Consider the following 208,700-nt stretch of genomic DNA (forward strand, 5'->3'; position numbering starts at 1 on the left):
CCCGGGGCGCTGACTCACCTCGAAGGGGTCCGGTGACTCACCTCGGAGGAGTCCATCTCTGGCAGGCTGGGTGAATGAGCACCGCCCTCAGCAACAGGAGACAAGTGGATCCTGCTTCCGCCCATGTCAGACTTGTGACATTGTGAAGTCTCGGTACGTGGTACCTACCTCCTCCCAGTGACCCGGGTCACCAGGTGGATACCTAGAGGCAGTGGTTTGTCTTATCCGGTCTTTAAAGTGACCGCCATGTCTGTAAAATGGCCACCATGGCGCCATCTTGTCTACAAAATGGCCACCTCGTCCATTGCGGTCAGTGTGAAGCAGAGAAGCTGGACGTGCTGTGGGATTCCCAACGAGGATCCAAGGTTCGGAGTCCATTGTCCAGGACCCACTACGGATAGTGTGGCACAGCAAGATCCAACTGGGAGTAACCCAGGCCCGGAGAGCAGTGCGATGGACCCACTGGTACGTGGGAGTGGTGCGGAAGAAACAGGCAGTCCACGTGGGAATGAGGGTGGGCGTCCGTCTCATAAGCAAGGCAAGAGCCAAGCGTGTGGGCCGTGCGGTGAGGGGCTTGGCGCGCCCGAGGCCTCGGTGACTCCACATTACCAATCCTGCTGCACGGCCGAAATAAAACCAGGGAGTGCTGGGAACACGCAACGGGTCAGGCGGCGTCTGGGGAGCGAGGAACTGAGATCATGGTTCAGGTCGAAATCTCGAATGAAGAAAAGCCAGGAATGAAACCTGTTGGTCAGTACAGTCTCGAGGGAGCTTCACTCTCTCCCAGGCCCCGGCCTTTCCAGTTTTTTTCAAGATAATTTATTAAAATCAACAACAAAACCTCTGAAATTAAAATGCGATCTCCCTGTCCAGGACACACTCCTTCCCCTGCGGACCCCACCGGTCCTGGCGGGGGGCTTCCCGAGAGCCCGTGGGCACCGCGTGCTGCCTCTCCAGGGACACCAGGACACGGGCGTGCCCTGGGAAGATGGGCAGGCAGTCGGCTGGGGCGGGAACCCCGACAGCCCACCGCCGGGCCCGTGAACGGCCAGCTTGGCCAGGCCCAGGAGCAGACCGACAGGGAGGTTCCCCCGACGGACCTCGCTCCCCCCGCCCCAGGTGACTGACGATCAGCAGCGTGGGGCTGAAGTGCAGCCAAACCTGAGCATCAGCCCCTTCAACTACGCGAAGAGGGGCTGCAGCCTCTCACCCTCCGTGTGCACACGGAGCACAGACTCCCGGCTACACGGGCAGGTGTCTGGGGAGTCTGTGAACCAGAGTAAAAACCTTTTACACGGCACTGCTCTGTGCAACACTCCACCCCAGGTCCCTGATGTCAAGGGGGAGGATTCCGCACAGTGTTCTTAGACTGAACAGGTCTGTAATTATGACTTGGTACATGCTGTTAAATCAGAATTAAAACTGTTGAATCAAACAAGACACCAGAGATTCTGCAGACGGAATCTGGAGCAACACAGAAACTGCCGGACGAACTCAGCAGGTCAGGCAGCGTCGGCAAAGGGATGGTCAACATTTCGGGACGTGACCCTTCATCAGGGCGGAGAGTGTAGGGGGGAAATCGCCAGTACGGGTTGGACAAGGGGAGGAAATCTTCCTGCAGCCCCCGCCTCGCCCTCCTTGGGAAAGGCGTCATTAAAATGGACAGAGTGCAGAGAAGATTTACGAGGATGTTGCCCAGACTCGAGGGCCCGAGATGTAGGGAGAGGTTGGTCAGGCTGGAACTTTATTCCTTGGAGCGTAGGAGACTGTGGGGCGACCTTACAGAGGTGTATAAATCATGAGGGGCATCGATAGGGTGAATGTGCACAGTCTTTTCCCCAGGGTTGGGGAATTAAGAACAAGAGGGCATAGGTGAGAGGGGAGAGATTTAAAGGGGTCCCAAGGGGCAAATTCTTCTCCCAGAGGGTGGTCCGTACATGGAACGAGCTGCCAGAGGAAGTGGGTGAGGCAGGTACAGTAAGAACACTGAACAGACACTTGGATAGTTCCGTGGACAGGAGGGGTTTAGAGCGATATGGGCCAAACACGGGCAAATGGGACTGGGTTGGTGGGTGCAGTGGTCGGCATGGACCGGTTGGGCCGAAGGGCCTGTCTCTGTGCTGAACAGCTTCGTGCTGCTCTACCCGCTGAGTTCCTGCTGCAAGTCGTGAAGGGATGAAGGTCAGAGGCCCGGCCCAAACCCCGCGACCTCACGTATGCACCTCGGGACCTCGTCAGCTGCAGAGCACACCCTCCGCTTGGTAGGGGAGGGGCTGCAGCGTTGAACCACCCCCCCCCAACTGCACCCCCACTCCCACAGGCACCGTCCAAGGTCCAGGGGACACGGAGCCGGGCACAGAAGCACAGCGACCCCAGCGTCCTCCCCTCACACTGGCTACGCCCATACCCTTAGGCAGGGGGGAGAGAGGTGCCGGGGGGGGAGGGGGAGAGGCGGCAGAGGGGGAGAGGTGCCGGTGGGGGGAGGCGGCAGAGGGGGAGAGGCGGGGGAGGGAGAGAGGTGTGGGAGTGGCAGCAGAGGGGGAGTGTGCTCTCCTGAGGAGGGAGCGGGTGACCCTCTGTGCAATGGGTTCGCCGGCAGAAAGGTCCCGCACGCCGTCACCCCTTACTCCCTGTCCGCTTGGTCTTCGAGAAGAATGTGACCTTCCCGAACGTGTTCCAGGCCGCGCCAACCTCGGCCATTTGCCCTTCCGCAGCCTTGGGCCAAGGGCAGTGTTTGCCCCAGTGGTTTGAAGGGTGATGGGGCCACTGCAATCGGCAGTGGTGCCGCGGGTGTGTGACCGCAGTGGGGAGCCACCACCCCAGAGGATGGGGTGTCCATCGAACCCACACACCACCGCCCCGGCAGAAAGCAGTACATCAAAGAGCAGAGAAGGTGAGAGGAGCGGGTCTGGGGGAGCGGGACGTCCAGCCCGGGGGCTCTGTTCCTGAGTCTCAGCTTCAGAAACCCACAGGGCCCTAGAGGATTATAAAGAAGCTGGAAAAGAATTCAAGAAGGGAATCAGGAGGGGCCATGAAAAGTGCTTGGCAAGTAGGATTAAAGAGGATCCCCAGGCATTCTATCCCTACGTCAAGAGCAAGAAGATAACTAGGGAGAGGGTAGAGCCACTCAAGGATAAAGGAGGGAACGTAGTCGGAGGCAGCGGATGTGTAGAGCGCCTCATTTGATCCCAACTGTGTGCCGGAGGACTGGAGGATAATGTTCTTCCGTTGTTCAAGGAAGACTCAAAGAATAAGGTGGGAAATTATAGGCCGGTGAGCCTGAAGTCAGTCGTGGGTAGATTATTGGAAGGTATTCTGAGGGACGGGATATATGAGTATTTGGATAGACAGGTCCTGATTAGGGATAGTTAACACAGCTTTGTGCGTGGCAGGTCATGTCTAACCAATCTTATAGAGTTCTTTGAGGAGGTTACCAGGAAGGTTGATGAGGGAAAGGCGGTGGACGTTGTCTACATGGACTGTAGCAAGGCCTTCGACAAAGTCCCACATGGGAGGCTGCTCCAGAAGGTTAAGTTACTTGGCATTCAGGATGAAGTAGTCAATTGGATTCAACGTTGGCTTAGCGGGAGAAGCCAGAGAGCAGTAGCAGATGGTTGTCTCTCTGACTGGAGGCCTGTGACTAGTGGTGTGTCGCAGGGATCTGTGCTGGGGCCATTGTTGTTTCTTGTCTATATCAATGATCTAGATGATAATGTGATAAATTGGATCAGCAAGTTTGCTGATGACACTAAGATTGGAGGCGTTGTGGACAGCGAGGAAGGCTTTCAAAGCTTGCAGAGGGATCTGGACCAACTGGAAGAATGGGCCAGAAAGTGGCAGATGGAATTTAATGCAGACAACTGTGAGGGGTTGCATTTTGGAAGGACAAATCCAGGTAGGACATACACAGTAAATGGTAGGGCACTGAGGAGTGCAGAGGAACAAAGGGATCTGGGAGTTCAGATACATAATTCCCTGAAAGTAGAGTCACAGGTAGACAGGGTTGTAAAGGCAGCTTTTGGCATCCTGGCATTTATAAATCAAAGTATTGAGTATAGGAGTTGGGATGTTATGGTGAGGTTTAATAAGACATTGGTGAGGCCAAATTTGGAGTATTGTGTGCAGTTCTGGTCACCTAACTATAGGAAGGATATCAGTAAGATTGAAAGAGTGCAGAGGAGATTTACTAGAATGTTGCCGGGTCTTCAGGAGTTGAGTTACAGGGAAAGATTGAGCATGTTAGGACTTTATTCCTTGGAGTGGAGAAGAATGAGGAGAGATTTGATAAGAGGTTTACAAAATGATGAGGGGCATAGACAGAGTTAATGCGAGTAGGCTCTTTCCACCTAGATTAGGAGAGATAAGTACGAGAGGACATGGCTTTAGGGTGAAAGGGGAAAGGTTTAGGGGGAACTTCTTCACTCAGAGAGTGGTGGGAGTGTGGAACGAGCTGCCATCTGATGTGGTAAATGTGGGCTCACTCTTGAGTTTTAAGAACAAATTGGACAGATACATGGAGGGGAGAGGTCTGGAGGGTTATGGACTGGGTGCTGGTCAATGGGACTAGCGGAATACCGTTTTGGCACAGACTAGAAGGGCCGAATGGCCTGTTTCTGTCCTATAGTGTTCTATGGTTCTATGACACCAAGATCGGGGGCGTAGTGGACAGCGAGGAAGGCTGTCAAAGCTTGCAGCGTGATCTGCACCAGCTGGGAAAATGGGCTGGAAAATGGCAGCTGGAATTTAATGCAGACACGTGTGAGGTGATGCACTTTGGGAGAACGAACCAGGGTAAGACTTGCACAGTGAATGGTAGGGCTCTGAGGTGTGCGGTAGAACAGAGGGACCTGGGAATACAGATCCATAGTTCCTTGAAAGTGGCATCACAGGTAGATTAGGACGTAAAGAGAGCTTTTGCAACATTGGCCTTCGTAAATCAGGGCATTGAGTACAGGAGTTGGGATGTTGTGTTGAAGTTGTACAAGACATTGGTGAGGCCGAAGTTAGAGTGTTGTGTGCAGTTCTGGTCACCTACCTACAGGAAAGATATCAATAAGCTTGAAAGAGTGCAGAGAAAATTTACACGGATGTTGCCGGGACTTGAGAACCTGAGTTACAGGGAAAGGTTGAATAGGTTAGGACTTTATTCCCTGGAGTGCAGGAGAATGAGGGGAGATCTTATAGAGGTGTACAAAATTATGAGGGGTATAGATAGGGTGAATGCATGCAGGCTTTTCCCCTCAGGTTGGGTGAGACTAGAACTTGAGGACATAGGTTTAGGGTGAAAGGTGAAATATTTATTGGGAATCTGAGGGGAAACCTTCACTCAGAGGGTGGTGCGAGTGTGGAACGAGCTGCCAGCGGAGGTGGTGGATGTGGGTTCGATTGTAACATTTAAGAGCAGTTTGGATAGGTACATGGATGGGACGGGTTCAGAGGGTTATGGTCCTGGTGCAAGTAGATGGGACAAGATCAGGTCGGCATGGTCTAGATGGGCCGGAGAGCCTGTTTCTGTGCCGTAGTGCTCTATGACTATGTGGGAGAGGTCCTAAATGAGTGCTTTGCATCAGTATTTCCCAAGGAGAAGGATGTGGAGGACGGGGAGATCAGTGTGGAGCGTGCTAATGTGCTGGGGCATTTCGAGATGAAGGAGGAGGTAGTGTTGGGTCTCTTAAAGAGCAGTAAGGTGGATGTCCCGAGGGCCTGATGGGATATACACCAGGTTACTGAGATTGCAAGAGATGAGATTGCTGGGGCCTTGGACCAATATCTTTGTGTCCTCTCCAGCCACAGGCGAGGTCCCAGAGGACTGGCAAGTAGCCAGTGTTGTTCCATTATTCAAGAAGGGAAACAGGGATAATCCTGGAAACTATAGGCCGGTGAGTCTCATGTCAGTGGCAGGGAAGTTACTGGAGAGGATACTTAGGAATAGGATTTCTGAGCATTTGGAAAACCATGGCCTGATTAGGGCCAGTCAGCATGGCTTTGTGCGGGGCAGGTCTTGATTGACTTTTTAAGGAGGTGATGGAAGTGGCTGCGCAGGTTGACAGGACGGTGAAGAAGGCACATGGCATGCTGGCCTTTGTTAGTCGAGCAACTGAGTTGAAGAGATGGGAGAGGATGCAGGAGAGGGTCACCAGGATGCTGCCTGGATTAGAGGGCATGAGCTACAAGGAGAGGTTGGATGAATTTGGGTTGTTTTCTCTGGAACAGCGGAGGCTGAGGGGAGACCTGATGGAGGTTTATAAGATTGAGAGGCATAGATAGAGTAGACAGCCAGTATCTTTCTCCCAGGGTTGAAATGTCTAATACCAGAGGAGAGGAGATGCATTTAAGGTGAGGGGGGTAAGTTCAAAGGAGATGTGTGGGGCAAGTTTTTTACACAGAGAGTGGTGGGTGCCTGGAATGTGCTGCCAGGGGTGGGGGTGGAGGCAGATACAATAGAGGGGTTTGAGAGACTCAGGCACATGGACGTGCAGGGAATGGGGTGAAATGGACAATGTGAAGGCAGAAGGGATTAGTTTAGTTCAGTGTTTAATTACTGATTTATTTAGTTTGGCACAAAATGGTGCTGTACTGTTCTGTGTGTCTGACCCCAGGAGTGTGTGACGGGATGATGCGGAGGGAGCTTCACCCTGTGTCTGACCCAGGGAGTGTGTGACGGGACGGTGCGGAGGGAGCTTCACCCTGTGTCTGACCCCGGGAATGTGTGACGGGCTGTTACAAAGTGTGAACTCTCCCCAACCCCCGACCTCTGTCCCAGTACCAGGTTTGCCTCGGTTCTGTCGACCTTGCAGAAGGGCTGAGTACAGAGATGTTGTCACGTAATCACCAGCTCGGCTCTGCTCTGCTCACCAGCCTCCCCGTGTCAGTTCAAAGCTCCCAGTCCGAAAATAACAGTGTGTGGAGGTTGATATTACACTGATTACAGAGTGAGCGTCGGGGAGAGGGGCGCGGCCCACACATGGCTCGTCCACCCCTCTGAGCCAGTTAACACAGTGCTCTCCAACACCCACTCTCACAGGCCATTCCGCCCAGCAGCCTGTGCTTTCCCCTCTCCCTGTGCTGGAGTCCATGGTCTCGGAGGGAGGGTCCCGGGTCACACAGCCCAAGAGCAGGAATGCTTGCACCCCTCCCTCCCCAACCCCTTCCCCGCCTCCCCAGTGTCCCTGCCCTGGGACAGGCCCTTCGCTCAGTCCTGGTGATGGAGCTTGTGGGAGACGTGTCCCTCCACACCCTCCTCGTCCCCCTTCTCAGCCCCCTCTTCACTCTGCACCCCCCCTCGCCCTCCACAACCCCCTCACCCTCTCCATCCTTTAACCCCTGCCCAGCTGGGTGGGATCGCACCTGCCTGTTCCGTCCCCTCCCATCCCATCACAGCCAGGGATCCCCACCTGCTCCGCTCTCAGCGACGTTCTGTGATTCCTGCCTGTTCCCTTCCCCCTGAAACTGTCCCACACCCTAGGATCCCGATGCTCCCTGACCAGCATGGACGTGATGCGCCGAAGGGCCTGTCAGCGTCCTGCCCACCTCCCCATCCCCTCATGGCCTCAGCACCCAGACCCCGGTGAATCTCTCTGCACGTCAGCACCCCCCACCATCCACCTCGTTTACTCCTCAAATGAGATGAGTAGATCTGGTAAGGCTTTCCATTTGTAGATCCCAACTGGATCCCTCTGATCCTTTCCAGCCGATCCAGGTGCCCATTCCCGAGCTCAGGGAGTGGTCCCAGAATTTGCAAGATTAAAGACTCTCTGAGAGAGAAATTCTCCGTCACTCTGTCTGAATCAATGAGCCCTGGTTCTGAGGGGTTCCCCGAGTTCTGGATCTCCCCACTGGGGGAGACCCCCTCTCAGTCCCCCCCCCCATCAACCCCTCAGGATTTAACAGTGAGATCACCTCTGCCAGACCCTCAATGAGCTGACCAAACTCCTCATACACCAACCCCTCATCCTTGGGGATTGACCTGGTGAACCTTCCCTACTCTGCAAAGCCTTCCCGAAACATGGAGACCCAAACTGTCCACAACAGTCCAGGCACACTCTCACCAGTGCCCTGTAAGATTGCATCAAAACTTTGCTACCTTCAGACTCCATACCCCTTCAACAGTCAACGTTGATCAACTGGGGATATGGGCCGAGGAATGGCAGGCAGAAGCGAGCTGTGGTGTTTTGGGCAGGACTTACCCAGTAAACAACAGTGCCTTAGAGATGGTTCTGGAGCAGAGAGACCCCAGGGCGACAATGGCCAATATGAGGGGACATGACTTTAAGGTGATTGGAGGAAGGTATAAGGGGGATGTCAGGGGTACGTTTTTTACACAGAGAGTGGTGGGTGCATGCAACACACTGCCAGCAGAGGTTGTGGGGACAGGTACATTGGGGACATTTAAGAGACTCTTAGGTAGACACATGAATGATGGAGAAATGGGGGGCTATGTGGGAGGGGAGGGTTAGGTGGATCTTAGAGCAGGATAAGATGTCGGCACAACATTGTGGGCTGAAGGGCCTGTACTGTGCTGTAGTGTTCTATGTTCTAACGTGGTTCCCTGAAAATGGCATCACAGGTAGACAGGGTGGTGAAGAAGGCATTTGGCACGCTGGCCTTCAGCAGTCGGGGCACTGAGTGTTCGAGCTGGGATGTCGCAGTTGTACAGGACATTGGTGAGACCACACTGTGTGCAGTTCTGGTTGCCCAGCTATAGGCAGGATGTGATTAAACTGTGGGGGGGGGGGGGGGAGCAGAAATGATTCACCAGGATGATACCAGGACTGACACAACACACACAAAATGCTGGAGGAACTCAGCAGGTCAGACAGCATCTGCGGAGGGAAGTGGACAGTCAACGTTTTGGGTCGAGACCGTAATGTAGGGTCCTGATCCCAGTCCCGATGAAGGGTCTCAACCAAAACATCAACTGTTTATTTCCCTCCACAGACGCTGCCTGACCTGCTGAGTTCCTCCAGCACTTTGTGTGTGTTGCTCCAGATTCTGGCGTCTGCAGAATCTCTGGTGTTACCGGGACTGGAGGGTTTGCTTTATCAGGAGAGGCCGGACAGGCTGGGACTGTTTCACCCTGGAGCGAAGGAGGCTGAGGGGTGACCTTATAGATGTTTATAAAATCAGGAGGGGCAGAGATAAGGTGGACGGCCACAGTCTTTTCCCCAGGGTGGGGGAGTCTAAAACTAGAGGGCACAGGTTTAAGGTGAGAGGGGAGAGATTTAAAAGGGACCCGAGGGGAAATGTTTTCACACAGAGGGTGGTGGGTGTGTGGAACGAGCTGCCAGAGGAAGTGTGTGAGGCAGGGACATTACAATGTTTAAAAAACATTTGGACAGGTACATGAATGGGAAAGGTTGAGAGGGATATGGGCCAAATGCTGGCAAATGGGACTGCCTCAGGTAGGGAACTTGGTCAGCATGGACGAGTTGGGCTGAAGGGCCTGTTTCTATGCTGTGTGACTCTATCCCATGACCCTTCCCAATGCCAGAAACACTCAGCAGGTCAGGCAGCATCTGTGAGGGGGAAACAGTTCACGATTCCAGTCCGGGACCTTGACCGTGAACACCAGCCCCTTCCCTCTGCACAGGTGCTGCCTGACCTGACAGTGAGTGTGTGGGGTGGGGTGTCCCGGGGACAGGAGGGAGGAGGGAGGGAGTGTCCTGGGACGGGATTGGGGGTCGGGGATGTGTAGTGGGAAGGGTCTGTGGGGTGACCTGGGGCCGGGTGGGGAGGTGTGGGCAGAGGGGGTAAGTGGGGTGTTTGTGAGCAGACTGAGGTTTCCCCATCTGCCCCCGCCCCACCCTCACCCGCACCCCCGCCCGTCCCCTCATCCCCACCCCTACCCACTCCTCCCCAGCCTCATCCAACACAAGCTTGTGAACCAAACCAAGTCAGCCTGAGTGTACAGGACAGGAATCATGTTTGACAAATCCCACTAATCCCACTTCCCTGCATCAATCCCACCTCCCTCTGTGTCCTGCTCAGTCCAGTACCTGTCCTGATGTCACTGTTCCGGCCCTCACCACCTCCTCTGGCAGCTCATTCCCGATACCGACTACCCTGTGTGAAACATTTGCCCCTCAGATCCCCTTTTAACCCCCTGCCTCTCACCTTAAACCTTGGCCCTCGAGCTTTAGACACCCCTACCCTAGGAAACAGGCTGTCGACCCAATCTATGGCCCTCATGATTTTATAAACCTCTATAAGGTCACCCCTCAGCCTCGTTCACTCCAAGGAAAACAGTCCCAGCCTGTCCCGTTTCTCCTTGTAACTCAAGCCCTCCGGTCCCGGGAACATCCCTGTGAATTCTTTTTGCACCCTCCCCAGCTTAATGACACCCTTCCCACAGTGTGGTGACCAGAACTGCACGCACCACTCCCAGTGTAGCCTAACCAACGTCTTGTACAACTGTAACGTGACATCCCAGCTCTTCTCACAGAGTCAGACAGCACAGAAACAGGCTCTTCAGCTCAGCTGGTCTATTCTGAGCCACACACCCACCTAATCCAGTTCCATTTGCCAGCGTTTGGCCCACATCCCTCTAAATCTTTCCTGTCCACGTACCTGTTAAATGTTGTTAATGTACCTGCCTCAACCACTTCCTCTGGCAGCTCGTTCCATGTACAGACCCCCCTCTGGGTGAAAAAGTCCCGATTAAATCTCTCCCCTCTCACCTTAAATCTGTGCCCTCTGGTTGTTGATTCCCCAACCCTGGGAAGAAGACGGTGCCCATTCACCCTATCTCTGCCCCTCGTGGTTTTATACACCTCTGTAAGATCACCCCTCATTCTCCTACACTCCAATGAAACAAGTCCCAGCCTGCTCAACCTCTCTCCATATCTCAGTCCCTCGAGTCCCGGCAACATCCTCATAAATCTCTTGCCTTCTTCACCACCCTGTCTTGCCTGTGTTGCCAATTTCAGGGAGCTATGGACTTGTGCCCCTGGGTCTCTCTGTTTCACAACACTCCCCAGGGCCCTGCCATTCACTGTGCAACTCCTGCCCTGGTTTAACTTCCCAGAATAAGTCACTTCACACTTGTCTGAGTTAACTGCCATCTGCCATTCCCCGTTGACCCTGCTCCGATTGTAACCATAGTCGCCCCACTTCACTGACCACCACACCACCAGCGTTGGTGCCATCTGCAAACCTGCTGACCAGACCACCCATGTTCCCATCCAAAGTGGTAACACAGATGATGAACAGCGGCGGACCGCAGCGGCGGACCGCAGCGGCACACCACTGGTCACAGGCCTCCAGTCCGAGGAACTGCCCTCCGCCTCGGTCACTGTGGGAACATGGTCAGCGGTGCCGACAGACAGGTCTGGGTTACCAGCAGGCGTCTGACACGGTGCCACGCAGGAGGCTGCTGCTCCCGATCAAAGCTGGTGGTATCGGGGGAGGTGTGTCACCCGACCAGAGTCTGGTCATCGACACGAAGGGCAGGGAGCAGGAGCGGACTGGAGGCAGGGAGCAGGTGGCGCACCCCAGGGGGAGGCTCGTGGCCCTCAACCGCTCACTACATGAACGATGGGAGAGGGAACGAAACATGAGGAATCCATGCTGAGACGGTGATACAAAAATAGGTGGAAGGGCACGTTGTGCCGCGGACCCCGTGATTCTGCAGGGGGATACAGGTGAAAACCGGGCCGATGGGAGTTTAATGTGGAGAACGTGAGGTCATGTAAGAGGAATCAAAAGGTGGCTCGTTATCTCAGAGGACAGACTGCCAGGGAGCAAAACAAATCGGTAAATTTGGTAAATTGGTTTGTTATTGTCATATAGACCAGTACAGCACAGTACAGGCCCTTCGGCCCACAATGTTGTGCCGACCCATATAAACCTACTCCATGATCAATCTAACCCTTCCCTCCTACACAGCCCATAACCCTCCATTTTTCTTACATGCGTGTGCCTATCTAAGAGTCTTTTAACTGTCCCTATTGTATCAGCCTCTACCACCAGCCCCCGGCAGAGTGTTCCAGGCACCCACCGCTTTGTGTGAACAAACTACGTCTGACATCTCCCCCAAACTTCCCTCCTCTGACCTTAAACTGGTGTCCTCTGGTATTGGCCATTGCTGCCCTGGGGAAAAGGTGCTGACTGTCCACCCTGTCTATGCCCCTCATAATCTTATACACCTCAATCAGGTCGCCTCTCATCCTGCTTCATTCCAAAGAGAAAAGCCCGAGCTCACTCAACCTCTCCTCATAAGACATGCTCTCCAATCCAGGCAGCATCCTGGTAAATCTCCTCTCCACCCTCTCTAAAGCTTCCACATCCTTCCTATAATGAGGTGACCAGAACTGAACACACTACTCCAAGTGATGTCTGATCAGAGTTCTTTAGAGCTGCAACATTACCTCGCGGCTCTTAAACTCAATACTCTGACTAATGAAGGCCAACACACCGTACGCCTTCTTAACAACCCTATCAACCTGCGCGGCAACCTTGAGGGATCTCTGGACGTGGACCCCAAGATCCCTCTGTTCCTCCACACTGCTAAGAGTCCTGCCATTAACCTTGTATTCTGCCTTTGAATTTGATCTCCCGAAGTGTATCACTTCACACTTTTCTGGGTTGAACTCCATCTGCCACTTCTCAGCCCAGCTCTGCATCCTATCAATGTCCTGTTGTAACCTACAGCAACCTTCTACACTATCCACAACACCACCAATCTTTGTGTCATCTGCGAACTTACTAACCCACCCTTCCACATCCTCACCCAAGTCATTTAGAAAAATCACAAAGAGCAGGGGTCCCAGAACAGATCCCTGCGGATCACCACTGGTCACCGATCTCCAGGCAGAATATGCTCCATCTACAACCACCCTCTGTCTTCTGTGGGTGAGCCAATTCCGAATCCACACAGCCAACTTTCCCTGGATCCCATGCCTCATGACTTTCTGGATGAGCCTTCCATGGGTAACCTTGTCAAACATGTACCGAGGTACAGTGAAAAACATTGTTTTGCATACCATCCATACAGATCATTCCATTACATCAGTGCACTGAGGTAGTACAAGGGAAAACAATAACAGAATGCAGAATAAAGTGTCACAGCTACAGAGAAAGTGCAGTGCAGGCAGACAATAAGGTGCAAGATCATAACGAGGTAGATTGTGAGGTCAAGAGTCCATCTTATCGCACTAGGGGACCGTTCAATAGTCTTATAACAGCGGGATAGAAGCTGTCCTTGAGCCTGGTGGTACGTGCTTTCAGGCTTTTGCATCTTCTGCCCGATGGGAGGGGTGAGGAGAGAGAATGTCCGGGGTGGGTGGGGTCTTTGATTATGCCGGCTGCTTTACCGAGGCAGCGAGAAGTGTAGACAGAGTCCATGGAGGGGAGGCTGGTTTCCGTAAGTTCAGTGGGATCTAAGAGACACGAGACTGCAGATGTGGAATCAGGAGCAACACACAATCTGCTGGAGGAACTCAGCGGGTTGAGCAGCATCTGTGGGGCAGAATAGACAACATTTCGGGTCAAGACCCTTCATCTGGTCTGTTTCTCTCCACAGATGCTGACTGGCCCACTGAGTTCTGCCGGCACCATTGTGCACTGCTCCTGTGTCTCTGTGGAGGGATACGGGCCGGATGCAGGCAAATGGGAGCAACGTAGATGGACATCGCAGTCGGCATGGGGCAGCTGGGCTGCACAGAACTATTGCTGCAGGTGGACAGGTGCTGGTGAGATCACACCTCCAACACTGTGCATTGTTCTGGCCCCAAACTAAACCAGAGCAGCACTGGAGGCATTCCCCGCTCCCCTCTCCCCAGACCAGACTGCCCCTGAAATCTGTCACTGTGTCTGACCCTGGGAGTGTGTGATGGGTCAGTGTGGAGGGAGCTTCAACGTGTCTGACCCAGGGAGTGTGTGATGGGACGGTGCGGAGGGAGCTTCACCCTGTTTCTGACCCAGAGAGTGTGTGACGGGCTGTTACAAAGTGTGAACTCTCCCCAACCCCTGACCTCTGTCCCAGTACCAGGTTTGCCTCGGTTCTGTCGACCTTGCAGAAGGGCTGAGTACAGAGATGTTGTCATGTAATCACCAGCTCAGCTCTGCTCTGCTCACCAGCCTCCCCATGTCAGTTCAAAGCTCCCAGTCCGAAAATAACAGTGTGTGGAGGTTGGTATTACACTGATTACAGAGTGAGCGTCGGGGAGAGGGGCGCGGCCCACACATGGCTCGTGACTGGGGCCAGGATCTCCACCAATGTCCTGCCCTCTCTCTGTATAAAGCTGTCAGTCTCTCACACACCAGCTGATGGTCGGTCCATCTCTCCCTCTCACCTTCACCCCCAGTGGATCGACACTCGCCATGAGCAGCCGGACCTTCTGCGTGACGCTGGTCATCCTGACCTCAGTGGTTCTGTTCTTCACCGGGGGTAAGAGACGGGGTCGTACGCAGCCCACACTCCCCTGGGCTCTGAGTGGTGCTGGGGGGGGGGGGAGCGGGAGCTGGGAGACCCCGTCCCCCAGGTAGGGGAGTTTCCAGTCACCCCCACACGCCTACACTCACCGTGGGACGGAACACACTCCGGGCCAAATGGCCTGCTTCTGTGAACAGTCCCCACCCCTCACTGTCCCTCAACCTCTCCCTCCCTGCTACCCACACTCCCCCATCATCACCTTTCTCCTGTCCCCCTCACCACACTCCCTCCGTCTCTCTCCCAGATCTCTATCTGCTTCCCTGCTGATCTCTCAAACCCACCCTCTCTCTTTTATCTGTTCCTCTCTATCTCTCTGACTCCCTGACTGCACTCTCTCCCCCTCTCCTCCTCCCTCCCCCTCTCTCCCCTCCCTCTCTCCCTCTCTCCCTCTCCCCCCCTCCTCCTCCCTCCCCCTCTCTCCCCCTCCCTCTCTCCCTCTCCCCCCCTCCTCCTCCCTCCCCTCTCTCCCCCCTCTCTCCCTCTCCCCCCCTCTCCTCCTCCCTCCCCTCTCTCCCCCCTCTCTCCCCCTCCCCCCTCTCCCCCGCTCCTCACTCTCCCCTCTCCCCCCCTCTCCTCCTCCCTCCCCCCTCTCTCCCCCTCCCTCTCTCTCCCCCCCTCCTTCCCCCTCTCTCCCACTCCCTCTCTCCCTCTCCCTCTCCCCCCTCTCCTCCTCCCTCCCCCCCTCCCCCTCCCTCCCTCTCCCCCCCTCTCCTCCTCCCTCACCCCTCCCTCCCCCTCGCACCCACTCCCCCGTCCTCCGCCCTCCCCCACTCCCCCCTCCCTCTCTCCCCTCTCTCTCCCCCCTCTCTCCCCCTCCCCCCTCTTCCCCGCTCCTCACTCTCCCCTCTCCCCCTCCCCCTCGCCCTCTCTCTCCCTCTCCCCCCACCTCTCTCCCCTCCCTCTCTCTCCCCCTCACTCTCCTCTGTATCGCTGCCGTACTTTCTGTTTTCTCTCTCTCCTCCTTCACCATTGCACTCTCCTCCTCCTGGGAGTGGGGAGGGAGGGGGTGCAGGGAGTGGGGAGCGAGGGGGAGGGAGTGGGGGAGGGGGTCGAGGAGTGGGGGAGGGGGTGCAGGGAGTGGGGAGGGAGGGGGTGGAGGGAGTGGGGAGCGAGGGGGTGGAGGTTCTGGGTGCCCAGATCCAAGGCCACACCAAGGAGCAAACGTCACTGTAACCCCCACGTTTACTGCCCGTCCGTCACTGCCCAGAACGGTTCAATATTCATCCCCACAGCAGCCAGTGAAACAGCTGGTTGGTCGGCAGAGAGAGTTACAGGGGAAGGGGAACAGGATGTTTGCGATTGCTCTGTGGGGAGCTAGTACATAGCCAATGGGCTGAATGGCCTTATCCTGTGCCGTAATAAGTCATGTCCGGAGTGTGGAGGATGGGGTGGGGTTGCTGCAGGGAGCAGCTCCAGCCCGTTCTAGAGGGCATGAGCTATAAGGAGAGGTTGGACAAACTTGGGTTGTTCTCTCTGGAGCAGCAGAGGCCGAGGGGAGACCTGATCGAGGTTTATAAGATTATGAGGGGCAGTTGGTATTTTTTACCTGGGGTAAAAATGTCAAATCCCAGAATAAAGCAGGAGGGGAAAGCTTAAATGAGATGTGTGAGGCAGAGAGTGGTGTGTGCCTGGAACACACGAGCCCACCGAGGTGGTACAAAGGGAAATCAGAGTAAAGTGTCACAGCTACAGAGAAAGTGCAGTGCAGGCAGACGACGAGGTGCAAGGCTACGATGAAGTAAGTTGTGAGGTCGAGAGTCCATCTTTATCATGTAAGAGCTCTGCCCGGGACCACAAGAAGCTGCAGAGCGTTGTGGACACAGCTCAGCACATCACGGAAACCAGCCTCCCCTCCATGGACGCTGTCTGCACTTCTCGCTGCCTTGGTAAAACAGCCAACATAATCAGAGACCCCACCCACCCCGGACATTCTCTCTTGTCCCCCCTCCCATCGGGCAGGAGATACAAAAGCCTGAAAGCACGTACCACCAGGCTCAAGGACACCTTCTATCCCGCTGTTATAAGACTATTGAACAGTCCCCTATTATCAGAACCAGGTTTATTGTCACTGACATAACATGTCAAATTTGTTGTTTTGTGGCAGCAGTTCAGTGCAAGACTAAAAATCTATAAATTACAAAACAAATAATGCAAAGAAAGGAGTAACGAGGTGGTGTTCATGGGTTCACGGACTGTTCAGAAATCTGATGGCGGAGGGGAAGAAGCTGTTCCTGAATCATTGGGTGTGGGTCTTCAGGCTCCTGTACCTCCTCCCCGATGGTAGTAACGAGAAGAGAGCATGTCCCGGGTGGTGAGGGTCCTTAGTGATGGATGCTGCCTTCTTGAGGCACCGCCTCTTGAAGATACCCTCGATGGCGGGGAGGGTTGTGCCCGTGATGGAGCTGGCTGAGTCTGCAACCCTCTGCGGCATCTTGTGATCCTGCACATTGGAGCCTCCATACCAGGCGGTGATGCAACCAGTCAGAATGCTCTCCTCCGTACATCTGTAAATAATTGCAAGAGTCTTTGGTGACGTACTGAATCTCCTCAAACTCCTAATGAAGTAGAGCCACTGGCATGCCTCCTTCGTGGTTGCATCGATCTGTTGGGCCCAGGATAGACCCTCTGAGATGTTGTCGCCCAGGAACTTGAAGCTGCTCACCCTTTCCACCGTTAGTATGATAAGGATGGACACTTGATCTCCCAACCTACCTCGTCGTGGCCCTTGCACCTTATCGTCTGCCTGCACTGCACTTTCTCTGTTGCTGTGACACTTTATTCTGCATTCGGTTTCCCCCTGTGTGACGGCACACGGACAACAGCTTCTCACCGTGCCTCACTACATGTGACAGTAACCAATTACCAACACCAAACCACCCAGTGATGGCTGTTGAAGGCCCCACCCAGGGGACGTCCCGTGTTCAACGTGGAGGGGCAGGGGCCCATCAGCTGAGGAAGGACCATCGGTGGGGGGGGGGGGGGGGGGGTTGGAATCCAGGAGGAGGTTTACTGGCCCACCTCTGACCCTGATGCCAGGACTCCTTGTGGGGTCTGCAGTCAATGTTGAGGTCCCCAGGGGCCAGTAAACATCCACCCCTCCTCCACCCCTGGTGGGCCTGACCTGGGACAGGATGTGTCCCAGGATGGTGAGGAGCACACCGTCCCTGGGTCTGACTCTGCCGGGCTGTCTGTGTCCAACTGTTACTGGGCTGCTCTGTGGGACAGCTGTTCCCAGATGTGTGTGAGCCGGACTCCCCAAGGACAGCAGGCCTGGGGCCAAACTGTCTGAAAATGGTGCTGAGGTCAACAGTGGGCGGGTCATCCGGGTCATTCCTTGGCTCTGACCGTCTGGTTCACTCACCTGGTCTCCCCCTACCACAGAGGTTCCCGCTGGCCTCCACACCCCTCCCCCTCCTCTCTCCCTTTCCCAGATCTGATCTGTCGTCCGTCCCTCTCTCCACAGCCGCTGACTGACCTGCTGAGTGTTTGCACCATCCTCGGGTTTTGTTCCCTGCAGCGTCGTTATCCCTGTCTGTGTGATCGACCTGTGCTGTCCGGTCACCGCTGAAGCCCTTCTGAGCACACGCTCCATACAGCCCCCTCGTATTCACCCCACAACCTGCTCCCACTGCCCCCACCAGCCATGTCCCGGCTTCCAAACCCTCCCTCTGCTCCTCCTGCCCATACCCTTCAGCTCCTGACCCCGGACTCTGACCTCTGATTCCTGGACACTGATCTCCTGGACTCTGACCCCTGGACACTAACCTCTGATCTCCTGGACTTTTGACCCCTGGACACTGACCTCTGATCTCCTGGACTCTGACCCCTGGACACTGACCATAGACTCCCAGGACACTGACCTCCTGAACACTAGACATTGCCCTCTCACCCCTGGATACTGATTTTTGACCATAGACTGACGTCTTACCTACTGGACACTGACTCCTGGTCTGACATTTGACCCCTGGATTGACCTCCCACCCCCTGGACACTGACCCCTGGACTGACCTCTCACTTCCTGGACACTGACCCTTTACCCCTGGTCTGACTTCTGACACCTGGACACTGACCTCCTGCCCCCACCCCCCCACTCCCCGGCCACCCCCTGCTGCCCTCTTTTCCAGTCACCTCCCTGGGACAGTGCGTCTCCCGCCATTCTGGGACTGAGGTCCTTCCCTGAGGGTCAGACGTTCACAATGAACGGCAGGGCCCTTGTACATGGTTCCCTGAAAGTGGCGTCGCAGGTAGACAGAGTGGTGAAGGCAGCTTTTGACGCGCTGGCCTTCATCAGTCAGGGCACTGAGTACAGACGTTATGCTGCAGTTGTACAGGTCATTGGTGAGGCCACATTGGGAATATTGTGTACAGTTTTGGTCACCCTGCTATAGGAAAGATGCCATTAAACTAGAAAGAGTGCGGAGGAGATTTACGAGGATGTTGCTGGGACTTGAGGGACTGAGTTATGGAGGGAGGTTGAGCAGGCTGGGACCATTCATCAAGAGCGTAGGAGAATGAGGGGTGATCTTATATAAAATCATGAGGGGCATCGATAGGGTGAATGCATGCAGTCTTTTTCTCAGGGTTGGGGAATCAAGAACTAGAGGGTGGAGGTTTCAGGGGAGAGATTTAATAGGGACCTGAGGGGCAACTCCTTCACCCAGAGGGTGGTCCGTATATGGAACGAGCTGCCAGAGGAAGTGGGTGAGGCAGGTACATTAACATTTCAAAGACACTTGGACAGGTACATGGATAGGAAAGGTTTAGAGGGATATGGGCCAAACACAGGCAAATGGGACTGGCTCAGATGGGAACCTTGGTCGGCACGGACCAGTTGGGCCGAAGGGCCTGTTTCTGTGGTTTATGCCTCCCTGACTGACTGCTCTTTAACTACTCCTGTTACTCTTCCTGCCCTGGGGTGGACTCCCAGCCGCCCCTCGGCCCCCGAGGATGTCTGTGCAGTAACAGACCTTTCTCCCTTCCCTTTTCAGATGCATATCCGATGGAGGGAGAACACACAGGTGGGTACGTCTTCCAACCCGTGGGCATGCCGCTGCCTCCTGCTGGTGGAGGGGCAAGTCTCCACCTTTCCCTGTCCTCAGGACTCCAGCACCGTGGGGCAGCACAGCATTTTCGCCCATCCCTAACTGTCCCTGTGGAGGTGGGGGTGAGCTGGGTCCTTGAAGCACTGCAGCCCTTCTGATGAGGGAGTTGTTGGGGAGGGAGAACCAGGAGTCGGACCCAGTGAGGATGAAGGAACGGCGAGGTGTTTCCATCGACTGTGGTGTACACCACTGGGATGTGGGTGCAGGAGGCACGGTCAGTAAGTTTTGCGGATGACACGAGCATTGACAGAGTTGTTGATAGTGTGGAGGGCAGTTTTAGGCTGCAGGGTGATATCGATGTGTGGGTGAAATGGGCTGAGAAATGGCAGATGGAGTTTAATCCAGACAGATGTGAGGTGATGCATTTTGGGAGCACGAAGGAGGCTAGGACATGCACCATGAATGGAAGGGTCTTAGGGAGTATTGAGGAACAGAGTATGTCCGTAGATCCTTGAAGGTGGCAGCACAGGTAGACAGTGTGTTTAGAAAGGCATATGGAATGCTGGCCTCATTAGTTAGGGCACTGAGTAAGAAGTAGGGAGGTTATACACTAACCATAAAACCTTGATCAGACCTCAGCTGGAATTCTGCATGCAATTCTGGTCACCAAGGTACAGGAAGGACGTGACGTCCCTGGAGAGTGTGCAGAAGAGATTCACCAGGTGTTGCCTGGGACTGAGCAGTTCAGTTATGAAGAGAGACTGGAGAGGCCGGGTGTGTTCTCCCTGGAGCAGAGGAGGTTAAGAAGGAACATGATTGAGGTTTATAAAATTGTGAGGGGTGTAAGTAGGCTAGACTGCAGGAAACCTTTCCCCATGTCAGAGGTAGGTAAAAATAGAGGACTAGAGATTTAGGGTAAGGGGGAAGAGATTCAGAGGGTATCTGAGGGGGACCTTTACCCAGAGGAACACACCGCCTGAGAGGGTGGTGGAGGGGGAGCCGCTGACAGCATGTAAGATGTGTCTAGATGAACACTTAAGTCACTTAGACAGATAGGGCTATGGACCAAGTGCTGGGAGATGGGATCAGTAGGGAGGGGTACCCACTAGTCAGCATGGATATGTGGGGCAGAATGGCCTGTTTCCGTGCTTTGTGACTCCAGGACTCTGTGTCAGGACGGTCCGTGAGTTGGAGGGGAACCTGCAGGTGGCGGTGTCCCCACTGCCCTTGTCCCTGGGGGGAGAGGCGGTGGGTTCGGGAGGGGCTGTCAGAGTAGCCTGGGCGAGTAACCGCGGGGCGTTGCGTGGACGGTGCACCCTGTGCACCAGGGGTGGGGGGAGGGGGTCTTCAGGGGGGTGGATGGGGTGTTCAGCGGGGAGAGAGGGGCTGTTCGGGGGGGAGGGAGGGTGTAGAGGTGTTCAGGGGGGAGGGTGGGGGGGTGTACAGAGGGGTGGGAGGGTGTGTTTGTCGGGGAGGGAGGAGGGTGGGGGTGATCGGGGTGGGTGGGGTGTTGGGGGGGAGGGAGGGGGTGATCAGGGGGCTGGGTGGGTGCTGATTGAGGGCTGCTCTGTCCGGGACGGTGTCCAGCCTCTCGAGAGCCGCACTCACCCAGGGAAGTGGGGATTGAACACCCCCCCAGCCCAACCCCAGACACCGAGTGAACCCCCCCCCCAGCCCGATCCTGACCCCAGACACCCAGTGAACCCCCCCAGCCCAGCCAATGAGAGGCCATTGCACAGCCTGGGGTTTCTCTGATTGGATAGGGATGGCAGAGCCAATCACAAGAGGGCGGACAGTGGATACAGTGGGTAGTACTGCTACCTCCCTGCCCCAAGGTCCCGGGTTCACTCCTGACCTTGGGTGCTGTGTATGAGGGTTAGGGGAGGGGCTGATGGGATGGCTCCCCCCCCCCTCGAGCTGGCACGGAGCCAGTGGGCCAAATGGCCTCATTCGGTGCCGTAACCGGTAACAGGCAGCTGGATCTGTGCACAGACAGTGGTGTGAACACCAGACACCCCCCGCCGCTGCCCAGATGCCTCCCGCCGCTGCCCAGACACCTGTCTACACCCTAGACAGGAAGGGGGTGGAGGAGGAGCAGTGTGGGAGGAGGGGGCGTTGGAGACACTCCCAACCCCCTCTATCCTCCCCCTCCCTGCCCCCTCTTCCCCTCCTCCCCCTCCCCTCCCCTCCCCTCCTCCACCTCACTGCCCCTTGCCACCCCCTCCCCTTCACCTCCTCACCCCCTCGCCCCCTCGCCCCACTCTCCCACAGTCCCTCACCCTCCCCCACCCCCTCAACCCCCACCCACCACCTCACACTCCATCCCCCCGTCCTCCCCCCACCCCCACCCCCCCACTACCTCTCACCCCTCTGTTCCCTTCCAGACGTGTTCCTGGACCAGGACGTCGCCAACGACTTCATGGGACAACTGAGCAGATCGAGCGAGGTCTCCGACTTCCTGGAGAGGTGGGAGGGGAGTGGGAGGGTCCGTGGGGTGGGAGGGGAGTGGGGGGAGCGGGAGGGTCCGTGGGGTGGGAGGGGAGTGGGGGGAGCGGGACGGTCTGTGGGGAGGGAGGGGGGAAATGGGACAGGGCATGGCCTGGGGTAGAGACAGATGGAGGGGTGAGAGGGAGGAGCGGGGAGAGATGGGGGAGAGGGAGGGGAATGGGGAGGGGGAAGGGGAAGAGAGGGAGGGAGAGAGGGAGAACGGGAGGGGCAGCTAAAAATAGGAAAATGTGGGAAGTGTTGGAATTACATCCTTCACCTCAGTAACACTGTGATAATGTCGGGTCACAGTCAACGGAACCTCGTCCGCCGGACCCGACCCCTGGGATCCGACTCCCGGGACCCGAGCCCTGGGACCCAAACCCCGGGACCCGAGCCCTGGGACCCGACCCCCGGGACCTGATCCGTGGGACCCCACCTCCGGGACCCGAGTCCCAGGACCCGACCCCCGGGACCTTGTGTCTGCACCAGACCCAACCTCCGGGACCCGACCCCCGGGACACTGTGTCTGCACCTGACCCGACACCCAGGACCCTGTGTCTGCACCAGACCCAATCCCTGGGACCCAACCTCTGGGACCCAACCCCCAGGACCTGACCCCCAGGAACCTGTGTCTGCACCAGACCCGATCCCTGGGACCCAACCTCCGGGACCCAACCCCCAGGACCCAACCCCCAGGATCCTGTGTCTGCACCAGACCCGATCCTTGGGACCCGACCTCCGGGACCTGACCCCTAGGACCCGACCCCCCAGGACCCTGTGTCTGCACCAGACTCGATCCCTGGGACCCGACCTCCGGGACACTGTGTCTGCACAGCTGGGGTTTTCCGTGGTCAGTTCATTAAACCCAGCTCTTCAATTCTGGCCACAGCTTCACGGAGCAAGTGGAGAGCACCTGGGAGAAAATCAAGGAAGTCTTTGAAGAGATAACAGACTTTGAGATTATTGAGTAACAACGGGGCAGATCCAGGGCTGTAACACGGACACTTGGACAGGACAGCGGACGGCCAGAGAAGGAGACAGCGTGAGATTCGCAGTGTCTACTCCAACCCGTCACTCAGTGTGTGCGTCACCCGTGTGTGTACAGTGTGTGTCACCCTGTGTGTACAGGAATATACTCCCCACACCCTGAGTTCAGGAGGTGTGTGTGTGTCAAACTGTGTGTAGAGGAATATACTCCCCACACCCTGAGTTCGGGAGGTGTGTGTGTGTGTGTCACTGTGTGTACAGGAATATACTCCCCACCCTGAGTTCAGGAGGTGTGTGTGTGTCACACTGTGTGTACAGGAATATACTCCCCACCCTGAGTTCAGGAGGTGTGTGTGTGTCACACTGTGTGTACAGGAATATACTCCCCACCCTGAGTTCAGGAGGTGTGTGTGTGTCACACTGTGTGTACAGGAATATACTCCCCACACCCTGAGTTCAGGAGGTGTGTGTGTGTCAAACTGTGTGTACAGGAATATACTCCCCACCCTGAGTTCAGGAGGTGTGTGTGTGTCACTGTTGTACAGGAATATAATAATTTAAAATAAAGATTCTGTTTTCCCTGTCTCCTCCCTTTCTCTGTGCCCGTATGGATTTAGTCTGACAGGAAGGATGAGTGTTAGAACCAGTCGGCAGGGCAGTCCTGTGGAGAGGTGTCACTGGGATGCGTCAGGACTGGCAGTGTGTGGGGGGCTGCAGTGTGGGGGGGCTGCAGTGTGGGGGGGCTGCAGTGTGGGGGGGACTGCAGTGTGAGGGGGCTGCAGTGTGGGGGGGCTGCAGTGTGAGGGGGGGCTGCAGTGTGAGGGGGGGCTGCAGTGTGGGGGGGCTGCAGTGTGGGGGGGGCTGCAGTGTGGGGGGGCTGTAGTGTGGGGGGGGCTGCAGTGTGAGGGGGGGCTGCAGTGTGGGGGGGCTGCAGTGTGGGGGGGGCTGCAGTGTGGGGGGGCTGCAGTGTGGGGGGGGCTGCAGTGTGGGGGGCTGCAGTGTGGGGGGGGGCTGCAGTGTGGGGGGGCTGCAGTGTGGGGGGGGGCTGCAGTGTGAGGGGGCTGCAGTGTGGGGGGGCTGCAGTGTGGGGGGGCTGCAGTGTGGGGGGGGCTGCAGTGTGGGGGGGCTGCAGTGTGGGGGTGGTCCGTGCTTGCACTTTAACCTGGGGTCACCAGCCCCTGTCCCTCCAGAGCTGCAGAGTGTGTACGTGGCAGAAATATCCTGACTCATTGAGTCTTTGGCCCAATGTGTCTTTGGCCCTTTCACCCACCTGCACTGATCTCCAGCGCCTGCATTCGGACCGGATCCTCCTATTGTCTATTCAGGTGTCTGTCTCAGTGCCTGTTAAACACAGCGACTGTATCTGCCTCCACTCTCCCCCCGGCAGCCCGTTCCACATACCACCCACTCTCTGTGTAAAAATAATGCCTCACAGATCCCCTTTAAAACTCCTCCCTCTCACCTTAAACCCACGCCCTCTTGTTTTTGACACCCCTCCCATGGGAAACAGACTCTGACCATCTACCCTGTCTCTGCCTCTCATAATCTTACACACCTCCATCAGGTCTCCCCCTCAGCCTCCCTCGCTCCAGGGACAACAAGCCCACCCTGTCTGATCTCTCCCCATAACAAATGTCCCCCAACACCCTGGTGGATCTCCTCTGCACTCTCCCCAGTGCAACCACATCCTCCCTACAGTGTGGTGACCAGAACTTAGAGTACTAAGTGTGGTCTAACCCGTGGTTTGTAAAGTTGCAACATAACCTCCCAACTTTTATATTCTTTGCTCCGACCTTTGAAGGGAAGCGTGTCATATAAGTGTTACAGAGAAAGTGCAGTGCAGGCAGACAATAAGGTGCAAGGTCATAACCAGGTAGATTGTGAGGTCAAGAGTCCATCTTATTGTACTAGGGGTCCGTTCAATAGTCTTATAACAGCAGGATAGAAGCTGTCCTTGAGCCTGGTGGTACGTGTTCTCAAGCTTTTGTATCTTCTGCCCGATGGGAGGGGGGAGAAGAGAGAATGTCTGGGGTGGGTGGGGTCTTTGATTATGTTGGCTGCTTTCCTGAGGCAGCAAGAAGTGTAGACAGAGTCCATGGAGGGGAGGCTGGTTTCCGTGATGTGCCGAGCTGTGTCCACAACTCTCTGCAGTATAAGGTCTCCAAGGTTTATTGTGTGAACCAGGCCATTTAGAGATCATTCCTAACAGGTTCATTGTTGAGGACCATTTAGAGACAGTCCCTAACAGACCCATTGACAGTCTCAAACGTAAGGTTCATTGAGCAGTTCAGGTGAAGGGTCTCAACCCAAAACGTCGACTGTTCATTTCACTCCACAGATGCTTCCTGACCTGCTGAGTTCCTCCAGCACTTCGTGTGTTGCTCCAGATTCCGGCATCTGTGGTCTTGTGTCACCATTTATAGACGGTCCCTTACAGGAGGTTCATTGTTGAGAAGACTGGTACCAATGATGTGGGTAGGACAAAGGATGAGGTCCTGAAAAGTGAATATGGGGAACTAGGCAGGAAGCTGAAAGGCAGGAGCTCAAGGGCAGTAATCTCTGGATTGCTGCCTGTGCCACATTCCAGTGAGGGTAACAATGTGGCTGAGAAATTGGTGCAGGGAGCAAGGTTTCAGATCTGTTGATCATTGGGATCTGTACGACCTGTACAAAAGGGACGGGTTACACCTGAACTGGAGGGGGACCAATATTCTTGCAGATAGCTTTGCTAGAACTGTTGGAGAGGGTTTAAACTAGTTTGGCAGGGGGATGGGAACCCAAGTAATCGGTCAGAGCTTGGGTCATTTAGTGTACAAGTAGATGCAGAGTGTAGAGAGACTGTGAGGAAGGATGTGCAGTTGAAAGGGCAAAACTGCAGTCAGTTGGATGGGCTGAAGTGTGTCTAATGTGAGAAGTATCAGGAACAAGGCTGATGAACTTAGAGCATAGGTCAGTACATGGTACTACGATGTTGTGGCCATTACAGAGACTTGGCTGTCACAAGGGCAGAAATGGCTGCTGGATGTTCTGGGGTTTAGATTTTTCAAAAGGGACAGGGACGGAGGTAAAAGAGGTGCGGGAGTGGCTTTACTGATCAGGGACAGTGTCACAGCTGTAGAAAGGGAGGACGTCCTGGGGTAATCGTCCACTGAGTCAGTGTGGGTGAAGTCAGAAACAGGAAGGGAGCGATCACTCTATTGGGAGTATTCTACAGACCCCCCAATAACAGCAGAGATGCTGAGGAGCAGATCAGGAGGCAGATTGTGGAGAAGTGCAAAAATAACAGGGTTGTTGTCATGGGTGACTTCAACTTCCCGAATATTGATTGACACCTCCTTAGTGTAAAGGGGATGGATGGGACGGAGTTTGTTTGGTGTATCCAGGAAGAATTCCTGACACAGTATGTGGACAGGCCGACTAGAGGAGAGGCCATACTGGACCTGGTACTGGGCAATGAGCCTGATCAGGTTTCAGATCTCTGGGTGGGAGAGCATCTTGGAGACAGTGACCATAACTCCTTGACCTTTACCAGAGCTTTGGAGAGGGATAGGAGCAGACAATATGGGAAAGGGGGAGGGGGAATTATGATGTTATTAGGCAGGAACTTGGGAGCGTAAATTGGGAACACAATGGAAATGTGGAGGTTGTTTAGGGAGTACTTGCATGGGGTTCTGGATAGGTTTGTCCCATTGAGGCAGAGTAAGGATGGTAGAGTGAAGGAACCGTGGTTGACATGAGATGTAGAATATCTTGTCAAGAGGAAGAAAGAAGCTTACCTGAGGTTTAGAAAGCATGGATCAGACAGGGCTCTGGAGAGTTACAAGGTAGCCAGGAGGGACCTTAAGAATGGACTTAAAGAGAGCTAGAAGGGGGCATGAGGCCTTGGTGAGTAGGATGAAGGAAAACCCCAAGGCGTTCTACTCGTACATGAAGAACAGGAGGATGACTAGTGTGAGGGTAGGACTAATTAGGGATAGAGGAGGAAACGTGATAGGGGAGGTCCTTAATGAATACATTGCTTCAGTATTCACCTGTGAGAGAGACCTTGATGTTTGTGAGGACAGTGTAAAACAGGCTGATAAGCTAGAACATGCCGATGTTAAAAAGGAGGATGTGCTGGAACTTTTGAAAAAACATTAGGATAGATAAGTCCCTGGGCCGGTCGGGATATATCCCAGGATACTACAGGAAGCGAGGGAAGAGATTTCTGAGCCCTTGGCAATGATCTTTGCGTCCTCACTGGCCACAGGAGTAGTACCAGTTGATTGGAGGGTGGCAAATGTTATTCCTTTGTTCAAGAAAGGGAGCAGGGATAAGATAAGATCTTTATTAGTCACATGTACATCGAAACACACAGTGAAATACATCCATAGGCCAGGGAGTCTTACTTCAGTGGTGGGCAAATTACTGGAGAAGATTCTTAAGGACAGGATTTGTGAGCAGTTGGGAAAGCATAGTCTGATTAGGGACAGTCAGCATGGCTTTGTGAGGGGCAGGTCGTGCCTCACGAGCCTAATAGAGATTTTGAGGAGATGACAAAGCACATTAATGAAGGTAGAGCAGTGGATGTGGTGTATATGGACTTTAGCAAGGCATTTGACAAGGTTCCTCATGGAAGGCTCATCCAGATAGTCATGAGGCATGGGATCCAGGGAAAGTTGACTGTGAGGATTCAGAATTGGCTCACCCATAGAAGACAGAGGGTGGTAGTAGATGGAGTGTATTCTGCCTGGAGGTCGGTGACCAGTGGTGATCCACAGGGATCTGTTCTGGGACCCCTGCTCTTTGTGATTTTTCTAAATGACTTGGGTGAGGATGTGGAAGGGTGGGTTAGTAAGTTTGCTGATGACACGAAGGTTGGTGGTGTTGTGGATAGTGTAGAAGGTTGCTGTAGATTACAACAGGACATTGATAGGATGCAGAGTTGGGCTGAGAAGTGGCAGATGGAGTTCAACCTGGAAAAGTGTGAAGCGATGCACTTTGGAAGGTCGAATTTGAAGGCAGAATACAAGGTTAATGGCAGGACTCTTAGCAGTGTGGAGGAACAGAGGGATCTTGGGGTCCAAGTCCATAGATCCCTCAAGGTTGCCGCACAGGTTGATAGGGTTGTTAAGAAGGCGTATGGTGTATTGGCCTTCATTAGTCGGGGGATTGAGTTCAAGAGCTGTGAAGTGATATTGCAGCTCTATAGAACTCTGGTTAGACCATACTTGGAGTATTGTGTTCAGTTCTGGTTGCCTCATTGTAGGAAGGATGTGGAAGCTTCAGAAAAGGTGCAGAGGAGATTTTCCAGGATGCTCCCTGGATTGGAGAGCATGGTAGTGTAGCGTAACGCCATTATAGCACCAGTGACCCAGATTCAATTCCGGCTGCTGCCTATAAGGAGTTTGTACGTTCTCCCTACGTGGGTTTCCTCTGGGTGCTCCGGTTTCCTCCCACATTCCAAAGACGTACGGGTTAGGAAGTTGTGGGCACGCCATGTTGGCGCCGGAAGTGTGGCGACACTTGTGGGCTGCCTCCAGAACACTCTACACAAAGATGCATTTCACTGTATGTTTCGATGTACATGTGACTAATGAAATCTTATGTTTTATGAGGACAGGTTGAGTGAGCTCGGGCTTTTCTCTTTGGAGAGAAGGAGGAGGAGCAGTGACTTGATAGAGGTGTACAAGATGATAAGAGGCATAGATCAAGTGGACAGTCAGAGACTTTTTCTCAGGGTGACAATGGCTAACACGAGGGGACATAATTTTAAGGTGATTGGAGGAAAGTACAGGGGGGATGTCAGAGGCAAGTTTTTTTTTACACAGAGTGGTGGGTGCGTGGAACGCACTGTCATGGGTGCTAGTAGAGGCAGGTACATTAGGGACATTGAAGAGACTCTTAGATAGGCACATGGATGATAGAAAAATGGAGGGTTATGTGGGAGGGAAGGGTTAGATAGATCTGAGAGCAGGATAAAATGTCAGCACAACATTGTGGGCCGAAGGGCCTATACTGTGCTGTAGTGTTCTATGTTCCGAAAACCATTTATAGACAGTCCCTAACTTAGGTCACAGGTTGAAGATCAGTCCCTTTACTGATCATTGTTTGAGGAAGACCTTTTACAGACAGTCCCTAACTACAAGGTCTGCGTTTCAGTGACAATTTACAGATGGTCCTTACCTTAAGGGTCACAGTTTGTGGGCACAGCTTGAGGATGAGCGTTTTATGACAGTCCTGAATAAAGAATTTATTGTTGAGGAGGATCATTTACAGACAGGCCCTAACTGGAGTCTGAAGAGCTTCATTTACCCTTAATGCCACAATGCACAGCAACAGAGGCACTATTTACAGACAGTCCCTAATTTGTGGGTCATTGTTTGATGAGAGTCATTTCCACCCAGAGAAACAAAGGACTGCGGATGCTGGAATCTAGATGCAAAACACGATGATGCTGGAGGAACTCAGCAGGCCAGGCAGCATCCGTGGAGAAAAGCAGGTGGTCAACGTTTCGGGTCAGGACCCTTCTTCGAGATTGAAGATAGGAAAAGGGGAAGCTCAATATATAGGAGGTGAAAGCAGAGCAGTGATAGGTGGACAGAAGAGGGGAGGTGGGGTGGGCACAGGGTGGTGATAGGTAGATGCAGGTAAGAGCTAGTGATAGGGAGGCACGAGAAATTCTGCAGATACTGGATGTATCTGGAGCAATAAGTGCTGGAGGAAACGTCGATTTGGCCCGAAACGTCGACTGTTTATTTCCCTCCATAGATGCTGCCTGACTTGTTGAGGTCCTCCAGCACTTTGTGTGTATGGCAGGAGTCAGTGATGGGCAGGTGTGGGGGAGGAGGGGAGAGCAGATCCACCAGGGGATGGGTCAGAGGGAAGGAGAGACGGCAAAGGAGAGAGAGGCTAGGAAAGGGAAGAAGAGAAGAAGCGTGGTGGGGGGCGTGGGGATTACTTAAAGTGGGAGAATTCGATGTTCATAGAAACACAGAAAACCTACAGCACAATTCAGGCCCTTCGGCCCACAAAGCTGTGCCGAACATGTCCCTACCCTAGAAATTACTAGGCACCCATAGCCCTCTATTTTACTCAGCTCCATGTACCTATCCAACAGTCCCTTAACAGACCCTATCGTATCCATCTCCACCACCGTTGCCGGCAGCCCATTCCACCCACACCACTCCCTGAGTAAAAAACTTACCCCTGACATCTCCTCTATATCTACTCCCCAGCACCTTAAACCTGTGTCCTCCTGTGGCCACCATTTCAGCCCTGGGGAAAAGCGCCTGACTATCTACCATTAGGCTGCAAGGTTCCAAGATGGAAGATGAGGTGCTGTTTCTCCAGTTTGCGCTTGGACTTCTCCTGGCAGTGGAGGAGGCCGAGGACTGACATATCAGTGATAGTGTGGGAGGGGGAGTTGAAGTGACCGGTAACAGGGAGATGCAGGTCGCGGTTACGGACGGAGCGCAGGTGTTCTGCGAAACGGTCACCTAGTCTGCGTTTGGTCTCACCAATATGGACAGAGCACAGGTGACCATTGACTGCCTGCTTTCCTCCACGGATGCTGCCTGGCCTGCTGAGTTCCTCCAGCATCATCGTGTTTTTCATTTACACATAGTCCCTAAATTAAAAGGTCTTGGTTTGCAGAGTGCCATTTACAGACAGTCCTTAACTCACAGTTGCAGTTTGTGACTAATTAACTTATTTATTGTCACATGTACAGAGATACTGAAAGGCTTTTGTTTTGCATGCCATCCAAATAGATCATCAATGCATCGAGGTAGTACAAGGGAAAACAATAACAGAAGGCAGAATAAAGTGTTACAGTTACAGAGAAAGTGCAGTGCAGGCAGGCAATAAAGTGCAAGGTCACAATGAAGTTGATTGTGAGGTCAAGAGTCCATTTTATGGTACTACAGGACCGTTCAATAGTCTTATAACAGCAGGATAGAAGCTGTCCTTTAGACTGGTGGTACGTGCTTTCAGGCTTTTGTATCTTCTGCCCGATGGAAGAGGGGAGAAGAGAGAATGTCCGGGGTGGGTGGGGTCTTTGATTATGCCGGCTGTTTGCCTATACTTCTCGTTGCCTCAGTAAGAGTCCAAGGAGGGGAGGCTGGTGTCTGTGATGCGCTGGGCTGTATCCACAACTCTCTGCAGTTTCTTGCGGTCCTGGGCAGAGCAGTTGCCGTACCAAGCCGTGATGCATGGGGATAGGATGCTTTCTATGGTGCTTCAATAAAAATTGGTGAGGGTCAAAGGGGGCGTGCCATTTCTTTAGCCTCCTGAGGAAGTAGAGGCGCTGGGGAGCTTTCTTGGCCATGGCTTCTATGTGGTTGGACCAGGTGATATTCACTGCTAGGAACCTGAGGGTCTCAACCTCAGCACCGTTGATGTAAACAGGAGCATGTACACTGCCCTCTCTCCTGAAGTCAATGACCAGCTCTTCTGTCTTGCCGACAATGAGGGAAAGCCACAGAAAGGTCTGGCTCCCCTCCCAGCTGGCTGACCTCGCTGCTGCTGGCTGGATAACCGACCGACTGGAGGCTTGGTGGCACTAGGGAGGGGATTCGAGAAAGACCCAGACGGCCTGAGTGGCCTCGTCCTGTGCAGTAAAGTTCTACGGCACTCAGAACGAACTAGTAAACTTCTAACACCCTCTTACCCCTGTTGGCCGTGACCGCTGCGTACACTCAGGGTCGGGACTGATGGATATTTGGGCACCCAAAGAACTTGAGGGTAGGGGGCCAAATGGCCTCCTAAAGCCATTCCCCTCCTTCCTCCTGTTATTCCCCCCCTCCTCCCCTGCAAGTACACAAGTGCAGCCTCACCAGTGCAGCAGCTGCTTCATCTGCTTGCAACCTGCTTGCACCCTCATTTGGCCCAATTTTTATTTTTCATCTGCCGACAGTATATCCCTGAGCAATTAAAGGGGAGGTGCAGCCGGCTCTGGTGGCTGCGGCTCCCACGTGACCAGCGAACACCCCCCCCGTCCGATGCCGTCCGCACATGACGTCATCCCGGCCCGTTACCTCAGCAACCCCAACCGCCGACTCTCTCCATGGCAACGGCGCTCCTCGGATGGCGCGGTGCGGTTTACTTACTCCAATTTTTTTTCAAAAATAATAGATAATCGTTACTAAAATGTCCAGAATAATAAACGTGTGGATCTGAGAAAAATAAATTAAAATCCGGGAGGATAAACAGTGGAGGGAGAGTGAGGTGAAGCTGTTGCTAGGCGACCGTGGCGGGGTCAGAGTTGAAGCCCCCGCCCGACGCCCGGTGCCCGGTGCCCGGTGCCGGGACCGGGGGCGGGGCGGGACGGGGCCGGATTCCCGCGGGGTCGCGCAGCGGAGGGCGATTAAGGAAAGATATTTGGACGGCGGGAGGGGGCGGGGGCAAGATGGCGGCGGTTGCTGGGCAACGGGCGGAGGCGCGGCCCGGGCCGCGGAGCGGAGGGAGTGCGCAGGCGCGGCCGGTGAGGGCTGAGCCCGGGATCCGGGCGGAGCGGCGGGACCGGGACCGGTGAGTGTCCGGGGGCCGGGAGTGTCCGGGGGGGAGGAGCGGTGGGACCGGGGGCCTGGGAGCCGGGGGCCGGTGAGTGATAGGGGGCCCGGAGTGTCCGGGGGGGAGGAGCGGTGGGACCGGGGGCCCGGGACCGGGAGTGTCCGGGGATCGGGGGCCGGGGGCCGGGGGCCGGGAGTGTCCGGGGGGGGGGAGGAGCGGCGGGACCGGGGGCCCGGGACCGATGAGTGATCGGGGGCCGGGGGGACCGGGGACAGTGAGTGTCCGGGGGCCCGGGGGTGAGGGACCGGACCCCCGGCCTTGCACCCCCTCCCCCCCCCCCCTTATCCACACCCGTACCCGGTGGAGCGCCAGCTCCAGGCAGCCGGTGGGGTCGGAGGTCAGGGTTTATAGTTGGAGTTGAGTTTGCTTTAATTTTGGTGGTTGGGATTTATAATTGGGGGGCGGGGGTCAGGGTGCAGGGTTCGGGTCAGGGGTCAGGGTGCAGGAGTCGGGGGCAGGGTTCGGAGATTGGGGTGCAGGGGTTGCAGTCCCGTGGCAGGAGTAAGTAGGAGTCAGGACTGAGGGGTCGGGTTTAGGGGTTGTGGTGTAAGGGTCGGAGTTTGGGATGGGTCAAGTCTAGGGGTCATTTGATGGGGGGGCTGGGATGCAGCAGTTGGTTGGTGGAGGGAGGTGGGGATTTTCCTTGGATCTGGGGTTAGTGCGCAAGTGTTTGGGACTGGGTTTAGGACCGGTGATGAACTGTCGTCGTCAATCTGTCCTTGATTATTGCTGTAGTGAGTCTACAATCTGAGTGCCTGATGTGTACTGAAACTGAATCGTTAAACAGTCATTAACACAGGAGTCGGCTGCAAGCTTTAATTTTCGAATTGTAAATTGTTTTTAATGGCTCAATCGTTGCTAGTCGTGACTTCAGTTGCCAAGGGCTTGAGCTCTGGAAACTCCTCCCTAAACCTTCCCAAACCTTCACCTCTTCTCCTTTAAATTTTGCTTTGAATCTAGCTCTTTGGCACCCCTGTGTCTGAGGCTCCACTTGTCAAATCCTGTATGATGCTTTGGAATGACTTATTGCACGTTGTATAAATGCATTGTAGCTATAAGGATATCTTTATGGCAAGATCCATGATATCTTTATAGCAAGGTATCCAAGCCCAATGAATTTATGTGCCTTGGTGTATTTAATGTGCTGGATTTGAGGATTGTCCCAATCAACCGATTGGGCTGCAGTCTTCAGTTCTGTTTCTGTTTGAACATAGTTATGTTCACGTTATTGTGGTGTTGCTGACTTTACCGCCTACTAATCAAAGTCTGTCCGACCCTGATTACTGGAATTATGTTGTGATTTGCTTTGCTTTGTACTCAGGCATTTTTTGTATTTTGTATATTTTCAGGATATGATGTGCTTTCTTGTGTGGAGGGGGTAGAGGAGGAGGATTGGGAAGAGTCTTGTTCTAGATTCATAGTCACACAGCATAGAAACAGGCCCTTCGGCCCAACTCGTCCATGCTGACCAAGATGCCTAATGTTAGTCCCATTTGCCCGCATTCTGCCTATATCCCTCTAAACCTTTCCTCTCCATGTACCCGTCCAAATGTCTTTTAAATGTTATAATTGTACCCACCCCTGACACTTCCTCTGGTAGCTTATTCCATACACCCACCACCCTGTGTGGAAAACCTTGTCCCTCAGGTCCCTTTTAAATCTATGCCCTCAAGTTTTAGACACCCCTACCCTGGGAAAGAGACTGTGACCATCCATCTCATGATTTCACAAACCTCTATAAGGTCACCCCTCAGCCTCCTTTAGTTGTTGAAGGGTCGTATTCTGAGTGGAGGTCGGTGACCAGTGGTGTACCTCAGGGATCTGTACTGGGACCCTTACTCTTTGTGATTTTTACAAACGACTTGGATGAGGAAGTGGAAGGGTGGGTTAGTAAGTTTGCGGATGACACGAAGGTTGGGGGTGTTGTGGATAGTTTGGAGGGCCGTCAGAGGTTACCGAGGGACGTAGGTAGGATGCAAAGTTGGGCTGAGAAGTGGCAGATGCAGTTCGACCCAGATAAGTGTGAAATGGTTCATTTTGGTAGGTCAAATATGTTGGCGGAATATAGTCTTAATGGTAGGACTCTCGGCAGTGTGGAGGATCAGAGGGATCTTGGGGTCCGAGTCCATAGGACGCTCAAAGTGGCTGCGCAGGTTGACTCTGTGGTTAAGAAGGCATATGGTGTATTGTCCTTCATCAATTGGGGAATTGAATTTAGGAGCTGAGAGATATTGTTGCAGCTATATAGGTCCCTGGTCAGATCCCACTTGGAGTACCGTCCTCAGTTCTGGTCGCCTCACTTACAGGAAAGATGTGGAAGCCATAGAGAGGGTACAGAGAAGATTTACAAGGATGCTGCCTGGAATGCAGAGCATGCCTTATGAAAGCAGGCTGAGGGAACTCTGCCTTTTCTCCTTGGAGAGACGGAGGATGGGGGGGGGGGGGGGACCTGATAGAGGAGTATAAGATGATGAGAGGTATTGATAGGGTAGATAGTCAGATGCTTTTCCCCAGGGCTGAATTGGTGGCCACAAGAGGACATAGGTTTAAGGTGTTGGGGAGTAGATATAGAAGAAATGTCAGGGGTAAGTTTGATACTCAGAGAGTGGTGAGTGCATGGAATGGGCTGCCGGCAATGGTGGTGGAGGCGGATACGATTGGGTCTTTCAAGAGACTGTTAGATAGGTACATGGAGCTGAATAAAATAGAGGGCTATGGGTAAGCCTAGTAATTTCTAGGGTAGGGACATGTTCGGCACAGCTTTGTGGGCCGAAGGGCCTAAATTGTGCTGTAGTTTTTCTGTTTCTAACATAGAACAGTACAGCACAATACAGGCCCTTCGGTCCACAATGTTGTGCCAACCTTTAAACCTCAACTAAGACTATCTAACCCCTTCCTCCCACATATCCCTCTATTTTAAATTCCTCCATATGCTTATCTAGTAATCTCTTGAATTTGACCAACGTATGTGCCTCCACCACCATCCCAGGCAGCGCATTCCATGCCCCAACCACTCTCTGGGTGAAAAACCTCCCTCTGATATCTCCCTTGAACTTCCCACCCATTACTTTAAAGCCATGCCCTCCTGTATTGAGCATTGGTGCCCTGGGAAAGAGGCGCTGGCTGTCCGCTCTATCTATTCCTCTCAATATTTTGTACACCTCTATCATGTCTCCCCTCATCCTTCTCTGCAAAGAGTAAAGCTCCAGCTCCTGGTAAAGTGTGTACTCGGTGATAATAAATACAATGACGAGTGCAAAACAGCAAGATGGTGGAAAATACAGTAGTGCAATCTGAGGTAGTCCAGAAAGGAATGCTGAGGTCACCATAATGGAACAACCATGAGGGATGGAGTCCAGAGTCCGAGAACATGGCAGCACCACTGGGAAGGGGATGTGGAAGAGGTGACTGGTTCAGGAGTCTGATGGCAGTGGGGAAGGAGCTGTTCTTGAGCCTGGACGTCCGGGCTTTCAAATGTTTATAAAGCATACCCTAAACACACACACACACCAAACACAGGCACACAGTTGAATTTGGAGCCCTCTGTTCCATTGGCAGGAGCCTGGGTATCCGGGCAACCCAGGCTGTAGATCATTGGCAAAAGATGAGGACATGTTGTTAATGCAGTGAGCTGGACCATCCTCCTTGGAAGGGCAGTGGAAGCAGGGTCAATAGGAAATTTCAAACTAGAACTGGATAAATACTGGAAGAGGAGTTTGCAGATTTAAAGAACGGAGAGCAAGGTTGATTAGACCATGGAACAGCACAGGAACAGGCCCTTCGGCCCACAATGTCTGTGCCAATCACGAAGCTGAATTAAACAAAATTCCTTCTGCCTGCACATGATCCATATCCCTCCATTCCCTGCACATTCATGTGTCTGTCTAACAGCCTCTTGAATGGCACCATCATATCTGCTTCCACCACCTCCCCTGGCAGCCTGTTCCAGGCACCCACCACTCTGTGTTTCAAAAAAAAATTGCCCCACACATCTCCTTTATACTTTCCCACTCTCACCTTAAAGCTGTTCCCTTAAGTTGTTGACATTACTACCTTGGGAAAAAGATTCTGACCGTCTCTCTTAATTTTATAAACCTCTATCAGGTTTCCCCTCAGCCTTCAACACTCCGGAGGAAACAACCTAAGTTTGTCCAACCTCTCCTTATAGCTCATACCCTCTAGTCCAGGCAGCATCCTGGTGAACCTCTTCTGCACCCTCTCCAAAGCCTCCACACCCTTCCTGTAATGGAGAGACCAGAATTGCACACAAGTGCAGCCCAACTAAATTTGTATAGCTGCAACATTACATGCTGACTCTTGTACTTGAATGAGCACGTTGTGTGATGTGTCTTTTGATCTGTGCTCCAGGATGTTAAAGTCCTCATTAGCCTGGCTGTGGGAACCTCATCATCGATGGGCCTGTGCAGGGATAGAGCCTTTCGTGTGTTCATAAAATGCAAGACTCAGCCCACACTGAGAAAGTTAAATGGTTCCTGGGAAAGCCACTGTGGTGGCTCTAAACCTTGAACGCAGAACTGCTGTGGGGTTGATGACTCCAGAAGACGGTGAAGACAAAAGCTTCTCAATGACGCTCTTTGTTGCAGGGATTCTGCCTAGACTTTTGGGTGCTGGAAGTTGGCAGAATCACTGCAAGCACAGCTTCCCCTGCACGCGGATGTCTCTGAAAGGAGATGACCAGCATGACGCTAGCCAGAATGATGTGCCAATCTTCTGTGTGCCTGCGGCTGTTTAATCCTTCCAGTTCTCGGTCACTGGTGAGGCAGCCAAGGCCAGTGTTTATGACTTATCCTTCACACCCCTGCCAGCCTGCTGGTGAGCTGCCTTGTGCCTGGCTAGACTTCAGACCCAATTAAGAGCCAACAAGTCGACCAGGTTTGAGCAGAGCTGGAGTTGCACACACACATCCGACTGGAGAAGGACTCCAGCTTCCCTTGGCCACCTTTGGAGTATTGTGTACAGTTCCGGTCACCATACTATAGGAAGGACGTCATTAAGACAGACAGGGTGCAAAAAAGATTCGCAAGGATGTTGCCTGGGCTGGAGGGCTTGGGTTATAAGGAGGGACTGGATTGGCTGGGCCTGTTTTCCCTGGAGCGAAGGAGGCTGAGAGCTGACATGACAGAGATGTATAAAATTATGAGAGGCATAGATAGGGTAGACAGCCAGAGTCTGTTTCCCATGGGAGGGGTGTCTAAAACTAAAGGGCATAGGGTTGAGGTGAGAGGGAGGGGGTTTAAAGGGGATCTGAGGGGTAAACTTTTCATCCGAAGAGTAGTCAGTGTCTGGAATGAGCTGCCAGAGGAGGTGGTGGGGGCAGGAACAGTGACAACATTTAAGAGGCATCAGGAATGAGCAGGGCACAGAGGGAGATGGGATTGATGCAGGGAAGTGAGCTTCTCTGATCCCAGCTCTTGCTTTGCAGTGTTTCACGTTGTGCAAAAGTGGGATTTGCATGTAAACTGGATTAGGGGATTAGCAGGCCCAGTATTTAGGTTAAGGTGCTGCAGCTTCAGAGTTCGTGTGGAAGGAAGTGTTTGATATGGTGCAGAGATGCAGCCGGTGGGCACTGCAGTGATTTCTGAGGCCGTGAGCTCAGGTTTCTGTCGGATGGAAGCTTCTACTTTGCGGTGCTGGGTTTCAGCTGACTGCCCAGCTCCAATTCACAGCCCTCAGCTCTGAGTTTTTGCTGTTGTTGGGGATGTCCGTAAACCTCTGAGCCTTGGTCAGCCGGACATGGCAGGGCTGTCGTTCATTAAACTGTCAAAGTCAAGGTCCAACGTGATGCGTCAACACCTTCCGCAGAATCTGTTACTGACGCAAGAGTTGTTCCTTTCACGTGGGGGGTGTTGGGAAGGAGAGCATCCTGCAACTGAAGCAAACTGGGATTAGTTTTGTAGATCCTGACAGAATTTCATCGACTTGTGTTCTCGTTTGCCCCGAAATCTCTTGAGGTTGCGAGGTTTTGCAAATCTGCAAGGTTTTATCAGTCCTCTTGAGACATGGCTGCTGGTTACAGGCCCACGGGTGCTGAGCACTGCCTCCAAGGGCCCCACAGTAAGTGTGGCCTTTGGGAGCCTGGGCTCCTGCTACACCACACGGAGGGGCTGAGTCGTGTGGGGAAGCCCCTCAAACAATGCAAGGGTGCATCACCCCAGGGGGCCACATCAGTGGTAACGGTGCAGCGGTTTTTATAAAAGTACTACTGAATGGAATGACCATGATTGTAAAAGTTTTGCACTGTTTCCTGAGCAACACACAAAATGCTGGAGGAACTCGTCAGGTCAGGCAGCATCTTCCCTCCACGGACACTGGGCTGGGCTGGGAGTCTCTCCCAGCCCAGCCCACGTAGGCTGTTGTCAGCTGGCATACCCTACCCTGCAGGGCAGGCAGTGGCTTCTCCCAGTGTGGCCACCAGCTACTCGTTGGGACTGAGGCCTCTCATTAGAATGTACAGCACACAATCCCAAATTAAGTGAAACCTCTCTGTCTCGCACATGATCCATATCCCTCCATACCCTGCCTGTACGTGTACCTGTCTAAAAGCCTCTTAAATGCTACTATCATGTCTGTCTCCACCACCACTCCTGGCAGCCTGTTCCAGGCACCCACCGCTCTCTGTGTAAAACAAAAAGCTTGCCCCACACATTTCCTTTAAACCTTCTCCATCTCATGTTAAAGAAATACAGTCCAAGTCAGTGTTAGGGTTCTTCAGGTCAGTCCAAGAACCTGACGGCAGTGGGGAAGAAGCTGTTGTTGACTCTTGAGGTGTGGGTCTTCAGGCTCCTGAACCTCCTACCTGATGGCAGCATCGAGAAGAGGGCACGGCTTGGCTGGTGGGGGTCCCTGATGGTGGATATCATCTTCCTAAGACATCACCTCTTGTAGATGTCCTTGATGGTGGGGAGAGCTGTACCTGTGATGGAACACGTGATTGAGTGAGTCGTTGCAGGAAGAGGTTAAGAGCGTGCACGTGCCACTGCATGGCGTAGAGCGTGGATCTCGGGATGGAACATGAACTCTGCCTGGACAAACGCTGGGCAGACTGGTGATCCTGGGTGGGTCAGATTGTGAAGGGTGAATCCTTGTGGGATGATTTCTCAAGGTTGCCGAGCAGGTCGATAGGGTTGTTAAGAAGGCATATGGAGTGTTGGCCTTCATTAGTCGGGGGATTGAGTTCAAGAACCACGAGGTGATGTTGCAGCTCTGTAGAACTCTGGTCAGACCACACTTGGAGTATTGTGTTCAGTTCTGGTTGCCTCATTAAAGCTTCCACATCCTTCCTATAGAGAGGGTGCAGAGGAGATTTACCAGGATGCTGCTTGGATTGGAGAGCGTGTCTCATGAGGATAGGTTGAGTGAGCTAGGGCTTTTCTCTTTGGAGAGAAGGAGGATGAGAGGTGACTTGATAGAGGTGCACAAGATAAGAGGCATAGATTGAGTGGACAGTCAGAGACTTTTTCCCAGGATGAAAATGGCTAACATGAGGGGACATAATTTTAAGGTGATTGGAGGATTGTATCAGGGGTAAGCTTTTTTACACGGAGAGTGGTGGGTGTGTGGAATGCACTGCCAACAGAGTTTGTGGGGACAGATACATTAGGGACATTTAAGAGTCTCTTAGATAGGCAGATGAATGATAGAGAAGTAGGGGGCTATGTGGGAGGGAAGGGTTAGATAGATCTTGGAGCAGGATAAAATGTCAGCACAACATTGTGGGCCGAAGGGCCTGTACTTTGCTGTAGTGTTCTATGGTTTATAGCCAGAGACATTTGCTGAGCGAAGGGACGTGGCTGTGGAAGCAGGATTTGGTGATTTTCACTCCCAGGAACTTGAAGTTCTTGACCCTCTCAACCTTGGCACCGTTGATGTAAACAGCAGTGTATGCACTGCTTCCCTTGCAGTAGTCAACGACCAGCTCTTTTGTTTTGCTGACATTAAGACAAGGCAGATGGAAGAACCACTCAGCAGGTCAGGCAGCATCTGTGGAAAGTTCTGATGAAGGGTCTTCATCCTGAAACTTAATTCTCTCTCTCCACAGATGCTGTCTGACCTGCTGAGTGTTTCTAACACTTCCTGTTTTTGTTTCAGATTTCCAGCACTTTTCAAATTTTCTTTTTACTACTCACTGGCACATTTTTACCAGAGGCCTTGTGGCTTACGTACTGTAATTCTTTAACTGAGCATTAGTGCAGGGACCTTCAGTGAATGTATAGGAAACTGATTTTGCATTGAGTCATAAAATGCTATAGGCTGAGTGCTAACAAACAGGGCCACACCTTTCTATTCTGGTATTGTTCAGACTTGCAGAGAGCCAGAGAGCATGGCACACAATGTGTTCAGAGAGCAGTGACACACTCTCCTTCCTGAAGGCTGACTGCAGTTAAGCAGCCCATCCGCCCCCCTCACCTTGCAGGTAGGATGCTCCTCGTTAAATTCTGGTGTGCCAGGAGGGGATGAAGGAAGTGTTTTCACTACACAGTGAGCCTTCACAGAGTGTGAGGTGTTGCAGAGCTTTCTTGGTGTGTTTTGGAGCTATTTGTGTTCAGCCCAGGTCTGATAGTGAATCTACAGAAAGGTGCAGGAGCCAGGTATATGGAAACTTTGTTGGCAAGTTCTCCCAGTGTCCTCAACAAACCTCACTGGGAAACGACAGGCCACGATTGCGAGATCTTGCTGTAGGCAAACTGACTTTGGCCATTTGCCAAATTCACAACGTGACTACACCTTAAAGGTACTTCATTGTCTGCAGAGAGCTTTGAGATCTCGAGATGTTTAAAGAAATGCGTTAAGCTATCAGTTCACGTGTTAATGGAAGCAGCAGAGAGCCTGGGGTACTACCTGGACAAGTGAGAATGTATGTATGTGAGTGGGCCCTTCCATTAAAAGACACCGACAGCTACATGGATAGAAAATGTTTGGAAGGTTATGGGCCAAATGCAGGCAAATGGGACTAGCTCACGTTGGGCATCTTGGTTGGCATGGACCAGCTGGGCCGAAGGGCCTGTTTCCATGCTGTATGACTCTGTCAGTGAACAAGAGGGTGCAAGAGAGTGCTGTTGGGAGGCCGGGCAGGTGAATGTGGATCTAAACCCCTGAGTCTGCTGGTTCAGGGATGTAGTGGTGTAGTATTGTGGTCATAGTTAGGGTCTTTAAATTATTCAAAGAGTTAGGTAGATAGTGTTGTGATCTCGGGATTACTCCCTGTACCATGTACTAGTGAGGGTGGAAATGGGAAGGTAGGACAGGTGAATGCATGGTTAAAGAGCTGACACAGGAGGGAGAACTTCAGGCTTTCACATCATTGGGATCTCTTCTGGGACAAGAGGTGACCTGTACGAGAGGGACAGATTGCACCTGAACTGAAGGGGGACCAGTATCCTGGCAGGGAGGTTTGCTGGTTTTACTCAGGAGGGTATAACTAGTGAGGCAGCAGGGTGGGACCCAGAGTTACAGTGCAGCAGGTAGAGAGGCTGATTCCTGTAGAAAATAGGGCGGGCAAGTCCAGTGGGAAGAATAGGCAGAGGCAGGAAAGGCCCGTCGGCTGAACTGCATTTACTTAGATGCGAGGAGCCTGACAGGAAGGACGGATGAGCTGAGAGTGTGGATCAGCACGTGGGGTTGTGATTGCAGTCACAGAAATGTGGCTGAGGGAAGGGCAGGACTGGCAGCTCAGTGTTACAGCAGAGAGAAGTTTCAGACGTGACGTGGGGTGCAAAAGAGGAGGGGGTGTCGCACTGTTGATCAGGGAGATTGTGACAACAGTACTTGGGGAGGCTATCGGCGAGGGATCAGCCAATGAGGATATATGGGTACGGTAAGAAAGGGGCTGCCACTTTGGGGTACTATGGGCCTCCCAGTAGTTCCAGTGAGGGGCGACGTTGGAGAAGAGTTTAAGATTGAGAGGCATCGATAAGGTGGACGGTAACAGTCTTTTCGCCAGAGTAGGGGAGTGCAAGACTAGGGGGCATAGGTTTAGGGTGAGAGGGGAAAGGTTTAAAGGGGACTTGAGGGGCAACTTTTTCACGCAGAAGGTGGTGAGTGTATGGAACGAGCTGCCAGAGGAAGTGGGTGAGGCAGGTACAACAGTATCATTTAAGAAGCACTTGGATAGGTACATGGAGGGGAGGGGTCTGGAGGGATATGGTCTGAACGCAGGAAATTGGGACTGGCTGGGTGGGCACCGTGGTCAGTATGCACTGGTTGGGCTGAAGGGCCTGTATCTGTGCTGTATTGACTCTGAGTCAGCGGGAATTAGAGGAACAGATACGTAAGCAGATCACAGAAGGGTATAAAAGCACTAAGGTTGTAATAGTGGGGAATATTGACCGGGATTGCCTGCAGGGGCTTAGACAGAGAGGGATTTGTGAAGTGAGTTGAAGAGGGCTTTCGGAAGCAGTGTGTAGAGAGCCCTTCCAGGGAAGGGGCTGTACTTGGGGAATGAGGACAGCTGATTGAACAGCAGCCATAGTTCGGTAAGCTTCAAAGTAGAGTCATAGAGCACTACAGCACAGAAAGCCCTTTGGCCCATCCAGTCCATGCTGACCTGTTCTGCCTCGTCCCATCTACCTGCACCCGGACCCTATCCCTCCAAACCCCTCCCATCCATGTACCTATCCAAACCTCTCCTAAATGTTGCAAGTGAACCCCCATCCACCACTTCCGCTGGCAGCTAGTTCCACACTCGCACCACCCTCTGAGTGAAGGTTTCCCCTCAGATTCCCCTTAAATATTTCACCTTTCACCCTAAACCTATGACCTCTGGTTCTAGTCTCACCCAACCTGAGGGGAAAAAGCCTGCATGCATTCACCCTATCTATCCCCCTCATAATTCTGTATACCTTGAAGATCTTCACTCCATCTCCTGTGCTCCAGGGGATAAAGTCCTAACCTATTCAGCCTTTCCCTGTAACTCAGGTCCTCAAGTCCCAGCAACATCTTTGTAAATTTTCTCTGCACTCTTTCAAGCTTATTGCACTTATTAACTGCACACTATACTTTAAATCTGGCCTCACCAATGTCTTGTACAACTTCAACATAACATCCCAACTTCTGTACTCAATGCCCTGATTTATGAAGGCCAAAGTGCCAAAAGCTCTCTTTATGACCTGATCTACATATGATGCCACTTTCAAGGGACTATGGATCTGTATTCCCAGGTCCCTTTGATCTACCGCACACCTCAGTGCCCTACCGTTCACTGTGTAAGTCTTACCCTGGTTTGTCCTCCCAAAGTGCATCACCTCACACGTGTCTGCATTAAATTCCATCTGCCATTTTCCAGCCCATTTTCCCAGCTGGTGCAGATCACGCTGCAAGCTTTGACAGCCTTCCTCGCTGTCCACTACACCCCCGATCTTGGTGTTGTCCGCAAATTTGCGGACCCAGTTTACCACATTATCATCTAAAGTAGTCATGGAGAAAGATAAAATTGGTCTTCTGGTCCTAAACTGGGGGGAAGTGGATTTCAATCGCTGGGTGAGGTAGTTTGGGAGCAGCTGTTTTGGGGGTGGGGGGGCGGGGGGAACCGACATCCAGTAGGTGGGAGGTGCTTAAAAACGAGATTGTAAAAATTCAGTGTCAGTATTGTCTCTGTGAGGGTCAGGTGGGGGAGGGTAGTGAGTCTGGGTAATTGGGGGGGTGTGCAGGGGCGGGGTGGTGGAAAAGGTGAACGGAGACTCTGGGCTCTGGGTGGACCAATGGGAATGGGGAAGTAACATGGAGTGTGGGTTACCTGAGGTTGTAAAATTCAATGTTCGTACCACTGGGTTGTAGACTACCCAGGCAGAATATGAGGGGCTATTTTTCTTGTTCGTGTTTGTCCTCACCTTGGCCGTGGAGGAGGCCAAGGACAGACTGGTCAGTGTGGGAATGGGGAGGGGAGTTGAAATGGCATGCAACTGGGAGCTCACGTTGGCCGTTGTGGACAGAGTGCAGGTCCTCTGCAAACTAGTTGCATGGTCATTGATGTAGAGGAAGCCGCATCAGGAGCACCGAATGCAGTGGACAAGGTCGGAGGAGGTGCAGGTGAATCCCCGCCTCCCTGGATGGTGGTGAGGGAGGAGGTGTAGGGGCAGGTGTTGCACTTTCTGTGGTTTCCGGGGAACGTGCCAGGGGATGGGGAAGGGTGGATGAGAGTCGCAAAGAGAGTGATCCCTGCAGAAAGTAGAAAGGGAGGGGAGGGGGGCAGATGTGGCTGGTGGTGGGATCCCGTTGGAGCAGGTGGAAGTGGCAAAGGATGGGTGGAGAGGCTTGTGGGATGAAAGGCGAGGACTAGGGGCACTCTGTCTGTTCTGGCCGGGGAAGACTAGGAACAACAGAGTAGAGATGGACTTCGAGGACGTGGTCTGGCTGGTGAAGCGGAACAGTCCCCGGTGAGACATTCAGTAGGAGGAACAAGGGAAACCAATGCTTAAAAACAAGCAATTCTGCTGTACTGTTGGTACAGATATGGTTACGTTAGCTGGGGTATGGGTCAGTTATGGTTATGTTAGAGGCTCATAATCCAGAAGGAAATCTGGTGTCCTTACCTGGTCTGATCACCTAGGGTAGGTGGGAATGCAGAGTTGAACTTGTTGGAACTTGCCACAATCTTATTGTAGAGCTGTATGGTCCAGAAACAGGCCTTTCGGCCCCCTCTGTCTATGCTGACCATCGTGCCTATCTACACTAATCCCACTTGCCTGCATTAATTCCATCTCCCTCTGTGCCCTGCTCAGTCCACTACCCTGTCCAGGTGCCTCTGAAGTGTTGTTACTGTTCCTGCCTCCACCATCTCTTTAGCTCATTTCCAGATATCAGCTACTATTTGTAAGAAAATTTTACCCCTCAGATTCCCTTTTAAACCTCCTTCCTCTCACCTTGAACATGTGCCCTCTAGTTTTAGACACAACTCCCATGGGAAACTGATTTTGCTTTAAAAATACTTTGAGTTCCAAAGACTGAGGACCCCCTGAATGAGCAGTCCATCCAGGGCTCATTGAGGAGATACCCCAGCAGGATAAGGCCTTCCATTGTCCTGTGAGATGAGGGTATCCAATGGGGAAATCTATCGAAAGCCCTGTGGAGTTACGATACTGCAGGAGGGAAATGCCTATGGAAGAGAATACCATCCCACCCAGTTAATCCAGGGTCCTTTGAGGATAGTACCCCGGTAGGGCAATTCCTTCCAGGATAGGAGGAAAAACGAATTTGTTTGGAACCATCTGTGGAAAAATATGGTGCCTCATCATTTGTCCACGGAGACCAGGAGTGTTTCTCATACAATGCACGAGTCTGAGGTGTAGCCACTGTTTATGTGTAGACACATGATCTTGTTTGCATTACACTCATTAACCAGTTCCTGAGAGTGAACCAGCGCACTGTTTGCAGTTGTGTTCCCGGATGGAGAGCCCTATCGTTCCATTGTTGGTGAGTTGGTGATTGGTTTGATTATCCCTGCAAATCCCCAGTGTTAGCTGTTAGAGGTTTAGTTGGGTCTATTGGCAATGGCAGTAGTTGTGCTGGGTTAGTCTGGCCTATTTAAATAGTTTATAAGTTGATTGATTGTGATAAGCGTGTGCTTTTAGTCATTGGCATCAAGGGTGTTGTTATCGGAAACATCAGGTGCAGCTTTGATAATATTATTGGCAATCTATAAATCAAATCCTGTTCACTCAGACAGTGCAAGGTGTGGGCAGAGCAAGGCTTCACCTTCCCTTCAGTAGGTAGTGGTTGTGTTCCACCTAATTGCTCTGCAGGGATCACTCCTCCCCAGGAGCCATGATCAGCTGTAGAGCATTTGTATTTCATTGCGCTGCCAACGGTTTGATAAGGCATCCACCACAGGGCAGGGTGTGTGAGCCCACAACACTGGTGAGGGGGCTGCACAGCAACTGGTCTTTTCCAGCCCAGGAAAGGGGAGTTGAGAGCTGATCCTGGAGATTTATCCAAGTCAAGGAAGTGGAAAAATAAAAGCAGAAAATTCAAGTAAATTACAGGAGCAAGGCAAAGAGGAGCTGAATCTGCTAGCTGGTTACTTTGGGAATCAACAGTACTTCATAGACAGGGAATGGTCTGTGGGTAGACATCCTAGAATTCTTTCTGGAGAGGTCCTCGGGATCAAGGATGGCTGCTCCCACTCCGGTTTAGTGGTCCTGAGGCAGCTGGTGATCCCACTGTGGGAACTGCTGACCCATCCGCAGATGGGACAGTAGTGGCCGACAGGGTGGTTGGGTGGGTAGTTTGTGAGGGGGTGCTCCTTCCACCACTAACCTGGGGCTTCTGTGAGCTCCTGACGCACAGCCTCGAGGTTCTCAATCCCATTCCGAATGCTCCTTCTCCACTTTGAGGGCCAGAGATTTCTAGCAGTGGGTGGGGAAGTTGCATTTCTTCAGGGATGCCTTGTGTCTTTTCCTCTGTCTGCCTGGTAACTTCTCCCAGTGGCAGAGCTCGGTGTATGGCATGGCCTACCCAGCACAGCTAGGGTCTCAATGTTGGGTATGTCAGACTGCTCATCCTTCCAGTGAAGTTGAGGATTTTTCAGAGGCCGTGTTGGTGGTACGTTCCAGTGCCTTGAAGTGCCTGCTGTAGATGCTCCAGGTCTCAGGAGGAAGGCAGGGATCACTGCCCAGTCGGCCATGAGGTTTGTGCTAGGTCCGGTCTTGATCTTCAAACACAATTGATCAAAGGCTGTGCTGGTGCATTGACAATGGTGGTACATTACATGGGGAACACTTTGAAGACCTGGAATTAGTTAAGGGTCAATTGGGACAACACATTTGATCAGTATGGAAGAAATCAGGTTTATTATCACTGACATATGACATGAAATTTGTTGTTTTGCGACACAGTACAGTGCAAAGACATAAAAGTTTCAATAAGTTACATAAATAGTGCAAAAAAAGAGGAATAACAAGGTAGTGTTCATGGGTTCACGGACCGTTCAGAAATCTGACGGCAGAGGGGAAGAAGCTGTTCCTGAATTGTTGGATGTGGGTCTTCAGGATCCTGTACCACCTTCCTGATGGTAGTAACGTGAAGAGGGCATGTCCTGGGTGGTGAGGGTCCTTAGTGATGGATGCCGCCTTCTTGAGGCACCACCTCTTGAAGATGTCCTCTGGTGGGGAGGGTTGTGCCCGTGATGGAGCTGGCTGAGTCTGCAACCCTCTGCAGCCTCTTTCAATCCTGCAATGTGGAGTAACGAGGAAGTTGAGATGAATTGAAAAGTTCTTTCTAAAGGCCGGTGCTGGCACAGTGACCATTCTATGACGGGGGATATTATGGTCAGTCTGGGTGATTGATAATGCCTGACCATTGCCTTTAGTCTAACAAATTCAAAAATGAGTGGACATCTCCTCCTGCCTGCTGTCCTCTCCAGAATGTGGACTGGTTAATGGGGGGGGGGGGTATCCAGGGGCATTGAGTACCCCACTGCTGGTTGAAATGTTGAATACACTGGAGGAGGTTAGAGGTCAAGTCCTGCATCAGTTGGCCAGAGTCAGTGGTTGGTGGGCTAGTATCTAGGGATCTGGACACTGAACTGGAGATAGCAAATCTGCCAATGCCAAATGGGGACTTTAAATTCAACTCCTTAAATGCATCTGAGATTTTAACACTCGTATCATAATTGTATTAATAATCATGAAACAATTAGATTGTTGTCAAAATCTGTGTGATTCACTGATGTCCATTAAGGTATGAAATCTGACCAAGGAGTGACTCCATCCCCATCAATGTGTTTGACTCTTAACTACCCTCTGAAATGGCCCAGAGTTAGGATAAGATGTTTTTTTATTAGTCATATGCACATCGAAACACACAAGTGAAATGCATCTTCTGCGTAGAGTGTTCTGGGGGCAGCCCGCAAGTGTCGCCACGCTTCCAGTGCCAACATAGCATGCCCATAATTTCCTAACCCGTACGTCTTTGGAATGTGGGAGGAAACTGGAGCACCCGGAGGAAACCCACGCAGACACGGGGAGAACATACAAACTCCTTACAGACAGCGGCCGGAATTGAACCCGGGTCACTGGCGCTGTGAAGCGTTACGCTAACCGCTACACTAACCTGCCTCACTCAGTTCAAGAGGAATTGGGGATGGACAATAAACCACATCCTGTGTATAGGTGTTAAAGTTCACTTGACAGTGAACTCAGGAGTGTTGAGGAGGTTAGTGCCTGTAATCTCCCTGGCTCCCCACCTGAGCAGCCCAGGGATTAGAGCTGGTTCCTTCAGGTCCAGCAGCTTTCTGCAATGCATGCACAGGGCTTTTGGCCATGTTATCAGCTTTATACATACAGACCAGATAGAAGAGAGCACCATGGAACGTTGGCACAAACTTAGTTCTTTATTTAATGCCAATTTGAAAATCATAATGGTGATGCTTAGAACACAGAACATTACAGCATAGTACAGGCCCTTCGGCCCACAATGTTACATAGGACATAGAACAGTACAGCACCAAACAGGCCCTTTGGCCCACAATGTTGTGCTGACATAGCTAGTCCCTCCTACCTACAGAATGCCCATATCCCTCTTCTCCTCTCATTCATGTACCCATCCAAGCCCCTCTTAAAAGCCCCCAATGAATTTGCCTCCACCACCCTATCAGGCAACGCATTCCAGGCATCCACCACTCTCTCAGTAAAAAAAAACTTACTCCTCACGTCTGTTCTGAACCTACCCCCCTCACCTTAAATGCATGCCCTCTGGTATTGGATCGCTCAATAATAGGAAAAAGATATTGCTTGTCCACCCTATCTATGCCCCTCATAATTTTATACACTTCCAACAGATCACCCCTCAGCCTCCCCCACTCCAGTGAAAAGAGCCCAAGTTTGTCCAGTCTCTCCTGATAGCACATGCCCTCTAATCTGGGCAGCATCCTAGTAAACCTCCTCTGCACCCTCTCTTAAAGCCTCGACATCCTTCCTATAGTGAGGTGACCAGAATTGCACGCAATACTCTTAAATGTGGCCTAACCAGAGTCCTATAGTGATGTGTTATAACTTCTTGACTCCCGTACTCAATACCCCGATTAATAAATGCAAGCATTCCATAAGCCGCCTTAACCACCCTAACTACCTGTGCAGCCACTTTCAATGAGCCATGGACTTGCACCCCAAGGTCTCTCTGATCTTCAACACTATTAAGGGTCTTGCCCTTCAGAGTGTACTGCCTCTTGACATTAGTCCCACCAAGGTGCAACACCTCACATTTATCTGGGTTAAATGTTGTGCCGACATTTTATCCTGCTCTAAGATCTATCTAACCCTTCCCTCCCACATAGCCCTCATGTGCCTACCTAAAGAATCTCTTAAATGTCCCTAATGTATCTGCCCCCACAACCTCCGCTGGCAGTGCGTTCCACGCACCCACCACTCTCTGTGTGTAAAAAAAAACTTGCCTCTGACATCCCCCCTATACCTTCCTCCAATCACCTTAAAATTATGCTGCCTTGTCTGAGCCATTTTCACCCTGACTGTCCACTCGATCTATGCCTCTTATCATCTTGTACACCTCTATCAAGTCACCTTTCATCCTCCTTTGCTCCAAGGAGAGAAGCCCTAGCTCGCTCAACCTATCCTCATAAGACATGCTCTCCAATCCAGGCAGCATCCTGGTAAATCTCTGCACCCTCTCTAAAGCTTCCACATCCTTCCTATAATGAGGCGATCAGAACTGAATACAGTACTCCAAGTGTGGTCTGACCAGAGTTCTATAGAGCTGCAACATTACCTCGTGGCTCTTGAACTCAGTACCCCGACTAATGAAGGTCAACATACCATATGCCTTCTTAACAACCCTATCAACCTGCGCGGCAACCTTGAGAGATCTATGAATGTGGACACCAAGATCCCCCTGTTCCTCCACACTGCTAAGAGTCCTGCCATTAACCTTGTATTCTGCCTTCACATTTTATCTTCCAAAGTGTATCAATTCAGACTTTTCTGGGTTGAACTCCATCTGCCACTTCTCAGCCCAGCTCTGCATCCTATCAACATCCCGTTGTAACCTACAGCAACCTTCTACACTATCCACAACACCACCAACCTTCGTATCATCTGCAAACTTACTAACCCACCCTTCCACATCCTCATCCAAGTCATTTATAAAAATCCAGAAAGAGCAGGGGTCCCAGAACAGATCCCTGCAGAACACCACTGGTCACTGACCTCCAGGCAGAATACCACCCTCTGTCTTCTATGAGCAAGCCAATTCTGAACTCAGACAGCCAAGTTTCCCCAGATCCCATGCCTCATGACTTTCTGAATGAGTCTTCCATGAAGAATCTTATCAAACACCTTACTAAAATCCATGTACACCACATCCACTGCTCAACCTTCATCAATGTGCTTTGTCACATCCTCAAAGAATTCACTTAGGCGCGTGAGGCACGACCTGCCCCTCACAAAGCCATGCTGACTGTCCCTAATCAGCCTATGCTTCTCCAAATGCCCATAAATCCTGTCTCTAAGAATCTTCTCCAGTAATTTGCCCACCACTGAAGTAAGACTCTGGCCTATAATTCCCAGGGTTATCCCAACTCCCTTTCTTGAATGAAGGAACAACATTTGCCACCCTCCAATCATCTGGCAGTACTCCTGTGGCCAATGAGGACACAAAGATCATCGCCAAATATATCCCATCCGGCCCCAGTGACTTATCTATCCTGATGTTTTTCAAAAGTTCTACCACATCCTCTTTCTTCACGTCGACATGCTCCAGCATATCAGCCTGTCGTACACCATCCTCACAAACACCAAGGTCTCTCACTGGTGAATACTGAAGCAAAGTATTCATTAAGAACCTCCCCTACTTTTCTGACAACAAGCACATGCTTCCTCTTTTATCCCTGATCGGTCCTACCCACACTCTAGTCATCCTCCTGTTCTTCACATGCGTGTAGAACGCCTTGGGGTTTTCCTTGATCCCACTCGCCAAGGCCTTCTCATGCCCCCTTCTAGCTCTCTTTAAGTGCATTCTTAAGCTCCTTCCTGGCTGTCTTGTAACTCTCCAGAGCCCTGTCTGATCCATGCTATCTAAACCTTAGGTAAGCTTCCTTCTTCCTCTTGACAAGATATTCCACGCATGTTCAAAATAGTTCTGCATATCTTTCTCCTTGCAAAGAATCTTTTCCAAACCTATTGGGCGATGTTGCAGGAGTTGTTTGTTTTACATGTTGACAGGTTCGGTATGCATGTTTGTGATACTTATCACTAACTAAATATTGCAAAGTGGTTTGTTCCTTTATTTGCTGTCAACGTCACCTGTCTACTCCCCATTGATAGCCTGGAACCAGAAATCCCCACTGAGTAAAAGAAGCTTATTGTACACTGTGTCCTTATTTTGAAAGCACTGGGACCATTGCCTGGCAAGAGCAGTGAAGCTGCTGCATGACTGAGAACACGTGACCAGAGAATGTCAAGTAAAATGGTTCGAGCTGCAGACACAGCACCTGTGCATGCTCCCTGGGCCATACGAGCCACAGACACAGCACCCGTGCATGCTCCCTGGGCCATACCAGCCACAGACACAGCACCTGTGCATGCTCCCTGGGCCATACGAGCTGCAGACAGCACCCGTGCATGCTCCCTGGGCCATACGAGCTGCAGCCATAGCACCTGTGCATGCTCCCTGGGCCATGCGAGCTGCAGACACAGCACCTGTGCATGCTCCCTGGGCCGTAGACATTGGGAGCTGGGATTGCACCTGGCAGCAACTTGCCTTGAGACAGGCTTTTTATGACACCAGCTTTCTAAGCGAAACTTCCAGAGGCAAGGAGGTGGTTGAAAATGCACAGGTAGGTTTTAAGCACTGCAGGGAATGCAGGGGGCTTTAGGGAATTACAGAATGTCAGCTCTAGAAGACTGAAGGTACAGCTGCTGAAGGATGTGGCTCAACAACAAGTGAGGGAGACACCAGAGACTGCAGATGCTGGAATCTGGAGCAACACACAAGATGCTGGAGGAAGTCCAGCTCCACCATGCTCTGGTATACATGAGCATCCCTATTCTCATTGTTAAACCATTGGTAGCTGGGCTTTAGGCTGCCCAGGGACAAAAGTCTGGGATCCCCTCCCAAAACACTTGCGTCACTCTCTTTGTTGGAGACTGTTCTTGAAACCTGTCCCTTTGAATGGACTGGTCAGCAGTCACTCCATTTCCCTGCCTTTTCTCCCAAAGTAGTAGTCATTAACAAAACTTAGTGAAGAGAGCTCCAAACCTCTGTCACCTTCTCTGTGTAGAAGCAGTGCCTCTCTTCATTGCTGAAGCCCTGGCTCTGTTTTCCAGTTGTTGGAGCTGGTATTGCTCTCCCCAGTGACAATACTTTTACTCCTCTCCATTCTCCTGAATATATTGAAAGCTTGGAACCAGATCACCCCTTAACTTTCTAAGTTGCAGGTAATGCAATACTGGTTTCTGCAACCTCTTCTCACAGTTAACCCTTGGCATCTGAGTTTCATTATGGCGAATTTACTACCTGTAAGATCAAGGTATCTTCCTGGGGAGTGTCGTCCAGGACTGCTGAGTGTGGTCTAATCTGGGATTTGTGTGGTACAACGGCCACCTCTGTGCTCCAAGACCACTGTTTCTTTGCTGCCTTTGATTACTTTTAGTACCTGTCCACCTCTTCTCTTTAGATTGCCACCTCTCCGAGCTGTTCAGGTGCACAATCTTCTATATTAGCACATGGAACACTACAGCACAGTCCAGGCCCTTCAGCCCACAATGTTGTGCCGACATTTTATCCTGCTCTAAGATCTACCTAACCCTTCCCTCCCGCTTGGTATGCCATTTTAGAGGGAAGACAGCTTTCAGTGGAGCATTTACCAGTGGATTTTTCGGTAGTTTTTTAGTGATCACCCCTCTTAACTAGCACCTACTAATTAGCAATTCTTTACATTCCAGATCATTAACTGTAAATTCCACAGCTGGTTCCAAGTGGATTTCAAGCAACAAACAATCTTTTGGAGGAACTCAGCGGGTCGAGCAGCATCTGTGGGAGGAAAGGAATCGTTGACAGTTCGGGTCAAATCCTTGCATCAAACCCCCGCCACAGACACTGCTCGACACTGACTTCCTCCAGCAGGTTGTGTGTTGCTCCAGATTCCTGCATCCGCCGTCTCCCTTGGTGGATTTCAACTCTAGTTCACTGGATAGTTATCCTGTGAATTACTAATGTGGTAACTTCACTGTGCCATCACCATTCCCTGGTTTCTCATTATATATTATATAGATATTAGTCATAGAAGCATTAAATTATACAGCAATATTAATAACAATAGATGTTAACATCTATTCATATCGACCTATAATGCTTCCATCTGCATTACTCACAATGTAAACCTATCATCACAAACCTGGACAGGGTTGTCAGGTTTCAGTGGGAGGATCACCTGGCTGGAATGGGAAAAGGAAGCCATGGGGTTTTTTGTAGAAGCTCACCTGAAGAGACAGGCAGGGTATGAGTTTAACCCCTCATCTGAGACTTTAAGTGCAGCATTTCCGTTCTTGCCTCACTCGGTGTTGGCTGGGGCAGCAGGGATCGGTTCAAGAGCCCCTCTGGAAATGAGGGAAAACGCGGTGCAGTGGCACCAACAGGAGCCGAGGCTCTGAGTTGTCATGTAGTTTTGTTCCTGTGCGCAGTTGTGAAACACTCGGAATGTATGGGGACAACAGTTCAGTGGCTGGAGGCACAGGATGGCCCTCTGTGGGTGTAAACCGAGGCTCTGACTGGAGGCTGCGTAATTTTCAGAGCCACGAGTCTTTGGAAGAGCAGTGGTAGCAGAGGCTTTGAATATTCTTCAGGGGGACAAGCTGCAGAGCAAGATTTTTCCCCCACACAGAGTGGCGGGTGCCTGGAATGCACTACGGTGGATGCAAATACAATGGTGGCATTCAGGCGGATTTTAGAATGGCACGTGAACGTGCAGGGAATGGAGGGGTAGGGATCACGTGCAGGCAGAAGGGATTAGTTTACATTGGCATCCTGCTCGGCACAGACATGGTGGGCTGAAGGGCCTGTCGCTGTGCTGTACCGTTCTGTGTTTAGATGTTGGTAGGTTCTTGATTGGTAAGGGGGTGAAAGGTTACTGTGGGAAGGCAGGAATGTGGAGTCGGGTTTCCAGTGCAATCTTATTGAATGATGGAGCAGGCTCGAGGTGCCAGGAGGCTCTGAGTACATCGTTCACAACCACTGGAGCACACTTAGTTCTTGTGGGAAGAATGAGCTCATTCTGTGTACTGAGTTGTGGTCCTGGGCAAGCCTGGGTGGCCAAGATTAATACCCAGCCACGCTCGTTTGGTTGGCCCTCCAAGGTGACCCCCCCCCCACCCCCAAGGGCAGCAAAGGCTGACACCTGGCTGTGGTGAAGGGGGGTAGCAGGAGCCAAGCTCAGGGCTGACTGTAAAGCAGGAATGGGCAACTCAATAGGCAAATACTGGTGGAACTAACCTACTGAAGACCGGAAACCATGAGACTGGTAGATTGGTTTATTATTGTCACATGAACTGAGGTACAGTGGAAAAACTTTGTGTTGTATCAGATCATATCATCACATCAGTACATTGAGGTAGTACAAGGGAAAACAATAACAGAATGCAGAATAAAGTGTTACAGAGAGAGTGCAGTGCAGGCAGACAATAAGGTGCAAGGCCATGATGAGGTAGATTGTGAGGTCAAGAGTCCATCGTTTCATACTAGGGGACCATTCAGCAGTCTTATAACAGCGGGATAGAAGATGTAATTCTTAGAGTCATAGAATTTAGATTTAAAAGAGCAGAACAATTGTAATGGAGCAATGAGTAAATCTGCAGAGAGCAGCTGGCAGCAAGTCGCTGTGCTCTGGCACCAGAGAGTCACCCTGCCTTCAGCTGACTAGTGAGGTTCCATGTGTTTGGAAATGGTCTGATTGGATGTAACCAGGGCAACAGTCAGACCTGTGCCAGATTCCCAACACCTAGTGTCCATCCTGTCTTTGTGGGGAACTGAGAGATGCCAGGGAACGTGTCATATTCAGGCCAGAAAGAATTGATGAGCCTATTTTGACTTGTCCATTTGTGGTGAATCTGAAATGGAAAAAATGGCTGCATTTAAGGGAAATGGGTTATGGTTTGTGTTCTGGTTAGTTATGACTAATAACCCTTAGCTACTGACAGAAGGCGTGTTGAAAGCCCATTGCCAGCCTTTTGTGTGACAAGGCATTGTGATGGTTGTTGATGATGCAGAATATTTGTGTTATCAATAGTCACACTGAGCCGGGTGAAAAGAGCCGTCCATCCAAAGAAAGCATTGGGAAAAGGCCTGAAGGGAGTTGCTTCATCTGAACATCACAGAGTGAAGCACACACATGGACATTAGAAAGAAGGGCTGCTTGCAGACTTCTCCCTACTGGGAGGAGGCAGAGGTACAGCAATGAGTGTTCTGCCCAGTATTATGCTCTGTGTTTGGCACATATTTCAGGGTGATGTGATGATTCAGATGATGAGATACGGTGGTTAGAATCAGGCTGTTTCTGGTGTGGGAGTGGGTCAAACACAAGATTCTATTGCTGAATATGTTGCTCCAGATTCCTGCATCTGCAGTCTCTCGTGTCTCTACTGCTGAAAGATATCAGGTAGGTAGCTCTTTTTCACTGGTACGTGAGAAGGGCTGAATTCCCTCCGATGTTTTAAATTTTCTATCATTGTGCAAGGTCAAAGAGATTTCGAGCAGAGGGCAGGCACAACTTCACCACACAGAGACCTGGTGGAGAGTCTCTGGGTTTCACTGCCAGGGTCACTACAGCACCAACAGTATTCACAAGTCTGGGACACTGAATGAGAATCAGTGTTATCACTGACTCATATGATGTGAAATGTGTTGTTTTGCAGCAGCGGTACAGTGCAAAGACATAAAAATTACTATAAATTACAAAATAGTGCAAAAAAAAAGGAATAACGAGGTTGGGTTCATGGACCGTTCAGAAATCTGATGGTGGAGGGGAAGAAGCTGTTCCTGAATTGTTGAGTGTGGGTCGTCAGGCTCCTGTACATCCTCCCTGATGGTAGTAACGTGAAGAGGGCATGTCTTCTGTTACATTCCCACCATAAGCACAGGGGTTTAAACTCACATGATTATATAACTCTAGAATTAAAGAGCTGCAATAGGTAACGACGATTGTAAATCATTATAAATCATAAAACGATCATTATAAATGCCTATCTGGTTAATCAGTATCCTCAAGGGAGGGAAATCTTACTTGTCCTGACTCCAGCCCCACTAATGCAGTTGTTAACTGCTTCTGCTACTCCTGGTCTTATTTCATGGAACCTGGAACAGCACAGCGCAGGACCAGGCCCACGATGTCTGCGCTGACCATGGTGACAGTCTGGCTAATCCCATCCGCTTGTACGTGGTCGATATCCCTCATTCTCTGCCTGTTCACATATTTGTCTAAATGCCTCTTAAACACCGCTGTCATATCTGCTTCCACCCCAGGCAGCACGTTCCAGGCGCCCACCGCTCTCTGTGTAGGAAAAAAACGTTTCCCCCTCTCATTGTAAAGCTGTTCCCTCTGGTGACATTTCCACCCTGGGAAAAGACAACAACCATCTACCCTATCCATGCGTCACATAATGTTATGTACTTCTGTCCAGTCACCACTCAGCCTCCTTCACTCCAGGGAAAACAGTCCCAGGCTGTTCAGTCTCTCCCTATAACTACAGCCCTCCGTTCCAATCAACATCCTGGTGAATCTCTTCTGCACTCTCTCTGTGGTTACCACATCCTTCCTGCAGAGCTGTACACAGTACTCCAAGTGCAGTCCAACCAATGTTTTGTAGAACTGCAACATGACGTCCCAACCTGTACTCAATGCCTCGGCCTGTTATGGCAGGCATATCAAGTGCTGCCTTCACTGCACTTATTGCCACTGTCAGCGAGCTATGGGCTTGCACACCAAGGTCTCTCTCTACATCAGTGCTTCTGCAGTCTCTACCCTTCACTCTATATGTCCTATCAGAATTTGTCTTCTCAGCGTGCATTATCTCAGACTTGTCTGGGTTAAATTCTATCTGCTCTACCAATTTTCCAGATCTGTCCCTCTGTATCCTTGGAAAACATGCTTTGCTGTCTATGGCTCCATCAATTTTCATGTTGAGTAGTAACTTACTAACCAGACCACCTGCATTCTCATCCAAGTCATTATAAGGCTCCAGCACCGATCCCTGTGGTACACTACCTTTTGCAGAGTTCCAGTAAGACAAGAACAAATCCACCATTTCCCTCCCCACCATTGAGGGCATCTTCAAGGGGCGGTGCCTCAAGAAGCCGACATCCTTCACCATCTGGGACATGCCCTCTTCTCAGTACTACCATCAGGGAGGAGGTACAGGAGCCTGAAGATCCTCGCTCAACGATTCAGGAACAGCTTCTTCCCCTCTGCCGTCAGATTTCTGAGCGGCCTATGAACCCATGAACTCATTATTCCTTTACTTTTTTTTACACTATTTGTTTTTGTAATTTATAGATTTTTATGTCTTTGCACTGTACTGCTGCTGCAAAACCACAAATTCCACATCATATGTCAGTGATAGTAAATCTGACTCTGAAGGTGTAAGACTAAACAGAGGAACCAGACACATTCAAGGCTCGTCTTCACTTCTGAGCAGAGGTGGATGTGCCACCTTCAAGAAAGGAGACAAACGGGTTGGTAATAACTACAAATGTGTCTGCCTGCTGTCTACACTGGGGAAGGTATTGGTTTGTTATTGTCACTTGTACCGAGGTACAGTGTAAAAACTTGTCTTGCATGCTGTTCATACAGATCAATTCATTACACAGTGCATTGAGTTAGTACAGGGTAAAACAATAACAGAGTACAGAGTAAAGTATCACAGCTACAGGAAAGAGCAGTGCAGGGAGACAATAAGGTGCAAGGTCATAATGAGGTAGATTGTGAAGTCTAGAGTCCATCTCATCGTATAAGGGAACTGTTCAATAGTCTTACCATGGTGGGGTAGAAGCTGTCTTTGAGCCTGGTGGTACATGCCCTCAGACTCCTGTATCTTCTGCCTGATGGGAGAGGAGAGAAGAGAGAATGACCCGGGTGGGTGGGGTTTTTGATTATGCTGGCTGCTTCACCAAGGCAGCGAGAAGTATAGACAGAGTCCATGAAGGGGAGGCTGGTTTCCGTGATGTGCTGAGCTGTGTCCACAACTCTCTGCAGTTTCTTGTAGTCCCGGGCAGAGCAGTTGCCGTACCAAGCCGTGTTTATCAAGTGGATTCTCCTCGGTTGCCTCCTCTCCGTGGCTGAAGAGCTGCTCTTTGAATCGCTGTGTGGGTTCCACCCATCTAGAGATAAGATAACCCCAGGAGAGTTGCAGGAAGCAGCACCAATCACTGAGTGTGACCATTTTGTTTTTACTTTGAAGCAGCCTTTAATTCTCTTACTCAGAAGGAACTGTGGCACATCTTCTCAAATTTGCTAACCCTAAAAAAAAATTAATTTTATATCTGCTGCATGGTGGTGTGCAAGGTGTGGTAATGGCTGTCCCAACCTTGATGCAGACTGATGTCAAGCAAGTCTCAACACTTCTCTACCTTCGGCATGGTAGTGTAGCGGTTAACGTAACACTATTACAGTGCCAACAACCTGGGTTCAATTCCCACCACTGTCTGTAAGGAGTTTGTACGTTCTCCCCGTGACTGCATGGGTTTCCTCTGGGTGTTCTGGTTTCCTCCCACATTCTAAAGACGTACGGGTTAGGAAGTTGTGGGCATGCTATGTTGGCGCCAGAAGCATGGCAACACTTGTGGGCTGCCCCCAGCACATTTCTCAGTAACGTAAAAAGATGCATTTCACTGTGTGTTTTGATGTACATGTGACTAATAAATAAATATATATCTATATCTATCTTTCTTGCATTGCACCTTGCCCATAACAAATGAATTGGAGCTATTCTACAAGACAAATGGGAAACCTCTGCTCCAGAAGCAGGGTCAGTCCAGCCTCTGCCCATACACGTTTGGTAAAAGCAGGCTGTGTCCTAAACATCTGCAAAATAACAGCCTGCGCCCTGCTACGCAACAGTACCCAAAAGAAGACCCTGGAAAACATGGGCCACTTTCCATATCTAGTACGATAAGATGGACTCTTAACCTCACAGTCTACCTCGTTATGACCTTGCACCTTATTGTCTGCCTGCACTGCACTTTCTCTGTAACTGTAACACTTTATTCTTAATTCTGTTACTGTTTTCCCTTGTACTACCTCAATGCACTGATGTGATGAAATGATCTGAATGGATGGCATGCAAAACAATGTTTTTCACTGTTCCTTGGTATATGTGACAATAATAAACCAACTTACCAATTTTAAATTATCTTGGGAGTCATCTCTCACTGGAGGCGGACATTGTTGATGGCGTTCCCAAGAACTGCCACCACTTTAACTACTACTAATGAGCTAGTCTCCACAACTCTGGGGTAGACAGTTCCAGAGAATTTGCCATTTTTCAGCTGTACCGATACAGCATTTAGCTCTGAGGAAAAGTGTTTGAAGGTCAATACCTCTAACCCAGCAGAAAGCCAATGGTCTACCAGGCAGCAGTGGCCTCTTCTTTCCACAGACTTCCAAGCCTTTGATGGCGGGCAACTTGAAAGCACCAACAGTGTCCACAGAATCCTCCAAACCCACTGTCAGGATAAACAAGCCACAACAAACCTTGCACTCAGTGTCAGCAAGACCAAGGAATTGATTGTGGACTTCAGGAAGGGGAAGTCGGGGGAACACACACCAGTCCTCATTGAGGGGTCAGCGATGGAAAGGGTGAGCAGCTTCAAGTTCCTGGGCATCAACATCTCAGAGGATCTATCCTGGGCCCAACACATTGATGCAATCACAAAGAAAGCACGTGAGTGGCTCTACTTTAGGAGTTTGAGGAGATTTGGTATGTCACCAAAGACTCTTAAAAAATTTCTACAGATGTATGGTGGAGAGCATTCTGACTGGTTGCATCACAACCTGGTATGGAGGCTCCAATGCGCAGGATCGCAAGAGGTTGCAGAGGGTTGCAGACTCAGCCAGCTCCATCACGGGCACAACCCTCCCCACCATCGAGGACATCTTCAAGAGGCGGCACCTCAAGAAGGCGGCATCCATCACTGAGGACCCTCACCACCTGGGACATGCCCTCTTCACATTACTACCATCGGGAAGGAGGTACAGGAACCTGAAGACCCACACTCAACGATTCAGAAATGGCTTCTTCCCCTCCGCTGTCAGATTTCTGAACGGTCCATGAATACTACCTCGTTACTTCTCTTTGCACTGTACTGCTGCTGCAAAATGTATGTCGGTGATGATAAACCGGATTCAGATGTCAGTCTCCTCTCCCAGACCAGCATTCCCAGAATTGAAGCTATGGTTACATGCTGCCAGCTCTTTTGGGAAGGCCACATCGTTCGCATGCCCAGCACATGAAACAGGCACCCCACTCCAAGCTCTCACAGAAAGAGATTACCAGTTGCACAGGGAGATAGTTCGTTATTAAAGGCACCTTGGGAAAAGTATAACCTTCTTGACAACCCATGGGAACTCCAAGTCACTCAGAATGGAGAAACATTCAGGATGGAACTTTTGACATCAGATCCCTTCAGGACCAAGCGGAAGGCCAGCTTAAACAGAAGGAACACGCCACTTCCCATGCTACCCACACTCGATCACCCCACCTGCTGCTTCACTCTCGGCAGAGTCTGTGGATCCTGCACCGGCCTCGTCACCCACCTCCGAACCCACAAAACTGGGGTGCAAGTAAGTCGAAGGACTCGCTAAAGAGAAAGCAAATGTTGCTGACTTTGAACCCTTCGACTTTGGCTGACCTCCGTAATAGTTCAATCAGCGCAGAGATTAAGTTATAAATTAAAGCTCATAGTTCACTTAGGAGGCAAGGTGTGTGCTTTATGAAGACTATGATTTTATTTATTGGAGACGCAAGAGACTGCAGATGCTGGAATCTGGCACAACAAGCAAGAAGCTGGAGGAACTCAGCAGGTCAAGCAGCATCTGTGGAGGGAAATGGATGGTTGACGTTTTGGATCGAGACGTTGCTGATGAAGGGTTTTGGGGAGCAGTGAGCACACGGAACACTGAATGTGGGTAGGTTATATGGACTTATTCTGCAGGTGGATGTTATGCACTGTGGTATTTGGTGACCAGCCTGCAGTTGACAGCCCTATCAGTCTGCTCCTTTGGGATCAAGGGTGTGACAATTGCCCCGACCTCTGAAATCCAAAGTGGATTGTAAGATTGTACCCAGAGTCTCTGCGCTTTCCAACCCTGCCTCCCTGATTGAGGAACAGCTTCTTCCCCTCCGCCATCAGATTCCTGAACGGTCCATGACACTACCTCATTTTCCTTTTATTTTGCACTATCGATTTAATTTTGTAGTGTATAGTAATCTTTGCACTGTACTGCTGCTGCAAAACAACAAACTTTACGTTATATTTGTCAGTGACAATGAACCTGGTTTTGATCAACCATCCTTTCTGGTTGACTGTTCCACACTGAGTGCTTTCGATTTTTGAAGTACCAATGTCCCATGTCGCTTCTCTGCCATTCCTTCCTTACTGTGTCATTAGCAGCAGAATTTTTTTTAATAAAGATTAAGCCAGGTACTTAAATAAACCATCCCCCTCACAAAGGATGTTCCCTTTTAGTCCCTAATTGGCCCCACCATACCTTGATTAGAGGACATTTGCTACAAGGAGAGGTTGGACAAACTGTGCAACACACAAAGCAATGGAGGAACCCAGCAGGTCAGGCATCATCTGTGGAGGGAAATGGTCAAACTGGGGTTGTTTTCTCTGGAGTGTTGGAGGCTGAGGGAAGACCTGACAGAAATTTATAAGAGGCATCCATAGTGTAGACAGCCAGTATCTTTTCCCAGGGTCAAGATGTCTAATACCAGAAGTTGAAGTTGTGTTGAAGTTGTTAAACAATATTAAGACAGATAAATCTCTGGGGCCTGACGGGATTTTCCCCAGGCTGCTTCGAGAGGCTAGGGAGGAGATTGCTGAACCGCTGGTAAGGATCTTTGAGTCCTCGTTGTCTACGGGGGTGGTGCCAGAGGATTGGAGGGTTGCGAATGTTGTCCCCTTGTTCAAAAAGGTAATAGGGATAGGCCAGGGAATTATAGACCGGTGAGTCTCACGTCTGTGGTGGGTAAGCTGTTAGAAAGGATTCTAAGGGATAGGATTTATGAACACCTTGAGAATCATGGACTGATTAGGGACAGGCAGCATGGCTTTGTGAAGGGAAGATCTTGCCTCACAAGCCTGATAGGGTTCTTTGAGGAGGTGACCAGGAAGATTGATGAGGGAAGTGCGGTGGATGTGGTTTACATGGATTTTAGTAAGGCATTTGATAAGGTTCCTCATGGTAGGCTTCTTCAGAAGGTCAGAGGCCAAGGGATCCAAGGAAGCTTGGCTGTGTGGATTAGGAATTGGCTTGCATGTAGAAAGCAGAGGGTTGTGGTGGAAGGAGTGCCCTCGGATTGGAAAGCAGTGACTAGTGGTGTCCCGCAGGGATCGGTTCTGGGACCTCTACTTTTTGTGATATTTATAGATGACTTAGATGAGGGGGTGGAGGGCTGGGTTAGTAAGTTTGCAGACGACACTAAGATAGGCGGTGTTGTGGATAGTGTGGAGGGCTGTCGGAGTTTACAGAGGGATATTGATAGGATGCAGAGCTGGGCTGACAAGTGGCAGATGGAGTTCAATCCGGAGAAGTGTGAGGTGGTACACTTTGGAAGGACAAACTCCAGGGCAGAGTACTGGGTGAATGGCAAGGTACTTGGCAGTGTGGAGGAGCAGGGGGATCTGGGGGTTCATATTCACAGTTCATTGAAAGTTGCCTCACAGGTGGAAAGAGCAGTAAAGAAGGCCAATGGGATGTTGGCTTTCATAAATCGCGGAATTGAGTTTAAGAGCCGCGAGGTGATGATGCAGCTTTACAAAACTCTAGTTAGGCCACACTTAGAGTACAGTGTTCAGTTCTGGTCGCCTCATTATAGGAAGGATGTGGAGGTATTAGAGAGGGTGCAGAGGAGATTTACCAGGATGCTGCCTGGATTGGAGATTATTGAATATGAGGAGAGGCTTAAGGTGCTAGGGCTTTATTCACTGGAAAGGAGGAGGATGAGAGGAGACATGATAGAGGTATATAAAATATTGAGAGGAATAGATAGAGTAGACAGTCAGCGCCTCCTTCCCAGGGCACCAATGCTCAAGACGAGAGGTCATGGCTTTAAGGTTATGGGTGGGAGGTTCAGGGGAGATGTCAGAGGGAGGTTTTTCACCCGAAGAGTGGTTGGTGCATGGAATGCACTGCCTGGGGTGGTGGTGGAGGCAGATACATTGAACAGGTTCAAGAGCTTGTTGGATAGGCATATGGAGGAACGTGAGATGGAGGGATATGCGGGAGGAAGGGGTTATGTAGTGTGAGGGTGGTCTGATGGACAGCACAACATGGTGGGCCGAAGGGCCTGTTTTGTGCTGTATGGTTCTATGGTTCAGAGGGCATGCATTTAAGGTGAGGGGGGGAGAAAGTTGAAAGAAAATGTGCAGGGCAAGTTTTTTTTACACTGGTGGGTGCCTGGAATGTGCTGCCAGAGGTGGAGGTGGAGGCAGATACGATAGAGGGGTTTAAAAATATGCAGTGAATGAAGGAATGTCGATAACGCGCAGGCAGAAGGGATTAGTGTAATTACCTTAATTAGTTTGGCTGAATCGTGGGCTGAATGGCCTATGTCTGTGCTGTACTGTTGTATGTTCTTGTGTAGGGTTACATGGGATATACAGCAGAGACACAGGCCATTCAATTTAATCAATTTACGTCTACCTTTCCTCTACCATCCTACTAGCCATTTGTATGTAAATGACTTTAGGCTCCCATTTGTTGCGGCCTCCCAGTCTTTGCTCTTTACTGCTCATTTCTGCCATTGCCTTTCACTTGGATGGCTGGGTTGCATTGACCAATTATGCATGTGGAGATGTGGGCCAGTGTTCAGTCTGTTGTAGTTCAAAACACCGGCCAAAGAAATTTGTCCTCTAACATTGTCAAAAGGAATAATCCCAGTTTCTCACATCTTTCCCATTCCCTCTACCCACCCCCCCCCCCAATTTATCTACCTTCCCCCTCTCACCTGGATTCACCTATCACCTGCCAGCTTGTGCTCCTCCCCCTCCCCCCACCCTTTTATTCTGGCTTCTGCCCTCTTCCCTTCCAGTTCTGATGAAGGGTCTCAGCCCGAAACATTGTTCATTTCCCTCCATGGATGCTGCCTGACCTGCTGAGTTCCTCCAGCACTGTGTGTGTGTGTGTGTGTGTGTGTGTGTGTGTGTGTGTGTGTGTGTGTGTGTGTGTGTGTGTGTGTATTGCTCTAACACCATCAAATAGAATTGGACTTAACCAGTCCCTACAAGTGCTGCTTGTAGGTTAATTGCCCCTGATGGAGGTGGCTGAGAGGAGAACCAGGGTGGAGTTGATGGGCAGGTGAGAGGGAACAGGTTACAGGGAAATGTGGGGAGTGGGATTGGTGCAATTGCTCGACGGGCAAAGTGACCTCCACCTGCATCCTAATGCATCAGTGGCCGTGTTTAACTGGTAACTGGTCCCCACGGGTGCGGTCTGTAAATGGAACAGCAAGAGAAGTGCTCGCCACTGAGCTGCTTTTATTTACCGCATCCTAACACAAGCCGAGTAGTCAGAAAGTGGTCTTGGAGACTTGGGGAAGGCGACCTGGCCTAGCCTAACCTAGCCTAGCACCTTAGGTTTGAGAAAATACTCTTCTTAGGAGGCTTCCGCTTGCAGTAGAGCACGTAGACCTTGGGTGGCTGATGGGCCGGCCTTCTCCTGGCTCTCCTCTTCTGTTTGGTGGACCGGCAGCAAGTCTGCCCATTGGGCTTGAACTTGGGGTGCTGGTACCTCTTGAAGCATAGTTGCAGTGTTGCCTTGATTGGTTTTGACTTGGGCTTGCGCCGTCTCTGTGGTTTCTTCCTGTACCTGTTGCAGGGGCTGCGCCCTCTTCGTGTCATTTCTCAGCTGCTCTCTCTGTGCCAAGCTGGGGCAGGTACCTGCAGTGCTTGGTGATGCAGCACATTGTGAGGTGCTGCTACCCACGTGGTCAGCATCAAGCTCCATTATTGTATCATACTGCCGCCCTGTCTGCAGGGTCAGGCCATTTTAGTTGAGTGCACTTGCTCTGCATGCTCACTTGTTCAGGGGCCTGCCTTCCTAAGGCAATGACTGCACACCACTTTCCAGTGGTGAATGCTGTTGTCTCTGCGCAACACCTACCTGTGCTTTCAGGCTGGACTTAGTGGGTGGTGAAGGGCAGCCAGGGGTTGTCATAATCGTAGAGTAATACAGCAGGGAAGCAGGCCCTTTGGCCAAACTCATCTACGGCGACCATGGTGAATACCTACGCTAGTCCCATTTGCTGACTTTTGGCCTGTATCCCTCTTAACCTCTCCTGTCCTGGAACTGTAACGCTTCATTCTGCATTCTGTTATTGTTTTACCTCGATGCACCGTTGTAATGAAATGATCTGTATGGATGGCATGCAAAACAAAGTTTTTCACTGTACCTCGGTACGTGTGGCAATAATAAACCAATTTACCAATTTTATCTATATACTTATCCGAATGTCTTTTAACTGCTGTTATTGTACCTGCCTCAACTCTGGCATATCCACACCACCGTGTGTGTGAAGAAGTTGACCCTTGGGTCCCTTTTAAATTTCTCCCCTCAAACCTATGGCCTCTAGTTTTTGATTCTCTTTCTCTGGGGAAAAAAGACTGTGCATTCACCCTATCTGTGCCCCTCATGATTTTATACACCTCTGTGAGATCATACCTCAGTCTCCAATGCTCCAAGGAACAAAGTCCTTGCCTAGTTCTAGGAGTTGAATTTCCCTCCCTAGCTCCTGGGCCAATTCAGCTAGCTGGCGACACCCCATGCAGTGTCACTCTTTGGATGAACAATTGCATGGTGTAGTCACCTGCTAAGGCATTGCAGGAAGGACAGAGTTTACTCTGAGCCCAGGTTAAGATTGCCACCAATATCTGGGTGTAAAGTCAGCAGTAATGCAGAAAAGGGGTGGCACAGTAGCATAGCGGTTAGCACGACGCTATTACAGCGCCAGCGATCGGGGTTCGATTCGCTGTCTGTAAGGAGTTTGTACATTCTCCCCATGTCTGCATGGGTTTACTCCAGGTGCTCTGGTTTCCTCCCGCAATCTAAAAGACGTACGGGTAGGTCAATTTGGGTTTTAAAAAAATGGGCGGCGTGGACTCCTTGGACCGGAAGGGCCTGTTACCACGCTGTAAATAAAATTTAAAAAAAAATTTATCAAGCACACCTTTGTTCCCCTGTCCTCCCCTGTGGCAGTATCCAGGGTCACTAACACTCATGGTCCCACCCATTCCATCTGTAATCAGTCTGTGTCTGTATGATCTTTCTGATATTGGCAGTACTCTTCCACTCACCACTTCAAGCCTGTCTTGCTCTCATGGTTTAGTTGGAAGCAATTTACCAGATTTACCTTGTCCATGTATAAGAGTTCTCTACAAGCCCAAATGTTTATTCAATTTTATCACTAGTTTATCGGTCTGCAGCAGGAGGCCTCCAGCGCTTGAATGTCCTGCACCAGGGTCAGAATCCAGCCCAAATCCCTGCAGTGCCTCAACACAACCAAAATGTCTGCAAACCCTTCACAAGGGGTTACTTGTTTCAGGATTGGGGTCTATGAAATATTTTGGACATTGAGACTTCAAGTGACAAGTAGAGTGATGTATTGGTAGATGGGAAGGTAGCGATTGGCAGGGTTGGTGATTGTGGAGGGATGGTGGGATTAATTGTCGCTGTTCTCTGTGACATCACAGACTCCACCTTGAGCATGCCCAGCTGTGGAATGCCAGTCTATAATACGTGTTGAGTTGCCAGTGTGAGGCTGTCCATTGGGCTGGCCAGCTACATGGTGAGTGCTGTGCTCTGCCGGGCCATGGAACCAAGGGAGATCTCACCCAGTGTTGGGGGAGTTTGGTGAAAATTTGGAAACCTGCTTATTGCTAATTGGTTGGTGATTGGCCCATGTACTGAAGTGCAGTGAGAAGCTTTAGTCTGCATACATTCAAATACATCATTTCCATACGCAAGTACATCAAGGTAGTAAAAAGTAAAACAGGATGCAGTATATGGCGTTATAGTTACAGAGAAAATGCAGTGCAGGTAGAGAAATGAAGTGCAAGGGCCACGATGAGGTAGATTGAGAGATCAAGAGTTCAACTTAAGAGGTCCGTTCAAGAGTCTGATAACAGCGAGATAGAAGCTGTCCTTGAGCCTGGTGGTACGTGATCTCAGCTTTTGTATCTTATGCCCGATTGGGGGGGGGGGGGGGGAGAGAGAATGACCGGGGTGGGAGGGGCCCTTGATTCTGTTGGTTGCTTTCCCGAGGCAGCAGGAAATGTAGATGGAGTCTATGGAGGGGAGGCTGGTTTGCGTGATGAACTGTGCTTCACAACTCTGCAGTATCTTGCTGTCTTGGGTAGAGCAGCTGCCGTACCAAGCTGTGATGCAGCCGGATAGGATGCTTTCTGTGGGGCATCTGTAAAAATTGGTGAGGGTCACCAAGGCCATGCTGAATTTCCTTAGCCTTCTGAGGAAGTAAAGGTGCTGGTGTGTGTTCTTCACCATAGCGTCAATGTGGCTGGACCAATTTGGCAAGAGCAAATGCGTGGATTCTGTGCTGAGATGTTGATGTGTGATTAGAAAATGAATTATGAGCATCCCCATTGCTGCTAGACAAGTTAATATATCTGTAGTGTTGATGTGAAACCCTTCATGAAGAGTGGTCCATCTGAAATGGTCACTGGAGGCAGTTAGAAACTGATGGGGTGACTGAGGAAGGAGCTGTATGGAATGAAATACTGTAGCTCCCTTGCCTGCACCCTGAAGCGGACTCCTGGTTAGCGTGGGATTGCATATTAAGCTAATGAATTTTCTTGTTTGCCATTTCTCTCTGCTTAGTCATGCCCTGTTGAGTTTTTGAGGGGACTCTTGTTCCTCGACTGAATGTCTCAAACACTGAGCAGAACCAGCAGTCAAGTGTGAGAGTTTTATCTGAGTTTTCTCTTCATTTGTGCTCACTGTTGATCAGCTGTATTACAGCTTCTTTACCGTTGACACTTGTATACTGTAGATTACAGAAAGTCTACAGATAAGTATATTCATTAATCAATGTAGATTATTATGGCTTCCAGTTTTGTCTCTTGGAAATTTGTCAGGGTGTGTGCAAGTAATCTTTGGACTCATCCAAAGTTGAGACAGATTTGTTGAAGTTCAGTTACCTTGGAAGGTCAGGGAGATGATTTGTCATCTCATTCTGACAAGAATCACTTGTACTAATTAATCACTAACAGAATGAGATTTTATGTGCATAGTGACATCAGATGTACTAGGAAGGAGAGGGAGAAAGGATTGTTGGGCTTCGGAGTAAAGAACAAGCCGTTGGAGGAACTCAGCAGGTCAGGCAGCATCTGTGGAGGGAGGTGGACACAATGGGTGGAACTTCGTGGTCACTTCAACTTTTGTGCCATTGAACTGACCATACTGAACGTGGCGATGCTCACTGTAAGTAACGGTGCATCGTACGGTGAGGTCACATTGCAGTAGTGGAGAGGGGTTTGCACCATTCAGTGCTGATGAATGACTTGCCCCTGGACCACAGTAAACAGCAATGGGCATGGTGGTCTGAATGGCTGCCTTCTGCAATGTTATAGAGCTTGACAGCACGGAGACTGGCTCTTCGGCCCTACTTGTCCATGTGGCCTACCTGAGCTGGTCCCATTTGCCTGCACCTGGCCCATATTCCTTTTAAACCCTTCCTGTCCAAATGTCTTTTAAACATCATAATTGCACCTGTCTCAACCACGTCCTCTGGCAGCTCATTCCACATATCCACCACCCTCTGTGGAAAAACTTGCCCCTCAGATTTCCTTTAATTTTTTGCCTCTCATCTTAAACCTATGCCCTCTTGTTTTAAACTCCCCTACTCTGGGGGGGGGGGGGGGTGGAAATTGTAACCATTCACCTTCTCTACACCCCTCATGATTTTATCAGCCTCTATAAAGTTACCCCTGCTACTCACAGGGTGGGGGGGGAGGGGGGGGAAGAAAGCCCCAACCTATCCAGTCTCTCCCCACCATCAGGGGTATCTACAGGAGGTGCTGCCTCAAGGCAGCAACATCTATTGTCAAAGATCCCCACCATCCGAGCCATGCCATCTTCTCGCAGCTCCCATCGGGCAGAAGGTACAGGAGCCTGAAGTCCCACACACTCCAGGTTCAGGAACAGCGACTTCCCTTCAACCATGCAGTTCTTGAACCAACCGGCACAACACTAATCACTACCTCAGTACAGCAACACTATGCCTACTTTGACCATTTTACACTAAAATCGACTTTTTTTTGTTCTAATTGTGTTCTCTTGTAAAAATAGTGTATAATTTATGTTTAATTGATGTTTTTCTTGTGAATGCTGCTTATCTGATGCTCTGTGCCTGTGATGCTGCTGCAAGTAAGTTTTTCGTTGCACCTGTGCACACATGTACTTGTGCATCCGACAATAAACTTGACTTTGACTTTGTAACGTACAACAGTACAGCACAGGAACAGGCCCTTTAGCCCACAAACTAATTAAGCTAATGACACCTAATCCCTTCTCCGTGCACATGGCCCATATCCCTCCATTCTCTGCCCATTCACCTGCCCATCTGAGAGAGCCTCTTAAATGCCTCTATCATATATTCCTCCACCACCACCCTTGGCAGCTCAATCCAGGCACCCACCACTGTGTAAATAAAATAACTTGCCCCACATATCTCCTTTGAATTTTCCACCTCTCACACTAAATGCATGACCTCTAGTTTTAGACGTTTCGACGTAACTCGAGCCCTCCAGTGCTGGTAACACCCTTGTGAATCTTTCCTGCAGACATAACTCTAATTCTAACAGTGACCAAACCTGTGATGATGGTCAGCTGGTTACCACTTACGATGATGAGTTTTGCCAAGTAGGTTAATGAAGAGCTTAAGAAATGGAAGTAAGAAATTTGGAGACACGAGAGGCAGATGCTGGAAATCTGGAGCAACACAAAACGCTGGAGAGGCTGAGGCGGTTCTTCACATGGCAATCCATTGGTCCCTTTTATTGCATCCGGTGCTCCTGATGCAACCTCCTCCACGTTGGTGAGAGCCAACGCAGATTGGGGGATCGCTTCGTCGAGCTCTGTCAGCCGTACCGGCCGGCATCTCCTGGTGGCCAGCCTTTTTAATTCCACTTCCCAGTCCCACTCCAACATGTCTGTCCACGGCCTCCTCTTCTGCCGAGTCGAGGCTAGACGCAGATTAGAGGAACGGTACTTCATGTTCCAACGCCTTGGTAGCTTAGTGTAACGCTACTACAGCGCCAGCGACCTGGATTCAATTCCAGCTGCTACCTGTAAGGAGTTTGTACGTTCTCCCCGTGTCTGTGTGGGTTTCCTCTGGGTGCTCCAGTTTCCTCCCACGTTCCAAATACAAAGGGTTAGGAGCTGTGGGCATGCTATGTTGGTGCCAGAAGCGTGGCGACATTCTACACACACAATGCATTTCACTGTGTGTTTCGATGTACATGGGACGGATAAAGATATCTTATCGGTTTCTCTAACTCCCCTGTCTCCACCAGCCCCAATGCTCCTTCTCTTTCCTCTCATCATCACTCTCACACTCCCTCCAGTTCCCCTCCTCACTTCCTTCCCTTTTGTTCTGTGGTCCACTGTCCTCTCCTATCAGGTTCCATCTTCCTCAGCCCTTTCTCACTTCCACCTATCACCTCCCAGCTTCTGACATCATTCCCCCTCTACCCCCCCGCCCCCATCTGCCTATCCCCCCCCCTCACCTGGATCCACCTATCACTGGTCAGCTCCTGCTCCCCCCCTTGCCCCCCCACCTCTTTATTACCGGCTATCTCCCCTCTATCTTTCCAGTCCAGATGAAAGGTCTCGACCCGAAACATCGACTGTCCATTTCCCTCCACAGATGCTGCCTGACCCGCTGAGTTCCTCCAGCACTTTGTGTGTTGCTGAAGTAGGAAATTTAATCTTTTTGAACAGTTGGAAGAGGTTATGGGGAACCTTTTATGTCAAAACCAGTTTTCTGCACAAACCCCATATCCCTCCATTCCCTTAATATGTAAACAGTTGTCACTGAGCAACTTTTGTATCTTCCGACTGTGCCTGGAATGAGTGATCTGCACTCTTCACTCACTGTGACAGAAGATGCTGGTGGTAATTAAGTAAAGAAAAGACAGCAATGGTACTGCACAGCGATGAGGTATATTGGTATTAGTGTGATATTTCTGTAGCTTGAGGCATATGGTACACTGACTGAGGCTGGCTGCACTCTTTCACCCAATCACTTGGCCTTCTCAGTTTCCTGTTGAGCCTGGCACTGCGGGATTGGACTTGGAGACCACTTCTCCTATGGCGCGCGTTGGTACTTCCTGAAGCACATTTTCTGCGTTGTGTGTGGTCGTGTCAGCTGGAACTGGTACTGGTGATGCCGCTGGTTACACCGTCTGCCCTGTCTCTTCCCCCGCCGTTTGAAGGTGTGAACCTTGCACTGAGACATGGTGTAGTTGCTCTCCCTTGTCTCTGCTGAGCTGGGTCCTGAGGGCAGTGCCTGAGGGGACACTGACACAGCAGGTTTGTGACGGGCCCCTTGTGAGGTGGTGACATCGTGCTGCATTATGATGCCTTGGCTGTAGTGTGAGGGGCAGGGAGGGCGCATATCATTAATCTGCCATGGGTTTCTCCTCCTGCCTCAAATAACTGCATCATTTTGTTTTTGTTTTGTTCTGGCACCCTATCCTGGAGCTGCTTCCTTTTGAGAGCTCAGGTGGTGAGTGTCAGCATGTAGCTTTATCAGAGGAACATTACTCTATCCCTTAACTATGCTGACTTTGAGCCACATCTGCTCGTGGACGTGCACACACACCAGTCACTGGGACAGAGCACCGATTAGCAGCTGGGAGTCTGGTTTAATCTTCCCCTTCATCCCAGCATCCTGGGCAGCCCGTCCAGCTGAGATCACCCATCCCAGATTCTCCCAAGTGCATCACATTGTACTCATCAATATTAAATTCCTTCTGCCATTGCTCTGCCCATCTTCCCAGTTGTTCAAAACCGTCCTGTAACCCTGCGACCATCCTCCTCACTATCAACACTGATTTCCATTCCTTCCGTAGACCTGGTAATCATATCTCCTACATTTGTAACTGCTAAGCATTGGACATGGAAGGGAGCTGAAATTTAGGGAAACAGAGCCTTCGGCCCAACTCATCCATGCTGACCAAGGTACCTTCCTAAACTAGTTAATTGGATCTGACCAATTCCCTGCTGACCAAGGTATCTTCCTAAAATAGTTAATCCTCACTAGTTAATCCTCAACTAGTTAAGATCGCGAAGTGGAGTTGGTTTATTATTGTCACATGTTCTGAGGTACAGTGGAAAAGCTTGTACACCGTTCATACAGATCAATTCATTACACAGTGCATTGAGGTAGTACAGGGTAAAACAATAACAGAATACAGAATAAAGTGTAGTAATTCTTAGAGACTGAATATAGATTAAAAGAGTCGAGCGATTATAACAGAAGTCATGTGTGGATCTGCAGAGAGCAGCTTGCACCGTTGCCATCTTGCCCTGCCTGCTTTTGGCCCATGTCCCTCCAAACCCTACCTAACCTTGTCTTTTAACTGTTATACTCGCCTCTCCCACTTCCTCTGGCAGCTCGTTCCGTATCCCCACCAGCCTCTGTGTGGAAAGCCTGGATAGGTTGAGAGTGTTTTAACTGGACTGTAGGAGGCAGATGGGTGACCTTGTAGAGATTTATAAAATCATAAGTGGCATAGATATGGTGACTAGTCTTTTCCCCAGGGTAGGGGAGTCTAAAATTAGAGGGCACAGGTTTAAGGTGAGAGGGGAGAGATTAAAGGAACCTAAGGGGCCAGTTTTTCCATACAGAGGGTGGTGAGATATGGAACGAGCTACCAGAGGAAGCGGTACAGCTGCGCACAATGACAATGTTTAAAAGACTGTTAGACAGGTACATAGGTAGGAAAGGTTTAGAGGGATATGGGACTATCTCAAATAGACAACTTGGTCAGCATGGATTAGTTGGGCCGAAGGGCCTGTTTCCATGTTGTATGGCTCTATGACTACATCACGGAAGTGCAGGGGTTCCCACTGCACTTCCTCGAGTGGGCTGGTATCATCTGCCTCCACAGCGAAGTTTCCATTGGATGTATACTTTTTAATTGGTAAGTTGGTTTATTATTGTCACATGTACCGAGGTACAGTGAAAAACTTTGCATGCCATCCATACAGATCATTTCACAACATCAGTGCATTGAGGTAGTATAAGGGAAAACAATAACAGAATGCAGAATAAAGTGTTACAGTTACAAAGAAAGTGCAGTGCAGGCAGACAATAAGGTGCAAGGTCATAACGAGGTAGATTGTGAGGTCAAGAGTCCATCTTATCGCACTAGGGGACCGTTCAATAGTCTTAAAACAGCGGGATAGAAGCTGTCCTTGAGCCTGGTGGTACGTGCTTTCAGGCTTTTGCATCTTCTGCCCGATGGGAGGGGTGAGGAGAGAACATGTCCAAGGTGGGTGGGGTCTTTGATTATGTTGGCTGCTTTACTGAGGCAGCGAGAAGTGTAGACAGAGTCCATGGAGGGGAGGCTGGTTTCCGTGATGTGCTGAACTGTGTTCACAACTCTCTGCAGTTTCTTGCGGTCCTGGGCAGAGCAGTTGCCGTCCCAAGCCGTGATGCATGGGGATAGGATGCTTCCTATGGTGCATCAATGAAAATTGGTGAGGGTCAGAGGGGATGTGCCGAATTTCTTTAGCCTCCTGGGAAGTAGAGGCGCTGGTGCATTTTCTTGGAGGAAATCCCAATGTATTTTCTAAGGTTGGATTGTACTTGGAGACAGACTGTTAAGCTGTTGAGCACAATGACAGAAGACATGAGATGCAGAGTCTGGAGCAACAAACAATCTGCTAGAGAAATTCGGCAGGTCCAGCGGTAACTGTGGGAGGGAAGGAATTGTCGCTGCTTCAGGCTGAAACCCTGCATCAGGATAGAGTGGAGGGAGTGATGGTCAGTGAAAAGAGGAGAGGAGGGGTGAAGGATGACAGACAGATCGAGCCAAGTCGGGGGAGGGTTGGAGTTGGGAGACAGAGGTAGGTGGATGATAAATGGAGCAGGCAAAAATGTGATAATGGATATTAGTGGGAATACAATGAGGTTAAGAATGAGACAGCAATGGTACTGCACAACGATGAGGTATATTGGTATTAGTGTGATATTTCTGTAGCTTGAGGCATATGGTACACTGACTGAGGCTGGCTGCACTCTTTCACCCGATCACTTGGCCTTCTCAGTTTCCTGTTGAGCCTGGCGCTGCGGGATTGGACTTGGAGACCACTTGTCCTACGGCGCGCGTTGGTACTTCCTGAAGCACATTTTCTGCGTTGTGTGTGGTCGCATCAGCTGGAACTGGTACTGGTGATGCCGCTGGTTACACCGTCTGCCCTGTCTCTTCCCCCGCCGTTTGAAGGTGTGAACCCTGCACTGAGACATGGTGTAGCCGCTCTCCCTTGTCTCTGCTGAGCTGGGTCCTGAGGGCAGTGCCTGAGGGGACACTGACACAGCAGGTTTGTGACGGGCCCCTTGTGAGGTGGTGACATCGTGCTGCATTATGATGCCTTGGCTGTAATGTGAGGGGCAGGGAGGGCGCATGTCATTAATCTGCCATGGGTTTAGATTTGATCACCAGGAAGCAGGCAGCTCTCCACTTAATGCAAATGGTGCAATACTCTGGCCAATGGTTTGAAGGTGGCCGTTCAAAGTAACAGAATAGGGCAGATAGAGTGATGGCAGACTGATCAGCCTATTTCGTGACTTGTAATATTGACTGTCCAGCATCTTGAAATGTCGACTGTCCATTTTCCTCCACAGATGCTGCCTGACCCGCTGAGTTTCCCCTGCATCGTGTATGTTCCTTTGCCTAGCATCTGGTTCCACGTACTCAATCTTCCCCTCTGACCTTAAACCCACGCCCTCCAGTTTCTGGTTCCCTTTCCCTGGGAAAAAGATGTGTACATTCACCCTATCTGTGCCCCTCCTGGTTTCATACACTTCTATAAAGTTCAAAGCAGGAGGGGGGAGGGAGAGCCAGACTGATTGCAAACTGGTCAGCCTAAATTTGGTGCTGGGCAGAGAGATACCGAGGGGCAGCGAAAAGCAACTCTCAAAGAGGCACAGGTCACTGAAAACAATAGGAGCCGCTCAGCTCCTCCTGCCTGCCTCCCCATTCAGTAAGATCATGGCCGATCTGCCCCAGACCTCAACTCCTCTGTGGTGCCAGTTCCCCAGCTTTTCAAAAAGTTTATCCACCTCCTCTTAAATTACATAGAACCTAGAACCTAGTACAGCACAGGAACAGGCCCTTCAGTCCACGATGCCTGTGCTAGGCATGATGCCAAATTAAATTAATCCCTTCTGCCTGCACGTGATCCATATTCCTCCATTCTTTGCACATCTTTGTGCCTAACTGAAAGCCTCTTGAACCTCACTATCATATCTGCTTCCACCACCACCCCTGGCAGCCTGTTCCAGGCACCCACCACTCTCTGTGTAAAAGAAAAACTTGTCCCGCACATCCCTTTTAAGCTTTCCTTTAAAGCTATGCCCTCTGGTATTCGATATTTCTACCCTGGGAAAAAGATTTTAAATGTCTACCCTATTTCTGCCTATAATTTTATAAACTTCTATCAGGTCTCCCCTCAGCCTCCGCCGCTCCAGAGAAAACAACCCAAGTTTGTCCAACCTCTCCTTATAGCTCATGCTGTCTAATCCAGGCAGCATCCTGGTGAACCTCTTCTGCACCCTCTCCACAGCCTCCACATCCTTACTGTAATGGGGCGGACCAGAACTTTAAGTGATGAAAACAAGCATGCCATACACTGTCTTTACCTATCTACTTGTGTTGCCACTTTCAGGGAGTTATGGACTTGGACTCCAAGATTCCTCTGTACATCAACACCTTTAACGGTCCTGCCATGAACTGGGTACCTTTCCTTCACATTTGACCTCCCAAAGTGCAACACCTCACACTTTCCTAGATTGAACCCCATCTGCCATTTCTCTGCTCTTAACTGTAACATCTGTATTCTGCTGTATCCTTGGACCTTCACTGTCTGCAATCCTCCACTTCTTGTGTATTTTATTTACTTCCAATCTAACCTTCTTAAACCTCCAGGGTAGAGAATACCAGATTCAGCACTGTATGTGAGAAGAAATTCCTTCGTGCCTCCATTTAAAATGACCAGTCCCTTATCCTGTAACTATATTCTGCATGGAGGTCGGTGACCAGTGGTGTACTTCAGGGATCTGTTCTGGGACCTTAACTCTTTTATAAACTACCGGGATGGGTTAGTAAGTTTGCAGATGACACAAAAGGTTGGGGGTGTTGTGGATAGTTTGGAGGGCTGTCAGAAGTTACAGAGGGACATAGATAGGATGCACAGTTGGGCTGAGAAGTGGCAGATGCAGTTCAACCCAGATAAGTGTGAAGTGGTTCATTTTGGTAGGTCAAATGTGATGGCAGTGTGGAGGATCAGAGGGATCTTGGGGTCCGAGTCCATAGGACGCTCAAACCAGCTGCACAAGTTGACTCTGTGGTGAAGAAGGCATATGGTGTTTTGTCCTTCATCAATCGTGGATTGAATTTAGGAGCCGAGAGGTAATGTTGCAGCTATATAGGACCCTGGTCAGACCCCACTTGGAGTATTGTGCTCAGTTCTGGTCGCCTCATTACAGGAAGGATGTGGAAGCCATAGAAAGGGTGCAGAGGAGATTTACTAGGATGCTGCCTGGAATGCGGAGCATGCCTTATGAAAGCAGGTTGAAGGAACTCGGCCTTTTCTCCTTGGAGCAACAGAGGATGAGGGGGGAGCTGATAGAGGTATATAAGATGATGAGAGGCATTGATCAGGTAGATAGTCAGAGGCTTTTCCCCAGGGCTGAATTGTTGGCCACAAGAGGGCATAGGTTTAAGGTGCTGGGGAGTAGATATAGAGGAGATGCCAGCAGTAAGTTTTTTACTCAGAGTGGTGAGTGTGTGGAATGGGCTGCCGGAAATGGTGGTGGAGGCGGATACGATAGGGTCTTTCAAGAGACTGTTAGATAGGTACGTGGAGCTGAGTAAAATAGAGGGCTATGGGTAAGCCTAGTAATTTCTAAGGTAGGGACATGTTCAGCACAATTTTGTGGGCCGAAGGGCCTGAATTGTGCTGTAGATTTTCTATGTTTATAATTCCTCTTTAAAGCTCCCCCACTAATGGAAACATCTCAATGCCCCCTGAGGATCTTCAATGTTTCAATAAGATCACCCCTCATTAGAACATAAACCAGTACAGGCCCTTTAGCCCACATGTTGTGCCGACGTTTTATCCTGCTCTAAGATCTATCTAATCCTTCCCTCCCACATAGCCCCCTATTTACTATCATTCATGTGGCTATCTAAGAGTCTCTTAAATGTCCCTAATGTATCTGCCTCCACCACCTCTACCAGCACCCACCACAATCTGTAACATAAAATAAAAACTTACCCCTGACATCCCCCTTATACCTTTCCCCAATCAGCTTAAAATTATGCTCCCTCATGTGAGCCATTTTCGCCTTGGAAAAAGTCTCTGATTGTCCACTCAATCTATGCCTCTTATCATCTTGTACACCTCCATCAAGTCACCTCTCATCCTCCTCCTCTCCAAAGAGAAAAGTCCTATCTCGCTCAACCTGTCTTCATAAGACATGCTCCCCAATCCAGGCAGCATCCTGGTAAATCTCCTTTGCACCCTCTCTAAAGCTTCCACATCCTTCGTATAACAAGGCGACCAGAACTGAACACAATACTCCAAGTGTGGTCTAACCAGAGTTCTATAGAGCTGCAATATTACCTCACAGCTCTTGAACTCAATACCCCAACTAATGAAGGCCAAAACACCATATGCTGCCTTAACAACCCTATCAACCTGCGTTAGATCCCTCTATTCCTCCACACTGCTAAGAGTCCTGCCGTTAACCTTGTATTCTGCCTTCAAGTTTGATCTTCCACAGTGTCTCACTTCACACTTATCCAGGCTGAACTCCATCTGCCACTTCTCAGCCCATTTCTGCACCTCATTCTCAGCCTTGTTGTAACCTACAGCAACCTTCTACACTATCCTCAACACCATCAACCTTCATGTCATCTGCAGATTTACTAACCCACCCTTCCACATCCTCATCCAAGTCATTTATAAAAATCACAAGGAGCAGGGGCCAGATCCCTGCGGAACACCACTGGTCACCGATCTCCAGGCAGAATATGCTCCATCTACAACCATCCTGATTGGTCCCTGATCAGTCCTACCCTCACTTTACTCATCATCCTATCCTTCACATACGTGTAGAACACCTTAGGATTTTCCTTAATCCTGCTCACCAGGGACTTCTCATGCCCCTTCCTAGCTCTCCTGTCCATTTTTAAGCTCCCTCCTCGCTACCTTGCAACTCTCCAGAGCCCTGTCTGATCCATGCTTTCTAAACCATAGGTAAGCTTCTTTCTTCCTCTTGACAAGATATTCTACGTCTCGTGTCAACCAGGGTTCCTTCTCTCTACCATCCCTATCCTGCCTCAATGGGACAAACCTATCCAGACCTATTTCTGTTGTGCATTTCCCCAAGAATATCTGTTCCCAATTTACGCTTCCAAGTTCCTGCCGAATAGCATCATAATTCCCCCTCCACCAATTAAATACTTTCCCATATCGTCTGCTCCTATCCCTCTCCAAGGCTATGCTAAAGGTCAAGGAGTTAATGGTCTCCAAGATGCTCTCCCACCAAGAGATCTGAAACCTGATCAGGCTCATTGCCCAGTAGCAAGTCCAGTAGGGCCTTTCCTCTAGTCGGCCTGTCCACATACTGTGTCAGGAATCCTTCCTGTACACACCGAACAAACTCCGTCCCATCCATCCTCTTTACACTAAGGAGGTGCCAATCAATATTCGGGAAGTTAAAGTCACCCATGACAACAACCCTGTTATTTTTGCACCTCTCCAAAATCTGCCTCCTGATCTGCTCCTCAGCATCTCTGCTGCTATTGGGGGATCTGTGAATAATCCCAATAGAGTGATCGCTCCCTTCCTGTTTCTGACTTCACCCACACTGACTCAGTGGACGATCCCCCCAGGACATCCTCCCTTTCTACAGCTGTGACACTCTCCCTGATCAGCAAAGCCACTCCCCCACCTCTTTTACCTCCGTCCCTGTCCCTTTTGAAATATCTAAACCCCGGAACATCCAGCAGCCATTCCTGCCCTTGTGACAGCCAAGTCTCTGTAATGGCCGCAACGTTGTTGTTCCATGTCTGCACATGATTCACATCCCTCCATTCTCTGCATATTCATGTGTCTATCTAAGAGCCTCAGAATTACCTGTATCGTATCTGCCTCCACCACCACTCCTGGCAGCACATTCCTGGCACCCACCACTCTCCTTTTGAACTTCCCCTCCCCTCACATTAAATGCATGTCATCTGGTAACAGATATTTTGACCCCAGGAAAAAGATCCTGACTGTCTACTCCTAGACATTCTTGTAAACGCCAAAGGATGCAGATCCAACTTTTTAAACTGACAGAACATGATTTGACATGTTCCCACATTGAACTCCATTTGTCCAGTTTTTACCCACTCACTCAACCCAATTACATCCTGTTGCCGAATCACAATATCGTCATTGCAACATGCCTTTCCAGTGTCAGCAAACAGATTCCTTACAGTCTAACCCCTCCTTCACCTCACTAATATAGATAGAAAAGGATTGCGGGCCGAGAGCTACTCCTTGGGGCACTCCACTAAGAACCACCTCCTTCACATGGAAAGTGTGAATGCTGCAGAGGTACGCCTGTTCATTACTCAGTCTCTATTATGATAGAGCTGGAACTTTGTGCACGTGTGTGCAATGTAATCATTGGACTGATTTGTAAACATCCACCATCCTTTTTCCCCATCAAGTAGCTTTTATCCAGCACAGTATCTGATCTGCTTGGAGGGGAAGGAGCAAAGGTCATTGGGTTCTTGAGCTGAACATGGTGGTACCCTGTGGAACAATACATGAGTGCAGGAGTTGTGGTTGTGTGGGATACTGGTGGGGCCACACTTGGAGTATTGTATACAGTTTTGGTCACCCTGTTACAGGAAAGTGCAGAGAAGATTTCCCAGGATGTTGCCTGGACATGGGGGCCTGAGTTACAAGGGGAGGTTGTGGATATTATTCCCTGGAACGTAGGAGATTGAGGGGTGACCTGATAGAGGTATATAAGATCATGAGGGGCATAGACAGGGTGAAAGCACACAGTCTTTTTCCCAGGGAGGGGGTGCGAAAAATAAGAGGGCATAGGTTTAAGATCAGAGGCAATAGATTTAAAAGGGACATCAGGGGCAGCTTCTTCACACAAAGGGTGGTGCATATCTGGAACGAGCTGCCAGAACTGGTAGTTAAGGCGGGCACATTAGCAACGTTTAAAAGCCATCGAGATAAGTATATGGACAGGAGAGGTTTAGAGGGCTCTGGGCCAAACGCAGGCAGATGGGACTAGCTCGCTGGGTAGCACAGTTGGCATGGATGAGGTGGGCCGAAGGGCCTGTTTCTGTGCTGTATGACTCTATCGGGGGCAGCACGGTAGCGTAGCAGTTAGCGCAATGCTATTACAGCGCCAGCGATCGACGTTCGATTCCTGTCGCTGTCTGTGAGGAGTTTGTATGTTCTCCCGTGTCTGCGTGGGTTTCCTCTGGGTGCTTCGGTTTCCTCCTACATTCCAAAGACGTATGGGTAGGTTAATATGGGTTTAAAATGGGCGGCGCGGACTCGTTGGGCCGGAAGGGACTGTTACCACGCTGTAAATAATTTTTTTTTAATTTAAAAAAAAGAATGTGTTTGCACTTACTTGCATCTTCACTCTGTGACTCTCTGCTGTACTGTGTTGGTTTTACATCAGTGTGCTGAAGTACAACTTGTCCTAAACTAGGAAATTCTACCTACCGCAATGAAGATTTGTTGCCACACTTCAGTGGCACTGCAATTACAAGGTGAAATTACAGGCTTAAGGACAGCTTCTACCCCGCTGTTATAAGACTGTTGAACGGTCCCCTAGTACAATAAGATGGACCCTTGACCTCACAATCTACCTCATTATGACCTTGTACCTTATCGTCTGCCTGCACTGCACTTTCTCTGAAACTAACACTTTATTCTGCATTCTGTATTTTACCCTGTACTACCTTGATGCACTGTGTAATGAATTGATCCATATGAATGGTATGCAAGACAAGTTTTTCACTGTACTTCAGCACATGTGACAATAATAAACCAATTCAAATAATAATAAACCAATTCCAAAATCTCCATACGGTATTCACTGGAAGAAGAAGATCCATCAGTTGTATCTTCCTATTTTGATTTATGTAAATTGTCACATGTACCGGGGTACGGTGAAAAACTTTGTTTTGCATACAGATCATTTCATCACATCAGTGCATTGAGGTAGTACAAGGGAAAACAATAACAGAATAAAGTGTCACATCTATAGAGAAAGTGCAGGCAGACAACAAGGTGCAAGGTCATAACGAGGTAGATTGTTAGGTCAAAAGTCCATTTCATCGTACTAGGAGACCGTTCAATAGTCTTTTAACAGCAGGATAGAAGCTGTGTCTGGAGATAGCAAGTAGAAAATACTAGGGCTAGCAACTTGATGAATAAGAGACTCAAAGTATAGCAGTTAGCGTAACGTTATTACAGCGCTAACGACCCAGGCTCAATCCCGGCCTCTGTCTGTAAGGAGTTTGTACGTTCTCCCCGTGTCTGCGTGGGTTTCCTCTGGGTGCTCCAGTTTCCTCCCACATTCCAAAGATGTGCAGGTTAGGAAGTTGTGGGCATGCTATGTTGGCGCTGGAAGCGCGCGACACTTGTGGGCTGCCCCCAGAACACTCTACGCAAAAGCTGAATTTCACTGTGTGTTTCGATGTACACGTGACTAATAAAGGTACCTGATCTTGTATTGGTTTTAGTGTAATATTTGCAGTAGTATGTTATTGCCACTACAACGGAGGCTGGTGATATCACACATTCGGTCAAACCGAGTTGACGTTTCACTTTAACTTCAGCCATCCACGTGCAGGGTAGGACCTGGAGGTCTCCCCAAGCACTACCACCTCCTGAAACACATCTGCTGCGTCTTGTGTGGGCGTCCCATGTGGTGCCTCTCCCGCCGCAGCCTTTGCCCCCGTCTCCGCAGATTCCTCCTCTGCTGTTTGCAGGACCGGTGAGCTCTTCTCTTGGGCATGGCACTGATGCTCCCCCTTCACCTTCGTGCAGTGTCTAGACACCAGTAAAGCCCATTAGTGCAGTGATGCAGGACATTGTGATGGGTTCCTTATGAGGTGTTGCCATCTGTGTGAGCAGTATCTGCCTTATTATGACTTGCAGTTACCTCACCTGTAATGTACTGAGACTGAGGGGTGCTCTTATAGAGGTGTATAGAACAATGAGGGGCATGGATAGGGTGAATACACACAGTCTTTGCCCAGGGAACGAGAAGCAAAAACTAGAGGACGCAGGTGTAATGTGAGAGGGGAAAGATTGCAAACCATGAGACCATAAGATATAGGAGCAGAATTAGGCCATTTGACCCATCAAGTCTGCTCTGCCATTCGGTCATTTTTATTCTTCCCGCTCAACCCCATTCTCCTGCCTTCTCCCCACAACCTTTGACACCCTTACTAATCAAGAACCTATTAACCTTCACTTTAAATATACCCAATGACCTGGCCTCCATAGCCCTCTGTGGCAATGAACTCCACAGGTTCACCACCCTCTGGCTGAAGAAATTCCTCCTCATCTCCGTTCTAAAGGGGCGTCCTTCTATTCTGAGGCTGTGCCCTCTGGTCCTAGACTCTCCCACTACTGGAAACATCCTCTCCACGTCCACTCTATCCAGGTCTTTCAGTATTCGGATGGTTTCATTAAGATCCCCCCTCATCCTTCTAAACTCCAGCGAGTACAGGCCCAGAGCCATCAAACGCTCCTCATGCATTAACCCTTTCATTCCCAGGATCATTCTTGTGAACCTCCTCTGGACCCTCTCCAATGCCAGCACATCCATCCTTAGATATGGGGCCCAAAACTGCTCACAATACTCCAAATGTGGTCTGACAAAGGCTTCAGCATTACATCCTTGCTTTTATATTCTAGTCCTCTCGAAATGAATGCTAACATTGCATTTGCCTTCCTTACTACCGACTCAACCTGCAAGTTAACCTTTAGGGAATCCTGCACTAGGACTCCCAAGTTTTTTTGAACCTCCGATTTCTGAATTCTATCCCCATTTAGAAAATAGTCTGCACCTTTATTCCTTCTTCCAAAGTGCATGACCGTACACTTCCCTACACTGTGTTCCACCTGCCACGTCTTTGCCCATTCTCCCAACCCATCCAAGTCCTTCTACAAACTCCCTGCTTCCTCAACACTACCTGCCCCTCCACCTATTTTTGTATCATCCACAAACTTGGCCACAAAGCCAGCAATACAGTCATCCACATCATTAACATACAACGTGAAAAGTAGCGGACCCAACACCGACCCCTGTGGAACACCAACAGTCACCAGCAGCCAACCAGAAAAGGCCCCTTTATTCCCACTCTTCCCCTTCTGCCAGTCAGCCGATCTTCTATCCATGCTGGTACTTTTCCTGTAATACCATGGGCTCCGATCTCGTTTAGCAGCCTCATGTGCGGCACCTTATCAAAGGCCTTCTGAAGATCCAAGTAAACAACATCCACTGACTCTCCTTTGTCTATCCTGCCTGTTACTTCCTCAAAGAATTCCCCTCAAGAAAACCATGCTGACTTCGGCCTATTTTATCATGAGCTTCCAAGTACCCTGAAACCTCATCCTCAATAATGGACTCTAACATCTTACCAGCCACTGAAGTTGGATATCCTGCTGATAATTTCCTGTCTTTTGCCTCCCTCCCTTCTTAAAGAGTGAAGTGACATTTGTGATTTTCGGAGATTTAAAGGGAACCTGAGGGGCAACTTTTTCACACAGAGGGTGGTGGGTATATGGAACGAGCTGCTGGAGGATGTGGTTGAGGCAGGTACAATGATAACATTTAAAAGACAGTTGGATAAGTACTTGGATAGGAAAGGTTTGGAAGGATATGGGCCAAACACAGGCAAATGGGACGTTTAGTTGGGCACCTTGGTCAGCATGGATAAGTTGGGCTGAAGGGCCTGTTTCCGTGCTATATGACTTTATGTACTGGAAGGGACTTGGCCTCCTATGATCCAGTCTCCATCAGCCAAAGTAAATCACCCGCTGTCCCAAATGCCTGTGTTACCTGGACACGATGGGCTCAGCTGTGTGTACCAGCTTATTACTCCATATCTTCAGATCAAATGGATTCCCTTGTATCAGGGACCCACGCATCAGTTAACCCATGTCTGTTTCAGTATGGTGATAAATTTGTCAATGTTGTTTTCATAAAGTAATCCGGAATATTTTTTACAAATCCAATTTTAAGAATGTAGGGAAGGGAAGCAGGAATCACAAATAAAAACTGAAACACACAGCAGGTTGGAAACCTAAGGAGGAATAAAGAGAGGGTCGGGTTCAGGTTAATCAGCTTTCAACTGATTGGGAAGGGTTAGAAATAATATAGGTTTTTAAGTTGTAGAAAAAGAGGGGAGCAGCAAAGAAATCAGAGGAGAGGAACAGAGAAGGAGGTGGAGGCTTTGGAGAGGCTGCAGAAGAGGTTCACCAGGAAGTTGCCCGAATTAGAGGGTTTGAGCTATAAGGAGAGGTTGCACAAAGTTGGGTGGTTTTCTCTGGGGCGTTAGAGGCTGAGGGGAGACCTGATAGGGGTTTATAACATTATGAAAGGCATACGTGGGGTAGACTGTCAGAATCTTTTCCCAGGGTAGAAATGTCCAGTACTAGAAGGTATCGCTGTCAGGTGAGAGGGGAAAAGTTTAAAGGAGATGTGTGGGGCAAGTTTTTTACACAGAGAGTGGTGGGTGCCTGGAACGGGCTGCCAGGTGTGGGGGTGGAGGCAGATATGATGGTGGCACTTGTGAGGCTTTCACACAGTCACATGAATATGCAGGGAATGGAGGGATGTGGATCATGTGCAGGGAGAAGGGATTTAGTTTAATTTGGCATCATGTTCAGCACAGATGTTGTGGGCTGAAGGGCCTGTTCCTGTGCTGCACTATTCTGTGTTCTATTATCAGATTTATTATTATCACTGACATGACATGAAACTTTTTGTTTTGTGCTGGCAGTACAGTGCAAAGACATAAAAAATCTATAAATTACAAAACTAAATAGCACAGAAAACAAAGGAATCACAAGGTAGTGTTCATGGATCATTCAGAAATCTGATGGCAGAGGGGAAGAAGCTGTTCCTGAATCATTGAGTGTGGGTCTCCAGGCTCCCTGATGGTACTAACGAGAAGAGGGCATGTCCTGGATGGTGAGCAATCCAAAGTAGGATCTGTTCTAGGTTGGGGACCAGAAAAGTGAGTGATGCTAGAGCAATACATTACGAAAACAGGCCCTTCAGCCCAACTTGTCCATACCCACCAAGATGCCCATCTAAGCTATTTGCCCGTGTTTGGCCCATATCCCTCCTAACCTTTGTTTAGTTGATCTGGAATCCATCCAATTAGAAATTACCCTGAGGTTTTGATTTGGTCAAATAGCTTTTGACTATAAAAGGTGACGCGTTGAGTTATCCGGCCTGCTCTGTCTGGGATAATATAGTTAGAACCATGGAACAATACAGCACAATACAGGCCCATCAGCCCACTATGTTGTGCTGCCCTTCAAACCACACCTAAGACTATCTAACCCCTTCCTCCCACATATCCCTCTATCTTAAGTTCCTCCATATGCTTATCTAACAATCTCTTGAACTTGACCAACGTATCAGCCTCCACCACCACCCCAGGCAGTGCATTCCATGCACCAGCCACTCTCTGGGTAAAAAACCTCCCCCTGACGTCTCCCTTGAACTTCTCACCCATTACCTTAAAGCCACGTCCTCTTGTATTGAGCATTGGTGCCCTGGGAAAGAGGCACTGGCTGTCCACTCCATCTATTCCTCTCAATATGTTGTATACCTCTATCGTGTCTCCCCTCATCCTCCTCCTCTCTAATGAGTAAAGCCCTAGCTCCTTTAGTCTCTCCTCATAATCCATACTCTCTAATCCACGTAGTGTCCTGGTAAATCTCCTCTGCACCCTTTCTAATGCCTCCACATCCTCCCTATAATGAGGCGACCAGAACTGGACACTGTACTCTAAGTGTGGTCTAGCCAGAGTTTTGTAAAGCTGCATCATTACTTCGCGGCTCTTACTCGATCCCATGACTTATGAAAGCTAACATCCCATAAGCTTTCTTAACTACTCTATCCACCTGTGAGGCGACCTTCAGTGATCTGTGGATATGAACCCCCAGATCCCTCTGCTCCTCCACACTGCCCAAAATCCTGCCATTTACCTTGTACTCCACCTTGGAGTTGGTCCTTCCAAAGTGTACCACCTCACACTTCTCCGGATTGAACTCCATCTGCCACTTGTCAGCCCAGCTCTGCATCCTATCAATATCCCTCTGTAAACTTCGTCAGTCCTCCACGCTATCCACAACACCACCGATCTTTGTGTCATCTGCAAACTTGCTAACCCACCCTTCCACCCCCTCATCTAAGTCATTAATAAATATCACAAAAAGTAGAGGTACCAGAACCGATCCCTGTGGGACACCACTAGTCACAGCCCTCCAATCCGAATGCACTCCCTCCACCACAACCCTCTGCTTTCTACAGGCAAGCCAATTCTGAATCCACACTGCCAAGCCTCCCTGGACCCCTTGGCCCCTGACCTTCTGAAGAAGCCTACCATGTGGAACCTTGTCAAATGCCTTACTAAAATCCATGTAGACCACATCTACTGCACTACCCTCATCAATCTTCCTGGTCACCTCCTCAAAGAACCCTATCAGGCTTGTGAGGCAAGATCTTCCCTTCACAAAGCCATTCTGGCTGTCCCTAATCAGTCCATGATTCTCTAAGTGCTCATAGATCCTACCTCTTAGAATCTTTTCTAACAGCTTACCCACCACAGACGTAAGGCTCACCGGTCTGTAATTCCGTGGACTATCCCTACTACCTTTTTTGAACAAGGGGACAACACTCACCACCCTCCAATCCTCCGACACCATCCCTGTGGATAACGAGGACTCAAAGATCCTAACCAACGGTTCAGCAATCTCCTCCCTCACCTCACAAAGCAGCTTGGGGAATATTCCGTCAGGCCCCGGGGACTTATCTGTCCTAATATTTTCTAACAACTCCAACACATCCTCTCTCTTGATATCTGCATACTCTAGAACATTACCCTTACCAACACTGTCCTCAGTGTCTTCAAGACCCCTCTCCTTGGTGAATACTGAAGAGAAGTATCCATTGAGAACCTCACCCACTTCCACAGCTTCCAGGCACATCCTCCCACTTTTGTCTTTAATCGGACCTACCTTTACTCTAGCCATCCTTCTGCTCTTCACGTACAAGAAAAAAGCCTTGGGATTCTCCTTAACCCTACTCGCCAAAGCCTTTTCGTGTCCCCTCCTTGCTCTCCTCAGCCCCTTCTTAAGTTCCCTCCTTGCTACTCTATATTCCTCACGAGCCCTATCTGATCCTTGCTGCTTACACCTTATGTATGCTGCCTTCTTCTTCCTAACTTGTTGTTCCACCTCTCTTGTCACCCACGGTTCCTTCACCCTGCCATTCCTTCTCTGCCTCACCGGGACAAATTTATCCCTAACATCCTGCAAGAGATCCCTGAACATCAACCACATCTCCATAGTACATTTTCCTTCAAAAATGTCATCCCAATTTACAATCCCAAGTTCTCGCCTTATAGCCTCATAATTCACCCTTCCCCAATTAAATATCTTCCCGTCCTCTTTGCTCCTATCCCTGTCCATGACAATTCTAAAGGTAATGGAGCAATGGTCACTGTCCCCCAAATGCTCACCCGCCGATAGATCTGTCACCTGTCCCGGTTCATTACCTAAAACTAGATCTAATATGGCATTCCCTCTAGTCGGCCTGTCAACATACTATGTCAGGAATCCATCCTGGACATACCTAACAAACTCCGCCCCGTCTAAACCTGTGGCACTAAGCAGGTGCGAATCAATATTTGGGAAGTTGAAGTCTCCCATTATAATAACCCTGTTATTTTTGCATCTTTCCAAAAACTGCCTCCCAATCTGCTCCTCAGTATCCCTACTGCTACCAGGGGGCCTATAGAATACTCCCATGAAGGTAACTGCTCCTTTCTTGTTCCTAACTTCCACCCATATTGACTCTAGAGAGGATCCTTCTACATTATCCACCCTTTCTGCAGCTGTAACAGTGTCCCTGACCAGTATCGCCACCCGTCCTCCTCTTCTCCCCCCCTCTATCCCTTTTAAAACACTGAAAACCAGGAATATTCAATATCCATTTCTGCCCTGAAGTCAGCCATGTCTCTGTAATAGCCACAATATCGTAGTCCCATGTACTTATCCAGCCTCTCAGTTCATCACCCTTATTCCTGATGCTTCTCGCATTTAAGTAAATGCACTTTAGCCCATCCACCTTACTACTTTTGTAGCCTGTCAGATCTGACTTTTCCCCATCCCTTTCTTCCTCTGACCTACTCCTCCAGTTCCCTTCCCCCTCGCAATCTAGTTTAAACCCTCCTGAACCACCCTAGCAAACCTGGCCGCAAGGATAGGCGAGGCAAGACCCTTTATGAAAAAGATCGGAAGCGTCTCGCGCGCCAATTGATGGGAGCACCAGCAACGAGCGAGTGCCCCCTGAAAATTGAGGAGGTCTACGAGCGCTTCCAGGAGAAGCTGGGCACTGCTAATAATAAAGCGGACCTGAGAAAACTAGAAGGTCACAACGCTGACTTCGATAAAGAAAACCTCCTTAAAAAGATCGAAGGGACAGAGGTCAGTGAGGCTCTAGACAGTATAAAGGAGGACAGTGCCACAGGTGTGGATGGAGTAAAAAAAAAGAAAGATCTTAAAGGATTGTTAGCCAGGGAAGAAGATCTACTGCCAAGGCTTTTCACGCTATGGCTCAGATCGGGTACTATACCCTAGTGCCTCCAAAAAAAAGTAGAACAGTGCTAATCCCTAAAACAGATGACAAAGATCAACTTAAGAACTTGGACAATTGGAGACCCATCACAATAGGCCCAATGGTTCTGCGATTGTTTACAAAGATATTAGCTGGACGACTCGGCAGGTTGGTAAGATTAGTCATCGGCAGAAGGGATTCCTGCTGAATACGCCTGGATGTAATGAGAACATTACAATTCTTAAAAATATCATAAGGGGATCAAAACATGGCAGTAAGGAATTCTGTTTTGTTTACGGACTTTGCGAAAGCATTCAACTCGGTAGGTCACAAATTGATAATGAAATCTTTACAGAGGGTGGGTGCGCCTAAGGTCTTTACTGACTTGTATAATAACACGTCTACGGTTGTAGAAGTTGGTGCAAGAAGAACTACCAGAATTGAGATTAGGAGGTGGGTGAAGCAGGGCGATCCCCTCTCGCCAATTCTGTTTAACATCGCCATGGATCCCCTTATTAGTACACTAGAACATCGCGGTAAAGGAGTCAAAATCATAAGATCAAGTGGAAGATCCAGATGCTTGGCGCTTGCGTTTGCAGATGACGTAGCAACATTAAGTGACTCCTATGAAGGCATGGCTAGGAACATCAATATTTTGAGTGACTTTTGTAAGGGCACCGGTCTGGAAGTTAATGTTAAAAAAGACTAAAGGTTTTCACTGCATCAGCATGAGGAAGACTTTCGTATACAACTCGAGAGAGCAGCGGCAGTTTGGACGCGAGACAATAACATACTTGGAGAGACGGAGGATGAGGGGGGGACTGATTGAGGTGTATAAGATGATGACAGCTATTGATCGGGTGGATAGTCAGAGGCTTTTCCCCAGGGCTGAATTGGTGGCCACAAGAGGACATAGGTTTAAGGTGCTGGGGAGCAGGTACAGAGGAGATGTCAGGGGTAAGTTTTTTACTCAGAGAGTGGTGAGTGCGTGGAATGGGCTGCCGGCAACGGTGGTGGAGGCGGATATGATAGGGTCTTTCAAGAGGCTGTTAGATAGGTACATGGAAGCTGAGTAAAGTAGAGGGCTATGGGTAAGCCTAGTAATTTCTAGTGTAGGGACATGTTCGGCACAGCTTTGTGGGCCGAAGGGCCTGAATTGTGCTGTAATTGTTCTATGTTCTATACATACAATAACATGTGCCATAGAGTCATACAGCACAGAAACAGGCCCTTTGGCCCAACTCTCATCCATGCTGACCAAGGTGCCTACCTCAGCTCATCCCATTTGCCCGTGTTTGGCCCATATCCCTTTAAACCTTCCTATCCATCTACTTGTCTAAATGTCTTTTAAGTGTTGTAATTGTACCTGCCTCTACAGCTTCCTTTGGCAGCTCGTTCCATATCCCCACTGCCCTCTGTGCGGGAAACTTGCCCCTCAGGTCCCTCAAATGCTGAAGTTTTGTCTGTTCCTGAAAGCACAGGTACTGTCACTGTTTCAGTGTTTCTCTGGTGTACTGCATTAGGCACCCACTATATTATACATGTTCACACTCAACTGGTTTACTCCATTGCTGACCTGGCTGTTGACCTTAATGGTAAGTGCCGTCGACAGCCAGACCCTGAATTTACTAAGAGGAGACACGAGACTGTGGACGCTGGAACAGGGCAACACACAAAATGCTGGAGGAACTCAGCAAGTCAGGCAGCATCTGTGGAGGGAAGTGGACAGTCGATGTTTCAATTCATCGAGTTTATTGCCACATGCACAAATACTTATATGCACGGGTGCAATGAAAAGCTTGCCTGCAGCAGCATCACAGGCATGTGGCGTCAGATAAGCTGCATTCACAAGAAAAATATAAATTGGACATAAATTATACACAACCTTTACAAGAAGGAACACAATTAGAACAAAAAAAGTCCATTTTAGTGCAAAGTGATCATAGTGTTGATAACTGTAGTGATCAGGGTTGTGCCGGTTGGTTCAAGAAGCGAATGGTTGAAGGGAAGTAGCTGTTCCTGAACCTGGTGGTGTGGGACTTCAGGCTTCTGTACCTCCTGCCCGATGGGAGCTGTGAGAAGATGGCACGGCCCGGATGGTGGGGATCTTTGACAATAGATGTTGCTGCCGAGGCAGCACCTCCTGTAGATACTCCCGATTGTGGGGAGGGATGTACCTGTGATGTGGACTTCCTCCAGTGTTCAGAATTTACTAATGTTATTAACACAGCCAGAGAGAAGCTGTGCTGTGGCTTCAAAACTCCCTCTCCCTGAAGCACTCTCACATGCTGCCTTTACTTATGCCAGCTTTATTTTAATTTTCCTTTTTAGTTTGAACTACCCTTGAGGTTCTTTCATTTATCATCTGGAGCTGCAAGCTATAAGCAGGTGGTGAAACACATCCTTTCACAGGCATTTTGTGACACTCCCGAGTAGGGAATTTTGCTTTCTGAGAAACCAATGAAGCAATGTACCAGCAAGACAGTTCTCACTGTAACATCATCGTCTCTTGTACATCCATTTGTTGTGGGCACAACTGCAGACAGGAAATGATTAAGAGCATTGCCTTGGGAGAGTCAGATATTCTGTGCTATCTTGTCCTGAAGTTGTGTGGGTTTTCCTGAAGGTCCTTGCAATGGGAATTGTTTCCTGTCCGTGGAAGGTTTTTTACCCAGATAATGGTTGGGGCATGGAATGCGCTGCCTGGGGTGGTGGTGGAGGCTGATACATTGGTCAAATTCAAGAGATTGCTAGATAAGCATATGGAGGAATTTAAAATAGAGGGATATGTGGGAGGAAGGGGTTAGATAGTCTTAGGCGAGGTTTAAAGTTTGGCACAATGTTGTGGGCCGAAAGGCCTGTATTGTGCTGTACTGTTCTATGTTCTATGAATGTGGACAGTTTGGAATCTCCCGAAGTCCTGTGCACCCTGCTTGTTTCATCTCCTCCGGGCCCTGGATTTACAGCTTTGTACTACATCAATGCACTGTGTAATGAATTGACCTGTACGATTGGTATGCAAGACAAGTTTTTCACAGTACCTCGGTACAAGTGACAATAATAAACCAACACCAGTACCACAGGCGCCAGCCAGTCTGGCCACTGAGCACCTTCCTTCAGGTATGCTGCATAGTCAGCAGAACAGATCAGGCTGCACTCTGCGTTTTGTCAAGAGGGCCATTCTACTTTCTACAAAATAATCCATAACTTCAGAATCCTCCTGGCTTATTTAAAAACACACAAATAGCTCGAAATTAGATTGCATATTGCATTACCCATTTGAAATATCTGACCACAGAATGAAACTTGATAACAGCTATTTCCGGCTGGTTTCATGTTACTGTAGAAAGAGTGATGCAGAGAAAATTGATTTCCTCTGCATCACTCTTTCTTTAGAGAGTTGCAGGAAATTAAACCATGTTGTCCTGGGACTGGCTATCATCGGGTGTTCTTGGTGCAGCCTAACCACACCGTAGCGCTGGACTGGTACCCCGTGAGGTAAGCCCCACACTCACCACGCTCTCCGATCCCTGCACTGACCCACCCTGTCCATCTGATCCGCCAAGCAGCCCAGACCAAAGCACTCCCATCCCACGTCCCGAGCTCTGACTGAGCCTACAGTTAGTGGTTTTCTCATCCGACCACTGCCCAGCCACCAAACCACATGCACTGCACATGTGACTGCACAACGCCCTTTGTGTAGACCCCGAACCTGCAGCAGGGACACCACAGCCAGCATGTTTGCTGATGCACCACTTGTGTGACTTCCTCGCCCACCCACTCGGCAGTAGAGTTTTTAGACGTTGTCCTTGCTGAAAAGTCCTTTTAGTTTCACCTGTCCTGAAGCACACTCGAGGATGTTATCTATTCTTCAAAGACCTTGTCTGGAGCTGCATTGTGGCACAGCTTGTCGCTCCAGAGACCTGGGTTCAATCCCGATCTTGGGTGCTGTGTGTGTGGGGTTTGCACGTTCTCTCCCACATCCCAAAGACGTGCGGGTCGGTGGGTTAATTGGCCGCTGTAAATTGTGTGTGGGTGAGGGGTGGAATCTGGGGGGGGGTGATATTGGTGGGAATGTGGGGAGAATAAAATGGGGTCAGTGTAGATGGATGGTTGATGGTCAGCACAGACTCAACGGGCCGAAGGGCCTGTTTACTTGCTGTATAACACGGACTCTATTGTGAAGTTTTAATATAACAAATAATTATTATCTGTGTATGACATCTTAAAGCCTAATTCTTAGTTTTTTTCCAAGACGTTATCCCAAGATTAGATGTTTTTTACAGTTAGTCACTGCTGGACTTGCTGTAAAATCACATTTCTTCGTAATTTCTGGTATCATGTGTCGACAAGGGATACACTCACCACAAGTACAACCAACAAATGTATCACCGTGCAGTTGTTAACCCTTTGTTGCTGGATTTGTATTTGCTCATGGGATGCAGAAACCAGTGGCACTTGTTGCTCAAGCCAGCATCCCTTGAACTGAGGTGCAAGTTGAGAGTGACCCACTATCGGGTCTGGAGGAGCCTACAGGCCAGACAGGATAAGGACAGTAGATTTCCTTCCCTAAAGGATATTAGTGACCTGGATCAGCTTTTGGGAAAATCCAGTAGCTTTAAGCTTGCGATTATAGAACAGTACAGCACAGGACAGGCCCTTTGGCTCACGATGTTGTGCCCAACTAATTAAACCACTGACTCCTAATTAATCTAATCCCTCTTCCCCACACATTGACCATATCCCTCCCTTCTCTGCATATTCATTGCCTACTTAAGAGTCTCTTAAATGCTCCTACATCTGCCTCCACCACCACCTCTGGCAGTGCATTTCCAGGCACCCACCACTCTCTGGCTCGCACATCTCCTTTGTACTTTCCCCCCTCACCTTGAATACATGCCCTCTAGTACTAGACATTTCAACCCTGGGAAAAAGATACCGGCTGTCTATTCTATCTATGCCTCGCATAATTTTATAAACTTCTATCAAATCTCCCCTCAGCTCTAGAGAAAACAGCCCCAGCTTGTCCAATCTCTCCTCATAGCACACAGCTTTCTTATGAACTAGCTTTTTGTAGTTCCAGATTTATTGGTGAATTTAAATTCCCCAGCTGCCAGGGTGGAATCCTGACCTTGTGTTCCTGGATTGATTGGAATTGGTTTATTATTGTCACATTTATCAAGGCACAGTGAAAAACTTGTCTTGCAAACCGTTCATACAGGTCAATTCATTACACAGTGCATTGAGGTAGTACAGGGTAAAACAATAGCAGAATGCAGAGTAAAGTGTCACAGCTACAGAGGAAGTGCAGTGCAGGCAGACAGTAAGGTACAAGGTCAGAACAAGGTAGATTGTGAGGTCAGGAGTCCATCTTATTGTACTAGGGAGCTGTTCAATAGTCTTATAACAGCGGGATAGAAGCTGTCCTTGAGCCTGGTGGTACGTGCTTTCAGGCTTTTGTATCTTCTGCCCAACGGGAGAGGGGAGAAGAGAGAATGTCTGGGGTGGGTGGGGTCTGTGATTATGTTGGCTGCTTTACCGAGGCGGCGAGAAGTGTAGACGGAGTCCATGGAGGGGAGGCTGATTTCCGTGATGTGCTGAGCTGTGTCCACAACTCTCTACAATTTCTTGCAGTCATGGGTAGAGCAGTTGCCGAACCAAGCAATGATGAATCCAGGAAGGATACTTCCTATGGTGCATCAATAAAAATTGGTGAGGGTCAGAGGGGACGTGCCAAATTTCTTTAGCCTGAGGAAGTAGAGGCGCTGGTGAGCTCTCAACTCTCTCGATCTCGGCACCGTTGATTTAAACAAGACCATGTGCACCGCCCCCCTTCTGAAGTCAATGACCAGCTCTTTTGTTGTGCTGACATTGAGGGAAAGGTTGTTGTCATAACACCATGTCACTAAGCTCTCTATCTCCTTCCTGTACTCTGCCTTATCGCTATTTGAGATACGGCCCACTACGGTGGTATCATCTGCAGACTTGTACATGGAGTTAGAGCAGAAGCTGGCCATACAGTCATGAGTGTATAGGGAGTAGAGTAGAGAGCTGAGGACGCAGCCTTGTGGGGCACCAGTGTTGAGAATAATTGTGCCGGATGAGGTAGATTTGGAAGGGTGTAATTAAACTGGAAAGGGTATAAAAAAGACTTTCTTAAAAGATTTCTTTATCAGTCAGTCACGTATACATGGAAACACACAGTGGAATATATCTTTGTATAGAGTGTTCTGGGGGCAGCCCGCAAGTGTCGCCACGCTTCCGGGACCAACATAGCATGCCCACAACTTCCTAACCCGTACGTCTTTGGAATGTGGGAGGAAACCAGAGCACCCGGAGGAAACCCACGCAGACACGGGGAGAACGTACAAACTCCTTACAGACAGCAGCCGGAATTGAACCTGGGTTGCTGGTGCTGTAATAGTGTTACGCTAACCACTGCACTACCGTGCCTGCCAGTTGAGGATGTTACCAGGATGGGAGGGCTTGGTTGTAAGAAGAGGTGAATAGGCTGGGACTTTTTTGCCTTGGGCATAAGAGGCTGAGGGGTGACCTTATAGAGGTGTATCAAATCATGAGAGGCATAGCTAAGGTGAACCTTTTCCCCAGGTTAGGGGACCCTAAAGCTAGGGGGCATAAGTTTAAGATGAGAGGGGCAGGTTTTTCACACAGAGGGTGGTGAGCTATGGAACAAGCTGCCAGAGGACACTTGGACAGGTACATGGATGGGAAAGGTTTAGAGGGATATGAGCCAAATGCAGGCAAATGGAACTAGCTCAGGAAGGCAACTTGGTTGGCATGGATGAGTTGGGCCAAAGGGCCTGTTTTCTGTGCTGTATATAGCTAGCTCTATGAATCTGGTCTAAGGGGCAGGTCGGATGATTGCTAAGGTGTGGTACCTGTGCTCCCCTTGTCTGTCTCTAATTCTGTTTCTCCTGATGGGTACACCTAGCGTAGGATGCAGCCATAAATTCAGGTACGACGTTCGAAAGGAAGCTGCTGAGTTCTCGAAGTATTGCATGGTTGTGAGGCAAGAGAACGAGACCAGTTAAGTTCTTGCTCAGAACTGCCATGGGCTTGATGGCTTCCTGTGCTGTAGCCCCCCCCCCCCCCCCCACCCCCAGTGATGGGCTAGTAAAGGCCATGCGTAATCCTGCCAGGATTTCTGGGTTTTGACCTGTGGAATCTTGTGTGCATGCAGTCCCACAGGTAGTTGTAATTGGGTGCAGTGTTCCCAGAGGTGAGCTGTGTAAGGTGGGTAGGCTGACCCATCTGTACAAAGGCCACGGAAGCTCCTGTAAACCACTGCCTGATACTTATACAGAGGTTCCCAACAGTTTGTCCAACTGTTAACTGAAGTGGGATCAGCAGTCTGAAATGCCTGGTCATTCGGGTTAGGTGGCTGGGAAATGTAGAATGTGTCTAATCTAGCAACCAAATATCTGGTGGCCTCTTTCCTGAATCAGTACTCTGCATGGTTTTGATGTGAACAGCCCAGTGTTCCTCCTGTCTGTCAGCCACAGCATCCTTTTCTTTCTCTACATACGATGACTTGCTATCTTCACCAGCAACACTCAGTAATGGAACCTGCCCGCTAGGTGAACTCATTTCAACAATGCAAGCTAAACCTTCAAAATAATTACATCAGATTGAGTGTTGAAGGGTGCAGGGAGGGGCAGCCAGAGAGGGTGAGTGTAGTGTTAAGGGAGGGGCAAATTTGGATCCAAGCTAGAAAGCGACTGATCAAGTTTGTTAGGACCTCTTTCCCCTTTGACCCCAAGAACTCATATACATCCCACCCTGTGGGTGGTTAATTCTTTCATAATTCCCCAAGCATAAGGATCATACGGCACGGAAACAGGCCCTTCAGCCCGACTAGTCCATACAGACCAAGATGCTCACCTAATTTAGTCCCATTTGCCTGCATTTGGCCCATAACCCTCTAAACCTTTCCTTTCCATGTACCTGTCCAAATGTCTCTTAAATGTTATTATTGGACCTGCCTCTGGCAGCTCGTTCCATATATGGACCACCCTCTGGGTGAAAAAGTTGCCCCTCAGGTTCCTATTAAATCTCTCCCCTTGCACTTAAACCTATATCCTCTAGTTCTTGATTCCCCAAACCTTGGGGAAAGATTTTGTGCATTCACCCTATTGATGCCCCTCATGATTTTATGCACCTCTATAAGATCACCCCTCATTCTCCTGCACTCCAATGAATAAAGTCCTTTCTTTCTTTTTCAATCTTTTTACTAGTTTTCAAATTAATACAGATTAATATATAACATCGATGTTTATACATGTAATACAAAGAGATCAGGAGAACAGTCATGGCATGGATAATCATAAAGAACAATAAAGTATAAAAAAATCTGTAGATCCCACGATCTCTTAGTAAATGAATATAATATAAAAGAAAGGAAAGAAAAAGATTTATTATATAAATAAAAAAAGAAAAAAAACCCAAATCAATAAGAAAAATTATAAACAATATATCAAACCAAACTAAGCTAAACAGAAAAATTTCAAAAAAAAAACAAACAAAAAAAAAAGACTGGGCTAAAATTTCTCAGCAGAAACAGAGCAATATTATGTCGTCAACTCCGTTCCTCTAAATTGGGAAGTTATTGAAAGGGGATCTACATCATGTGAAAATATTGAATAAATGGACTCCAAATATCTTCAAATTTAAGCGAAGGATCAACAGTACCACTCCTAATTTTTTCCAAGTTTAAACATTATATAGTTTGAGAGAACCATTGAAAAGTAGTAGGGGGTATTGGATCCTTCCATTTAAGCAAAATGGATCGTTTGGCCATTAATGTAACAAAGGCAATCATACGGTTAGCGGAGGCAGATAAATGGCCAGACTCAATCCTTGGTAATCCAAAAATTGCAGTGATAGGGTGAGGTTGTAAATCAATTTTCAGTACATTTGAAATAATGTTAAAAATGTATTTCCAATATTTTTCCAAAGGAGGACAGGACCAAAACATATGTGCCAAAGAAGCCACATTCGATTTACATCTGTCACATATAGGATTTATATGTTGATAAAAACGAGCTAGCTTATCTTTTGACATATGGGTCCTGTGAACTACCTTAAACTGTATCAAAGAGTGTCTGGCACACATTGAAGATGTATTAACTGAATGAAGAATTTTCTTCCAAGTCTCTGTAGGTAAAGATGTCTGGAGTTCACTTTCCCATTCATTCTTAATTTGTCCAGTGGTTCTGGACATATTTTCAAAATTAAATCATAGATTATCGCTATCAAGCCCTTCTGATAAGGGTTAAGACCTAAAATTTTTTCCATAACTTCAGTTTTGTAAGGTGTCAGAAAAGAGGGCATAGTAGCTTTTGAAAAATTTCTAATCTGCAAATATCGAAAAAAGTGTGATCTAGGCAAATTGTATTTGTTAGACAATTGTTCAAAAGATGAAAAACAGTTATCAATGAATAAATCACGAAAACATACTGTTCCCTTCCTTTTCCGTATGGAAAAAGCTGAGTCAACTCTGGATGGATGAAAGAAAAAATTAGATTGAATGGGACTTGACAAGTTAAATTTATCCAATCCAAAAAATCTACGAAATTGAAACCATATTCGTATTGTATGTTTAACAATTGGGTTAATCATTTGTTTACTTAATTTGGTAAGTGCAAAAGGGAATGAAGCTCCTAAAATAGAAAATAATGAAAATTCAAGTACTGATTGCTGCTCAAGGTGTGCCCATTTGGGGCATTGAATTACATCTGAATCTTGTGTCCAAAAAATTAAATATCTGATATTAATTGCCCAATAATATAATCTAAAGTTAGGCAGGGCCATACCACCATCCTTTTCTAGTTTTTGTAGATATTTCTTACTTAATCTTGGGTTTTTATTCTGTCATATGTATGAAAGAATTTTAGAATCAATAGTGTCAAAAAAAGATTTTGGGATGAAAGTTGGAATCGCTTGAAATAAATTTAAAAATTTTGGTAAAATATTCATCTTAACAGCATTAATTCAGCCTACCAATGATAAAGACAGTGGGGACCATTTAGTAAATAATTGCTTAACATGGTCAATTAAAGGCAATAGATTAGCTTTAAATAAGTCCTTATATTTCTTGGTAATTTTAACACTGAAATACATAAAATAGTCAGTTACCAATCTAAAAGGTAATTGGCTATAAATTGGGGTTTGCATATTTAATGGAAAAAAGTTCGCTCTTATTAAGATTTAATATATAGCCAGAAAAAACACTAAACTGATCTAGTAGTGATATTACTGTGGGGTAGATTCCTCCGGATTAGAAATATAAAGTAACAGGTCATCTGCGTAGAGAGATATCTTACGAATCTTCTGTCCGCGAGTAATACCACATATATTTGAAGAATCCCGGAGTTCAATAGCCAAGGGTTCTAAAGCAATATCAAATAATAAAGGGCTTAACGGGCAACCTTGTCTAGTACCTCGAAAAAGCCTAACTAAAGGAGATCTTTGATTATTAGTAAGTATTGAAACCATAGGTGTATAGTAAATCATTTTAATCGCAGATATAAATTTAGGGCTAAAATTAAACTTTTGAAGTGTGATGAATAGATATTCCCTTCGACTCTGTCAAATGCCTTTTCAGCATCTAGTGAAACAACACATTCTGGAATTTGGGATGAAGGGTATATATAATATTCATTAATCTCCTAATACTAAAATGTAAATTAAGATTCTGAATAAATCCTGTCTGGTCTTCAGAGATAATTTGTGGAAGAACCTTTTCCAGTCTAAAGGCTAATATTTTGGAAAATATTTTTGAATCTACATTTAATAAATAAATAGGTCTATAAGATGCACAATCAGTGGGATCTTTATCCTTTTTAAGAATTAAAGAAATAGTTGCTTCATAGAAAGACTGTGGTAGCTTACCCACTGATAGGGCATCTTTAAAAATTTTGGCTAACCAAGGAACGAGAATATCAGAAAAGGATTTAAAAAATTCAGCTGTATATCCATCAGGGCCGGGTGTTTTACCCGAGTTCATTGAAAATATTACTTCCTTTATTTCTTCCTCCAAAATGGGAGCATCTAATGTAGAACGTTCATTTAAAGATAATTGGGGAATCTTCAAATCTCTTAAAAATTCATACATTAATTTAGGATCCTCAGGGGATTCTGATTGGTATAAAGAAGAATAAAATTCTTGAAAGGATTTGTTAATTTGAATCTGATCTATCGTGTAGGTACCATCTGGTTTACAAATTTTATTAATCTGACGTTTAGATAAAGTAGCTTTCAATTGGTTGGCCAATAATTTACCTCATTTGTCACCATGTATATAAAATTGCCTTTTGTTCTTTAGTAGATTTTTAATTGAAGATGTTAATAATAAACTATGTTGTAATTGGAGCTCTGTTCTCTTTTTAAAAAGCTCCAGATTCGGAGTATCAGAATATATTTTATCGATTTCTTTAATCTTGTCAGCCAATATCCGTAGTTCGTTATTAGTTTGTTTTCTCAATCCAGCGGAATATGAAATAATTTGACCACAGGTATATGCTTTAAAAGTATCCCATATTATCCCACTGGAGATCTCTTCAGTAAAATTAGTCAAAAAGAAAAATGAAATCTGTTCTTTAATAAATTGGACGAAATCTAAGTCTTGTAATAGAGAAGGGTTAAATCGCCATTGTCTGACATCAAGGGATACATCTGGTAGTTTAATTGATAAACTCAATGGTGCATGATCAGAAATGGCAATTGCATCGTATTTACAGTCCATAGTAAGTGGAGCTAGCCTAGCATCAATAAAAAAATAATCTATCCTTGCGTAGTTAAGGTAAATAAAGCCCTAGCCTGTCCAGCCTCTATCTATGACTCAGTCCCTCGAGTCCCGGCAACATCCTCGTAAATCTCCTCTGCACTCTTTCCAGGTCAATGTCATCTTTCCTACAGCAGGGTGACCAAAACTGAACACAATATTCCAAGTGCAGCCTTACCAACATTTTGTACAAATGCATGTCACCCTGCCAGTGGGAGTTTACAGCATCATTTGATGGCTACTGGGCAGCAGTGGTCACTACCTTTCTGTATACATGTGAGGCTTCTTGCAATCGATACCTTGAAGTAGAACCCTCCAACTCCATTGGAAGGACAAGCAAACCAGTGCATCCTCTCCCTGGACAATCACGAGGCCCTAATTGGACTCTTGGTGAATTCCATTGGGCAGGCCGGGTAAGTCGAGCACCTGACCCCAGACTCCCAGTGGGGATGCTCTAGTCTGAGCTTTGTTACAGCAAGAGATTGCCAGGTGGACAGGGCATAAGATTCGAGAATGTTCTCAAAGCCTCCTTGACAAAGTGCAGCATTACATTACAGGAAGGATGTGGAGGCTTCGAAGAGGGTGTAGGAGAGGTTCGCCAGGATGCTGCCTGGATTAGAGGGCATGAGCTATAGGGAGAGGTCGGACAAACTTGGGTGGTTTTCTTTGGAGTGGCAGAGGCTGAGGGGAGAGCTGTTAATAAAATTATGAGAGGCATAGTGTTACGTACCAGCAACAATAGAAACACAACGAGCAAGGTTTCAACATTATAATCTATTTATTAATAACTACTTGTAATAAGAAAAATGTTAGCTATCAGAGATTGACCAAAATAAACCAAAGTGTGTGTGTGGCTAGTTCCCAAACCACCAAGTCTAGGAACAGTTCTCAAAGTTTTATGATGGCAAACCAGTTCAGTTCAGCAAGCACAAAGCAAAGGCTTCTGAAAACCACGCTAGAACGTAGAGAGAAGGAGTTTATGAAGTTCACAAGTTCCTTGTTGTGACCTTGCACCTTATTGCACTGCACTTTCTCCATAGCTGTGACACTTTACTCTGTACTGTTATTGTTTTTACCTGTACCACATCAATGCACTCTGTACTAACCCAATGTAACTGCACTGTGTAATGAATTGACCTGTATGATTGGTTTGTAAGACAAGCTTTTCACTGTACCTCGGTACAAGTGACAATAATAAACCAATAAACCAATAATAAACCATGTTGGAACCAATACAATGCCCCAGTCACTAAAGATCTCCATTGCTTTGTTTGGAAATACCTGCCACACCGAGGGCACTCGATACGTGGCCACCCACAGATATACCTGCTTCCCGATACAGGTTAGCGACAAAGTGGACTCCACAGATTGCTCCAAAAACCGATGTATGGATTGCAAAGTGACAGTCACACAACTAATGGTCTTCACCCATAGATACAGAGGCTGGCAGTCAGTGCTACCAACTCTCACGTCTCTCTCTCTCTCTCTCTCACTCTCTCTCGCTCTCATGCTCGCGCTCTCGCTCTCTCTCTCTCTCTGTCTCTCTCGCTGGCTGTGGCCGGGTTCGAGAATCAGCTCACAGATATCTCTGCAGTTGCCAGCACTTCAATAAATCAGCCTTCAGACACCTGCCACGTTCCAGTTATCCAAGCCACAGAAGCTGTCCGCTCCCACTCGCAGCAGTCAGACAAAGCCACATGATACCGTTCAGGTGCCTTAAAGGGACACTCACCAAGTAGCAACCTGGGCTTGTAACAATAGATAGGTGGGAATACTTTGACTGGCATCATGTTCAGCACAGACACTATGGGCTGAAGGGCCTGTTCCTGTGCTGTACTGTTCTATGTTCTATCCCTAGTCAGCCATGGTAATCGCTAGCCCGTGAACACACTAAATGGAGGAAGAGCATTGGGATAGCACTGGGAACCCTGACAGAAGGGCAGTGTAAATGGCAGATAGAATGCACCTCCTGCCAAACTACCCACTCGCCTGCCCCACCAGAGTCTGCAGGCCCCTCATTGGCCTCGTCAACCACCTCAGGAGTGGAGGGACACATGTTGCCTCGCAGGGTGGTCTGCGCACAGCTGCTTTCAACACCCGCCATTTTACAGACACCTAACCATCATAAAATGATCAGATGTTTACCATCCCTGTGAAGTTAATAGCCAAGTAATCTACCCTATCATTTGCGCTGCACTCTGGTTGTTGGGTCTGCCCACATCAGAAGAATTCAACTGCTGGCAGGCTTAAAAGTTACAAATTAAGGGAAAATTGATGCTGGTGTTTTAATTAATTAACTGCTACACAGTGGTGTAGTGGTTGCGCAACACTATTACAGCGCTAGCGACCGGGGTTCAATTCCAGCCGCTGTCTGTAAGGAGTTTGTACGTTCTCCCCGTGTCTGCGTGGGTTTCCTCCGGGTGCTCTGGTTTCCTCCCACATTCCAAAGGAGACACGGGTTAGGAAGTTGTGGGCGTGCTATGTTGGCACCGGAAGCGTGGCGACACTTGCGGGCTGGCCCCAGAATACTACTCAAAGATGCATTTCACTGTGTGTTTCGATGTACATGTGACTAATAAAGATCTTATCTCTGGCCTGCCTCATGTACACACCTGACCCTCTAATCCCACCCCTCCTGTTTCCTTTTCATCTCCATGTTTGCCCCTGTGCCCCTACTTGCCTCCCCTCTCCTAGTTTGCTCTGCCCGTTCCCACCCCATTAGCTTTGTCAGTTAAATACTTATTTGGGATCCTGGTCTGAAGCCGCTGACTTAACGTTCCTCTTAGTTGGGGTCCAGGCTGTGGACCTCTGCCTCGGAGCTGTAGGAGTTCAAGGAACGAGGGTGTCCAAGGCCGACTGTGATGGATTTTTGGACAGCAAGGCACTTGGAAGACCTGGTGGGTGGGCAGGAAAATGGGCATGGCACACGTTAGGATTGAGGTACCCACATGGCCTTCTCCTGCTCATGTTGGTTGGGTCAACATTTTGCATTGTACTTTCTCCTCACCACCCTCCCCACCCAAACACTGTGGGTTTTTATCAACCGCTATCATTCATGCTCCTGTCCACATCTGAAACCGTTAACTCTTGCATTGCTTGTTTATGTGGGCAACACAGTCTACTGCAGGAATTCAGCGGGTTGAGCAGTATCTGTGGGGGGGGGGGGGGGGATGGTGAGGAGGCAGAAGGAAGTGTCGAAGTTTTGGGTCAAAACCCTGCAATTCCCTTCCCTCCCATAGATGCTGCTCGACCCGCTGAGTTCCTCCAGCAGATTGTTTGTTACTCTAGATTCCAGATTCCGGGTCCTGGAGTCTCTTCTGTCTCCTCTTGCTTATGTGGGTGCTGGACGAGGCCACTTTGTATCTCACCGGTAAATAACCTACAAGCCAGGTACGGTAAGACTCCGATAATCTGACACACTCAGGGCGTCAGTGGCGCCTGATGAGCAGATTTGCTGTACTATTCAATGTTAGTTCCATTAATACCCCAACATACTCTTAATTCACTTCTGTTAATTTTACACCATATTATAATAAATTTTCCAGTGAACCAGTTTAAGGGGACTGTAAGAACTAGGGCCCTGTTGAGTGAGAAGGCTGTGGGGACCTGATCCCTAGTGGAGAGAGAGCACGGGAACCGGGGCCCCGGAGAATGAGAGCACGGCAAAATGACCTGGGTGAGTCAGATACAGAACTGTCCAGATTTCCGAATGGTTGGATGGAGGCTTATTGGAGCTTTGCTGCATTTGTAAATTGTCCATTTACCCAGTTCCCCTGGCCATTGTTCCCAGAAACCAGTTCCCTTCATCACTTGCCACTGGCAAATCCCTGGCTGATTTTAAAATGCTCTCCCCCACCCCTCCTGAATCTGAGATTGCAATTAGGCTGGGGAGGGGGTGGGGTGTTACTGGGCTTCAAGATGGGAGAGGTTCGGACTGTTTCCATTGGAGTAAGGACCGTGGACTGGAGATCTGAACCCACCTGCCTGTGCTGCAGGCACAAGTCTTCCATTGTACCTGTACCTCACCGCACTTGTGCACATGGCAATAAACTCCACTTGACTGGGTCTGATAGAAGCACGTGGAATGAGGAGGGGTCTGGACAGAGTGAAAAGCAGAGAGGATTCGAGGATTAGAGGTCCCTGGTACAGAATAAAGGGGAAAGGAGTTAAGAGTGATATGGGGAAAAGCTTCTATATGCAGCATGTGGTTGGAAGGAGGCTGAGGGGTGACCTTATAGAGGTTGATAAAATCATGAGGGGCACAGATAGGGTGAGTGGTCACAGTCTTTTTCCCAGGGTAAAGGAGTCTAAACCCGGAGGGCATGGGCTTAACGTGAGAGAGAGGAGATTTAACAGGGACCCGAGAGGCCAGTTTTTCACTCAGAGGGTAGTGGGTGTGTGGAACGAGCTGCCAGAGGAAGCGGTAGAGGTGGGTACAATTACAACGTTTAAAGGACATTTGGACAGGTACGCGGCTAGGAAAGGTTTAGAGGGATGGGCGAAACACACACAAATGGGACTGGCTCAGGCAGGGAACTTGGTTGTCATGGACCAGTTGAGCCGAAGGGCCTGTTTCTGTGCTGTATGACTGAATGGGGACAGCACTGCCTGCAGATGTACAGGCAGGTTCCATCGTGTCCTTTGAGAGAGAACTGGGTAAATGTGGTGAAGTTGGTAAACCAGTTTATTATTGTCACATGTACCGAGGAACGGTGAAAATCTTTGTGTTGCATGCCATCCATACAGATCATTTCATCACATCAGTGCATTGAGGCAGTACAAGGGAAGACAATAACTGAATGCAGAATAAAGTGTCACAGTTACAGAGAAAGCGCAGTGCAGGCAGACAATAAGGTGCAAGGTCATAACGAGGTAGATTGTGAAGTCAAGAGTCCATCTTATCGTACTAGGGAGCCATTCAATAGTCTTATAACAGTGGGATAGAAGCTGTCCATGAGCCTGGTGGTACGTGTTCTCAAGCTTTTGTATCTTCCGCCCAATGGGAGGGGGGAGTGGGGTCTTTGATTATGTTGGCTGCTTTCCCGAGGCAGTGAGAAGTGTGGACAGAGTCCATGGAGGGGAGGCTGGTTTCCGTCATGTGCTGGGCTGTGTCCACAACTGTCTGCAGTTTCTTATGGTCCCAGGCAGAGCAGTTGCCGTCCCAAGCTGCGAGCAACAATTTGCAAGCTTACAGAGAAAGGGCGAGGGTGGAGGTAAAGAGAGGACATAGACAGAGTAGGCTGATTGGCCTTCTGAACTCTCACCATTCCGGCCTTCCATTGCCGTCACAGCTGGGTCTGCTCCAAGCAATGACGCACTCGTGTAGGAATGTGTGCTGAGCGACCGACATTGCAATAATTCTGTTCATGAGCAGGGCTGAGTTACTCAGTCAACCAGTGCTAATGACCAGAGCAGTGTCCTCTCACCATTAAACAGATAACTGCTGCTCTGAACTGCCCTCATTCCCCCTAAACCTTGAATTATCTTCTTGTGCTCTCCCACTGAAACCTTCTCTTTCTCAGTTTCCTGCCTCAGTCAACCCTCCTTTCCCCTGCAGACTTTGAGCTCGGTGTCACCCAGTGACAAGCTGACTCCCCTCTCCCCTCTCTTCTGTACTGGGCACTTTGGGCCCTGCAAGCTTTCCACTGTCGGTTTGCTGTGTGGCGGCGGTTCCTCCTGCCTCAGTGCCCTCGTCAGGTACTCAGTGTTTCCGTGAGCCCCTTGGCCCACTCCCCTCGTGTTTCTGATTATAAACGATTGCCAGAATTGTTGAGCGGTTTCCAAGCTGCTGAGTCCATCTGTCTGAGAAGGCTTTGAAAGCTTTAATCAGAAGTATTAAGTAGTGATTGAGGGGAATGCTTGGAATTCCTGCCTCAAGCAGTAATCAAGTTACTTGGCCGATGAAGGATTTTTACTCCATTGCATTGGCTTTTAATTGGAAGCTGATTGTGGCAGTGTCGGTGTATCATCAAGCAGATGAAGGGCACTGACCCTGATTAATTCACCAATATCTCCATCCACACCGTACCAAATGGCTGTTCAAGGTATTCACAGTGGAAGCACTCTGTGCAGTCCCTGTGCACAGCCCCCTCTGTAGTCACAGTTGTACAACACTGGAACAGGCCCTTCAACCCAACTCGTCCACACCGACCATTCCCTCTAAACCTTTCCCATCCATGCACCTGTCCAACTGTCTTTTGAACACTGTAATTGTTTGACCTCTACCCCTTCCTCTGGCAGCTCGTTCCACATCCCCACCACCTTCTGTGTGAAAAATTTTCCCCTCAGGTCCCCTTTAAACCTTTCCCCTCTCACCCTAAGCCTGTGCCCTTTAGTTTTAGGGGGAAAAACTGTGACCATTCACCTTGTCTATTCCCCTCATGATATTATAAACCTCTATGAGGTGCCCCTCAACCTCCTTTGCTCCTGGGAAAACCATCTCAGCCAATCCCATCTCTACTTGCAACTCAAGCCCTCCAGTCCCGGCAACACCCTCTCTGGTTTAATCCCATCCTTCCTGCAGCAAGTTGCCCAGAACTGCACACACCACTCCAGCTGCAGCCTAACCAACCGTAACATGATGTCCCGACTCTTGTCCTCAATGCCCTGACCAATGAAGGCAAGCGTGATGTACGCCACCATCACCACCCTGTCCACCTGTGTCGCCACTTCCAGGGAACCATGTACGTCCCCTGAGGTCTCTGCGTTCTGCAGTACTTTCCAGGGCCTTGCCAATCACTTGTATGCCTTATCCTGCTTTAACTTTCCTAAATGTGTCACTTCGTACTTTTTCCTGCTAACCATGTACACATTTTGGTGTCATCCATTTCTATCTGTATTTTCTGTTCACGTTATTGAAAGTTTCTCCCACAGCAAGAGGCAGTGGGACATGTAGCTGTGGCCCAGCTTCTGCCTCAAGTGTCCAGGATGGCATCACTGTGCAATAGGGGTTGGGCATGTACAGTAAATGGTAGAGCACTGAGGAAGGTTGAATAACATGGGCACTTTGGGACCCACGTCCATAGCTCCCTGAAGGTGCCAACACGGGTCGATGGGGTGGTAAAAAAGGCGTGGGGTATGTCAGGCTTCATAGGTTGGGGCATGGAATTTCCAGGTTGGGAGGTTATGTTGCACCTTTACAAAACACTGGTTAAGCCATAGTTGGATTACTGTGCACTTCGTAGTCACCACATGACGGGAAGGATGTGACTGTGCTGGAGAGGTGCAGAGGAGGTTCACCAGGATGTTGCCTGAATTGGAGGACTTTGGATACGGGGAGAGACTGGATAGGCTGAGACTATTTTCCCTGGAGTGAAGGAGGATGATTAGAAGTACTGTGTATATGAGAAGCATAACTAGAGTCCATGGTCAAACCCTTTCTCCCATGGTAGGGAATTCAAAAGGACACATTGAGAGGGAAGAGTTTGAAAGGTGATCGGAGGGTTTATTTTACTCAGAGAGTGGGTGATATCTGGAGCTCGCTGCCAGAGGAGGGCGTGGAGTCAGATACAGTCACTGTGTTTCAGAGACACATACACAGACACCTACATAGACACGGCATAGAGGGATATGGTCCCAGTGTGGGCAAATGGGATTAGTGTAGATGGGGAAAGAGGTCAGCATGGAGGTGATGGGCCGAAGGGCCTGTTTCTGTGCTGTAGCTGGTTTCAGCGAGGCAGTGGTAGGGCAAGTGAAGGAACATTTAGGCAGCTCTGTCTCCCAGAAAGTAAGCAGGCTGCTTGGCTGAGGGCACATTGGGTTTGGTTGTGAATAATAAACAGTGCGAAGGGTGTAAAGGGCCAAGCCCAGCTCAGTGAATGGGCTCTCCTAATCACCCTTCAGGCTGTGTAGTTCTGTGGTTCTAAGCTTTCACATCCTCAGCACTGGGGAGTAGTGGTTTAGCCTGGAGTTATAGAGTCACAGTTATATAGCACAGGTCTTTGGCCCAACTGGTCCACGCCAACCAAGTTCCCTACCCGAGCTGGTCCCATTTGCCTGCGTTTGGCCCATATCCCTCTAAACCCTTCCTATCCGTGCACCTGTCCAAACGTCTTTTAAATGTAATTGTACCCGCCTGTGTACTTCCTATGACAGCTCGTTACGTTCCCCTCCAACCTGTGTGCGAAAACGTGCCCCTCAGATTCCCTGTTCTGGATTAGGGTGCAGACATTTCAAAATCTTGTTTAAAAAAAAACTGCTGGAGGAACTCAGCGGGTCAGGCAGCATCTGTGGAGGGAAATGGGCAGTCGAGGTTTCAGGTCGAGACCCACTGAGTTCCTTTTGCTCCAGATTCCAGCATCTGCAGTCTCTTGTATCTGCATTTTCAAAAAGTTACCTTGTTTTTGCTTGAATTTGGAAAATCGGTGGGGGGTTAAAGTGATTGTTCAGTGGGGTGAACAAAGGACGAGCTTCCCCTGACAAGGTAATCCACAACACACAATCTGCTGGAGGAACTCAGCGGGTCAAACAGCATCTGTGGGAGGAAAGGAACTGTCGATATTTCGGGTTGAAACCCTGCATCAGAGAATGGACAACAGGCTTCCACTCAAAACGTTGACGACTCCCTTTTGCCCTCCCACAGAAGCTGAGTTGCTCCAGCAGATTGTGTGTTGCTCCAGATTCCAGCATCTGCAGTCTCCAGTGTCTCCAAAGTAATCCACAAGGGGTGCATAATTTTAAACTTTTAGGGCAATGAAATAAAACAGAAATGCTGGAAACACTCAGCAGGTCAGGTGGTATCAGTGAAGGGATGAACAAGTTAACGTTTCAGGTCAATGACTGTGGGTCACGTTAGAGAAATTGCAGCACTGAAAGGATCAAGTCGGAGCCACTCTAACTCTCACTTGCAAGCTGTGTATATTGCATAACAGAGCCTTTATTGACAGCTCTTTCTCTCTCCTCCTCTCAGCATCTTAACATACTGAGTGCAGGAAGAGAAGCGGGAACGTGGGCAGTGGAGCAGTCGCCTGAAGACCTGAAGGTGCGGGGTAACAGTTTCAGCCTTATTTAAAGGACTGGTTCCAACTCTGCCGACACTTCGTTAATCAGTGGACGGAGGAGGTGACGAGTGCCAAGATCTTCTGTGCAGTCCTTGGATCAGGGCACTTACTCCAAAGGAAATTATTCCAACAGGGCACGAGCTACCTCGCTTAAAGCTGTCGGGAACACACTTGGAAAGAACGAGCAATGTAATGATTTCAGCAACTGTACAAGGACGCGCTGTGGAGAAAGTCTGCCCCTAGATCACCCATTCAGCATGTCCTGCTGTGCAGAGTCCACCTGTTGATTAGGAGACTTAGCATGACCGCAGACTAAACTTTTAATGCCCACTTTTGGGCTTCAGGAGTGCTGACTGGAGCCTGCTGCGGGAGGGTAGGAGGACTGTTCTCACACCTCTCCAGTGGCTACACAACTACCCCCCTTGCCTTTTGAGAATGGTATCCCGAGCAATAGGCAGCAGAGGGGGAGTCTTAGCTGTGTCTGATTAATGCTTCACTTCGATGCCTGGCAGCAGTAACAATGCTCATGGTCTCTCCGCACTTGCCCTTGGTTGATGTGCGACACTTGAAAGAATAATCAGGGGTTGGATTCCTTCTCCCCGTTTGGTTGTCACTGACCAGGGCACAGACTGAGGGGCAGGAGAAATGGTTCCATTTCCAACGGGAGCCTGAGAGATTTTGATCCTCGGGATATGTGACGACAGCAAGTGTCCTTCCACCTGGATCCACTGCGGCAAGAGGGCCCTGTCTTTCGGCTCAGAGGTATACTCCCAGATTACCACCGGCCCCTCTGCCCAGGGGGTGGGCGGTGGTGGACAGGTGTCCAGTAATGGCAGAACACAACGAGCTGCTGGCGGAGCTGCCGCTGGTCGGCCAGATGACCACGCAGGAGCGGCTCAAGCACGCTCACAAGAGGCGCGCTCAGCAACTGAAGAAGTGGGCGCAGTTCGAGAAGGAAGCGCAAGGCAAGAAAGCCAAGCTGGACAGGAGGTGGAGTAACAGAACACTGAAGCGGATCCGGTTCCCCGATAACGTAAGGCTGCTGGAGGCAGCTTCTCGCAATGATGTCGAGGAAGGTAATGACCGTTTCTGGGTGCATGCTGGTTCCTCGTTGGGGTTTCAGAAGGTTTGATGGGGTCCCATTGCAGGTTACCAAAGGCAATCCCAGAACATTGACCGAGAAAGGGACTTTTGTTCTTGGTCAAGGCGAGAGAAGAGGACCAAATCCACACTGCAGAACCCAGCTGGGCAAAGTCAAAGCCAGGAATAGGAAATACTGGGAACGCACAGCAGGACAGATGCCCTTGGCCCAACTGGTCCATGCCAACCATGATGCCCACCAAGCTAGTCCCATTTGCGTGTGTTTGCCCAGATCCCTCTAAACCCCTCCTGTCCATGTACTTATCCAAGTGTCTCATAAATGTTGTTAATGTACCTGCCTCAACCGCTTCCTCTGGCAGCTCGTTCCACGTACGGACCACCCTCTGGGTGAATGTCTGCCCTCTCACAAACCCGTGCCCTCTAGTTTTTGATTCCCTTTTCCTGGGAAAAAGACTGTGCATTCACCCTATCTATGCCCCTCTTATTTATACACCACTATAAGGTCACCCGTCAGCCTCCTACGCTCCAAGGAACAAAGTCCTAGCCTGCCCAACCTCTCCCTGTAACTCAGGCCCTCGAGTCGTGCCAACATTCTCGTAAATCTTCTTTGCACTCTTTCTAGCTTAATGACATCCTTCCTATAACAGCACACAATACTCCAAGTGCAGCCTCGCCAACATCTTGGACAACTGCAATATAACGTCCCAACTCTTATACACAGTGCCTGACTGATGAAGGCCAGCGTGCCTTCAACTACACCGAGTACTGTTTAAATGTGGTGAAGGTCCCTACGTCTCCCACCTTCACAGGCCGTGAGTTCTGAGCCCCGACCAATTAGTTACAGGGTGAGGAAAAAATATTTCCCTCCAATCTTTCTCCCAGTTACTTTAAATCTCTGCCCCCAGGCTTCTGACCCCAGATAAGAGAAATAATTCCATACTATTTACTGTTTAGGCTCTCATTTATACAGCTCAACCCCCTCTGTTCCAAATAAAACAACTCCAGCCGAACTGGCCTTGCCTCATTAAAATGTTCCGGTCCTGACATCCTCCGAAGCCTCCTGTGCACCCTCTCTGCCACAGCCAGGACTCTGCACACTGCTCGAGCTGTGCCTAACTCGTGTTAGTACAGCACAGGAACGGGCCCTTCAGCCCACCATGTCTGTGCCGAACACAATGTCAAGTTAAACTAAATCTCTTCTGCCTGCACATGATCCATATTTCTCCATTCATAGAGTCATAGAGCACTACAGCACAGAAACAGGCCCTTCTGCCCATCTAGTCTATGCCGACCTGATCTTCTGCCTAGTCCCATCTACCTGCACACGGACCATATCCCTCCAAACCCTTCCCATCCATGTACCTATCCAAATCCCCCTTAAATGTTACAATTGAACCCACATCCACCACCTCCGCTGGCAGCTCATTCCACACTCGCACCACCCTCTGAGTGAAGGTTTCCCCTCAGATTCCCCATAAATATTTCACCTTTCACCCTAAACCTATGTCCTCAAGTTCTAGTCTCACCCAACCTGAGGGGAAAAAGCCTACATGCATTCACCCTATCTATACCCCTCATAATTTTGTATACCTCTATAAGATCTCCCCTCATTCTCCTGCGCTCCAGGGAATAAAGTCCTAACCTATTCAACCTTTCCCTGTAACTCAGGTCATCAAGTCCCGGCAACATCCGTGTAAATTTTCTCTGCACTCTTTCAAGCTTATTGATATTTTTCCTGTAGGTAGGTGACCAGAACTGCACACAACACTCTAAATTCGATCTCACCAACGTCTTGTAAACAAACATAACAACCCCGTTCCTGTACTCAATGCCCTGATTTATGAAGGCCAATGTGCCAGAAGCTCTCTTTACAACCCGATCTACCTGTGATGCCACTTAAGGAATTATGGATCTGTATTCCCAGGTCCCTCTGTTCTACCGCACACCTCAGAGCCCTACCATTCACTGTGCAAGTCTTACCCTGGTTTGTCCTCCCAAAGTGCATCACCTCACACTTGTCTGCATTAAATTCCATCTGCCATTTTTCAGCCCATTTCCCAGCTGGTCATGATCATGCTGCAAGCTTTGACAGCCTTCCTCGCTGTCCATTACGCCCCCAATTTGGTGCCGTCCGCAAATTTGCTGATCCAGTTTACCACAGTATCATCTAAATCATTAATATAGATGATAGACAACAGCTGACCCAGCACCGATCCCTGCGGCACACCACTAGTCACAGACCTCCAGTCAGAGTGACAACCATCTACTACCATTCTCTGGCTTCTCCCACAAAGTCAATGTTGAATCCAATTGACTACTTCATCCTGAATGCCGAGCGACTTAACCTTCTGGAGCAGCCTCCCATGTGGGACTTTGTCGAAGGCCTTGCTAAAGTCCATGTAGACAACGTCCACCACCTTCCCTTCATCAACCTTCCTGGTAAGCTCCACAAAAAACTCTATTCGATTGGTTAGACATGACCTAGCACGCACAAAGCCATGTTGACTATCCCTATTTAGGCCCTGTCTATCCAAATACTTGTATTCCCTGCATATTCATGTGTCTGTCTGAAAGCCTCTTCAAACACCACTATTGTATCTGCTTCCCCCACTACCCCTGGCAGCCCGTTCCAGGTACCCACCACTCTCTCTGTAAAAACAAAAGCCTCGCACATCTCCTTTAAAGTTTCCCCCTCCCACTTTAAATGCATGTCCTCTAGTATTAGACACTTTTACCCTAGGAAAAAGATTCTGACAATCTACCCTACCTATGGCCTCTCATAATTTTATAAACTTCCGTCGGGTCTCCCCTCAGCCTCTGCCGCTCCAGAGAAAACAACCCAAGTTTGTCCAACCTCTCCTTACAGCTCATACCCTCTAATCCAGGCAGCATCCTGGTGAACCTCTTCTGCACCCTCTCCAAAGTCTCCACATCCTTCCCGTAATGGGGCGACCAGAACTGCACACAGTAGTCCAAGCTCTGACATAATTTCCCTTCTCTTACACTTTGTGCCTTGGCTAATAAGCTAGTAAACTGACCAGACCATCAACATCTTCCTCCCGCCAAAGCTTTCCTTCTCACCATCATTGACACACTGCTCAGTCATGCCCCCTACATTTCAATCCAAATCATCAATGTATATTGGAAATGTCGAGGGGCTGAGTACTGAGCCCTGTAGGTCCCTTCCAGTGACAACCTTCCGGTCACAAAGTCAGCCATTACTCGTTGCTTCCTGCCACTGATCCAATATTGGATGCAACTCTAGGGTCCCATGAGCCTTCTGCACAGGGTAATGTCCAAAGCTTTGAGGAAATCCCTGGCACATCAATCCTCCTTCAACTGAGTTAGTCGGACGTGATCGTCCTTTCACAACCCATGTTCTCTGCCCTTCACTGATCTGCCTCTTCTCCCTCTCTCTTCCCCCTTTTCCCTCCCTCATTAGTTTCTTCTATATGTCCTACAGAAATGTAAGTCTTCCTAATCACTCTCACGTTCCTCGGATGCAAGCTCCGAGTGTGGCCTCACCAACAACTTGTACAATTGCAATATAACATCCCAACTCATTTACTCAATGCCCTGACTGATGAAGGCCAGCATGCCTTCAAGTGTTTAACTGTGGTGAAGGTTCCTGCATCTCCCAGCCCCACAGCCGGTGAGTTCTCAGCCCCGACCAACTAGCTACAGGGTCTCCTTCCTGCACTCTTTTCCTTAAACCCCTGGCCCTGCTCCACTCACAAGGAGCTTATTAACATGTTTCTAACATGGAGGCTACCCAGTCAGCTGCCTTGGCTTCACCCTTCTCCTTCCCCTACAACGGACACCAGGCCAAATGTTTGATGCTCCCCAAGTGCCCCGCCCTGAGCATGCACCTCTTTTAAAATGTCTCCCTCCTTGCCCTTCATGCTCTTTCCAATCTCCTCGTCCTCAAACTACTCCCCACCTCTCGACCCATTTCCAATAAATTGGTTAGCACCCAACACATTCCTGCTGATATTCGCTCAGGTGAAGCAGCCCCGGGTGCTGCTCATTTGGTCATACAGTGCTGTCCATCCACCATTCCCGAACTTTTCCCAAGCACACTCGTTACTGGTTTAGTATTGTCACTTGTACCGAGATACAGTGAGAAACTTTCGTTTGCATGCCATCCAGACAGATCATTCCATTCCATGCAGCTCTACAAAACTCTGGTTAGACCACACTTAGAGCACTGTGTCCAGTTCTGGTCGCCTCTTTATAGGAAGGATGTGGAAGCATTGGAAAGGGTGCAGAGGAGATTTACCAGCATGCTGCCTGGTTTAGAGAGTATACATTATGAGGAGAGACTAAAGGAGCTAGGGCTTTACTCTTTGGAGAGAAGGAGGATGAGAGGAGACATGATAGAGGTATACAAAGTATTAAGAGGAATAGATAGAGTGGACAGCCAGCACCTCTTTCCCAGGGCACCAATGCTCAATGCAAGAGGGCATGGCTTTAAAGTAATTGGTGGGAAGTTCAAAGGAGATATCAGAGGAAGGTTTTTTACCCAGAGAGTGGTTGGGGCATGGAATGCGCTGCCTGGGGTGGTGGTGGAGGCAGGTACATTGGTCAAATTCAAGAGATTATTAGATAGGCACCTTTATTGTACAAGAGCTCTGTTCAGGAGTCTGATTACAGCGGGATAGCAGCTGTCCCTGAGCCTGGTGGTATGTGTTCTCAAGCTTTTGTATCTTCTGACTGATGGGAGGGATCCTTGATATGTTGGCTACTTTCCCAAGAAACTGAGAAGTGTAGAACATAAAGAACACAACAGTACAGCACAGTACAGGCCCTTTGGCACACAATGTTGTGCTGACCTGTATAAACCTACCCTACGATCAGTCTAACCCTTCCCTCCTACACAGCCCATAACCTTCCATTTTTCTTACATCCATGTGCCTATCCAAGAGTCTTTTAAATGTCCCTATTGTATCAGCCTCTACCACCACCCCCGGCAGTGTGTTCCAGGCACCCACCACTCTTTGTGCTTAAAAAAAAACTACCTCTGACACCTCCCCAAAACTTTCCTCCACTCACCTTAAACAGATGTCCTCTGGTATTGGCCATTGCCGCCCTGGGGTAAAGGTGCTGACTGTCCACTCTGTCTATGCCCCTCATAATCTTATACACCTCAATCAGTTCGCTTCTCATCCTGTGTCTCTCCAAAGAGAAAAGCCCTAGCTCGCTCAACATGTCCTCATAAGACATTCTCTCCAATCCAGGCAGCATCCTGGTAAATCTCCTCGGCACCCTCTCTAAAGCTTCCACATCCTTTCTATAATGAGGCGACCAGAACTGAACACAATACTCCAAGTGTGGTCTAGTCAGAGTTTTATAGAGCTGCAATGTCACCTCGCGGCTCGTAGTACAGGAGTTCAGTTCCCCGACTCATGAAGGCCAGCACACCATATGCCTTCTTAATGACCCTATCAACTTGCCCAGCAGTTGGTGTAGACAGTGGAGGGGAGGCTGGTTTGTGACAACTCTTGAACTGGAGTCACACACAGGCCAGACCGAGTAAGAATGGCAGACTCCCTCCCCTGAGAGACATCAGTAAACCAGATGAATTTTATTGTTTCATGATTAACATTACTGAGGCTTATTTTAAACTTCAGACTAATTTAATCACTTGCATGTAAGCTCCTCAGATGTGATTTGAGCTTGTCTCTCTGAGCCAATGGTCCACACCTCTGACTGCAGGTCCAGTAACTAAACCACTGCGCTCCTGTACCCTGGCAGCAAGAACCCCAGTACACGGGTTGGGGGGGCGGCAGAGCCCTGTCTCAGCTGGAAATGTCTCCATGTCACCCCTGACCGGTCCAGCTCGATTGTTAAGTTTGTTGTTCCTTGCTCTGGATTTTGCTACAGGGTTCCTCAGCAGAGCTTGGTTATAGCACAGGTCTGTCACACCCTGTACCTGCCCTGAGGTGGTTTGACAGTGGAGAGGGACTGTACAGTCAACCTATTTTATTGGTATTTTGCTTTGGCCTTTATCATCAGCCCTCCTTCTGTGCGTTTTGTTGCTTTCTTCACTTAAAATTAGTCACATACGACGTAAATGAGAGTGTTATCCTCACTGTCCAGGACACCCTGCAATGCCCACCAGTCCCAGAAGGCCTCCAGTGAACCACTGGACACCACATGCTCCCTTGCACAGATGTATCCTCGGAAGAGGGGCAGGCAGTCGGCTTGGACTTGGAAATGGCCACCTTAGTCAGGCCCAGGAGCAAAACCAGCAAAGAGATCCCGAGATTAACCAGTCACTCCCCTCTGTAGGGGCATGAGGTTGAAGTGCAGCCCCTTCAAATCCTCGTCAGGGCTGTGACCTCTCACATGTAGACGTGGAGCATGGACCCCTGCTGTTCCCGCCCTGGGGATATGATGGGCCAGTGTAGAGGGTCTTGCTCTGTATATGTCCAATGCTACCCCTGCCCTGGAATTATGGGAATGAGATAGGGGACAGTGTAGAGGGAGCTTCATTCTGTGTCTGACCCCGGGAGTGTGTGATGGGAGGGGATGGGACGGTGTGGAGGGAGCGTCACCCTGTGTCTGACCCCGGGAGTGTGTGATGGGACGGTGTGGAGGGAGCGTCACCCTGTGTCTGACCCCGGGAGTGTGTGATGGGACGGGATGGGACGGTGTGGAGGGAGCGTCACCCTGTGTCTGACCCCGGGAGTGTGTGATGGGACGGTGCAGAGGGAGCTTCACTCTGCATCTGACCCCGGGAGTGTGTGATGGGAGGGGATGGGACGGTGTGGAGGGAGCTTCACCCTGTGTCTGACCCCGGGAGTGTGTGATGGGACGGTGTGGAGGGAGCTTCACCCTGTGTCTGACCCCGGGAGTGTGTGATGGGACGGTGCGGAGGGAGCTTCATTCTGTGTCTGACCCCGGGAGTGTGTGATGGGACGGGATGGGACGGTATGGAGGGAGCTTCACTCTGCATCTGACCCCGGGAGTGTGTGATGGGACGGTGCAGAGGGAGCTTCATTCTGTGTCTGACCCCGGGAGTGTGTGATGGGACGGTGTGGAGGGAGTGTGTGATGGGACGGTGTGGAGGGAGCTTCACCCTGTGTCTGACCCCGGGAGTGTGTGATGGGACGGTACAGAGCGAGCTTCACCCTGTGTCTGACCCCGGGAGTGTGTGATGGGACAGTGCAGAGGGAGATTCACTCTGTGTGTGATGGGACGGTGCAGAGCTTCACTCTGTGTCTGACCTATGCTGCCCCTGCCCTGGGAATGCTTTAGTAAGGAGCTAAATGGAGACTCACTATCTCTATCTTTAGCATTGTTGAACTGTCTAAGAGTCACTTCTAAACCTTGATTAATGACGAGGGCCTTTTCATCTCTTACAGTTCGGCAATTATTGCAGGATGGAATATCCCCAGACTTGTATAATGAGGATGGTTTGACCGCACTGCATCAGGTGTGTGGGAATCTCTGGCTGATGTATATGTCCCCGGAGTGTACAGGGGTCCTCTCCTGGGCTGAGTGTAGCGTGTGTGTGAGAGTCTTCAGTCCTGTGGCATTGGACAGCATGTTTCTCAGGGAACGACTACATGAATTAGATTTGTGAATCAATAATTAACATCCTGGAATCTCGTGCAATCACACAGGAGGAGCAGGCTGCACTGTCCACCTCTGTGCTGGCTGTTTGGTTGAACCTCTTTGATTAGTTCTCACTGCCCTTGGCTCTGTTCCCTTTCCGAGAGTATGTGTAGGGAGAGGGTTATGATGCAGTAGGTTCACAGAGTCACGGAAACAGGCCCTTCAGCCCAGCTGGTCCGTGCCGACCAAGATTCCCATCTGAGCCAGTCCCATTTGCCTGCGTTTGGCCCATATCCCTCTGAACCTTTCCTATCCATGTACCTGTCCAAATGTCTTTTAAATGTTGTTAATGTACCTGCCCCAACCACTTCCTCTGGCAGCTCGTTCCATATACGGACCACCCTGTGGGTGAAAAGGTCGCCCCTCGGGTTCCCTTTAAATCTTTCCCCTCTCACCTTAAACCTGTGCCCTCTAGTTTTAGACTCCCCCACTCTGGGGAAAAGACTGTGAACATCCACCTTATCTACTGCCCCTCATGATTTTAAACCTCTCTAAGGTCACCCCTCAGCCTCCCACACTCCAAGGGAAACATTCCCAGCCTGTTCAGCCTCTCCTTATAACCCAAACCCTCCAGTCCCGGCGACACCCTCTCCAGTTTAATCCCATCCTTCCTGCAGCAAGGTGCCCAGAACTGCACACACCACTCCAGCTGCAGCCTAACCAACGTTTGGTACAACCGTAACGTGACGTCCTGACTCTTGTATTCATTGCCCTGACCGATGAAGGCAAGCGTGCTGTATGCCCCCATCACCACCCTGTCTACCTATGTTGCCACTTCCAGGGAACCATGTACGTCCCCTGAGGTCTCTCTGTTCTGCAACACTCAGCAGGACCTGCCATTCACTGTGGAAGTCCTGCTCTGGTTTAACTTCCCAAAATACATCAGTTTTCACTTCTCTGAGTTAAATTGTGACTAATAAAGATATCTTATCTGAAATCCCTTGCCCACTTTCCCAGTTGATCCAGACCCTATGGTAACCACAGACAGCCACCTTCACTGTGCCCCACAGCACCGGTCTTGGTGGTGGAACAGGTCAGGGGTGTGACCGCACAGCCCCCCTGTCATTCCTGGTGCTGTCACAGTCCCTCCTCCGTCTTGTATTGCAGTGCTGCATCGACGACTACAAAGAGATTGTGAAGCTGCTGCTGGAGACCGGAGCCGATGTGAACGCGTGCGACAGTGAGCTGTGGACCCCGCTACACGCAGCAGCTACCTGTGGACACCTACACCTGGTGCAGCAGCTGGTTGAGCAGTTATGTACCCAGTCTTCCTGCAGCCAAGGGACGGCAGGGGTGGGCTTACGGGGGTGGGCTTACGGGGGTGGGGGTGGGTGCAGCAGTGTCACCCAGCCCCTTCCTAACCGTACCATTGGTCAGGACACGAGTCAGGACGTCACGTTGCAGCTGTATAAAACTTTGGTCAGGCCGCACGTGGAGTACCGTGTGCAGTTCTGGTCATCCCATTACAGGAAGGGTGTGGGGGCTTTGGAGAGGGTGTAGAAGAGATTCACCAGGATGCTGCCTGGATCAGAGGGCATGAGCTATAACGAGAGGTTGGACAAACTTGGGTTGTTTTCTCTGGAGCGGTGGAGGCTGAGGGGGGACCTGATATAAAATTATGAGAGGCATAGATAGAGTAGACAGTCAGAGTCTGTTCCCCAGGGTGGAAATGTCAAGCACTAGAGGGCATGGGTTTAAGGTCAGAGGGGGAAAGTTTAAAGAAGATGTGGGGTATTTTTTTTACCCAGAGTGGGTGGGTGCCTGGCACAGGCTGCCAGGGGTGGTGGTGGAGGCAGATACGATAGAGGGGTTTAAGAGGCATTATAACATAAGATATCTTTATTAATCACATGTAAATCAAAACACACAGTGAAATACAGCTTTTGAATAGTGTTCTGGGGGCAGCCCACAGGTGTCGCCACGCTTCCGGCGCCAACATAGCATGCCCACAACTTCCTAACCCATACATCTTTGGCATTTAGACAGGTGCATGAGTGTGCAGGGAGTGGAGGGATACGGATGGGATTAGTTCAATTTGGCATCGTGGTTGGCACAGACACAGTGGGCCGAAGGGCCTGTTCCTGTTCTATTGGGAGATGTGGACACAGTCCCCCAAACCTTGGCCACCCTGCAGTACCTCACCCACCTCACCATTGTCCTTGTGGAGTATGTCTGCAGGCACTATTCAACTGTGCGTAGTATCGTGGGTGGTATCACAGTTGTCCTCACCCTGTGCCTCAACACTTGGCTACTGGGCGTCACCTGAAGTAAGAACTTGCCGCTTCTTGCTTCCCCCCCCCGAACCATTTCCCCAACAAGGAGAGAATACGGGACTCGAGGGAGACCTGATGGAGGGGTACAAAATTGTCAGGGGCATAGAGTGAGTTTCTCTCCAGGGCAGAGGGCAATAACCAGAGGGCACAGCTTTAAGGTGGAGTAAGGTGTTTGGAAAGGATCTGAGGGGCAATATTTGGAGGGGGGGTGGTGGGTTGGAATATAGAATGCACTACTCAGGGGCTGGTGAAGGCAGAGACTCTCACTACATTTAGCAAGTACCTGGATGAGCCCTTGACAAGGCAGGGCAGGGTATGGACCCAGTGCTGGTCAATGGGGTTAGTGTAGGTGGGCAGTGGATGCTTGGCATGGGCAGGATGGGCTGAAGGGCCAGTCTCTGTGTGCTGTCGCTCTGTGTCACTGAACGTTGGGTGACTGCTATAGAGGGCTGGCTGTTCACTGTGGGAACTGGGTTTTGTCACTGATACATTGTGGAGTTGAATTCCCACTCAGTGTGTCCTAATGGTGAAGCCTTGCCTTTCCAGTGGTGCTGACCTTCTGGCTGTGAATGCTGACGGGAACATGCCGTACGACTTGTGTGAGGACGAGGTCACCTTGGACTGCATCGAGAACGCAATGGCCCAACAAGGTGTGTGGCTCAGAGTGTGTTGTTTTCTGAAGAGTGGTGCAGGCTCTCGTGATGTGTAAGGGCAGCCCTGAGTGTTTCACCCCAGTCACAGTGCAGTGGATTCCATTGATCACCAACACTCAGTGGCTCAGTGGAATCACTCTTGGCTGTGCCCTGGGAGACAAGGGCTTCACCTCTCACTCCAGACACTTGCCCATGTGAGCTGTGGTGAGGCGCGGGCAGCTGTGGTGTACGTCAGGACATCTCACTGAAGAATCTGATAGAGGTGGATAAGATGATGAGAGGCATTGATCAGGTGGATAGTCAGAGGCTTTTCCCCAGGGCTGAAATGGTGGCCACAAGAGGACACAGGTTTAAGGTGCTGGGGAGTAGGTACAGAGGAGATGTCAGGGGTAAGTTTTTTTACTCAGAGAGTGGTGAGTGTGTGGAATGGGCTGCCGGCAACGGTGGTGGAGGCGGATACGATAGGGTCTGTTAAGAGACTGTTGGATAGGTACATGGAGCTGAGTAAAATAGAGGGCTATGGGTAAGCCTAGTAATTTCTAAGGTAGGGACATGTTTGGCACAGCTTTGTGGGCCAAAGGGCCTGAATTGTGCTGTAGTTTTTCTATGTTTCTACAGAACAATTCAGGCCCTTTGGCCCACAAAGCTGTGCCAAACATGTCCCTACCTTAGAAATTACTAGGCTTACCCATAGCCCTCTATTTTACTCAGCTCCATGTACCTATCCAACAGTCTCTTAACAGACCCTATCGTATCCGCCTCCACCACCGTTGCCGGCAGCCCATTCCACACACTCACCACTCTCTGAGTAAAAAAACTTACCCCTGACATCTCCTCTGTACCTACTCCCCAGCACCTTAAACCTGTGTCCTCTTGTGGCCACCATTTCAGCCCTGGGGAAAAGCCTCTGACTATCTACCCGATCAATACCTCTCATCATCTTATACACCTCTATCAGGTCCCCCCCCCCATCCTCCTCCATCTCTCCAAGGAGAAAAGTCTGAGTTCCCTCAACCTGCTTTCATAAGGCATGCTCCGCATTCCAGGCAGCATCCTTGTAAATCTCCTCTGCACCCTTTCTATGGCTTCCATATCCTTCCTGTAGTGAGGCAACCAGAACTGAGCACAGTACTCCAAGTGGGGTCTGACCAGGGACCTATATAGCTGCAACAATACCTCTCAACTCCTAAATTCAATTCCCCGATTGATGAAGGACAAGACACCATATGCCTTCTTAACCACAGAGTCAACCTGCGCATCCGCTTTGAGCGTCCTACGGACTCGGACCCCAAGATCTCTCTGATCCTCCACACTGCCAAGAGTTCTACCATTAAGACTATATTCCGCCATCATATTTGACCTACCAAAATAAACTACTTCACACTTATCTGGGTTGAACTGCATCTGCCACTTCTCAGCCCAACTTTGCATCCTATCTATGTCCCTCTGTAACCTCTGACAGCCCTCCAAACTATGCACAACACCCCCAACCTTTGTGTAATCCGCAAACTTACTAACCCACCCCTCCACTTCCTCATCCAGGTCATTTATAAAAATCAGAAAGAGCAAGGGTCCCAGTACAGGTCCCTGAGGTACACCACTGGTCACCGACCTCCATACAGAATACAACCCTTCAACAACCACTCTTTGCCTTCTGTGGGCCAGCCAGTTCTGGATCCACATTGCAATGCCCCCTTGGATCCCATGCCTCCTTACTTTCTCAATAAACCTTGCATGGGGTACCTTATCAAACGCTTTGCTGAAATCCATATACACTATATCTACTGCTCTCCCTTCATTGATGAGTTTAGTCACATCCTCAAAAAATTCAATTAGGCTCGTAAGGCAGGACCTGCCCTTGACAGAGCCATGCTGACTATTCCTAATCATATTATACCTCTCCAAATGTTCATGAATCCTGCCCCTCAGGATCTTCTCCATCAGCTTACCAACCACTGAGGTGAAACTCACTGGTCTATAATTTCCTGGGCTATCCCTACTCCCCTTCTTGAACAAGGGAACAACATCCGCAACCGTCCAATCTTCCGGAACCTCTCCCGTCTCCATCAACGATGCAAAGATCATCGTCAGAGGCTCCACAATCTCTTCCCTTGCCTCCCACAGCAACCTGGGGGTACATCTCATCCGGTCCTGGTGACTTATCTAACTTGATGCTTTCCAAAAGTTTCAGCACCTCCTCTTTCCTAATAGCTACATGCTCAAGCTTTTCAGGCCACTGCAATTCCTCACCACAATCCCCCAGATCTTTTTCCGTAGTGAATACTGACGTAAAGTATTCATTAAGTATCTCCGCTATTTCTTCCGGATCCATACACACTTTCCCACTGCTGCACTTGATAGGCCCTATCCTTTCGCATCTCATCCTCTTGCTCTTCACATACCTGTAGAACGCCTTGGGGTTTTCCTTAATCCTGCCCGCCAAGGCCTTCTCACACCCCCTTCTGGCTCTCCTAATCTCCTTCTTAAGCTCCTTCCTGTTAGCCTTATACTCTTCCAGATCTCTAACATTACCTAGCTCTCTGTACCTTTTGTATGCTTTTCTTTTCCTTTTGACTAGATTTATTATAGCCTTCATACACCACGGTTCCTGTATCCTCTCATGACTCCCCTGTCTCATTGGAACATGTCTATGCAGAGCTCCACACAAACATCCCCTGAATATTTGCCACATTTCTTCCGTACTTTTCCCTGAGAACATCTGTTCCCAATTTAATCTTCCAATTTCCTGCCTGAGAGCCTCATAATTCCCTTTACTCCAAGTAAATGCCTTTCTAGCCCGTCTGTTCCTATCCCTCTCCAGTGCTAACGTAAAGGAGATAGAATTATGCTCACTATCACCAAAATGTTCACCCACTGAGAGGTCTGACACCTGACCAGGTTCATTTCCCAATCCCAAATCAAGCACAGCCTCTCCTCTTGTAGGACTATCTACATATTGTGTCAAGAACCCTTCCTGAATACGCCTAACAAACTCCACCCCATCTAAACCCCTCACTGTCTGGAGATGCCAGTCGATGTTTGGGAAATTAAAATCCCCCATCACAACAACTCTGTTATTCTCACACCTTTCTAGGATCTGCTTCCCTATCTGCTCCTCAATATCCCTGTCACTATTGGGCGGCCTATAAAAAACACCCAGTAAAGTTATTGACCCCTTCCTTTTCCTAACCTCCACCCACAGAGACTCCGTAGACAGTCCCTCCACGACGTCCACCTTTTCCGCAGCCGTGACACTATCTCTGATCAATAGTGCCACTCCCCCACCTCTCTTGCCTCCCTCCCTGTCCTTCCTGAAACATCTAAAACCCGGCACTTGAAGCAACCATTCCAGTCCCTGAGCCATCCAAGTCTCCCTAATGGCCACCACATCATAGCTCCAAGTATCGATCCAAGCTCTAAGCTCATCCGCCTTGTTCACAACACTCCTTGCGTTAAAATAGACACATCTCAAGCCTGTCTGAACGCGTCCCTTCTCTATCACCTGCCTATCGTACCTACTACTAGCTGTCTCTATTTGAGAGCCTCTTCCCCAGTCTCTCCAGTTAGGATCCCACCCCCTAACAATTCTAGTTTAAACCCTCCCCAGTAACCTTAGCAAACCTCCCCGCCAGTACGTTGGTCCCCCTGGGAGTCAAGTGCAACCTGCCCTCTTTGAACAGGTCATACCTGCCCCAAAAGAGACCCCAATGATCCAGAAATCTGAATCCCTGCTCCTTACTCCAATCCCTCAGCCACGCACTTACCCTCCTCCTCATTCTGTTCCTATACCCACTGTCGCTTAGCACAGGCAGTAATCTTGAAATTACTACCTTTGAGGTCCTGCTTCTCAACTTCCTTCTTGATTCTCTATAGTCTTTTATCAGGACCTCATCCCTTTCCCTAGCTATATCGTTGGTACCAATATGTACCACGACCTTAGGTTTTCTATGTTTCTAATCTCATTCACCATTGCAACCACAGTGGGTACAGGGATACTGGTGATGAGCACAACAGATTTATTAACTAAGTTGCAAAGATAGCTGAACAATGGCAATCAGAGCCAGATTTATTATCAGTGATTTATACGACGTGAATATCCACATATTCTTCGAGACCTCGGAAGCCCGTCCCGTTTCCTCGTGCTCGCCCTTTTGATTGCCGAGTCTCGTCCTACCGGTCGCCTTCTCTCTGATCTCATGGTTCTCTGCTCTTCTTTGACGTTACATGTTCTGGTACCTCACGTGTGGCCAACGAAGGTGTAAAATTCTCCGTCAGAGCCCCAGCAATCTCCTCCCTTAGCATCCTAGGATAGATCCTTTCTGGCCCTGGGGAGTTATCCACCCTGATGTGCGCAAATATATCTAACACTTCCTTCCTTCCTGATACAGATGTGCTCTAGAATATCAACCTCCCCTTCCCTTAACTCTCCAGCCTCCACATCCTTCTCCCTGGTGAAGACTGATGAGAAGTATTCATTCAGGAACTCATTCCTCTCCCCGGTTCTACAGATGACTCCTCTGGTCCCTGAGAGGATCTACTCCTTCCTTACCTACCCTCTTACTTCTTATATACTTTAAAAAAGGTTTGAGGATTCTCCTTAATCCTACCTGCCAAGGACGTTTCATGGCCCTTTTTTGTTCTCCTAATTTCTTTAAGCTTTCTTCTATGGGTGGAGAAGTGGCAGATGGAGTTCAATCTGGAAAAGTGTGAGGTGATACACTTTAGAAGATCAATCTTGAAGGCAGAGTACAAGGTTAATGGCAGAATTCTGAACAGTGTGGAGGAACAGAGGGAACTTGGGGTCCACATCTATAGATCCCTCAAAGTTGCTGCACAGGTTGATAGGGTGGTTAAGAAGGTGTATGGAGTGTTGGCCTTCATTACTGGGGGGTATTGAGTTCAAGAGCCACGAGGTAATGTTGCAGCTCTATAAAACTCTGGCTAGACTACATGGAGTATTGTGTTCAGTTCTGGTCACCTCATTATAGGAAGGATATGGAAAGTTTAGAAAGGGTGCAGAGGAGATTTACCAGGATGCTGTCTGGATTAGAGAGCATGTCTTATGAGGAAAGGTTGAGCGAGCTGGGGCTTTTCTCTTTGGAGTGACGCAGGATGAGAGGCGACTTGATAGAGGTGTATCAGATTATGAGGGGCATAGATAGAGTGGACAGCCAGCACCTTTTCCCCAGGGCAGCAATGGCCAATACCAGAGGACATCCGTTTAAGGTCACAGAAGGAATGTTCAGGGGAGATGTCAGAGGTAGGGTTTTTACACAGAGAGTGGTGTGTGCCTGGAACGCACTGCTGGGGGGATGGTAGAGGCTGATACAATAGGGACATTTAAAAGGCTCTTGGATAGGCACATGGATGTAAGAAAAATGGAGGGTTATGGGCTGTGCAGGAGGGAAGGGTTAGATTGATCATGGAGGAGGTGTTCATATAGTTCAGCACAACATGGTGGGCTGAAGGGCCCGTGCTGTTCTGTGTTCCATATACTCCACAGTGACACATTTGATACTAGTTTCCTCCAGCTGACAGACGCTCCCCTTTCTCTGATCAAACCTTCAATGTCCTTCACTAACCAGGGTTCCCTGAACTTACCATCTTTGCCTCTTAACGTACAGGGGCAAGCTGACTCTGAACTCTTACCATCTCGCTTTTGAACACCTCCCACTGAGACCCACAGAGTCATACAGCACGGAAACAGGCCCTTCAGCCCAACTCGTCCACGCTGACCGAGCTGCTCATCTTAGTTAGTCCCATTTGCCCGTGTTTGGCCCACATCCCTCTGAACCTTTCCTATCCATGGACCTGTCCAAATGTCTTTTAAATGTTGTTAATGTACCTGTCTCTCCCACCTCCTCTGGCAGCTTGTTCCACATACCGACCACCCTCTGGGTGAAAAAGGCCTCTCAGACTCCTATCAAATCTTTCTTCTCTCGCCCTGAAACTATGTCCTCTGTGGATGTTTGGTTGTTGTTTTCATCTCTCCCAGCTGCTCCCAATCCCCCTCTCCCAGTTCCTGTATCGAAATACGCCTTCCCCCAGCTTTATCTTTCTCGGTGACTACCTTGAACTTACAAAACTGTGGTCACTGTTCCCAAATGGCTCCTTCACAAATACTTCAATCGATTGCCCATCATAGCTGCCTAAGGTGAGGTCCAGTACAGCTCCCCCCCTTGTAGGACTGTCCACACACTGTTTCAGAAAACCCTCTTGAATGCATTTTACGAATTCCTCCCCATCTAAGCCCTCGCACTTAAGGCAATGCCAGTTAGTATGGATAAAATGGATATTTTCCTGACCGTGGCAGACTGAACACCTGGCTGTTAAACAGAGCCACAATGGATTCTGTTCTCCTACATATGTAATAGGTACAGGAGCAGGCCATTCAGCCCATTGAACCTGTTCCACCAATCAGAAAGATCTTGGCTGATGTTTACTTCAGTGGCATTTCCCTGCACTAACCCCACAATCCGTTAATATCTAAAAATCGAGATGATATGAAATAAGCGATTTCTTAACTGTAGGCAAGTTATGTATTTTTTTAAGCACAAATATTTAAAAGCAGACATTGTAATGCTGAGAGGCTCAGGGTCACACCTTATCTCCAATTCCTCAAAACTATCCACTTGTCCATTGGAAAGATGCCAGTGTCAGCAATTGGAACATTAATCTTTGTCCTTTTGTTCAAAATTCCTTTCAAAACTGCACGAACTTAAACAAAGAACAAATTAAGTAAAAAAAATTACTCTTTGTACATATTTAGAACCACTTATCATGTGAGGAGCTCAGAAGTTTGCCAACATTAAGGAACCCAAAGTTGGAAATCTATTAAATACTTGTGCAGTTTGAATCAGTTAAAAACAAAGCATCACCCAATGATCAGAAAATAAAATGCATGCATGTAAAAATGAACACTTCCAACTGAGAGGCAAGACTACAGAGGATTAACAGCTCTCACCTCTGAGGTCAGTGATGCTGGACACGAGCAGCAGCTGCTTTTTAAGTGGAGACACAAGAGACTGCAGCTGCTGGACTCTGGAGCAACACACAATCTGCTGCTGTTCTGTGTTTCCCAGCATTCACATCCTAACCACCGGGGAGTAGTGGTTTAATCAGGGTTACAGAGTCATAGAGTAATACAGCACAGAAACAGGCCCTTCGGCCCAACTCGTCCATGCCGACCAAGTTCCCGACCTGAGCTCGTCCCATTTGCTGTTGGAGACACAAGGCTGCAGGTGTGGAACCTGGAGCAACAAACAATCTGCTGGAAACCCTCCATCAGGACGGGTACAGGTGTAGGTCGTGATGCAGGCTCTCAGCCCATAACCTCCACAGTTCCTCTCCCCCCACAGATGCTGCTCAAGCCACTGAGTTCCTCATGTCCATTGTCTGTAGCTGCTTTTTAAAGACGTCCCGTCACAGGAGAAAAGGCCAGGCGAGCTTTCACACAAACTGAAGCTGGAGGCTTTTTAACTGTTCGGTGCTGTTGTCATTTTAAACATCATTTGTGTCACTCAGGTCTGCTTATTAAGTTCTGGTGTAGTCTCCTCCTGTACCATGGAAGAGTGCCTACACCTTCACTGTACCCAGGCACAGCCACTTCCTTCTTTCTGCTACTACTGTTGTTTGCCCCCACCCTCGTCTCATCCATCTCACTGCGATCGTTTGATACCCCGCTGCCTCCCCTCCCCTCTTGTTTAAGGACCACATTGTGAGCTTGGATCTATTTCAGTACGTCTCCCACACTTCAGTCCTGAGAAGCATCAGCCGTCTACCAGGCTGTTCCACTTGATGTTGAGGAAGGAGGTCGGGGAGGATATAAGCTGCTTAGTTCCTTGGCCACAATCAACAGGAGGTTGCCCCTGGGTTATAGCCACTACAAAGTCAAAGAGTTTATTATCACATGTACAACACGTGTGCACAGGTGCAATGAAAAACTTACCTGCAGCAGTATCGCAGGCACAGAGCATCAGCTAAGCAGCATTCACAAGAAAAACACATTAAGTATAAATTATACACAATTTTTACAAGAAAAAACACTATTAGAATAAAAACAAAGTCCATTGCAGTGCTAAGTGGCCCAGTGTTGCTACACTGAGGCAGTGATCAGGGTTGTGCCGGTTGGTTCAAGAACCGAATGGTTGAAGAGAAGTCGCTGTTCCTGAACCTGGTGGTGTGGGGACTTCAGGCTTCTTTACCTCCTGCCCGATGGGAGCTGCGAGAAGGTGGCACGGCCCGGATGGTGGGGATCTGTGATGATGGACGTTGCCTCCTTGAGGCAGCACCTCCTGTGGATACTCCCAGTGGTGGGGAGGGATGTGCCCGCGATGTACTGGGCTGAGTCCACTGCTCCCCGCAGCTTCTGAACATTGCCGTCCTTGCCCCTTTTCTCACCTCTGTATCATGGCGTGAGATCCACCTTTGTCCGGAGGTGCTGCAGAGCTGCTCTCAGCCCTGCCTGCTGACCTTCTGATTGCCTCTCGCTCTCTGAAGCCAAGGTGTTCATTTGGTAGCTGGCTCCCTCAAGATTCCCTTTCACTGCTCTGTATCCAGCAGCCTGAATTACATGGCAGTGCAGGAGCTGCATCTGATTCTGCTGCTCCCACATCATCACCCTGAGGCAAGAGGATCCTGATAGTCCCCCACACTGTGTCCCGTCTGGCTTCCAGCTCTGCCCTTAACCTGCTGCCCAGTGGACACTGCTGTGTCCTAACAGGGCACCCTCCATTGTTTACTTGTGCACTCCTCTCCCCGTATCTTCACCCTGCTTACTCACCTTAACTTGGACATTTCCCCCAAGATTCCTGCTCGGCTTCTGGGTGGACAGGTGCTACGGCCGTCCCAGTCATGGAAGCTCACACACTGGTTTATTATTGCCACACATACCGAGGTACAGTGACAAACCTTGTTTTGCATGTCATCCATACAGATCAGTTCATTACAATATTAAGGTAGTACAAGGGAAAACAATTGCAAAATGGTGTCACAGCTACAGAGAAAGTGCAGTGCAGGCAGACAATAAGATACAAGGTCACAACAAGGTGGATCGTGAGGTCAAGAGTCCATCTTATCGTACTAGGAAAGCATTCAATAGTCTTATAACAGCAGGAAAGAAGCTGTCCTTGAGCCTGGTGGTACTAAGGTCATAGAGTCACACAGCACAGGCCCTTCAGCCCAACTCAACAATGCTGACCCAGGTGCCAAACAAAGTTAGTCCCATTTGCTTGTGTTTGGTCCATATCCCTCTAAACCTTATCTATCCATGTAATTATCCAAATGTCTTTTACCTGCCTCAACCACGTCCTCTGGCAGCTTGTTCCATATACCCACCACCCTCTGTGTGAAGAGACTAAACTCAGGTCCCTTTTAAATCTCTCCCCTCTCACCTTAAACCTATGTCCTCTAGTTTTTGGTTTCCCCAACCCTGGGAAAAGACAGTGTGCATTCACCCTATCTATGCCCCTCATGATTTTATACACCAAGGTCACCAAGGAACAAAGTCCAGCCTGGCCAACCTCTCCCCGTAACTCAGCCCTTGAGTCCTGGCAACTTTCTCCTAAATCTTCTTTGCTCTCTATCCAGCTTCGCAAAAATCACTACCCAAAAAACTGAGATTCGAAATAAAATTCATTCTTACAGAATTTATGTGAGAAAAGAAGTGGATAAACACAAAATTTATTTCTTTTTGACTCCTGTTTCTTCATGCATGTGCAGACGAAACGGCTTTGTGTTATGGAAAATCGTGATACGGACTGTTTTCTAGGAACACAACCCCCTGTAACGCAGGGGTCACCCGTATCTAAAGACTCGGTCGGAACAACGAATTCCCCCACGAGGATCTACTGGTGATCGAGCACTGAGTCACCAGTCTGTTACCTAATACACAAGTGGTTAGCACTGTAAGATTCTGCCAATTGTGTTTCATTTGCTGACAAATTTCAGTTTAATCTAACCGTTGGGTCTTGTTTGGGATTACAACGAAGCACTGTGGGTACAGGTATGTTGGTTGTAAGCGTGACAGGTTTCTTAACTTACATCCTGCATGAGGATGTTACCAGGACTCGAAGGCCTGAGTTATAGGGAGGGGTTGAGCAGGCTGGGACTTTATTCCTTGGAAAGTAGGAGACTGAGGGGTGACCTTACAGAGGCATATAAAATCATCAGGGGCATAGACAGGGTGAATGCTCACAGTCTTTTTCCCAGGGAAAGGGAGCAAACAACTATTGGGCACAGGTTTAAGGTGGGGGGTAAGATTTAAAAGGGACCTGAGGGGCAACATTTTCACGTAGAGGATGGTCAGTATATGGAACGAGTTGCCAGAGGAAGGGGTTGAGACATTAACAACAATTAAAAGACAGTTGGACAGGTCCATGGATAGGAAAGGTTTCGAGGGATATGGGCCAAATGCTGGCAAATGGGGCTAACTTAGATGGGAATCTTGGTCAGCAGGGATGAGTTGGGCCAAAGGGCCTGTTTCTGTGCTGTATGACTCTGTGACTCACTGTACAAAGCAACAACACCTCACAAAGACGATAGTCACAGCTGTTCCTGAAACCTCGGTGGTGTTGTGGATAGTGTAGAAGGTTGCTGTAGGTTACAACGGGACGTTGATAGGATGCAGAGCTGGGCTAAGAAGTGGCAGATGGAGTTCAATCTGGAGAAGTATGAGGTGGTACACTTTGGAAGGACAAACTGCAAGGCAGAGTACAAGGTTAATGGCAGGATTCTGGGCAGTGTGGAGGAGCAGAGGGATCTGTGGGTCCATATCCACAGATCACTGAAAGTTGCCTCTCAGGTGGATAGGGTAGTTAAGAAAGCTTATGGGATATAGGCTTTCATAAGTTGAGGGATCGAGTTTAAGAGCCGTGAGGTAATGATGCAGCTTTACAAAACTCTGGTTAGACCACACTTAGAGAGTACTGTGTCCAGTTCTGGCCACCTCATTATAGGAAGGATGTGGAGGCGTTGGAAAGGGTGCAGAGGAGATTTACCAGCATGCTGCCTGGTTTAGAGAGTATGGATTATGAGGAGAGACTAAGGGAGCTCGGGCTTTACTCTTTGGAGAGAAGGAGGATGAGAGGAGACATGATAGAGGTGTACAAAATATTGAGAGGAATAGATAGAGTGGACAGCCAGCGCCTCTTTCCCAGGGCACCAATGCTCAATACAAGAGGGCACGGCTTTAAAGTAATGGGTGGGAAGTTCAAGGGAGATATCAGGGGGAGGTTTTTTACCCAGAGAGTGGTTGGTGCATGGAATGTGCTGCCTGGGGCGGTGGTGGAGGCTGATACATTGGTCAAATTCAAGAGATTACTAGATAGGCATATGGAGGAATTTAAACTAGAGGGATATGTGGGAGGAATGGGTTAGATAGTCTTAGGCGAGGTTTAAAGGTCAGCACAACATTGTGGGCCAAAGGGCCTGTACTGTGCTGTATTGTTCTATGTTCACCCTGAGTGACTGTGATGTGACTGCAGGCTCTCCTGGCCACACTCTCCCAGGGCCTCACTTTTATGTTTCACTTGCAGGGTAACTACCGGTGTGCTGAGCTACTCTATCCCTTCATTCAGCAGTACATGTGTCCGTTGTCAGCCCAGAACCTCCCTCCTCAGGCTGAGCTAACCCTGAGCTGGGATGTCACATCTTCAGTCTTGTACTTTGCACCAAGTGTCCTTGCTTCAGTGATAAGCTCCCCCCGGATGATTCAACCTCTCCATTGTTCACTCTCTTAACTGGTGCTCTGCCCTAGTTTATTGTTTCAACAATCCTTTGTTAGTGCATTCCTTGTTGATTTTAATTAACAGTTTTTTTAAGAATTATTCTTCCTTAGCACATTCCTTATTAGTTCAGCTATTGTTGTGGCTCTCGTTGGCAAATTGGTTTATTATTGTCACGTGTACCGAGGTACAATGAAAAACTTTACTTTGCATGCCATCCATACAGTTGCCATCCATATCGTTGCCATACATTGGGACGGCAATTGCTCTGCCCGGGACCGCTAGAAACTGCAAAGAGTTGTGGACACAGCTCAGCGCATCACGGAAACCAGCCTCCCCTCCATGGACTCTGTCTACACTTCTCGCTGCCTTGGTAAAGCAGCCGACATAATCAAAGACCCCACCCACCCCAGACATTCTCTCTTCCATTTGGCAGAAGATACAAAAGCCTGAAAGCACGTACCATCAGGCTCAATGACAGCTTCTATCCTGCTGTTATAAGACTATTGAAGGGTTCCCTAGTATGATAAGATGGACTCTTGACCTCACAATCTACCTCATTATAACCTTGCAGCTTATTGTCTGCCTGCACTGCACTTTCTCTGTAACACTTTATTCTGCATTCTGTATGGTTTTCCCTTGTACTACCTCAATGCACTGATGTGATGAACTGATCTGTATGAATGGTATACAAAACAAGTTTTTCACTGTACCTCGGTACATGTGACAATAATAAACCAATTCCAATCATTTCATCGCATCAGTACATCAAGGTAGTACAAGGGAAAACAATGCAGAATAAAGTGTTACAGTTACAGAGAAAGTGCAGTGCAGGCAGACAATAAGGTGCAAGGTCATAATGGGGTAGATTGTGAGGTCAAGGGTCCATCTTATCGTACTAGGGAACCGTTCAATAGTCTTATAACAGTGGGATAGAAGCTGTCCTTGAGCCTGGTGGTACGTGTTTTCAGGCTTTTGTATCTTTTGCTCAGTGGGAGGGGGGAGAAGAGAGAATGTCCGGGGTGGGTGGGGTCTTTGATTATGTCGGCTGCTTTAGCGAGGCAGCGAGAAGTGTAGACAGAGTCCATGGAGGGGAGGCTGGTTTCTGCAATGTGCTGGGCTGTGTCCACAACTCTCTGCAGATTCCTGTGGTCTCAGGCAGAGCGGTTGCCGTACCAAGCCGTGATGCATCCGGATAGGATGCTTTCTATGGTGCATCGATAAAAGTTGGTGAGGGTCAAAGGGGACATGCCAAATTTCTTTAGCCTCCTGAGGAAGTAGAGGCACTGGTGAGCTTTCTTAACAGATAAGTTATCTGTCAGTTTTGAGTTATAGAGGTGTACAGCACGGAAACAGGCTCTTCGGCTCAACTCCTCCATGCTGACCAAGATATCAAGCTGACCAGTGTCCTGGCTCTCCCTGTACCTGATACCCTGACGTTTATGGTCTGACGCTTAAACTGAGCCCTGCTCCAGCACATCACTTCTGGTTCAATCCACCGTGTGCTGCCTGACCTTATACGCATTCATACTGAGTTAATGCAAATTGTACTGTTGAAGTATTGCTCCGTAACACTGATGGTTAAGACATTACATCAGATACGTTTCCACTTAAGTTGCTATATTTCAAGCATTTAATGGTTTGGTTAAGCTTCCTCCGGCCCTGAGCTGAGGGAATGCTGCAGTCACAGGCTCTGTTAGAACCATAGAACCGTAGAACACTACAGCACAGAAAGCAGGCCATTCGGTTATTCCCCTAGTCCCATTGACCTGCACCCAGTCCATAACCCTCCAGACCTCTCCTGTCCATGTAACTATCCAATTTATTCTTAAAACTCAGGAGTGAGCCCGCATTTACCACGTCAGATGGCAGCTCATTCCACACTCCCACCACTCTCTGAGTGAAGAAGTTCCCCCTAATGTTTCCCCTAAACCTTTCCCCTTTCACCCTAAAGCCATGTCCTCTTGTACTTATCTCTCCTAATCTAGGTGGAAAGAGCCTACTCGCATTTACTCTGTCTACACCCCTCATCATTTTGTAAACCTCTATCAAATCTCCCCTCATTCTTCTCCGCTCCAAGGAATAAAGTCCTAACCTGTGCAATCTTTCCCTGTAACTCAACTCCTGAAGACCCGGCAACGTTCTAGTAAATCTAGTTTCTCACTGAGGTACGCAACTGAGATCTCATCTCCTGTCTCAGGTGAAAATAAGCGATCTCATGGTTACTTTTCCAGGAGGAATTGCCCTCCCTGAGGTCCTGGTCCGTGCAGACCTTCTGGTAAGGTCAGTGAAACAGTCTCCATCTAACGTGAAATAAGGCCACCAGCTTCACTCCTCCGAAAGCAAGTGTCCTACCTGGTCCTTGTCCTGTCTGGTTGTGCCCCGTTTCTGGCTCATTGTTGCTGCAAAGGTGCTGCTGCAACTTGCCAGGGGTGGTTTGACAGCCAGTGGCCCCTACGATGTGCAGAATTCGAGGGAACACCACTCCCTCGCAGTCATGGCCCATCCCAGTCTTGACATAAATTGACTGTGCCTCTGTTCTAGCTGGGTCTGACTCCTGGACCTCTTGATCCAAATAGTGGGAGCTCAAAAAGGCAGCTCACCGTGACCTGAACAGGCAGCAGGGCATTCAGGGAGTTGTACAGCACTACAAAAGCCATTTGGCCCAACATCCATGCCGACCAAGATGCCCATCTAAGCAAATCCCATTTGCCTGCATTTGTCCCATACCTCTCCACACCTTTCCTATCCATGTGTCTATCCAATGTCGTTATTGTACCTGCCTCTACCACTTCCCCTGGCAGCTCGTTCCATATCCCCATCACGTCCTCTTCTCAACCTCTCCCCTTAAACCTTCGTCCTCTGGTTTGAGACTGCCCTTTCCTGGGAGAAAGCCGGTGATGGGGTGGGGATGAAATGCTGTGCTTGCCAGCACCTTCTAATGGCGATAAAGGAAAACCTAGTGCACAATGCTGACTCTGTGACTGCTCATCACACCCTCGTGGTCAAACCAGAGGTTGTCTGATTGTTGGGACTGGGCTTTGTGCTGACTGTAATAAGGGCCCACGCTGAAATGAGCACAGTTAGATGTAAGAGGGAGACTGTAGATGCTGGAACATGTCCATTAGTTGGGTGTGAGTCTCCCCGCCCAGTGTATCCCTTGTTACAGTGGGACCTGTAACGTTGTGACCTGACTTGTGCTTGAACTATTCTCAGGTGTCACTCAGGAAAAGATCGATGAATCCCGCATGGCCACCGAGAGATGGATGATTAACGACATCAGGGAGTTGGTGGAGACCCAGTCAGACCTGAACAATCAGAATGAACTTGGCACTTGTCTGGTACGGCCCTGCACACTGCTGTTGTGGGATAAGTATGTCTGCACTCTGAGGTTCCTGCCCCTGTTCTCCATCATCTGGGCCTCGTCTCCCCCCACAACCCCTACTCCAAATGTGCTGGTTCCTACCACTGTTCAGTTCAACAGCAGCCAGTAGCTGGATAACCCGGCCGCTCATTCTGGGGGGGTCACCAGCCTAGAAAGCTTCCACTGCCCCAGCCCAGTTGCTATTCAGGTGGTTCTAGACTGGGTAGAAAGTTGGAGTAGAGCCCTGGCTTTTCAGAGTACCATGGGCTCTTACCTTCAGCACCAGCCTTTTATGTGACACCTTACTGAATGCCTTCTGGAAATCCAGGTATCCTACATCTACCGGTTCCCCTCTATCGTTCTGCCCGTTACACCCTCAAACTCCAGAAGTTTGAAAACATGATTGTTCTTCCAATGATTTGGTTTGATTACATTATGCTTCTCGAAAAGACCAGCTATTTAGTCCTTGATTACAGAGCCCAACATTTTCCCACCAACAGATGACAAGCTAACAGCCTACAGTCTCCCACTCTGTCCTCCCTTCTTCAGCAAGGGATCCTTGTCACAGTTTTCCAATCCACTGGTACCTTCCAGGAACTTGGTGAGGTTGGAAAACTGGGTTTTTCCAATACCCAGTCGTAGAGTCATACAGCATGGAGGCAGGCTCTTCGGCCCAACTGGTCCATGCCGACCAAGATTCCCACCTTAGCCAGTCCCATTTGCCCGCGTTTGGCCCATATCCCTCTAAACTCTCCTATCTGTGTACCTGTCCAAGTACCTCTTAAATGTTGTTAATGTACCTGCCTCACCCACTTCCTCTGGCAGCTCATTCTACATACAGACTACCCTCTGGGTGAAGAAATTGCCCCTCTGGTTCCTTTTAAATCTCTGCCCTCTCACCTTAAACCTTTGTCCTCTTGATTCCCCAACCCTGGGAAAAAGACTGTGTGCATTCACCCTAACGTGGCCTCCACAGCCCTCTGTGGTAGACATAGCCAAAGGTACACCACCCTCTCCCATACCCCTTGCCCTGTAACCAGACTGTGAGCCCTGGTTCTAGAACTCCAACCCTCACTCCCAAACCCTGGGGAGAAAATCTTGTACATGCAGATCATCTCTCATAGATTCACAGAGAGGGACAACACAGAAACAGGCCCTTCAGCCCAACTCGTCCACGCCAAACTTTTTGCCCACATACGCCAGTCCCATTTGCCCACATTAGGACCATATCCTATGCCTTGTCTGTTCAAGTGTGTCTCAATGCCTCTTAAACACTGACTGTATCCGATTCCACCCCCTCCTCTGGCAGCCCGTTCCAGATATCACTCACACTGTGTAAAAATTACCCCTCAGCTCCCCTTTAAACTCCTCACGTTATACCTGTGCTTCTGATGCCCCTACATTGGGAGAAAGACTCTGACCATCTACCCTGTCTCTGACTCTTATACTGGCATTGGTTTCTTATTGTCACTTGTACTGAGGTCCAGTGAAAAACTTGTCTTATAAACCGATCGTACAGGTCAATTCATTACACAGTGCAGTTACATTGAGTTAGTGCAGAGTACGTTGATGTAGTACAGGTAAAAACAATAACAGTACAGAGTAAAGTGTCACAGCTACAGAGAAAGTGCAGAGCAATAAGGTGCAAGGTCACAACAAGGTAGATTGTGAGGTCACAGTCCATTCATTGTATAAGGGAACCGTTCAATCTTATAATCTTATACACCTCTGTCAGATCACCCCCTCAGCCTCCTTCACTCCAGGGAAAACAGTCCCGGCCTCTCCAACCTCTCCCCATAACTAAAGTCCTCCAATCCAGACAACATCCTGGTGAATCTCCTCTGCACTCTCTCCAGCACAACCACATCCTGTAGTGTGGTGACCAGAACCACACACAGTGCTCCAAGTGCAGCCTAACCTGTGGTTTGTAAAGTTGCAACGTAAAGTCCCAACACCTGTATTCTAAGCCCTGGCAATCTTCCAGAGTGACCTGTTTGTCCTCCTCATTACTTGTCTCCCCCCAACATATCCCTTCGCATAGAAAGCAGAGTACGTGTTGGCTCTGCCGGCCTTCGAGTCTGCGTTCAGAGTGGTTGGTGTCTGGAGTGTGCTGCCAGAGGTGGTAGTGGAATCAGATGCCGTCGCTAACTTCCACTGACATTCAGACAGACGGTTAAATGTGCCACCTTCAGCATCCTGCCGACATGCTGTCACCTTCAGGGAACGATGGGCTTGAACTCCCAGATCTCTCTGTTCATCAACGTGCTCTGACCCCTATCTGACTTGCCAAAATCCATGACCTTGCCCTTGTCAGAATTAAATTCCATCTGCCAATCCTCCAGCCAACTTTCAGTCTGATCTCTGTCCTGCCGTATCCTCAGGAAACCTTCCTCACTCTGCACAGTACCTCCAGCCTTCTGCAAATCCTTCCAACCTCCAATGAAAATGGGCCCATTTGACCCAATGTCTCCTCTTGGGTAAGGAGACCACACCTGCACCCCAGGCGTGCTCTCGCTGTTCCTGTACTGCTGCAGAAGGACATCCTGCTCCTGTACTCCAACCCTCCTGCTGCGAAGGCCATTCCCCCCTCTGCTGCCTTTATTGCTGGCTGGCCCTGCATGTTCACTTGTATTGCCTGCTGTACAAGGACACCCTCTACATCTCAACTCTTCCCAATCTAACACCATTTAAGTAACTCCCTGCCTTTTCTGTTTGTGATAACTGTACCCACGTTTTACTGAGCCTGTCATGCTTCTGCCCACACATTCAGTCTGCCTGAGTCACGCTGAAGCCTCTGAGCACCCTCCTCACGGTTCTCAGGCCCACTCCTTACAGGTTTGAATAATGCTTTGGAGAAAGGCTATTGAGCTTCTGCCACAGTTATTTTGAGAAGTGAATGAGCACAAACCGCCAGAATCTAAGGAATTGCATTGATCAGTTTGTAGCTGTTCCAGAGACAATCCAAGTTAACCCATGTCACAAGTCTGGGAGGTAATGCTGCAGTTGTATGAGGCATTGGTGAGGCCGGTCGTGGAGCACTGTGCACAGTTCTGCTCACCCTGTTATAGGAAAGACATCTTTAAGTTGTAAGCAGTACAGAGAAGATTTACAAGGATGTTGCCAGGACTCAAGGGCAGGCTGGGACTTTATTCTGTGGACCGTAGGAGAATGAAGGGTGACCTTATGAAGGGTGACCTTATCGAGGTGTATAAAATCATGAGGGGCATAGACAGGGTGAATGCACACAGTTCTTTTTCCCAGGGAAAGGGATTCAAATACTAGCAAGCATAGGTTAGAGGGGAGAGATTCAGAGGGACGTATGCAGGTGGGTTTGTAATGGGTGAGGTTGGTGTGTGACACAGTCAGTGATTCGGGGAAGGGGGGGGGTTGGTCTGGTGAGGAACACGAGGGTCGGACCTGAGTTGTTTCTCTCCTGTCGACCAGCTCCACATTGCGGCAGCCAATGGCTACACAGAAGCAGCAGAACTCCTCCTGAGCAACAGAGCCAAGGTGGATGTGAAGGACACCGATGGATGGGAGCCATTGCATGCAGCGGCCTGCTGGGGGCAGGTCAGTCTGTGGGGGGAGGGAGGGGACGGGTCAGTCTGTGGGTGGACGGGAGGGGGTGGGTCTGTGGGTGGATGGGAGGGGACGGGTCAGTCTGTGGGTGGACGGGAGGGGACGGGTCGGTCTGTGGGTGGACGGGAGGGGACGGGTCAGTGGGTGGATGGGGAGGGGGCAGGTCAGTCTGTGGGGGGAGGGAGGGGACGGGTCAGTCTGTGGGGGGAGGGAGGGGACAGGTCAGTGGGTGGGGAGACGGGGAGGGGACGGGTCAGTGTGTAGGTGGACGGGAGGGGACGGGTCAGTCTGTGGGTGGACGGGAGGGGGTGGGTCTGTGGGTGGATGGGAGGGGACGGGTCAGTCTGTGGGTGGACGGGAGGGGTTGGGTCTGTGGGTGGATGGGAGGGGACGGGTCAGTCTGTGGGTGGAGGGAGGGGACGGGTCAGTCTGTGGTGGGGGAGGGGCCAGGCAGAGACAGGTTGAGTCCATGGATGGACAGTTGACAGTGTTTCCCTACAGCAGTGCGTTTACCCTGGGCTGTGGGGCGGTGGGTTCCCCCTGCAGGCACTGGGCACTGCGACTGGTTCACTGACCAGACGCTGCTGTGACGGTGTTGAGAGAGACTCAGCTCACAGTCCCACACAGGACGGCAGTGAAGGGCCAAATGGTTGCTGAGGGCAGTAGCTGGAGATCAGTCACAGACGTGTGCCCTTGTTGTAGGTTCACATGGTGGAACTCCTGGTGGGTCACGGAGCCAACCTGAACGCCAGGTCCTTCCTGGACGAGACTCCGATCGGTAAGTGTCTCTGTGACAGGATGACTTTACGTTCTGCACTGTTGTGGTCCTTCAGGATCTGAGAACCACTGAAAAGGCCGGTGTTCAATCCCCGCCCGTGGGTGCTTACCATGCCGTTACAGGGGGCATCGTGTGTGTTGGTGTCGGGGGTTGTAGGGGCCAGTCTGGCTGAGGACAGCAGAGGTCCTGACGACAGGACCTGAGGTCCTGAGGACAGCAGAGGTCCTGACGACAGGACCTGAGGTCCTGAGGACAGCAGAGGTCCTGACGACAGGACCTGAGGTCCTGAGGACAGCAGAGGTCCTGACGACAGGACCTGAGGTCCTGAGGACAGCAGAGGTCCTGACGACAGGACCTGAGGTCCTGAGGACAGCAGAGGTCCTGACGACAGGACCTGAGGTCCTGAGGACAGCAGAGGTCCTGATGACAACCACACCCAGTCTACTGTTCAGAGAATGTAACTGCTGCACCACCACTCCCGCGCCCCCTCCATCTCCCCCGCGCCCCCTCCGTTTCTCCTGCATTTGTTGTGTTTCCTGCGCTCAGAAAGGTCTGAAGTATTTTTAATGAGCTCATTGTGCCAGCTGTTCCAGACCATTAGACTTTCAGTCCGTGTGACAAATGAAGTCACCCCGACTATCGTCTTGTCTTTGCCACAGCCTAATGTTCAATAGTTTTCTCCACACTGTGCTGCTTTAAGGGTACCTGTAAACTACTACACTCGTGCTTTTTCTCCCTTGAAATCACTGTGCTCAGCCACATCACCTCTGCCTGCTGGCCTTTCATGGCCAGCTCCATTCCTCAGGACTGCCCTGCAGTCATCCTCTGAAATCGGACGGCATGTTCCCTCCTTCCTCTCGTCCTTCAGTCACCCAGCAGGTCTCGTTTCCAGAGATGCACATCTCTGGGTCAAACCCATTTCCCTTTGCCTGTGCTGTTAGTTTGCATTGAATTAGTTCACCATTAATCTCTGCCCCAACCTTTCTCACACTGTTGATCATTACGCATATTGCCTTTTTTTAATTTTATACCCTCTGTTTTTAAATCGTCAACCTTTCTTTGATCCACCTCTCCCTCATTTTTTTAGGTTATCCCTTAATCCTCAGCTCAAGTTATCTAAATTGGGCCACATTTAGATAGTTAGGCCACATTTAGAGTACTGTGTTCAGTTCTGGTCGCCTCATTATAGGAAGGATGTGGAGGCATTGGAGAGGGTGCAGAGGAGATTTACCAGGATACTGCCTGGATTGGAGGGTATTGAATATGAGGAGAGGCTTAAGGTGCTAGGGCTTTATTCACTGGAAAGGAGGAGGATGAGAGGAGACATGATAGAGGTATATAAAATATTGAGAGGAATAGATAGAGTAGACAGTCAGCACCTCCTTCCCAGGGCACCAATGCTCAAGACGAGAGGTCATGGCTTTAAGGTTATGGGTGGGAGGTTCAGGGGAGATGTCAGAGGGAGGTTTTTCACCCAGAGAGTGGTTGGTGCATGGAATGCACTGCCTGGGGTGGTGGTGGAGGCAGATACATTGAACAGGTTCAAGAGCTTGTTGGATAGGCATATGGAGGAACATGAGATAGAGGGATATGCGGGAGGAAGGGGTTTATGTAGTGTGAGGGTGGTCTGATGGACGGCACGACACGGTGGGCCGAAGGGCCTGTTTTGTGCTGTATGGTTCTATGGTTCTAGTGGTCCCAGCCTGGTGTGTGGGGGGTTCCTGGCCCGGTGTGGGGAAGGGAGGTCCCAGCCGGTGGGAGGAGGGGGGGTTCTCAGCCCTGACGACCCTCTGGGTGAAAAAGTTGCCCCTCAGGTTCCAATTAAACCTCTCCCCTCTCATCTTAAACCCGTGCCCTCTAGTTCTTGATTCGCCAACCCTGGGAAAAAGACTGAGTGCATTCACCCTGTCTATGCCTCTCCTGATTTTATAGACCTCCATAAGGTCACCCCTCGGTCTCCTACACTTCAACCTCTCCCTATAACTCAGGCCCTCGAGTCCTGGCAACATCCTCGTAATTAGATCATTACTTTGATTTGTTGTCTGACATACCCAGCATCTGCCAGTATCAGAATCGTTACTGAAATACACACAATGCTGGGAACTCTCAGCAGGTCAGGCAGCATCTGTGGAGAGAGAAACTGTCAACATTTCCTGTTGGAAACCTTTTGTCAGAACTCGGACAGAAAGGAGAACGAGTCAGTTTTCAGTGGCGGGAGGGGGGAGGGGGAGGGGGGAGGGGGGAAGGGGAGGGGGAGGGGGGAAGGGGAGGGGGAGGGGGAGGGGGAGGGGGGAGGGGGAGGGGGAGGGGGAGGGGGGAAGGGGAGGGGGGAGGGGGAGGGGGAGGGGTAGAACAAAGGGAATACCTCTGATAGGGTGAGACCGGATGGGGTAACGGGGACAGATACAAGCACATTTGCTGCTTTGTCAGTGTGAGGTATCAACAGTGAGACTGTGGGACGTACCCAGCAGGACAGACTAGACAGTAGAACACAAATAAAACAGCTGAGCCCAGAAATGTTGGTTAGAAACGGCCAGTTCATTTACAGACAGAATGAGTTAGCTGATTCAGCCGTGAGTTCCAACATTTGTGGTTTGTAGATTCTCATTTACCTGCTGCTCATCACCCCTTGGACAAAGTCCAACGTTCACATCAGAAGATCCTGCTCCCACTGTGTGGTAAACCCTGAGGGCTAGGCTGAGGCTTCGGGAGCCTTTGCCTCCCATCAGTATCTCCTGATCTACTCAGATAATGAAGCAATATACAGGCAAAGAGGTTTTGCTTACAGCTGCAGGAACAACTCAGAGTGTCCTTCTACAGGGTGTCGACCCGAAACGCCAACGGTTCCTTTCCCCTCCACAGATGCTGCTTGACCCCCAGCGGATCGAGTGTTGCTCCAGATTCCGAGTGTGGGATGTCCTTGCCTTCTGTTCCAGGAGATGCCTTCTCCCTCGTACATTCCTCGTAGTTCCAGCTGCCAGACGCTCCTCACCCCTCTCCTTCATCCCTTCCGAGCCCACTTCCTGCAAACTGCCGGCACCAATCCGTTAGTCCCGGGCCGGGTTCTCTGCTGCCCGGCAATGCCAGGGGATGGGCAGTTCCTGCAGGCGCAGCCGTGGGCAGGCTCTGCACGACCCAGGTCTTGGTGTTCCTGCACTGTCAGCACAGCCGGACCACTGCAGCCTTCCCTCCTACGGTGGAGACGCTGCTCCCACTGCTCAGTGTCCTTGCTGTTTCAGCACATTCTCTCACAAGGAAACGCAGGAGCGGAACAGCCAGTCCCTTCAGCCCCGATCACCCAAGTTCAGAACCCCGTCCCAGCTTCCCCCCCGACCCCGTGTATGGAACATCATGAGAGGCATCGACCACGTGGACAGTCGGGGTCTTCCTCCCAGGGTGGAGATGTCAAATACTCCGGGCATGGGTTTAAGGTGGGAGGGGAAAGTTTAAAGGATATGACCATGAGGGGCATAGACAGGGTGGAACCACAAAGACTTTTTCCCAGGGAGGGGGTGCTGAAAACAAGAGGGCAGAGGTTTAAGATCAGAGGTGAGAGATTTAAAAGGGACATCAGGGCAGCTTCTTCACACAAAGGGTGGTGCGTATTTGGAATGAGCTGCCAGAAACAGTGGTTGAGGTGGGCACATTAGCAACATTTAAAAGCCACCTAGATAAGTACATGGGTAGGAGAGGTTTAGGGGGTCTGGGCCAAACGCAGGCAGATGGGACTAGCTCACTCTGTCTTTACCTCTCGCTGCCTTGGTGAAGCAGCCAGCGTAATCAAAGACCCCACCCACCCGGGACATTCTCTCTTCTCTCCTCTTCCATTGGGTAGAAGATACAGGAGCCTGAGGGCACGTACCACCAGACTCAAGGACAACTTCTACCCCACTGTGATAAGACTATTGAACAGTTCCCTTATACAATAAGATGGACTCTGACCTCACGATCTACCTTGTTGTGACCTTGCACCTTATTGGACTGCACTTTCTCTGTAGCTGTGACACTTTACTCTGTACTGCTACTGTTTTTACCTGTACTACATCAATGCACTCTGTACTGACTCAAAGTAACCGCACTGTGTAATGAATTGACCTGTACGATCGGTTTGCAAGACAAGTTTTTCACTGTACCTCAGTACAAGTGACAATAATAAACCAATACCAATACCACAGTCAGCATGGACCAGTTGGGCCGAAGGGCCTGTTTCCGTGCCGTGGGACTCTATGAAGCAAGTTTTTTACACAGAGAGCAGTGGGTGCCTGGACGGGCTGCCGGGTGGGGTGGTGGAGGCGGACACGACAGTGGTGTTTAAGAGGCTGTTAGACTCATGAACAGGCCGGGATGGAGGGGTGTGGCTCAATGCAGGCAGATGGGATGAGTTGGAATCTGCATCATGGTCGGCACAGACAGGGTGGGCCGAAGGGCCTGTTCCTGTGCCGTACTGTTCTGTGATCCCTCTGGCCCTTGGAACCATATCTAACTCCTACAGCACATTTAATAATTGATCTTCAGCCGCCTCCAGCGGTAGAGGGTGCCCCCATCTCTGGGAGAGGAAATGTCTCTCCATCTCGGTCACCAATACCTCACCACATCCTTGGACCGTGACCCTACTCCTACCACTGTCAGGGGTTTGGAGGTTCCACCGAGCTCTCTCGGTCTTGTAAACCGTGCTGGATATCGGCGGTGTGTGCAAAAGAGGAATAACGAGGTAGTGTTCGTGGGTTCATGGACCGTTCAGAAATCCGATTGCAGAGGGAAAGAAGCTGTCCCTGAATCGTTGAGTGTGGGTCTTCAGGTTCCTGCACCTCCTCCCCGATGGTAGTAATGAGAAGAGGGCATGTCCCAGCTGGTGAGGGTCCTCAGCGATGGATGCCACCTTCCTGAGGCATCACTGGAGGGGAGGGTTGTGCCTGTGAGGGGACTGGCTGAGTCTACAACCCTCTTAAACAGGCAAGGCAGAGGAGAGCATGGTTCTAGAAGGGGAACCAGCAGCAGAGTAGATGGCCACCATGTGGGGCTGTGCTCTACAGTCCTGTGACACCAGTCCCCCCCCCCCCCCCAACCCAGGCGTGTGGTGATCACCGCCCCCTCAGACAACGCGTCTCTGTGCTGGCTGCCATGGTCGAGCAGCCGCGAGTCGGTGCTGGTGAAACACCACAAGCTCGGCCTCAGCCTCGACTGAGGGAGGAGTGTTGGCCAAGCTGAGAGGTTCCCAGCTGCTGTAGGTGGGACAGGCAGGGGGGGCGTGGGGAGTGGGCCACAGTGCATCCGTTTCACCCACAGCTTCTCCCGCAGATGTGTGCGGGGACGAGGGGGGGGGTGGGGGGAGTGGGGCAGGGGGAGTAGGGGTCTGTTCTCACTCCCCCCTCTCCTGCAGACGTGTGCGGGGACGAGGAAGTGCGGGGGAAGCTGCTGGAACTGAAGCACAAACACGACGCCGTCATGAAGGCTCAGGACAGGCGCCGGACGGCCCTGCAGAGGCGGACGTCCAGCACCGGCAGCCGGGGGTGAGTGGGGTCTGTCTCCGGGGTTGGGGGGGGCAGTGAGTGGTTGGGGTCCATCCCTTGGGTGGGGGATGGTGAGGGTGGGGTCCATTCCCCAGGGTGGGTCCCGTCCCCGGGAGGGGGGGGTGTGTCCCGGTGCCTGTACCCAGGATGGAGTGTGGGGGTAGATAAGGCCAGTGGTGGGGTGGGCTCACACTGAGTGACTATCTATGTGACCATGTGTGGGTGTGACCGTGTGTGTCAGTGTGACCGTGTGTCGGTGTGACTGCGCTCCATGTGTCGGTGTGACCACGGTCTGTGTGTCGGTGTGACCGTGTGTCGGTGTGACCGTGTGTGTCAGTGTGACCGTGTGTCGGTGTGACTGCGCTCCATGTGTCGGTGTGACCACGGTCTGTGTGTCGGTGTGACCGTGTGTCGGTGTGACCCCGTGTGTCAGTGTGACCGTGTGTCGGTGTGACTGCGCTCCATGTGTCGGTGTGACCACGGTCTGTGTGTCGGTGTGACCGTGTGTCGGTGTGACCCCGTGTGTCAGTGTGACCGTGTGTCGGTGTGACTGCGCTCCATGTGTCGGTGTGACCACGGTCTGTGTGTCGGTGTGACCGTGTGTCGGTGTGACCCCGTGTGTCGGTGTGACCGTGTGTCGGTGTGACCACGCTCTGCCTGCCCCCACAGGAAGGTGGTGCGTAAAGTGAGTGTGACGGAGAGGACCAACATGTACCGTCAGGAGCACAGGGACGAGGCGATGGCCTGGCAGCAGGCGGTCAGCAAGGACGGGGAGCCCGAGGACGAGGACGCACAGACCAACTCCGAGCTCAAACAGTACAGCTCGGTGAGGGCGGCTTCCTGCTCACGGAGGGGTGGGGCCGGGGGCGGGGGTGAGCTGGGCATTCAGTGTCAGAGCGGGGGGTGGGTTGGTGGGGGGGCTGAGTTACTGATTCAGCGTCGGGGCAGGGGGGGTGAGTTACTGATTCAGTGTCGGGGCGGGTGGGGGGGGTAAGTTACTGATTCAGTGTCGGGGTGGGGATGAGTTACTGATTCAGTGTCGGGGCGGGTGGGGGGGCTGAGTTACTGATTCAGCGTCAGGGCAGGGGGGGTGAGTTACTGATTCAGTGTCGGGGTGGGTGGGGGGTGAGTTACTGATTCAGTGTCAGGGTGGGTGGGGGCTGAGTTACTGATTCAGTGTCAGGGTGGGGATGAGTTACTGATTCAGTGTCGGGGTGGGGGCTGAGTTACTGATTCAGTGTCAGGGTGGGGATGAGTTACTGATTCAGTGTCGGGGTGGGTGGGGGGTGAGTTACTGATTCAGTGTCGGGGTGGGTGGGGGGTGAGTTACTGATTCAGTGTCGGGGTGGGTGGGGGCTGAGTTACTGATTCAGTGTCAGGGTGGGGATGAGTTACTGATTCAGTGTCAGGGTGGGGATGAGTTACTGATTCAGTGTCGGGGTGGGGGGTGAGTTACTGATTCAGTGTCGGGGTGGGTGGGGGCTGAGTTACTGATTCAGTGTCAGGGTGGGGATGAGTTACTGATTCAGTGTCGGGGTGGGGGGTGAGTTACTGATTCAGTGTCGGGGCCCTGACCATCCCTTATCTCCACAGGGCGCCATGTGGCGGGCAGGGGGAGACGAGGCCGTTGGGGAGCCCCCCCTGGTGAACGGTGCAGCACTGTCGGAGCCTGGACCAGAGCAGGGGCCAGATCAGGGGCCCGGGGGTGACGGGCCCGTCCTGGGCCCAGGACCAGGAGAGCTGAGCCGGGACGTGTCCCACCACACCCTGGCCGACCTGAAGCGGCAGCGGGCGGCCTCCAAACTACAGCGGCAGGTCCCGGGGGAGGAGCTCCCCCTGGGCGGGGCGGGCCCCGGCCCCACCCCCGGGCCTGTCTACTTCACCAGCTCCAGCGGGGACCCCCCCCTTGTCAGGTTCAAGGCCCCGGCCGAGGAGGCCCCGGGACCCAAGTCCCGCAGGTGCTGCCGGATGATGTAGGGGTGGGGGTCCCCGTGGGAGGGTGGGGGGTCTCACGGGGGGGGGGGGGAGGGGGGTTCCCCCCATGGGGGGGGGCGGTGGAGTGAGGGGCCGGACCGGGACAGGATCCCCCCACCCCCACCCCCAGAACTCAAGACCCTGGCACCTCCCACCCCACAATAGACACCAGCTAATTCTCGGCCTCAGCACCAGCACCGAGCCCACCCACTGACTCACCCCCACCCCCACACTTACTCCAACCCCCTGATTCACAGAACCAGCACATGCCGCCCCCATCCTCAGACACCCATCCCCCCCCCCCCCCCCCCCCCCAGTGGAGAGACCTGGGACACTTTGTCTGCACTTCAACAACGGATCCAGAACCTGCCCAGGAGCTGGGGAAGTATCACATTCCTGACCAGAGGGAGGGAGCTTCACCCTGTGTCTGACCCTGGGAGTGTGTGATGGGACGGTGCGGAGGGAGCTTCACCCTGTGTCTGACCCCGGGAGTGTGTGATGGGACGGTGCGGAGGGAGCTTCACCCTGTGTCTGACCCCGGGAGTGTGTGATGGGACGGTGCGGAGGGAGCTTCACCCTGTGTCTGACCCCGGGAGTGTGTGATGGGACGGTGCGGAGGGAGCTTCACCCTGTGTCTGACCCCGGGAGTGTGTGCTGGGACGGTGCGGAGGGAGCTTCACCCTGTGTCTGACCCCGGGAGTGTGTGATGGGACGGTGCGGAGGGAGCTTCACCCTGTGTCTGTTCCCGGGAGTGTGTGATGGGACGGTGCGGAGGGAGCTTCACCCTGTGTCTGACCCCGGGAGTGTGTGATGGGACGGTGCGGAGGGAGCTTCACCCTGTGTCTGACCCCGGGAGTGTGTGATGGGACGGTGCGGAGGGAGCTTCACCCTGTGTCTGACCCCGGGAGTGTGTGATGGGACGGTGCGGAGGGAGCTTCACCCTGTGTCTGACCCCGGGAGTGTGTGATGGGACGGTGCGGAGGGAGCTTCACCCTGTGTCTGACCCCGGGAGTGTGTGATGGGACGGTGCGGAGGGAGCTTCACCCTGTGTCTGACCCCGGGAGTGTGTGATGGGACGGTGCGGAGGGAGCTTCACCCTGTGTCTGACCCCGGGAGTGTGTGATGGGACGGTGCGGAGGGAGCTTCACCCTGTGTCTGACCCCGGGAGTGTGTGATGGGACGGTGCGGAGGGAGCTTCACCCTGTGTCTGACCCCGGGAGTGTGTGATGGGACGGTGCGGAGGGAGCTTCACCCTGTGTCTGACCCCGGGAGTGTGTGATGGGACGGTGCGGAGGGAGCTTCACCCTGTGTCTGACCCCGGGAGTGTGTGATGGGACGGTGCGGAGGGAGCTTCACCCTGTGTCTGACCCCGGGAGTGTGTGCTGGGACGGTGCGGAGGGAGCTTCACCCTGTGTCTGACCCCGGGAGTGTGTGATGGGACGGTGCGGAGGGAGCTTCACCCTGTGTCTGACCCCGGGAGTGTGTGCTGGGACGGTGCGGAGGGAGCTTCACCCTGTGTCTGACCCCGGGAGTGTGTGATGGGACGGTGCGGAGGGAGCTTCACCCTGTGTCTGTTCCCGGGAGTGTGTGATGGGACGGTGCGGAGGGAGCTTCACCCTGTGTCTGACCCCGGGAGTGTGTGATGGGACGGTGCGGAGGGAGCTTCACCCTGTGTCTGACCCCGGGAGTGTGTGATGGGACGGTGCGGAGGGAGCTTCACCCTGTGTCTGACCCCGGGAGTGTGTGATGGGACGGTGCGGAGGGAGCTTCACCCTGTGTCTGTTCCCGGGAGTGTGTGATGGGACGGTGCGGAGGGAGCTTCACCCTGTGTCTGACCCGGGAGTGTGTGATGGGACGGTGCGGAGGGAGCTTCACCCTGTGTCTGACCCCGGGAGTGTGTGATGGGACGGTGCGGAGGGAGCCTCACCCTGTGTCTGACCCCGGGAGTGTGTGATGGGACGGTGCGGAGGGAGCTTCACCCTGTGTCTGACCCCGGGAGTGTGTGATGGGACGGTGCGGAGGGAGCTTCACCCTGTGTCTGACCCCGGGAGTGTGTGATGGGACGGTGCGGAGGGAGCTTCACCCTGTGTCTGACCCCGGGAGTGTGTGATGGGACGGTGCGGAGGGAGCTTCACCCTGTGTCTGTTCCTGGGAGTGTGTGATGGGACGGTGCGGAGGGAGCTTCACCCTGTGTCTGACCTGTACAGTCCCTGCCCTGCGATTGAGACAGGAACTGAATTCACAAGGAGAAGCAGTGTTCCAGTCACCCAGTGAGCACAAGTAATTTGTTGTACTTTCAAAGAACGACAAATAAACATAAGATGCCCTGAGGTGGAGGGGCTTTGTGATCCTGGTGACGTGGTAGGTGGTCTCTCGCCCCAGGTCCCTGTGGCAGGGCTACCGTGTGGTCCCGTCACTAGCCGCAGTGCACGGTGCACTGACGTATCACTGCCGGTACCTGGACCCCTGCCTTTCAGCCCGTCTGCCCCCTGTCTGCTGCTCTCCATCTCCCCCGCCCCTTGCCCCTCCCTGTGGGAGGAACTCCCCCCTCTGCCGCTGCCTGTCGTCAGCTACCGGCTCGTCAGATGCAGTTGTGTGTTTGTGGCCCTTGTTTCTGCCAAGGGGACACTTCCTCCGGCCCCTCCACTCCCCCCCCACACTGGTGTATCAGCCGAGGCTCTCTCCCACCAGCTCCCCCAACCCCCCCAATCCCTCTCCGTCTCTCCCATTGTGTCCCATACATCCTCTCCGTCCTTTCCGCGTCCTGGTGTAGCACAGAAGCCCGACCTGTGCATCCATTCTCCAGCCACGTGGGTCGGTGCCACTCCCCTGCTGGTCAGTCCTCTGCCTGTAGGAAGGTGCCCAGGGGTTCCCTGCCCACAGGTACACGCCGTCACTGGTCAGTAACGACGAGAGGGGGTGGTGAGCCCTCATTGCACTGCCTGATCTACTCAGCCACGCATCTTGTTGCATTCCTGAGACTAACCCTGGGCTGGATGGTGACTGCCAGGTCCGTTCTGCTGCTCAGTACTGAGGAGGTTTTGGAGCGATGCACTCACAGAGGTCTGCACCTTCTGACGGGCTCCCTCAGGGAGGTGGGTGTGGCAGCAGAACTTCTGTTGATCCCCAGATTTGGGCCATTTATGTTGCTGAACCATTCGGTCCAGCCGGTGATCTCCGAGGTCCGGCCAGTGATTCCGAGGACCGCTGGTGATCGAGGGCCGCCGGTGATCTCCGAGGGCCGCCGGTGAGCCTGGGTTCCGTCCCACGGTTGCTGGTGACCTGGTCACCGTTACTGACGCTGTGTTCCGCACTTGTTGAGCCTGGCATCGAAACACCCCATCCGTGGCCCAGAACACAGGGCTGTCTCCTCACACGGTCTCTCCGAGTCGAGGATAACTGGTCCCCACTCCTGTTCCGGGGTGTGGGATCCACGGATTGGTCGGCTGTCCCTGCCGGATATGGATTCCCCCGAGGAATGCTGGCCGTGTTACAGGGTTTCCGCCCTCCCCCAAGACATCAGTGACACAGCCCCTCCCAGGAGCTGGATACTCCCTCCGTGCCCAGGTGTGATCCGAGCCCAGTGCTGGGCTCTCAGAGGGCAATGGCGCACATCCTGCCAGTGGTGGTCACAGTGTCCCAGGGCCGCTGGTACCTGCTGCAGCGGGTCCTGCTCTCAGCAGCTCACAGCTGCTCTTGCTTTCTCTTCTCCCTGTTTGATTTCTGGGATCTGGTCCTGCCCGAGGTTGTCCCACTCCCTCTCCCTGGGAACATGAGCAACAGCACAGTTGGGTCCCGATCGATCCGGACCACCACCCTGCGGGCTGGCGTCCAGCGGTCACTGCAGTGGGTCTGGCCCCAGCTCGCTGACCTTCCCACTGCTGCAGGCTGTTCAGTGGGGCAGCGGTTTGACTGGAATGTGTTACTCCATGCCAGGACTACGCCCTGTCCCAGACCGCGACATCCTGCCTGCACCCTGGGTCCACAGAGGGTCTGGGAGGGGTAAACTCCACTGTTGAAGTGACCGACAGTGGAAGAGCAAAACCCTGCAGGTGCTGGAAATCTGAGACAAAATCAGAAAACGCTGGAAACGCTCAGCTGGTCAGTCAGTGTCTGTGCAGAGAGAAACGGAGTTAACATTTCCTCCAGTGGGAACGTTTCTCTGTCATTGGAGAGGGAATGGCAGTGGGGGTGTGAGGGGAGCATGAAGCAGGGTTAGTGTAGGATCAGTGTAAATGGGTGGTTGGTGGCTAGCACAGAGTCGGTGGACCGAAGGGCCTGTATCTCTCTGACTCTGAGTATTACCAGTGTTTGAACTGCACAGTGAGCTCCAGCACGGTTTTGTGCTGGGAGCCGCCCAGTGTAAGCCCGTGCAGGGTAACGTCGTATCAGATCAGTGCCTCCTGTCGTCAGTCTCTGCTGTCGGGGGACGTCAGTCACCAGCGCTCCCCCGAAGTCCAGTCGTGGTTTGTCCGATGTGGGGGAGCAAAGAATGGGGTAACCCAGGGGCGGGGTCCGTGCTGTCGGGGGGCAGTGTTGCTGCACTGTTTGATATGTTGAAGCAGATTGTATAAAAAAAATGTAAATATACAGTTTATTAAAATTTAAAGTAACAAATTGTGAATAAAATATAGAAGGTATGTTGTGCATCAGTGAAGAATATAATTTAAAACCAGAAGAATTTCATTCAATAGATGTAAAGCTGTTGGAGACACAGACGGCAGACACTGGCATCTGGAGCAACACACAACCTGCTGCAGGAACTCAGTGGGTTGAGCAGCATCAGTGGGAGGGGGGTGGGGAAGGAATTCTCGATGATTTGGGTGGACTGAGTGTGTGTATAACGGTGAGGCAGGTCAGGCGTTCGTGAGGCACAGGCTTCAGCATCGTGGGGAAGCTGGAGACGGCTCAGTCCGAGCCTGCCTCCAGGCATCTTCCCTCCGAGCACCCTGATCCAGGATGCTCCTCTGTCTCACAGAGGCACATCTCCCCGAGGGAATCGTGAACTGGAGCGTCACTCCCACGCGTCAGTCTCACCCATGCTGTGGGTTTATCTTCAGGGTTGTGGGTGAGTTTTGGACACCAAGGTGAGTCAAGATGTACCCTGCACAGGTATGTGGATTGGAAAGGTTTAGAGGGATATGGGCCAAACCTGGGAAAATAGGACTTGTTCAGTTAGACAACTTGGTTAGCATGGATGAGTTAGGCCGAAGGGCCTGTTTCCCTGCTCTATGGGTTACGTTAACCCAGACCATTTCGTTTGTTTATTTCAATCCAACCAGTTGGTACCTGTTACCTGACACACAAGCTGGCCATTTGTCCCAGCTGGGTGCAGTGAAATCCCACTAGTCCCACCCTGCTGCCCTAGTTCCCCCAGTGCCCGTCAGCTCCCCGTCACTGCCTGCCTACACTGGCGTTCGTTTAAGCAGCTGATTAACCTATTAGCAGATCTTCAGGGTGTGGGAGGAGGTTTCCTGACCGCTCAGTGCCCCTGAAGTCTCACACAGGACCTAGACGGGTGTGCTGACCTCCCTAAGTCACCAGGCTCGACAAATTCTAACTGAAATCTGAAATAAAAACAGAAAATGCTGAAAACACTTAGCAGGTCAGGCAGCGTCTGTGGAGGGAGAAACAGCGTGAAGGTTTCAGTCCTTCCAGGTGAGGAAGCTTGAGGAGTAGCACCTTGTGTCTGGCGTGTTGCAGCCTTTTGTACGTAACAGCATAACCACACCGCTACTGCCCCCGTTAACCCATCGGACCTGGTCTTGCCCTGTCACAGATATTTCCCCTTGTCCTATCCAGCCCTCCCACCTTCCCTGCAACTTAAAACCAGTCTTTTTTCCCACCTCTCCCAGTTCTGACACATGGAGTCCGAGCTGAAACCACCTCCACACACACTGACTGATCTGCTGAGTATTTCCAGCATTTTATCTCCGGTTTCCCGCATCCGCGGGGTTGTGCACTTTGCTCCGGGTCAGTGGCGTGTGTTAACTCCCGTGCGATCTGCTACTGAATTCTCATTCACGTCATCACCCTTTCTTGCCTCGGAAACAAGTTTTGTTCTTTGCAGCCATAAACATTCCAGTGGTTTTCTTTTAATGTGCAGTTTTAGTGTCACGTAATTCCAACATAGCTAAACCCCTCTTCACTTCACAGTCTAAATGTCCTGACCCACGTAAACTCCTCTCTCACGGTCTGAGGTGCAAAAGTGCTTCCACAATTACCGTCACAAGAATGGGGGCAGTTATTTAGCTGCACTTATGATTATTTTTGTCAGTTACTTCTTGCCTTCAGTGCCGGCATTCGGTGCTCAGTACTGACCAGATCTGCAAAATGTTTGTACAGGGGGTACAGGTGGGAGGGGTACGTGAGGGAGGGGGTAGATGGTGTGCAGGTGAGGTGGGGGGTACATGGGGGTGTGTACAGGTGTGGGGGGGTACGTAGGGGGGGTGTACAGGTGAGGGGGGTACATGGGGTGGTGCGTGGGGGGGGGTACGTGCAGGTGTGGGGGGTACGTGAGGGGGTGTACAGGTGAGGGGTGGTACAGGTGCGGGGGGTACATGAGGGGGTGTACAGGTGAGGAGTGGTACAGGTGCGGGGGGGTACATGAGGGGGTGGTACAGGTGGGGGGGGGTACGTGAGGGGGTGTACAGGTGAGGGGTGGTACAGGTGCGGGGGGGTACGTGAGGGGGTGTACAGGTGAGGGGTGGTACAGGTGCGGGGGGGTACGTGAGGGGGTGGTACAGGTGGAGGGGTACAGGTGGGGGGGGGTACGTGAGGGGGTGTACAGGGTCTGTGTGAAGGATCAGCAGTAGCTCCCCACGAGCGAGTGCTCCAGGATGAAGAACCTCTGGCCAGACCGCCGCAGGGTGAGGAGCTGCAGGGGGACACGGTCGACGGGCGAGGGGAAGGGGTTCAGGCTGACCTTGGCCACAGGCAGCCGGATGACACGACCCAGGGCGAAAGACAGAGGAGGCAGCGAGAGGGGGGGCAGCCGGAGCTCTGTGGAGCAGAGAGAGAGAGGGGGGGGGAACCATCACACAGTGAAATACAGACCCCAACCAGACCCAGCGACCCCCCCCCCAACCAACAACTGGACCCAGCGACCTCCACCCATCAACCCCCACCCAGCGACCCCCCCCCCACCCATCGACCCCTCCCAGCAAACCCCCCCTCCATCCATCAACCCCTTCCAGTGGGGGAGGCGGGGGCAGCCGGAGCTCTGTGGAGCAGAGAGAGGGGGACCATCACACAGTGAAATACAGACCCCACCCCACAACCAGACCCAGCGACCCCCACCCATTGACCCTTCCCAATGACCCCCCACCCAGTGATGGGACCCATGACCCAGTGACCCCCACACAGTGATGGGACCCATGACCCCTACACTGTGAAAGGGACCCATGACCCAGTGACCCCCCCCCCCACCCAATGACGGAACCCATGACCCGACCCAGGGGACACTGTCTGACCCACCATGGGTGCCCAGCACCCTGTCACTCTGCGCTTAGCTCCAGAGCCAGTACTCACTCTCCGTTGTCACCGACTTCCTCGTCTCCCCCAGTCTCAGGATGGCCCGGTCCCTGCCGACAAGGAGAAGTCCTGTCAATAAACGGGGCTCGGGCACCGCCCCACCTCAGGCCCACTGACGGAGCAGGGGGTCACCACCCTACCACTTGGAACATTTGGGGTACAAACCAATCATCAGACAGGGAGACCGCAGATGCTGGAATCGGGAGCAACACACAACCTGCTGGGGGAACTCAGCGGGTCGAGCAGCGTTTGTGGGGGCAGAGGGGTTGTCGATGTTTCGGGTCAAGACCCTGCCTCAGGACCGAGTTCTCAGTTCCTCCAGCAGTTTGTCTGTTGCTGGAATGAGATGGAATGGAGGTGACCTTCAGTAACATTTGGGGAGTTGGGCTGTCACACGGCTGTGGAATGTGGTTCAGTGTGGCAGGAGTTTCACAACAGCACCTCCTCTCCCACCAAGGACAAGGGTAGTGGGGGCAGGGGGACACCACCACCTGCAGGCTCCCCTTGCACCTCGTTGTCTGCCTGCACTGCACCTTCTCTGTAACACTATGTTCTGTTTTCCTTTTCTACGACCTCCATGTACTTATGGACTGATCTGCATGGATGGCACGCAAAGTTATTCACTGTATCTTGGTACACATGACAATAATAAACCAACGTACCAATTACTCACGGACCAGCCTGACATGGAAATGTATCGCCGTTCATTCACCGTCACTGGGTCTAAATCCTGGAGCTCCCTCACCAGGAGAACTAAATCCTGGAGCTCCCTCCACACCAGCACCGTGGGAGTTCCCTCACCAGAAGGACTAAATCCTGGAGCTCCCTCCACACCAGCACCGTGGGAGCTCCCTCACCAGAAGGGCTGCAGCTGTTCAAGAAGGCAGCTCAGCCTCAACTTAGAACATAGAACAGCACAGGAACAGGCCCTTCGGCCCAGAATGTTGGGCCAAACTAATTAAACTAGTAACTAAACGTCCAATTAAACTGATCCCGTCTGCCTGCACCATGTCCATATTCCCCTTTCTCTGCACATCCAAATGCCTATCTAAGAGCCTCTTCTATCGTATCTGCCTCCACCACCCCTGGCAGCCCGTTCCAGGCACCCACCACTCTGTGTGTAGAAGAACTTGCCCCGTACATCTCTTTTGAACTTACCCTCCTCTCACCTTAAATGCATGCCCTCTGGTATCAGACATTTCAACCCTGGGAGAAAGATACCAGCTGCATACCCTATCTCTGCCTCTCGTAAACCTCTATCAGGTCTCCCCTCAGCCTCCGCCGCTCCAGAGGAAACAACCCAAGTTTGTCCAAGCTCTCCTCACAGAACACGCCCTCGATTCCAGGCAGCATCCTGGTGAACCTCTTCTGCACCTTCTCCAAACCTTCCACATCCTTCCTGTAATGAGGCGACCAGAACTGAGTGCAATACTCCAGATGCAGCCTAACCAGAGTTTTATAAAGCTGCAGCATAGTTTCCCGACTCTTGAACTCAATGCCTCGACTAATAAAGGCAAGCATGCTGTACACCTTCTTCACCGCCCTGTCAACCTGTGTGGCCATTCGCAGGGAGCTATGGACTTGGACCCCAGGATTCCTCTGCACATCAACACTGTTAAGGGTCCTGCCATTGTACACTTGATCTCCCAAAGTGCAACATCTCACACTGAGCCGGATTAAACTCCATCTGCCATTTCTCCGCCCATATCTACAACTGATCTATATCCCGCTGGATCCTTTGGCAATCTTCTACGCTATCCACACCAGCAATCTCAGTATCGTCTGTGAATTTACTAACCCACCCATCCAGACTTTCATCCAGGTCATTTATATATATCACAGACAGCAGGGGTCCCAGTACGGATCCCTGCAGAACACCACTAGTCACAGACCTCCAGCCAGAACAAGTGCCATCGACCACTACCCTCTGTCTTCTATGGACAAGCCAATTCTAATCCAAACGGCCAAGTCACCGTGGATCCCATGCATCTTAATCTTCTGGATGAGCTTCCCATGAGGGACCTTGTCAAACGCCTGACTCAAATCCATGTCAACAACATCCACAGCTCCACCTTCACTGATCACTTTGGCACCTCCTTGAAAAACTCAATCAACCTTCTCAAGGGGTAGCCAGGGGTGGGAGATAGACGCGGCCCAGGGTCCCAGGGTCCAGAGAATCAGTAAATCAATGTAAACTTCCAGCGATTAATGAGATCAATAGAGCAGGAGGCATCTGACTACACGACTCACCTTGTGGACCCCCTGCTCCTGCTCAATCCCCACCACACCCACGCCCTCCCGCACCCCTCCCCGCTCGAGAGCCTGACCTGGCGACCTTTGGCAGGAGGAGCACGGTGTTGAGGTTGGGACCCTCCTCCGGCGCCCCCTCCGCTGCCCTCAGCTCCTGCAGTTCCTGCTGCAGCTGCAGCTCACAGAAGTAGTTGACGGCCTCGATCGGACGCACCGTGTCCAGGGAGCCCGGAGTCTGGGACGCAGACAGACGCAGGGCAGACGCCTTCCCAGGTCTCTGGTTCACCTGTCGACAGGCAGCAAGAGGTTCACCTCCAACTCCCCCGATCCCAGGGGTCCAGACTTCCCCCGACCCAGGGGTACAGACCCAGGGGCACAGACACCCCCCCAACCCCAGGGTACAGAACCACCCCCCCGACCCTGGGGTACAGACTCCACCCCCCACCACCCCCAGTCCACAGAGTACAGACTCCCCCCCAGACCCAAGGGTACAGACTCCACCCCCACCCCCACCCCACAGGGTACAGACACCCCCCAGACCTTGGGGTACAGACTCCCCCATCCCCCCACACCCCAGGATTCAGGATGCACCAGAATCCAACGACTGAGCTTGATCCCAATAAGCAGCCCCCTCCCCTGCCCTGCCCCTCTCCTCCCCCCATTCCCAGCTCTTGCCACCACTGCTCCATCCAGCCAGAGGGTGGGGTTGAACCTGCCCCCCCGAGGGGCGGTGAAGTGAGGAGAGAGAGGTGGTGTGGTGGGGAGGGGCGAGGTGAAGGGGGAGGGGAGGGAAGGTAGGAGGGTGAAGGGGGGGGGGGTGGGTGAAGGAGGGGGGTGGATTGAGCCAGGCTCTCCGGCCGTACTAACACTGACCTTGTGGTGCCCGCGGGGGTCGGTGCTGGGGGAGACGGGGATGGTGGCGCTCAGTGTGTTCCCGGCCTTCAGAGACCGTGCGGCACCTTGGATGTGGTCCTGGTGGGGGGGGGGGGAGTGGGGGGAGTGGGGGGAGAGACTGTTAACGTGATTCACTCCGGTCAGTCACACCCGCCCCCAGACATCCCCACCGGTCAGTCACACCCACCCACCCCACCAGTCAGTCACACCCGCCCCCCGGACATCCCCACCGGTCAGCCACACCCCCCCCCGGACATCCCCACCGGTCGGTCCCACTGGCCCACAGACATCCCCACCGGTCTGTCCCACCCGCCCCGGGACATCCCCACCGGTCGGTCACACCCCCCCCCCCCCCCCCCCCCGGACATCCCCACCAGTCACACCCACCCACCCTACTGGTTGGTCCCACCCGCCCCCAGACATCCCCACTGGTCAGTCACACCCACCCACACCACCGGTCGGTCCCACCCGTCCCCCGGACATCCCCACCAGTCAGTCACACCCGCCCATGGACATCCCCACCGGTCTGTCCCACCCGCCCCGGGACATCCCCACCGGTCGGTCACACCCACCCCCGGACATCCCCACCAGTCACACCCACCCACCCTACTGGTTGGTCCCACCCGCCCCCGGACATCCCCACCGGTCAGTCACACCCACCCACACCACCGGTCGGTCCCACCCGCCCCCCCGGACATCCCCACTGGTCGGTCCCACCCACCCACGGTCATCCCCACCGGTCAGTCACACCCGCCCCCGGACATCCCCACCAGTCAGTCTGGTACCTTGAACTTTTGTATCCACTTCCTGAGCCAGGCCTGGCTTAAGCTGCGCAGTTTGTGTGTGGGTGGCCCACTCTGGTTGTCTCTGCCTCCCCATGAGCTCAGCTCCACCTCAAAGTAGTTGTGGGGGTCCTGCAGACCCAGCCCATGCAGCATGGCTTTGACGGTGTTCCTGGAAAACAGTGGGATCTTGGGTGTGGGTCAGTATCCCAGGGCAATGGACAACATTCTCTTCTGGCCCAGTCACAACTCAGCTGCTGCTGTGACCCACAGCAACACCGTTCCTACCTCAGGGGGTCAGAACACTCCTGACCCTTCTTCCTACCTAAACAGAGCCCTCCAAAATATATGTCCTGGCTGCCAGCCTGTGTCTGTTGATCTAGACTAGCCCCTGGTGCCTCTTGCCAAAGCCTTAAATCCCTCCTTGTTCCCCTGGTAGCCTCCTGCAACCCTCCAGAACCCCCACGGATGCTGCCTGACCCGCCGAGTTCCTCCAGCAGATTGTCTGCTCCCATCTGCAGCCTCCCCCACCTCCAATTCTGAGCCCAGATGTAATCAGTCCACCGTCGGCAGCCTTGCCTTCGGCTGTCTGGTCCCGAGCTGTGGAACTCCCTCCCTACGCTCTTCACTCCTCCTTCACCATCTACTGCTTTGACCAACTTTTGGTCACCTGTCCTCACAGCCACATGTTTTGTTTGATAATCACTCCGATAAGTCAAATGCCCAAGAGGGGCTGAATATCCCACAATGAATCACCCAGCCCCCCACTCCCTGAACCTCCCTCAGGTCAAGGGTAGACATGATCTGGACACCAAAGGAGCTGGACACTGTTCATGGCCAAGTTGCCTCCATGGTTGATTGGAAGGTAGAAGCAGAAGTAGACCTCCGAGACCCTTTAGGCTGCTCCCCCACCCACGGAGATCATGACTACTCGCCCCAATCCCCTCCACGGTCAAAGCTCTGATGAAACTGATGAACTCAGCACCACAGCCCTCTGAGCACAAGGACACCAAATATTCACAGCCTTCTGTCTAGAGGATCTCACCTCCAGTCATAGAGTCACACAGCAAGGAAAGAGGTCCTTTGGCCAGACTCGTCCATGCTGACCATGGTGCCCACCTGAGCTAGTCCCATTTGCCCAGGTTTGGCCCATATCCCTCAAAACCTTCCCTATCTGTGTACCTGTCCAACTGTCTTTTAAATGTTTTTAATGTACCTGCCTCACCCACTGCCTCTGGCAGCTCGTTCCATATACGGACCACCCTCTGGGTAAGAAAGTGGCCCTTCAGGTCCCCTTTAAATCTTTTCCCTCTCACCTTAAACCTGTGCCCTCTAGTTTTAGACTCCCCCACCCCAGGGAAAAGACTGTGACTTCACCTTATCCACACCCCTCGTGATTTTATAAATATCAGTAAGGACACCCCTCCCTCCAGGGAAGAAAAACCAGCCTACCCAGCCTCTCCTTATACCTCGAGCCCTCCAGTCCTGGTAACACCCCTGTGAACCTTTGCTGTACCCTCTCCAGCTTAATCACGTCCTTCCAATAGCTGGGAGACCAGAACTGCACACAGTGCTCGTGTGGTCTCAGCTGTAGAGTTGACCTGCACACAGGATTGGGAACTGTTGGAATCCTCTCTCCATCGGAGATGTTGAAGAAAAGGACGGATCCTGTTTAGGAGACTCCGAGGTGGAGGGGTTAGGTGGGAAGGATGGAATTGGACCGAGGCATCAGGGACGATCTCATTGAATGTGGGAGCAGGTTCGAGGGTCTGGACAGCCCCTTGGTGTTCTGTCTGCAGTGGTTACATAAAACATACAGCACACACAGTACAGCACAGGAACAGGCCCTTCAACCCACCATGTCTGCACCGAACACGATGCCAAATTAAACTAAATCCCTTCTGCCTGCACGTGATCCACATCCCTCCATTCCCGGCCTGTCCATGTGTCTGTCTAGCAGCCTCTTAAACCCCTCTATCATACCTGCCTCCACCCCCACCCCTGGCAGCCCGTTCCAGGCCCCCACCTCTCTCTGTGTAATCCCACACTTTAACCTTTCCCCCTCTCACCTGAAATGTATGTCCTCTAGCATTTTACATTTCGACCCTGGGAAAAAGATTCTGCCCGTGTTCTCTATTTATTCTCTCATAATTATAGCTCATACCCTCTAATCCAGGCAGCAGCCTGGTGAACCTCTTCTGCACCCTCTCCAAAGCCCCCACACCCTTCCTGTGATGGGGAGACCAGAAATGCACACACTACTCCAGATGTGGCCTAACCCAAGTTTTATACAGCTGCAATGTGACGTCCTGACTCTTGTACTCAGTGCCCCGAGCAATGATTTTGCAGTTTGCATGAGGGAGAGGTCACTAACCTGAGAATAATGTCACTCTGCAAGAACTGGACCATTAGCTCCACAAACAGCTCCTTGGAGTGAGGTATCAACTCCTTCAGTGCCCACAAGGCAGTCCGGATAAATTCCCGCTGCTCACGGATCTGGTTTCACAGGTACAGAGAGTACTGTTACTGCCAACCCTACTGAAACCTCTGCAGAGACAAACCTTGCTGGAACTGGAACTGAGACTGGTTCGTGCCCCAAGACAACAGCCGCCCGCTGCCACGATAGAGGCACAGGGACCTGCAGCAAGAAACAAACTGCTGAAGGAACTCACTGCAGGATCTGACAGTTCCTCTCCCCCCACAGATGCTGCTCGACCCGCTCAGTTCCTCCAGCAGATTGCTCGTTGTACTGGTGTTGGTTCTTGCTACATTATCACAGTCCTGCATTTCACTAACGCCAAACCGTCCATTCTGCGATGGTATATCTGACACCCACCTGCCTCCTCCCACCGCTCCCCCCCTCCAGCACCACGTCCCTAATCACCCATCACCAACCTTCGCCCCCAACACCCCGCTCCACATCCCTTCCGCTCTCAGCCATAGAATCGTTTACAGCAAGAGGCCACTCCACCCATCCCATCTCTCCTAGCTCCGTGCACCAACCCCTGCAGTCCCAGCCCTGTGCAATCCCCCACTCCTCCAGGTGCCCATCCAAACCCCCGGTGAAAGCCCCGAGTGACTCTGTTCCCAGTTGTCCCACAGGTGGTGAGCTCCTGGACCCCGTTGCCAGGACTAAGGTTGGGTGAGGGGTAGAATCTTGGGGGGGGGGGTTTGATGGGAATGTGGGGAGAGTAACATGGGATGTGTGAATGGGCCAGCATTGACAGTGGGCTGAAGGGCCTGTGTGACCATCATCCGTTACTGGGGGGGGGGGGGGGGGGTCACAGCCCTGGTGATGGACAGGGGGAGGGGTCATGGCCCTGGTGATGGAAGGGAGAGGGGAGGGGATCCACAGCCTTGCAGAGAGTGGGGGGCTGCCCCGGTGGAGGCGAGGAGGGCGGGAGGTTCCTCCTCTCCAACGTTGCCGGTTCCGGCGGCGGGGAACCGTACCTCTGCCTGTGGGGGGTTGGACCCGCTGAGGACGGCGGTCAGAGTCTCGTGAGCCAAGCGCGTAATGTTCGGAGGCTGCGATGGCAACAACGTGACCAGGGCCTTGGTGACCCCCTCCTTCACCTCGTACTCGGCTACCCTCAGCTGGTCGATGAGCATCAGCACAAAGTCCTCCTCCATCAGAGCCGGTGGGAACGTCTGCAGGGTACAGGGGAACAAGCCAGCAGGAACTGGTTTAGCATTGTCACACGGACCAACACACAGTGAGAAGCCTCTGTCTGCACACCATCCCGACACATCATTCCGTGCGTAGGTACATTGCAGGAGGACAAAAGAGAAACAGAATGCAGAATAAAGATTTACAGCATAATCAAAGACCCCTCCCACCCTGGACAGTCTCTCTTCTCCCCCCTCCCATCGGGCAGGAGATACAAAAGCCTGAAAGCACGTACCACCGGGCTCCAGGACAGCTTCTATCCCACTGTTATAAGACTAGTGAATGGTCCCCTAGTACAGTAATGTGGGCTCTTGACCCCACAATCTACATCGTTCTGACCTTGCACCTTATTGTCTGCCTGCACCGCACTTTCTCTGTAAATGTGACACTTTATTCTGTTTTCTGTTACTGTTTTAACCTGTACTACATCAATGCACCGTGTAATGAATTGATCTGTACAAATGTTATGCAAGACAAGTTTTTCACTGCACCTCAGTACAAGTTACAATAATAAACCAATTTACAGAGAAAGTGCAGTGCAGGCAGATAATAAGGTGCAAGGGCCATGATGAGGTAGATTGAGAGGTCAAGAGTTTGTCTTTATTGTACAAGAGGTCCGTTCAAGGGTCTGATAACAGCAGGACGGAAGCTGTCCCCGAGCCTGGCGGAGTGTTCACTCTTGAGGGACCAGAAGAACAGCCTGTGGGTGGCTGCAGAGGGTGTGGGCACAGATCTTAATGAATACTTCATCTTCACAGATCAGCCACAATGTGTAGCTGTGGCTAAAGAGGAAGCAAAAAACATTGGGTAGAACAACCAACGTAAACGAGTTTGTGTCTTTGAAACCAGATATTTCGCCAGCCCCCCGGTGAAATACGTCCCAAGTGATTCAAAGAGGATGGAAGCTGTGTTGGCTGTGACCATCACTTGTAACCTCGCTGGTTCCAGTGGTGGTGCTGGAGGACTGGAGACAAGGGGGTTGAAGGGTTGTTGGGATAACCAAGTAATGACAGGCCAGTTAGTTTAACTTATTGGGATCGATGCTCAGGGATGCTATAACCCAACATGTAGAGAGGCACTGGAGTAGCCAAGGTGGGTCACCAGGGAAAAGTTATCTAATGATGATTATTTTTGGTGAGGTTAGGAGGGTCGATGTGGGTGTTGTAGTCCATGTAGTATACACGGATTTCCACAAGGCTTTTTACAAGGTCCAATGTAGAAGGTTGGTCAGAAATGTAAAGGCCACAGGATCCAATGGAGAGCAGGAAATTGGATCCAAGGTTGCATCAGTTGAAGGAACGAAAGGGTCACGGCTGAGGGGTGTTTGTGTGACTAGAGGTTTGTTACTGAGGGGCTTCACAGACCTCTGTACTGGCCCTTGCCTTTTGTAATACATTGACATTTAAATGTAGAAGGCATGTACAGATTTTTGCATGAAACTGGCCATTGTTGACAGTGAGGAGAGCAAGTCTACTGCAAGAAGGTGCAGCTCGACACTGTTGGACAGTCAAGTGTCCAATGGACTTTAATGCAGGCAACCTGAGGTGATGCATCGGAGGAAGTGCCACAATGTGGAGACTGTATTCAAAGGGGAAGCAAGAAATATTGAGCAGAACAACCAACATAAAAGAGGACATATTAAAGAGCTTAAGTGTCTTTGAAACTGGATAAATTTCCAGCCCCCAGTGAAATACGTTCCAAGTTATTCAAACGGGATGGAAGCTGTGGTGGCTGTGACCATCGATTTTTTACCTCCCTGGTTTCAGGAGCAGTGCTGGAGGACTGGAGACAGGGGGTTGGAGGGATGTTGGGGTAGTGATCGGTGAGGGAACGTACAGTGAATGGGGGGGTGTTGAGGGAACAGAGGGACCATGGAGTATACGCCTACACATCTTTAAGGGTTATAGGACTGGTCAACAAGGGGTTTGAAAGGCACACAGGAGATGTTTCCCTTTGTTAACCGAGGCACTGAATAGAGGGAGAGGGAGGACATGCTGGAACTGCAAACACTAGTGAGGCCACAGCTCGAGTTCTGCTGCCAGGTCTGGTCACAGGAAGGACATGACGGCACTGGGGAGGGTGTAGAGGTGATTGACCGGGTGACCACCAGTGGAAGATCGAGGCGCTAGGTTTATTTCCCTCACAACAGAGGAGGCTGAGGAGAGATGTCACTGACGTGTAAAGTTATGGGAAGGTCCCATTTCCCTCAGCACGGTGGGCCGCAGAAGGTCGCTCCGAGAGCTGGAGTGCTCGGTTCTTACATCGGAATCGACACTGGGGAAGGCTTTACTGAACCAGGCCTCCTCCTTGAACCGTTGAACCAGCAGTGAGAGAGGAGGTGAGGTAGGCGCTTCTAGTTTCTGCAGCGAAGATCTGCCCCGGACCGGACTGGGCCTGGATATCGGGCTGGGGATCTTCTCTACCTCTGGTTCCTGTGTAGAGAATCATTCAACCACGTCAGGCAACGTCCACCAGTCCCAGGGTAGGGACAGCATGGGTTAGTCACAGAGCCAATCTCCTTGCACCGTCCCAGCACCAATCTCCCCAGAGCTTGACTGATCTCTGAGACCCAGACCCATCTCCCCGAGACCCCGACTGATCTCCAAGACCCTGACCGATTCCCCGAGACCCTGCCCGATCTCTGGGTCCCCGACCGATCCACCCGAGACCCTGACTGATCTCTGAGGCCCCAACTGATCTCCCCTGGAGCCCTGACATCTCCTGGACCCCCAGACCGACCCCCCAACCCCCCCCGGACCCTCTGACTGATACCACCCCCCCCAGACTGATCCCTCCTCAGGACTCCCCAACCGATTTCCACCCCCCGCCTCACGGACCCCCTGCCTGACACCCCCCCCCCAGGGCTCCCCTACCGATTTCCCCACCCCCTGGACCCCCTGACCGATCTCTCCCCAGGACCCCCTGACCAATTTCCCCCCAGGACACCCCGACCGATCACCCCCCCCCCCGGATGCCCCGGGCTCCACTGGTCACAGCCTCACACCCCCAACAGTGACCCATTGATTCACTGCCCACCAGCACCGGTACACTCCCCACAGACTCCGTGCACTCAGTTTGTTCAATGTCCTCACAATGCACCTTACAGTCACAGAGTGGTACAGCACCCAGGTCCTTCGGCCACCACGTACTAGAACGGACGTGGAGAGGATGTTTCCATCAGTGGGAGAGTCCGGGATCAGAGGGCACAGCCTCAGAATAAAGGGACGTCCCTTTAGAACTGAGATGAGGAGGAATTTCTTCAGCCAGAGGGCGGTGAATCTGTGGAACTCGTTGCCACAGAGGGCTGTGGAGGCCAAGTCATCGGGTGAGTTTAAGACAGAGATTGATAGGTTTTGATCAGTGAGGGGGCTAAGGGTTACAGGGAGAAGGCAGGAGAATGGGATGAAAAAAATCAGCCATGATTGAATGGCAGAGCAGACTCGATGGGCCGAATGGCCTAATTCTGCTCCTATATCAAAGTATTGAGTATAGGAGTTGGGATGTTATGGTGAGGTTGTGTGCAGTTCTGGTCACCTAACTACGGGAAGGATATCAGTAAGACTGAAAGAGTGCAGAGGAGATTTACTAGAATGTTGCCGGCTAAGAGGAAGGAGATTAGAAAGAGATTAGGAGAGCCAGAAGGGGACATGAGAAGGCCTTGGCGGGCAGGATCAAGCAAAACCCAAGGCGTTCTACAAGTATGTGAAGAGTAAGAGGATGAGATGTGAAAGGATAGGGCCTATCAAGTGCAGCAGTGGGAAAGTGTGTATGGATCCGGAAGAAATAGCGGAGGTACTTAATGAATACTTTACGTCAGTATTCACCACGGGAAAGGATCTAGGGGATTGTAGTGGGGACTTGCAGCGGCCTGAAAAGCTTGAGCTTGCAGATATTAGAAAAGAGGTGGTGCTGAAACCTTTGGAAAGCATCAAGTTAGATAAGTCGCTGGGACCGGATGAGATGTACCCCAGGTTGCTGTGGGAGGCGAGGGAGGAGATTGCGGAACCTCTGACGATGATCTTTGTGTCGTCCATGGAGACGGGAGAGGTTCCGGAAGACTGGAGGGTTGCGGATGTTGTTCCCTTATTCAAGAAGGGGAGTAGGATAGCCCAGGGAAATATAGACCGGTGAGTCTTACCTCAGTGGTTGGTAAGCTGATGGAGAAGATCCTGAGAGGCAGGATTTATGAACATTTGGAGACGTATAACATGATTAGGAATAGTCAGCATGGCTTTGTTAAGGGCAGGTCCTGCCTTACGAGCCTGATCGAATTTTTTGAGGATGTGACTAAACACATCGATGAAGGGAGAGCAGTAGATGTAGTGTATATGGATTTCAGCAAGGCGTTTGGTAAGGTACCCATGCGAGGCTTATGGAGAAGGTGAGGAGACATGGGATCCAAGGGGACATTGCAGTGTGGATCCAGAACTGGCTGGCCCACAGAAGGCAAAGAGAGGTTGTTGAAGGGTCGTATTCTGAGTGGAGGTCGGTGACCAGTGGTGTACCTCAGGGATCTGTACTGGGACCCTTACTCTTTGTGATTTTTATAAACGACCTGGATGAGGAAGTGGAGGGGCGGGTTAGTAAGTTTGCGGATGACACGAAGGTTGGGGATGTTGTGGATAGTTTGGAGGGCTGTCAGAGGTTACAGAGGGATATAGATAGGATGCAGAGTTGGGCTGAGAAGTGGCAGATGCAGTTCAACCCAGATAAGTGTGAAATGGTTCATTTTGGTAGGTCAAATATGTTGGTGGAATATAGTCTTAATGGTAGGACTCTTGGCAGTGTGGAGGATCAGAGGGATCTTGGGGTCCAAGTCCATAGGACGCACAAAACGGCTGCGCAGGTTGACTCTGTGGTTAAGAAGGTATATGGTGTCTTGTCCTTCATCAATCGGGGAATTGAATTTAGGAGCCAGGAGGTATTGTTGCAGCTATATAGGACCCTGGTCAGACCCCCACTTGGAGTATTGTGCTCAGTTCTGGTCGCCTCACTACAGGAAGGATGTGGAAGCCATAGAGAGGGTGCAGAGGAGATTTACAAGGATGCTGCCTGGAATGTGGAGCATGCCTTATGAAAGCAGGTTGAGGGAACTTGGCCTTTTCTCCTTGGAGAGACGGAGGATGAGGGGGGACCTGATAGAGGTGTGTAAGATGATGAGAGGTATTGATAGGGTAGATAGTCAGAGGCTTTTCCCCAGGGCTGAATTGGTGGCCACAAGAGGACATAGGTTTAAGGTGCTGGGGAGTAGATATAGAGGAGATGTCAGGGTAAGTTTTTTTACTCAGAGTGGTGAGTGCATGGAATGGGCTGCCAGAAATGGTGGTGGAGGCGGATACGATAGGGTCTTCCAAGAGACTGTTGGATAGGTACATGGAGCTGAGTAAAATAGAGGGCTATGGGTAAGCCTAGTAATTTCTAGGGTAGGGACATGTTCGGCACAGCTTTGTGGGCCGAAGGGCCTGAATTGTGCTGTAATTGTTCTATGTCTTCAGGAGTTGAGTTACAGGGAAAGATTGAACAGGTTAGGACTTTATTCCTTGGAGCGTAGAAGAATGAGGGGAGATTTGATAAGAGGTTTACAAAATTATGAGGGGTATAGACAGAGTTAATGCCAGTAGGCTCTTTCCACCTAGATTAGGAGAGATAAGTACAAGAGGACATGGCTTTAGGGTGAAAGGCGAAAGGTTTAGGGGAAACATTAGGGGGAACTTCTTCACTCAGAGAGTGGTGGGAGTGTGGAACGAGCTGCCATCTGATGTAGTAAATGTGGGCTCACTCTTAAGCTTTAAGAATAATTGGATAGATACATGGATGGGAGAGGTCTGGAGGGTTATGGACTGGGTGCAGGTCAATGGGACTAGCGGAATAAAGTTTTGGCACAGACTAGAAGGGCCGAATGGCCTGTTTTCTGTGCTGTAGTGTTCTGTAGTTCTATATCTGATGGTCTTAAGGATCTGAAGAATTGACAGGGGACGAGTAGGGTCATCAGGGGCAATCTGTGCATGGAGCCAGGTATTGGTGAGGTCCTCAGTTCATCAGTATCCTCAGACATTGTAGGTGGCAGTCCCAGCGAAGGGGAAGGCCAGATTCTGGTCCATTTGCAGCTTCATTGGATCTCCACTTGTTGGGTCCAAAGATTGCAGTACCACAAGGGCCCTCCAGGGAGCACTGCTGAGTCAAACAGCTCAAGGGCGCCATCGTTTGGGCATCGGTAAACTTGCAGCCAGGGGTTAGTACAGCTCCTCAGATGAGAAGGGGCTGTTGTGGAAGGTTCAGGGGAAGGTTGTTTGGGGTTTAAATCTAATGAATTTAACTTTATTCAAGAGTTAAACTACATTAATTCCAATTATCCGAACTGCTAAATACACCAAACGCAGCAGAGTAGCTGGTAGAGCTGCTTCCTCACTGCACCGGAGACACAGGTCGAGTCCCAATGGGTTCTCTCTGTGACCGTGAGGGTTCCCCTGGGTGTCCCTGCTCTCCCAGCTGGGGAGTCGGAACTGCACATTAACACTGGGATGGTTCCGCACTCGGGCAGAGATGTGCAGAGGCAGACACCCCCTTCGGACAGGGTGATATACAGGCAGGGCGGCTGAGAGGAGTCTGTTTGGGGTCTAGGGAAGGAGCACGGGGAGCCGCTGAGCATTGACACTGTACAGCATGTTCAGGACAGGTACAGCACGGTACCAGGCAACAGTGGCCTGGAGCCCCTTGCAGGAATGGGAGAAAGGACAAGCAGTAACAGTGGCATGGAGAGAGAGAGAAAGAGAGAGAGAGAGAGACAGAGAGAGAGAGAGAGAGAGAGAGAGAGAGACACAGACACACACACACACAGAAACAGACGGAGAGAGACACAGAGAGAGAGACAGACAGACAGAGAGACACAGAGACAGAGAGAGAGAGACACAGAGAGAGAGAGAGAGAGAGAGACACACACACACAGAGACACAGAGAGAGAGAGACACACACAGAGACACGGAGAGAGAGACACACACAGAGACACAGAGAGAGAGAGACAGAGAGAGACACACACACAGAGACACAGAGAGAGAGACACACACAGAGACACAGAGAGAGAGACAGAGAGAGAGACACACACAGAGACACAGAGAGAGAGACAGAGAGAGAGACACACACACACACACACACACAGAGGGAGAGACACACACACAGAGGAGAGGGAGACACACACACAGAGGAGACAGAGAGAGAGAGGGGGGGGGGAGAGATGCAGAGCATGAAGTGTACCTGAGGGGTCTGCACTTCACTTTTGATTTCCAGCTTCTCCTCCACTTTCGGAGGCTCCCTCTCCCTCGTTGCCTCCAGTTTATTGAGGAAGACACTGGAACGCTCAGAATCTGAGGACTGAAACAGAGCAATGAAGTGACTGAACCTGCCCAGAAATCCCGTGGCTGCCGGAGCAGGTCAGAGGCTGGGGATCCCATGGTGAGGGACTCACCTCCCGACACCCCAAGGCCTGTCCGCCATCTACAAGGCACGAGTCAGGAGTGTGATGGGTCCACTCCCCACTCGCCTGGGTGGAGTGTGGGTCCAACAACTCTCGAGAAGCTCAACACCACCAGGACAAGCAGTCGCTCGATCGGCACCCCACCCACCCCCCCTAAACACTCCCTCCCTCCACCTGTGACGCACAGTGGCTGCAGGGTGCACCGTCTACACAACGCCCCGCGGTTACTCACCAAGCGCTACTCCGACAGCCCCTCCTGAACCCACCGCTCTCCCCCATGGACAAGGCAGCAGGGGCAGGGGGGACACCACCACCTGCAGGTTCCCCTCCAACTCACGGACCGTCCTGACTGGGAAATATCTCGCCGTTCCTTCACCGTCACTGGTTCTGAATCCTGGAGCTCCCTCACCAGAAGGACTGCAGCGGTTCAAGGGGGCCTCACCCCCACAAGGGGCAATAAATGTTGGCCTGGCCAGTGACACCCAGCTCCCAAAAAATGAGTAAATTAATTTTTAAAAATCTCAGCAGCAACCTACCAGCCTGTTGGAAGGACCCTGCAGCCACGGGGCATGTTCCAGGATTACCCTGCATCCTCTGGAGACTTTAGGATAATCACTGGGGAGTCACCTGTGCTTGCTGCTCCCATTCCCATCCAACCTGTGCAGATCTCACTCCCCACCACGTCACCCCTCTCCCACTCCTCCCCACTGCCGAGGTGTGGTCCCACGGTTCGTCACCAGCACCTTCAGACACCATGGACTCCGTCTACACTTCCCGCTGCCAATGTAATCAAGGACCCCACCCAGCCCGGACATTCTCTCTTCTCCCCCCCTCCCATCAGGCAGAAGATACAAGAGCCTGAGAGCATGTACCACCAGGCTCAAGGACAGCTTCTATCCATGGAACCATAGAACCATAGAAAACTACAGCAGAGAAAACAGGCCATTCGGCCCTTCTAGTCTGTGCCAAAACATTATTCTGCTAGTCCCATTTACCTGCCCCCAGCCCATACCCCTCTAGACCTCTCTCATCCATGTATCTATCCAATTTACTCTTAAAAGTTAAGAGTGAGCCCGCATTTACCACATCAGAGGGCAGCCCGTTCCACACTCCCACCACTCTCTGAGTGAACAAGTTCCCCCTAAACCTTTCCCCTTTCACCCTAAAGCCATGTCCTCTCGTACTTATCTCTCCTAATCTAGGTGGAAAGAGCCTACTGGCATTAACTCTGTCTATGCCCCTCATCATTTTGTAAACCTCTATCATATCTCCCCTCATTCTTCTCGGCTCCAAGGAATAAAGTCCTAACATGCTCAGTCTTTCCCTGTAACTGTTGAGTTACAGGATAAGCGCTGTTATCAGACTCTTGAACAGACCTCTTATACAATAGAGATGGACTTGATCTCCCAATCTACCTGGTCGTGGCCCTTGCAGTTCATATTGTTTACCTGCACTGCACTTTCTCTGTACCTGGGACACTTTATTCTGCATTCCGTTTACCTTTTCTATGACCTTGATGTACCGATGTACGTAATGATCTGTCTGGATGGCACGCAGACAAAATCTTCTCACTGTACCACATGTGACAGTAATAAACCAACTGCCGCCCGTCTGCTGCCCCTCTGTGCACTGTCGGTCCGTACCTTCAGTTCCTGGGACACCCTCGTCTCCAGCTTCGGCGGCAGCTTCAGATCAGGTTTCCATTCCACCTCCGGACCCTCCTCCTCCTCCTCCTCCTCCACCTTCACCTTCACCTTCACCTCCTCCTCTGGGTCATCCGGGGCTTCCCAGGGCTCCATGGGCCAGAGGAGGCGCAGGAACACTGAGTTGGGGATGAAGCCGTCCAGGGCGATGGGGACGTCCGGAGGTCCTGCCCAGTAGGGCAGCCCCCTGGCCTGTGGAGGAGAAGGAGCAGTGAGGGAGGGACAGGCGGACTTGGCGAGGAGTGGGAGATTGAATCTTCCCCGCACTGACTGTGAATGAACAACCTCAAGAGGTTGCCCCACACGCTGGGCCCAGTCAAGCGCAGTCACTGCAGTACAGTGAAGTAGCCGATCTGCACACAGCAAGATCCCACAAACAACAAGGCAACGAGCGGCTCAGTTGATGATGGCTGAGGCCATGCGGAGAACCTTCCACAAACCGGGACAGGATGTGAAGTAGATCCACAGCCCCAGCGACCCAGGTCCAGTGTTTCTGTGTGACCATCACTCATAGGAAAGCTCCCTCACCGCCCCTCCCACAGTGCGATGCTCCCTCACCGCCCCTCCCACAGTGTGACCCTCCCTCAGTACCGCTCCTTTTTTTTCACTTTACTCAAACATTTTAATAAAAATGTAAAATATTACAATACAAATCAAACACAAATTCCAACCGGGCTACAGTTTTGCCATTCTAGTAATAAAAATCCCAGAAATTTCAGTGATTGCATTGCAACCACCAGCTGTCACAACAGCAAAATCTGGAAAAGTCTTTGCTCAGGACACCATGTCCTACAGTGTGACCCTCACTCAGTACCGCCCCCCCCCACAGTGTGACCCTCCCTCAGTACCGCCCTTCAACAGTGTGACCCTCCCTCACCGCCCCTCCCCCTCACCAAACTGGAATGTCTACCTGCTCTGTGGTGTGGGGCTCAGACTCGAACCATTGCCTGTCCGACTCAGATGGGCAGCAGCTCTTCCCGGGACACGGTTGTCCCACAGAGCAGGGTGTGAGAGTGGACACTGTCCAGCCCCTCAGGTCCCTGGGAGATGGGGAAAATATCCACCCCTGAACTTGTAACAGACCAGACTTGCATAGGACACACTCACCTCTTTCTCACACTCCGTGACTTCATCCCAAGGCTTGGGTACAACCAAGGTGGGAAAGAACCCTTTCCTGACGTCTGTGCACTTATGCGGAGGTTGAGGACGGAGAGGTGGTTCCACCTGCTGCTCGGCAGAGTCAGCCATCTCCTGCTCGGGAATCTAGTAAAGCATCACGAGACAGAGAGGTTTCACTTCAGGGAGAAGAAAGCTGATGTGACATCAGCTGCCAGCCATCTCCTGACTGGGGGAGGGGACAGATGGGGGATGTTCTCTCCATCTCCCAGCCTCAAGAATGGGAGTTAACACCAAGCGCCAGAACACTCCTGATTCCGTTGAATCAAACAACACGCAGGGCAAGCTCTGACGAAGGGTCTCAGACCTGAAACATTACCTCTGTTTCTCTCTCCACAGATGCTGCCTGACCCTCAGAGTGTCTCCAACATTTTCTGGTTTTGTTTTAGCACAAGCTCTTTGAAGGAGCTATCCAGTTGGGAAATCTGCCTCCCTGACTGGTCTCACCCAAGTACGAGCCCAGACACGCATCGTAATGGGGAACTCAGCGGGTCAGGCAGCATCTATGGAGGGAAATGGACAGTCAACGTTCATCTGGACCCAGATGAAGGGTCTTAACCCAAAATGTCGACCATCCATTTCCCTCCATAGATGCTGCCTGACCTGTTGAGATCCTCCAACACCTCTTGTGTTGCTTCAGACTCCAGCATCTGCAGGCTCTGGTGTCCACACATTGCAATGTGACAGACTCTGAACTGCCCTCTGCAATGGCACAAGTTCAAGGTTGTGAAGGGATGGGCAATAGATGCTGGCCTTGCTAACCATGGTCCAGATTCTGTTCCCACATAATTAAACAATCCAAAATCTTTGCTCTTTCACCATTACCTTTCCCTGGTTATCTAATCCTCTTTGAAAATTCTCCCAAACCCTGCTTCCAGCATCCTCCCTCCACAGTTGCTGCCTGACCTGCTGAGTGTTCACATAGAACACAGAACAATACAGGAACAGGCCCTTCGGCCACCGTGTCTGTGCCGAACACGATGCCAAATTAAGCTAAATCTCTTCTGCCCGCACACAATCCGTATCCCTCCGTTCCCTGCATATCCATGTGTCTATTTAACAGCCTCTTAAACACCTCCATTGTATCTGCTTCAACCACCACCCCCGGCAGCCCGTTCCAGGTACCCACCACACAGTTTCCTCCATTTTCCATGTTTATTCTATGCTGGAAATGCCTTGCAACTTTCCACCACTGCATTCCAGATCACAGCAACTCTTGAACAGTTCCCTTGTATGATAAGATGGACTCTTGACCTCACAATCTACCTCATTATGGCCTTGCACCTTATTGCTTTCTCTGTAACTTTATTCTGCATTCCGTTATTGTTTTTCCTTGTACTACCTCGATGCACTGTGTAATGAATTGATCTGCACTAACAGTGTGCAAGACAAGTTTTTCACTGTACCTTGGTACAAGTGACAATAATAAACCAATTCCAATTCTAACTCAATGTGGAAAATAAATTTTCAACTCCTCTCTTACAATGGAAAGTATTTATGAGAATGGTTTCTGAGACTGCACTTACAGGGATATACATAGAGGAGAGGTTTTGAGGAGAGGTGTAAACAGAGTGTGTTCCCATTGGTGGAGGTCATGGTTACAAGGTCATAGAGTCACAGAGTGATACAGCACAGAAATGGGCCCTTTGGGCCAATGTCCATGGTGACCAAACTGTCTTCCTGAGCCAGTCCCACTTGCCTGCATTTGGCCCAGATCTCTCTCAACCTTTCCCATCCATGAACCCATCCAAATGTCTTTTAAACACTGTAATCGTACCCGCCTCAACCACTTCCTCTGGCAGCTCGTTCCACAAACTCACCACCCTGTGCATGTGAAAAAGTTGCCCCTCAGGTCCCCTTTAAATCTTTCCCCTCTCACCTCAAACCCATGCGGAAGAGAAGGGAAAGAGAATTAAGGGAGACATGAAGAAAAGCTTCGTTACACAGCGTGTTGTCGGAATTGGGAACATACTGACTGCACATGTGGTGGAGACAGGTTCCATGGTGGCCTTTGAGAGAACTGGGTAGATATAGGGAGGAACGTTAATTCTGTTCCTCCACAGATGCTGCCTGACCTGACGGATATTTTCTGTTTTCATTCTATGCCAGAAATGCCTTACACTTCTCTGCATTAAATGTCACCTGTCATTGTGACACGTGACTCTCTCCTCACCAGTCACTACTGTTCTCAGCTCGTCAGCATCAGCTGCAAATACTTACGTTCTGTCCCAAGCACCCAGTCTGGGTCAACAGGTTCCAGTACCCGGGGAACTGTGATCTGTGACCTCTGGACCTCAGCTTCCACATACAGCGCTCCCTCAGGACCATCACACTAACAGACTCACGGACAGAGACAGACAGACTCTGACTGACGCAGATGGACACAGAGGTACAGGCAGAGACAGACGGGCACAGACATGAACACACATAGACAGCGACACAGGCGCAGTCAGAGGGAACGTTCTGGGGTTTGGGGCGCTCTGCTCTGGGGGCTAGGGTGGGGAGGGGGAGAGGGGCGAACGGACCTCGGGTTTGTGTTTACCTTGATCTGAGGAGCCTGTCCATAGAGGAGCCGCATGTATCTCTGGAAACCTTCCTGCTGAACTTCCTTTGAGTGGGGCGGCTTCCTCTTCCTCTTCAGCTCCCACGTTGGATCAGGAGAAGCTCCCGCTCCCTTGATGCCAGCAAGGCGTAGGCCTGGAGTTGAGGGGAGATGGTCGGCAGACAGCACCACCAATACACGTACAGCAGTGCCATGGAAACACCCCAAGTCACATAGCATCCTGACCGGAAAACACAGCACCATTCCTTCACCCCTGCCAGGTCTAAATACTCAAATCTCTCCCCACCAGCACTCACTTTTACTCTGATCCTACCCTAACCCATTGTATTCTCCCCACATTCCCACCAACTCCCCCCACCCACACAACTTACAGCTACCAATTCACCCACCCGCACGTCTTCGGGACGTGGGGGGAAACCCACGCAGGGAGAACGTGCAAACTCCACACAGACAGCGCCAGAGGTCGGGATCGAACCCGGATCTCTGGAGCTGTGAGGCAGCGGCTCTGCCCACTGTGCCTACCACTTTATATCCTTCCATTTATCAAATATTCTCTTGGTGATTTGCTCCCATCCTTCACACCTTCTCTCAACCTTCTCTGTTACAAGAAGTTACGACTTTTCTTCAGAACCCCTGCTTTCCTGACACCCTCTCAGTAAACTCCTCTGCACCCTTTCAAAGGCTTTCCAAGCATCTTGAGCTCTCTGCACATCCTCAGTCAAGATCCACCCACTGAGTTAGGCCTCTCCTTCGGTGATGCCCACTTCCACGGTTACCAGGAAAGAGAAAAAAAAACTCACAGGACACCATTCAGTCTTCCAACTTGGATTCATAGAGTCAAAGAGCATGGAAACAGGCCCTTCAGCCCAACTAGTCCATGCCGACCACGGTGCCTCCCTGAACTAATCTCATTTGCCTGTGTTTGGCTCATATCCCTCTAAACCTTTCCCATCCATGTACCTGTCCAAATGTCTTTTAAACATTGTAACTGTACCCACCTCTGCCGCTTCCTCTGGCAGCTCGTTCCACACACTCACCACCCTCTGTGTGAAAAACTGGCCCCTCATTTCCCTTTTAAATCTCTCCCCTCTCACCTTAAACCTGTGCCCTCTAGTTTTAGACTCCCCCACCCTGGAAAAAAGACCTTATCTCTGCCGCTTATGATTTTATAAACTTCTGTAAGGTTCATAAACCTCAGCCTCCTTCGCTCCAGGGGAAAACCGTCCCAGCCTCTCCTTATAACTCAAGCCCTCCGGTCCCAGTAACATACTTGTCAATCTTTTCTGCACCCTTTCCAGCTTAACAACATCCTTCCTATAGCAAGGTGACCAGAACTGCACACAATACTCCAAGTGTGGTCTCACCAACGCCTCATACAGTTGCAACATGATGTCCCAACTCTTGTACTCAGTGCTAGATTCAGACACAGGCTCCTTCTTCCACGTAGGACCTTCTGCAAGCAACCATCAAACAGACCGCATTACTTCCCACCAACCAGGGTGGAGAGTTCCTGGACTTTACCTCCTTCAGTTGCTCCTGCTTCTTTATTGTTTCCTCATCTGGCTCTTCCGGTGAGATCTGGATGTGTTCCAGTCTGGATATCAAGAGCAAGAAAATACAATTAGAAACACACCCTCACCAGGGCAGCAAACCACCCGACGGGTGGAATCATTTCAATGAGCAGGCCCCAGTACATTAGATCATTTTGATTGGGCAGATCCCAGATGGTATAATAGATCTTTCTGACTGGTCACAGTGTTGTGCCTTGGGATGAGATTGTTGATGGTTCATTGGATCTCTGTGTTTGGTTATACTGAAAGGCTGGTGGGGATATGGAACGAGCTGCCAGAGGAAGTGGTAGAGGCAGGTACAATCAAAAGACATTGGGACAGGTACATGGATAGGAAAGGTTTAGAGGGATATGGGCCAAATGCAGGCAAATGGGACTAGTTTAGATGGGCATCTTGGTCAGCATGGACCAGTTGGGCCGAAGGGCCTGTTTCCCGGCTGTATATGAACCTCCACGAATTTCGTTCAGGAGCAGTTAGGGATGGAGAGAGGGACATCCACATGACATGAATAATTTAATATAGGGAAGGTCAGGAGACCATTTTCGCCCGTCAATGCATTGTGTTCATGTCTGCAGGTCCTCAAGTTAGGACACAGTCAATGCTTGCAAAATTTAAGACTTGGACAACATTCAGACCTTGGCAAATAACAGGCAAGTAACATTCGTATCAAAGTGCCATACATTGGCCATCTCCAACCTCAAGGAGTTGAATGACTTTTCCCCAATATTCAATGGCTTTGCTGTCACCACAACCCACAACGTCAACGTCCTGCAGCTGGAAGGTGGCAGTGGGGGGACACAAGAGGCGGCAGACGTTGGAATCTGGAGCAACACACAAAGTGCTGGAGGAACTCAGAGGGTCAGGCAGCATCTGTGGAGGGAAATGGACAGCCGATGTTTTGGGTCGAGACCCTTCACCTGGACTGGAAAGAGGGGAGATAGCTGGTATAAAAGGGTGGGGGGAAGGGGTGGAGCATGAGCTGGGAGTGATAGGTGGATCCAGGTGAGGGGGAGTGGTGGCAGGCAGGTGAGGGAGGGGGAGAAGTGGGAATGATGTCAGAAGCTGGGAGGTGATAGGTAGAAGTGAGACAAGGGCTGAAGAAGATGGAAGCTGATAGGAGAGGACGGTGGAGCGTGGAACAAAGGGAGGGAGGTGGGGAGGGGAACCGGTGGGACGAGTGTGTGTGGGTGATGGGCAGATGAAGGTGGGGGAGGGGAAGGAGAAGGGGTGATGGGGGCCGGTGGGATCAGGGATAATAAAATGAAAGGAAGGGACAGAGGGGAGTGGTTACCGGAAGTTAGAGAAAGTCACTGACGAGGAGGTAGAGGTGGGTACAATAACAACATTTAAAAGACATTTGGACAGGTACATGGATAGGAAAGGTTCAGAGGGATATGGGCCAAACACAGGCAAATGGGACTAGCTTAGATGAGCCTCTTGGTCAGCATGGACCCATTGGGCTGAAGGGCCTGTTTCCATGCTGTGTGACTCTGTGACCAGAAATTGAACCTGATGAACAGTGCGGCTACAACAGTAGGCCAGGGCTGGGTGTCCCGTGGGGAAGGACTCACGTCCTGACTCCCCAAAGCCTTTCCATCATCCACAGGGCATACGTTGAGAACGTGGTGAATTTTTCCACATCTGGATGAGTGGAAAGGGGCCAAGGCATGACCTGGATTCTTTGGAATATAACTGCAGTGTACCCGTCCCGTTACAGAACTAAAGCACCAGCACAAAGTCCATGCACCAGTGTGGATTCCACCCCTGCCTACCCATGCTTGAATGAGCGGACTTGGCCCAGGCGCCGGTGATCCGAAGGTGACAGGGAATCTGCAGCACTCCTTGATATTGGAATGGGATTGTCCAACAGAGGGTCGCTGTGATCCCGACATGCTACCTAACCAGACAGTAAAGAACGATTAGTCATAGAATTCTCCTGCTTCTGGTCCGTCCACGTGGACACCGCAGCCAAAAGCTCACCAATGCCTCTACTTCCTCAGAAGGCCAAGGAAATTCAGCATGTCCATGTTGACCCACACCAATTTTTAACAGATGCACCATAGAGAGCATCCTATCGGAAGCATCATGGCTTGGTATGGCACCTGCTCTGCCTAAGACCACAGGAAATTTCAGAGAGTTGTGGACACAGCCCAGTCCATCACACAAACCAGACATGACAGCAGATTATTTCAATGAACCTCTTCTGCACCCTCTCCAGTGAAATCACATCCTTCCTATAGCGTGGCAACCAGAACTACGCAGAGTAACTAATTACTGGTAGCTAACGTCTTATGAAGTTGTACCACAACTACCCTGTTGTAATATTCTATGCCGTGACTAATGAAGGCAAGTATTCCATATGCTTTCTACATCACCTCGTCTACCTGTGTGTCTGCTTCAGGGATCCTTGGATCTGTGCACCAACGTCCCTTTGTTCCTCGATGTTAGTGAGGGCCAGACCATTCATGCATGTCCTAGCCTTACTGGTCCTCCCAAAGCGCATCACCCCATGCTGATCAGGATTAAATTCCATCTGCCATTGCTGTGCCCAACTAACCAACAGATCGATGTCATTCACTAGCCTACAACTATCCTCCTCACTACCAACAACAACTGATTCTTGTGTCATCTGCAAACTTACTGATCACCTCCTACATTTGTACGCAGATGTTAACCAGTAAGGGTCCAGAACTGATTCCTCACTCACTGTAATCATTCCTGAGACCCCTCGACACCCACAGTCACAGAACACAGGACAGTGCAGCACAGGAACAGGCCCTTCAGCCCACAGTGTCTGTGCTGACCATAATCCCAATTTAAACCACACATCTGCCTGCACGTGGTCCATATCCCTCCGTACCCCACTTGTGCCTAAATGCCCCTTAGTAGTTTATCAAAGAATCGTATTGCATGGAAACAGGCTATTCAGTTCAACCTGCCTATGCTGACCTGCGGGCATCCATTCAAATTAATCCCACCTCCCAGCGCTGTCCATAGCCTGCTATGCCTGAGCAATTCAAGCGCTCATCTAGACTTCTGCTCGGTCCCAATGTCCAGCCGTCGTGACCTCCAGTACCCTCCTCTGCCAACATGGGGGGAGCTTTAACCTGTGTCTTACCCATCCTGTCCCTGTCCTGGGAGTGTGTGACCGTTAAATAGAAAGAATCTGAAGTCCAACAATATTATATCAAGTTACTTGCATGAAAAACATCACATTTACATACATGCTCATGTAAACAAGCAGTCACATGTGCACACACAGAAAAATAAATACATACACACTGAAACCCACACCCACAGAAACACATGCAGACACACACTCAGAGAGAGAGATACACGTACACACACACTGAAACCCAGACCTACACAGATACACACTAAACCAAGTTCTACACACACAGTCACACGCAGACACACAGTCACACGCAGACACACAATTGTAGACACAGTCACACGCAGACACACACTCTGCCTCCACTCATACCCGGAGCAGGTAGGACTGGGTCAGGTACTTGTCACTGCTCATGTGATGAAGGTTCTTCTCAATGCCCAGCAGCAAATCCCCCTTGTTGTTGCAGAACGAGATGCTTTCAGAAATGGCTTTCAGGTGGACGATTCTGTGAGTGTGACAGAGAGCAGAATTTTCAGAAGGACTGGCGGAGCAACACGTTTACAAACTTCTTCATCCGTTGGGTGCTTCCAGCTTGCATTAAACCCCAGTGAATCACAAGCAGTTCTCACTGCACATTTCCCGTAACCCACACAGTTTCAGGGGAGCAGGTACTTGGCTACTGATCGCCCCACTAACCCCGGCTTTGGTGAAGTGTGTCAGGACTCCATTGGACTTAGCCTCTCAGGGGAATGGGTGAGTGACTTGGATGCTCTGATGCCTCAAAGAGAAAACAATCCAAGTTTATCCAACATGGGGGGAGCTTTAACCCGTGCCTTACAGTCTAATCCAGGCAACATCCTGGTGAACCTCTTCTGCACCCTCTCCAAAGCCCCCACACCCTTCCTGTAACGGGGGAGACCAGAACTGCACACAATACTCCAAATGTGACCTGACCACAGTTTTGTACAACTGTAACATGACTTCCCGAATTTTATCCTCAACGCCCTGACCGATGAAGGAAAGTATTCTTCGCGCCTTCTTTACCACCTATCCACTTGTGTTGCCACTTTCAGTGAGCTACGGACTTGCATCCCAAGAACCCCCTGTACATCAATGCCTCCAAATGTCCTCCAATTACCATATACTTTCCCTCTTACATTGACACCACTGGTCACAGACCCCCAGTCAGAATAACCCCCCTCCACCACCACCCTCTGCATTCTATGGCCAAGCCAATTTCAAATCCAATCTACAAAGTCACCGTGGATCCCATGTGCCAATCTTCTGAATCAACCTACCATGAGGGGCCTTGTCAAATGTTCCAGGTATACAACATCCCTCATCAGTAATCTTCGTCACCTCCTCAAAAAACTCAATCAATTTTGTGAGACATGACCTCCCCTCACAAAGCCATGCTGACTGTCCCCAATAAGCCCATGCTTTTCCAAATGTGAGTAAATCCTATCACTAAGAATCTTCTCCAGTAATTTTCCTACCACTGATGCAAGGGCTCACCAGCCCACAATTTCCTGGATTATCCCCATTGCTCTTCTTCAACAAATCAACAATGTCGGCTCAACAAACAATCTGCTGGAGGAACTCAGCGGGTCGAGCAGCATCTGTGGGGGAAGGGAACTGTCAACATTTCAGGTCAAAGCCCTGCATCAGGACTCATTGACTATTGCCTACATGAACAACTGTGAATAACATTGATTATTCTCCAGTCTTCTGGGACCTCACCTGTGGCTAATGGGGGTACAAAGATTTCTGTCAATACCCCAGCAATCTCCTGCCTCATAGAACATAGAACACTACAGCACAGTACAGGCCCTTCGGCCCACAATGTTGTGCCGACGCTTTATCCTGCTCTAATATCTATCTAACCCTTCCCTCCCCCATAGCCCCCCCCCTTCATTTGTCTATCATTCATGTGTCTCTTAGGATCCCTCAGTATCCTGGGATAGATCACATCAGGCCCTGGGGAATGCACGTTAATGTTCTTCAAGAGACCCAACACCTCCTCCTTGTTGATATCAATATTCCCAGCAAACCCCTCCCTGATCTCACTATCAGCCATGTCCTTCTCCTTGGTGAATACAGATGGTCATTTAGTGCTTTGTTCACTTCCTCTGCTTCCAGGATTAATTCCCTTTTCTGTCCTTGAGTGGTCCTACCCTCTCCCTAGTTACCCTCTTGTTTTTAATGTACGTATAAAGTGCCTTGGGATTTTCGTTAATCTACTTGCCAAGAACATTTTATGGCCCCTTTGAGCCTCCTGAATCTTTGTTTAGGTTCCATCCTGCTCCCTTTATTCACCTCAACTATTTCATACGCGATCAAGTTCCATCTTCTCTCCACTTTCTAGGAAGAGAAGTTGTTCCTGAGTCCACACTCGGTCTACTAGTGACCATCTTATAGCTCTGGGCCCTCATCTTCAGCACAAGTAGAAACAATTGCTGTTCCACAATGACATCAGATCATTCCTCCAGCAAAAAAAAACACAAACTGCTGGAGGAACTCAGCGGGTCAGGCAGCGTCTGTGGAGGCAGAGGGATGTCGATGGTTTGGCTCCAGATCTTTCATCAGGACTCCAGATTATTCCTCTGCTTTTTCTCTCTCCGAGTAAAGAGCTCCAGGTTTGAGAGACCGAGGCGAGTACTTTGCTCACTCACAGGATAACATTTCTCACTTCAGGTTGAACTTTGTCCTGTGTCTCTCTCGATCCACGTTCTGTTCCTTCTGCTTGGATCTCTGCCACAGGTGTGGGGAGATAGTGGGCTACAGATTCATATCACTAACACAAGCTAACATTTCCCATAAAGAATCCTTCAGAGGGATGGAATTGAAATAATGTGAGTTGTACTCTGAGCCTCTGGTAGACCATTCACCGTGCTGGTGTCCATGCTACAAGAAATTAGAGGAACTGGAAAAGGTTAAAAAATGATTTACAAAGAGCTACCAGCAGAGGTTTTACCTAACAGAAAAGGTTCAACAGCCTATGCTGCAACTTCAGCAGAACATTTAGAACATAGAATTGTACAGCACAGTACAGGCCCTTCAGCCGACAATGTTGTGCTAAACTATATGAACACCTCCTCCCTAATCAATCTACTCCTTCCCTCCTGCACAACCCATAACCCTCCATTTTTCTTACATCCATGTTCCTACCTAAGAGCCTTTTAAATGTCTCTATTGTATCAGCTTCTACCACCACCCCCGACAGTGCGTTCCAGGCACCCACCACTCTCTGTGTAAAAACCCTACCTCTGACATCTCCCCTGGACATTCCTTCTGTGACCTTAAACAGATGTCCTCTGGTATTTGCTATTACTGCCCTGGGGAAAAGGTGCAGGCTATCCACTGTATCTATGCCTCTCATAATCTTGTACACCTCTATCAAGTCGCCTCTCATCCTGCGTCCCTCCAAAGAGAAAAGCCCGAGCTCGCTCAACCTATCCTCATAAGACATGCTCTCCAATCCAGGCAGCATCCTGGTAAGTCTTCCTCTGCACCCTCTCTAAAGCTTCCACATCCTTCCTATAATGAGGTGACGAGAACTGAACACAATTCTCCAAGTGTGGTCTAACCAGCGTTCTACAGAGCTGCAACATCACCTTGCGGCTTGAACTCAATACCCCGACTAATGAAGGCCAGCATTCCATACGCCTTCTTAACCACCATATCAACCTGTGCAGCAACTTTGAGGGATCTCTGGACGTGGACCCCAAGACCCCTCTGTTCCTCCACACTGCTCAGAATCCTGCCATTAACCTTGTTCTCCACCTTCATGTTCATTCTGTCACGAACCAGCAACAAAAGAAACACACTGAGCATGATTCAGTGTTAAAAACTATTTTATTAATTACTACTTATGATAATACGTAAAATAAAAGTAAAAATGTTAGTATGTTAGAATTCAAAAATGTTAAACCTCGAACGTTAACCCCAAAACTAAACTCGTTGTGTGTGTGTGTGACAAAGTCCCAAACTCCAAGTTCAGGAATGGTTCTTAAAGTTCAGTTCCGCAAGCCATAAGGTGAAACATGAGCAAGGGCTTCTTCAACAACCACCGTTGTCAGAAGATAAGACGTAGATGTAGGGAAACATAGAGAGAGTAAATACGAAATCCAAATGTTCCATGATGGAACCCAAACGACACTTCAGTGTTTACTCGGTAGTGACTTCCTCACCCCGAAAAGCATCCGAACCGTGGTCGTCCACACACAAATACCTGTTTCCTTCTACAGGTCAGCAACAAAGTGAACTCCACCGGATTACTTCCAACTTCCATACATGGATTTCAGTGGCAAACACAGTTATTGTTTCTCATCCGTCGATAGAGAAAACAAGCAGGCTGGTGTCTCTCTCCCTTCTCTCTCTCTCCTTCTTCTTCTTCTTCTCTCTTCTTCTTCTAACTTCTTCAACAACGTCATTACGTCCTTTATCTTCTATTGACGTAAGCACGCCCCACACACACATACACACACACTCTCTATCTTAAAGGGACTTTCACTGAGTCTGTAACAATTCTTCAAAAGTGTTTCACCTCACACTTTTCCAGATTGAACTCCATCTGTCACTTCTCTGCCCAACTCTGCATCCTGTCCATATCCTGTTGTAGCCTACGACAACCTTCTCCACTATCCACAACCCCTCCAACCTTCGTGTCATCCGCAAACTTACTGACCCATCCCTCCGCTTCCTCATCCAAGTCGGTTCATTTCTCTCTCCACTCTGGTGTCCGTGGCTCAGGGACTGCTACTGGTGCCAAGGACGGCGGTGTACGTTAATGACCTCGGACTGTGTGCCTCAGCTGGCCGTTACCTGTGGCATTGCAAACCCCAGCAGTGTGATCCCACCACACCGCATCTCTGCACCTTATCAGCTGGTTGTTGTGGTCCCAGATTTTCAGTGTTCCTGCTCTGCTGGTGGACGCGAATATCTTCAAGTCTGGACATGAGCTCAGCCCTGGAAGACACAGAAACAGAATTGGAATTGGTTTATTATTGTCACAGGTACCAAGGTACGGTGAAAAACTTGTCTTGCATATCGTTCGTGCAGTTCAATTCATTACACAGTGCATTGAGACAGTAAAAGGTAAAACAATACAGAATGCAGAGTAAAGTATCACAGATACAGAGAAAGTGCAGTGCAGGCAGACAAATAAGGTGCAAGGTCATAAGGGGATATATTGTGAGATCAAGAGTCCATCTTATCGTACTAGGGAAGCATTCAAGAGTCTGAATACAGCAGGATAGAAGCTGTCCTTGAGCCTGGTGGTACGTGCTTTCAGGCTTTTGTATCTTCTGCCTGATGGCCCAAGTCTGCTCTACCATTCTAGGCTGACTTTTTTTTCAACCTCATTCTCCCACCTTCTCCCTGTAACCCTTAACCACCCCCCCCCCTTACCAATCAAGAACTGATCAATCTCTGCCTTAAACACACCCAATGACTTGGCCTCCACAGCCGTCTGTGGCAACAGATTCCACAGATTCACCGCCCTCTGGCTGAAGAAATTGCTCTTCATCTCAGTTCTAAAGGGACGTCCCTTTATTCTGAGGTTGTGCCCTCGGATCCTGGACTCTCCCACTGATGGAAACATCCTCTCCACGTCCGCTCTATCCAGGCCTTTCAGTATCCAGTAAGTTTCAATGAGATCCTCCCCCTCATCCTTCTGAACCCCATAAAGTACAGGCCCAGAGATATCAAACACTCCTCATATGTTAACCCTTTCATTCCCGGGATCATTCTTGTGAACCTCCTCTGGACCCTCTCCAGGGCCAGCACATCCTTCCTTAGATATGGGGCCCAAAATTGCTCACAATATTTCAAATGCAGTCTGACCATCGCCTTCTAAAGCCTCGGCATTACATCCTTGCTTTTATATTCTAGTCCTCTTGAAATGAATGCTAACATTGCATTTGCCTTCCTTACTACCGACTCAACCTGCAAGTTAACCTAAAGGGAATCCTGCACTCGGACTCCCAAGTCCCTCTGCACCTCTGATTTCTGAATTCTCTTCCCATTTAGAAAATAGTCTACACCTTTACTCTTCCCAGCAAAGTGCATAACCCCGCACTTCCCTACGCTGTGTTCCATCTGCCACTTCTTTGCCCAATGTCACGAACCAGCAACAAAAGAAACACACTGAGCATGATTTAGTGTTAAAAACTATTTTATTAATCACTACTTATGATAATATGTAAAATAAAAGTAAAAATGTTAGTATGTTAGAATTCAAAAATGTTAAACCTCGAACGTTAACCCCAAAACTAAACCCTTCGTGTGTGTGTGTGACAAAGTCCAAAACTCCCAGTTCCGGAATGGTTCTTAAAGTTCAGTTCCGCAAGCCATAAGGTGAAACATGAGCAAGGGCTTCTTCAACAACCACCGTTGTCTGAAGATAAGACGTAGACGTAGAGAAACATAGAGAGAGTACATACGAAATCCAAATGTTCCACGATGGAACCCAAACGACACTTCAGTGTTTACTCGGTAGTGACTCCCTCACCCCGAAAAGCATCCGAATCGTGGTCGTCCACACACAAATACCTGTTTCCTTCTACAGGTCAGCAACAAAGTGAACTCCACTGGATTACTTCCAACTTCCATACATGGATTTCAGTGGCAAACACAGTTATTGTTTCTCATCCATCGATAGAGAAAACAAGCAGGCTGGTGTCTCTCTCCCTTCTCTCTCTCTCTCTTTCCTCTTCTTCTTCTGCTTCTTCAACCACGTCATTACGTCCTTTATCTTCTATTGACGTAAGCACGCCCCACACACACATACACACACACTCTCTATCTTAAAGGGACTTTCACTGAGTCCGTAACACCGCTCTCCCAGTGCATGTGTCCCTGCCCTGTGTGATGGGACGGTGTAGACAGAGCTAAGCTGTGCTGTCCCTGCCCTGCATTGAGCCTAGTCTCTTACCTGTGATCTCATCCTTGTGGTCAGAGTCTGGATGATGGTCTTTGCGTATCTTCTTCCTCGTGTCATACAGTACGATGGAGTGGACGGCACTGGCAGTATTCTGCAGGGCCACGACGAACGCACTCTTCAGTAAGCACAGGTGGGTGGGGGAGTGGGCACCAAAGAAGGTCATTAGAAGTGTGAGGGAGTCCTGGGCGTACGGAAACACCCGCCACACCTTCACCGTGTTGTCCAGACCTGCAACCAGTACCCATCTGTCAGTTGACAGAGATAGATTCCTTCATGTCAGTTATTCCCCGCCACCCCCACCCCACCTCTCTTGTCTGTGACTAGTGACTCTTGCTACAGGTCAGTGAGCTGCCCCTGAACTTCACCCTTGCCCATTTAAGCCAAGCCTCAACTTGCACCCATTATACCTATATTTGTCCACAATGGGTAGTCGGTGCACGTCATTGACCGTACAAGCCCGAACATCCCGAGCAAATCCTTCTCCAGCACCAACCCATACTCTAGCCTCAGAAGGGTCACTGGGCAACAGTACAGAGAGAGGTTATAGGGACGGATCAAACCAACATTTTCTTCGCGAACATGGAATGGTGATGCTCGCTCTGTCACACAGCCCAGAGACCCAGTGGTGAAGTTTGCTGCATCAATGGTGAGGAAGAGACATGTGGTAGAACCATCAACAAGAGGTCACATCAAGGACGCCGGTTTTGGTACAGTACAGGATGATCTCAAGTCATTCTAAGGACACAAACGTGGATCAGAACAGGCTTCAGCTGTCTGCTTGCAAACTCCAAGTGCAGTCATAATGCTGACATGAGAGCTCAAGAAAATAGGAGCAGGAGTAGGCCACTCAGTCCCCCAAACCTGCCCGCCATTCGATATGATCATGACTGAGCTATGCTGGCCTCCACTTCTGTGCCGGTTCCCCACAACCCCCAATTCCTCGATCTTTCAAATATTTATCTCTCTCCACCTTAAATATATCTAATGATCCGGTCTCCACCACCCTCGCGAGCAGAGAATTCCAGAGATTCACTCCCCTCTGAGAGAAGAAATGTCTACACACCTCAGTTTTAAATGACCACCCCCTTGTTTTGCAACAACGTCCCCTTGTTCGTGACTCTCCCACAAGTGGAAACATCCCAACATCTACCCCTCAGGATTTTATATGTTTCAGTAAGGTCACCCCTCATTCTTCTGAACTCCAAGGAGTACAGACTCAAACTGTCCAACCTCTCCTAGTAGGACAACCCTCTCATCCCAGGAATTATCCTGGGGAATCTCCTTTGGACAGTCTCCAATGTCATATTCCTTTTTAGCTACAGGAACCAAAACTATGTGCAGTATTTCTCAACAATACCCTGTACAACTGGAACAGAACTTCCCTAAACTCCGGAGACACCAGAGGTTCTGCAGACACTGGAATCTGGAGCAACACACAAAGTGCCCGAGGAACTCAGCAAGTCAGGCAGCGTCTGTGGAGGGAAATAAACCGTCGACGTTTTGGGTCGAGACCCTTCATCAGCACTGGAAAGGGCAGAAGCCAGAATAAAAGGGTTGGGGGGAGGGGAGGAGCACAGGCTGGCAGGTGACAGGTGAGTCCAGGTGGGAGGAGAAGGTAGGTGGGTGGGGGAGGGGGGAGATGTGAGAAGCTGGGAGGTGATGGGTGGAAGAGGCCAAGGGCTGAAGAAGAAGGAATCTGGTAGGAGAGGGCAGTGGACCATGGAATAAAGGGAAGGAGGTGGGAACCAGGGGGAGGTGATGGGCAGGGGAGGGGAAAGAGAAGGGGTGAGGGGGCCACCCCTTTGCAATAAAGACCAAAATACCACTTGCCTTCTTAACTAGCTGTTGGACCTGCCTGCTAACTTCTTGTGATTCACGCACTGGAACACCTCGATCCCTCTGCACTTACTTGCAGTCTCTCCATTTAGATAATAACCTGCCTTTTGATTCTTCTTACTGAAGTGCATGGCCCCACATTAAACTCCATTTGCCTGGTTTTTGCCCAATCACACAATCTATCAATATCCTGACATGGAATCACAATGTCCTCATCACAACATACCCTTCCACACATTCCAACTCTGTTTTCTAAGTGACAGCCAGTTTCCAACCAATGCTAACACACTCCCTACTATACCTTGGGTTCTTAATTAATGCACCAGCCTCTAACGTAGCACCTGGTCAAATCTAAATACACTACATCTACTGGTTCCCCTCTATCAACTCTCCCTGTCACATCCTCAAAGAATTGTTGACAGGTCAGATTCTTCATGGAGGTTGGTGACCAGTAGTGTGCCTCAGGGATCTTTTCTGGGACCCTCACTCTTCATGATTTTTATAAATGACCTGGATGAGAAAGTGGAGGGGTGGGTTAGTAAGTTTGCGGATGACACAAAGGTTGGAGGTGTTGTGGATAGTGTGGAGGTTACAGAGGGACATAGATAGGATGCAAAACTGGGCTGAGAAGTGGCAGATGCAGTTCAACCCAGATAAATGTGAAGTGGTTCATTTTGGTAGATCAAATATGATGGCAGAATATAGTATTAATGGTAAGACTCTTGGCAGTGTGGAGGATCAGAGGGATCTTGGGGTCCAAGTCCATAGGGCACTAAAAGCAGCTGCACAGGTTGACTCTGTGGTTAAGAAGGCATACGGTGTATTGTCCTTCATCAATCTGGGAATTGAATTTAGGAGCCGAGAAATAATGTTGCGACTATATAGGACCCTGGTCAGACCCCACTTGGAGTACTGTGCTCAGTTCTGGTCACCTCACTACAGGAAGGAATGTGGAAGCCATAGAAAGGGTGCAGAGGAGATTTACAAGGATGTTGACTGGATTGGGGAGCATGCCTTATGAAAGCAGGTTGAGGGAACTTGGCCTTTTCTCCTTGGAGAGACGGAGGATGAGGGGGGACCTGATAGAGGTGTATAAGATGATGAGAGGCATTGATCGGGTGGACAGTCAGAGGCTTTTGCCCAGGGCTGAAATGGTGGCCGCACGAGGACACAGGTTTAAGGTGCTGGGGAGCAGGTACAGAGGAGATGTCAGGGGTAAGTTTTTTACTCAGAGAGTGGTGAGTGTGTGGAATGGGCTGCCAGCAATGGTGGTGGAGGCGGATACGATAGGGTCTTTTAAGAGACTTTTGGATAGGTACATGGAGGCTATGGGTTAGCCTAGTAATGTCTAAGGTAGGCACTTGTTTGGCACAGCTTTGTGGGCCGAAGGGCCTGTATTGTGCTGTAGGTTTTCTATGTTTCTGTTTTAAATTTGAGCAAATTTGTCAAATGTGATTTACAAAATATTATCACAAAGCCACACTGACCAGGTTTGATTATATTCAGTCTTCTTAAATGATTAGTTATTTCCTTTATGATTATTGACTCTAGCATCTTGCCAACAATAGATGTTAAGCTTACTGGTATATAGTTCCCCACCTTCTGACTTCCCCCCTTCTGGAACAATGGAGTCACATTGCTGATTTCCAATTCTTTCCGGTACCCCTCCCAGAATTTAGTGAGTTTTTGAAAACCTTCGACCAATGGACACATTATCTCTGCAACTACCTCCGCTAAACCCTTGGATACAGGCCATTGGGTCCTGGTGAGTTGTCCATCGTTAGCCCCTTGTGTTTCTCTAATACTTTATCTCTTACAATTATCAAATATTCCTGCTTGTTACCCTGTGGGTATTTGCAGCGGCCTCCACAGTGAAGACTGATGCAAAAACTTCACAGACCTTCCTTTTTCTTAGTTTCCTGTTATTAATACACCAGCTTTATTCTCTAGAGGTCCCACATGAACCTCAGAGACCTACTTCCTATTCACATATCCATAGAAACTCCTACTGCTTGTTTTGAAATTACACACAAGTTTACTCTCAAAATCAATTTTTCTCCATCTTATGACCTTTTTAGTCTTTCACTGCTGGATCCTAAAATGTTCCAGTCCTCTGGTCTACCACCAGCCCTTGCCATTTTGTATGCCTGAGCTTTCAATTTAACATTATCTTTGACCCTCTTTTGTTAACCGCAGATTACGCCTCTTTCTCATGGCATCTCTCTTTCTAACTGGGATAAATTCCTGCTAAATTGCCTTGGTGAAGAAGGCGAACGGCATGCTTGCCTTTATTAGTCAAGGCACTGAGTTCAAGAATCAGGAAATTAAGCTGCAGCTTTAAAAACTCTGGTTAGGCCACATCATCAGAGTATTGCATTCACTTCTAGTCGCCCCATTACAGGAAGGATGTGGAGGCTTTGGAGATGGAGGCTTTGGAGAGGGTGCAGAAGAGGTTTACCAGAATGCTGCCTGGATTAGAAGGCATGAGCTACAGAGAGAGGGTGACAAACCTGGGTTGTTTTCTCTGGAGCGGCGGAGGCTGAAGGAAGACCTGATAGAAGTTTATAAGATTATGAGAGGCATAGATAGACAGTGAATATCTTTCTCCCAGGGTTGAAATGTCTAATACCAGAGGGCATGAATTTCAGTTGAGAGGGGGATAGTTCAAAGGAGATGTATGGGATAAGTTTTATTTTAAACACAGAGAGTGGTGGGTGCCTGGAATGTGCTGCCAGGGGTGGTGGTGAGGCAGATACGCTAGAGGCATTTAAGAGGCTCCTAGACACATGAATATGCAGAGAATGGAGGGATATGGACCATGTGCAGGCAGAAGGGATTAGGTGTCATTACCTTAATTAGTTGACACAAACATCGTGGGCTGAAGGGCCTGTTCCTGTGCTGTACTCTATATTCTAAACATTATGGATCAGCTGTTTGGAATATCTGCCGCTCTCCATCCACTGACCGGTCTCTCAGCTTATTTTCCCAGCCACCTCAGCTAACCTCACCTTCGTACCGTTATAACTACCCTTATTTAAATAGAAGACGATGGATTTGGTCCTGTGGTGTTCATCCTCAAACTGCATCTGGAATTCTATCGTATTGTGGTTGCTACCTCTGAGAGGATCTTCAACACATGATCCCTTATTAATCATTTCTTGTTATATTGGGAAACAAAGGGTCAGTGCAGACTCGATGTGCTGGTCTGGGATGATCTTGTTGTGATTATAACCCCAACGATCATGGAGACGCACCTGATGAGAAGAGGCGTTGGTTGTCGGGGTCCGGCACCAGGGTCAGCACCTCGGCAGACTCATGAGCTTGTACCTTGTACTGAGTGCTCCCCGAGCTCCAGTCCAGCACAGACACCAGCCCATTCACATGGCCAGCCACGACCAGGTACCTTCCACACAAGAAATACCGACAGGGGGCCATTAGCAGACTGTACAGAACTCACTCACGTCAGTATTATTGAAGGCTGCCTCTCCCCTCCTGTCTGCACCACAGTGCACTCAATGGCGCCAAACCATTGGAGTTTTCCAATGGTTGGAGAGGGAGGGTCGCACTGTGGGAGGGGCAGTACTGAGGGGAGGTCACACTGTGGGAGGGGCAGTACTGATCGGCGGGCGGCCGAGGGTCCCGGCAGGTCGGCCTGCCGGCCCGTCTTCCGCGCTTACATGCGCGTTTAGAGAGGGAGCACGCGGTTTCCGCGGGCACCCTAGCCGAGTTCCGCGCTCGGTGGGCCCCTCAGGGGATCGCGTGTGTCGTGGACGGTACGAACGCGATTCTTATTTGAAGTGTTTGCGTGTCACATTAACGGGTGTAGCGTTGCGCGTGTGTTTCGTTAGTATTAGTTTGCATTCTCTACCGTAGTATGTCGTTGCGTAGTTTTCTCTTTTCTGTATTAGATGTGGTGTATTGACACTGGTTGTCTTTTGTAGTGCTTTTAGTGAATAAACGTTTATTATTAAAACAAAAAAAAGGGGCAGTACTGAGGGAGGGTCACAATGTGGGAGGGGCAGTACTGAGGGAGGTCACACTGTGGGAGGGGTGGTACTGAGGGAGGGTCACAGTGTGGGAGGGGCAGTACTGAGGGAGGGTCACACTGTGGGAGGGGTGGTACTGAGGGAGGGTCACACTGTGGGAGGGGTTGTACTGAGGGAGGGTCACAGTGTGGGAGGGGCAGTAACTGAGGGAGGTCACACTGTGGGAGGGGTGGTACTGAGGGAGGGTCACACTGTGGGAGGGGCTGTACTGAGGGAGGGTCACACTGTGGAGGGGGTGGTACTGAGGGAGGGTCGCACTGTGGGAAGGGCGGTACTGAGGGAGGGTCACACTGTGGGAGGGGTGGTACTGAGGGAGGGTCACACTGTGGGAGGGGCTGTACTGAGTGCGCTCTCCCGTTAAAACTGATGATGTAATTGTATAAATCCAAAGGTGCAGTTGTGGAGATGTTGGGCGGTGGAGGACTGTGGGTTTCATCTGGAGCGGTGGGCTGGACCAGTTTTCTTCTTGCAAGGACTCTGATTTGCCATGTGCTGGGAGTCTGTGTTCCGAGCACTGTGGGAGGGACGGCGCTGGAGTTTTCATCCCACAGGACTGTCTGCTTATCTGGAGAAGACGCCCACCTCTCCTTTCTCTGCACTGCTGCTTTACGGGACTAATTACTGGTGTGTCCCTGCTGGTTGTGTCGCTGTTTATCGCACCAGCAGTGTTTAGTGATCACTGACTGCATAGTTGCCTTGTCATGGCGGCTGTAAAGGCTCTAAGATGGCGGGACCTCGGTCCTACGCAGCAGTTGCAGCTCCTGGAGGCATGGCTCCTGTGAAGTTGTCACCTTTCAGTTGGTGTCTTTGTAAATTGCTGTGTACAGTTCTGTGCCTCCGTCAGTCAGTCTGGAACGGTGGTTTCCAGGACCATGGTCCGAGACTGTGGGGTGGGTGGGGGGGGGGAGCGAGGCGAGTGTTGTTGCGTCTGCAAGCTGTTCGGTAGAATTGTGTTCTTTTTGTGGTCTGTGATGGAAGTTAATTTGTAGTGCGTGTGTAGTACGTAATATAGACATACTATTTGTTGATTAGCAACTGTGCCTCCGTCAGTCAGTCTGGACGGTGGGTTACAGGCCGTGTCCGTGACTGTGGGGGGGGGGGGTGGGGGGGAGCGAGGCGAGTGTTGTTGCGTTGCCTGGGTGTTCGGTAGAATTGTGTTCTTGTTGTTGTCTGTGATGGTAGTTGATTTGTAGTGTGTGTGTAATATGTAATAAAGACATATATATAAATAAAAGGGGCGGTGTTGGAGTGACAGTCCTGAGGAAACATTGCATCGTCAACAGTGCTGCCTTTCAGATGAGATATCAAACTAAGGCACTGCCTAGGTTTGAGGGATTTACTGTTTCAGAGGAGAAGGGATCCATCCTGAGATCCTGGAACCCATTGCCCTTATTAAAAGGTCCCATAAACCCTGCAGTGTGTGAACTATCTGCGGCTTACCCAGGTGGCAAAACTTAATAAAGCACCGTGGTCAACCTGCAGTTTGTGCCATCCACAGGACGCACTGCAGCAACTCACCGAGACTCCTCAGACAGCACCCTCCAAACCCACTGCCTCTACCAGCGAGAAGGACAAGGGCAGCACAAGCACGGGGACCCCACCCCCTGGGAGTTGCCCTCTGAGCCACACACTGTCCTGACTTGGAAATATATCGCCGTTCCTTCACCATCACTGGGTCAAAATCCTGGAACTCCCCCTCTAACAGCCTTGTGGTGTACCCACACCTCAGGGACTGCAGCGGTTCAAGGTAGCTCACCACCACCTTCTCAAGGGGCAACTAGGGATGGGCAATTAAATGCTGGCTCGGCCATACAAAGCATCCTATCCAGATGTATCACAACTTGGTATGGCAAGCTGTGATACATCTGGATAGGATGCTCTGCCCAGGGCTGCAAGAAATTGCAGAGAGTTGTGAACACAGCCCAGTCTATCACAAAACCAGCCTCCCCTCCATTGAACTTCCCGCTGCTTTGGGAAAACAGCCAACATAATCAAGAACCCCTTCCACCCCAGTCGTTCCCTCTTCTTCCACCTCCCATCGGGCAGAAGATTCAGAAGTTCGAGAGCATGAACCACCAGGCTCAAGGAACAAAAGCTTCTACCCCACTGTTATCAGACTCCTGAACGGACATCTTCTAAGATGAGCTCTTGATCTCTCAGTCTACCTCATCGTGGCCCTTGCACCTTATTGTCTGCCTGCACTGCACTTTCTCTGTAACCGTAACACTATATTCTGCATTTTGTTTTGATATATTTCTATATGGAATGATCTGTCTGGATGGCAAGCTAACAGAAGTTTTTCACTGTATCTCAGTACATGTTATGCATAATTCATGTTAACAAGTTTATATCAACTTATAGAACATAGAACAGTACAGCGCAGAACAGGCCCTTCGGCCCACAAACGTTGTGCCGACATAGCTAATCCCTCCTACCTACAGATTGCCCATATCCCTCCATTTTCCTCTCATTCATGTGCCCATCCAAGCCCCTCTTAAAAGTCCCCAATGAATTTGCTGCCACCACCCTATCAGGCAATGCATTCCAGGCATCCACCACTCTCTCAGTAAAAACGTACCCCTCACATCTGTTCTGAACCTACCCCTCTCACCTTAAATGCATGCCCTCTGGTACTAGATCGCTCAATACTGGGAAAAAGATATTGCTTGTCCACCCTATCTCTGCCCTCATAGGGGCATAGATGTCTGTTGTGTCTGTAACGTACTGTACTGCTGCTGCAAAAAAGCTAATGTTCATGGGATTTATACCCTGGGTACGTAGGCCTATGACAGTAAACTTGAACTTGGATCTGACAATAGAAACTATAGAACACTACAGCACGAAGACAGGCCATTCTGCCCTTCTAGTCTGTGCTGAAACTTTATACTGCTAGTTCCATTGACCTGCACCCAGTCCATAACCCTCCAGACCTCTCCCATCCATCTATCTATCCAATTTATTCTTAAAACTTAAGAGTGAGCCCACATTTACCACATCAGATGGCAGCTCGTTCCACTACTCTCTGAGTGAAGAAGTTCCCTCCTAATGTTCCCCCTAAACCTTTCCCCTTTCACCCTAAAGCCATGTCCTCTCGTACTTATCTCTCCTAATCTAGGTGGAAAGAGCCTACTCGCGTTAACTCTGTCTATGCCCCTCATCATTTTGTAAACCTCTATCAGATCTCCCCTCATTCTTCTCCGTTCCAAGGAATAAAGTCCTAACATGCTCAATCTTTCCCTGTAACTCAACTCCTGAAGACCCGGCAACATTCTAGTAAATCTCCTCTGCACTGATATCCTTCCTGTAGTTAGGTGACCAATCACCTGCGAAGCCCACATCCCTTGAATGAATTAAAAAGAGGACTGGTCTAGGTTTCTCACCAGTCATTATCCTTTGTGGCAAAGAGCCTGATCTTCTCTTCACTTCCTCCATTCACTGCCTGTTGCCAGCGGGAGTGCGTCATGCTGACCTTCGACATGTGCGCGTAGATACAGAAGCAGCAGATTGGTGACGCCTGGCTGCCGTGTGGCACCTTCATCAGCACCTCCATGGGGTTGGTCAGGGAGTTGCCCTTCAGGAGGTCTCCCTGGTCGGTCAGGGCCAGCAGAGCCTCTCGGGGCAGGCAGTAGTCCAAGTTCACCACTTGCCGGCCCTGCTCCAGCAGGAGAGTGGAGATGACGTCTCCGGTCTCTGGGGAGATCAGCCGCGCCGTCCCGTCTGCACAGGAGCAAGCTGCCCGCACCGGGAAGTGGCTGGCCAAGGCGATGTTGGTGACGTTGATGGCCCTCACGGCATAGCCGACGGCCGTGTGTCGGACGTGCAGGCGTACGATGGTCCAGAAGTCCAGCCTCTGGTGGCCACAGCTGAAGATGTGGTCCTCCCCCTGCACCGTGCCCAGGCAAGTGACCGTCACGCCCACTTGGATCTCGTCTACTTGATCTGCCATCTCCAGGCTCCACACCCGCAAGGTCCATCCTTGGAAGCAGAAAGGAGGCAGGGACCGTCTGGGTAAGTTGCAAGTGCAGTGACGGGACCTGCGGGGACAAAGGGCCAGAACGTGGGTCCTGCTCCAAGCAAGACTGGAAAAATTTGCATTTCCATTATCTTTTGTGTTGTAAAATATCCAGTTTAGGAGTCAGACAAAACAGGTGAAGAACCACATGACGGGAAGCTTGGCAAAGCGGCAGGTTTCTTATATTTATAATGATATGGGAGGCTATTCGTCCCATCAGGTCCATGCTAGCTCCAAGGATAACGATCCCGTCAGCCCCCACTCCTCAGTTCCCTATATCCCCACAACCTATTCTCTCTCTCACGCATGCCCATTGATTCCCCTTTGATCGGTTTTCTTGAACCCACCCTAAGGTTGATTTACGGAAGCTAATTTAACTACAGCACATCTTTGGGATGTGGGAGCAAACCGGAGCACCCGGGAAACACACAGGGTCACAGGGAGAACGTGCAAACCCCACACAGACAGCGCCGGAGGTCGCGATCGAACCTGGGTTGCTGGCGCCATGAGACAGTGGCTCTACCACTGTGCTGCCCAGACAGAAAGGCAGAGGTTGGTTAACGGAGGTGACCAAAGCATGGAAACCTAGGATTTCTGCGCTCCTCCAACCTGCCTTCCTAAACATCCCATGGATTTTAACTGCCCAGGTTCAGATTCGGATTAGTTTATTGTCAAGTACACCAGGATGCAATGAAATTCCCTGCTCGCAGAGTAAGCTGTATACAACAATGCGCGCAAAACAAGAGTGGTGCACAGAGTGTAGTGCGATCTGAGGGGTGCAAAAAGAAATGCTAAAGTAACAATAACAGAAGAGGGAGAGTTAAGAGTCCAGGAACGTGGCCGCACCACTGGGAAAGGGTGTGAAAGGGGTGATTGGTTCAGAAGTCTGATAGGCGTGCGGAAGAAGCTGTCCTTGAGTCGTACGTGTTGGTGAGTTAATTGGCCAGTGTAAATTTCCCCTGATGTCAGTGGTAGAATCTGGGGGGAGATGGGAACGTGGGGAGAATGGGTTACAGGGAAATTAGTGGAGGAACTGGGGACACAGGTAGACGGTGGTGAAGGAGGAGTTTGGCACGCTTGTCTTCATTGGTCGGGGCACTGAGTACAGGAGTTGGGACATCATATTAGATCAGATCAACTCGGTTTATTGCCCTTACGTAAAACTCACACAGTATCCACTTTAATAAAAATAAACAAGCAGTACAGTGATGAGCACAAAAACACCAGAATGGTGCAAAGTATCGCAGTGTAAACTGAGGTGGTGCAAAAAGAAATGCTACAGTGACAATAACAGAAGGGTGGAGTTCAGAGTCCGAGAAAGTGGCAGCACCACCGGGAGGGGTGTGAGAGAGGGGACTGGTTCAAGAGTCTGACAGCAGTGGGGAAGGAGCTGTTCTTGAGTCTGGATGTCGGGGCTTTCAAACTCCTGTATCTTCTCCCAGAAGGTAGAGTGAGAAAAGGGAATGGCCAGGGGGGCAGGCATCCTTGATGATACCGTCAGCCTTCCTGAAGCAGCGCACCGTGAGGATGGACTGGATGGAAGTAAGAGTCGAGTCTGTGACGGACTGGGCCATGTTTACTGCTCTCTGCAGGTTCCTACATTGTGTGCCATTTCTTCTGTTGCCGAGCCTTAGGATTTGGAACTTCATGCTTCCGTCAATCACACACTCTCTCTCTCTCTCCCCTGTCCTAACATCTGCACGTGTGGTATTAAATATTGCTTTACAGTCACTCCTGTTACATTAGTAAAGATGGAGTGATTAAAGGTGGGGATTGGGGAAGAGGTCTGAGCTGTCAGAGGGTTTGGGAGCGAACACAGATAATCAACAAAACCCTTACTCATCCATCATCAGTGGCTCATTAGGTGGTGATATACATAAATGATTTGGACAACAATGTAGGTGAGCTGATTAGTGAGTCTGCAGGCAACACAAAAATTGGTGGAGCTGGTGGACAGTGAGGAAGGTTGTCAGAGGATACAGTTGGAGATGTGGGCAGAGAAATGGCAGATGGAGTTTAATCTGGACAAGTGTCAGGTGTTGCACTTTAGGAGGTCATATGTAAGGGGAAAGTGTACAGTTAACGTAGGGCCCTTTGAAGCATTGATGTACAGAGGGACCTCGGGTGCAAGTCCAAACTCCCTGAAGGTGGCAACACAAGTAGATAGGGTGGTAAGGAAGATGAGCAGCATACTTGTCTCCATCGGTTGGGGTGTTGAGTATAAAAGTTGGGAAGTCATGTTGCAGCGGTATCAAACTTTGGTTAGGCTGCGCTTGGAGTATTGTGTGCAGTTCTGGTCACCCCGTTACAGGAAGGATGTGGAGGCTTTGGAGAGGGAGCGAAAGTATATAAAATTATGAGAGGTGTAGACAGGGTAGATAGTTAGAATCTGTTTCCCAGGATGAAAATGTCAAATTCTAGAGGGTGTAGGGTTAAGATGAGAGGGGGAAATGTTTAAAGGAAATTTACGTGCAAGTTTATTTTTTTATATATACACAGAGAGCGGTAGGTACCTGTAATGTGGAAGCAGATACAATAGCTACATTTAAGGGGCATTTAGACAGACACACAAACAGACAGGGAATGGAGAGATATAGACCACGTGCAGGCAGATGTGCAGTTAAATTGGCATCATGGGTCGGCTTTGGGGAGGTCAGAAGGTGAGTCAGTCACCCCAGGTAATCTGACCTGCTCTCAGAGTCAGTAGTTATCAGGCTGGTCCAAGTAAGGCTCTGGTTAATGTTTACCAGAGAGCAGGGCACCCCAGGGTGTACAGTTTCTTACTCATGCCCAGTGTGTTGCCCTGTTGGCTTAGTCATTTATTTACCCACACCCCTCTCACCCACCCACACCCAGAAACTCAGGATGCCGAGCTGATTGGGTCTCCACTCACCTCGGTGTCCAATAAACATCATCTGAAGGTTCCACCGCTGATCCCATACTTTTATATTCCCATCCCGGGAGGAAGTGGCCACACATCTCAGCGCTTCCACGATGGCGATTCCTGTGATTTTCCTAATGGGAATGTTATAAAGTTAACCAACAGGAGGATCCAGAACCGTGCATGCACACTGCGGAGGCATCAGACGTGACGCCTTCAACTGAATGTACTACTTCTATTCATTCTATAACACAGTAATCGGAAACAAACTTGTCTTGGTGGTAGGAGGCAGAGGGAGGTAGTGGAGGGGTGTTTTTTAGACTGGAGGCCTGTGACCGCAGGGATTGGTGCTGGGTCCACTGTTGTTTGTCACTTATATCAACTATTTGGATGAGAATGTAGGTGTAACTTTATGGATGACACCAAAATCGGTGGTATAGTATTGGTATTGGTTTATTATTGTCACTTGTACCGAGGTACAGTGAAAAACTTGTCTTGCACACCGATCGTACAGGTCAATTCATTACACAGTGCAGTTACATTGAGTTAGTACAGAGTGCATTGATGTAGTACCGAGTAAAGTGTCACAGCTACAGAGAAAGTGCAGTGCAATAAGGTGCAAGTGGGCAATGAAGAAGGTTGTCTAAGGTTACAACATGATCGAGATCAACTGGGAAAGTGGGCAAAGGAACGGCGGATGGAATTTAACTCGGACAAGTGCAAAGTGATATATTTTGTGAAGTTAAACTGGGGCAGGACTTACACAGTGAATGGAAGGGGCCTGGTGGGTGTTATTGAATTGGGGTACAGGTACATAGTTCCCTGAATGTGGCGACACAGGGAGATGGGGCGATGAAGAGGACGTTTGACATGTCACTGAATATTAGATTTGGGACATCATGTAACGGTTGAACCAAACGTTGGTGAGGCTGCACTGCGAGTAGTGTGTGCAGTTCCAGTCACCACACTACAGGAAGGGTGTGCTTAAGCTGGAGAGGGTGCAGTAAAGATTCACAAGGATGTTGCAGGGACTGCAGGGCTTGTGTTACAAGGAGGGACTGGATAGGCTGGGACTGTTTTCCCTGGAGCAAAGGAGGCGAGAGCTGACATGACAGAAGCACGTAACATTACAAGAGTTGCAGATCAGGGAGACAGCCAGAGTCTGTTTCCCATGGGAGGGGTGTCTAAAGCTCGAGGGCCAAGGTTTAAGGTGAGAGGCAGGGGGTTAAAAGGGTTGTGAGGGGCAAATGTTTCACACAGGGTAGTCGGTATCAGGAATGAGCTGCAGGAGGAGGCGGTGGAGGCTGGAACAGTGACACCATTTAAGAGGGCATCAGGACAGGTGCTGGACTGAGCAGGGCACAGAGGGAGATGGGACTAATGCAGGCAGGCGGGATTGGTATAGATCGGCATGGTGGTTGGTATAGACACGGTGGGCCGAAGGGCCTGGTTCTGTGCTGTACGCCTCTGTGACTCTGACAACATTGGCAAGGCCATCATTAGTTGCCCATTCCTCAGTCTTCTTGGGAGAGAAAATGAGAGAGAGGACCCATGAAAGATCATAAAGTCACACAGCACGAAATAAGTTCTTCAGCCCATCAAGTCCATGGCAACCAACAAACCAATACCAATACAAACTACCCTTCTACACTAAACCAATTTACAGATCCCTCTGGGTACTGTGGGGCGAGGGAAGATTTCCTCCCGCATACCGTGGGGTGGGGGGGTGGTGTGGAGAGATCCCTCTGGGTATTGTGAGGTGGGGGGTAGATCCATGGTATCATGAGGGAAGGGTGGAGAGATCCCTCTGGGTACCATGAGGTGTGGGAAGAGATCCCTCTGGGTACAGAGAGGACAGCATGAAAACAGGCCCTTCGGTCCAACTGGTCCATGCCGACCAAGGTGCCCGTCTAAGCCAGTCCCATTTGCCCGCGTTTGGCCCATATCCCTATAAACCTTTCCTGTCCACGTACTTATCCAAATATCTTTAAAATGCTGTTAATGTACCTGCCTCAACCACTTCCTCTGGCAGCTCGTTCCATATACTGACCACCCTCTGGGTGAAAAAATTGCCCCTCAGGTCCCCTTTAAACCTTTCCCCTCTCACCTTAAACCCGTGCACCCTGGTTTGTGATTCCCTTTCCCTGGGAAAAAGACTGTGCATTCACCCTATCTATGCCCCTCATGATTTATACACCTCTGTAAGGTCACCCCTCAGTCTCCTGTGCTCCCATGGATAAAGTCCTAGCCTGCCCAACCTCTCCCTATGATCCAGGTGTGGGAACTTCTGGCTGCAGGTGTGCAGAGTTCCCCAGGTGTTTATCTACCTGTTGTGCAGGTGTTTCTCATATGTAAGGAGGATCCCCTTGGTCAGGTCGAAGGTAGCCACTCCAGTCCACATACGGCATAGCAGTGCTGAACTCGGGCCACTGCAGGCGCTGAGACAGGGGATCTCTCCAACACCAGGTCGGTGAAGACATCATCTTCTGTCAAGCCTTGGGTGATGGTGGTGCTGCACATCAGGTCCCGGCAGCCAAAGTAGAAGTGCCAGGAGCAGATGTTGCCAATGCCGGCCGTGATGATCTGGTTCAGGTCCTGGTTGTAGCGACAGCAGGTGATGCTGTGGCTGGCCTGGTTGACTGAGAGGGTCTTGAAGTCTGCACTCAGCACCTTCAGCTGAGGGCACCTGTTCCAGCCAACGTAGCGGTTGACCTGGTGGGAGTAGACCAGGCCCTCCAGGGGCTCCTGCAGGCTCAGCTCCCTGGTCTTGCGCCCGTCGCAGTAGTAGATGCAAATGTCCATCCTGGACAACATGCAGATGAACTCCTTGGTGACGACATTAAACATCACGTGCTGGATGTCTCTCTTGTGCCGTACCCGCTGCACATGTTGCAATCCATGCTCCAGCTCCAGGGGCTTCCAGTCGGACCTTTTAATCTGCAAGTGGGATACAGAGAACCAGACTGCCATAAAAAGTCCATAGGACCGTACGATATAGCAGCAGAATTAGGCCATTTGGCCCATCGAGCCTGCTCTGCCGTTCATAGAGTAACACAGTACAGAAAGTCCAGCTGGTCCATGCCGACCAAGATTCCCATCTAAGCTAGTCCCATTTGCCCCTGTTTGGCCCATATTGTAACGCTTTACAGCACCGGTGACCCAGGTTCAATTCCCACCGCTGCCTGTAAGGAGTTTGTACATTCTCCCTGTGACTGTGTGTGTTTCCTCCGGGTGCTCCGGTTTCCTCCCACATTCCAAAGACGTACGGGTTAGGAAGCTGTGGGCATGCTATGTTGGCACTGGAAGCGTGGCAACACTTGCAGGCTACCCCCTGAACACTCTACGCAAAAGATAAATTTCACTGTGTGTCTCAATGTACGCGTAACTAATAAAGAAATCTCATCTTAACTCTCTACCTGTCCAAGCAATTTTAAATGTCACTATTGTATCTGCCTCAACCACTTCCTCTGGCAGCTCTCTGGGTGAAAAAGTTGCCCCTTGGGTTCCTATTAAATCTCTCCCCGCTCACCTTAAAACCATGCCCTCTAGTTCTTGATTCCCCAACCCTGGGAAAAAGACTGCGTGTTCAATCATGGCTGATTGATTTTTTCTGAACCCCATTCTCCTGCCTTCTCCCTGTAACCCTTAACCCCCTCACCAACCAAGGACCTTTCAACCTCTGCCTTAAACACGCCCAATGCCTAGGCCTCCACAGCCGTCTGTGGCAATGAATTCCGCTGATTCACTGCCCTCTGGTTGAAATAATTCCTCCTTATCTCAGTTCTAAAGGGACGTCCCTTTATTCTGAGGCTGTGCCCGCGGATCCTGGACTCTCCCACTGATGGAAACATCCTCTCCACGTCCGCTCTAACCAGGCCTTTCAGGATTCAAAAAAGCCATGATGATGCAAGGGGAGGCACTGTTGCCAGCCTAGGCCTCAGTGGGTGAGGAGAGTTCAAGTCCCTCCCCAGACCAGAAATACCTACACGGGGGGTGCAGTGCTGAGGGAGTGCTGCACTGCTGGAGGTTCTGTCCTGATTGAGACACTGAGCCCATTGTGTACTTGTGTATGGAATGATCTGTCTGGACGGCACGCAGTCAGAAGCTTTTCACTGCATCTCGGTACACGTGACAATAATAAACCAATTACCAGTGCCCAGACAGTCACTGCCTGAATTTACCTTGGTTTCTGATTGGAAGGTGGGAAAGTTGGCAAATGCCACTACTCCCCCTCTACCTCACCCACCCCACCCCACCCCACCCCAACCTTCTCACCGCTGTTAAGCTGGTCCCTCCCCACACTGGTGGGAAGTTGATCTCCAGCCTCATTGGTGGTGACCTCCTCTTCCATAGATCCAGGTTCCAACAAAGTTTGAGACACAAGAGATGGCTGACACAGGAATCTGGAGCAGCACATGAGCTGCTGGGCAAAGCTGCACAAGGGTGCAAGTCCATAGTTCCCTGAAAGTGGTGACGCAGGGGGATAGGGTAGTGAAGGTATTTGGTACATGCACCTTTCACAGGTGACAGCATTGAGTATAAGAGTTGGGAAATCATGTTGCAGCTGTACAAAACATTGGTTGAACCGCACTTGGAGTCTTGCCTGCAGTTCTGGTCACCACACTGCAGGAAGAATGCGGCAGCAATAGAGACAGTGCAGAAGAGATTCACCAGATGTTGCCTGGAATGGAGGGGTGGAGTTACAAGGGGAGATTGGACAGGCTGGGTTGTTCTCATTGGAACAGGAGGCTACAGGGTGACCTTACAGAGGTTTATAAAATTATGAGGGGCATAGATGGAGTCTTTTCCCCAATGTAGGAGAGTCTAGAACTAGAGGGCATGGGTATAAGGTGAGAGGGTAGACATTTAGGGGACCTGAGGGGCAAGTTTTTAAAACAGAGGGTGGTGGGTGTATGGAACGAGCTGCCAGAGGAAGTGGTGGAGGCAGGTGCAATTACAACATTTAAAGGTGCTTGGACAGGTACATGGATAGAAAAGGTGTAGAGGGATAAGGGCCAGATGCAGGCGAATGAGAGTAATGTAGACAGGCACCATGGATGAGGTGGGCCGAAGGGCCTGCTTCTGTGCTGTACGTTCCTATGTGATGACCCTGCACCCACTGCTCTTGTCCGTTTTGGTGGGAGAGGTGGTGGTTTGGGAGGTGCTGTCGGAGTAGTCTGGGCAAGTAATGGCAGTGTATTCGTAGATGATACACACTGCAGCCACTGTGCACCGGTGGTGGAAGGAGGGAGTGTTTAGGGTGGTGAATGGGGTGCTAGTCAAGCAGGCTGCTTTGCCCTGGATGGTGTCGAGCTTCTCGAGAGTTGTCGGGGCTACACTCATGCAGACAAGTGGAGGGTGTTCCATTATACACCTGACTTGTGTCTTGTAAATGGTGGAAAGGCCTTGGGATGTCAGGAGATGAGCCACTTGCCTCAGGATACCTAGCCTCTGACCTTCTCCTCTAGTCACAATATTTATGGGCTGGTCCAGTTGAGTTTCTGGTCAGTAGCGACCCCAGGATTATTGGTGGGGGACTCGGTGATAGTAGTGCCATTGAACACCAAGGGCGGGTGGTTAGACGGTCTTGGTGGAGATGGTCGTTGCCTGGAATTCTTGCGGTATGAATGTCACATCAGCCCATGCCTGAATGTTATCTGGGTCTTGCTGCATGAAGGCATGGACTGCTCCACTTGCTGAGCAGTTGGGACTGGAATTGAACATCGCGAAACCATCAGCTGACATCCCCACTGCTGACCTTATGGTAGAAGGAAGATCAGTGATGAAGCAGCTGAAGTTGGTTGGACCTAGGACACTGCCCTGGGAAACTCCTACAGTGATGTCCTGGGGCTGGGACGATTAACCCCTGACAATCAAGACCCATCTTCCATTGTGTGACCAACACACAAAACGCTGGAGGAACTCAGTGGGTCGGGCAGCATCTATGGAGAGAAGTGGACAGTTGACATTTCGGGTTGAGACCCTTCATCTGGACTCAGATCCATTTCCCCCCAGGGATGCTGCCTGACCCACTGAGTTCCTCCAGCGTTTTGTGTGTTGTTCTGGATTCCAGCGTCTGCAGTCTCTTGCCCCCCCCCCCCCCCCCCGTGCGAGATCTGACTCCAGCCATTGGAGGGTTTTCCTCTTGATGTCCATTGACTTCAGTCTTCCAGGGTTCCTAGATGCCTCACTCAGTCAACTGCTGCTTGATGTCAGAACAGTGGTTTATTTGAAAAAATAAATCAGTGACCCTTGGTGCAGTATCTCACAAACTATTCCACCCACCTGATCCTTGCTGTGTCTATGCCCCACATCGCTCATCACCATCATAACCCAACCATTCCTTTCGGTGGTTCTGGTAGCCTATACCACAAGCAGCCCGCTTGATCGGCACCCCACCCATCCACTCCCCAAAACACTCCCTCCCTCCACCTCCAGCGCACAGGGACTGCAGGGTGCACCGTCTACACAACGCCCTGCAGTTACTCACCCAGGCTACTCCGACAGCCCCTCCCAAACCCACCGCCTCTCCCCCCATGGACAAGGGCAGCAGGGGCAGGGGGGTCACCACCACCTGCAGGTTCCCCTCCAACTCACGGACCGTCTCGCTGTTCCTTCACCGTCACTGGGTCTGAATCCTGGAGCTCAGTCCCCACCAGCACCATGGGAGCTCCCTCACCAGAAGGACTGCAGTAGTTCAAGGAGGCAGCTTACCCCTACCTGCTACCTTTGGACTCTGTCTTTACCTCTCGTTGTCTTGGTGAAGCAGCCAGCATAATCAAAGACCCCACCCACCCGGGACATTCTCTCTTCTCTCCTCTTCCATCAGGTAGAAGATACAGGAGCCTGAAGGCACGTACCACCAGACGCAAGGACAGCTTCTACCCCACTGTGATTGAACGGTTCCCTTATACAATGAGATGGACTCTGACCTCACGATCTACCTTGTTGTGACCTTGCACCTTATTGCACTGCACTTTTTCTGTAGCTGTGACACTTTA

General features: G+C 50.3%; 1 protein-coding gene and 1 long non-coding RNA gene across 4 annotated transcripts; one reads left to right on the forward strand and one right to left on the reverse strand.

Annotated features, from left to right (window-relative positions):
• Nucleotides 1-32,271: 32,271 nt before the first annotated feature.
• ppp1r16a (protein phosphatase 1, regulatory subunit 16A) lies at nucleotides 32,272-151,089 on the forward strand. 3 transcript variants are annotated; one of them, XM_052016468.1, is made up of 11 exons: nucleotides 32,272-32,457; nucleotides 110,594-111,760; nucleotides 119,153-119,223; nucleotides 120,513-120,658; nucleotides 122,225-122,328; nucleotides 137,271-137,395; nucleotides 140,863-140,988; nucleotides 141,700-141,775; nucleotides 147,156-147,285; nucleotides 147,955-148,111; nucleotides 148,879-151,089. In XM_052016468.1, exons 2-11 carry the CDS (start codon nucleotides 111,514-111,516, stop codon nucleotides 149,260-149,262), a joined length of 1,566 nt encoding a protein of 521 aa, XP_051872428.1. In that variant the 5' UTR covers nucleotides 32,272-32,457; nucleotides 110,594-111,513; the 3' UTR covers nucleotides 149,263-151,089. The 3 variants fall into 3 exon arrangements, with proteins under 3 accessions (XP_051872428.1, XP_051872430.1, XP_051872429.1); XM_052016470.1 differs by lacking the exon at nucleotides 32,272-32,457 and adding an exon at nucleotides 40,881-40,933; XM_052016469.1 differs by lacking the exon at nucleotides 32,272-32,457 and adding an exon at nucleotides 93,288-93,380.
• An 8,206-nt stretch (nucleotides 151,090-159,295) lies between these two features.
• LOC127570707 (uncharacterized) lies at nucleotides 159,296-160,843 on the reverse strand. Its single transcript, XR_007956382.1, has 3 exons — nucleotides 160,722-160,843; nucleotides 159,916-160,014; nucleotides 159,296-159,328 (listed from the first exon to the last, which is right to left on the reverse strand). It is a non-coding gene; the product is annotated as an uncharacterized LOC127570707 (long non-coding RNA).
• Nucleotides 160,844-208,700: the final 47,857 nt, after the last annotated feature.

This window comes from Pristis pectinata, chromosome 5, assembly GCF_009764475.1.
Source record: "Pristis pectinata isolate sPriPec2 chromosome 5, sPriPec2.1.pri, whole genome shotgun sequence".
Classification (NCBI taxonomy): Eukaryota; Metazoa; Chordata; class Chondrichthyes; order Rhinopristiformes; family Pristidae; genus Pristis; species Pristis pectinata.

Coding starts and splice junctions, on each gene's coding strand:
- ppp1r16a (XM_052016468.1), top strand. CDS start 111,514: ATGGCAGAACACAACGAGCTGCTGGCGGAGCTGCCGCTGGTCGGCCAG. Junction 120,659..122,224: donor GTGCAGCAGCTGGTTGAGCA/GTTATGTACCCA, acceptor TTGCCTTTCCAG/TGGTGCTGACCTTCTGGCTG. Junction 122,329..137,270: donor GAACGCAATGGCCCAACAAG/GTGTGTGGCTCA, acceptor AACTATTCTCAG/GTGTCACTCAGGAAAAGATC.